Source organism: Typopeltis vanoorti, chromosome 24 (assembly GCF_054136105.1).
Source record: "Typopeltis vanoorti isolate ZY-2024b chromosome 24, IOZ_Tvanoo_1.0, whole genome shotgun sequence".
Lineage (NCBI taxonomy): Eukaryota > Metazoa > Arthropoda > Arachnida > Uropygi > Thelyphonidae > Typopeltis > Typopeltis vanoorti.
Genome location: NC_143572.1, coordinates 65,190,837 through 65,453,772, shown reverse-complemented (window position 1 = coordinate 65,453,772; position 262,936 = coordinate 65,190,837). Strand labels below are relative to the sequence as shown.

The following is a 262,936-nucleotide window of genomic DNA, read 5'->3' as shown; positions in this document are numbered from 1 at the left end:
TCCTGACTCACCTTTCTTCCTTTGGACAGCTGCAAAGATGGCGACGACCTTTGTTCTGTACTCGTTAGCAACTGCGGTGTAGCTACAATTTTCGATTAATTATATGTCACTGTCTTCAGCATGACAAGTACAGATACTTTATGACACTTTTAAATTAAAAACAGAAGTTAGAACCACATTAAAACTATAAAAACGGGACCAGCAATACAATAGTTGCAACCGTTCGTATGTCTACACAGCACCCTCTCGCCGCTCAGGCTTCCAGTTCAGCGACGCATTAATACATTCCAAGTGTGTGTGTGTGTGTGTGTGTGTGCGTGCGTGTGTGTGCGTGCGTGCGTGCGTGCGTGCGTGCGTGCGTACGTGCGTGCGTGTGTGTGTGTGGGTGTGTGGGTGGGCGCGTGTGAGTGCGCACACGCGAATTTCTCAATAACAGATTTTGTAACTTCCCGACACAGCAAAAAAAAAAAAAAAACCAATTCATAATAACCAACTGGTGTCATCCTCAGATAAGCTTACATATAAGCTTCGAGGATAAAAGAAAAAAAAATTAGTTCTCATCCAAGATGTATCATATGTAACGAAATGCATGTAATGTACGTATCGCATGAAATAACCAATGTACATAATGTAAATCTCACATGTAAACAAACGTAAGTGATGTATCATATATAAACAAATGTATGTAATGTATATAATAATAGTAACAAATGTATGTAATGTATATAATAACTGTAATAAATGTATGCAATGTAAAAAAAAAAATTCTTTAAAAGTAAATCATGAGTTTACACCGTATGTTTGTGAAAATAAGGACACATAATAGTGTAAATACTGTTGTACAATCACACCTTTTCAAACTTGGAAAAAAAAATAGTAAACTACAGCATGTAATATTATACAACTTATGTAACTCTGAACAATATAATTGTAAATTATTATTATGATTGTTATATAAAAAAAACTGTTATCATCATTACTATTTAAATCTCATTATATGTAGCACAAAGTGCTGAACCTTGTAAAATAATATACTGAATGGATGATCATTGTACATATGTAAATATTTGAAAGAACAATTTAAAAAAAATTATTATTATTATTATTCACAAAACGAGAACCTCCGCTTGGACCACAATCAAAACAGACATTATGGTTCCCAACCATAAAAGAAGCAGAACTTCTCTCAACAATACATCAAATCAAACCAAACAAAAGCCCAGGAATAGATGGTATCAGACCTAAAGATATAAAGCAACATGCAACTAGTTTAAGTCCTATCCTACTAAAACTAATAAATAAAATATTTAAAACAGGACAGATACCAAGTATGCTAAAGACCGCCATAATCACACCCATATACAAACAAGGAAAAAGAAATTTAATCAGCAATTACAGACCCATAGCAACATATACCAATTATCAATCAAATTATGGAGCGGATCGTACTGAAGAAACTCACAGCATACACTGAGATCTTTCATATTATCCCCAAAACACAATATGGTTTTCAGAAAAATAAGGGAACAACATCTCTCTTGGAAGACTTTACAGACGTAATTAATACCGCCTTAGACAAAAAAAAAATTGCCATGGTAGTCTTTATTGATCTAACTAAAGCATTCGATACACTCACACATCAAACCTTGTTAGAAAAGCTGAGGCATGTTGGAATAGACGGGCCTCTTCACAGGTGTTTACAAACTACCTCCAAAATAGAAAGCATATCACACGCATCGGATCAAACCGAGGCAGAGAGATACCAGTAACCTGTGGAGTGCCACAGGGAGCTGTACTCTGCCCAACTCTATTCAACATTTACACGCACGATATTAATCAGTTACCACATAAAGGTAAGATATTCCAATACGCAGATGACACAGCAATAATATCCATCCATAATAACGAAAGCATAGTCCAAACAAATATGCAACATGATATAAATCTGATCACAGACTGGCTCACAAAATACTCCATACACCTAAACTCAGAAAAGACAAAATTAATGATATTCAGAAATCCACTGACTCGACCAGTTGATAACAAATATATAACCATCCAACATCCACTTTCCAACATAAAAAAACACACAGAACAGCAAAACCACTACAGTCACTCAGGTTGAAACAATACGATACCTTGGAATTTACTTCGATGCAGATATGAACACTGGAATAGCCACATAAACCATCTACACAACAAAATCCGAACAATAAGTGGCAAACTCTACAGGTTAAAAGACATAGTTCCCATACGCCTAAAAACACTAATATGCTTTGTATATTAGTGTTTTTAGCTAAATTTAAGTATATAAATTTAGTATATTTAAATTTATATACTTAGTAAATTTAAATATAGTAAATTGAATTATATATATATTTACTATATTTTAGTTTAATTTAGTTTATTTAATTTAGTAAATTAAATAAACTAAATTTTAATTTAGTAAATTTAAGTATATAAACTTAGTATATTTTGCTAAATTAAAATTTAGCAAAATTTACTAAGATACGCTATAACAACGTATGCTTTCTATGCACCCTACAAATTAAATAGATTAATGTCTCTACAGTGCAAAATGACCAAACTGATCTTTTGGGAACAAAGAGAAAATCATGACCTTATAAACATTGCAATGGCAGAACACAAAATACCGACAGCAAAACATTTATGTCACTATGCAGCCTTGCTAAAACATTATTTCGATGCCAACTACAGGACAGTTAGAAATACATACATTATAACAAGACCTCAGACTACTAATTATATCATATATAAATACAATAATCACTACGGAAAGGCCACGCGAAACTTCTACATCCCAGACATGATAAACAAATTACCTTTTGAATACAGAAACCTTACAAACTACATAGCCTGAAAAGAGCGCTAAGGACCTTCTACGAACAAGAAACACGCACCCTAAATACCATACAAACTTAATGAAACACAATATATGCGTTCAGGTTTACAGTTCAGCGACGCATCAATACATTCCAAGTTATTGTGTGTGTGTGTGTGTGTGTGTGTGTGTGTGTGTGTGTGTGTGTGTGTGTGTGTGTGTGTGTGTGTGTGTGTGTGTGTGTGTGTGTGTGTGTGTGTGTGTGTGTGTGTGTGTGTGTGTGTGTGTGTGTGTGTGTGTGTGTGTGTGTGTGCGTGCGTGCGTGCGTGCGTGCGTGCGTGCGTGCGTGCGTGTGTGTGTGTGTGTGTGTGTGTGAGTGCGCGCGCGAATTTCTCAATCATAGATTTCGTAGCTTCCCAAGACAGCAAAAAAAAAAAAATCAATACAAAATAACCAACTGGTGTTATCTTCAGATAAGCTTATATACTGTATAAGCTTCGAGGATGAAAGCAAAGAAATTGGTTCTCATCCAAGATGTATCATATGTAACCAAATGCATGTAATGTACGTATCACATGAAAACCAATGTATGTAATGTATGTATTATATGTAAACCAATGTACGTAATGTAAATATCGCATGTAAACAAATGTAAGTAATGTATCATGTGTAAACAAATGTATGTAATGTATATAATAACTGTAACAAATGTATGTAATGTATATAATAACTGTAACAAATGTATGCAATGTAAAAAAGAAACAAAAAAATTATTTTAAATGTAAATCATGAGTTTACACCGTATGTTTGTGAGAATAAGGAAACATAATATTTAGATTGCATATGTGTAAATAGTGTTGTATAATCACACCGTTTGAAACTTGAAAAAAAAAATAGTAAACTACAACATGTAATATTATACGACTTATGTAACTCTGAACAATATAATTGTAAATTATTATTATGATTGTTATATATGAAAAAAACTGTTACTCATCATTACTATTTAAATCTCATTATATGTAGCACAAAGTGCTGAACCTTGTAAAATAATATACTGAATAGATGATCATTGTACATATGGAAATATTTGAAAGAACAATAAAAAAAAATATTATTGGACTATACCAGTGAAAAACAAAATATAAATACAAGAGCCGAACGAGTGACTACAGTGCTAAAAAAAGCGGTAGAGGAAGTAATTCCTGAAAGAGAAAAGATCAACAAGAAATGGATAACTCAGGAAACCCTAAAATTGGTAGAAGAGAAAAGAGAACTGAAACTTAAAAGAGATAATTTAGAGGCAGCAGATGAGTTATACCGTCAAAAATGCAACGAAATACGAAAAGCAGCAAGATCTGATAAAGCCAAATGGTTGGAGGACCAACGCAAAGACATTGAACAGTACTATGGAGAACACAAAACTAGAGAGGTCTACAAACTTATAAGAAATGTCAACAGGAAGTAGCGAACAAATCAGTAGCAGTCAAAGATGAAAATGGTAAAGTATTGATGGACAAGAGAGAAATCATACACAGTTGGACATGATGTTGCAGCGAACTATATAATAATCAACTAAATGATACTGCAACAGAAGTAATCAAAGAACTAAAAGCAATCTCTCCACCAGCAGAGATCTTTGAAAATGACATCTTGGAAGCGGAGGTGAATAAGGCTATAAAAAATCTCAAGAACAACAAGAGTCCTGGAAAAGACAACATAATAGGCGAGATACTAAAATATGGGGGAGAACCAGTTGTAAAAGAAATACATCTGCTATGTAATGAAATATGGACATCAGGGTATGTCCCCCAAAGAGTGGTAAAAATCGGTCTTGGTTGTTCTTCATAAGTAAGACAGTGCTTTAGAATCCACCAATTACAGAACTATTGCATTAATGAGTCATCTTGGCAATGTGCTGATGAAAATACTAATAGAGCGCCTGAAGGGGCATATGGAGGCACATCTTCTGGATGAGCAAGTCGGATTTCGATAAGATCTAAGTACAGTGAAACAAATACTCGCACTATGACCAATAAACAGCAGAGAAAGCTCGAAGAAAGAACAAACAGAGATATTGCTGTTTCGTGGACTTCCAAAAAGCCGTTCATAATGTTGACCAAAATATAACATGGGCTGTCTTGAAATCCTATGGTGTGGAATAAATTGATCTGCCTGCTGAATGATATACACAGCCAAGCACAAGCAAAAATCAGAATAACAGGTGAGACTGGAGATTGGTTTACCACTAGTCAAGGCACAAGACAAGGGGACCCAATAACACCAATTATCTTCATCACACATCTGAGAAGAACACTGGATAAGATTAAAGAAGAAGGTAGAGGCATTTCAATAAATGGCATGAGAAGAAACTACCTCTGCTTTGCAGATGACATCGTCCTGATTGAAGAAGACGCAGCAAGGCTGGAACAGACAAAGCAAACACAGAAGGAAAACAATATGGACTAAATATCAACTTTGAAAAAACAAAAACAATGATATTCGGACAACAGGAGTTACTGAACAAAGTTATGATAGATAGATGGCAACTGGAAAATGTTTCACATTTTCCAGTTGAAATCTATAGTCGCGACGCGGAAGTGTGCAGACGTGTCCAAGGTCACTCTTGCCTAAAGTTTTATTTTGTGCGGTCGAATACGTCAATCAACTTCAAGATTTATACCTCCATAATCGTAAGCACCTAATCTAGCGCGATAAAAAATTAGTTTTCTAAATTTGTGAAGCTAGGAAAAGTTATTTTAAATTTTAAAATCTTCATTGTTCGTGTGCTTATTGTCACAACGGTATGCCTTCGAGTACCGGGAAATTGTGATAGCTTGCGTTTCCCCTTATTCGCCCGAAGCAATGACCAGTATAAACCACAGCATATCACCACCAGCAGCAGCCGGTCCACGCCCGAGCTCAGCAGGAATCGGTCAAAGGTCGCAGAATTCCGATCAAGGAAAATACGCCAGCCACAGCTCCAGAGAAGGAAAAGACATCAGTCTCAGTCCCCTGGACAACAACGGACAAAGGTCAGTACTCTCTATCTCTTATGCCAACATTGTAGCTAATACCTCCGCGCGAATTAATACTACTGCAACAACGACCACTGCGCGTACAAACGTTCACCTAGCCAACCGCGTTTCCCGAGACAACGGAATTGTAATTTTTCGCAATCGAAAATACCCCACTGGAAAAGTATCTAGACGCAGTAGCTCAACATGTTCCCCCAAAAAATATAACTCACATTTCAAGAGTTGCCAGAACTGTACAAATGTACTTTAACAACGCATCTTGGTCTGAGACATTAATTGATAAGGGAATAGACATCAGAGCATGCCACGTGAATGTCTCACCAATCGCACTTGCTCCCACAAAAGTAACAGTGTCAAATGTCCCACCGGAAATAAACCATCAAATGCTTCGTGAATTACTATCAAAATACGTTACTATCAAAATGGTAAAATTACAGGTAAAATCTGAATGCTACGTGCCTCAACAACTAGGCCTGAATTCGCTCACATCAAGAGCTTTAGAAGACAGGCTCTAATGCACTTTGGTGACAATACAATCGGCTCCATACCCAAAATAATCAACACAGAAATATACGGAGTACCCTACACCTTTTATATTACTGTTGCTGCTCAGTGCTTTTACTGCCACGAAGAAGGCCATGTAAGGAAGTCATGCCCGTATATACCCAGAAATGAGAAACCGGTTAACAATTCTACCAACCCTAGCGGATCAGAGAATCAGAAGCAGCAAGCAGCCAACCCCAAAAAACAGAGCATCTCTAAAAAACAACAAAGATCTCAAGGAAACAGCTCTCAGTCGAGTACCGAGGAGACAAAATCAAGTGGTAGCACTAACGACACTCAACTTTCGGAAGAACCTCCACCAACATCGATTAAAAGCAATCCTAGAGAAAAGGAAACGGAACACAGACAACTAACTCTGATAAAGTTAAAAATAACGAAGAGGAGCAAGAAACAAAAACGGAAAAAAGCCAAAGACAAACCAGCGCAGCTGCAGCAGGGAACCTTTGCCTCCAAGCATTCTGGAACCCTCCCAAAAGGATTTTGGGAGGGTTCCAGAATTGTATTCTGGAACCCTCCCTCTTTAGGTAAGGAGGTTCAGGCAAAACTGCCTGAACCTCCTTACCTAAAGATAAATCTCCTGGCATAGACGGGCTCACCACTGAATTTTATCAGTCCTCCTGGGAACAGCTGGGACTATCCTCTACAGAGTTTTTGTCGAAGCGAATACCAATGGCTTTCCACTCAATATGACAATATCAGTTATTCAACTCATTCCAAAGAAAGAAGACGAGACGAAACCAGGAAACTGGAGACCCATCTCTATCACAAACACCGTCTGCAAAATTATATCCAAAGCCATTGCCAACAAACTTAAACCCGCTCTGAGCGAAATAATAAATAGGCATCAGAGCTATTCCATCCCTGGAAGATCTATCCACGAAAACTTACACCTCATAAGGGATCTCATAAACATAGCGAACAACAACAGTGAAACAATGGGTCCTGTAACACTAGACCAAGAAAAAGCTTTTGACCGCGTTGAACACCTTTACCTCTTCAACTGCTTGAAAGCATTTGGCTTTGGCTCAGGCATCATTCACTCTATCAAAATGTTGTATGCCAAGGCACAGTTTTGCATGAAAATAAACAACAGGCTTACCATAACTGCACCATACAGCAGAGGTATTAAACAAGGCTGTCCACTCTCCTGTCCTCTTAACACAATTGCCATTGAACCCTTTTGTGTAGGACTCAGCATGCTGCTCAGAGCATGCTGCCCTAAACTTCCCTACCAAACCATAACCCTGACAGCATATGCTGATGATGTTACAATCATAGCCCGCAAAGAAGAGGACTTCCATAACATACAAATGGCATACCAACAATATCAGGCAGCCTCAGGAGCCAAACTAAACACACATAAAACCATAGGACTGTGGTGTGGCAAATGGAAAAACCGAACCGATTCCCCAATGTCTGGTACCTGGTCCACAGAGGGAAACAAATACCTGGGGATTTACCTAGGAAACACACCCTCTTATGTGGATAAGAACTGGGAAACACTAAACAAGCGTTTCAAGCAAGTTCTATGAAAGTGGGCAGCAATACGAGCCTCTGCCTCCACAAGAGGGAGAACAATAATCGTTAACCAAATAGCCACCAGTGTCCTTTGGCATACATTAAAGATTCTTATGCTACCAGTGCAATTCATCAAACAAATAAAGTCAACCATATATTGATTCATATGGAACAAAACAAAGTGGCTTTCCTACTCCAAGCTATGTACTTCTCTCAAAGATGGAGGTCAAAATTTGTTCTCCATTGACAACAGGATAACAACGTTCCGCGCTCGATTTCTCATTAATGCCCTACAACAGGAAATATCACACAATGCACCACTGAGTATATTTTCACTTCTGCCACTAGAGGTCTCCCTCTCCCCACCACCTTAAGAACGACAACAGCTCAAGTGCCTGTAAATTTAACAAACTTCTACAAAGATGCCCTTCGACGATGGAAGAAGCTAAACCTCCAGCACACCGTGAAGACAGCATCCCTACCTGAAATCCTCATGGAAACCATCTTTCACAACACGATGGTAAGAAGCCCGATCACTCAGAAAGAATTTTTCTTTCCTCTATGGAGCTGGCAAAACGTGAGGATCTTGGGTGATATTCTTTCTCCAAGCCTCACCTGGCGCTTTCCGAATTCGCTCGAAAACCTGGAATATGGGAATGAGTCTGAGCAGATAGACACTGTAAAGGCCGCTTTTCAAGCCGCTATGCCTGATAGCATAACAGAAGTGGGGCTTAGCCCTCCAAACTCAGAAGTTTTGCCGCTTATCTTTCTGATAAAAACCAATAACTTATGGGAGAAACTTACACCCAGCAACACCAACAAAATCTATAGCACTCTAACACAACAATCGAACCAAAGCACTTTGTTGGAAAATCCTGCATCATCTGATCAAACACTATTTCAATGGGATCTACCATATCGCACAAGAGCCATCAACCCTGACGCAGATATTCAGTGGAGAATGTGGCATAATATATTACCCACTCCTACTATATTACGAAAATTTAACTCAAACGTCTCAGATAACTGCCTCTTCTGCTACCAATTAGGAACGGTCCGGCATATCTACATGGAATGCCCAGTCAACACTAAATTAATCAGTTTGACTCGGGAAACGGCAGCTCTTACCTGTGGTTGTCTTCATACAGAAGAGGAATATTTCAATCTCGTCCATGTGGAGTCAAATAACCATTCATTCTGCAATTACCTTTTCATCACCGCGAAAGCGGTAATATACAACTTCTACCTCAGACATACAAGCCCAGACAACACAGCAACTTCACAGAGAGAGGCAACTGACCAACTCACTGCAGCCTTCCAACAAAAGGTGAGAAGTCGGATCCTACACGAGCATCACCACCATAGGCAAAACAACACCTTAGATCTTTTCCAAATGGAATCCACGGAATCAACTCCTGGCTGAGCAGGGCGACTGCATTATAATCCACTTTCCAGCATAGAAGTGACACCTTTACCCCCCAAAGAAAGGGGGAAGACAGAAGGATTGTTGTGCTTAACAGTGCGAAAATTAATCAGCTGGCACTCTCATGTAAATAGATAATATTGTGCAATAGTAACTTCTATGTTCTTCCACATTTATGTTCTTATACAGTATCAGTTTAAAATTACTCTTAATGGTTTTAATTTAATTTTTAAAAAAAATGTAATTAGCCTTATAAGTGACATCGATGTAACATACCTCAACAAGAGTATGAGCATGTAACCTCTCTTTCTGACTGCAGAGAACCAAAAACCAGTTAATCCTGTATATAAGATTGTTATGTTTACAATAAAAAAAAAAATCTAACTATCTATCTATATATATATATATATATAGATAGACAGTTGCACGTGCGTTCATACCGCTCCTGCCTTCCCCCCACCTTTTATACGTTTATCCGAAAGGAAGGACTTAATAAGTGATTTATGACAGTTTTCTTCTCCTGGTTTACGAGTTCGTATATATCTTCAATTTCGACGCCATAATTCCTTCTCCGACACCTGCACCCCTCACCTGAGGCTATAGCCGGCGAAGGATTAACCGCCATGGCAACGGAACATTCATGTACTACCAAGGATTTAGCAATTCAAAGACCCCCTACGACTTCGAACCCGGAAGGAAGAGCAAAGTTCACCCAAGCTATGTACATGGAAAACAGGTCAGTCAATTCAAAATCTTACGCTAATGTTGTATCTAATGGAAATATCCCATCGTCTCCCAAAACACTGATCTCACACACGAATGTCACATCAGCCAGCAGTAAACCGATTAACGCAAAAATAACTACCACTGTTACGAACGTCATTTCCCGAGAAAATGGGATTGTTATTTTCGCCACCAAAGAAAACATCCCATTAGAAGATTATCTGACGGCGATCGCCAAAATTGTACCCGCAAAAAATATTACTGACGCTTCCCGCGTAGCTGGAACTGTGCAAGTATATTTTAGCCATATCTCATGGGCACAAACGGTACTGCAAAAAGGCGTCGATATTGGCGATTATCGCTTCGAAGCAGCCCCAACAAAAGTAACAGTATCAAATGTTCCCCCTGAAATTCCTCATCAACTCATTAGATCCATGTCATCAAGATACGGTTCTGTCAAAGGAAAAATACGCACATTGTCAGCAGCCACGAAGAAGCCCGAATTTTCCCATGTCAAAAGCTTTCGGAGACAGGCATTAATGCACTTTCCAAACAACGACGCACTACACGACCTACCAAAATTAATCAACACGGACATAAATGGAATAACCTACACTTTCTACTTATCCTCCTCATCACAGTGCTTCTTCTGTCATGAAGATGGTCACATTACGAAACATTGTCCCTATATTACCAACAGTTCATCAACAAACATCCCAGCCCAGAATAGCAAACCAGTTGAACAGAATAACAACGTACATGAAGAAAATCAAAGCATAGGAAAAAGTAAACCAAAAATTCTCTCCCCATCACGAACTTCGGAGGAAAGAAAATCCCGAACTGGAAAAGACAGCGCTCATGTCGCTCTTGAACATCAGCCAAGTATTGAGATCCAAGGCTCTGATAACGAAGTCTCACAGCACGAAAACACCGATCCTCCCAACAGAGATGACAAGGACGAACAAATTAAAAGCAATCCCCAGACCCAGCAATCAGAATCACCAACCCAGCCTCCCATAAATTCAAAACTTCACCGTATAGAAGAAACTACTCAAAATGGCCTTTCATTACCCGCAGCCAGCCAAGGAGGAACAGAGCTCCCAGACGATGAGGAAACTGTATTTCCACATGACGACCTAGAAGAAGAGGAAGCTGAGGGCGAACTTCGCCACACTGAGGGTCCCCTAACCATGAAGCAGCTGTCATCCTTCATACAGAAAGTGCGAGGCTCTCCTCACAAACTAACTATAGCCCTTAAATACACCACAAGAATCCCGGAACTAATATCTCAACTTCAGGACCTACACTCGAAACTGAAATGTAAAAAGAGCAGAGCACAGGTCAACAGGAGTAAGCGAATCTACTACCTAATTAACGGGCTACAAACACAGTACCAGAATCAATATTAGATTAAACATACAATCAAACTTTCATAAATCATAATGGCTATAAGCCTTTTCTCTCTCAATGCAAGAGGATGTGCCTCTGTTCTACGCAACAGAATAGTCCTTGACCAGGTACAAAAATATCATATAGACCTAATACTTCTGCAAGAAACAAACATCAACTCCTCAACCAATTTATCCAGAAGATGGGCAGAGTGGCCTTATGACTTACAGCACTCTGCAACCGAACAACATCATGGAGCAGGAGTTAGCTTAGGTGTACATCATAGATCTCCCTACAAACTAAAAGTGATTGCTGAGATACCAGGATATGCCTTGTATGCTCACATAATAGCATCCAACCATAATACCATGCATATGTTAAACATCTATATACCACAACAGGATGCTCTGGCATTACAAATCCTGGATTTCATTCAAAACCACCTTTCTAGTATAGACCAAGAACATATCATAATAGCTGGAGACTTTAATTGCACTCTTGACCAAGAAAAAGACAGACTTCAGTGTGGCGAACATCGTAGCCAATCAATAAACAAACTTCAAACACTGGTAAACGATAATGAACTCATCGACGTCTTTCGGCATCAACATTCTGATAAGAAATCCTACACATGGAGGTCAGCAATCACAGCGACAAATAGGCCACTCTACCAAGCACGACTGGGCAGATACTACATTTCCAAACACACCTTGCCTCTAGTTATTTCTAACTCACACATCCCTTCCTACATTTCAGATCATTGCTTCGTCAAGCTGCAACTTTCATTATCTTGGGAAGCATCCAAATCAGGAAGTGCCTATTGGATCTTCAACAATACTCTCCTGAAAGATCCAGATATAACAAATACTCAGGCTTTAATAACCAACCTCACTCACTCGAAAGTGGATACAGAACCAATGAAAACATGGTGGCCCACTTAAAATCACGAATAAAATCCTTTACGCAGATCTACAGTCACCAGAAAAATCAACTGAGGAACATTAGAATCCGACAACTTGAAGAACAGCTCAAGTATCTCCCAGAAGGAAGCCCTGAACATCATTCTGCCTTCCAAGCCATGCAAAGACAGGCAGAATTATCGGCAAAAGGTGCCCTACTTAGATCACGGCATACACAAATAAATCTTTCAGACGCCCCCACAAAATATTTTTTCTCTTTGGAAAAAAAATGCCAGGCAGTAAATTCCATCTCTGCTATCAGACTTCAAGATGACAGCATCACAGAAGATCCTAGCAAAATCACCTCTGAAATCCTACAATACTACAAGAATGCATACAGTACTACAGGAACATCCCATCATGCCATTCACGAAATACTGAAAGAAACAAAAAAACTCTCTGCAACAGATCGGAACCACTTAGAAAAGAAAATCACGCTAGATGAACTGAAAACCGCATGCACATCTTTGCCAAAGAACAAATCTCCTGGCCTTGATGGTCTCACGTCAGAGTTTTTCCAAGTCTTCTGGAATCAACTCGGACCACTTCTCCTCAAAACACTACAAGAAGCCTACATCAATGGCCTCCCACAATCCGTCACGACCTCAGTAGCACGATTGATACCAAAGAAGGGAGACAACACGGATATCCGGAACTGGCGTCCAATCTCCCTAATTAATACCGATTGCAAAATAATTTCCAAAGTTATAGCAAACCGAATAAAGCCAACACTGTCCGAAGTTATTGGCCAACATCAAACGTACTCTGTCCCAGGAAGATTAATACATGATAACCTCCATTTAATAAGAGATCTCATCCACATCGCAAACAGCCAACATGAAGACCTAGCTCTCGTCAGCCTTGATCAGGAGAAGGCTTTCGACAGGGTAGAGCACGAGTACCTTTATGAAGTTCTAAAGGCATTTGGGTATGGTCCTCTCATCATTGAAACAGTGCAATTGCTTTACAGAGATGTACACTTCTGCTTAAAAATCAACAACAGGCTCACTCGCACTTTGTCATACTCTCGAGGGATCAAGCAAGGATGTCCCCTCTCCGGTCAATTATACACACTGGCCATAGAACCCTTCTTAAAAAGAGTACACGACCATCATCTCCAAACGAACCAGAATAATAGAGCCACATCAAAAAATTACCTTATCAGCATATGCCGATGACGTCACTGTAATAGTACGAAATGAAGAAATGACAGTAACCGAAGAAGCACACAGACTATATGCACAAGCCTCAGGGGCCACATTAAATTCTGCCAAAACCACGGGCTTGTGGTCAGGCAGATGGAAGTCTAGAAATGACTCTCCGATCGAATGTACCTGGTCAAGCGAAGGACAAAGATACTTAGGTGTACACCTTGGCAACACCAAAATATATAACACACTGAACTGGACACAGCTGCACAATCGTTTTAAACAGGTGCTAGGTAAATGGAACAGCGTTCGTTCCATGTCTTTACTTAGAGGAAGAGTACTAATAGTTAATCAGATGGCTGCGAGTATCTTATGGCATACCCTCAAAGTACTCACACCTCCTGAAGAATTTCTCCACCACATTCAAAAGGAAATCAAACGTTTCCTCTGGAACAAAACTCACTGGACAGCATACCCTCAACTCTGGAAGCCACTCAGCAAGGGAGGTCAAGGCCTGATTTCCCTTGAAAACAAGATTAGATCTTTCAGGATAATCCTCCTCCTAAAAACACTTCAATGCAATCACACTTATGTGACCACCTTCGATTACATCACGAAATCATCCACCAGAGGACTTACACTTTCCACAATCCTCCGAATGGCCAGTCCTGCACCATCTCCTCCTAAGCTACCTCTTTTTTACAAAGACGCTCTACAGCAATGGAAAAACACAGGACTTCGTCGCACTCACAGGATCAACAGAATCAGCTGTACTTACAGAACCACTATTTGCGAACAGAAACATCACAAGTCTCACAACGGGCCAGCCTTTTCTTTTCCCTACATGGAACTGGGCAGGAATAAGAGTCATAGGAGACCTCCTAACCCACATCCTAAAGTGGAAAGCATTCACAAGCCTACCAATGAAGAACCCAAAAACTGAAAAGCAATATCAACAGCTGCAAGCCTCCATTATAAAAGCCTATCCAGATATCGCTACACCTCAGGAAATCCGTATTCCTTCTAGAAACTGTTCGGGGCCAATATTTCATCTTGTACAATCTGAAGCCTCACTTCCAATTCTTCCCTCCAACTACAAGAAAATATACCACTTCCTCATGTCAGTGTCCCCATCCTCGCCCTTCTTATATTCAGCCTTAACACTCTCATCTACAAGGCTGCATATGCCACACAGTTTTCAGTGGGATCTGCCATATAAATCAAAATGTGCCAAACCAGATTCCGATATACAGTGGAGACTATGGCACAACATCTTGCCAACTCCTTCAAAGCTCTACAAATTTAAGCTAAGAGAAACGGATCTGTGTCCATTCTGTGACGTTTCAGGTACCTTGGAACACACATATCTGACCTGTCCCGCAAACAAAATGATAATCACCTGTGCCCTGAATACTGCCTCGAGCACCTGTAACTACACACACAGCCAAGAAGACTACTGGAATTTAGTCCACACAGAAGAAAACAGACACAGAACATGCAATTTCATCTTCATCTGCGCTAAGGCCGTCATCTACAGCTTCTACCTAAAACAGACAAGAAGTAACCAGCACCCATCCATCACTGAAACTGCACAAATCCTCATGTATATCCTCCGCCGGAAACTAAAAAGTAGGCTGATATTGGAACTTGAGCACTTCAAAGAAACACGAACTGTCGCGAAATTCATAGAGGCGTGGAATCCGACTGGTACCTTCTTCTGGATTGACGATGACAATGTGCTTCATCTGAAAGATAACTCAGACTGAAACTGAACTGTAAATTTTTAATTCATTTGTTGCATTCTGTATTGTACACCCGAAAGGAAAATGTTTCTTTCTCTGAAATATATATACTTAAAAACTTATAATATATAATATGTAAATAGTCCTTGTTACCTATCGTGTAATGTTTATTTTAACAAGTTAAATAAAAAAAAAAAAATCTATCTATATATATATATACAGTATATATATATATATATTGCTGAAATTGTCGCATTCGTTAAAACAAACTGTATCATAGAGCATTCGTTGTCATTATGAGTCAAGTGATATTTTCAGACAGCTGGCTACACGGTTAATTATTATTATTATTACGTGATACCTCCAAGGAGTCATCGAGGTAGGGCACTTTAATCTTCGACTCTCTGTCTCCACCATTTAATCCTCCAACTACAGCGAACCACCACTACCATCATAATCTACACCAATGCCATCTATTGTCTACCACCACCACCATCACTAGTATTTTTTGTCTGTAAATTGCGTATGTTCATATCTTCACGTATATATTCCGTAATAATGACCTTATTGTTAGCCTTATGTAACTATCGACTAGTATATCAATTCCTCACTTTAACATTAACAATCCTTACAGTACGCATTAACACTTCCTGAAGTGCGATGATGTCAATATAAAAGGTTTTCGGGAAATAGATAACAAGATTGAAGACAAAATCTCCTTGTATGGCAAAGACAACTTGAAAGTTAATACTGAAGGTTATCTCTTTAGTGATTAGAAATGTTATTAAGAATAATATTTTAATCACTAATTCAAGTAATATTTGCATGCTTTGTATGCTATTGGCAGTAGCCGATAGCATACGATTAAATTTCTTGATATGTTAACGAGGATAATTCTTAGACATGGTCAACTACATTAGTCGAATAAGAACTAAGTTTTCGATTTATTTAACTCGCATTTCTAATTCAGAGGGAGAACAATACATTGTCACTTATTGTCCTTGAAGAAGTGACAATGTATTGTCACTTCTTCATGGATCAGGAAGATGTGGCAATATACGAGGGTAGTCTGAAATGTTCTCGCCCTCGACCATAGAGGGCAACACTATCGGCAAGGTTTTTGTTTTTCTAAGTTGGCACATCCGTCATAAGCATCCATCGATGTGAAATTGCAAGTCATTCTATCAAGTAGTTTGTTTCATACAGCTGTCTGAAGCCAAAGTGTTGTCTGTATCCCTTGAAATGGATAAAATTGAATATAAAATTCTTTGTAAAAGAAGGTTTAACGCCGAAATAAATTCATTCGAAGTTCACAATAGTTTATGGGCACTCTTCTCCTTCGTTTTCGACAATTAAGAAATGGACTGCCGAATTTAAACGTGGCCGTTCCAGCCTTGAAGATGATCCACGTGAAGGACGTCCAAAAAGTGTAACAACATCAGAAATCATTGATCAAGTGCACGATATGGTATTGGATGATCAGCGAGTCTAAGTGCGTGAAATTGCTGAGACTATAGGCATTTCAAAAGAACGTGTAGGATATATTTTGCAAAAGAAAAAGGTTCGCGCAACACAGCAGATCAAAAATGCACCCGCATAAAAATCTCTGAACGCTGCTTGTAGCGTTTTAACAAGACTAAAACTGATTTTGTGAGTCGATTTCTTACTATGAATGAGATTTGGATTCACCAGTACACACCAGAATCCAAACAGCAGTCAAAACAGTGAGCCGAAGCCGGTTGTTCACCGCCAAAAAATACAAGGTCATGGTCGATGTTTTGATATGCTAAAGGTATTTTGTTTATTAATTATCTTGAAAAGGGTAAAACAATAACCGGGGAATATTATTCCAATTTTTTAACCAGACTAGGCGAAAATATTTGTAAGAAAAGACCAGGTTTGCAGAAGAAAAAAATCATCTTTCATCAGGACAATGCACCTGCCCACAGAGGTGTTTTAGCAATGGCAAAATTAAGGGATCTACATTATGAATTGTTGGAACACCCACCTTATTCCCCAGACTTGGCTCCCTCTGGCTTCTATCTCTTCCCTAAACTCTTCTAACTCTTGCTGGTCAGCGTTTTCTTCGAATCAAGAGGTGACTGCAGATGAAGATGGGTATTTTGCAGATCTTACTGAGAACCACTACAGGGACGGGATAATGGCGCTGGAGCATCGCTGGAATAAATGTATTAGTCTTAAGGGAGATTATGTTGAAAAATAAAAATAATTTTGAAATTATAATTTTTCATTGTTAGTCCGACAATTTTTCAGACCAGCCTCCTATATTAACTGTTACGTAACAATTCTAGTGTTGATGCTTATAAAGTAGTAACACGCTAGTCATAGATGGACAATAAGGATTCTAATAATCAATTTGTTTTGTTGCATATACGAAGAATTCATGTTGACAGGATGATCTGCGCATATTGCATATAGTGGTATTTCTTTTATGTGCTCTAAGACATTCTTCTGTTTCTTTCTTTCTTTCTTTCTCTATTTATGGCGGGGAGTTGAAGGAGACATAATAACTATTAGGCATCTTCAGATAAAAAGTCAACACTCAGATCAGCAATGTTTGCCATTTATCCACAACTTTATGGTCATATCACTGATGTTCATTACTTGGGATATTTTATGCACAAGGACCAGATAGATTTGCTGCTTCTTTTTATAGTTGAAGACTACAGAAATTCCATTTACGTGTTAGGACACAAATGTGCATATCGTTTGCTTATGAAAACGCGCCCCTGGAGTTCGGAAACAAATCTAAAAACATTACGAGTGATTGGTTTGTTTATTAATTAAATAAAAAATATGAGTTACTAACTAATAATAACCAGATTAATCAATAACTATTAACTTATTAATATTATATATATTAATATTAATAATTTTCCTTTGTTTTATGCGTATTTACACACACACACACACACACACACACACACACACACACACACACACACACACACACACACACACACACACACACACACACACACACACACACACACACACACAAGGGATATCCGATCTCATGTGGAGACAGCAGAGTTTTTTCATCCACTCAGGTCTTTTTTCATCTCACATACAAGCAAATTACCAGAGTACATACGAAATTTACAAACACAAAATGCAATTAGTGGGCAGTAGATGGCGTTGTGTGTACATGATGGTTAGTGGCGCACTATGTAGATGATGGTGTTGTGTGTAGTTGAAAGATTAAGTAGCGTAGACAATACTAACCTAGCCTAACTTTATGTTTGTATTGAATGTGATGCATCTTCAGTGATGAGTTCCTGGGTTCCTTAGAAACACCGACTAATAATCATGATAATAATGATGATAGTGTCTTCAGTCGTCTTACGAATCAAAAGTTATCATCTAAGATCCTCACTTATGATATTAAATGTGAAATATCCCCACCCCTCCTTTGGCATTTTCCAGTCATATCACCCCTTGTTTAACCATCTATCCATCTAGATCTGATCTTCCTCTGGATCTTTTTCCTAATAATAATAATTAGAAGATGAAGAAGAATCCGCGGTACTCATACTCAAGATCTGCCCAGATTTGCTTTCGTAACCATTTTTTTGTGGGGATAAGCTGGTTCGTTTTATGTCTAAATAGATATTTTTTATGTGTGCAAATTGTGTGTTTTCCATGGCCAGTTGCCGGTTTCAAGGAAGATAATTTTACTTCTGCGACAAAACCTCTATAACCTCCCTATGAGATCCGTTAACTTCCATAACCATATTATCCTGGATTAGCCTTGCTTGTTTTTGGATGGAATTTCTGAATTCCGTGGAGAAAACCACTTCCACCTTGAACGTATGGGTCGGATTGGTAAATGTCTTATAGAAATACAACTACTTCCTTATTAAGACTTACTGATAGTACGTCTTAATAAGGCGGTATTTTTTATACATGTCTAACCTCCTACTTCTGTTATGTATTACGGTTATTAAGTCACACTTACAACACCCGCAGCGTTATCTCAACAAGAAAATACAACAAGAAAAGGGCAAAGATTTACACTCGATAACATGGAACTGATTTTATCCATTCATTTGTAGTACCAAACTATTCACGATCTCTTAAAGGAACATTACGGCATACACGTTCTAGTTTTGAAAATTGATCTAGGTTCCGAGTCATCTGTTAAGAAACATTTATTCCTGTCTTCTACTAAATGTTCCATACCTTAATCAGGATTGTGCGGAAGAAGCAAAATTATATCCCAGTGTACAGATGTTTTTGTTGTACAGAGAACAGAAGCAATTAGCATCGAAAAATATTTAGTTAGATGGGATGTGCAAAGTCGTTTAAAGTGTCTCCATGTAATGAGTTTGATGCTTCGTGAAGTTGCCATGTAATATATGAAAGTTATTACTTGTCACTTTCCTTGCTTCTATGTCTATGTTTTTTTTGTTTTTTTTGTCCAATCGGAATTCTTTCTTTATTCAATTTGATTATCCTTCTAAAGAAGTCCTGTGAACATTAACAACAAGCTCTTTCTTTGATTGCATATCACTGGATTTTGAAATGAGGTAGTTTTATACGATAGTTTTATGGTAGTGGCAATCCTGAGAGTGAAAGTAATATTCTTGTTTGCAAATGATGCCTAAACTTCAAAACAAAATTGATATTCTTTCACGTAATTTTATTTTTCATATTTCTAAGTAATTTTCTGAACTTAATGCAATTCTTGCGTTGTCAAGAAAAATGGAATGAAAACAAGAAAGTGTTCCGTGGAAATCGGTTTGTTCTTCGAATAAACAACCCTTTTCACTAAATCTATCCTCTTTGGAAAATGGTTTTTGTTTCATAAACTCGTTAAACTTATTCTAGTTGAACGTGGGTGTTTTTCAACTATCATGTGAAATAAACCCCTTTCTACTAAGATTAGAATTCTAATCTTCGGAAACTAAGGGCACAGTTCTTTGGTCTTTAATCGCCGATTATAAAAACTTTTTCTGGGATATTTTTCAGCCGGTATCAATTAACTATCTTCGGTGTAGTCCAGTAAATTGCTTTCTCTTAGAAACGCAGATTTATAATTCTCAATTCAGCAAAACCGATAATATTGGCACTGTGCAAGAGAATAAATAACTATTAGGGTTTAGGAACATGATATGACTGCGCTAGTCAACCATACTCCTCTCTCTCTCTCTCTTTCTCTCTCCCACTGAAATCTTTAAAATCACCGGTAGTAATGAACTCAACTACTGAAAATGGATACTAGTTGCTACGGATTTCATGAAGTTAAGTAAGGGTAAAAGAGTACTATCTTCCATTCCCTTCGAAGAAGAATAGTTGTCAAGAAATTATGTATTTTACTTAATTATTAAAATAAAAGAAAAATAAATAATTCTAATAATTATTTATTAAAATAATTAAACATTAATTAATAAATTATTTATTAAATTTATTTTTATAAATATACTAAATAATTTTCTTTATTTATTTTAATTAATTTTTATAAATTAATTAAATCAGTATACACTATTTATTATTTATTTTGAAGTTTAATATTTGTCTATATTTTAACGGAGACCTGTGAGAAGAAAAGGCCAAGTTAATCACAAAACCAGTAATTATGAATAAACTTCTTTTGCTGACCGACCGATTCAAATGTGTACTTTGCTTCTATTAATGTACCCGTTATTCTTTTAAGATTGAATTTTCACGAGAACGTGCACAGCGTAGGAAATATTCTGTGTCCAGTCATTCATTTAGAAACGCTTGATAAGTTAGGATAATGTCAATAAATAAAGTATTTATCTGTTTATATCGTCACTTATTGATAGCATCTCATTTCACAGCCAATTTTTCAATCATCATGAGATTGGTCGACACACCTAATAGGCATTTTTATGTTTTCTCAGGGAAATCACGCTAAAATTATTAGATCCACGGATCAGTAACTTTGGATCCAATATTTTATCATCCATAAAAGAATGATAATCAGAATAGTGTAAAAATGCATATATAGTATTTACAGCAGTAGAAAGACGAATATATACGTTGTTTTTCAAGAAAGTCTTTTTCGAATCCTTTTTATTAAACTCAATTTTACAGTCGATAATTGACACATAAAAAGTTTTTTTGTTGAAAAAAAAAAGAAACTTCAATTATTAATTCCACAACCGAGTAAAATCAACTGCAAAGCACGCATGATAACATATAACTAATTGTTGGTGAATACTGTATATGCAATTTTTTCGAGTGCGGAGGTCGTACTCGAAAAAATTGCAGCATAGGACGAGTGTATCTGAGAGATACATTCATTACTATACTAAAATGAAATAAAACTTAAAGAAAAAATACTGCAAATATAATACATGATGGTTTATTTATTTTCAGTTACAATCTATAAAATTATTGAACAAAGAAACAAAGAAAAAAAAACTAAACGAATACTATACTGATGTCGGAGGTCACGATATCTCTCAGATAAAATTTACTATGAAATATCACGAATCTTTACAAGACACGTGTTTAAACCAAAACTGACCGCATAAACAGTGTGCAATATCACTCGTAACATATGAATGCAAAACTAATCATGAACTCCAAGTCATGCACTGAATATGTGTAAGAATATTTATTTAAACAAACAACTTGCATGTGTCTGTCAGATCATCTGCGACTTCCGCAGGGTTAACTGAATTGTACACGACACTACTACCATTAACACATAATGCTATCTACTCTCCATCGCCAACAATAGCATTTTTGTAAATTGCCTGTATGAGAGATGTAAAACCAGAAAAATCAAATCATCCCAAGTAACTAAGCTCCAAAGTGCAAAGTTATTTAGGATTTTTTTTTTTTTTGAGAATAATTCCTCCAGTTTTGAATTACCATAAATATTCTAACTTTTTTCATATAATCATTTTAACTTTAAAAAAATCTGTGTATTAAAAACATCGTAAAGACAAATATTTTTTTTAAAGAAATGTGCGTGTTCAATCCACACTACTCGCATGAAGTTTAAACGTGTTTTCTATATTTCAAGTTAATAAAAACGTTTCAATAAACATAGCTGTGTTCTGGTTATCGACCACAAAAGGGTGGCAGTTGTTTCTTGAACTCTCTATTATTCATCTCAACTCGATTAAATGAATATAAATCCAGAATCACGTGCAAAAAAGAGTCTACAGAAGCGTTCAATCTCAGACTAATTTTCCCAACGTCCTTGCAGAACATACACGGCTTAGAAAGAAGTTAATCCATAGTATGAGGAACAGACAGCAATGACGCCTATCTGACGGACTATACCATCACTTAATAAGACATCCTTTCCCGGCGATAACTGTAGAATCCTACGGGGCATAATTTCCACAAGCGTATAATAGCGATCAATGGGAGGTTTGGACTATTTTTCCTCCAGGCATGTAATGAGGTGCTGGACTGTTGTCGGGCGGATGTCCCTTTACCTCACTGAATGCTCCAGTTCATCGAAGAGATGTTCAATAGGGTGGAGATCAGGGATCTGTGGAGGTCAGTCAAGTGTGGAAACAGACGATGGTCAGTTCCGTCGAAACGCCACAAAGTAGGAACATCATATTCTTCCGATTTATACGGGTCACAAACGCCGGACTCGTCGCATGGCAAGGAGATTCTTGCCCGTGGTGATATCCATTGACTTCTTTAAAGGCAGTGTATACCAGGAAGAGTGATAAAAACTAAATACGTTCTCTTGCCTAATAATTTGTATTTTGTTCTATTATTATTTCCGATATTTCTTTCTCTCTCTCTCTCTCAGCATTATATAGAATCCTGAGTTTTCTACAACACCCAAGACACACTGATTCTTACTCCCCGATCAGCGACGAATGCTGCGCAATACCAACTAAACAGTTTCAGGAGTCTTGCAAGATGATCATGGGAGACTTTCGTATCAATTACAACATAGCGAATGACATTTCAGTAACTTGACCATCAGTGTAAGTAATTTCAATCAATAGACAATGAAAAACGTAACTATTTACAAATAGCATTATTATCGTCTTTAAATGTAAACTTTAAATCTTCGGACATCAAATTCTTCTGAATAAAATTCTCATTCAGTAATTCTTATTCGGGGAAACAATTACTTGATTTCTGCAAATGAATTACTTTTTGACACTCCACTTGAAAGTATTTTAATACTACTTCTTTCGTTACTCATTCTTTTAACGATTGTTCCCGTATCTTTGATTTTCTAATCTCATTTTTCCTTCTTCCGTAACATAATCAATTGCCTTCATTATATTATCTAATTATGATTGCCATCGTGGTATGATTCTAATGTGCACGGTAACTACAATGAATACAAATCATATTTGGAATTAATAAGACAAGGCTGAACTGCCTTTCCTACTGCCAACTTCTGAGAAACACTTAGGAAGTGTGTTGTAAGCAGGTTGCAAATATTTAACGGAAATCTAACTACTCAGATTAATTATATGTATGCTTTTTAGTCAGTTTTTTCTAAAGCCAGAAAGATCTTGTGATAACATTGGGCGCTTTATCAAGGTCGGTTTTTGTGAATGTCTAAGGCTGTATACGAAAACAGGTTTTGGAGTTTCTTTAGAACAGCAGGTCCAGTTGGAGAATTCGCAAAATGCGATTATTTAGAAACTTCTTGCTTATTTAGAAACACACAAATTATTCAACTAGAATAGTTTAGTTTAGTCAAAATGTTAATCACCTTCATCTTCTGCTTAAAGCCTAAAATTACGCTACTAAAGCCAATCTGATTTGGTCTTAGGCATTTCAGTAAGTGAAAGATATATGCCTGTATTTTCGGAACCTAAAGTTTTTCAGCAAGTTTAGTGTAAAACTTTATTCTTAAGAATTTTAATAAATAAACAATTCTAAAGATGGCTGGTTTAAAATTATACCAAATATCCTTCATGCATTGTACTTGGCGCACTGTGATCACATAGGTGATCCGATGAAATAAATATTCACCATCGGATCACCTATGAAAGGTATCTTAATCGCTGGAATTTAACTTTAATTTCCCTTTACTCTCAATACGAGCCTTCATTTTGGTCCAAAGTAGACGGTTTCTGCTGTAGACCGTGCTACGGATGAATTCCGTGTATTGGACGATAAGCAATGTTACCACACGTCCCTCCTTAACTCGAAAATTTGAAGAGTAGTGGGCAGGCAGTTTCCATTCCTCAAGAATTTAATGAGAGTAAGCTGTGAGCATAAGCTATAAGGAAGTCTAATATTTTGGAGATTCCGAAAAAATACGCAGATGATAAAATACGTGTAAAAAAACAGCCACAAATCTAATCATTTCCAGATACGTAGAAGAAATTTCACCACGAGTATATAACTTTACAAATTACAAATAGGACTTAGTTAAGGAGAAATCCAAAATACCTGAAAGACATTGGTAAATATTTGCCCATCGCTAATAAAAACTTAAGAATCTTATGTCCATGAAACCACTGCTCACTCTTCTCACTCTTCACTCTCGTGGTATATACCACGAGAGTGAAGAGTGAGAAAATAAAAATCGTCAGTATTTTATCTCGATGTGAAAAAATGAATTAACAAGAAGGACTATGATGGATGGCAAACGAATCAATGCGAAGGCTGTGTGGAAGGAATGGATAAGAGTTTGGGGATGGGTGGAGTTAGTTTGAGGGAAGATTGGATTTGTATAAGAGGGACGGCTTACACCTGATTGCTTTTGGAGTCAGGAGTCTAGAAGAACTAATAACTGGTATGAGACCTAACAAAGAGAGTCAGAGAAACTAAATTATAAAGAGAGGAATGGTGACAATGCGAGTGTAAAAGCGGCAATGTTATGTAACTGTGTTAATGATAGGAATGGGCTTTATCATGGAAACGTTGACAAGGAGAGAACGAGTTCGATTTGTGTTCGTCAGATTTTGCCAAAATTTTGCCCCCCCTTCTCCCTTATTTTTCGTATAGTTTATGCCAATTTTGCCGTCCCAAAAAAACTTGTGGCTCTGTGCAAATGCACGTCTTGCACCGTCGGTAGAGCCGGCCCTGCTAATGATATCAGATTTTTGGAATTCATTTAGAGTTGAGACTACTACTGCTAATAGTATTTCATATCGCAGTGAGTTTGAAGCGATCTCGTAGGACGTGGAATCTAACAAGATTAATTACATAGTGGGGTGTTGTTACAGATCTGGTGGTTTGGTTGTTAGTGATGAAGAAATGCAACACAAATAGAAAAGATTACCGCGAATAGGGTAATCATAATGGGAGATTTTAATTACTCAAATAATAATCGGGTAAGTAGAAAACTCATGAGAAGAATGAAAATTCATTTATTGAGCTGTTGACGGACAACTTCCTCAAGCAGCATGTGACAAAAGGAACTCGAGGGCAAAGAGTGTTAGATTTGATTATAGTGTCAGAGGGCGTTTCAGTTAAAGACGTAACTATTCTGCCTCCGGTTGTTGCAGTGATCATGCAGTACTCACTTCTCAAGTGAGTACTACATGATCACTTCGGATCTACAAAGGAAGAAATGTCCAACTGAGGAGTATACTGAGTTCATTGGGAGAATGGGATCAGTTGCAGGATTGAAAGAATATCAATAGTGCATTTGAAGCATTTAAACAATACTTAAATGATAGGGTATCAGAATGTGTCCCGAGTGTTCGAAGAATAAATAGGGTAGGAATCACATGGATGTGTAATCTTATTAAGCAAGAGATTCGTAAGAGGAGGATTATGTGGAAGGAAAACCATCTGCATAAGAATGATATCCGTTAAGAAAATTATTAGCAGCAGACTAGAATAGACATAACTGCTGTACGAAAAGCAAAGTCTGAGTAAGAAAACAAACTGGATCTGCGAGCTTAAGACAACCTACAAGGATTTTGTCGATATGATGCAAGAAAAAAAGTGAATATGAAAGAATAACTCTTATAAATGCTCGTGGTTTGAGGGTTACTGTTGAAGAACAGGATGTTCACTTAATGTCAACCATTTAGTTAAAAGCTTTCAACCCGATGTATCCAACATTCGACTCACTGCTACTTCTTCACTGGATTAGATAAGGGGAATGGATACATCATGACACTTGTGGATTTTGCTAAGGCTTTTGACAGAATTCAGAATGGCAGACTGCTACTGCTACATAAATTGGAGAATATGGGATTGGATTATAAAATATTAGCGTAGATAAGAGGATTGCTGTCCGACAGATATCAAAACGTGGTATATGGGGTAGGTTAGTCTGCAAAATTTGGGAATCTGAAACCTGGTTTCTTGGGGAAAGATGAAAAAAAGGGGAAAGATGATCCTCAATCCCCTCTTTTCTTTAACTGCATCACTATTCACTTTCATCATCCTCTTCCTCTCTTCGTACAACTGTTTTAATGAGATCGCCTTTGTCGAAGACCTCGTTTTCGTGGCCTCTGCTAAAAGTGGCCTGCAGTAACTCTTCGACGTGGCCGTTGCTTGTTTCATGTCACAGGCTTTAATATTAGTGTACTGTAGAGAAGTTCTGTACTTTAGCCCTTGTCCCTTCAGGCCGTGTCAAGTAGCTTAAAATCGTGAACATTGAGTTTTGCCTGAAAGATAAGTGATCACATTCTTCGATCATCCTAGAAGAGCGGAGATACTATGGTATCCTCTTCACTCCACAAGGAAGGGCTTCTCTCTCTCTCTTCAGCATTGGGATCTGGGCTTACACAGCCGAGGCTGTTTACTCTGTTTAACAATTTTAGCAAAATCTGACGAACACAAATCGAACTCGTTCTCTCCTTGTCAACGTTTCCATGATAAAGCCCATTCCTATCATTAACACAGTTACATAACATTGCCGCTCTTACACTCGCATTGTCATCATTCCTCCCTTTATAATTTAGTTTCCCTGACTCTCTTTGTTAGGTCTCATACCAGTTATTAGTTCTTCTAGACTCCTGACTCCAAAAGCAATCAGGTGTAAGCCGTCCCTCTTATACAAATCCAATCTTCCCTCAAACTAACTCCACCCATCCCCAAACTCGTATCCATTCCTTCTACACAGCCTTCGCATTGATTCGTTTGCCATCCATCATAGTCCTTCTTGTTAATTCATTTTTTCACATCGAGATAAAATACTGACGATTTTTATTTTCTCACTCTTCACTCTCGCCTCTTCCAATAACCCTTTCTTGTCCTCTGTCATACTTAACTTATCACTACTTAATGATAAGTTAAGTATGATATATTCACTAATCTGTAAAAACCTATCAATGCAAGAAAAAATATAAAGTAAGAAATAAACGTAGTCCAATTTTTTTCGTGAATGAGAAAATAAGGAAATAGGTATTCATACAAAAAGAATTTAACCGAACATAATGAATTCCAAAGTGAATATTCATACACTGAATCAGTCGAAATCCGGGAACAACTGATCTACTGTCAAAACACCAGTGAACAGATGGCAATACTACAACTATTGACAATGAAAACTAATTTATTGTTCTCTTGGATGGACATGAATATTAAAAAGGATTAATAATACTGCTCATTATGGTATTAACTGTGTATAAATATCGCAGCAACACGTATTTGTTTAACGGTCCGTGGGTGCTGTTTATAATCTGATTGCCTGGGAAAATATTGCATCGAACAACCGCCAGCAAGGAGAGAACTTATTGATTGAGAAGAAGCGTTCAGGTACTCTTCGAGCTAACGCATATTGGATTCATGGTGTCGTGTCTATTACGTGAAAAGACGTGCTTTTAGAGAGTTCATGAAAGATTTGAGGTTTGTTGATTTATTAAGTGTTTTCTTAGATTTAAGTGTGTGTTTTAGTATATTATTGTAGTCTTTAGTGTAATTAATGTATTATAATATTTTTATATAATTGCAGAAATATTATTAGTTTTTACTACTCTTAAAAAAGGTTCCCGAAAACTCGTGGTAACAAGACAGTGTCTAAACCTCAAGTGCTGTTGCTACTGAAGAGAGCGTTTGTCCTGATGAACAAAAGTACTGTTGCAGTGAGGATGATAATAGACGGGATAAGAAAAAGGATGAGAACAAGAACACAGGAAAATGCTGTACTTGGTAATCAAAATATTAATAACAACAAGGTACGTCAGTTAAAATCTAAGAAAAAAACAGGTCATATTGTAGTGTGACATAATTTTAAATTTTGTGCTTGCCGAGGGGTCACCACTTCTATGATAAAGATAAAGAGTGGGAAATATGATTTAGGTTTGGCCGTTTTATGTATGTCTGGTGAAGGAAAAGAGAGAGTTCTTAGAACAAGACCATATATATTGCATATCTAATTATAAGAATAGGATAGGTGGTAATTTATTATGTCTATACACAAATTTCAGGAGGATTAGAAATAAACGGACTGAGTTCGTCGCTTTATTGAATACGATGTGGCCTCAATTGTTGGCATCAGTGAAACCTGGCTATCAGAATCATATATGGTAAGCGGGATCGAGTGTAATCGGTACTATTTTTAGGAATGACAGAAAAGATAGGAGACGACGAGGAGAACCACTAATGATATTAGATGACTTAAGTCCAGTTAGGGTAGAAACGCCAGAAAACAAGGATGGTAACAATGTCTCATGTAGCGGTGAGTTTGAGTCTATGTGGTGTGAAGTGGAAGTTAACAGAATGTAATATATGGTGGGGTGTTGCGACTGACCTGGCGGCTCATTTGAAGGGGACGAAGAAATGCATCGTCAATTTAGCCTTATGGGTACCAAACGAATGATCATTATGAGCGACTTTAATTTTCAAAACATTGATTGGGTAGAAGAGAAGTCTCATGAAAAGAAAGAAGAGGAAATTATTGAATTGTTGCGAGACAATTTTTCTAAAGCAGCATATAAAAGAATAAACTTGAGGTCAAAGAGTGGTGGATTTGCTCATAGCATCAAAAGGGATCTCTGTCAAGAATATCGCTATTTTATCACCAATTGCTGACAGTGATCATGCTCTACTTTCTTGGGAAGTATCTAATTATATTGATGTTCCAATTGCAATAGGTTACATGCTGAACTACATAGCTGGAAGTTATGATCAACTTAGGGAAATACTATCTTTGGTCCCGTAGTATCAGTTACTGAATGGGAAAAATGGCAGTAATGCATGGGAATCTTTGAAAAAGTGCTTGAATGAGGTGGTATTTCAATGTATCCCTAGATCGAAGAAGGAGTGAAATGGATGTCCAACCTTATTAAGCAAGAAATCTACAAGAAGAAGATGATGTACAAAGAATATCGTGGGAATAAGAGTGAGAGGAGTTATGAAATATATAAAGCTCTGGCCAGAAAAGTATCGAATACTGTGAGGAAAGCGAAATTGGAAAATGAAAAGAAATTGGCCAACTCAGAGGATAATTGGGAAGTTGAAGCGAACCTTAACATGTGAGGAAAATGAAGTCATTTTGCCTCTTTATAAGAATTTGATAAGACTACACCTGGCAATCCAAAATAATTTTATCTTTATACCGTAAGCAAAACAAAAAACGAATGTATAGGAATAATTTTATTGAATGCAGATGGTACTCGAGTGTCGGAAGCTAATGAGATTGTTCAGTTAATGAGTGCTCACATTGCTAATATATATATCAACTAAGTGTACCTAAAGTGGTGCACAGTGCTACATGAAAATTACGGATCCATGAAAATGAGGTTGAAGAACTGTTTCATAACCTGGATAAGAATTTGTCTGTAGGCACAGATGGAATATTAGCTCGAACTTGAGTCTCAGCTCAGGAATGATACCACAGGAATGGAAAGAATGTATGATAGTTCTATTGTACAAGAGTTGGGCAAAAACTGATGTGTCTAACTACCGACCTATCACCATCTGTGGTGTGGTAGTGAAGATTTTAGAAGTTGGTAAGAACTCGCATACGAAAATGAGTAGATAATCATTCTATACTCTGCAGGGAACAGCATGGGTTTACTAAAGGAAGGTCATGTTCTAACAATTTGCTCATATTTTATTACAATGTTACGGCCAAGTTAAAGCCAAGATAAAGGGAATGGATACACCATGATAATGTTGGATTTTTCTAAGGCATTTGATAGGATACCACACGATAGGCTGTTAAGTAAACTGGACAATATGCGATTGGAATATAAACTTTTGACTTATGTGGGATGGTTGACAGAGAGATATCAAAAAGTGGTATACGATGGGTGTGAATCTGTCATTTTTAAGGTGAGTAGTGGTGTAACTCAGGGTTCAGTCCTTGGGCCATTATTGTTCAATCGATACATTAAGAACACCGGGAAGGATCTAACATCAGATGTGCAATTGTTTGCCGATGATGCGAAGATAGGCAGGGTAATCAGGGATGCTACTGATATTCAGCAATTACAAAATTATTTGAATAGACTGGAAATTTGAACAAACCAAAATGGCTAGTAGTAGGGGAGCCACTAGTGACAAGATCAAGATCAAGATAAGATAAGGAATCGTGACGTGATTGGTTGATGACGTCATTGTGTGCATGGCTTCATGGGTGTGGAATGTTTGGAATTTCCGTGTGGGGAACTGTGTCACTGGCTTCTGTTGTTGTGTTTTGGTTCGCGTATGGGATTATGGGTGATGGTAGAGAGAAGGATTCGTGTTGTGATTGGTGGTGCAGTTCTGACAAGATGAAGATCAAGATAAGATAAGGAATGGTGAGGTGGGTGTGTGTTGTTTTCAGATGTAGAAAAGCGACGTCATTTGTTATTTGTAAATAAGTGACGTTGTTGTTTTGAATGGAAAGGATGATATTAGTGGATAAGAAATAGTGTCGTGATTGGTGGGACACTTTAAACCAGATCAAGATCAAGATAAGATAAGGAATCGTGACGCGAATGTTTGTTGTTATTGAGTTTGGAATTTCGCTGGGCCCCCTTTCTGTCAGAAATATCACGTGGTGTGATGATAAGATATCTTTGAATTTTCCCAGGGGGCACACATCCGTCATTGTCGTCTATGGGAATTCTTAGAGTATGTCGTGATGGCGGGTGTGATTAGATTTTTCTGAATAATTAATTATATACTAGTGTCACTCAAACATACGGTTTTTTTTTTATTTTTTTTTTTATTTTATTTTTTTTTATTATTATTTTATTTTATATAGATGTTTGTACTAATTTTCCAATACATTTGGGGTATTTGTTTCCTGTTAAAGGGTGGGAATTCTTAGAGTAAGTCGTGATGGCGGCAGCCTTTCGAGCTTTTCTGAATAATTAATTATATACTGATGTCACTCAACACACATACTTTTTTTTTTTTTTTTTCCATACCTCATCTGTATTTTCTTCTATATACATATTCTAATCAAGTTCATATTTTATTCATAATTCATCCGGATATTTTGATTTGTCTAAAAGTAAGATAAGGAATCGTGACGCGAATGTTTGTTATGAGATGTAGATAAGTGACGTCATTTGTTAGTTGTAAATAAGTGACGTTATTGTTTTGAATGGAAAGGAAATATATTAGTGTATAAGAAATCGTAACAAACATACAGTTTTTTTTTTCTTCTCTAGATGGTTGTACTAATTTTCCAATACATTTTGGGTATTTCTTTCCTATTAAAGTGTGGGAATTCTTAGAGAAAGTCGTGATGGCTCTCGTGTTTCGATCTTTTCTGAATAATTAATTATATACTTAAAGTACCTGTCCTTAAACACACACACACACATACACATTAGACATAAAAAATCGCTAATGTGTCCATGTTGATACTCTAATATATAACCTATGATTATTCTTATGGAAAAAAAAAAAAATATTCAGTATTAGAATTACGCTTACCAAACAACATGCGATCAGTTATGTTTAAGTTAAAAAAGTACTTACAGCTTTCCAGATGACTCTTCGAATTTCGATTATTCCAAAATAGTTCAATTTTATATCCACAACACAACACAAACACAAAAACCACAAAGAATGAAATTTCTGTAAATACTGTAACCTGAACTAGTTACTTCGTCCTTTAGATTACGGAGCGTAGATGGTGAGGTTTCGTCATTGCAATATCCCCCAGCGAGCGCTTTTCTTCAAAGGGGATGACATGAGTCACAACCATAAATTGTGAATTTATTTTCCAACACTGAATATTTCTCATTAAGTCTTTTACAGTAGGTTTTCTGAATATTCCAATTGTTGATTAACATGTATTCACAGAACACAAACACAAATCTGAAAAGAACATTTCACTTTTTCATTATAGCTTACTGTGGCTAACATATATTCACACCACAAAACACACAAAACATAGGAGTTGAAAGATATTTCTGTAAATAACCAGGAAAGCTAGTGGACTACTTAATTTACTTTAGTATCCGTTTGGTTCTCTGTATTAATCTTTCCCACGGGTGTCCATCCTCGGTAGGAAGCTCTATGCGCTGTTTTGTTTAGGGTAAGTGTTATTTCCGGTTTCGAATTCCGATTGCTGTTAGAGTATGGAATTCAGACAAGTGAAATTATTATTATTTTTTTTCAAATTGATTGGTTATTTTCTGTATTTTACTTTTAAAAGTCATATTCTAACAGAATAACTGAGTAGAATTAATAAATATATAAAGTATATGTGAATTTATTTTCCAACACTGAATATTTCTCATTAAGTTTTTCTTAAAGTTCCCCAAGCTTAGTGGGAAAGTCTATGCGCCGTTTTGTTTAGGGTAAGTGTTATTTCCGCTTTCGAATTCCGATTGCTGTTAGAGTATGGAATTCAGACAAGTGAAATTTTTATTTGTTTTTTTTTTTCAAATTGATTGGTTATTTTCTGTATTTTACTTTTACAGGTCATATTCTAACAGAATAATTAAGCAGAATTAATAAATATATATAAAGTATATGAGAATTTATTTTCCAACACTCTATATTTCTCATTAAACCTTATCCGGTCGCCTTTTGTTGTACGTAGGTGAGAAATCGTGTGTTTTGTTTCGAACTTTTGGTTTCCGCTGGGAAATTACCAATATAACTATTAATTTTACCTTCGATTCCTTGTGCTCTTAACCTATTTCTGTAAGTAGACTTTATTTATGAATTATTTTCCCACACTGTTAGTTTTCATTCATTAACCTTGTTTCTAGATAACGAACAAATAAGACTTTTACTTCAATGAATCAAAAAAAAAAAATTCTCTGGTTACTTTGTGGCATGAAATTTCACAAGGAAAAAAAAAAAAAATGTTATCTTCTTTCTTAAATTTGTATAACACATCTACGACACCCAATTTGTTCATTTAATTTACACATTTTATTGAACGAAATATTATTTACAAATTGTATTTACTGAATCTAACAATACAGAAAATAAATAAATTGAAAAATACATCAAAGGTTCTTCCATGGTTGTGGAATTACCATCGTATGGTTTTGACAATGTGATTCTCATCTGAAAGTTAATTTTCATTTCGTGGTTGTTTGTTGGGAATTTATTACTGTAGTAGTAAAATTAAGGGTTGCATATTTATATTTTCGAATCCAATACGTATACTTCAGAGAATTATTAAAAGCACAGAATCTTTCGTTATGTTTCCAAAAGCATTTAATAGTACACTTTATGTTTTCACGTTTTGGGCATCCAATTTCATTTAAATCAAGAACAGGCCTCCCTATTAACTTCGTTAATGTTTTTGATTTTTCTCTTCCTTTGGCAAGTAATATATGATATTTGCATGTTGATTCTATCATCCAATCTCTTAGTTTGTCCAAAGCTAGTGAACCGATTTCCCACTTCAGCTGATGGTTATATTTTATTAACCAAGAATTCTGTTTTTTAACTCTTTCAGGTAATTCTTTCCAACTACAAGGTGATTTTGTCACTGCATATCTTACACTAAATCCATCAGAAATACAAATTTCTTTAGGAAATAAATTTGAACTGCTATTCAACAAAAATTGTACATCAATTATCCCAATGATAAGTGAAAATTCGTATTTTTCACCCACTGTCGATTTTTCATAATCGTTTTCCTTCATTCTTCTTCTTCGATTACTTCATATGGCACCACAAATAAATAGTTATTTATTATTATTTCACTTATTATTAGCTCTGATCGTATACTTTATGGTAACTTTCATTTACAAAATTCTAAACAATTAGAACTTTTCACAAAGAAACTTTCAATGAATTTGTGGCTCACCCATTATTTTTGCATTACCAAACACAAATCACAAAACAGCAGCTGCAGTGGATGAACGATTACCTTAAGTCCAAACTCACTCGACTCTCTGGTATTTTCTTATAGTACTGTTTGCACTTACCATCCCCTACCCTGACCGTTCCTTCAAAAATGAACCTTTGCGCAGATGACTCAACGACATGTTTTCACATGCTGTTGGATATACTGTTGGTGTGTTTTTATCTTACTTTGTGTAGGGAAAGGTAAAATTTGTATATGTGTTATCTGTAGAGTACAAACATTTTCTCTATGTCACCCTCTGTGATACTGTGATATCACAGAGGGTGACAGATGTCTTCCCTGCAATGCTTCCCCAACCTAACCCCATCACCCTAGTCTCTCACCATCCCCTCTCCTCCAGAAGATGTCTGCTCAGCCTAGTGGAGATGAGTGAGCTCATCGTTTGCGGATATCTTTTAGTGATGTCACCTCCAATTAATACTGATAACTTTTTTTGGGGAAAAAAAATTTAAAAACTGGTTTTTTATGAAAACTTTTTTGGAAAAAAACACGTTTTTTATGAAAACTTTTTTGGAAAAAAAATAAAAAAACGCGTTTTTTTATTTTTTTTCCAAAAAATAAATGTGTGATATCACCCTCTGTGATATCACAGAATGAGAGACATATGTTCCCCAGAAATATCCAAACACATAACGACATTGTTGTCATGTTTTGTTTGGCTATGGAATTGTGGGTGATGTTTTTGAGATAAGATATCTTGGAATTTTCCCAGGGTGACACACATCCATCATTGTCGTCATGGTTTATCCAACACCATGTAGAAACATGTCCGTGAATCATCTGCGCAAAAGTTTCATTTTGGAAGGAACGGTCAGGGTTAAGGGTCAGGTAAACAGTACTATAGGGAAAAATAAACGAGTCAAGTGTCTTTGCAGTTACGACAATTCGTTCATCCTGTGAAGTTATCGTATTGTGTTGTCGTGATTGGTATCCAGGAAAGTAAAGTAAAGTAAAATAATGGGTGAGCCACAAAAGTCATTGAAATTTTCTTTCTTCAGGAAAATAGCATGAGACAAAACTCTTCACCTAGCTCTAAAAGGATGGAAACCGATTATTATTTTAGAAGACACGTACATTGTGATGTATTTATCCCGGACCACTTGGGAAAAATTACGCAGGAAGTGGTCTGATATCCTCGGCTACTTGCAAAGAAGAGTTGACTATGAAATGGACCTCGGTGATTGTTATATTCTGAAATGCCAAGATGGGGAACTAATACTTGATGATACAGGAGCTGATGGAAGTAAGGTTTTTTCTATTAGTTGTGAAGAAGCTGAGAGATTTTCAACAAAAATGTACGACATTGATAATCATTTACTATTTTTGGAAACTGAATTACCATCTGTCCGATTAATGGGAAAAATTATCGCTCAACATTTAAATTCATCAATGGTAAAATTAGACTTTCAAGATTTTATCCAATTCGATAAAGATTCTTTATTTTGGGACATTTACGAACATTTTACAAAAACTGTTTGTGTATATTTGCTGACAAAAGAATACACAGAATGTTTAGCGAGGCATGGTGTCATTTCCAGACTGACACAATATCAAACGTATGGAAGTGTGGTTACCATGGTATCTGATTTAAAAATTCTTTTGCGTGACCAGCTATTTTGATGTAATGTAACCAAGAAACAGTGAGTAACAAAAATTTTATTCATTGAACTCTTTGGAAAATGTTAAGAGTCTAACTAAATATTGTGAAATATTTTAGGTAATTACATGTTTCGAATTTTTCTCAGTGAATATACTTGTAAATAGTATTTCAGCAAAATAAAATGTGCATTTGTAAACTTAAATGAACAAAGATGTGTTTTTGTTGTTGTGTTTTTCCACAGTGAATTTTTACTCAGTTATTCTGATTAGATCTTGATATTTAAATCCACAACTTTATATCTTAATGCAATTCTGTTTAATTATTTTAAAAAAATCACAACTGTGAAATTAATGCCAGGACAGGAAAAAAAAAGTGTTGAAAACGAAAATCCATGTATTGATTATTTTAGAAATTGTCTAATGCTATCTATTGACATTATTTGAGTTATCTGAAAACAAATCGTTCACATAATCGAAAATCCGAACTGTTAGAATTTGGTTATTTTACAGAGAGAGAAAGAGAGAAGCATCTAATTAAACCAACAAAACGTGACTTTAACACTTCTTTAAAGTTTGGCATAGAGAAAATGTTTGTACTCTACAGATAACACATATACAAATTTTACCTTTCCCTACACAAAGTAAGATAAAAACACACCAACAGTATATCCAACAGCATGTGAAAACATGTCGTTGAGTCATCTGCGCAAAGGTTCATTTTTGAAGGAACGGTCAGGGTAGGGGATGGTAAGTGCAAACAGTACTATAAGAAAATACCAGAGAGTCGAGTGAGTTTGGACTTAAGGTAATCGTTCATCCACTGCAGCTGCTGTTTTGTGATTTGTGTTTGGTAATGCAAAAATAATGGGTGAGCCACAAATTCATTGAAAGTTTCTTTGTGAAAAGTTCTAATTGTTTAGAATTTTGTAAACGAAAGTTACCATAAAGTATACGATCAGAGCTAATAATCAGTGAAATAATAATAAATAACTATTTATTTGTGGTGCCATATGAAGTAATCGAAGAAGAAGAATGAAGGAAAACGATTATGAAAAATCGACAGTGGGTGAAAAATACGAATTTTCACTTATCATTGGGATAATTGATGTACAATTTTTGTTGAATAGCAGTTCAAATTTATTTCCTAAAGAAATTTGTATTTCTGATGGATTTAGTGTAAGATATGCAGTGACAAAATCACCTTGTAGTTGGAAAGAATTACCTGAAAGAGTTAAAAAACAGAATTCTTGGTTAATAAAATATAACCATCAGCTGAAGTGGGAAATCGGTTCACTAGCTTTGGACAAACTAAGAGATTGGATGATAGAATCAACATGCAAATATCATATATTACTTGCCAAAGGAAGAGAAAAATCAAAAACATTAACGAAGTTAATAGGGAGGCCTGTTCTTGATTTAAATGAAATTGGATGCCCAAAACGTGAAAACATAATGTGTACTTTTAAATGCTTTTGGAAACATAACGAAAGATTCTGTGCTTTTAATAATTCTCTGAAGTATACGTATTGGATTCGAAAATATATATATGCAACCCTTAATTTTACTACTACAGTAATAAATTCCCAACAAACAACCACGAAATGAAAATTAACTTTCAGATGAGAATCACATTGTCAAAACCATACGATGGTAATTCCACAACCATGGAAGAACCTTTGATGTATTTTTCAATTTATTTATTTTCTGTATTGTTAGATTCAGTAAATACAATTTGTAAATAATATTTCGTTCAATAAAATGTGTAAATTAAATGAACAAATTGGGTGTCGTAGATGTGTTATACAAATTTAAGAAAGAAGATAACATTTTTTTTTTTTTTCCTTGTGAAATTTCATGCCACAAAGTAACCAGAGAATTTTTTTTTTTTGATTCATTGAAGTAAAAGTCTTATTTGTTCGTTATCTAGAAACAAGGTTAATGAATGAAAACTAACAGTGTGGGAAAATAATTCATAAATAAAGTCTACTTACAGAAATAGGTTAAGAGCACAAGGAATCGAAGGTAAAATTAATAGTTATATTGGTAATTTCCCAGCGGAAACCAAAAGTTCGAAACAAAACACACGATTTCTCACCTACATACAACAAAGGGGACCGGATAAGGTTTAATGAGAAATATAGAGTGTTGGAAAATAAATTCTCATATACTTTATATATATTTATTAATTCTGCTTAGTTATTCTGTTAGAATATGACCTGTAAAAGTAAAATACAGAAAATAACCAATCAATTTGAAAAAAAAAAATAAATAAAAATTTCACTTGTCTGAATTCCATACTCTAACAGCAATCGGAATTCGAAAGCGGAAATAACACTTACCCTAAACAAAACGGCGCATAGACTTTCCCACTAAGCTTGGGGAACTTTAAGAAAAACTTAATGAGAAATATTCAGTGTTGGAAAATAAATTCACATATACTTTATATATTTATTAATTCTACTCAGTTATTCTGTTAGAATATGACTTTTAAAAGTAAAATACAGAAAATAACCAATCAATTTGAAAAAAAATAATAATAATTTCACTTGTCTGAATTCCATACTCTAACAGCAATCGGAATTCGAAACCGGAAATAACACTTACCCTAAACAAAACAGCGCATAGAGCTTCCTACCGAGGAAGGACACCCGTGGGAAAGATTAATACAGAGAACCAAACGGATACTAAAGTAAATTAAGTAGTCCACTAGCTTTTCTGGTTATTTACAGAAATATCTTTCAACTCCTATGTTTTGTGTGTTTTGTGGTGTGAATATATGTTAGCCACAGTAAGCTATAATGAAAAAGTGAAATGTTCTTTTCAGATTTGTGTTTGTGTTCTGTGAATACATGTTAATCAACAATTGGAATATTCAGAAAACCTACTGTAAAAGACTTAATGAGAAATATTCAGTGTTGGAAAATAAATTCACAATTTATGGTTGTGACTCATGTCATCCCCTTTGAAGAAAAGCGCTCGCTGGGGGATATTGCAATGACGAAACCTCACCATCTACGCTCCGTAATCTAAAGGACGAAGTAACTAGTTCAGGTTACAGTATTTACAGAAATTTCATTCTTTGTGGTTTTTGTGTTTGTGTTGTGTTGTGGATATAAAATTGAACTATTTTGGAATAATCGAAATTCGAAGAGTCATCTGGAAAGCTGTAAGTACTTTTTTAACTTAAACATAACTGATCGCATGTTGTTTGGTAAGCGTAATTCTAATACTGAATAGTTTTTTTTTTTTCCATAAGAATAATCATAGGTTATATATTAGAGTATCAACATGGACACATTAGCGATTTTTTATGTCTAATGTGTATGTGTGTGTGTGTGTTTAAGGACAGGTACTTTAAGTATATAATTAATTATTCAGAAAAGATCGAAACACGAGAGCCATCACGACTTTCTCTAAGAATTCCCACACTTTAATAGGAAAGAAATACCCAAAATGTATTGGAAAATTAGTACAACCATCTAGAGAAGAAAAAAAAAACTGTATGTTTGTCACGATTTCTTATACACTAATATATTTCCCTTTCCATTCAAAACAATAACGTCACTTATTTACAACTAACAAATGACGTCACTTATCTACATCTCATAACAAACATTCGCGTCACGATTCCTTATCTTACTTTTAGACAAATCAAAATATCCGGATGAATTATGAATAAAATATGAACTTGATTAGAATATGTATATAGAAGAAAATACAGATGAGGTATGGAAAAAAAAAAAAAAAAAAGTATGTGTGTTGAGTGACATCAGTATATAATTAATTATTCAGAAAAGCTCGAAAGGCTGCCTCCATCACGACTTACTCTAAGAATTCCCACCCTTTAACAGGAAACAAATACCCCAAATGTATTGGAAAATTAGTACAAACATCTATATAAAATAAAATAATAATAAAAAAAAATAAAAAATAAATAAAAAATAAAAAAAAACCGTATGTTTGAGTGACACTAGTATATAATTAATTATTCAGAAAAATCTAATCACACCCGCCATCACGACATACTCTAAGAATTCCCATAGACGACAATGACGGATGTGTGCCACCCTGGGAAAATTCAAAGATATCTTATCATTACACCACGTGATATTTCTGACAGAAGGGGGGCCCAGCGAAATTCCAAACTCAATAACAACAAACATTCGCGTCACGATTCCTTATCTTATCTTGATCTTGATCTGGTTCAAAGTGTCCCACCAATCACGACACTATTTCTTATCCACTAATATCATCCTTTCCATTCAAAACAACAACGTCACTTATTTACAAATAACAAATGACGACATTTATTTACAAATAACAAATGACGACATTTATTTACAAATAACAAATGACGTCGCTTTTCTACATCTGAAAACAACACACACCCACCTCACCATTGCTTATCTTATCTTGATCTTCATCTTGTCAGAACTGCACCACCAATCACAACACGAATCCTTATCTCTACCATCACCCATAATCCCATACGCGAACCAAAAACCAAAACACAAAAACAGAAGCCAGTGACACAGTTCCCCACACGGAAATTCCAAACATTCCACACCCATGAAGCCATGCACACAATGACGTCATCAACCAATCACGTCACGATTCCTTATCTTATCTTGATCTTGATCTTGTCACTAGTGGCTTCCCTACTACTATGGCTGTCAGTTTAATCTTGGTAAGTGTTGAGTTCCAGCGGCATATTATATTAGCGGGGTTATGCTACAAGAAACTGGAGAGGCAAAGGATCTTGATATATTCGTTGATAAGAATCTAAAGTTCAAAAGTTACATAGCAAAAGTTGCAAATACAACTCAGAGGATAATTGCGATGTTGTGGCGAACCTTAACATGCAAGGATAAGGAAGTCATTTTGCCTCTTTAAAAGGCTTTGGATTATTGTGACAGATTTGGTCTCCCGGGTGCCAAGGGGATAAAGAAGCTGTGGAAAGAGTGCAAAGAAGAGTTAAGAAGATTATATCTGGATTATGGGATTTTGATTATGAGGACAGATTGCGAGTATATGGATGGCAGACCCTCGTTAACAGGAGAAAGAGGAGTGATATGATACAGGTCTATAAACCTTTGAACGGGTGTTATATGATATCGTCTGATGAAATTTTTTGTTATATGGAAGGTGGGGACAGAACGTGGGGGCATCCATGGAAGTTTTACGCGATTCTTTGAGACAGCCGCCGGAATTGGTGCTAGAAAGTCTCAAGAGAAAGTGGCACGAAGTGACAATAAACCAGAGTGCCACCTTCTCCTGAGACTTTCTAACACCAATCCCGGCGGCTGTCTCAAAGAATCACGTAAACACAACAATGTTAATTCTGTTGTTAAGTTCGCTAACAATGGGAAACGTCCAACATTTCCATTCTTACTACTGTATTGTTAAATATGTACTTGTAACAAATAACTAAGCAAGTGCAACAATATTAACTTTGGTGTCGTTACATTCACAGAAATAAATGACAAACATCAAGCAGCTTTATTGTTGCTAGAGTATTGTTAAAAAATATAAAAGGAGTGGTGGGAACACTTAAACTCTCGGCGGTTATGAAACGTGGGCTGGTGGAGGGGTGTAACAAACGTTGATGTGATGGACGGAGAGGCAGGATTGGGAGTTTCGGCTTCCAATCCTGGGACATCACTTCAAGGTTGGAGGCGAGTCGTGGGTTGGACGGTCGGGAATGGCCATGAAGTGACAAGATATGTGTATTTTGTCACTTCAGGGAGTGAGTGGGTTTCCCGGAAGGGGAGGTCAAACTCCCCGGAAGAGAAGGTCTAATTCACTTTGCGGCTGGAGGTGCATGGGGCTGGTGGAGGGGTCAATCTTGATTCCTCAGAAACCGAGATTGACGTATTATGTTACCTTGTACAAATCGTTTATAATAATCTGCATTTTAATATTAAATACTATAAAATTATAAAATTAACTTGTGTTCTTTTTTATATATTTATATGAAAACCAGAACGTCCTCTTAAAAGATTCAACGATGACTTATAAACCTGGAATTGGCCACGCTAGGCCTAAATCCTTGATATGCATGATGATATGAAATGTTAATTTTATTGTGTTTAATAGCACATAATAACTTAGCGATATTGTCCCTTATCCCTATTGGCATGAGCAATTTCTGTTGTGTGAGGACCCCTTCACACAACAAAAACTGGGCTTCTTACCTACTCAACCAATATCACCTTTGCACGATGCTTCTCAGGAGTACGTATGGCATCCACTGAGCTCTGAACAAAAGAAAATTGTAATTAAAAATTACAAAATTAAGTATGAAATATTCAAGACAATATGAAATTTCAAATGAAATTTTTGAGAAACAATTGAGAATATTTAGTGAAATAATTTAGAATATTTTCTTACATCAATTAATTTTATTCTTAAATTCTTTAAGTAAATAAATAAAAGATTAATTCCATACTTGAGTGACTTTGATGTTTTTTTAAAGACTAACGCTGTTCCCTTCATACCTAAGTATCACTGATCCACTCCTGTAGTGGAGGTGTTCAGTCAGATCTTTCTTGAATATATTTTAGAAATTTTATCTTTCTTGAACAAATTTTAATCATTATAATCATTATAACCTAACCTTAATCAGTTGGAAATCATAAACTAACCTAACCCTAACTAACCTAACCTTAATTGGTTAGGTTAGTTTAGGTTAGGTTAGTTTATAATGAAAAAAGTAAAGAACTACTTCTTTTGCACTCAGTGAAATCAGAAATCATTATAGACTAACTTAAAATCAGCTTGATGTCGCATGTTGAACCAGAGTGTAGTCGCACTTGATGTGGGCACATTCATATGGATAAAAGATAAACGTTGTTGTGGGCCGAGCTTAATGATTTCGGGCAGATAAATGAGGATAACAAAAGTTGTGGGCAGATGAATGAGGATAATAAATAAACGCCGTTCCTATAGCTCTTTCTTCATCAATGGAGAAAAACACTGATCAGTTCTCTGATTTTTCTATAATGAAAAATCAGAAAAATGTTTCATTTTTCTATAATGAAAAATCAGAGAACTGATCAGTGATAAGTTAATGATGCATCAGACTGGAAATATAAAATGGGAAAATAAATAAAAGGGGAAAATGCAAAATACATGATAATGGAAGAAACTGATGCTGAAATTCTGCTGGTGGGAAGATGATTTTATAACAAGGATGCTTTACCAGAATACAAGGTGTTTTTTTTTAAAAAAAAAAGCATGAAAAAGAGGGCATTTTACTCTGCTGTCTTTCTTGTTTGAACAAAAGAAATTTCATTGATGGAGATAATTAACAGCAGATGGTTGGTGTGAACTATAAGGAAACGCAAAGGAAGAAAAGCAAAGAATTAGATCTAAAAAAAAAAATATCGGAACATAAGATGGTCGGACGTGTTGGTGGTGAAGAAATCTTAATAACAGTAGTGTATCGCATTCCTGAAATAGCTTGAAACGTTCCACGTGTGGTTTTTAGAACAGGTTATCCGGATTATATAAAAAATACAGAAAAAGAAATAACATAAATAATAATAATAATATTTTTTTAATAATACTATTTTAATGATAATAATTTATGATTGCTAAAATATTTACACATACAATAGACATCTTGAGTAACATTGCAACTTATAATTTTACAGAATTCAGCACTAAGTGCAGCATTTTCTATATTGATTGCAATTAAAAATTTTAATAATACTTTTTTGCCTCTATATTATGTATTTACAACACGATCTTCTAATGTTAACACTGAAGATTATACAGAATTTTTTGTTTTTAATAAAAAAAGTACTGTATTTTCCGGTGTATAAGACGCACTTTTTTACCTTAAAAATTCATCGTAAAAATGGAGTGCGTCTCATATATAATGAAGGTAAAGATTGTTTCCTCTTTTCAAAGTCATACGCACTCCCTTTTATGTTCCAAGATCTTTGTAGGCAGTTAATGGTGCAATCAAATTGATGCGTGACCTTCGCGTGACTTCTAGCGCGTCATTGGCTAAGAACGGGGAGCCCTATTCAAGGTTCATAATATCTTATACGAGTAACCAGTTACTGATGTTTATCAGTATTGAGTTGACGCGTTGAGATATTTTGTGTTCAGTTTGAAATTTCCCCGTAGATTTTAGTGATGGAAAAAAAACAGGCGACATTCATATTCTTCAAGTTACAAATTGCAGGTTGTAAAATATGCGGAAGAACACGGGAATAGGGAAGCTGCAAGACATTTTGGACCTCTGCCTACAGAAAAAATGATTAGAACTTGGCGTGGTCAGAGGGAGATTTTGTATTTGCGAAAAGAAAAGCGCGCGAACGTGGAAAAATTGTGAAGTGGCCAGACTAGAGACCGAAGTTTTGAAATGGATGCAAGAAAATCGGCAAAATGTGTGCGTATCAACAAAAATGATGAGCACGCATGTAGTCAAAGTAGCCTGTGAGCGTAACATTGAAGATTTTAAAGGTGGTGCATCATGGTGTTACCGTTTCGTGAAATGCAGTGGACTTTGTATGCGTGCAAAAACAAAAATCAGTCAAAAAATGCCAAAAGAATATGAAGACAAAATTATTTCTATATTATAAGAAATTAATGATGATAGAGAAGAGTCAGTTTAAATCATACTTTAAAGTTTAGGTTTTTCGCAGAAAATTGTATTAAATTTCTTGGGTACGTCTTATACACTAGAATATACGGTATATATATTATTGATCGCTAAAATATTTATACATTCAATAAACATCTCGTGTGACATTGCACCTTATAATTTTACAGAGTTTAGCACTAAGTGCTGCAATTCCTACATTGGATTTCAATTAATTTTTTTACTAATACTTTTTGCCTTTATATTATGTATTTACAACACATGTTCTTCTAATATTAACAATGAAGATTATACAGAATTTTTTGTATAATTTTTATTTATTTATTTTATTTTTATTTTTTTTTTAAGTTTGAAAAAGAGTGATAAAACATACAAATTTCTGCATTTATTTATAAGGATTACTTGCAGAGGAGTGAGGCAAGTTAATCCCACCTACTTCGAATCTTGGGTTAGCATTTGTGAAGAGAGTGGGATTTAGGCTTCACTATTTGTGTTGTTGCTACTGTTTATGTATGGGATGTAGGCATTGGATGCTAGTGATTTGTGATGTGTATATTAGTGTTAATGGTTTCTTAACTTTGTTGGTATATTTTCCAGAGTTCGTTTTTTAATGTTCTGTAGTTATCTACGTGTTTTAATTTTCTTGGTAGGTTATTGAGTTGAGTGGGTATCTGATGTGATCTCACAAAAGATCCGTATGAGTTGTTGAAGGGTGTGGGGATGTAGAGGGTTGTTGTAGGTCGTGTTATACGATATGTGTCTCTGTTGTTTCGATAGGCGATGTTGAAGTAATTCCTTGTTAATGTCATGTAATGTTTCAGGTTTTTAATGCTCAGAATTCTGTGTATCGCCATGTGCTTGTCGGATATTGGTTGTTGCGTGTAAGGTGTCCAGATCACTGTTGACACGATTTTCCTGTGTAGTGTTTCTAATTCTGTTAGGTGGGTGTTTGATTTATTTGCATAGACCATTATTCCGTATCTAAGTAGGGATTCGCAGATACCGTGATATAGGAGTTTTTTTTTTATGTTGGGTGGAATAATGTCTTTAACTTGGAAAAGTTTTGCTGCGATGATATGGAGTTTGGTATGTAGGTATTCTATATGTTTTGTCCATTTAAGGTGGGAATCTATATAGAGAACGAGGTATTTCGCGTGTGTTACAGATTTGATTTCCGAACATTGGTGAGTAGTATGTCATGTTCAAGTGTGTCAAATGCTTTGGTTAGGTCCAGCAGTATAAGGACGGCGTACTTGTTTTTGTCGAGAGCTTTGTTTATTGTGTCGGCGATGTCTTCTAATAAAGTAATGGTGCTTTTTGTTTTCTGAAAGTCATATTGGTTTTGTGAGATGATGTTGTACTTCAGTAAATAATTCTGTAGTCTGGTGTGTGTTATTTTTTCTAGAATTTTTGAGATGACTGGTAGTGTAGCTATGGGTCTGTAGTTCTGAATATCGGTTCTTTTGCCGTGTTTGTATATTGGCGTAATTACTACAGTTTTTAGTTGTTGTGGAATAAGGACTGTGTCGAATATTATGTTCACGAGTTTCAAAAGTATTGGATTTATTTGTTCAAAGTGTGTTATAAGGTCTGTGAATCTTATTTTGTTTATTCCTGGAGTGGTCTTTGGTTTTAGTAGTTGTTTTTCACCCATAACAAAACGGGAACTGTTTTTTTATGGGTGGAAAATACATTTTTTTTTTTTTTTTTTTTTTTGAGTTGTGTGATGTTGTTTGTGAAAGCATGGTTGAATGAGTCTTCTAGTTCCTCTTGGTTTGTGTCCTGACCGAAGCTTTTTGCAATAAAATCTCGTGCTGAAGTTTTCTTTTTTCGGGTTACTAATTCGTTGAGTGTAGCCCATGTTTGCTTAATGTTGTCGTTATATTCCATGAATTTCGGAAGTAGTAGCGTCTCTTCGCCCTACGAATTTTTGATGTTAGTTTGTTTCTTGTGTTTTTGTATAAGGTTTGTAAATGTGTGTCACTGGGTGACTTTTTAAGTTTTTTCCATAGATTTTCTTTTACAGTAATAGTATTTAGTATGTCGTCATTTATTCATGGATTGTTGTCTGTTTGTCGCCTCGTTTGTGTAGGTTTTGTTGCTTTTTTGTATACTTCTGTGAACTTTAGTTGAAAATTCTCGTATAATGTTACAGGATCGTTTATTTTAAGCAGGGAATTCCAGTCTGTATTTTTTTCTTGGTTATCGACAATGCTCTTTAGTATGATCGAGTTTTGTCGACTTTTGTGGTGGCGGGAGGGGGGGGTAGGAAACGTAATAAAACGAAGTTGAGACAAAGTAATGATCGCAATTTTTACGTTAATTACTGATGATGTATATGTATGGATGGGAGCCCGTATGTTGATATGATCAACGCATGATTGTGTTAGTGAGTTATTGAGTATTTCTTCTCTTGTTGGGGAGTTAATGGTAGGGTTTATGTTGTACTGACTTAGTATATCAAGATATGTGTTAGTGGTTGAAGAAGCGTGGTCAAGAGTATTTATGTTAATGTCTCCTATTAGGATGAGCCTGTGTGTTGTATACGGGGATCGATGCCGCTTAGCCATGCGTCTAACTCGTGAAGAAAACTGAGTGGATTATTATCTGGGGGTCTGTATATTGTGTTTATTGTGTATTCGATACTATTGTGGCTATTTGTGATTTCCAAAATAGTGTTTCCGCATGTTCGAAGTGAGTTTGTTTTTCTGTCACATTGTATTTTTCTTTGGTAAATGCCACAATGCTACCTCCTCTTTTGTTTGGTCTACATAAATTGTAGATTTGATAATTATTTATGTTGTATGCGTAAATTTCTGTGTCGTTTATTGCAACTTCGGTCAGTATTAGCGCATCTGTGTTTATCATGTTATTTTTGAGCTGTGTTATCAATGTAAGCCAGTGTTTTTTTATACTTCTTATATTTGTGTGTATGATTGTGAAGTTGGTGTTGGTGGAAATGTTGTCTGACCATTTCTTCAAAGAGTCAAAGACCTTGAAGTTTATGTTGTCTAACTGGATATGTTCGCCTATGTTTGAGATCTCCATTATATAGTTTTTAAATGAGTTCTAATCTTATTCTTAAGGATGTGAAAAGTTAGTGTTTTATATTGGTAGGCTGTGTAAGTCGGATTCACTTGTAATTATGTATACTCGAGTGTTTTCATTCTTTCTCAAAAATATCTGGGAATTCTCTGTCGACACGAACTTGTAGTTTTTCTCTGTTTTTTGTCTTCCTTGCTTGAAATAGAAGATTTTTGAAGTATGGAGTCCAGTGTTCCGTTATATAGATTGGTGTTGCGAGTTTCTTATCAGTTAGGATTGTTGTTGTCGGCCTTGTTTTCTTGCTTGCTGTAAGAATGGAGTCTCTCAGATTTCTGTTGGTTAAACGAGCGATGATTGTTGGCGGTCTCTCTTTATTATTTTGTGGGCCTCGGTTGATATAGGTGATATCTGTGGTTGCGATTTGAATTCCAATTTTGCTGCCGATCAGTTGCATTATGTTGCTTAATTCTTCTGTGTTTTCTTTCGTTATTCTCTCAATTTGAAGTTCTTTTTTTCTTTCTTTTTGTAGCATGTGTTCCATTTGACACTTGAGTGTGTTTACTTCTTTCGCAATTCTTGATTTTCGCTACCGTTAATTTCGTCTTTATTTCTCGCACGGTTCCTAACATTTCTTCAGAGGTCTCGTTATTGAACTGTATGTAATGTTCATACTCCTCGAATTGTTTGTTAATTTGTTCAATGTGTGCATTTAATAAGTCTTTCACCATGAGTTTAAATGAATCAAAGTTATTTGTAATTTTATGATCCGGAAGCGACTTACCTTGATGGGCGTCGTTACTTTTCTTTGGTGTCTGGTCTTTGTTCTTCGTTTTCTCGCGGTACTGTTGACATCGCCATTCGGTCCTTTTCATGGCTCCTTTTGCTTTCCACGTGCTTTCTGAGATCCCTGAACAGTGGAAGTGTTGTTTTTTGTTACATCCGGAACAATGTGACCCGTCCCCTTCATCACTTAATGGCTTATTGCATTTGTTACAGCTCATTTTGCTTGAACTTCGCTGTCTCGGTGACCTTTAGCCTTTCTTCCGGTTAGCGACTATAGTGCAACTCTTAAAATGGCGACGTCCTTTGTTCTTCGTTGGCTGGTGACTGCAGTACACTCTATGAACTTCCAACACTGAAAAAATTTTAATCTTGACTAAAATTAGACAAGATTAAAATCAAGTTAGATTAAAATAAAAATTTTAATCTAACTTGAAAGTGCTATTTTGGTAATTTGAACGTCCCTGTCTTCAGCGTGGCTAGTAGAATTAAATAGCAGAACTTTCAAGTTAGAAGCATGAGTTAATTAACACTTTAAACTTATAAAACCAGGAGCAGCGATACAGCGTAAGTGCATCTGCCTACACGGTGCCCTCTGTGTAGTATAATAATAATAACTGTGTAAATAATAATATTTTTTTTATTGTTCTTTCAAATATTTACATATGTACAATGATCATCTATTCAGTATATTATTTTACAAGGTTCAGCACTTTGTGCTAGATATAATGAGATTTAAATAGTAATGATGATTACAGTTTTTATATATATATATCAATCATAATAATAATTTACAATTATATTGTTCAGAGTTACATAAGTTGTATAATATTACATGTTGTGGTTTACTATTTTTTTTTTCAAGTTTGAAAAGGTGTGATTATACAACACTATTTACACATATGCATTCTAAATATTATGTTTCCTTATTTTCACAAACATACGGTGTAACACATGATTTACTTTTAAAATATTTTTTTTTACATTGCATACTTTTGTTACAGTTATTATATACATTACATTCATTTGTTTACATATGATACATTACTTACATTTGTTTACATGTGATATATACATTACATACATTGGTTTACATATAATACATACATTACATACTTTGGTTTTCATGTGATATGCACATTGCATGCGTTTAGTTACATATGATACATGTTGGATGAGAACTAATTTTTTTTTTCCTTTCATCCTCGAAGCTTAAATGTAAGCTTATCTGAGGATGACAACAGTTGGTTATTATGAATTTTTTTTTTTGCTGTGTTAGGATGCTACGAAATCTATGATTGAGAAATTCGCGCGCGCGCACTCACACATTCACACGCACACGCGCACGCACGCACGCACGCACGGACGCACGCACACACACACACACACACACACACACACACACACACACACACACACACACACACACACACACACACACACACACACACACACACACACACACACACACACACACACACACACACACACACACACACACACACACACACACACACACACACACACACACACACACACACACACACACACACACACACACACACACACACACACACACACACACACACACACACACACACACACACGCACACACACACGCACACACACACACACACACACACACACACACACACACACACACACACACACAACAATAACTTGGAATGTATTGATGCGTCACTGGAAGCCTGAGCTTCCAGTTCAGTGACAAATATATTGTGTTTCAATAAGTTTGTATGGTATTTTGGGTGCGTGTTTCTTGTTCGTAGTATGTCCTTAGAGCTCTTTTTAGGCGAATAATATATATATATTTTTTTTAATATTTTTTTTATATTGTTCTTTCAAATATTTACATATGTACAATGATCTATTCAGTATATTATTTTACAAGGTTCAGCACTTTGTGCTACATATAATGAAATTTAAATAGTAATGATGATAACAGTTTTTTTTTAAATAACAATCATAATAATAATTTACAATTATATTGTTCACAGTTACATAAGTTGTATAATATTACATGTTGTGGTTTACTATTTTTTTATTTTTTCAAGTTTGAAAAGGTGTGATTAGACAAGAGTATTTACAGATATGCAATCTGAATATTATGTGTCCTTATTTTCACAAACATACGGTGTAAACTCATGATTTACTTTTAAAATATTTTTTTTCTTTTTTTTACATTACATACATTTGTTACAATTATTATATACATTACATTCATTTGTTTACATATGATACATTACTTACATTTGTTTACACGTGATATTTACATTATCTACATTGGTTTACATATAATACATACATTGGTTTTCTTGTGATACGTACATTACATGCATTTGGTTACATTTGATACATCTTGGATGAGAACTAATTTTTTTTTTCCTTTCATCCTCAAAGCTTAAATGTAAGCTTATCTGACGATGACACCAGTTGATAATTATGTATTGTTTTTTTCTTTTTTTTGCTGTGTTAGGATGCTACGCAACCTATGATTGAGAAATTCGCGTGCGCGCACTCACATCCACACGCACGCGCACCCCCCACACACACATGCGTCGCTGAACTGGAAGCCTAAGCGAATATATTGTGTTTCATTAAGTTTGTATGGTTGTTTGGGTGCGTGTTTCTTGTTCGTAGTATGTCCTTAGAGCTCTTTTCAGGATATTGCAGTTTGTAATATTTCTGTATTCAAAAGGTAATTTGTTTATCATGCCTGGGATGTAGAAGTTTCGCGTGGCCTTTGAGTACTGATTATTGTATTTATATGTGATATAATTAGTAGTCTGAGGTCTTGTTATATATGTTATATGTATTTTCTAACTGTCTTGTAGTTGGCATCGAAATAATGTTTTAGCAAGGCTGCATAGTGACATAAATGTTTTGCTGTCAATATTTAGTGTTCTGCCATTGCAATGTATGTAAGGTCGTGATTTTCTCTTTGTTCCCAAAAGATCAGTTTTGTCATTTTGTATTGTAACGACATTAATCTATTTAATTTGTAGGGTGCACAGAAAGATACGTTGTTATAGCGTATCTTAGTATATTTTGGCATAGCGCTTTGTATATTAGTGTTTTTAGGCGTATGGGAACTATGTCTTTTAATCTGTAGAGTTTGCCACTTATTGTTCGGAGTTTGTTGTGTAGATGTTTTATATGGCTATTCCAGTTCATATCTGCATCGACGTAAATTCCAAGGTATCGTATTGTTTCAACCTGAGTGATTGTAGTGGTTTTGCTGTTCTGTGTGTTTTTTTATGTTGGAAAGTGGATGTTGGATGGTTATATATTTGTTATCAACTGGTCGAGTCAGTGGATTTCTGAATATCATTAATTTTGTCTTTTCTGAGTTTAGGTGTATGGAGTTTTTCGTGAGCCAGTCTATGATCAGATTTATATCATGTTGCATATTTGTTTGGGCTATGCTTGCGTTATTATGGATGGATATTATTGCTGTATCGTCTGCTTACTGGAATATCCTACCTTTGAGTGGTAACTGATTAATATTGTGCGTGTAAATGTTGAATAGAGTTGGGGAGAGTACAGCTCCTTGTGGCACTCCACAGGTTAGTGATAGCTCTCTGCTTCGGTTTAATCCGATACGTGTGATATGCTTTCTATTTTGGAGGTAGTTTGTAAACCACCTGTGCAGAGGCCCGTCTATTCCAACATGCTTCAGCTTTTCTAACAAGGTGTATCGAATGCTTTGGTTAGATCTCTAAAGACTACCATGGCTATTTTGTTTTCGTCTAAGGCGCTATTAATTACGTCTGTAAAGTCTTCCAAGAGCGATGTTGTTCCCTTATTTTTCTGAAAACCATATTGTGTTTTGGGGATAATATGAAAGATCTCAGTGTATGCTGTGAGTTTCTTCAGTATGATCCGCTCCATAATTTGATTGATAATTGGTAGTGTTGCTACGGGTCTGTAATTGCTGATTAAATTTCTTTTTCCTTGTTTGTATATGGGTTTAATTATGGCGGTCTTTAGCATACTTGGTATCTGTCCTGTTTTAAATATTTTATTTATTAGTTTTAGTAGGATAGGACTTAAACTAGTTGCATGTTGCTTTATATCTTTAGGTGTGATACCATCAATTCCTGGGCCTTTGTTTCGTTTGATTTGATGTATTGCTGAGAGAAGTTCTGCTTCTTTTATGATTGGGAACGATAATGTCTGTTTTGATTGTGGTCCAAGTAGAGGGTCTCGTTTTGTAATTTGGGGAATATTTCTGTGCAGTTCTTGGATGGAGTCTGCAATGTATTGGTTAAAGTCATTTGTTAGTTGTGGCCTAAGTTTTGCATCTTTCAAGAAACTGTGTTTTATTGTTTCGGAGGATTTGTATTTCTACGATTAAGTTTTGTGTTAACCAAGGATTTTGTGTTGTTTTGAACGAATTCGGATTTTCTTTGTAGCTTTCTTATATATTTCCTCCAGTGTGAGTTTAATGTTGTTGTATAAGATATCTGCTGAATCTGATGCCCGGTGTTCCCAGTCTGTTTTTCTTATTTCGTGGTTGACTATTTCTTCGTCTATTATTGTTTTCTGTCGTTTTTCTTCTGTAGGACATCGCATGGGTATTGTCTTGGTGTGCAGGTTTAGAGCGGTGAAGTAATGGTCTGCTACTTTGCACTTCATGACTGATGCAATGTAACTATTTGGTGATGCTCGGATGTTCATATGGTCTAGACAGGAGGCAGTGATAGTATTTCCGAATATTTCTTCTCTAGTACATGATGTTATTGTTGGTATTAGATTGTACATGGATAGTGTGTCTAGGTATTGTACAGTGTTGTTCTGGTTTTCATTTATGTTTTTGTCGCCAATTATCATTAGGTGTTCGGTTGAGCATATTTCTTGGGTTGAAAGCCAGCAATTGAGTTCGTGTAAGAATTTTATCATGTTTAGGTTTGGTGGCCTGTAAATAGCATTTTAGTATTATGGGATGCTGTGTATTCGTGGTATTAATGATTTCGAGGCAGAAGGTTTCAGCATGCTCAAACTGATAGGTCATTTCTTTTGCTATTAAGTTTTGTTTCATAAATATTAGTATTCTACCCCCTCTTCTTGTTTGGCGGCATGATCTATGTTGCTGGAAGCCTGGAATTTGGAAAGCAGTCGCTTCGTCATTAGTTATGGATACTTCTGTAAGAATCAATATATCAATAATATTAGTGTAATTCCTCAGATAAGCCTGTAATAATAACCAATGTCTTCGGATGCTTCTGATGTTAATATGCAATATTGAGAGACCTCTCGCTTGTACTGTGTTTTGTTTTCATGCATCAAGAGATTCGAAAGTACAATTATTGATGTATTCTGGTGTAATTACATCTATCTGATGGTTCACATTCATTTTTGTTGTGTTGAGATCTTCTTATTGAACTAAATTAGAGTCTTTTGTTTCACTCTTGCAACCTGTCTATATCTTCCGAGCTTTTTATTTGTATAGACTTTGAAGACTGTGACTTTCTCAAGAATATTTTGCCGTCTTTGATCCATGAAAATGGATAATTTTTTTCTGTTTTTTCCATTCTTGCTTGGTACAAAAGATTCTGATTGAAAGGTGTTAAATACTCAGATGGAAAGATTGGCGTATTGTCTTGCGATGCATTTAAATCCTTGACTACTGGTTTTTTCAGTCTGCTGGCTTTTATGAGATTGTCTCTTGTAGCCTTGCTTGTCAGACGAACTATGATTGGTGCCGGTCGTGGCGAACCTTGTTTTCTGTTCTTCCTGGGAAACCGATTTATGGTCTGAATATCATTATGCTGTAAGGGGATGTCAATTGCATGGCCTAACTTTAGAACTACGTCTGTGAGATTTTCTGTGGATTCGGTTTCTGAAGACCGTTTATGACAAGGTCTTCTTTATGTTGTTGTTGGTTTAAAACTTCGTATTGTTGTTTCAGGGAATTAAATTCTTGACAGAGTTCCGATGTGTCTTTTATCAATTTGTGCTACCTCTCAGTTAATGTGTTAATGCTGGTTTTAATGTCTTTTACCGTTTGTAAGACTTCTTCAACTTTTGAATGATTAAATTTAACAAACACTTCATATTCGCTAATTTTTTTTGTTATTTCTTTATTCTGTTTATCAAATAGTTCTTGGACAAGATATACCAAGCTGGCTTTTATATTTTCTAACCTTTTTCTAGTAATAAATTAACGGAACTCAAATTATAAGACTCACCGGTGTTTTGTTGTCTGTTCAGTTCATCGTCCGATTCTACCTCCGGCGTAATCAGTTGCTTCGTGGGTGGTGGCGTTTCTTTGTTCTCTCTACAGTTTAGGCACTTCCATTCTTCTCGTTTGGCATTGGATTTGCGTTGCCAGGTTGTTTCAGAAAGTCCGGAACACGTAAAGTGAAGATTCCTATGGCATTTCCTGCAGGTTATGTAACATCCGTCGGACGGCAATTCCTTCTGACACTTGTTGCACTTCATGACTCTCCTTTCTTCCTCTGGACAGCTGCAAAGATGGCGACGTCCTTTGTTCTGTACTCGTTAGCAACCGCGGTGTACGCTTCAATTTTTTTTAACACACTCAGATTTTGGATTCCACTTGGCCGATTTCGATGAATTATATGTCACTGTCTTCAGCGTTACAAGTAGAGTTTCTTTATGACACTTTTAAATTAAAAACAGGAGTTAGAACCACATTAAAACTATAAAAACAGGACGAGCGATACGACCATGCAACCGTTCGTATGCCTGCACAGCGCCTTCTCTCTAATAATAATAATAATAATAATAATAATAATAATAATAATAATAATAATAAATGCTTACTCCACCCATTATGCTAATGTACTTTTCATTACGTTCCGGGATAGACGTTTTTTAAAACAATATGGCGGCTACAAAGTCCCGGTTGGATAGCACAACAAATAAAACATTTAAACCACTCTTTATTTCGGAAATTTATGGAAGTCGTAAAAATATATCCGCAGTCATATATTTTGAATTAATTGCATAAATTAATTTTTATTATTTTTATTAATTTAATTTTGTGAATATTTATTTTAATAATTTTTCATTTTTAATAATTTTACTTATTCAATTTAAACTCTCCACTTTAAATTAAGAGCTGCTGTACATGATCAGTGGAATTCACTTTAAAATTATGAATAACCTTATTTAATCGTCAATCCAAAGCCACCCCATTTCAAGGACATTTCAGTTAATAATAAACGAAACGCAAATTTTTGATATAATGTAAAATACCTAAATTTCCTGAATCATTCAAATATCATTGAAAATTAAAAGCATCAAGGCACATTCTGCGCGAGATAAGCACGTGATTTTCACGGAAAATACGCACGTGAGTAAATTACAATGAAGCTATAGATCAAATACATTTCATATGATATGCACGTTGTTACAACTCAATGAATTACAGAAACACGGACAACACGAAAAAACTGGATGATTAAAAAACAATTAGTAGACTGAAGGACTTCTTGTTATTAAATAAACAGGTTGTCAACACGCTAGAAATATTAACTCATGAACTGTTGGGCAGCCAACTTGAAAGGCACTGAAACTTTACACCTCTAAGAGGTAAGTAATAATTTCTCTAATATTTTTGCTTTAATATTTAGTATTAAATGATAGCTTTACGATGAAATTACTATTTATTACACTATAATTACAGTTGGTTTACAATGTACAGTTATATACAATGAACCGAGAATTAAGCTAAGAGGCGTTCGTTTATGTCTATAAGTATTCAATCAACAGCATTTCTATTTGATTATATATTTGTATGTTTGATTTGATTTGATTTCATCAGCATTGGTATGTTTACAACGAACAAAAAAAAAAAAAAAAAAAAAAAAAAAAAAAAAAAAAAAATTATAGTCCGTTTGTGCTGATTAGATGTTCTACAGTCTCATCTTTCTGATCACATAATCTGCATTTGCTGTTCCTATTGATGTTCAAAAGTTTGGCTTTCATCGCATTAATTTTTAATGCCTGTTCCTGAGCTGCTAGAATTAATCCTTCTGTTTCTTTTTTAATGTATCCGTATTGTAGCCATTACGAAGCCTTGTTCACGTCAATTGTGTCCTCAGTATCTCGAAGAAATTGGCCATGCAAGGGTTTATTTTTTTTAGCGCACATATCGGTTATTTTGTTGTTCCTTTTTGTAATCGGATTGGTTTCCTGTTGCTTTTAGAAGGCCGTCTTTCTAAAATATAATTGCTTGAAGCATTAGCTCAGAGCTGTTCTCGATCTAACTTCTTAAACTTATTTCTTCTTCTTCCACAGTCTGTCTCACTTGCAGCAGAGACCATCCACCTATTCTCCTCGGAAGGTATAACATCACTTCGTGGATGTAATGCATGATCCATATTCATTACTTTTCTAATTTTGCGGTCCAGTTTGTCCAGGTCTTCTTTTGTCCAATCTATTATGCCATCTGTGTATCGGATCACTGGTATAGCTCAAGAATTCATTGCTCGAATTGCGTTTAATCCATTTAGTTTTGATTTCAGAATATTTCTAACTATATTCGTGTATGCTGATGCTGCCTGTTGTTTAACTTTCGATTGGAGAATATCATTGGCTTTTAATATTCCTAGGTATTTACAGTGTTCATCAGCTGAAATTGCTTTTATATATTGATCAAATTTTATATATACAAAACGTGATAAAAATTAAAACTGCTAGTATCATTAATTGTTCCTCGTTTAATAGATAAAATTGCGCATTTATCTAAAGCAAATTTCATTTTGATGTCCTGACTGAAAATACGAACCGTGTTCAATAACGAATCTATTTGATGGGCTGATTTTCCATATAACTTGAAGTCATCCATATACAATAGATGGCAAATTTTAATATTATATTTAGGAATTTCATATCCAAGATTTGTTTTCTTCAGAATCATAGACAAAGGTATCAAGGAAATGTTGAAGAGCAATAGTGACAAAGAATCACCTTGAAAAATTCCACGTTTAATGCTAATATCTCCGAATCGTTCATTATTCACTATTAAAGTTGTTTTCCGTGATTTCATAGCAGCAGCCAGAAACGAGCATATGTTTTTGCTAATTCCAAATAGTTTTAGTGATTTTAGGATCCAGGAGTGTGGGAGGGAATCGAATGCTTTCTTGTAGTCTATCCATGCCATGTTTAAGTTAGGTTTTCATCTTTTTGAATTTCTTAGAATCATTTTATTAATAAGGATCTGGTCATTTGTTCTTCTAAATGTTTGAAAATTGCCTTTTTGTTCAATCGGATAAATCTGATTATCTGATAAGTAGTGGTATATGGAATTTGCTGTGATTGCAGTGAACAGCTTAAGTATAGTTGGTAGGCATGTTATTGGACGATAGTTACTTGGGGTCTGCATTCTTATCCTTATCTTTCATGAAGAGAAAAGTGCGCCCAGATATCATCCAGTCTTCCACTGAGCCTGACTGCAACAAATAATGAAATTGTTCTGCCATTCGATCATGTAGACTGGTTAGATGTTTTTTACCAAAATCCACGTAGTTCGTCTTTGCCAGGTGTACTCCATACTCAGTTATGGACACCTTCCATAACTGAGTTGGTTTCGACGGAGGTCATTGGCTAGACAGACTTTGGTTTGCATCCCGTCTATGACGCAAAGAACCTTTAGAATGAATTTTCAATCAAAGGCCTGTTAGCTTCTCTCGTAGAGAGCAGAAAAGGGTTTTTCGGGTTTTTTTATCCCTCAAAAATTCAAGCATTGAGAGAAAATTTTGGTGCACCGATAAATGTGGAAATAATAGTTTAAAGTCGGTGAGATTTAAGATTTGTCAAGTGTTCGTAGTTTTGTAGAAGAGAAATAATATGTAGAACGAAAACGAATACATTGTTTTCGGTGACTGAAGAAACTATGGATGCGATGTGTTTGTGTCAGGATAAGTTAATTGTAAACGCCAAGCCAAGAAGAGAATTCTGATCTTCATTAGCGATCAGCGTATGATCAAAATTAAGGAAAAGTGAAGTGAGATCTTGAGTATTTATATCCCTGAAATTCACAACTACAGTACTAGTACAAGTTGCTCTTGTTACGTTGATTCATGGTGTGTAAAATCATTTCTTTTCAATCAAAAGTTAAATTTGAGGTTGTTACTATAACTGGATAACTTAATTATGATACATTTGACACGGCTGTGGTGTAATGTACAATACTCGATGTGTTTGAAGCAATAGGTGGTGCAACGATCGTAAAGTGAACTTTTAAGAATAGTAGTTGAATACTATTTTATTTGAACCTTTATATATAAAGCAAAACTAAATTTACCTTGTTAATTTTTATTTAATAAATCTATTACTACAATTTTCTAGGAGATTTCTCCCAGGTCTTCCAAGTGTCATCGAGATTAATCTACAAATACATAAAAATCAACAAGCATGCCTTTTTGCTTTATAAAATCGAAATATTTTGTTTCAGTCATTATACTAATAATACTTACTTGCCAGGAAGTGTATACTGAATCCCAAGAAGAAGATTTGGTTGTTCAGACTAGCAAAGGACCTGTGAGAGGAATAACTATAAATACACAAGAGAACAAATCTATAGAAGCTTTCCTTGGCATACCTTATGCAAAACCTCCAGTAGGTGAATATCGTTTTCGTCCACCAGAAGTTATTGATGAATGGTCCGATGTATTGAATGCCACAAAAAAACCAAAGAACTGTATACAGATACTGGGTTTAGGACATAAATATATGGATGCCTTGTTGAAATTACTCTCACCAAAAACATTTGGAGAAGACTGCCTACAGTTAAATGTGTGGAGACCAAAACCACCACCAAAAAACGCAACCGTGTTAGTATGGATTCACGGAGGGGCATTCATCCTCGGATCATCGGGCCAAAAACTTTATGACGCACAGGGTTTAGCTGCCGAAGAAAATGTAATTGCGGTGTCCATGAATTACAGACTTGGGTCATTTGGATTTCTTTACTTTGATCATCCAGGTGCACCAGGGAACGTAGGATTATTGGACCAAATGATGGCTATTCAGTGGGTGAGAGAGAATATTGATGCCTTCGGAGGAAATCCAGAAAGTATCACGCTGTTTGGAGAGAGTGCAGGATCGTCAAGTGTTGGTTTTCATCTGCTGTCGCCACTCAGTAGAAACCTATTCAAAGGAGCAATCATGCAGAGTGGGACTGTTACATCACCATGGGCAATGCAAACCAGAACAAAGAATACTGATCACGGACTTCGATTAGCAGAAGCATTAGACTGTCCTCATGATAAGGATAATGTTGATGCTATTTTGGACTGCCTTAGAAAAAAAGACGCCAAAGAAATCGCTGAGAAAGAATACAAACTACGTTCACTGATATATCCGTCTTTTGCTCCTGTAGTTGATGGACATTTCCTTGTAGAAGATCCGGAAAAGTCTCTTCAAGAAAATAATTTCATGAACACAAGTATTCTCATTGGAACTAACTTGAACGAAGGAATTATCGCGGGAATAATTTTTTTACAGGAAATATTCGGCCCGAGTGAAGATGAAAACATTTCGATGACACGTGACCAGTTCCTGAGTGCTTTGGAATTGTTTTCTCCTTATGAGGATGAGATTATTCAGAAGTCTATTCTCCAGGAATACACTGACTGGGTAGATTTTAATTATGTTCGTAGTTTTGACCGATTTGTAGGAGATATCCATTTCAATTGTCCTACGAACCAACTTGCTAAAAGATACGCGAATTCAGGAAACAATGTTTACTTGTACAGATTCGATTATACCCCACAGCCTATGCTGTTCGCTAGATTTCCAAAATGGGCAGGATCTTTTCATCTAAGTGAGATCCCTTACGTTTTTGGTTTATTTCATACACCATTGTTTAATGAATTCACTGCTGATGATATTCGAATGTCCCGTCGAATGATGAGATACTGGAGCAACTTTGCAAGTACTGGGTAAGATATATTTTTCATTTCAATTAGTAAGAAACTGTAAACTTAATCATAACAGCTTTATTTTACCATTAAATATAAGATTTATATGAAATTAAATGGATATAAGTAGACCGCATAAGAGTATGTTCTTTCATTCCTCTCCAAAATAATGGAGAAAGTTATCAACAGCCAACTTCTCCGCTACTCAGAGGCCTCATCAGGTAATCATCAGCAACCAATATGAATTCCACCATTCAAGATCCACAGCTGATTTTCTTAGCTCACATAATCCACCACTGGACATGTGCAATGGAAAGGTTCAGTGAAACTTGTGCTGTCGCTCTTTACATTTCCAGATCACGTCTAGCATGGAAGGTCATCGTCTCTGGACATAATCACATGATCAGTACTTGCAATGTGCCTGATAAGAACTTGATATTTATATTAAAATAAAATGGAAAGTATGTAAGATTTAATGCGATTTCAAGATATTTGATTGTTGTAATGATTCTGTATTGTAATTCATAATACTTAAGTGTTATGATATCTGTCGTTCGTCGTAAAGACATTCACCTTTCACTGACAAGGACAATGTGTCAGTTATTACAAGCTTCTTGCTTGCCACTGAGTTAAACAAGTGCGAATATTCATTTGGGTGATTGATAATTGACACAGAGAGCATTCAGTACTGGGGTGCTCTTGTGTAGTCTAGCATTATCATGTTCTTTTTAATATCTTTTCGCTATAGAAGAGGTTGAGCATCCTCCCATTCTCCCCGTGGTTTGACTCTGAATCCGAAGAAATTTACTATGACGTTAATAAAACTATTTATATGGTATAGAAAATGCATACATAGGGCGAAAGACTATAATGAAAATCGTATATGAAAATAAAGCGGAGACCAAACTATTCTTCCAAATGGAAAATCCTTCCATCACTGTTTCTGACAATTTCTGAGTTGCTCCAAGTCTAATTTTCTAAGCTACGGATCAGAAGTTTCCACCAGAGATATATCCTTTTTTAAGAGCAGAGCTATCATAATGTAGTCATTTGCTTTAGAAAATCCACGTTGTACTTTATACAACACTGGTTGAAAAAATAATATATAGGAACACATGAGGGGGTGAGCTTTTGAGTACGATACTCCTTTTGAGCCGGCCTAGTTGGCTGAGCGGTTAGCATACCTGTTCTCCAGCTAAAAGGCTGAGGGTTCGAATCCCGCTGTGGGCATAGATGTTTGTGATTGAATGCGGATTCAATCCGCGACCATCACTAGTGGAAATACTAGTGATGGTCGTGGGCGGTAGATGGCGTTGATGTAGTTGCGGTTAGAATGAGCTGTAGAGTAGATGCCCTCCAGGTAGTCCAAAGGCTCATCGAGTATTTGGACTCCCTGGAGGTGTCGTATAATAAAAATAAAAAAAAAATTAAAAAAATTAAAAAAAAAAAAAAAAATAATAATAATAATAATAATAATAATACCAGACCCTGCTTTTATGGGAAGACTTTTCACCAAATCTCGATTAAAAGCAAGTATTTTGGCTCCACCAAAACAGTAGTTAGTTCCTGAGCTGATGTTGTCAGGTGTTAGTCTGTCCTTTGACCTTCGTTCCTAACGCTTGCCGAAGTGCTCAGTAAGTGTCAGATTAGAAATATGTGCAGATCATTCTTGCTCCAGCACTCACATTCACTTTAACTGTGCCGACACAGCCTTTCGTTATGACATGATGCATTATCATGCTGGTACTCGAATTGGTGATTTCCATAGGAATCTCCAGAGTACAGAGAACATAGCGTGATCCAGAATAAGAATAGTTAAATATTCATTATTCCAAGCAGTACGACAAGAGTTTCTAGAGGAGAAAGAGAGGAGAGCATACTTATCCTAGTTGTAAGAAAAAAAAAAAATTAACCAGTTTCTTATAAGGTCCTTTAGATGATCTTAAGTACTCTTGATAATAATTAGTGAGCTACTATTGTCGTAAACTCGATCTGTTTGTACGCTTATGTTCATCGAAGCAAAAAGTCTGAGTGTGTAACAAAAACGAAGCTGACGTCTAAGAACGAAAGATATTAAGCATCTGTCATAGGATTTTGGTAAAGAATGATGCAATATGAAACTCCATAAAGTCAGTTTTTTGGTGAAAGATGTGAGACAATGTTGGTCAGAAAAAGCAAATAAATTTTAACGGAGAATTCAGAATGGGCTACACGAATTCCAAGAAGACACAATAGTTGTTCGCTTTTAGGTGACAAAGAAATTTATCGCCAAATATGGAGAACAGCACTCGCCAACTAGCAGGTTATCGGGTTCGAATTCCGCGGTGTTCATGGATGTTCGTGTAATGCCATCAGGTTGGAAGAACCTTCTCCGTTCCTTGGAGGCTTGCAGTGGCTGAAATAGTTTTATGGTTGGTTTGTAAAGCAGGATTTCTGGAGTACATAAAAATCACTAAAAAATCTTTAAACATAAATGAAATTTCAATATTAATAATGATAATAATACAATATTCTTGACAATGCTCTTTACTATGATAGATTTTTGTCGAGTTTTGCGGTGTTGGGGAGAGGAGGAGGAGGTGGCATATTGAAACGAAGCTGAAACACAGTAGTGATCGACGATTTTGGTGTTAATTACTCATGAGATATATGTAATGATGGGAGCCAGTATGTTGATATGCTCACGGCATGATTGTGTTAGTGAAATGTTAAGTATTTCTTCTCATATTGCAGATTTTATGGTAGGATTTATGTTGTACATCAAGGTATAAATACAAAATTAATGACGGAAAATCTCACGTAAAAAGATTTTTTTGAATAGTATAATTTTCGCCTGTGTGTCACAGGCATCTTCAGTACATGATAATCTGCAATTAAACAATAACTGACTATTCCAAAAAGCGCCACCTAAGTAGCTAGTGTAAGAGAACTAAAAAGGTCAATAAAATTTCCTAACAAAAAAAAACTAATGGTTCACGTCTATTTCCATAAAGGGGAATAGACGTAAACCATCAGATCTGTTTAAGATAGGAGAGTGGAGTAAAGTTTCACATGTTTTTGAATAAAGCCGTTCTATGAGGAACCGAAGTTTGTGAAGGACTCTTGTCTTTTTCCAATGGACTCTATGTCTGGTTAAGATGGCGTGTTCTGCAAGTTCAGACTGTTCAGGTTTAAGGTACTGAATCTAAGACTGGTGTTTTTCTAGTCGAATACAGGCAGATCCTCCTGTTTGTCCGAAATAAGATAATCCACAAGAGCACGGAATCTGGTAGACACCTGGATGATTAAGATGTGGAAGCTTGTCCTTAGGAGAAGTAAGAAAGATGGAAATTTCTCTGACCGGTCGAAAGGCAACAAAAATATTCAGTGGTTTTAAAACTTTTGCTATATGTTCACTAATGCCGTGTACAAGGGATAGGAATGCTTGTTATTTCTTCTGTATTTGAAGAGGAAGACATTAAAACTACTTGAAGCTCTTTTGATGAAGAAATTCTTGTATCCATTAGATAGAAAGGAAGAATTAATATATTGCAGTTCTTTCTGTAAGAGATTGTCTGAAGAACAAAAGGAGTTAGCCCGATCAACCAGTGTTTTAATAGTTCCTGCTTTTAGACTGGGATGGTGATGAGATTCAGTATGGATATAATAGCCAGTATGAGTCTTCTTTCTAATGACTGAGAAATGTAGGTTACCATCTGGTTGGCGAAGTATTAGAAGATCTAAAAAGGCTAACTGCTTATTTGATCCTATTTCTACTGTAAACTGGATTCTTGAATGAAGTGCATTTAACTTGGTGAGAAATTGTTGAAGTTCATCAGAAGAGCCATTCCAAATAGCAAAAATGTCATCGACATATCTGAACCAATGAGTAGGTCTGGGAGAAATGTTGTCAAAGATAAGTTTTTCGAAATGTTCCACAAAGAAGTTGGAGATAGCAGAAGAAAGAGGATTGCCCATTGCTGTTCCTTCAATTTGTTTATACAACTTGTTTTTAAAGGAAAAATAACCAGAATGTATTACAAAATCAAATATTTTTACAATGTCTGAAGGAAATTCCTGTTGCAGTAATTCAATACTTTCAGATGAAGGAACATCTGTGAATAAAGAAACTACATCTAAACTGATCATGATATCAGAAACGTCCAAATGAAGATCTGAAATTTTATTTTTGAAATCTAAAGTATTTTTTATATAAGTGTGATTCTTCTAGCTGAGGAAGTGAGTAAATTTGATAACAATTTTGAAATTTTGTAAGTGGGACAACCTATACAATCTACAACTGGCCTCAATGGAATGTCTGGTTTATGAACTTTCGGAAGCCCATACAATCTAGGTGGACTACCGAAGATGGTTCTAAGTTTTTTCTTTTGATCTTCATTCCAAGTCGATACATTATCTATGAGAGAATTAAGTCTCTTCAATTGACTCCCGGTAGGATCCAATGTAAGAAGCCTATAAGTTGAATAGTCGCGGAGTAATAGGGACATTTTTCTCTCATATTCCTTCCTATCTTGAATAACTACAGTCTTCTCTTTATCAGATTTCGTAATAATGAAATTATTATTATTCCTCAGAGATTCCAGTGCTTTAAATTCAGACTAAGGAAGATTAGGACGAGGAGGATTGGCATTGAAGAGAATTTTCGCACATTTAAAATGTAACCTGTTGGCTGTTTTTTGGGATAAGGATTGAATACTTCTGTCTGTTTTGTGAAAAAAATCCATAAGAGGAACCTTATTAGGAGCAACGGCTAAATCATAATCTTTTGATAAAACAAAACGTTCACTCTCAACATTTACAGGCGAAAATGTACTATTAAAAAATCTTTTTACATGAGATTTTCCGTCATTAATTTTGTATTTATATGTCTACTCACGGTATTCTCTTACTGACAGTTATATCAAGTATGTGTTAGAGTTGAAGAAGCATGGTCAGTATTTATGTTAATGTCTGCTGTTAGGATGAGTCGATGTGTAGTACGGGATTCAATGCCGCTTATCCATGCTTCTAATTCGTGCAGAAATCTGAATGGACTATTATCTGCGTGGTCTGAATATTATGTTTATCGTGTATTTGATGCAATCTTTGTCGTTATTTCTATTTCCAGTATTACTGTTTCTGCATGTTCGAAAAGAATTTGTTTTTCCGTGACGGTGTATTTTTCTTTGATAAATGCCACGATACCACCTCCTCTTTGTCTGATGTTCTTTTATTAATGTTCTATGCATAAGTTTCTCTGTCATTTATTGCTACTTCGGTCAGTATGAGTACGTCTATGTTTGTGAAGGTGTAGTTGAGCAATGTCATCAATATAAACCAGTGGTTCTTTAAACTTCTTATGTGTGTATGTGTGTAAGATGAGGAAGTGGATATTTGTGGAAGAGTAGTCTTCCACTTCTTCAACGAGTCAAAGACCTTGAAATTTACATTTTCTACTGGATATGTTCGCCCAGATTTCAGATATCCATGCTGTAGATTTTAGAAATAATTTTAAAGCTTGGTCCTTAAAAGATCCTTAAAAGGTCCCACATCCTTAAAAGCAAGCATTTTAAGGATGTGGGAGAGAGTTAATGCACTATGCTGGTAGACTGTTTAGGTCGGATTCTCTTGCAAATATATAAACTCGGGTATTGCCATCCTGTCTCATAAATATCCTGTGAATCCTTAAAAGTATGGGATCCAGTGCTTAGATATGTAGATCGGAGTTGGCAGATGTTTTTTAGTAAGGATTGATGTTGTTGGCTGTATTCTTGCTAGCTGAAAGAATGCGGTCTCTAAGATTTTGGTTTTGTGAAACGAGCGGTGACTGGTTGCTGTCTCTCTCTCTCTCTCTCTCTCTCTATCTATCTATCTCTCTTTTTTTTTCCTTTTTTTTTGTAGTCATGGTTGTGACTGGAAACCACTACTACTACTACTACTACTAATAATAATAATAATAATAATAAAATAATAATAAACCCTATCCTGTTCATGAAACGAATGTACTGTAGTTTACAAATTTTCATGGATAGCAGTCACATAAAATACTAAAAATAATAAATGTTAGCAATTCAACGTGTATCGGACCAATTTTTGAAACATATATTGGAACTTTCTTAAACATATTTACTATTGAGAAACAGAGCTTATAAAAAAGACTGTAAAGTGTTATTCGTGGTTTCCAGGAATCCAAATATTTCACCTGATGGATCGCAAGATTCAGATCCGTGGCCTCTCTATACATTGCAACACAAGGATTATACCATCTTCGATAATGCTAGTTTCAGTTCTACAGGACGCGGATACAGCGAAAAAAATTGTGCATTCTGGAGAGAATATATTCCCCTGATGCAACGGTGGACTGGTAAGTAATCTTCTGTTCTGAATACTACATTTCCATTACTTAATAATATAAATATAAATGTTATATCTGTTTTGTGTCCCTTCTGTGATGATGTCATCTTCTTGTCGTGAGGAAGAGGAAGATGACTTACTTATCCCAGTGATTTTTTTAAATTTTTTGCAGAATGTTCAGATTGTATCAACAACAGCAGGGTGTAAGAGACAGGTTAAAGCAAAAGGAAACCAGATGAAGATATTTATTGGTCTCAGAAAACAAGGATACGTTTATTGTCTTCACTGGATGGAATTTCAATGGATATCGTTCTAAACCCAGAAATATGAGAGTTGCTTAACTGATGGCAGCTTCAGCAGCTCACCATTAAGAAAGAGACAATGTCTGCTACTCGCTGCTCAAAGAACAAGCACTGTAGTACAAACGAATACTATCAAGACGAACATTGAAACAAATCTGTTATAATAGCCAATACGACTGTGCAGAGATTAAAAAATGAGACGGTGGCCATCGAATCAGTTCTTTCAGGGCGATCTCTCAAGCAGACCACACACACACACACACACACACACACACACACACACACACACACACACACACACACACACACACACACACACACACACACACACACACACACACACACACACACACACACACACACACACACACACACACACACACACACACACACACACACACACACACACACACAATGTGAAAAGTTAGAGAAAATGAAAATGAAAAGACACATTCAAGCAGACAGACATCTGGAAATAATACACTAGATATCATTGCACAACCTATGTGGTTTACTGATTTGTTAATTCCAGGGGATAGTAGAGTAAAAGAAAAAAAAAGTGAATGAAATATTTTCCAAGTATCGAGATCTGGAGTTTGAAATGCCACGAATTTCGAACAAACAGCAAAAACAATTCAAGTTGTCACAGGAGAACCAAAAGCACTAGGAAAAGTGTCACAGGAGAACCGAAAGCACTAGGAAAAGTGCTCTGATTATGCTATGACATAGCTCCCCTTACCCTTTGACTATGAATTTTGTTTCAAGCAAAATGTCTGTTTATTGAAGATATTTTTCTTACTCATAAATTTGTTACTGCTATGGCTAATAAAGGATAAACATGAGCAGTTTCAAGATCGGAATAAATATTACAGAAAGCTAAGATCAATGCTACTTTTCTGTTCCACATATCATCTTCTTGCTAATAATCCTACTATTAGCCAGATTAAGAAAATTTAAATACCTTCATTGATAGTATTACTTGTTGGGAGGAGGAAATCTAAAAGAAACTTAACCGTATCATAAACATCCTCCTCGAATGAATGGACTTCCTCAGATACACAAAGCAAATATTTTGTTACGATCTGTAGTAGAGTGCATTTGCTCTTTTTTGCTACAAAATCGCCAAACACCTTTCTAAATTACTTTCGACTTCAAGGAAAGATCCTCTTAAATTATTAAGATCAGCTCTCATTTAAAAACAATTACTTATATCAGAGCTTTAGTTTCTTCCTGGTGATCTGTTATTCAACTTAGATATTATGTATTTGTTCTATAAGTACGTAGTTTTCTCATTAGTAACAGGTGCATCTTCAGTATGATTTTATTTAAACATTTATAAGATAAACCACTGAATTATTATTTCTTATCTTGATAGGCTTTTTCGCAGTCATTTGGTATTTTTCAATTCTGAAAGTAATCTATATAAAAAAAACAAATAATTGTATTTGGTATCTGTTATTTGTTTCCAGTGATATTTTAATATCCGTTTCTTATCTGTCCCAGATTTGATTTTGTTTTTGTATTTAGTTCTTTAAGAGTTTGTGAAACATATTTTTCTGTTATTTCAGGAGTTACGTTATCATCTTCATAAGCATTATTGTCTTTGGTTATATTATCATTATACTTTTCTGGGTACATATTTTGCAAATAATCTTTCTATTTTTCTAGTCCACTATTATTTTTATACTTATATCTTCATTTAGTTCGTTCTTTCTTTTTTAGTTTGCATTATTCTCCGGATTCTTTTTGAGTACTATATAAATCATGTTTTAATTCTTTTGCAATATTTATTCAAGCCATCCTTTGATCTTCGTTATCTCTCTCTCTCTCTCTCTCTCTCTCTCTCTCTCTCTCTCTCTCTCTCTCTCTCTCTCTCTCTTCTCTCTCTCTCTCTCTCTCCTGTATTAACTTTATTTCATATTGGAAATAAATTAAATACCGAGATTTAAAGAAATATCAATGGTATCTCTGATAGATGATTTTTTTTCTTTCATTAAGTTACACTTCTTTATATCATGGGGCCAACTTAGATTAGTTTTTGGAGTAACTGCTGTTTCTGCTAATTCTTATTTGCTGCTTTATACACAATGTCTTTAATGGCTGTCGATCTTTCTTCTACTGCTTATTATTGTATTTTATAGTATAAAATATTATGTTAATATTAGTATATTAACATAAATTTATATAATTATTAAAATAATTATATAAATATTATTATATTCCAATTGTTGAATAAAAAACTTTTTCTAGACTTTTTTTTTTCAGTCGGTTCCGATTATTCGATCTTTGATCCTTGGTGCAGGTAAATACGCTTCTCTAGTTTTTCTCTTTAAAATGGGAATTTTGAACCTCTGTATACAATCCTCAATTGAGTAAATTTAACTGTGAAGTTTGCACTATTTTAGACTATAAATAACATAGTCTACTAGGGCATAAGAAAATAATATGGCGGAGGTAATCTTTCGTACACTCCCTCCCTCCAAAATCTTCAGAATCATAGGTAGTCATGAACTCAACTGTTAGTAATGGATATGAAATGCTTCTACGGATTTTGGACAATCAATTGGGGCTATACGTTTTTCACTTTCTCTCTATGGGAAATAAAAAGCGTTAAGCAATTATTTATTTATATGCAATAAAAGTTATTTTTTTTTCTATTTATGATAATAAAAATGAAAATGAAATAATTCTAATAAAACTATGTAATTAATTAATAAACAAATTTAAAAGTTTCTTTTCATTAAAGGAATAAAATATAATAATTTTTTATAATTAGATTCTATAAATTAGATAAATCAGTAATTTTATTAATTATTATCTTTTCAAATTGAATGTTTGTCTTTCTTCGTTTTTAACAGAAAATTGTCAGAAGAAAAATTCAACGTAAAGCTATTTGACCAGGAAAACTTCTTTTGTTGACTCGATGCAGACGTTTATTTTCCTTCTGTTAATGCACACGTTATTCCTTTTTTCTTAAGAATGCATTTAAATGTCACATCTACTGAAAATGTAAAGAGTTTGCGAAACACTCCATGAATATCAGCCGTTCATGTAGAAAGACTTGATGACTTGGAATAATTGTGTAATAAATAAATAAAGCATTTATCTATTTATATCTTTCATCGTTTTCATTGTTTTGCAGCTCACAGTCAGTTTCCCCTTTATTATTATTATTACACGTTCGAGTAGTCCAAGGACTAATCGTGAGATGGAGCACTACTCCACTACACATAACTCACCGTCTCCTCTATTTAATCCTCGACCTATTACTACCCGGACGACATCAGCACCATCAACACACAACGCCATCTACTGCCCACCAGCACAACTCGTGGAATGTGAAAAAAATTTTAAAAAAAATTTTTTAATTTTTTTTTTTTTTTAGTTGCGAGAAGTCTCAAAGGCTGCGTGGCTGACAAGGAAGATAATGTTGAAAAGCTACCGTGAGGTAAAGCAGTGGTAAAAGAAGCCTCGAATTTCTTTTGCCAGTTATCAAAGGACACATGCTTATTTCTTGATATTTTGTCTTTCATTTTGGCTATATTATGATAGCCACACTCATAGGCGCCCGCAGAAAATTTTCCTGGGGGTGGGACAAAGCTTGGAGACAAATAATTGCATCAATAAATTTTTATTTAATTATTTAATTTTTGGGGTTAATTTTTTAACCACAAGTAAATCCCAGGGGGGAACAAGTTCCCCATTTGCTCCCTCTACGGAGGTCCATAGTAGTTAAAGTGTGGTCCATGACCACACTTTAACTACTAACTAATTAACTAAATATACACAGTTTTACATTATCTCATGAGAGAAACGCTTGTGGTTTAAATAAAACACCAGGAAAAAACAGGTTTCAACTTCAGAACTTCAAAGTAACATTTGTACGTGCATATTTCGCAAGTTGAATGTTTGTTTCAGATGTCTGAGTACTTAGTTTAATTATAGCTTAATCTTAATCAGTTTCTTGTTATCATAGAAGAACGATCTTCTAATGTGCAGTAACCTTGGGCACATTATCAAGGTTGTTTTTACTAATATGTGAGATGTGTATGAAAACAACTATGATGTTCCCCGAGATTAGACAACAGGTACACTTGGAGAATTCATAATGCGGCATGGTTGATGTGCGTGCGTGTGTGTGTGTGTGTGTGTGTGTGTGTGTGTGTGTGTGTGTGTGTGTGTGTGTGTGTGTGTGTGTGTGTGTGTGTGTGTGTGTGTGTGTGTGTGTGTGTGTGTGTGTGTGTGTGTGTGTGTGTGTGTGTTCTCTTTTCCAGGAGCTCTGCAGAGCGAGTAACGGGCTACTACTATGAACACACACACACACACACACACACACACACACACACACACACACACACACACACACACACACACACACACACACACACACACACACACACACACACACACACACACACACACACACACTTCCTACTAAAATAAAGAATTCTCGAACGCTCTTCCTAAGATTTGACGTAGCCCTGTGGTTGGAAAAAACTAATATTCTTAAACCCCATCCAGAAAGCCAAGGGGTTATCATCCTCCTACGATCAGGCGAACAGGACAATGGCACACACACACACACAATTTACACACAGACATGTCCACTATTATAAACGATATCCCTATATCCTAAAATTAGAGTGACTAAAACTATTATGAGGTAGTTTGGGTCTTAAAGACCTGTAAGGTTTGCAGATTTTTTTAAAATAAAGAATACTTTATTATGAATAATACATATATATAATAATTACATTATAAAATTATAAAAATTCAATGATTTTTATTATTAAAATTATGATTATATATTATGCATTTACAAAACATGTTGTTCTAGTTTTTTTTTTTTTTTTGACAATGAATTCCATACAAATTTTCCTTTTTTTTGTATAATGTATTAATAATAGTCTAAAGGTGTTAAATGATAAGTCTTAAGATCACTTACTGACATATATAACAAAATATACGAAACTGGACACCTGCCAAAAGATTTTAAGCACTTAACCTTCCTACCAATTCCTAAAAAATCAAAGACATTCAAATGTGAAGAATACAGAAACAATCAGTCAGATAGCAAAAGTTATGTTATATATCATCCTAGAAAGAAATAAGCATAAAATCAAAATGGAAATTCATGAAACACAATCTGGTTTCCAGGAAAATAAAGGAACTAGAGAAGGACTCTTCAACATTAAAACTATTATACAGGGCGTCCCAAAATTCACGCAAGATTTCTTGCGTGAATTTTGGGACACCCTGTAGAAAGATATCTGGAGAAGCAGAAAGAAGTCGACTTGTGGCTTTATTGACTACACAAAGGCCTATGACAATATACAACATGAACAACTAATCAAATACATCAGAAATTTAGGAGTAGATGGTAAAGATACCAGATTATTGAGCAAACTGCCTCAATAAAAATATCAGGAGAAATCTTGGAGAAATTCCCAGAAAAGAAGGGTGTCAGACAAGTATTTCTCCTATATCGTTTAACCTCTATGCTGAAAATATCTTCCAACAATTAGAAGATTTTAAAGGAGTCAGCATAGGAGGAAGGAATATAAACAACTTCAGATATGCAGACGCTACGGTACTGCTAGCTGAAAATAAAAAAAGATCTTCAAACCTACCAGAAGAGACGCTGAAGTCAAATGAAAAATACTACTTAATTTCAACTTCAAAAAAAAAAAAAAAAAAAACATGCTGGTAACAAAAGAAAAAGGGAAAATCCCCGATATAAATATTAAGATCAGAGGAAATGTTTTAGATCAAGTAGAGAGTTATTTGGGTAACTAAAGAGTGTTATATATTTGGGTAACTAATTACAGAGAATGGAAAATGTAATAAGGAAATATTAAGAAGAATATAAATTGCTAGATTAACCTTCATTAGCATGAAAAACATTCTGACCTCAAAGGAAATTCACACAAAAACAAGAATTAGGCTGTCCAAATGCTACGTATGGTCCTCACTGCTATATGTAGCAAAAACCTGGACAATATCAAAATATTGTGAAAATTAACTAAAAGCTTTTGAGATGTGGATCCTCAGGAGAATTCTTAGAGTCCCATGGACAGCCAAAAAAAAAAAATATTAGAGATGATCGGAGAAGATAGGAATCTGTTGAAAACCACCTACCTTAGTCAAATATTAAGGCACGAATCCCTACAAAAAGCACTTCTAGAACAAATGATACAAGGAAAAGAAGAAGATGAGGAGTACAAAGAACAGACTGGATGGGAAATATTAAGGACTGGACCTTATTTTCCCTATGAAGAATGCAAGAGAAGCACAAAACCGTACATGGTGGAAGCTCATGGTAGTCAACCTCCTGGAAGGAGATAACATGTGACATGACAAGAATAATAATAGTTACTGTAGATGATAATTTATAATTGCAGTTGAATAAGATTACATTTTAAAACAGTATTCATAAGTATCACAATAAGTTATATGAATATTTTACATATAACTTATTGTTATACATTAAAAGCAAAACAACTTTTGCTTTTAATGTATTTAAGTGCTGTAACTACAACATTTTATGTAATAAATGGATTTTTTCTTTCTTTCTGTTAATCTCGGTTGACATGTAATGTCTCGTCTTGCATCCTAAAAGTTTTTTAATAAGCTTATCTGAGAATGACATCAGTTAAATATTTTTTATAGATTTGATTGCTGTGTTGGAAGTAGGCTGATGTTTGAAAGGTCATATCATTGATCTGAAAGGTCTGATCAAACTGAAATTGCTGATATGTTCTGGTGTTATTACATCTGTCTTGATAGGGCACATTCTTTTTTGTCGTGGTCTTCTTTTTGAAGTAATTAGGGGACTTTTTTTTCCCTGGGAGTAGTCACTTGTTTCCATTCTGTTATTGAGTTTACACCTCTGTCCAAAAAAAACCCGAAATTTCCGAAAATAGAAGAAACTAGTGGCGCGACCTGTTGTATCTTTTTTGATGTCGAAAGCAGCAACCTTCATTAGCGTTGTGTCAACTGCTTATGACATTTGTTTCATTAGAAGCCAAGTTACAGTGCAAAGAGTGACAGTGTGTTTTGAAGAACGGTCGGAAAATGAGTTTCAAACAGAGAGCTGCGAGAGACTTTTGCGTTAGACTTGGTAAACGTTTTACTGAGACGCATCAAATGCTTCAAAGAGCATACGGTGATGAATACTTACTCAGTACTCAAGTATACGAGTGGTTTAAGCGATTTCAAAGTGGTCATGAGACGCTTGATGAGGACGAAAAACTGGGCCGTCCACACACTGGACTGAGCGAAGTTAACATCCAAAAAGTGCGTGATTTCATCAGTGAGATTGATTGAAGATGAATTGGGGATTTCAAAATCAACTGTGCACAACACTTTGACCGAGAGTTTGGGACTTCGTAAATTGAATACGCGATTTGTTCCCCACAAGTTGCCCGACGACCAAAAAATGTATCGAATTAAATACTGCAAGGACCTCATTAAAACCGCTCGTAAGGAATCAAGCTTCCTTGAAACGTTCGTTTTGAGTATGAGCGCGAAACAAAGCGCCAGAGTGCTGAGTGGAGACCATCAGAAGAGGGACATCCGAAAAAAAGTCGTTTGGAGAAGTCAAAAGTAAAAACAATGCTGATTTATTTGTACGATTCCAAGGGCATTATCCACAAGGAATTCGTGTCGCCTAGCCATACGGTCAATGGTGAGTTTTATCTCGAAGTTTTGAAGCGATTGATAGCGAGAATTCATCGCGTACAGCATGAATATCGTGATGACAGGCCGTTCGTCAAAACGCACTGTCACTCTTGGCACTATAACTTGGCTTCTAATGAAACTAATTTCATAAACAGTTGACAGTTGACACAATACTAATGAAGGTTGCCGCTTTCGACAACAAAAAGATACAACAGGTGGCGCTACTAGTTTCTTCTGTTTTCGAAAAGTTCGGTTTCTTTTTGGACAGAGGGTGTAGAATGTGGCAATTGTTATGTTCCGGGGTGATTACATCAGCTTGGTGGTCTGCGTTCAGGTAGGTTGGTATGTTGTTCCCCTTCTTTAAGACTCATCAGTGTTCCTTTTAATGTGGTTGCCATTTTATTTGGATTGGCTTTGCATCTTGTGTCATTGTAAGTAATATTTTGCTGTCTCATACTCATATAAACTAGTGATTTTTTAAATTATTATTATTATTATTATTATTATTATTATTATTATTATTATTATTATTATAAAATCCAGCAGGATAAAAAAGAAGTAGCCAAGGATCTGAATGGAAAAACCTACGACCATGCACCAATGTACCTGTCGGAGTGCTTAACAACATATAATCAGAAATTATTCTACCATACAAGAAGAGAAAAAACAGAGGGGGGAAGAAACTGACACTTTATATGAGTAAGAGACAACAAAATATTACTTAAAAAGATACAAGATTCAAAGCCAATTCAAATAAAATCCGTAGATGACCTCAACAGGCTGCCATATTAAAAGGAACACTGAGAGTCTTAAAGAAGGGGAACAACATACCAACCTACATGAACGCAGACCACCAAGCAGATGTTATCACCCCGGAACATGACAACTGCCACATTCTGAACTCGATAACAGAATGGAAACAAGTGACTACCTCAAATAAAATGAATGCATATTCTTCATGTTAACTTCAGGAGCATTCAAAAATACTGGATGAAGAAACAAGCTTATCTGAAGGAAGATATAGGCAGTATAGATGCTTTAGTATTTACAGAAGTATCCACGACAACAATCAAGAAGCAACCAATTACGTATTGTGTATTGCAAACTCTCCATATACTGTACATAGAGAGCGCTAGGGGGCGCAGAGTGAACGTCTTTTGATAAATTTGCTCCTCCTGTCTTATACTTATAAGTAATTGTATTGATATAATCACCTTTCAAATGTGCTCTAACGAATTGTCTCAGTAATATGAAAAAGTAGAGTGTATTAATTATCGAAATTGATTCAGTGGTTCCTGTAAACTAGTTCTTCAAAAAATTCAAGCCACATGTTGACTCAACCATCATTCTCGCCTTGACGTTACCTATTCATCCTTCTTCAAGGTCAACAGTCGAGATATGTCCAACGCTAATTGTAAAAGCTGTAAAGTTAAGATGGATGAAAATGAAGCACTTCAATGTTCTTTGGAATGTCGCGAATATTATCGTCCCGTATGTATAGGAATCTAAGTTTCGTAAAATGTCTAAGGACAAGAAATTAAAATGGAAATGTCAAATTTGTATTAATAGTTCTCCTAAAAATGACCTTAATACTCAAACTAAACTAAATAGAAGCAATGACGGTTTGGATTTAACCAAGGCAGTAATCAAAGATGATGGAGAAGCTGATCTTAGGGTATTCCTAAGAAAATTCAGGGAACAGCTCTTGGGAGACTTAAATGCCATCAAAGTAGAAATTAAAGATGATAACTACGCGATAAGAAGAGAAATGGAAACTCTATTTAAAGCAGAATTAAATGATCTGAAGGCATCATTGGAATATAGCTTTGCATGCATTCAAGATCTTAAGAACAAGGCCGAATGCAATGAAAAGCTAATTAACGACCTCTGCACTAAAAACACTGAACTAACAAACGAAAATAAAATACTAAAAGTCCAAGTGAATGATCTGAAATGGGAAGTTAATGAAATTCAACAGTGCTCCAGGATGAACAATATCGAAGTAAATGGTCTACCAGAAGCTCAAAATGAAAATTTGCATACTATTACGGAAAGACTGGTAAATCTACTTGGAGTAAAAAAAAAGAAGATATCATACACGTCCACAGAATACCCACTAACAGAAAAAGCGACATCAAGCCAGTTATTATTCAGTTAGAAATCAAGATTACTAAAAAGAAATGGATGATGGAGGCAAGAAAACTGAAGATTACAGCTCACCAAATTGAGGAACAATTAAAACCCGTTTCCTTCTACATAAATGAACATTTGACTAAACTTCATAAGCAACTTCTTTATGAAGCAAAACAAATGAGAGCAGAAAGAACGACAACACTAAAGTGATACGGATAAAAACACCGGACGATCTCAACGAACTCAAACAAAGAAGGCAGTAAATCTAAATGTTACCTATGAATAATTGGAGCAATATAAACCTAATGGATTTAGGATTTAACATGAATAATTTAGATTCTTATACACCTGTAAACTGTAAAAATATATATAATTTAACTTCTGTTAAGAAATTTCTTGATACTACTATAAATTAATCCAAGAATTTCAATATATATCACGTTAATATCAGATCTATAAGGTCAAATTTTGATAATTTAATGTTACTTTTTACAGAGATCCAATCTTATATAGATGTACTAGTCTTAAGTGAAATACGGATCAAACAGTTTGAGGTTGATCATTATTCTCTCGCAGATTACTATGTGTATTATGATTGTGGCGATTATAATCGTTCAGGTGGATTAATTCTCTATATGCTAAAAAAAATATTTATAAATTTCACAGACTGGAATAATTGAAAATACAAATCGCTGAAACTGTAATGATTTACGATACAGCAATGAATATACTTATAATTGCAATATACCGTGCATGCGATGGCTCAGTAGATATCTTTCTAACAGAGCTAAATAATGTCTTAAAAACCTTAAAATATGACACTATCATACTAGTGGGGGATATAAATTTGGACCTTCATAAGAATAACAGTAAAACTGAAGAATATGTATATTATCTACTCATGGGTTTCTTGCTTACATCGATGGCAATACGAGAGAAATGTACAACTCGAATAGTTGAATGCAACTAGTCACATATTCATAAGAAACAGAATGGCCTATGAGGTATCCACTGCAATTTACATTAGTAATATAACAGATCACCATTCGATACTTTTGAAACTATCTATACCTGATAGTGTTAACATGAGTGGCACAGGTAGTCAGAATAAATTTGTAATTGGCACCAATTATAAAAAATTTGAACGATACATAAAACATTATCAACTGCCACAAACTGACTTATTAGACACAAATCAGTTTCAGTTAGAGGGCAATGACATCACTGATATACTTAACAAAATGAACAACCACTTTACCAACTATGGCAGTTGTGTTTTCGACCCTGCAGAAAGAGCAAAGTATGTCAGTCACCTTCCGTAGATTAAGAATTATATGTATCTACATGCAGTAAACGAAGATCAAGTGAAGTGTGTAGTAATCGGATTAAAAAAAGGGAAAAAAGTGGGATGTGACAACATAAATGTTAAAAAGTTAAACATTATCATTAGGCATAAATTACAATTCTTTACAAATATCATTAATAAATCCTTTGAACATGGTAAATTTATAGAACACATAAAGACTGCTTCAGTTGTACCGTTATTTAAAGGAGGAAATAGAAATGAAATCGAAAATTACAGACCAATATCTATACTATCCACAATCTCAAAGGTTATTGAAATTCTGATAACAAAAACGCTTAAATAGCTATTTAAATACAATATCATTTTACGCAACTAATCAATAGGTTCAGATCCGAATGCAATACTGAAAAAGCGCTACTGGAGTTTCATAAAAAGGTCTATAGTGGAATAAATGAAGGAATGCACACGGCAGCTGTTTTTCTTGATATATCCAAAGCGTTCGACTGTGTTCATCATGATCTATTGCTATTGAAAATGTCCAAATACTGCATTAGGAGAATTACTAATGACTGGTTCAGATCCTATCTGAATAATAGAAAACAATATACCAGCTATGATATATTTAAAAGCACAACAAACATAATAAAACACGGAGTCCCACAAGAGTCGGTACTAGGACCCATCCTATTCATAATACATGTTAATGATCTATGTAAATACAAACTTTTTGGCAAAATGATATCCTTTGCTGACTATACGGCTTTAGTATACACCGAAACAACCCTTGAAAATCTAAAAAATCGGATTAATAGCGATGTGTTAAAACTAAGTATATGGTTTAGCAACAACGGATTTAACATTAATACCGACAAAACGAGATATACGTACTTTACATTAACAGACAAATTAGATCACAGTATAACTATAAAATTAGATCACAGTATAACTATAAAATGGCATGAAAGGAAATGTAGCGATACTCTAAATTGTAAATGTAGCTTAATCAAAAAAACAAAAACCGTCAAGTATTTGGGCCTCCATATCGATAGCAATTTGAAGTGGAACTCCCACACCACTTTCTTAACAAATAAGTTTAGGTTCGTAATTAACAGAATATATGATGTTAAAAAATTTGTATGTAAATGCAGCATTCTTAAGATGTTTATACTATTCCTGGATAAATTCTTCACTGCAATACGGCATTACCTGTTGGGGAGGAGACTATTATAACAATCTGCTTCCATTAATAAGAATACAAAACAGAATAATTAGAGCCATAACTACTACCGACTTTGTACATTCAATCAATGATCTGTATATCGTTCATAATATTCTACCATTTCAGAAACTATATCTCTATGGCTGTCTGTTATATGTAAAAAGAAACACTGCAAGTTTCTTGGTATATGATGTAAACTATGGATTGCGCTGCGGTCGAAACACGCTGGAAGTACCTATGGCTAACAAAGAAATTTCTCATAAATCTTTCGAGTACATTGGGACGAGCAGCTATAATAAACTTCCGAATGAAATTAAATCTATAACCTCAGAATATGTATTCAGAAAAAGATTGAGAAACTACCTTATGGGATTAAAGAATGTTGACAATTATTTTAAACGTATGGTATAAGAGATCTTTATAACTCATATATCATAACCAATTAAGGTATTGATTTAAAAATTGGTTCATTCAATTAGGAATTAAAATATCAACACGTACATTATTATAACTGGTAAGGGAGCTCTTAGATGCGGTCCCCGGACTCTCAGTGTCTGTTTTGAGCTAATTACTTTTCTAGTAACCAATATAGCTACGGCCCTTGGTAACACATATTTGCATTAACTAACTTACATTACTCTAAACCAGTTACTTATCATAACTATGAAACCAATCGATATATATTATATTCTACTTGCATATATGAGAAAACTTTTAATTAACTATAATAAAATAATAGCCAAAATAAGTGTTAGTACCAATAGAATATGATAGTAATACTTGAATTTTATTTTGTAACATTGTACTGTGCATTGAACTGTATCGTGAAATATTGTCATACTTATACAAGTTGAATAGTATAATATGTATATTTTGTATACGTGATGTGAATAATAAATAAAAATATAATTTTTTTAAAATTCCAAATCAATCCAAAAACACAATATGGCTTTCAAACAAATAAAGGAACAGCAACACTCCTGGAAGATTTCACAGACCTAATAAACACTGCATTAGATAAAAATAGCATAGTATTAGTCGTTTTTATTGACCTAACAAAATCTTTTGACACACTGATAAACAAAACCTTGTTGAACAAAACCAACACATATCGGAATCGGAGGTCGTCTACTCCAGTGGTTCAAAGCATACATGAAAAACAGAAAACACATCACAAGTATAGGAAAAGCGCAGAGCAAGGAGATGCTGATAACTTGTGGATTACCAAAAGGAGTTGTTTTATCTCCCATTATGTTCAACATATACACAAACGATATTAGCCATCTTCTCCTAAAAAGTAAAATCTTCCAATTCGAAGAAGACACGGGCGTTGTACCATTTACATCAAAGCAAATATCTCTTACACAAATATGCAACACGACATCAATCGGATCACTAACTGGCTAACTGGACAACGGTATATATATCCAACCTGAAAAAACAAAGCTAATGATATACAAAAACCTCCAGATCCAACCCATAGAAACTAAACATCGCTCTACCCGACATCCATCCTCCTGTACACAAAGCGCAGATCCTAAAACCACAATTATAACACAAGCGAAATCAACACGATATCTCGGACTTCTTTCGATGCTGATCAAAGCTGGAATAGCCATACAAATTATCTACACAACAACTCAGGATAATAGAAAGCAAACGATATCGATTGAAAGACACTGCTCTGACATATATAAAAAATAAATAAACATATAAAGAGTTATTGTAAAAAACATTTTAAGATATGCAATTACATTATACGCATTCTGCTTGTTATATTTATATTTATTGTATTATATTTATATTTATAAAAATATAAATTTATTTATGCGCAGTCTGCAAGGTTTAAGGTAACCAGTAGTGTACCACAAGGATCAGTCTTTAGTCCAATGTTAATTCAATCTGTACATTAATGATATTGGGAACGTTTTAATGAACAACATACAGCTATTTGCTGATGATGCAAAGATAGGTAGGATAACCAGGAATGGTGCTGATATGCAGAATAATTTGAATAGGCTGGAATTGTTTGCATGGGAAAATGGATGTCAGTAAATGTAAAGTCATACACTTCAGCGTGATCAGTTAGCCATATAAATTATGAAAGTTATCCAATGTCGTATTATATTGGTGGGATTATGCTAGAAGAAACTGATGAGGCTAGGGATCTTGGAGTGTTAATAGATAGGAAGTTATTTAGGGGTCATGTGGCAAAGATTGCATATACAACTCAAAAGATAATTGCAACTGAAACGAACGTTCACATGTAAAGATAAGGATGTTATTTTTCCTCTATACAAGGCCTTGATAATACCTCACTTGGACTGTTGTGCGCAGATCTGATCTCCTGGTTTCCGTTGTTGCGATTCTGATATATTGGAGAGAGCGCAAAGGAGAGCGTTAAAAATGATATCAGGATTATGAAATACTGATTATGAAGACAAATTGAGAATTTATAGACTGCAATCACTAGCAAACAGGAAAAAGAGGGATGATGTGATTGAGACTTACAGACTTCTGAAAGGGTCATACAGGATTTCAAAGAATGGAATTTTTCAATTTATGGAGGGTGGGGAAAGGACGAGAGGGCTTCCTTGGAAGATGAGAATGAAAGCTGTTAAGAAAGGGGGGGAGGCTAGATTTTTCTCTCAGAGGGTGGTGCGTGATTGGGGTGGATTGCAATTTGGATGTTACGAGTGCAAGAAATGTGAATGAATTCAAGAACAGGTATGATAGCTGGTGTGTGTGTGTGTGTAGTATGTGGCCTCCCTCGATGAGTCTCTGACTCCCTAGAGGTCTTTCTTAATAATAATAATAATTTAGAAACAAAAGAAATCAATTTTATAGATTTACAGAATTCGATTCTATCGATCACAATATGTAATCATGAAAACTATATTCTAGGAAATTAGAAGAGATGTAACCTTCCGTTTAAGTTTGGGAACAAAGAAAAAATGCTGTCATTTCCATCAAATCCCATCTTTTTTCTGATTTAGATGTTAAATATTTCTGAAAGCGAACCTAATCAGCCGTTCTGATATGATACAGCTACAATTTTCTCCAAGCAATACACCCATCTTTGAGATGCCAAATCTGAACATACACAGATGGTTCTGTGAAAATAAATCGCAACTGAATGCACAAAAAATAAATAAATGTGTCACTTTTTTTTAACTAAAAGGTAGGTTAAGAGACCTACCAGTTATATTCCTGCACTTCCGATACACCATTTCCGCTCTTACAAATGAAGATACATATGATATGGATTATTCAACATTAAACACATAGTATTTAATATAAACTTACGAATGCAATATGAAATTTGAATCTGAAAGAAGGGAGTGTACAAAAATAGAAAAGGTTCGTCGAGTCTTTGACAGGAATCTGATCCACATATCTCCAGCCACAGAGCTTCCTCGAAAGCGATTGAGTTAGGGAGGCTCCACATTCGTGTTAGTATTTATTTTATTTATTTATTTGGTATTTATACTACGTATTAGTAATTAACTGAGCTGTAGTAATACTTCATGTTATATAATTATTTTGAAAATAATTAAAACTAACAACTGAAAAGTATGTTCTTCGGTTTTGCATGAATTAAGCCATGACTGATCTTCGATCTCCTGAGGTCACAATCTACTAATGAATTCTGGATCAATTAAATCGGTCCCCTAGACCCCTATTGACAACTTTCTAGATGAAATAATTTTTATGCACGTCATGTAACTTCTGTCTTAACATTACATTATATTCTGCAGATAATAATAGCATTACCTGTTTCACTGTGCTTACAACTCATATTTATTATTACTATTGTTATACGGCGACCTCCATGGAGTCCGAAGACTCATCACGGGAGACCCAAACTATCCACACAATATCTATCATCTCTTCTTGAACTCACTGATAGACTAAAGCAGTCACAACTGAGTCAGGCAATGCATTCCATTCATTCACCACTCTCCAAGCAAAAAATATAGTCCTCACATCCTGGTTAACCACACTCTTACTTAATTTCCAGGAATGACTTCTGGTTATTCTACCCCTATCCCACTGCTGAAATATTCCCCTGCATCAATCTTATAAAACTCTTTTAGTAACTTAAATATTTTAATCATATCCTCTCATATCCACCTACCAGCCTACCTCTGTATCTCACAAACTCTCAATCTATCAATGTAGGAAGCATTGATTATACCACTCACCTATTTGGTCACTCGCCTCTGAATCTTTTCTACCACTTCGTCATCTCCAAGAACCCAGGCGACCAGACCTGAGCACAGTTATTCAGATGTGGACGAACCAACGCCTTACAAAGAAGAATAATAACTTCTTTATCTCTATGGTGTTTTTCAATAACCAAGTAATTCTATGAGCTGTCTTGGACACCTTAGCAATGTGATCTCTGAACTTCAGCTCTCTGTCCACCAACATCCCCAATTCCCTAGCCTCATTAATCTCTTGGAGTACCGTTCGATCAATGTGGTATACAGCTAGTAATCTTTTAATCCCAAAATGCATGACTTTATACCTTTCCACATTGAACTGATATCCATCATCTTTTGCCCATTCTTGCCATCTTATTTAAGTCATCCCGTTTTTATATCAGTTTGATTAATTATTACGCTACCCATCTTTGCATCATCAGCGAACAACTGAATAACTCCCTTCAAGTCATTTCCTATATCATTTATATACAAATTAAACAATAATGGTCCAAGCACAGAGCCTTGCAGCACAACACTGGTCATCTGCTTCATTCTGGATTCTGCTCCTCCATTACTTTTTGATATCTCTCTATGAGCCAATCTGGTATCCACATCACTAGTTTAATATCCATCCCCATTAGTTCTCCCCCATTATGCTTAAGAGTGTTCCATGGTGTATCCTGTCAAAAGTCTTAGCTAAATCCAGCAGTATCACTGTGTAGCCATTTCCCTTGTCCAACTCAGCTGTCACTTTATTATAAAAAGTTAATAAATTACTAACGCAAGATCGTCTTTTAACAAAACCATGTTTCCTCCAATGGTATACCCATTAAACTGGATACGAATATGACATAGAATGTCATATTCGTATCCACCCATTCCTGAATTCTGTCTTTAACCAACTTTTCCAATACTTTTACCACTACTCTCGAGATGGTGATTAGTCTGCAATTTTGTACTGCAGCCTTAGGGCCTCCTTTTATGCGAATGAACTATTTTACCTTCCTTCCATTCCAGAGGGACCTTACCAGAGCTCAGACGTAAGTTAAACAGCAACGTGTGAGGCATTGACAATGTCTTTGCACATTCACGTAATACGCGAACTGATATCCTATCCAAAGTACAGCAGTGTTTGCAATATCCTAAATACTGATGTTTGATCCTAAATCTGATTCATTAAGTTCTCATATTAAATTCTCATGTCAGTTATTGCTACAAAAGTCACAGAAATATCCTCACTTAGGTGATTCGAACAGGATCCTTTCCAGCTAATTGGCTCGTTGAAATTAATTAAACTACGGAGGCTCCTTCACCTTTATAGCACAACATTATTCTATTATATATTGCAGTTTCAAAATTTTCTGAGCATCCTTCTCCTCCTTGTGAGTTAACAACAATTAAGGATGATCATAATCAAAACTAATGCCGTTTGTAATGTGGTAATGTCATATAGAATATATAATTAAAATGTATATAAGGAATTTACTCAGAGATAGAAATTAAATAATATTTTGAGTAACTTTTTAATGTATTCAAAGGCATCTTTAAGTAGGAAATGAGAAAAATATAACTAAAAGGAGAGTTCTTCCTCTGTGAATGAGAGAAGGCTCATTTATAGTAGTATGATAGTATGATTTATCTCAAATTATGAAGAACCTTGGTTTAGCTTAATTCAAAATCTGCCAACCATGTTAAGCATTTTTCAGCTAATAAGTGAAATTAATCCAATCATAACATAACTGGAAATGAAATATTCAAGGCTTATACTGCTCCAGGTAAAGAAATGTTATCCACGGAAAAACCATGCAAATGAGTTAATTGGCAATGGATTAAAAAAAAAAAACATATTTCATCTGACTATAGCACGTGCAGTTTCTCAAGGGTAATAACAAGTTAAGACTGAAGGTCTTCTTGTAAATGGCAAAACAGGTTATCGGAAAGGTACAATTATTGTATTTAAGAACCGAACTGTTCAGCAACCAAACACCAAAAGTAACTTTAAGAACCTCTAATAGGTAAGTCGAACCGAATGTTTGTTGCTTTTCACTTTGTTATTGAAATTTTATATTTATATAATAAATAGTAGTTACTACGTTTTAGTTAGTGTACTAGCTAAAGTACAGTATATGGAAACGTAAGCCACATTTCATCCATTATAAGTTCGGTGTATTCAATCAACATTATCTGTCTGTTACCAGATATGAAATTTCCCAACCCTTCAATAATTGGCTTAGATCATTGAATGGGTCCCGGAGATTGTAACAATATGTAGCGGTTAACAAAATATAGCGCTTTTCTGCTAAACTTTGACCAAACCATCTTCATAATTCTTTTAGGAATGATTTTATATATATAACTACGACACTATAAATATAAATAACTTTATTCAAAAAATTATTATTATCATTCTGAGTTGCGACTTCATGAGGATATTGAAGTGTATAATGATAGTTTCGATGCGTCAGAAAATACTGAATAAAGAAAAGATGAGGAACATGGTAACATTAGATGAGATCGATGACACTGTTATTATCATTATTCAACAAGGCACCTCCGTAAACTCCGAAGACATCGCGGGAGTCGAACTATCCATTGATTCCTTTGAACATTACATCCCATTTAATTCCAAGGCCGTATTTGCACGGTCATTCTACAATATCCTAAATACTTCCAGTTCTTCAACTTTTAGTCTCACATTACTCCTTGTCGCATCAACATCCTCACTAGAATGATAAATACAACGACCACTTCCAAAGTGGTCGTTCAGTAACTAAACTATCTTGTTTGCTTCTATCACACTGCTAGGCACATCAGCACTCGTTAAGGTTATCCTTCGATAGTCATTCTTCCTTATATAAATCCAGTGGATATTAAATCCAGAATTATTTCAAAACCGAAATTTTATTTTAGTAAATACTGTACGCACCGACCAAGAGTTCGCTTACGAAAAATACACCTCTCCGACACTTCGAGTTCCTTAGTACTGAACGAGAGTTTTTCCCCTCTTAAGATTTCTGCCTGGTATCTGAGGAGAACCAACAAGTTCGAAACAGCTGTCAGGCCAGTGAAACCTTTTCAAAATGGACCAATAGAAGGCGAATATATGGACGCTTGGGCAAGCGATAATGCTGGATTTAATATCTACTTGATTTATATAATTTTGCCTCGCCAATCTGAAGCCTTTTGGTTCTTTATTTTAGTTATTCTTCCTTTTACTTGCCACATACCGAAACACATTCTTTAGGATATACTTTTTCCTGCTGGGCTAATTTCTTGTCATAATCTTAGTTTGGGTTCTTAACAAGATGTTCAACTTTCTTGCTTTAGCCTTGTACATTCTCTTGAGATACTCGTTGGCTGCACTGCTAACATCCTTCCTTTGAAGATTCTCTATTCGCTGCCTCCTAAGTGTGTTATAATCAACTGCCCTATAGTTCTCCATGCACCCTTCTTAAGTGAAAACTTCACATATTTTGCTTAGTACTGTGTTTGCTATCTTAAGGTTTCTGCCTGGTCTCTGAGGAGAACCAACCAGTAAGAAGCAGCATGTCATGCTTCACTTCACAAGTCATGCCAACATTCTGTCTCTCTCTCCCTCAGTTGGAGGCAATGTTACCACCTTAATTATGGACTGATCGTCTGTCGTTTTATGTCAAATAAAATTACCTCTTAGTAATTACCTTTAGTGAGCTATCTGATTTTTTGTCCTTTCATATTTATGTCTGTAGTTGAGGTTTACCATAATAATTCGTTGACTCGCAATCACTGTGCCATTCGCTGATATATTCTGCCGCATCATCTCTCGCATCGCATGGCCTATAACTTCACCCAACTATATAAATTGTTCAAATGGTCTCACAACAGATTATTTAAAAATAAAATAGTACAAGCCTTTCTTAATCGCCTACTCTTTGGGCTACAAAGAGTAGGTGATTCATGGTTTGCTGTTAGCCAAGTCTCACTAATGACGACAAGTTTTGGCAAGGTTGTATTAACGAATGCCAAAAGGTTCTCTCTCCTATTCCTACTAGCATTAGCATTCATGAAATAAAATCTCCTTAGCACATCCGAAATAACTACCATCTGTTAATGAGTTAATCTTATACTGATTAACCCATTCGACGTTGTCACCTGAGAGACCAGATTAAGCATTTCTGTTTATTCTTACACGCACTGCTTCACGAGTGCCTACTCATACTCATCTTCATTGACCTAAGAGGTATAGTTTTTCTAACTTTGCACTTTCACACTCTCAAGTGAACAATTCTTTCTCTAGACAGCTAATTCCGAATCCCTTTAAATACAGTCATCAGAATTATATAAGTCCTTCCTTCCGTCAGTTTCACTTCACATGTGCACACGCAAAGTTCCTTCTGCGCAGCGTATGTATTCATTCATTTGTGATCATTGTCCTCCTCTTGAACTCACTTATGTCATAGTGTGGCAACAAGTTTATAATATAAAATATTCGCGCCTATAAAAATACTTAAATAAGTGTCCTTTCCATTTATTTTAAAAAAATAAAATAATAATAATTACCACAACTACCTACTATTAGAACGCATACTCATGCATGGAACTATAAGTTCCCACTCATACTGCACATATAAACTTGTTTGCTCACGTTGGATAGATTAGAATGGAAACAACAATACTATTTCTAGTTTTCATTCGGTAGTGTAATTTAACATTGTTACTATTATAAACTGACACGTCTATCATGCTCATGTATATACTGTATGAATTCATACCCTATCTCTATTGGTTCAGCAAGAATTCCGATAAATTCTAAAAAAATACGTTTTTGCTATATCTTTATAGTATAAATGAAAATAAAATTTCTACATTAAGTGGGAGTTAATAAAATTATTTCTATCCTTTTCTAGGAAATTTCTTCCAGTGCTTCCAAGTATCCTGAAGATTAATTTAGAAACACAAAAAGGTCAGCAAGTATGCTTTCTTTCTTCGTGAAATCAAAATATTTTGTTTCAGTCATTATACTAATAATACTTCCTTGCCAGGAAGTGTGTACTGAATCCCAACAAGAAGATTTGGTTGTTCAGACTAGCAAAGGACCCGTGAGAGGAATCAATATAAATGCACGGGAAAACAAGTCTGTGGAAGCTTTTCTTGGCATACCGTACGCCAAACCGCCTGTAGGTGAATATCGTTTCCGTCCACCACAAGTTATTGATGAATGGTCGGAAGTATTGAATGCCACAAAAAAGCCAAAGAACTGTATGCAAATACTGGGTTTAGGACATAAACGAATAGACCTCTTGCTAAAATTAATGACACCAAAAACATTTGGAGAAGACTGCCTACAGTTGAATGTGTGGAGACCAAAACCACCACCAAAAAATGCAACCGTGTTAGTATGGATTCATGGAGGTATATTCATCATCGGATCTTCGGGAGCAAAACTATTTGACGCACAGGGTTTAGTTAGCGAAGAAAATGTAATTGTGGTGTCCATAAATTATAGACTTGGATCATTTGGATTTCTTTACTTTGATCATCTAGGTGCACCGGGGAATGTAGGATTACTGGACCAAACGATGGCTATTCAGTGGGTGAGAGAGAATATTGATGCCTTCGGAGGAAATCCAGAAAGTATCACGCTGTTTGGAGAGAGTGCAGGATCGTCAAGTGTTGGTTTTCATCTGCTGTCGCCACTCAGTAGAAACCTTTTCAAAGGAGCAATCTTGCAGAGTGGGGGTGTTACATCACCATGGGCAATGCAAACCAGAACAAAGAATACTGATCACGGACTTCGATTAGCAGAAGCATTAAACTGTCCTCATGATAAGGATGATGTTGATGCTATTTTGGACTGCCTCAGAAAAAAAGACGCCAAAGAAATCGCTGAGAAAGAATACAAATTACGTTCACTGATATATCCGTCTTTTGCTCCTGTAGTTGATGGACATTTCCTTGTAGAAGATCCGGAAAAGTCTCTTCAAGAAAATAATTTCATGAACACAAGTATCCTCATTGGATCTAACTTAAACGAAGGAATTCTTTTCGCAGTAGCTTACTTACCCGAAATATTGGATCTGAGAGAAAACCTTTCAATAACACATGACCAGTTCCTCCTTAGTATGGAAATGTTTTCTCCTTATGAGGATGAAAAGATTCAGAAGTCCATTCTCTACGAGTACACTGACTGGATAGATTTTAATCACGTTCTTAGTATTGATCAATTAGAAGGTGATATCCATTTCACTTGTCCTACACACCGATTTGCTCAAAGTTATGCCAATTCAGGAAACAACGTTTACTTGTACAGATTCGATTACAGACCACAATCTGCGATATCCCTTAGTTCTCCCAACTGGATGGGTTCATATCACATGAGCGAGATCCCTTACGTTTTCGGTTTATTTCATACTCCTTTGTTCAATGAATTCACTGCTGATGACATTCAGATGTCCCGTAGAATGATGAGATATTGGGCCAACTTTGCACGTACTGGGTAAGTTGTATTTTCTTTTTTAATTAATAAAGAGCTGAGATTATGTAATCTTAATCATCTCAGAAAAAAATTTCAGAGCTTGTTGAAAGGCAGTTAAAACATATACGTATATAAATGAAATGGATAGTGAGTGACTGTTTTTGCTATTCCAAATTAGTTTAAATTATTGATTGAAAAGTTGAAATTGATTCTGAAATTCTTGACGGAAAAAAATTCAAGACTGAGACTGTTTAAATAAGTTTACAGAAAGTAAGCTTTCAGTTTTCAGTTTCTGTAAACTTAGCGTTTATCTTCTGTTGAAGATGGTTAATCGCCTTCAACAGTTCCTTCAACAAATCAAGGGTTGGTATGCAAAATGATGTATCCATTAATTTTGTTTATTTTTTACGAAAATCATGAATTATTTTTATAAATGAAATTTACGTTAAGCAGGTTAGATGTGAACTATAAATTTTGATAGATGACAGAGATAAAGTAGGAGATGCAGGTTTTTAACGGTTTGTGATCGTGGAAAATATGTATTAAAACTGTACTAAAGAGTGGAAGCCATTTTGTTGTTCTGGGGGTGAGTTATTTCTTATTAAGCAGATTTGACGCAAGTCCAAATACTTTGCTAGCATGGCACGACAAGTTCAATATATACAGCATAGACTTCGTGTATCTCTGAAAATTTACAATGTTTTTTAATATTATCCTTTATAGGTATCATATCTCGAGTCATTCTCGTTAGCCTTTAAAACGCAAGCAATTTGAGAAAAAAAATGTCAATGAGTGTGGTCATCGTATGCTTCTTATTAATACTTCGTTAGTCTTTTCCCAAATTAACGACTTTTTTCTTTCTTAATTTGTTATATGGTTAGCTAGCCAGAAAACAAATCAGTATAAACACTTCTTTGGGAAAAAAATAATAATAACTCTAATTTATCAACTTTATCAAATTTGCGATAGTATCGGAGAAAGTAATGCTTTCTTGTAGAATCTTCAACACCAAAACGGAATTTCCTTGCCTTTGAATATATTTCTTTCACCACATAAAAACCCTCATAGTCCAACTCTTCGGTAGTGGAGGAGTTACTCCAACCGAACCACAATTTCATCTCTGCATTGACCTATTCCTTGTCATTCTCCAAAAAGGATACTGATGAGATGTCCTTCATTTAGAAAATAACTAAAAGTCCGAACGATTTCTAGAATATGATGATACGAAACCAGGAGTGTTCGCATCAACTGCTATTGAAGAGATGGAATTGAAGTTATGTAGCATCATCCCTGATGTTTGGCTCTATTGAATTTGTCATTATTTCATAAATTGAAAACACGTCTCAAGGATATCCTTTATGTAAATGACGTCTGACGCAGAGGTGAGAAAATTATTCTATAAATAGTCTGAAGAAATTTACAATAACATTGTTGAAAAATTACTTGTACGAATATAGAAAATGCACAGAAAGAGAGGATTATTTAAATCCTAAAGTACGACGTTTAGGATTTAACGTCGTACTTTATAGAAAACTTGCTAAAAAAAAGATTAGAAATACTTGCACGCTTACACATCTGCTTTTCATGGAAGACTTTCCAATACATTTTGATTAAATGACACGAATATTTCGGCTCCTTCCTCAACCAAAAGGGTAGTCGGTTCCTATTGTGATGTTGAAAACATAAGTTTCTCCTTCAAGGTGCTCGGTAAGTTTCAGATGAGAATTCTGTGCAAACTTTTGTTGCTGAATTCCACAGGACCCTCCCTAGTTCGGTGTTTATTATTCAAGGCAGTACGGTAGACCAAATGGGAACCAACATCATTGCAACCGTTCTTAACAAATGAGATGATACACTAGCAAATAACATTTTTCTTGAGATTGCCTTCTCATTTGAAGAGGGTAGAGCGATTTATCATTGATTTCTTCCCAGTAGTCTGCAGTTTCAATGAATGAGAGTTCCGTCTCCTGTCGAACCATGCATTCTTGGGATGAAATTTGGCATGTACTCAGCAGCCCTTACACGTAAGCTAAAGATAATGAAGTTCAGATAAGTAATGCTTCGAAACAAAACCTCTCCAGCTGCTGACTGAAGTCTGAAACTCATGGTCGAGAGAATTCAATGTTGCACAGTGGAATGCAAAATGGCTTTTAGAATCTCTCCAGTTCCTTTTCATCTGTGGCGTGCCTAACTGGTTCGGTAGTTCCTTATCACAATAAGTTTATATTTTCAATGCCTTCAGTCACAGTTCATCATAGGTACTCTTAAATGGAGTACAATGCCAGGCATTGACTTAAGACTAAATTCTTAAGAATAAAATCTCACTTTAAAGCTGATTAATCTGAACCATGCCCAAGAAACAATATTAAATGCCACTATATACCGCTGATGTTTTAATATGCACCGTTGCGTTTGTACCTTGGTCGTTCACGCACTATTTGAAAAAAGCACGGTGCGCATCGATAGAAATTCAAGTGAAAGATTACGTTAGAAGTTCTGAAGAGTATTTCCAAAAAAAAATAAAAATAAAAATAAAGAACAGAAGCTTCGCGAATAATTCTTTAAAATTGAATTGCTGCGTTTATATATTTTAATGCATCCTGACACATCAAGGAATGTTTACAAGTTATATTTATTATTCTAATATGAGAAACGATTATATAATGCAGGAATACTGTTCTAAGGAAGACAGTTTTTATTTTCTTTGTTTCATTATACACTGGATCCTCTGGAGTTTTTAACGTAATCTTAAGTTAGAAGAAATGAATAGACTCTGACTGACAACCTGATGTCATATTGCTGTGATGGAAGATGTGATAGAATCAGGATGCCATCTGCTGTTCGGGTAAGAAGAACTTACGGAAGGATCAATTGTTATCTTATTAAAGATTTAATTTAAGTAATATTTACGAAGCGAGTTCTATTTCTATTCTCAATGAGGTCTGATAGCAAACATTCCCACTAACGTTCCGAACTCAAAGAGATGGTTTTGGTGGAAGAGTTGAAAACAGTTTATCTTCTTAAATACTCTCGGTAATAATTTATGGCGAAGTAGCCGGCTTCCCATTGCCGTAACTTGATCTGTATGTACACCTTTGTTCTAGATGTAAGGTGTACATACAGATTTAAGATGTAAAGCATCTGCCATGGGAAGTTTGGAAAAAAATTGTGAGAAAATAGGAATAATTTTTGACGTATGAATTAGGCTACGCAATTAAACCAATGAGATTATGAGCAACGAAAGCATGAAATTGAAACTAACTTAAGACCACATTGATAATCATCATTCACTTTTGTCCTATATTAGGAAAAAATGTTTGACAGCTGTAAGGTATTTTTCCATTTTATACAGCTGTAGGTTGTGCCTATTTCTCTTTTTTCAATTGACGTATTTCTACTTATAGCATAGCGCTATACCATAACGAATAGTAGAGGGCGCAACAATCGCGACTACTAAACTTCCTGCCTTAGGCTAACAGCAAACACACTTCATACTAAATCGCGAAATGATATCTTAGTAAGTGTATAAAATCTTTTATTCTGAGAATGGGATAGGGAACATCGAGTATTTTATCAATGTGTACTCGATTGTCTCAAAATCAGTGAGAAGCGGAAGATACAAAAAACATTTCTGAGGTTTGCAAACTTAATGATCTTTTTTTTTTTTAATGTGAAATAATTAATAAATAATTGATTTGGCAGAGTAGTTACGGATATTTAATTTACTCTATGGATATTTAACCTATTTTTGAAACATGTATTTGAACTTATTGGAAACATTTATTTTTAAAAGAAAGAACTGAAGATAAGATGTTAATGCCTTATCTTCCTTTCTAGGAATCCAAATATTTCACCTGACGGATCGCAAGAATCGTATACGTGGCCTCTCTATACATTGCAAAACAAGGATTATATCATCTTTGATAATTCTAGTTCGAGCTCTACAGGACATGGATTCAGAGAGGAGAAATGTGCATTCTGGAGAGAATACATTCCTCTAATGCAACAGTGGACTGGTAAGTAATTTTTATATTCAAAATTCTCCATTGTTACAATTCCATCAGAAATTAACAAAATAATCGACACTCTAGAAATAAACTAAATGTAAGGTTTTGTACTGATTTAAAAGAAGATAATATGCGATAACTAATTCGATATACAGCAATTACCTTGATTAGTGCGCCTAATGCGTTCTTTAAAACAGGCGCGTTAATCGAAAACGCACTAATCGAATACAATAACCTATCATTCAGAATGAAATTTAATTAACTCTTGGACGTTATCACTGAAGTGGAGAAAGAAATGAAGGACGCACGAATTGGTCGCCAACACGCGAAATCACGTGCTTTATAGATAAAATTTCCCAGCTGTTATACAAGCGAAATAGTTACCACGTTAAAAACTACGATGATCCTAAAAGAGAAGTTAATTTTCCGACGTGTAATAATAAACAACTCATCCCAGAAGACGGATTGATTACCCTATTATTGGAATGGATTCTCCTTTTTGTGACATGCGCAGAAGTGTCGAAGGATCTCGAATCTGTGGACGTACTATAGCAGACGACATAAAATTCGGCGGTAAAAATTTGGAACAAAGAATACATAGTGTACATGGAAGTAGTGTAGTATGCCATTAAAAATAACTTTGTAATATGTTTTAAATCGGTAACTAAATTATTTCATTCTGGTGAGTGATTTTTTAAAATAGTTAGCCATAAAAAATGTGTAGATCAAAAATTTTTAAAATTTGTAACATTTATTTTTAAGATGTATATAGGTACAGTAATCGAATTTGGGTATCGAAAAAAAAAATGACGCACTAATCGGAGCGCATTAATCGAGGGATTACTGTAATTAATGTCGTTTGAGAATCAGTTAAAATAATGATAATTGTCATTAATGATGTGTAATTTATATTCTAAAAGGACAATGATTGGCAGCACTTATCAGCAAGACGACTCAATGTGAGAAGTTGATTACTCACAGATCACAATAACTCTCATATCTTGTCGTGAATACCTTCAATGTTGAATCAACGCATTCATTCTCTACCCGTCACTCACAAATCCCATTTTAACCTCCTTATTCACATGATGGCCTCTCGTTATTGCATCACCCATTATCCTATAGCAATAATTCCCCTCTACGTATTTGATATGTTCTTTTCACCAACTTACACATCTCAATGACATCATCCCACCTCCTTCTATCTTCCAACCTCTGAAGACGACATTCCTTCAATCTGTCTTCATACTCAATATTCCAGAGTACTCAGACAATCCTGGTTATTCGCCTTTCCACTCTCTCCAATATCTGCTCATCACCTATATAACTTAGTGACTAGATCTGTGTACAGAAATCCAAATCATAACTATCACTTTATAGAGTGAAACTATCACCTACTTATCCTTACATGTTAGCGTTCTTGACATGATATCAGCAATTTTCTGTGTAAACACTCATACGAGGGGGGGGGGTTGAAAAGTTCTAGGCCTAATAATGAAAAAACGAATTTATAATTTCAAAATTATTTTTAATTTTTCAACATAATCTTCCATCACACTAATACATTTATTCCAGCGATATTCCAGCGCCATTATCCCATTCCTGTAAATATTCTCAGTAAGATCTGCAAAATACCCCTCTACAGCTGCAAGAGAAAGAATGTTGTTCGAATCTTCTTGATTCGAACAAAAACGCTGAACAGATAGGAAGTGTTTTAGTTTTGGGAAGAGACAGAAAGCAGAGGGATCCAATGTTCCAAAAATTCATAGTGCAGATCCCTTAATTTTCCCATTGCCAAAACACCTTTGTGGGCAGGTGCGTTGTCCTGATGAAAGATGATTTTTTCTGCAAACAGGTCTTTTGTCTAGTCTGGTTAAAAGATCGGAATAATATTCCACGGTTTTTGTTATAATATTATAATTGTTATAATGTTATAATATTCCGTGGAATAATATTCCACGGAATATTATTCCACGGTAAAACAATAACCGTGGAATAATATTCCACGGTTATTGTTTTACCCTTGTCAATATAATTAATGAACAAAATGCCTTTAGCATCCCAAAACATCGATGACATGACCTTTCCTGCTGATGGAACCGACTTTGTCTTCTTTGGCGCTTCTCTCCACTGTTTTGACTACTGTTTGGATTCTGTTGTGTAACGATGAATCCACGTCTCATCCGTAGTAATAAATCGGAGCACAAAATCAGTTCTATTTTTGTTAAAACGCTCTAAGCACTGTTCAGAGATTTTCATTCGACTACGTTTTTGATCTGCTGTGAGCAAGCGCGGCACCCATCTTGCGCAAAGCTTTTTTCATTTGCAATTCTTCATGCAAAATGTATCCTAAACGTTCTTTTGGAATGCCTATAGTCTCAGAAATTTCACGCAGTTTGACCAATACCATTGTGCACTTGATCGATGATTTCTAAGTGTTGTTACACATTTGGGACATTCTTCACATGGATCATCTTCAAGGCTGGTATGGCTGCATTTAAACTCGCAGCCCATTTCTTAATTGTCAAAAACGAAGGAGAAGAGTGACCATAAACTTTTATGAACTTTGAATGAATTTTGTTTGGCGTTAATCCTTCTTCAACAAAGAATTTTATAACCGCAATACTCAATTTTATCCATATCACGTGATATAGACAACACACATGCTTCAGAACAGCTGTATAAAACAAACTATCGATAGAATGACTTGCAAGTTTCCACGAATGCGTATGACAGGTGTACCAACTTAACAAAAAAAAATCGCCGGTGGTGTTCACAACTATGGACCAGGCCGAGAACGTTTCAGACCATCCTCGTAGTTCTCTCTCTCTATTTCCCTTGATCGTCAGTTCACTATCAACGAAGATCCCCAGATTTCTTGCTTCCTCCACCTCCAGAAGCAAAGTTCCTCTAATATGGTAAATCTCATTCTATCCTCTTTGCTCAAACGGCATAACTTTACACTTAGCAACACCAAAATGACATACCCATCCTTCAGTCCTAACCAACAACCTATTCAAACCTTCTTGTAACAACAGCAAATTAGAATTTCCTGATATTACTCTTTTTAATTTAGCATCATCAGCAAACAACTGAATATTTTCTTTCACACCGTGAACTATATGATTGATATACACGGTAAACAACGGTTGACCCAGAATAGAACCCTGTGGAATCCCACTTGTTACCTTCCTTTTTTTTTGTGGTCACTGCACCTCCATTCACAACTTACTCTCTGTTATCATTCAACCATACCTATAACTAAGCTACCAAATGGTGATCCATTCCCATTCTGCTCAATTTCAATAGTATTTATTATGTTGTACTAGATCAAATGCTTTAGCTAAACCCAGATAATTCACTGTTATAACTGTCCAATACGCTAGTCACCCTATTATAAAATGTAACCTGGTTACTAAAACATGACCTTCCCTTAACAAATCCACGCTGCTTCTCTCTCTCTCTCTCTCTAAATGATTTTCATTGTGAGCAATGCAGGTCTGCATTCTGTCTCTAACATCTTCAACTCTACACGTAATATACACACTAACCTATAATTTAACAGTAGGGTCTTGGATTCTCTATTATGCATTGGCATTATTTTCTTTCCGCTCCTCTTGAACTGTTCCTCTTGTCAGACTCAAGGACATTGCCAGCTCTTTTGCACATGTCAGTAGTATACGTGGTGATATCCCATTGGTTCCCATAGAAATTTTAACATCCAGGTTACTTGATGCTCTAAACGCTTCCCATTCTTAAACTGTCAATCTTCTGTCCTTCCTATTGACATTCACTATTAACCTCCTTCAGGAAATAAACTAACCAAATATTCATTGAACATTTCTACTCTATCTTCAGCTGATGAGATTTGTGTTTCATACCCAACAAAAAAGTTTATCTTGCATATTCACCCTTTCTTTTAATATAACTGGAGTTATATAGCAATATAACTGGAGCATCCGTAGCTCAGTCAGTACAGACGGAGTCCTTTGGTCGGGAAAAGACCTGTGTTCGATTCTCGTCAGTGACGTGAGGAACCTTTGGTCTCTTTCGACTAAAGGTGAGGTAGCCGGTCTCATACGGAGGTAAGGTTTTTTCACCCAGAAACTGGGATTTTTCGTCCCCAAGAACAGGCAAACCAGCTCCTTGAACACACGTGGATTACAGTCATATTTATGCCACAGCCATATGCAGGTCCCGAGCCCGGATTGGGGGGTTGGGAACAGAAAAACTGTACCCATATTATGAAAAAACTCCAGGTTTTTTCACCCAGAAACTGGGATTTTTCGTCCCCAAGAACAGGCAAACCAGCTCCTTGAACACACGTGGATTACAGTCATATTTATGCCACAGCCATATGCAGGTCCCGAGCCCGGATTGGGGGGTTGGGAACAGAAAAACTATTCCCAAATTATGAAAACCTTTCTTTTAACTATTAACCGTTGGGAACAGAAAAACTGGGGGGTTGGGAACAGAAAAGCTGAAGTACCCATATTATGAAAACCTTTCTTTTAACTATTAACCGTATTTGTTTACATTACCATACTCATACACATTCATATTTTCGAATCGCGAGCAAAGGGGTCACCTGGTAGCACTCAGCAGGATAAAAGGCAAAAGGCTGCTAAGTGAATTGTAATTGAAGGAAACTTTTTTTCGTGAAGGAAAAAGTTACTAACTTGGATGTTTGCTATGTCTCAAAGACATCATCTAGGTGATTTCACGCAAGGAAGAATTATTGGAAAGCTTGAAGAAGGCCTACGAATTACATATATTGTCCGAGAGTTTGGAATTTCCCATAGCGTTGCAACCAGGTTCTGGTCAGCTTAATGGAATGTGTGTCCAGACGTTTGCTAACAGATCCCCCTCGCTCTACCACGGAGAGTATGAAGACAGACGTTTGGGCATAACGGCAAAACGTAATCGACGTACCACGCCAGGTCAGATTGCAAGTCGATTCCATTAAAGCATAGGTAAGCAAATATCTCGACAAACGGTTGCAAAACATCTGCGACAAGTAGACCTATATGCCCGAAGGTCTGTAGTCTATATCTCCGTATAGACTACATGTCGATCACGTTGCCAGTGTAATTGTATCCATAAAAATTGGACAAGACACCAATGGAATAATGTACTCTTCACAGATGGAAGTCATTTTAGATACTTCTGGAGACCTAGGATATTAGCTGAATTGCGTGGCTGGCCAGCACGCTACCCAGATCTCAACATCATCGAACACTTTTGGGACACTTTGTAGTCGCAATAGGGAGCCGCATAGCTGCTCGAAATTCCCCTACAGAAAACGAACAAGGCCTTATCTTTGCTCTAAAGGAGGAGGGCCAGTTTGCTGGAAAAACTCCTGAACCACTTGGTGCTACGTATGGTATGACGTTGTGAGAGTTGCATCGTAGTTAGTATTGGACATACTCCATACTGCAATATCTCTTCGAATAGTTTTCTCTAAGCACTGCACATTAATTCCTATTTGTAACTTTTACAAAAACATATCGCAATTTAATTTGTACGATATTTATAATTTCGTACAAATTAAATTTTTTGTGTAATATAATTTATTAGTATGCTGGCAATAAATCTATGTCCACATTTGGCTGCACGCATGAAAAGTTTTTCATATACAGGTAAAAATGTAGTTCTTTCTTAACATTTCGACACTAATGTATAACTTGATATTTTTAGATTTACAGAACCACGTCACGAAATATTTTGGCTCATCTGTCTCCATCTGATACCAGATGTCTCGAAATTTATTTTACTAGCTTCGTTTTTATTTGATTTTATTATTTACAGAATTCGCACTCATGAAACGTTGTTAACCTATAGTGCGTTAGTCCTTTTTTTTTTCAAGACACTTCAGCCTCCATTAAGCAAGGTAGTGGTCTCACACCGGATCCACTTACCACTTGACCAACTTTTCCGGTTCGCCGTCTTCAGTTCCGTAATTTTTTTATCATTATAACAACTTCCTTTCTATTGCAGGAACGTGTCATGCACAATTAATTACATCCCGAATCGTTAAAATGCAGCATTAAGACTCCAAACCAGCTTTAAGTTCAAGTCTTCCTAACTACAATAATAACACATTAGCCAAATTTCAGTCCAAGATTCAATTCGCTCTATCCATTCCTCTGCCATGCGAAAACTTTCTCTGCTTTCTATGAAACCTATCACAAACATATCTTGACTCAGTAAAAATGTCGATCCACGCATTCATAGCCACTAAAATTACTTCCACTAATCTCCTGCGATTGAGAACTCAGTTAAAGGCTTGATTTTTGCAAGACAAGCAAACCTTGATCACTCTACTTAGCTATACATCTGTTCATTAAACCTGCATAACAGGCCAATCATTTTTGGTCAGATCCTGAACCAGAACCTCTACACCATCGATTTCATCCATTTGCTCATTTGACAATATCCTTTTTTTTTTTTTTTTTTCAATCACCGTTATTATTCCTGACTCGCGCAACAATAACCACTTGATCATGTTTCATTCCACTAACCATACGAACCCTGAAAGAACAAAAATTAAAGATCTGTCGTAAGAGTACTTCCAACACATTAGTTCATTATAGTTCCTGTTTTGGTGCAGAATATCTTTCGTACTTCTAGCTCATGTCAGTTATTGCTTTCATCCTTTCGAACAACTGCTAACGTTTTCTTCACCCTTTGCCACAACCATGAAATTTTGAATTGTGTTGGATCTCCCATCACGCGCCTGGTCTCAATTGAGAAACTGAAACTATAGGACCCATTAGAATATTTCGTCGCTCATTAAAAGGAATTGTGGTTTCTAATCTCATCTCATTTTACTTTACCCCTCTTTTACCTTGCGATGTTGAGCGTGGTGTTCAGTGGTGTTTATTTCTCAAGTTCAGTGGTGTTCAGTTCTCAAGGACGGTTTGCTTGCTTTGCGGGATGAAAAACCTCAGATAAACTATGGAGAAAAAACCCTACTGTCCAAGACCGGCTAACTTGGCTATGACTGAGGAAGATCTTTGAGCTCCTCGTGTCACTGACGGGAATCGAACCCAGACTCCTTCCTCAGGCATATGGTTGCGACGCGCACAGCCACTAGGCTAAACGCTTGGATGGTTTCTAATCATTTCAAAAAATTATATGAACAAAATGTGCCTCTGTAAAGTTGTCGTATCGTTTCTGGTTTCATAATTCCATAACGGCCAGTTTCTAATCGTCGTCTCTAAAAGATATTTTTCAGCCGATTCCGAATTAACTGATTATTGGTGCAGGTAAATATTTTTGCTTGTTTTCTCTCCGGAAAACTCGGGTTTATAATTCGAATTCAGTAAAATCGACTGCAGGGTTCGCACTGTTTTAGACAATAACAAAAATCTGCTAAGGTGTTTAGGAACATGAAATTACATCATATTCCATTCTCTTCCCCGAAACCTTTAAAACCATCGGTAGCCATGAACTCATCTACTGTAACGACTAAGAGTGGGGACTTCATGCTACGGATTTCCAGAAGGGAAGTAGGATTAAAGAGTACCTCGTATTTCCTGTGGGGAAAAAAAACGTCAGATAATTATTTATTTTATTTATTACTTATTAGAATAAAGATGAAAAACAAAGAATTCTAATAAAATTATTTAATTAGCTAAAAATCAAATTAAAAAGTTTCGTTTTTTATTAAATAATTAAGAATGTTAACTATACATTAGTTAAATGAGTACTGTTTGCGATTTATTGTCTTTTCAAAGTTTAATATTTGTCTTTTTTTTTGTTTTTAACAGAAACCTGCGGGCAGAAAAATTCAAGTAAAGCCACTTGAGTTCGAAAAAATTGTTTTGCTGATCCGATGAAGACCTTTACTTTTCTAAGTAATGCACACGTTTTTCCTTTTTCTTAAGAATGCATCTTGAATTGCATTTTTAAGGAAAATGTGCGCAGTTTGTGAAACGCTGCATGGACGACAGCCCATTTAGAAACGCATCGTGGCGTGAGATAATTTCGTAATAAATAAATAAATAAATAAAACATGTAAGTATCTTCTCCAGTTATTTTACGTTTCGTTTCACAGTGAAATTGTCCAACATTATGAGATTTATCATCACGCTAAATAAACTTTATAATTCTCAACGTAATCACACACACACATGCACACATCCACATATCAGCAACTTTGGATCCAGTGTTATTACTGTTTACAATAGAATAATAAACGAAATAGTAAAAAATGCATTACAACATTTATATTTAAAATAAAAAAAAGAAAAGAAAAAGGCCTTGCGCATCTTTAGGGAAACTTTTCCAACGTTAAGTCAGCAGAAGAACGATTATTATAAGTTCGCTTTCAGTCACCAACTAAAGAATATTTTTTGAGCCGAGTTTATTGTGGTAATAAACGCAAGCAAATAGAGTTTTTTTTTTTTTTTAAAACAAACAATCTCGGATTTTTAATACCACAGTCACGTGTACAGTACGTGTGATAGCATATGAATAATTATATCTTGTCTAATACTCCTGAAAATCCTCCGCTCTGAAATGATGACGAAGATGGCCACCGACTGCCTATGACTTCTCGAAAAAGGAAATTGAAGATATCCTTTCTCGAGAACTCACTTGTTTCCAGAACTTTTTATTTGTAGGGCCATTTGAAATCATTGGTGTGTTGCACCGCAGTGGAGAATATTGATAGATAGTAAGAACCTGTTGACAATGTACTACCTGCTGTCATCAGACAAGAGCTTTTGAAGGTGCGATGCTATCGGTTGTGAGAAGTCTCAATAGTTGTGTGACTGCCCAAACGATATAATTTTAAGTAGTTGTTGCACTGATAAAAGAAACACCAAATTTCTTTTACATTTAAGAAGGGATTCAGCGAAACACCATGCACGGCTCAGACAGTCATCGCCGTAAACTTTTTTTTTTAGATCTTGGCACACTTCTGTAGCAGTTTTTCCTAATTTGCAGTAAAATTGTATCATATCTGTTTGCTCCATGACGCAACTTCTGACACGCTCCAATTACACACTCTTACTTCAACGGTTGCCACACGAAAATGGTTGAGTCACCGACTCGAGCGTCAAAACTATAAACACATTTTTTACTTTTATTCAAAGGACTGTCCTGTAAACAATCAATCTCATTATTTAATTGACATACTGTGTTCAGCACCCTCCCCCCTGTCAAATCAACTCAGTCTTCCTATGATGTGATCTGTTTCCACAAAAGGGACTCTTGCGTACGCAGCAAGCAAGCATTCCCGCTGCAAAAAAAAAAAGATATCTTCCTAGTTGGAGGAATCCAACTAGACCACTAGATGGAGGATGACCTTTATCTCCATGTGAAACACCATCCTGTTTATTGGGATGCCTGTGACGAAGGCTATGTTTGGCCTCCAGAGCACAGGTTCTGGCCTCCTTCAGAGGGATGCCTAACGTACTTAGAGATTCAGAGCTTCCTCCATTTCGAAGGCACATCAGTAAAAAGGTGGTAACGCAGGCCGGCCGACGGATAGTATACGTGTCCGAATCGGTCAGTAACGAGTCAAAAAGCTTCCCAGTCAACGGGCGCATAATCCACTCCAACATAACACTCTGCCAGGTCATGCGTGTTATAGGGAATCCGAGTAGTGGTATACTGAAGGCGCTCTCGAGGCCACAAATGACAAAAAGATTCGTCTCTCTGTGTATGGGTGTCATGTTCACGAGTCTATCTTCTCCCACTGCATCTCCCCAGTTATTTCCTTCATTTAACAATATACCAAAAATAATAAAAAAAATGACGGCATCACTGCGATCAAAAGAATTCTTCCACGACAACTAAATCATTGAGACAATCTCACTAAACGCAATATTCTAAACATACTTCCACTTTACAAACGTCCACGGCATTAATTGCAACATAAACTAGACCTCCTTCTTTTAACAGAAACTCAAATGGCTTCAATCAGCCTCAGGTCACTTTCAATGACCGTCATGATTCGCCACGAAGATAGCACTGGTGCCTTGTGCGTTCTGACATTGCTTACTAGAGGATTCCAAATTTAGAATCCCCTGCTTTTGACCTCCTCTGGCTGAAAGTTTCCTTGCCCGACTTCCAAATAATCATGGGATATTAAATCCCACATTGTTTCAAAACTGAATAAGAAACTCAAAGATCGGAATCAAAGGGTTTCATGCCGAATATAGTAACTATAAAAGTATCAGCGACTACTAGCGTAAGCTAAAGCACGTAGTCCAAGTACGTAGTACAAACTAGAGCAACTTGTGCTACGTGCATTAGCTTACGCTAGTAGTCGCTGATACTTTTATAGTTACTATATTCGGCATGAAACTCTTTGATTCCGATCTTTGAGTTTCTTATTCGGTTTTGAGATAGGGATTAAATATCCCTTAATTTAAATAATGTTTACATCGCCGAAATGAAGCCTATTGGCTCTTTATTTTAAATAATTTAGGGTGCACCTTCTTGACAACTCGTATAACAGAGTATATAAGTTCTTTTCGCTATACCCTTAGTATTATCTAGGTCTACTTACTCACTGATGAGACCCCCCCCCATGAGGGTGAAAACCGGTGCGGGGTTGACCTTGGGGGTAGGTTTCTGCCTGGCTCTGAGTGGGGCCACCGTTGAGATTATGGCACTGCTTGGTGGTGTGGCGAGCCTGCTACTGGGTAGAGCCAATGCTGAGAAGTTCTTCTCGGTGGCGGGATGAGCCTGTCATTGAGTGGAACAACGCGGAGTTGGGCGATCTTTCGGGATCGTCTTATTTTTAGAGCCCGTTTCACTTTTACAAAGATCGAAACCGGTCTGGGTAGTGACCTCCCACCATAATGTATAGCATCATACATTTCCTAGGAGATGGGTTTTACATTATGGAAAATACTAAGAATAGCGATCAGAACTTTCCCCACCTTTGCTACGAGTTGCCCTAGTTTGTACTACGTACTTGGGCTACGTGATTTAGCTTACGCTAGTAGTCGCCGATACTCTTATAGTTACTATACTCGGCATGAAATTCTTTCATTCCGAACTTTGAGTTTCCTATTCGGATTTGAAACAATGTGGGATTTAATATCCCCTTAATTTAAATAATGTTTACATCGCCGAAATGAAGCCTATTGACTCTTTATTTTAAATAATGTACTGCATCTCTCAGTCTCCTAAGTTTGAAACTACTCAGATCTCTTAGCCTTCCTCTCCATGAATTTAAACCATCTTCGATCCTGTATCCAGACAGCGAAATCATCTTTCTGGGTGACCTGAATGTCCACAACTGCAACTGGCTCTCCTTTTCCAACACCACCAATCAAGCGGGACGTGATGCAGAAATTGTCGCTATAAGAAATGATCTAACGCAAATCGTGCAGCTACCTACCCGAATTCCAATTCCCTTCACTTTCCCAATACCTTTGATCGTGACCTTTTTTAAGTAGTTCGCTTTCCAGGCACACTGCAGATCTTACCGCTAATCTATTACACAATTTTCAATCTCCTCGAACGTCCCTCGTCTGACCATATCAACCGTGTGTCTTTGGCACTATAAAGGTACCAAGTGGGATGACCTCCGGAACTACTACCCTTTTCCATGGCATGACTATTGCTTCCTCATCCTGATGGCACCACTGTTACATCACCCAAAGAAAATGCTGATCCCCTCCCCCCAACCTGGCATTACTCTTTTCCTAACTCTTGCATAGATATCGATGGCAAATGGCTTTCTTCCATGCTGGTAACCGAGCATCATATGCATTCTTTGGTATTTTTATTGAAATTTCAATAGCCTGCTTACTGGGGGGGGGGGGGGGGAGCATAGATAATATGTTGATTTTTACTATTCGGCAGCCGGCCCCTGCGTTTAAAAGAAGGTCTAGTTTATGTTGCAAATTCCAAACAGTCTTTGTTCGCACTTTTAGTTTTCTTCATATTTATATCTCAAATCTTTTTCGCACAGTTCAAACAAATTACTTTCATTACACCATGTTCTTATACTGTAATTGACGTCGTGTAATTCTAAGCTGTCTCTTTTTCTGAAGTAATTATATACATCATGATAGCTACACTGTAATTACTAATTAAATATACACACTTTTTCATTATCTTATGAGAGAAAAAACCTCAAATTAATAAAAAAAAAACGTCAATTAATCCTTGAACGTGACAACTTCTGGCTTTCACTTGGACATGCGCCTTGTACTCACAGTAAATGTCAGGAAAGTCTGACAGCTTTCTTCAGGAATAGATAAGAATATTACTTGTAATGGCAGAGCGATCTTGCAACGCCTGGAAGGCAGATTATCAAGGTGACATTCTTTCAGATTGTATATGAAAAGAGTTTTTAGGTGTCCTTAGTGTTAAGAGACTGGGAAAAACGGGAAATTCCAGTTTGAATTCAAACAGGAAGCATCAAGAACATGTGCACCGTTTTTTCTTTGATATTTTTTACACCTTTAGAATTACAAAAATAATATATTAGAAACTTCATCGTAAACAGGAGACAAGTAGAGAATCGGCAGGGGAATATTTGCAGAAACTAATACCTACGTAAGGAATCTGACCAACAAAAGCACAAACAGCATCGCCAGAATGGAAATAAAAACGACACTAAAACAACAAACTCCTCTGGGAATGATTGACCACGTTTGAGCGTGGAATGGATTCGTTTGAGTAGAATCATAACGAGGTAACTAAAGCTTTGTGATCATCTGGAAAAGGATTTTAAGCCACCAAATTGTCTACAAGAATTTCAAATCCCTTTCCAGATGATTGAAATGGTTGATATATCTGCTTTCAGAGTTTGAAAATGTCCATTGCCGTCCTAGTAACAGAAACCACTGTTATTATCGTTTTGTGGACTTGGAATAAATCGAATAATTTGATACCCAAGTGAGAGCCGTGTTTTGAATAATAAAATGTCACCTCATTCCATCTTTCCTTTCGTGTTATGCTCAGTAGATTGTTAAAGCCAACCGATGTAGCTTCTTGGAAACCTGATTACTGCTAACATTAAGGAGGCTAATCCTATTTACATTGTTCGCTATGTTTTTAAATATCATGTATTCGTCTGATTGGTCTTCCTCTTTTGTTGGATGGAAATAAAATTTTCTTTGATGATAAATAGAAATGCTACCTCTAAATAAAGCTAAGAAATTAAAGAAACTCAGATTTTTTTTTTTTTTTCAAATATTAATAGAAACGTTTACGTACATTAAAATATAAACTAATGATCAGCAATTTTATGCTGTAAAACACATCAGTATAGAAAACGGTTTTCACGTCATAATATGAGAGTTATCTACATTAAGTAGACAGTAACGAATATGATATCTTTTTACTTCAGTTGTAAATATGAAGAATTAGAAAGACCTGTGTTCGAATCCCGTCTAAAGGGCAAAGAATATTTATAACGGTTTTTCAGCTGAATGAGAGTTAGCCGATCTCATACGTAGGGGGAATGAAATTTTATCCAGTCAAAAAAAAAAAGCGTCCATAGAAGACATACTGATGAATTAAAAGATTATTTGAATTCAATTCACATCGTTGCCAGACAGAAATTAAATGTGTAGAAAAACAAGTTACTTGGTTATGACAAACCATTGAGGTTAAACACGTATAACAACGTAAAAAATATTAATGAACATGCAACTAACCGTCCATCAACCAACCATTGCAGATTCTAAAACAATATAACATTGCAATGAGTTTTCATTGATCTTCAGAAGATCCAATTCAGTTTAGGCTTAATGCACTTTGCATAGATTAAGAAAGAAAGAGAAAAAAAAAACATATGCAAGTGAGGTATATTATGTAGAAAGTAACGTAAGTCTGGTTATCGTATGCAAATGAGTGGCGCACTATTTCACTACAAAGCCATACCAGGATGAGTGCTGTGATCGGGAGAGAACCAGAAATCATCCCTCTAATATCCATGAAAGGACATTTTTGGTATCAGTGCTATATGCAAATGAGCCACGATATAAAAGTGCGAGTTTAGAGTGATTTTCCGTTTTGTACAGTAAGAACAACGAATTTCGTGATAGCAAAATTCTTGAATATGGCCACAAGACATAATTTAACCGATGAATTCAGGTGGCCCCCCATCGCAGGAGTAGTGGCGGGCCAAAGTCAGAAAGGAGTAGCCAGATGGTTGCATCCAAGTCGTTCCGTAGTACACAGATTTCAGAACCACCTCCAACAGTCACAAACAGCATTCCAGAGATATAGTGATGGAAGGACACGGGTAAGAATCGCAGTGAGTGACTTATATCTCCGATTATGTGCTCGCTGAAACAGCAGTACTACCAGGAATCAGCTACGATCTGACCTTGCGTTGGCTACATTGATATCTGCTTTCACTGTGATCAGAAGGCATCACGAAGGTATTCTGCATACTAGTAGACCGATAAGGGAGATTTGAAATGGTCAACCTCCATGTCAACTGGATTCCTGGACCCCTTCTTGCGTGAGTCTGTGAGTTTACTGATCACTTTCCCTCTTATATACCCTCTGAATCAATTTCTTTATTTGAGGTCCTGCTTAATGATACTGCTTATCCACTTAAGTCCTACTTAATTAATTCACGTAACCTTGGGTACACAGTCTGATATTACTTCCTTCAGATACCACTTGACTATCTAACATCGTATCCCTTACAGATTTTTAAGCCTCTCTTTCTCTCTCTCTCTCTCTCTCCTCAAATGGACTGATCTTCTGATCATATGATCAGATCCCACACTCTTAATTCCAGAACATCACATGCTGTTTCAAGTACGTATCGCTTAGTTGGCTTATAAATTGCATATTCTTCCTACCATGGGATCTTTTGACTTTCCAATGCATGTCTCTGCAGCTGAAGTTCGTTGTAATAATTCTTCGATCTATCTTCAGTTCTGTTTTGTCCACCCTCCCTGAAAATACTATACTCTCACATTTTATCCACGTAACTACATGATCTGCTGTTAGCCAAGTTTCATTAATGCCAAAACTCATCTCTCATACTTCTAGTATTAGCATACACAAATTGCCATCGCCTTATCCCCCTTAGCCAGTTTTAAATCTTGTGCTGATTACCCCCATTCGATTTTTCGCTTAGGTGACTATTCCACATTTTTTATTTTCACTCATACTCGCCTGCACGTATACTCACTTACATCTAAACTAATAAGTCTGATTTTCTTAACTTTGAACTCCTCTCAAGTGAACAAAGCTTTCTCTAAACACCTAATTCTAAATTCATTTAAGTGCGGTCTATCAGCATCACATAAATTCTTCCATCCGTTAAACTGTTCATAGGTCTTCAAACTCCATCCTGTTTCCTCTTCACAACTTATGTATTGATTCATTTGCGATCATTGTTATTCTCCTCAAGTCACCTCTGTCGTAGCTCTACAGTAGATTTACAGTCCTCACCATTCCTCTCTTCTTTCTCAATCAGTTTTTTCGCCTTATGTTTTTGCATTCTGACAGCTTCAATAATATTAGCAATTTCGCATGAAGGAAACAAAATTTAGTCACCCTATCATAATTCCTCCTCTTATCATGGAATCACTATAATTTTTTTCTCCTTACCCATATCTCACTTATACGTTCTTGTTTTTTTATCTGGCATCTCTCGCTTTTTTATATTCTCTGCTATACTCATTGCCTAACGTTTCTCAATCTTTTGACCATGCGCTTGTCCTGTTAAATACTCCACAGATATCTTTTCATGAAGTTATCTTCATTCTCCTTACATTCCACCGATGCACTTTCAATAATATCGCCAACATTAATATTTCACGAACTTCTGTTAAAATTCAATATTGCATGTCTTATCTCTCTACACAGCTGTCCCTCTTTCTTCAAGAACTTACAACATATTTGCTAACCCTCACGTTTCGTTCAAATCTGTCGACTTTTGTGACGAATATTCGTCAAAAAAGTCTTACACAAACAACACTGAAAAACATTCACTTATTCAACTCCCCAAACAAAGACATCTTAATTGCCATCGTACTGTGTATTATCAACATACTGATAATACGTATTTGATATAAAATATATCCTCATTTACGCGTAGACCTACTCTTTTTACTGTAGGTATTCGGAACCGAAATCCTAAGGAATAGGTTGGTTGCTCTTTATTCCAGGAGGTATCCTATGACTGTAGCCTATGTGTTTACGGGGCCTGTTTGCTTGCTTGCAGGATGAAAAACCCCACATAAACTGGGGGTGAAACCCTGCTGCCCAAGACCGGCTAACTTGGCTATGGAAGATCCTTAAACTCCTCATATCGTCGACGGGAATCGAACCTAGGACACTCCTCCCCCAGGCATATGGTTGCGAAGTGCATATCCACTAGGCTGTGTGGACAAAAAAATATACACTCGTAAAAAGCAAAAACTACTACAAATCAACTTAATACTAGTAACTAAATTAAAAAAAAAAAATTGTGCGTTACTTCACCCAGAATTATGGTTTTTTATCTTAGTATAGGAAAGAGTGATAAATATTACGGGCTAGTTTTAAAGAGATAGCAAGAAAATAAAGTCTCAGTAATACTTCTCCGTGTATATTTAATTTGATACTTTAACTGACTCCAGACTTTACTTTTATTTTACTTTTAATGGAAAATTTTAATATGGGAGAAATGAAGATCTGATATTACAAAACGCAATAATTGTTTGAAGCAATCTCGTAGCAGTTTGAATCGGCATCAGTGCGAAAACCTGTTACAGAGAGTATTAACATATTGGATTTCATAACATCAGAGAAATTTGTCATGGATCGAACTAAAGACTTTACAGCTTCTGTATCTGTCAGTATCGATGATGCCTTTTCGTAGAAGGACGTTTTGTTGACTAGCAAGACAGGCAAATCAATCAGAGGAACATGCTCATTTAAAAAACAAGGAAGTACCAGAGAGGCAATCGTAAGTCAAAACAATAACAACTGTCTACGTGATATAGGTCACTTGTACTACAGAAAAATTAAAGAAACAGAAAAGAAGGGGGGGAAAAACTATAGAAAAAATCGATCTGATTATTCAGCTAAATATGCTGTAAATATATCACTTTAACTGCACTGTTGAGTGAAAACTAAAAGCATGTAAACTAAATGTACCTAATAACTTAATACAGATGAGGAAATCATTGATATTTAAATCACTTTGCAACTGATAAAGTTGTAGACAGTTGATATATTACTTCCAGTAGAGATACATATAATTTCAATCAATTATCTTTAATGAATTGCTGAGAGCAGGAATGGTGCCTTTTGAGAACATGTTCTCTAGATTTATTCCATTTCATATGGACAGTTTTGCATAAAAGAAAAATTATAAACTAGTGATGCATAAAAAAAATTAGGAATAGTATCTAGGATAGTATAGGATCACACGTTGAAAAAGCCACAGAATGATTTCGTCAAAGGAGATCGAGTTTTGACAAATTTGCTTTAATTTTATGATGAATTTATTAAGAGAACAGACCTATGAGATATGATGGGATTTGCTTGTGATTTTAGAAACGCTTTATTTGCATTCCACATAAGAACCTGTTGATCGATATATTCCAAATTGGTAGAGGATGATTATCCAGGTGACATTGGCAGAAAACTGGCTGGCATATGGATGACAAGAAGGAAGACTTACTGTACGCCATACTTCGATAGTAAGGCCTTTCTGTTAAGTAGTGAATTTTTCTTTGATGATGATGTAAAGATGGTCAATTGTTCGATTACCAGGATAATCACAGGATTTGACTCATTAACAGGAAAGTGGCATATTTAAAACTCAATGTCCATAAAGACGAGTATACCCTACTTGGAAAGAAGTTAAGGAGAACCCTATTTGGAAAGGTGCATCATGCCACGTGTTTGTAGACGCACTTGTGGAATGTGATGGTCTGATGTTAGTGCAATTGTATCCGGCTGATATGGTTGCAAGAAAGGAAGTGACTGAGTTTGAAAGAGGCGTTGTGATAGATGTCATATTGCAGGCGTATCTGATTGGAAAATTGTTGATAAATACTAAGATGGAATAAAAAATGATGACATGGAAGCGTAGGAAGTCAACTGCAAGTGCTACCCGTGGACGACCACCCACACTTATCGAACGTGAACGTAGGGTGCCACGAAGGATAATATGTAAAACCCGCCATTTGTTCGGCCGACGCGTTGAATGAAGAGTTCCGGGCGTTCTACTGGAACACGAATTTGCACAAAAACATTCACAGTCGAGGCTCAGAACATGGGTTTCCCATGGTAGGACAGCAATTTGCAAGCCCCACATTATCCCAAACCAACATGCACTGTCGTCTTCAGTAGTGCAAAAGAATGAATCACGCTACACCCTGGACCGAGCAGATGGACAGGTGTGGATGTGGCGGATACCTGGTGAACTTTCTTAATAGAGTGCGTAACCCCAACTATGAAATTCGGAGGTGGCGATGTGATGGTATGGTCAGTTTTCTTAAGAGGATTTTCGTGGCATTTGGAATGTAACCAAAAACATAATAGCATTAATGTTACTGCTTAATACGGAAACTATATTTGTTATGTTAAGGTTGACACTTTATAGAGCGATCATAAATGCTATAAGTTTTTGTTTTACGTGAATCTCACTCGCACCGTGGATGGATTAAGAATTATGTAATCCGAACACGCCCTAGAGACCAAAACATGCAAATTTTTCAAGTCGCTTAAGGCCTTCCCTAAGCAGGATGGTGGCCCATAGAAAATCATGCAACTCATCTAAAAGCATTCGCAAAACATCCCTGCTCACAATTAGGATTCATTTATTTATTAATTTCATTTATTTATTCATTTATGCATTTATTAAAATTCCAAAATATATTTAATTTTGAAACCAGATAAAAAGAAAGATGAGAACAGAAGCAAACAGAATAATTAGTTTGGTACAACCTTATTGGATAAAAGCCATTCATCAACTAAAACTGAGAAAATTTTAAATAAAGCATTTATTTAGAAAAATTGGTTATGCCTGTTGATAATGTCCTGACATTGAAGTTTAATGAACTGTCTTCATAGCTGTTGCATGCAACAGTTATCTATTCAATTTCATGCATCATTGGGATAATGATGCATGAAATTAACTGTTGAACAAGGAGGGAATCACCAAACAGCTAATGAACAGTGTGTTTCGTATTCAAAATAAGTTGACGTGTTTTGTAAAAAAGAGGTAGACAAAAATTTATTATTTAAAAAGAAAGTTAACGCATGTAAGGGAAATCGGAACCTAGTATCAGCTCTTATACATTTCGCCCATTGTAACATGACCGTCATTTAGGTAGAATATAAAAGACGGTTAGAACATTCTTATTATGAAAACAAAAGAATTAGTATGCATCCTCATGTCTCAGTCACAGATGAGCAAAGAGAAGAAAGCACTGTTAAACTTACAGGAATATAGTTTTGTAATTCAAGATCAACTGTGAAAATTATCATGAACATGGCGATTACTAATCAAAACTTTGAGATTAGCATGCCGTTCGATCGTTAATGATTACGGCACATGACGCAGAGTTTCAGTTTCAAGGTACAGGCGATGAAATTTGAATGGACCATTATGCAAAATCTTGGTTTCATTCCAGTGAACTAGTGTTTATAACACGAGAAGCAAGGCCAGAATTCTCTGATACTAAAAATCTTATGCAGACTGGTGTTCTTAAGAGGACGATGATCTTAGCAGAACGCTTGTCTGTCCATACTAGGCAAGAAACTTGATAAACATGAGTTAAGGATAAAGGTAGAAACATATCTTTGGTCTACGGCACAAAAGAAGATAATTTCCATGCTGATTTGAAATTAGAGATTGCGTTTGCAAAGAATTCGCGGTATTTGTTTAGAAACCTTTGAGGTATGTATGAAAATCGTTTTAAAAGCAAATTGTAATCTAGTTGTGGGATGATAATAATTAATTATTTTCTAGATGGTGATTTGGTTACATCCATTACCTTAACTTAAATATTGACCAGCGGCTTCTAGTGTTCATCGATGATTAGAGAAAAAAAAAAGGACTGAAGGTGGTCAATTTGATGGAACAGCTTCGATAGATATACTTTAAAAAAGACATAATGCAGAAACAAAGCATGTATGATAAATCTACTGGAGGGGATCATTGAGGGAGAAAAAGAAGAAGAAGAAAAGGAAAAAGAAGAAGAAAAGTCATTTATTAAACGAATACAATCTTCTGAATGCAATCAAGCAATATGAGGGAGATTTTTGGTGCTTTTTGGGATTGGAAGGGTTAAGCGCAATACATAACCTCTCCCACTTAAATGCCAAACTCACCTTGTCATGGTCATCCTGTTCTAAAAGTACAAACGAGGTACTGGCAACCGAGTATGGGCGATAGAACCCTAAGACCCTAACAAAGTAAATGCTCGTAGATCTGCCTCTCCAGAGGCGTTAGGTAGCAGCCCTACCACTGGAACCTACCCAGCGACAAGCTAGTAACCTGTCCTGCGGAAATTCAATACACTTTTAAGTCTCATTCCAAAGAAAACCGGACAGATTATCATGGAAAAGACCACAATTCAGAAAAAGGTAAACGGAATTGAAAAAGGAACAACATAATGAAGATTGCAACAGGGAATGTGAGAAATATTGATACAAAGAAGGGGGAACTTGATAAACAACTAAACAAAACTAACACAAAGCTATGTTAGCCTTGTTAGATATATACTAACAGAAACAAAGAAAAAAACAAAAAGGTACAACGGAAACAAACAACTATATAGAAATCTACAGTGGGATAATAAAAAAAGAAGAAAGAACAAAACCAGGTATAATGATTATGGTGCATAAATCTCAAAGAACAATATTGTATATTACAACTATTTGAACGAAAGACTAATAGAAATTAGACTCAAGATATTAAGAGGCCACATAACAATAATCGGTACATATGCCAGAAGAGGGAAAAGAAGAAGACAGTAATATATTTGAATAAGAATTACAGAATGCCATACTATTAGCAGAAGATTTGAATGCCAGAATAGGAAACAAAAATACAAAACAAACATAGGTAAATTTGGCGAAGATACATGTAATCAAAGTGGTCTCAGATTGCGCGATTTTGACATTTATAATAATATGAGAATAATGAATTCAATGTTTAAACACAAAGAAATACATAAATATTCTTGGTCAGCCAGAGGATACAAATCACTAATTGACTACTTTATCACAAATTTTAAATTACCGGAGTTCATTTTAGACATTAAGAGTACTGTATATTGAGGCTTTAAATTAAACTCTTATCATTATATTGTATCAGCAAAAATTCGGTTTAAAACAAAGTGGCTAAAAACCCATAAAATTGAAAATTCTTTCAAACCTAGTTCCAAAATTTTTTCATTACAGGATCCCCAGGTTAGACAACAATATCAAAAATGCACAAACTTAAGAACAGAAACCACACATGAATCAAGTGACATAGGACTCATCGAGGGAGGCTGTAAATTATCCAACCCAGCTATCATACCTTCCCTTAAATTCATTTACTCTAGATGCACTCACTACCCCTAAGGGCAAATTATTCCACTCACTCACTGCTCTCTCGGAGAAAAACCTAGCTCTTGCCGCTTTCTTGACTGAGAACAACCTTAACTTCCATGGATGTCCCCAGTACCGTCGACAGGGTGTAACATAGAGGCAGCCTACCTCAAGGCGCGGCTTAACAAGGGCGCTCGTTCAGCCATATTGCAGTAGGCGCCGTCTCTACGCTAACAATTCCTGTTAGCAAAGTTAGTGCGGAAAGACGTTTTTCCAAGCTCAAACTGATTAAAACTTATTTGCGAACAGCAATGACCCAAGAAAGATTGGTTGGTCTAGCCACTATATCGATAGAGGCGGATATAGCTTATAATTTAGAAGAGCTTATAAACAGTTTTATTGTGCGATATCCTCGAATAGTAAACATTTAACTAATATTCTTATGTAATCCTTTTGCATTAATGTTTCTCTTGCAATAAAAAAACAAAATAGCAATTGGAGATGTTCTTATATTTTTGTCTTATAATCGATCAGGGGCGATATTTAATTGTTTGCCTCAGGGGGAGATCTGATCTGGCGACGTCCCTGGATACCCCCATATTCTCTTCCCGCCTTCCATATAACGAAAATTTTCATAATTTTAAATGCTATAACACTCATTCAGAAGTTTATAGACCTGTATCATATCACCCCCCCCCTTTCTCCTGTTAACCAGAGTCTGCAATCTCCACATACTCGCAATCTGTCCTCATAATCTAAATCCCATAATCCGGATATAATCTTCGTAACTCTTCTTTGCACCCTTTCCACAGCTTCTTTATCACCTTGGAACCCTAGTGACCAAATCTGCGCACAGTAATCCAGGTGTGGTCTTATCAAAGCCTTATAAAGAGACAAAATTACTTTCTTATCCTTACATGTCAAGGTTCGCTTCAACATCGCAATTTACTCTGAATTGTATTTGCAACTTTTGATATGTGACCTTTGAACTTGAAATTCTTATCCACCGATACACCAAGATTGATTGCTTGCTTATTCAGTTTCTTGTAGCATAACCCTGCTAATATAATATGCTGCTGGAACTTTAATCACTCCAAAGTGCATAACTTTATACTTACTAACATTAAACTGACAGCCATTTTCGTTTGTCCAGATTTCCGGTCTATTCAAATAATTTTGTAATTGCTGAATATCAGTAGCATCCCTGATTACCCTGCCTATCTTCACATCATCCGCAAACAATTGCAAATCTGATGATAGACCCTACTTGATGTAATTAATGTATAGATTGAACAATAATGGTTCAAGGACTGAACCTTGAAGTACACCATTGGTCACCTTAAATCTGGCAGATTCACACCCACTGTATACCACTTTTTGATATCTGTCTGTCAACCATACCCTGATCCAGGTCAATAGATTATGATCCATTCCCATGTTCTCCAGTTTACGCAACAACAGCTTGTTGTCTGGTATCAAATGCCTTAGAAAAATCCAACATTATCATAGTGTATCCATTCCCTTTATCCAAATCAGCCGTGCCATTGTTATAAAATATGTGCAAATTGCTAAAACATGACCTTTATTAAACCCATGCTGTTCCCTGCAGAGTATAGAATGCTTGTCTACCCATTTCTGTATGTGAGTTCTTACCAACTTCTCTAAAATCTTCACTACCACACTAAAGATACTAATAGGTCGGTAGTTAGACACATCAGTTTTTGCACCACCCTTGTGCAACGGAACTATCATACATTCCTTCCATTCCTGTATTATCATTCCTGAGCTGAGACTCAAGTTATACAAATGTGTGAAAGGCCTAGCCAATTAAGCTGAACAGTCCTTTAGCAGACGGGAAGATATTCCATCTGTTCCTATTGGCAAATTCTTATCCATGTTATGCAAGAGCTCTTCCACCTCATTTTCATAATAAAAACAAATAACAAATATAATAAATATAGTAAAAACAAAAAAGGACAGTTTCCAGAAATGGCTAAATTCCAAAACAATAGAAGCAGGAATAGAGGTATAAATGCAAAACAAGAAGTAAGGAAAAAACATAGAGAAAAATGCAGCAATTTCGTAATAGAACTTAGAAAAGATATATTTAAATCACAACCCAAAACCTATAAAGTAATAAAATACATGAATAAAGAAATAAAAGAAAAGGTAAAAATGCAAACAACAGATTCAGAAAAATGGGTGACCTATTTCCAAAATCTCTGGACAGATGAGAGCAATGAAATAAAATTTTATAAAACAAAGAATGACCTAACAAAAAATATCACGATGTTAGAGCTGAAAAATACAATAAAGAAGATGAAAAATAGGAAAACACCAGGAGAAGACAATATAAGTATAGAACTATACAAAAATGAAGGTGAAAAATTTAATGAAAGACTTCAGAACTTTTTTAATATAGTTTGGATGTCTTGAAAACTCCTAACTTTTGGGGGAAAAAGCACTGTTATCCCAATCAATAAAAAGGGAAATAAAGACGATTGCAATAAGTAGGGGAATTAGTCTGCTAAACACAGGATATAAAATATATGCAGGAATATTAAACGAGAAGCTAAGAACTATTGTAGAGGACAAATTACTACAAGAACAAAACGGTTTCCGAGAAGGCAGTTCGTGCATAGATCCAATTTTTACTTTAAAATTATTAACAGAAGAGAAGAGAATTCGAAAAAGAAACACACGTGGCCTTTATTGATTATGAAAAAGCTTTTGACAAAATTAGTCGACAAAAATTGTTTAAAATATTAACCAATATAAACATACCAAACCAACTTTTACAATCTATTCAAGAAATACAGGGTGTTCGGGATAAATTTGACAGTTTCGTAAGGAAAAAGAAAATCTTCTTTGTATCTATTAAATTTAATGAATTGACAAAAAAACATTACAGGCAGAGTTAATTACAATACTATCAACAAGATTTACTCAAAATAACCACCATTAGCATCGATCACAGCTTCAATTCTGCTTCGGAACCTCGAACAAGCTGATGCTACAGTCTCCCTGGGAAGGGCCGCAAAAACTGTTTTAATTTTATCCATTAACTGGGCTTTTGTATTACTGGAAGTGCGATTGGTGTCTTTTTTTTTCAACTGCGCCCCATACAAAATAATCCATGGGGTTAAGGTCTGGGGAGTTTGGAGGCCAAACATTTGGACTGGTGAAGTCGTAGAAATTTTCAGACAACCATTTTTGACTTTTCCCAGAGGTGTGGCAAGGGGCCGAATCCTGCTGCCATACATACGGCCTACCATTGGCTAACCTTGTTATCCAGGGCTTGACTACAGTTAGCAACTCCACGAACAAAGCCCGAATTCCAATGCCAGGGTTCTTCAACACCTGTTCCTGCAGATTTGCGAGGAATTCTGCTGTACGAACGCAATCAGATCGTCTGCTAGGGATCTTTCTTCTTGCTACATCCTCGTAGTCACCATTGCAAGTCTCTAGTTCATGCCTGATTGTTTTTACTGTATTCAGGGAGCATTGGGCAGCAGTCGTAATATCCTTATTTTGATGGCGGGCACGAATCATCATGATACAAGTTATTCTCTTCCATGATTCAGGTGGGTTCCAGCTATCCATCCTTTCTGACATCTTGTATATGAATGAAGAAGGGTCCAAACTTTTAAATGAAGAGAAGTGTGTGTTAATACATGTAACTTACGGAAAAATATAATTAATTATAAATATGTCAAATTTATCCCGAACACCCTGTATATACAGGAAATAAAATAGCAGTTAAATTAGAACACACCTCAGAATGGAAAGATATATCAAGAGGAGTACGACAAGGATGTACCCTCTCACCTCTGCTTTTCAATATATTTATATATATAAATAAAAGTATAACAATCTGGAAACAGTGTAACCAATTTGGTATGTAAATAACCCCACAAATGAAGATAAATGCGCTACTATTTGCAGATGATCAAATAGTATTAGCTTCATCAGAAGATGACTTGCAAAGATCATTAAAATCATTAAATGATATTTCCAAACAATATAACATGACAATATCTAAAGAAAAAACAAAAATAATGGCATTCAAAGGAGAAAACCCAATAAGAAGTAAAATAGTGATAGATAATAAAATACTTGAACAAGAAAATACTTTCAGATAACTGGGATGTGATTTATCATACGAAGAAGGAAAAGGCATAGACACAAAAATATCAAACTTTTACAAAGTAAATGGCATAATAAATAATATATTTAAGCCTTCCCTAGTAAAATAAAAAATATAATCAAATTATGTAATGTCTCGTGAAAACCCACTCTGCTATACAGAAGCGAAACATGGACCATAAAAAGGAAAGATGAAAAACAAATTCAAACAGCAGAAATGAAATTTCTCAGAAAAACTGCTGGATATATCAAGTGGGATCATAAAACAAATGAAGAAATTTTACAATATAAAACCTGAATATAAAACCAATTAATTACTACATAAGAGAGTATAAACAAAAATGGATAGAACATTTAAATCGAATGGACAACAGCAGACTACCGAAAACATTATAAAGATATAAAATACTCGTAAGTCGAAAAAGAAGAACCGGAAGACTAAGAAAGAGATGGAATCTGAACAGACCACTTGGCCTAAAATCCATGATAGGAAGAAGAAGAGGGACGGGAGGATTTCAGATTTATAAAGTGTCTGGAGTTGCGCTGAAGAGAAGCAATTTGTTGAACGAAAACGAAAGTTAGGCATTGGTGAGTGAACAAAATTTTGAATGGGACGTATAGATATTAGGATAAGCTAAATTTGAAAACCAACCCTTCAAGTGAGGTTGGCTTTCAAATTCGAAATTGTCTGGAAATCGAAATACTAAAAGTAGGGAGTGACGACTGTTGATAAAATTTGATAACATACAATTAGATAGGATTTGATAAAATAAGATTATTTCATGAGAATACAAGTGGTTCTTGTAGATTACAGTGTAATGCTCTTCAGACTTCAGTCTTGGATGTGTATGATTCAATGCATCATAGAATTGATCATTACCCAGAGTGGTTTTCGGCTTTATCCAAGTCCCATCAGGAATATCCTAGCCATAAAAATATTTCACATACAAAGTTTTTCTGCACTTTGATAAAGAAATGAAAATTAAAATATTTTCTTTCCAGTTGTGAAAAAAACGACCACAAATACCAAAGGCCTCAGTCCGAAGTATCGTAAAAATATGAACATATAATTTACAGCATATTATGATTCGTTCATGGGACTATAAACTGAACCATGAGCTCTATCATAGAGTTAGCTCTCCGCTGGATCTTCCAATTCATGTTTCACATGCAAACTTATGTATGTTCTCGCTGGGCAATATAAGAATTAAAATAAGATTATCATTTCTTGTTTTCATACAATAAATATAGCTTAATATTACTACTATGAATTGGTACATCAATCACACTCATCTTGATACTCTGTGTGTTCATTGCATCCCACTCCCCTCTTTGTTGCTGATGCCTGTCAATTTCTGAGAATATTGTAAGAATATTGTTTATATTTATATATTTATTGATCAACTGAACAAAAATAATTATTAAGTTTAAGTTACTAAAATAAATTATTTCGATATCTTTTCTATGATACTTATTTTAGATCTCTCTCTCTGAAGCGGAAATATTTTGTTTCAACTATTATAGTCATAATACATGACTATTTCGAAGTTTATACTGAACATATGATAGAAGGTTCGGTCTTGCAAAGTACCTGTGAGAGGAATCACTGTAAATGCGCTTGACGGAAAATATATACATGCTTTCCTTGGAATACCTTATGCGAAATCTCCGGTAGATGAATATCGTTTTTTCCGTTGAACAGAAAATATTAATGAAGAATGGACTGAGGTATTGAACACCGCAAGAAAGCCAGAGCACAAGAATATGGAGAAGACTGATTAAAGGTAAATGTGTGGAGACTAAGGCAACACCAACAAACGAGTTCGTCTTAATTTGGATTCATGAAGGGTTATTCATATTTTGGAACAGGCGCGAATCTATATGATGCGCAGGTCTTAGTTTTTCCGAAGAAAATGTAATTGTGGTATCGATTACAGACTCGGGCATTTGGATTTCTTTACTTTCATAATCTGGATGCACCAGAAAATGAAGAAAAAACGGTGACTAGACTTGAACTTAAGTCTATCTTCGGGCGGCCTAGCGTGGAGGATGCAAGCGTCACTCTCACTGAGTTACACTAAGGACTACTGGGTAAGATTTATTTTGTTATTTAAATTACAAATAAATTATAAGTCTGATCACAATAGTTGAACTAACAATTAAACATATGATGTTTACAAATTAAATATATATTGATTTTGTTTTTTTATCATTATTGCTAACATAAAAATTGTTTATGGAAACGAAATACAAGACTGAGACTGCGAAATTAAGAACTCTCGGTTTACTGGGACTTCAACAGTTGCTGGAAGAGTGCGGTACGACTGTGTTGCAGAAGTATTTTTCAAAAATCGGGTTTCTGTATGGGAAATAGCACATATCGAAAGTAATTGTAAGCAGGTTTGATATCGATTACCAATATTGAGCGAAAATAAATCAGGGAAAGAATGATATGAGAGTGGAAAATATTAAAATATCAATTTTCATTCGCTTTTTGTCACTCAGAATGAGGTGTTTTGGTATTATTCAGATGTGACATGTTTAATTTGCTTGTTAGCATGAGCAGACAGGTTCAGCATGTTCGGATTGAATTTGTGAATGTCTTCAGAGGTGGCTCTTTTTTTCTTCTTTTTTTTTTGTAAAATATTATTTATTAATATCATACTATACGCCTTTTTAAGAAAGTCTTAAAACACAAACTAACTGGGAAAAAAAATCAGCATAACACTATTTTTCCAAAGAAAAATAAATAAATCGAATCCAAGGATACTTGGAAGGTTTAAGTGACTCTCCACTAATGATGATGATGATATAGTAATTTTAAAACTAAAGTGGTCCGATTTAAACGAAAATTGACACGTGTCAAATTGTAGTAAAAATTCCCAATAAAAAAAGTTCATTAGAAATGTGTCAAGACTGGAGTTTTTACATAAGCATGGAGTACAAACAAATGAATCTAGTTTTTTATTATTATTACTATGGGCTACTCCAGGAGTCCTTAGACTCATCGAGGGAGGCCCTAAACATAATGTTCACACAACTGTTCAACATTCTCACAGTATCTATCATACCTTGCCTTGAACTCGCTCACTGTCATAGCACCCACAACAGCCTCTGGCAGCTTATTCCACTCATTTACCACTCTAAAAGTAAAGAACCCAGCTCTAACACCCCTGCTAACCACGCTCTTGCCCAGCTTCCATGGGTGTCCCCTAGTTCTCCCACCACCAGTCCTGATTTCAAAATATCATCTGAAGTAATCCTATAGAATCCTTTTAGCAATTTGAATGTCTCAATCATATCTCCCCTCTTCCGCCTATCAACTAGTTTTTGCAACCCACAAATCTTCAACCTGTTCTCATATGGTTCATTCCATAGACCTGCTATCATCTTAGTCACTCGCCTCTGGATCCTCTCCACCTCCTCCCCATCAAGAAGGAACCGAGGTGACCAAATCTGGGCACAGTAGTCGAGATGAGTTCTTTTCAGGGCTCGGTACAGAGGTACAATAACTTGCTTGTCTCTGCTCGTCAAGGTATTTTTCAACAACCAAGTGAGTTGATGAGCTGATTTAGCTACTTTCGCAATGTGCCCCCTAAACTTCATCTCCCTATCCACCAACACTCCCAAGTCCCTGGCCTCATCAATCTCTTGGAGTACAGTTCCACCAATGTGGTATACTGCTGCTAATCTTTTCACTCCGAAATGCATAACCTTACATTTTGTCACATTAAATTGACATCCATTCTCCTTAGTCCAGAACTCCAATCTATCTAAGTCATCTTGCAAGACTTTGACATCTTCTGCGTTCACTATCGCCCTACCCAACTTTGCATCATCAGCGAAGAAATGTACTGTCCCACTTAGACCCTTCCCTATATCGTTAATGAACAGATTAAGCAGCAGTGGTCCAAGAACAGAACCCTGTGGCACACCACTAGTCATTTGCATAGTTTATGTACATTTGCAAAGAGCGACATAAAAAGATAATGAAAAGAATGTAACAAATCCTCTAACATCTTTAATTCTGGCTACTCCCTGTGGATAATGGGTAGCCAGTCTCCATCTTTCAACTGTTTAATGAGAGAGAGAACCCAAATATCAATATATCACAGCTTTTCAGGAATAAAAATACACCAGACAACTACCGCCATCTCGTGGCTTAAATTCTACAAATCATTGTTTATGATAGTGTGAGTTCGTTGGGTTTTATTAATAATGCATCGCTTTACTAAAAAAAAATCTATTCACATAAACAAAATTAACTACTCAGCTAATATGAGTTTATCCTTCTTTAGATGTTTGCGAATTAACTTGAAGAATTTTTTTCTAAATATACGAAATATCCAAACTGGCCGTTATTATTGTCTCAAAAGTTATTTCTGCGTAAAATCATAAACTATAAAAATAAACAAAAATATGTGCCTTTTCTATCTTTAAATTATGGTATTCCATGATAATGTTATACTAGTGGGGGGATATAAATTTCGATTTTGCTATTATTCTTATATAAATCCAAATTTATATCCCACCCCACTAGTATAACACTTTGATTTCTTGCTTATCGATGGCAATACGAGAGAAGCGAACAACTCAGCAAGTTGTATTGATCACATATTCATAGAAACGAAATGGATTCTCAGGTATCCTCAGCAATCTATTTTAGCAAAATAATAGTTCACTCTATAGGAAGAATCTCTCTCTCTCACACACACACACACACACACACACACACACACACACACACACACACACACACACACACACACACACACACACACACACACACACACACACACATCGAATTCCCAAAGGGCAATGACGTCACCGCTTACTTAACGAAATTAACAACCACTTTGCGAACCATGACAGATGATTTCGATCCTCTAGACAGAATAAAAACGTAAGTCGACTTCCGTTGATTAAGAATTCGATGTGTGTGTGTGTGTGTGTGTGTGTGTGTGTGTGTGTGTGTGTGTGTGTGTGTGTGTGTGTGTGTGTGTGTGTCCATCCCTATCTGAGGCCCTGATTTATTTAATCTCTTCTTTTCATTTATTATCTAACTGTATTTTTGTATCTTTATATAAACCTCGCATAGCTTGTACTAAATGTAATGGATATCCTTGTTTTTTTCATTATATTATCTACAATCTGAAAGGCTATTGAAATCCAAATAAAAACGATTAAATAGATACCTAAATTTAATACCTTAATTAATATGGATTCTGATTCAGAGTCAATCCGCAAAAAGCGATTGGAATTCCATAAAACAGTTGATAGTGGGAAAAATAAAGGAATTTACACAGCAGCTGTTTTTCTTGATATATTTAAAGCATTCCACTGGGTGCATCATGACTTCTACATCGGAAAATGTCTATGATATGTTGTCACAATATAACCATAACATACAGCATTAGAGGAGTTACGAATGATTGGTTCAAATCCTACTTGAATAATAGAAAACAATATACCAGCCATGTCAGCTTCAATAACACACGAAAATAATAAAATACTGAGTTCCGCAAGGTTCGCTATTACAACCTATACTATTTTTAATATATGTAAATGATCTGTGTCAGTACAAACTTTTTGACAAAATGATATCGTTCGCTGATGATACAACATTAATATACACTGAAACAACCCTCGAGGATCTTAAAAAAAATCGGATCAACTATGATATGTTGAAATTAATAATAAATGATTTAACAATAATGGCCTTAAAATTAATACCAATAATACTAGCTATATATACTGCAAGTTAACAGATAAGCTAGATCACAATATAACCATAAAATAGCATGGAAGGAAACGTAGTGATATTCAAAATTGTAACTGTTTGCTTAGTCAAAAAAACAAATTCAGTCAAGTATTTGGGCATCTATATGGATAGCAATCTGAAATGGAACTCCCGCATCACATTTTTAACAAACAAGTTGATGTTTGTAATTAACACAATATATTATGTTAACTAGTAGAATTATGTTCTCCATGTCAGAGGACTAGCCTGACGATGGAATAGTTCAGTGGTAGGGCTGCTACCTTAAGGCTTCTGAACTAGCCTTCTTCCGAATTTAAACCCATAGGAGGAATAGGGTATATTGAAGGGGAAAGATTATATTATAGAAGAATTGCACTAAGGTTTATAGAGAGGGCATAGTTGTAAGGCCAGAAATGAAAAGACCCCATGGCCCTCGAGTACTCTAATAGCACAAGGGTCATAAAATAAGAAGAGTTGGTTAATAAGGCCTTATAGGAAAGATTAAAGTAAGTGGATCTTCCTCAAAGTAGTAGAAGGAGAGGAGATAGATCCAGCTAGGGGGTCCATGGGAGCGCCACTTCCCTTACAATCAAGATGATTGCCCCTTATGGCCCTGTTGGTCTACGAGTCCTTATTCAGTATATTCGGACCATCCCACCATATACACACGCACGCACGTGCGCGCACACACACACACACACACACACACGGTGGGCTCCCCTATCCGCCACCCAGGGGACGCGTTCTCTAGGGGTTACAGGGTCCCCCAAGAACCAGTAATAGAAAAAATTAAAAAATATAAACATAAATGGATGGAACACGTTCAAAGAATGAAAATAGAAAGATTACCAAAACAAGCCTTAAAGCACGAGCCATTAGGAAAAAGAAAACCAGGACGTCCTCTTAAACGATTCAACGATGACGTCTAAGGCCGGAACAGGCCATGCTAGGCCTAAATCCTTGATATGTATGATGATGATGATGATGATGTAGTATGAGGGGTTTTTTTCTCTAGGAAACTCGGGTTTTTCATCCTGCGTACAGACAAATTGGCCTTTAGGACACATGCAATTTACATACTAAAAATACTGTTGGTGATGATGATGGGCAGTAGATGGCGTTGATGGTAGTAGTAGTGTTGTAGTAGGAGAATCCTTGAATTCCCTGGAGGCATCACGTAATAATAATAACAATAATACACTGCTCGAGGTAAACAAGTTACATTCCCGGAAAAATACGCACACGCGATTTAAATCGCGGTGTAACGAAGCATGTTTCATATAAGTAACACATAGTAGAAGTATACAAAGTTTATAAACAAGCCAACCTCGAAACCCGGATAATGAAAAGTGATTAAGAGTGAAGGTGTTCCTATCAAAAACAAAAACAAGTTGTCGGAGAAGTAAAAATTGGTATATTTAAACACTGAACATCAACAGCCAAAAGCACCAAATCTTTGGAACTCTAATTGGGTAAGTAAAAATTTCTTTAAGAGCGAAGCCGAATATTAGTTAATTTTATTTTTGGTGATGAAGTACTATATTCATGTAATGAATAGTAGCTAGTACATTATAGTCAGAGACCAAGTAATATACAATATTCTGAAAAGCAAGCCGAAATTCATCGATATATATAGTAGTTCTGTGCACCTTTAACCAACATTGCCTGTCTGATACCAGATATAAAATTACCAAACCACTCAATAATTGGCTTAAATCACTGAATGGTTCGGAGAGGGGTCAATATGTAAAATGATTATGTAATCATAACCTTATTGATAAACTCTGAACAAATAATTTCATAACTCATTTAGGAGATGATACTAAATATAACTAGCAGTATTAAAGTAATAAATAAATAAAAGTTGCGACTTTACGAGGATACTGAAATACATAACGATAATTGTAATATGCCAGAAGAAATCAAATAAGGAAAATATAAGGAGGAACATACCATCATTGCTTATTGGAAAGATTACCTAAGATCGATGATATTATTATTATTATTATTATTATTATTATTATTATTATTATTATTATTACCTCCATGGAGTCCGAACATATCGCGGAAAATGCAAACTATTCATATAACATGTACCCTACCTCTTGAACTCAATCACAGAATTCAAATCAGATATTTTGGAAACCCATTCCACTTCCACTCTTTCACCATTCTACAAACGAAAATATAACCTTAACACCTTGCTAACTACATTGTTACTCAATTTCCAGGGATTGTCCCTTTTTCTTCTCCCTCAACTCGAGCGCTGAATCATTGGCCTTGCATTAATCCCATAAGTAATTTAAATGTTTCTCTCCTATACCCTCTATATCCTCTTTTTCGCCTATCAACCAACTTTTGCAACTCTCACTCTATCTACATAGGGCATTCCGCAGACAACCGACCATCTTGGTCACTCAACTCCGAATCATATCTGCCACTTCCTCATACCCCCCCTCTCCCCAAAAAAAAAAATAAATAAAAAGACAGTGACCACTTTAAGCAGAGTAATTCAAATGTAGCTGTATCAAGGTCGGAATCATAAAACTTCTTTATCTCTGCTTGTGTGTTCTTGAACAACCAACTAATCAGAATTTCAACTCTGTATCTACCACAACCCCGAAAAACTAACTTCGTTAAGTTCCTGGAGAACGATTCCATGAATGTTGCATAGCTTGTAATCTTTTCGTCCCAAAATACATAACGTGAATCTTTTCAACATTAAACCGATATCCGTTATATTTTGCCCATACTGTCAGTCTGTTTATGTAGTCAGCCTGCAACCACTCTACATTCCCAAGTTTAAGTATAATGCTATGAATTTTGCATCATCAACTGAATATTTCCCTTTGAAACATTTCAAGTAGCGTTTATGTGCAAATTAAACAACAGAGATCCAAGCAATGGGTTTTGAGGCACATGGCTAGTCGCCTGCTTTCTCTTGGAATTCTAATATTCCGATACTACTCTTTCGTATCCATCACAACTCTTGTATCATCATTTGTCCCAAACAGCGTAACAGTGTTCCGGTATTCTGTCAAATATCATCGTTTATCTATTCCTTTTATCTTACTCGGCAGTCACTCTACTATAATGAGACAGTAGATTACCAAGGCAAGACTTACCATTTACAAAACCATGCTGATCACCCCACCCCCCACACAGAGTATCACCCGCGTATCCACCAATGTCTCCTTGGAGCTTCAAGCATTGGTGGATAAAAATAGAGCTTCCTTTTCTCCAACGGAATCATTTACCCTTGGCACCTTACCAGAGCAAAGACTTAGACAGCCCAGTTAGGCAATGCCAATTCTTTACACATTCTCGTAACATACGAGTTGATATCCCATCTAATTCCACTGCTGCCACATTTGCATTGCAATTCTATCCTAAATCCTAATCTTGTGGCTTCCTCTCTTTCGAGAGGGTTGTAACTGATTACTATGGAGATAATGACGCAAGGAGGTTTCCCATTGCCTCCTTCCTTGCCGTAAGTATTCCTGAGTGTAACCTGTGTGTTCACGTGGCCGGTTTGTCTGCTTGCGGGATGAAAAAACCTGCTGTCCACACCCAAGACCGGCTAACTTGGCTATGGTTGAAGAAGATCCTTAAGCTATTCACGTCGTTGACGGGAATCGAACCTAGGACACTCCTTCCCCAGACTAGTGGTTGCGAAGCACAATGCCACTAGGCTAACCGCGCGTGAGATTCTATAAGATCCTAAGTACTTCCAATTCATCAACCTCTATTCTCACATCCGCCACATCTGTCAGCAAGATTCTCACTAGGATGCTTGCAAAGTGGTCACTCTATAACTCAACTGTTGTTTACTTGTCACATGGCTACGATCAGCACTCGTGGAAGTTCTCCTTCCATAGCTATTCTTCCTTTTACTTGTCGCATAGCGAAAAACTCCTTGGGATTTCCTTTGGTCTGCTTTAGTAATTTCGTCTCATAATCTCAAGTTGCATAGCTTAACCTTCCAGTCACCTCTGTTGCTTGTGCCTTGTGCTGCTCGTGAGCTTACTGATCACCTGATATAGTCTCCAAACCACTTTTCTTTTTACTGGGCTAATGCTTAATGATACTACTCATCAATCGTACTTCTACCTGTTTTATTCTTCTGACTTTGGGTAAACAGTATGACATTTCTTCCTTCAGAAAACTCTTGACTATCTCTCATGCAGTGCTAAGATCCTTTCATTGCTCATTTTAAAATCATGCCTTGCATCAAAGCGCCACGTAAGTCATAACCACACACCCTGTATTTCTACATACACCCCTTCTTAAGTGAAGACTCCATATATTCTGCAACCTTACAAGTCAAGAGCGCACGCAACTCTATCTCCCCAAATGGAGACAATGTGGCCAATTAGTTGTGGACTGATTTCTGATGCAATGTTCAGATCTAACACTCGCAAACGATTCCCCTTCGTCACACGCAGTTTCAAGTAATTTTCCCATAGTAGGTAAATAAATTGCACTTCCTTCCTTCCACGTGATCTTTCCTCATTCCAACCTTCACCCTCTGTTCAAAACGAAACCGAACTTTTCGAAAATAGAAGAAACTAGTGGCGCCACCTGTTGTATATTTTTTGCTGTCGAAAAGGGCAACCTTCATTAGTGTTGTGTCAACTGTTTATGACATTTGTTTCATCAGAGCCGAGTTATAGTACAGTATGTTTCGACGAATAGCGGTCGTCACGATATTCATGCCATACGCGACGAATTCTCGCTATCAAACGCTTCAAAACTTCGAGATGAAATTCACCATTGACCGATTCGCCAGGCGGAACTAATTCTTCGTGGATAATGCCCTTGGAATCGTACAAACAAATCGGCATTGTCTTTATTTTGACTTCTCCAAGCGAATTTTTTTCGGATGCCCTTCTTCTGGTGGTCTCCACTCAGCACTCTGGGACTTTGTTTCGGGATCATACTCAAAACACCACGTTTCGTCACCAGTAACGATTGTTTCAAGGAAGTTTGAGTCCTTACGAGCGGTTTTAATGAGGTCCTTACAGTGTTCAATTCGATACATTTTTGGTCGCCGGTAAACTTGTGGGGAAAAATATTGAGAATTCAATTGACGAAGGCCCAAACTCTCGATCAGAATGTTCTGCACAGTTGATTTTGGAATCTCCAATTCATCTTCAATCAATCTCACGGACGAATTCGGGTTTTCTTTGATGAAATCACGCACTTTTTGGATGTTACCGTCGCTCAGTCTAGTTTTTGGACGGACCGGCTTTTCGTCGTCCTCACGGCCACTTTGAAATCGCTTAAACCACTTGTAAACTTGAGTACGGGATAAGCATTCATCACCGTATCCCTTTTGAAGCATTTGATGCGTTTCGGAAAAACTTTTACCAAGTTTAACACAAAAGTCAATCGCAGCTCTATGTTTGAAACTCATTTTCCGACCGTTCAGCAAAACACACTGTCACTCTTGACTATAACTAGGCTTCTAATGAAACAAATGTCATAAATAGTTCAGACAACACTAATGAAGGTTGCCGCTTTCGACAACAAAAAAATACAACAGGTGGCACCACTAGTTTCTTCTATTTTCGAAACGTTCGGTTTCTTTTTGGACAGAGGATGTATGGCTCAGCAATTGAAGTTTCACATAATAATTCATTGTACTAATTTGATGATGTATGTCTTCAGCATCAACCGCTTGTATCCCAAGGCTTATAGCTTCAACAAACTGTATATCTTGTCCCACTGGTTGGTCCCACACCAGATTGCTTGAAATAAACTGCCATCTATATACCTGAATTCCTCTACTCTTTTATCTGCATACATCTGCATCAGTAACCTCGGCCTCTCCCATCCTTTCTTGTTTATCCTCCATGAAAATATTATATCTTCACATTCTAATTCTAATTCTGAATCCATTTAAATGCAATCCATCAGCATTAAATATGTCTTCCCCTTCGTCAACTTCATTTCACCGGTTTACAAATCCCACACCATTCCATCTGCACAACCTACGTATTGATTTCCTTGCGATCATTGCCCTTCTCCTAAACTCACTCTGTCAAAGCATGGCAGCACACTAACAATCTTCACCCTTTCGCTGTATTTTTTCTCCTCTTCCATATCTTCTCTCATTCAATACTTTTCACCTTTCAAGTCATTAGCGGGAATCAAAACAGTCAATTCTTTCACATGACCCTACTTTTGCATCCTACAAGCTTTACTAATATTATCAGTTTCGCTCTAGAAAAACAAGATTTACTGACACCTCTCATAAGTACTCCTGTTTTCAAGGAATACCCATAAATTTCTTCTTCTTATCCTCCTCTCGCTTAATCGTAAGTTCTTGTGTCTCCTCTCTTGGTTTTTTTTCTCTTCTGACTTTGAAGAAGTTTGAAGTCTTGTGAACAACTACAAATAAACTATACGTTTTTATTTCCCGAGATCCTCTTCATTTTCCTTAACTTCCATCAATGCACTTTCAACAGTATCTGTGATAGTAACATTTTCTGGACCTCCGTTAAGATTCTCTGCTCACTATCGCCTATTTCACTAGCTCTTAAAACACGTGTACATTGGCGTATACTAACAATACTTATTTTGACACAGAGCTGAGAAATACACTTTTTTTTTCCTTAAAATCTAAACAACTCAATCCAAAATGACAAAAAAAAACAAAAAAACTACAACACATTCAAGAGAAGACTCAACCCGTCTTAGACGGAAGAGAAGAAGAAGAAGGTATGTTAACCATTCCCTTCCAATCTGACAAAGTAATCAGGTAGAGTAAGTGTGTCTTGACTATGTCGGCGTATAAGACGACTCTCAAATACTACAGAAAACCCCTCGAAATCATGTGTCGTCTTATACAGCGTCTATAAAAAGGGAAGCTTAATTTCCTGGATGAACATTTAGGTAGTTACAATACATCGTCATATAAGAAAATAGACAGTGTTTATAAACAAGTTTGTGGTCAAGATCTGCTGGTAGTTTTTGAGCAATTTTCTTTTTTTTTTTGTCGTATTACCAGATTTTTTCTGTTCATAAAACGATTACACCATTCTGAAGTAGCTTGAAATTCTATACTTTCATCCGGATTCAATCTTGACCATTTTAGTGCATATGCTCTAATCACATTTCTTGTAACAAGATAACCATTCGGCCTTTGTTCGAATACCCATCCTGCAACGTGATTTTCCAGTTGCGGCCATTTGGGTGATTCCCCGTTCTCATCGCACATTTTTGATTTGGCAATATTTTTAAAAGATCTTCTTTCTTCCTCCATTCTCTTACCATCTTCTGGCTTATGTCAAATTTCTTACAGCAGCACAGTTATTAGTTTGCTTTGCCATTTCAATTACCCTTATTTTAAATCAAGCTTCATACTTTCTTAGTTTTGTTGTTGGTTCCATGATTTTAAATGATAACAATTTTAATAATCCTAAAATTTAAAAAAAGTAGCCTAAAATTTAGGCCTCATCTTATAATCCGGTCGTCCTATATGCCGACATAGACGGTAATTAGCGCAGTGTAATTAGAAGGTTCTCATATGACCCCTTATGGAACGTTTTATCGAAAACAAAGCAAATTACATCTTAGTCATTATTCTGCTCTCGTTCCATCGTAAATGCATGTAAAAAAGGACAAAAAATTATCCATCATAATCGATCTTTCCTTAAAGGTAGCATGCTCTAATCTCAATACATGATAATGAAATCAATTGCGAAAAATGTTTCTGCTACCATGCCTACATAATAAATAAGACAAACAGGTTTACATTTATCGAATTCAGATGATGAAACACACTGATAAATTGGAACGACCTTTAAGAAGCGTGTACACATACTGTATGATGCAATTCCCAGCATTAGTGTCGATGAAATGAACAAATAAAATACATGTACACAGGTTTCCAAAAATAGCTTTTTATTACATTATTAACAATGTAATAAAAAGCTATTTTTATTACATTACATATTTATTACATTTATTTATTACATAAAGAACATGATTCTTTATTTAGTCTACTCCATATTTGCTATGAAATTTACTTCTTATAAATATTAAATTATGCCAGAAGTTCTATGTTACCCATTTGGCATTAGTGTCACCTTTCATACTCCCAAAATTATATAAAAATATTTTTTGACATTCCATACACGTGCTTTCATGACCACGTGACGACAGCAGTAGGAGTAGCACTTTGAACAAGATCAAGATCAAGATAAGTAATCATGACGTGATTGTTTGTTCAGCTGATGACGTCATTGTGTGTGTGACGTCATGGGTTTGGAATGTTTGGAATTTTTATGGGGAACATCTGTGTCAATGGCTTCAGTTCTTGTGTTTTGGTTCGCGTATGGAATTTTGTGTGATGTTTAGAGATAAGGATTCGTCTTATCATTGGTTGGACACTCTGAACCAAATAGGAGTAGAGTGAATGGGGAGAGCACATCTGTGTCCTGGATGTGTGTGTGTTGTTATGATTTGTAGATAAGTAAATGGTTTGCGTATGGCATTATGGATGATGGTAGTGAAGATATAGTTTGGAACGTTTGGTGTTTCGCTGGGGAAACCTTTCTGTCAGGGACATCACGTGGTGTGATTGGTTCGCGGGATTTATTGTGGGTGTTTTAGAGATAAGGAATCGTGACGTTTTGTGTTTGGTAATTTCTGGGGAACATATGTCTCTCTGTGATATCGCATAGTGTTTTGGTTTGCTTATGGAATTGTGGGGAATGATTAGAGATAAGATATCTTGGAATTTCCTGGGGTGACACATGCACACGTTTTTCTTGTCAGTAGATGAGTATGGGTATTCTTAGTTTAGAGTCGTGATGGCGGCAGTGTTTAGGCTTTTCTCAATAATTTAATTATATGCTGGTGTCCCTCAAACACACACTTTTTTCTCATATACATAACTCATCCGAATCTTTTGATTTGTTTACATTTAAGATCTTAAACTTCATTACTTTTCTAATTAATGTTATCTTGTTTACTAATATTTGGGTATTGGTGTTTTTAGCTTCCAGTGAAGAGAAAAACCAAACAGCATTTTTTTTAAATAAACAGAGACTTAAAAGGATTACAAAAACTCTTTTGTATGGAGTCTAGAAATTCTAATGATAATTTTAATTTACTTACAGTCTTTCCAGAATAATTACGTACAGTATTGTATGCAATCATTCTGGAAAGATTGATTGCGTACAATACTTAATGCAAATAGATATTCCAAAATAGTTGAATTTTTATCCACACCACAACACACACAAAACACAAGGTTGAAAGAACGAAATTTCTGTAATAACGTGAAAGCCTATTTGACTTTTGTTCCCTTAGATTTTCTGTCCGTTTGGCACTCCGTTAATTACTTCGCATTGGGGTCATACTATGTTTTTTCCCCACGCTAGTTTGTGTAAGCTCAAACTGTCTTTTCCTGGTTAATATCCATCAGTGATCGGTTATTTCCCATATCTCAATGCGGATTTTTTTTTGATATGGTTGTTTTTCTATTTTACTTTTAAAATTCAGTTAACTACATATTACAACCAGAATAACTGAGTAAAATAAATAAATAAACAAATAAATAAACTGAGCGTGTGTGTATGTATTATTTATGAAAATTATTATGTATGTATTATTAACGAAAAATTGTTTTCATTTCTCGTTCATAGTGTGGGAACAAAAGTTTCAACAATGTATATAAATTAGCACTTCCTTTCAAAGACATCGCGGTTTCTTCAAAGACGTATCGCACTTTCTTCAAAGGTAAAATTTTCATGGTTGTGCATTACTCAGATTTCTGATACTGGAATTATTACCCTATTGTTCGGTTCCAAAGGTTTGCAATTGACCTTATGTGATCGATATGAACTAAGTTAGTCGATGTCACGTGTTCTCATTATTGGTTTTCCATTGGTTCTGATTTTTTTTAAATAGACAGTAACAGGTTCAGAGATTCGCATTGCCTTTCAAGTATTTGGAATTTCTATATGCAGTCAGAAGGGTGTAGTTCCAAAATGAGTTTTACTGGACAAAATGTAAGTTCATTTTTAACATGGCAATGTCATTTGAAAATATTAACATTAGTTGAGTTTTTAGTTAGTGCATTAGCAAATTTTGTCTTTGTTTTAATATAAGGTTATAATGTATTTTTGCAATGGAAATTAAAAATTATTTTCATGAAATATTTCAATCTGTTTTTGTGTTAGTGAAAGCATTGCATAGTGTCGCAATGCAAAATCACTTTATTTATTTATTTCTAAAAGAGATTTAATTTTTTTAATAGCGATCACTCATTCAGTTTATTAGTGGCGGCATTGTGATTAATGTTTTTGACATGGCAATGTCATTGAAAATATTAACATTAGTTGTTTTTTTTTAGTTACTACATTAGCGAAAATACGTTTTACACTCTCTTCATACAGCTCACCCAGATTGATGCCTTTCTCCATGATATTACAATTGCAGGAATATGTTTGAGAGTATTTCTCCAAAACATTTTGAAACCTAACACTTTGGCCATACTTCCTGCTCGGGGTTACATAGGGGAAAATGTGCAAAGTTGAAAGGCTTTGGGTTGGCTCCAATGGCAAGAACAACAGAACAACATAACCATACAACATGCACGTTCTGTTGGGGGGAGTCCGCATCGAACCTTATTATGTCGATGGGAAATGTGGAAGCTTTTTATATGAAGTCTACGGCTGCTTCCATCATGGTTGTAAAGAATGTTACAGAACAAGTACATACAGAAACCATACAGAACCATACCAACCATACAGAAACACAAACATGATTTCCCTTTTTGAGCAAACGAAGGATCGCGAAAACTATTTTCGTAGCAAAGGATTCGACGTGATCTCAATTTGGGAATGCCTATTTAATACAGAAATTTCAGAAAACACAGCCATGAAAAACTTTATTGCTGCTCTTAAAATTCGAGATCCCATTTTACCTCATAGTGTTCTGCATGGTGGTCGAACTGACTTCTACCAAATCTATCACAAAACTCAGTCAGAAGGGGAAGTTATTCGCTATTTGGACTTCAATAGCCTTTATCCATGGGTGACGAAATTCCAGGTATTTTCTAAAGGGCATCCCGAAGTTATTCTCGATAATTTTGACTATTCTCCTGGGGTATACTTTGGTATTTGCCATGCAAAAGTGGAAGCACCTGCCGAACTCTTTTTGCCGGTTTTTGCCATCACAGTGAACAAAAAATTAATCTTCCACCTGCGTGGAAAGTGTGCTTCCAAAATAACCCTATTGTGCTCTCATACGGACCAATCTTTTACAGGTTTTTGGTGCACACCGGAATTAGATATAGCATGTGCTCGTGGTTATAAAGTTTTAGAATTTTATGAGGTATGGCATTTTTCTCAAAAATTTGAAGGTGAAGGAAACTTCTTTGCTCACTACATTGATACCTATATGAAGCTGAAACAGGAAGCATCTGGATGGCCTGAAGGTAAAAACCAACAAGCTTATCTGGATCAATTTTTGCTAAGGGAAGGTATTATTTTAAATAGTGAACACATTAGTAAAAATCCTGGTAAATGTTCACTTGCTAAGCTTTGTTTGAATTCCCTATGGGGAAGGCTTGGTATGAGAATGTTAAGAACTCAGACCCAGGTGATTTCCTCTTATGAAAACCTCATAGAACCTTTTTAGATAACAGTAAAAATATCCAAGATGCCAGGGTATTTTCAGAACAGATGATGGTTGTCTACTCTCCTATTGAAGGCATCAAGCCTGAAAATAGGAAAAGGAATACTGTCATCTCTTCATTTGTAGCTGCGTACGGTAGGATAAAGTTATATGAGGTCATGGAACATTTACACAGACGGCTTTTGTATACAGATACCGATTCTCTCATTTTCAGTGAAAAACCAGGCAATACCTTGGGGAGCTAGGTGACAAACTCGATGTTGAGTATATAGTTGAGTTTGTTACCACAGGCCCTAAATTTCATTCCTACAGAATGGGGGGGAAGAGGTTGTGACCAAATGCAAAGGCATTACTTTAAATTCTCATATGGCCACTGATATTAATCTGGAATCTATGATAGTAGCACTAAGGGGTGAGCCATGAAATATCCAAATTCCTGTGTCATTTTCTGTACATAGAGACAAATGGAGCTGTCAGCTCAAAACGACCTCCATAACAAAAAGATTTGGATACACTTTTGCAAAGCGTATAGTGTCAACAGACACATGCACTTTTTGCTATGGGTATTTTAAAGGATACTTCCTTACACTCACATATCCCATAAGCAAAATATGCCATCTATGGGACAGAAAACTAAACAACATTCTACCTGGTAGGAAAAAATCCATGATTGTTTCCCTACACGATAATTTGCAGTGTTGCCTTCTCTTGAACAGTTTTCAGATCACTGTTATTGTTACTATTATTCCACAATAGTTCATTTTTTTCTTAGAATTTAAAAAGTTTAGAATTAAAAAAAATTCATCTTGGCATGATTACGTAGTGACTGTGATGAAAATCAAAAAAATCTTGATGGGGAGTTTTTTTGATATTAAAAACATGTATCTATCTGATTTTACATGATCTCTGATTATATAAAAATAATCACAGTCTAATTATATTATCATTTTTGCAATGTTCATACATCCATTGACATGCATTATTTCTGGAGCTACTCAGTCTGGAAAAACGACCTTCGTGTTGTCTCTCATAGAACATTGTAATCAACTAATCAAACCACCACCAGAGCAAATTGTTTACTGTTACAGTGAAAATCAAGATAAATTTAAAAAATTTACCAATATAGAATTCGTGAATGGTTTGAATTTGATTTTACCTGAATTTGATTCTAATGTGAGAAATTTACTCATAATCGATGATTTGGTTCACTAGACTAAGCCTGGTGAACCAAATCAGCACGGAAATAGCTGACGTCTTCATAAAAGGTTCACATCACCATAACCTCAGCGTCATTCCACTGATACAAAATATATTCTGTAAAGGAACACATTTTGGACAATTTCTCTCTATTGCATTTAAAAATCCCCGAGACTCTTTACAGTTTTCTCATTTAGCTTCGCAAGTATATCCAGGACAAACGAACGTATTAGTTCAGATTTATAAAGATGCAACACGGGAACCCCACTCATATTTAATTTTAGACTTTAGACAGGAAACACCTGATATTTTATGCATAAGGTCACGGATTTTGCCATCTTACTTACTGATCTAATTATGATGGTTAGTTGAACTTATACTTACTTCTTTAAATTCCGTTTTTATTTGTTAGATGTTGATTGATACTGATCTGAATATAAAGAAATTTATATTATTCTGTGCCACCTTATATTCAGATTAGTCTATATAATATAGAGGAATCAATCATCAACTAATGTTTGCAATCTCACTATTCTAAAGGTTAATGTTATCTTTTAAGGCTTCTGCAAGGTCCGATAAATTTTTTGAGTGGTACAATGAAAGAAAATCAGACAAACTTCAAATTGAATTCAATAAAACAAAACATTTAATGCAGGGTTATATAATATGTACATCTAAGTATAATTTTCTAAGCAAGATAATCTAAAAAAAAAAAAAAAATCAGCTAACGCCTTTTTATTCCCGTATATACGGGAGTAGGCGAGGCCATTTAGCCCTATCTAACTTTTGGAGACTGAGTGGGCAGTTCAATCTCCACTGGTACCCAATCAGAGACAGATGGCCCAAGCCTATCACTAATTAAGCGGTACGCAGTGAAGAGAGACGGCTCAAATGTGCCGCCATCTCGTGGTGACTAACCCTAACACAATATATTTAATGTCTGAAATAATGTGGGTTCTACGGTCGATTTTCTTGAGTTTACAGGACGAAAAACCAGAGTTTCCGGGAGGAAAAACCTGCTTGCCCGTGCCAGAGATCGACTAACTCGGGAACCGGTCGAAAAAAGGCTTAGAAAAATTTCCTCTAGTCGCCGACTAGACTCGAAACCAAGACTTCCTTCGTGCGGCCTAGCGCGATGGTGTGCAAACGCCACATCCACTGAGCTACACAGATAATCTAATTGAACAATATTCAAAATATTTCGGAGACACTAGTAGCCACTCGGTTTGGTTTAAAGATTAAAGTTAAATTTACAGATCTTATTCTTCAACGCTTAAATACTATTATCACAACTTGTTTCTATTCAATGAGATAATTCAATTCTTTTATACATCAACTTAGTTCAAATACTCATAACAAATATAAAACATTAGCATCAACCATTCAGCTGTCAATTCTATATTCTTCCGAATAATTGAAAATGGTTCGCACAGTCCAATGTTCCAGAATTTTACAGTAATTATTCTTAAGGTAGAATTCTCTAATTCTCTCTTACTCAACAAACACTTAATTTAATTATGAGGCAGTTATCATTTCAAGGGGAAAACACTTTAAAGCTCCTTGCTTCGGCTATTTTTAGTAGAACGACACAGTTAATGTTAAGATATATCAGGCGGAGCTAACTCTTATTTCTTCACACTGAAATATAAAAAAGACTCCTCTTACCGGGTTACACCTTTTACACATTGGATTCACCCAATGCACACTTAAAACTGTAGTTAACTATTACTTTGAACTAACACTATTCAAAAGAAATCTTCACTATAATAACTGAAATAGTAAACATAGAGTTTCACAAGTCTTGACACACTCGTTTTAGGTAATATACTTATTCCTTATTTTCTTCTATGCATTAAATTCAGCTTTGCACTATTCTTCCTCAAAACAACTGGAATCCTTCGTAATTTTAGAATTCCATAGAAATATTCCGAATTGCCTATTAATTTCCCTGTCCTTTCTTAATCTATTTATGGCATTTCCCAAATCCTCTTACTGCCACCCGTTACTTCACTCCTTGCTGTCCTCAACCTTCTCTCTTTCTTTACTTTCGTTTTCCAATTATTATTGTTCATTCTTCCCGCCAAAATCCGGTTCTAGTTAGTTCAGCTTACATCTACTGGCTTCACTCCATATCAGAGCAGTTCACGTTCTATACACGTGCTGACTAAAACAAGCTCCGTTTCTCCTTCAGCAGCCAATCAAATTCAATCAGAAGAATTACATAAAATCACTCTTACGTACAGAAAGAAAATAAAAGGATATTTTACAATTCATATAATATACATTTAAATATGATAAATACTAATTCTTATAATATATTTGCACAGCTTCTTATAATATTAACACAGGAATAAATAAAATAAATTGAATGACATTTTAACACAGAGTTCTTTCATTACTAATACATATCTCAAAATTATATAATTAAACAATAATAAACAAACTCAAAGTAATTATATGAATAATAATTTACAAGCAAGAGATTGACATCAAATAATATTTACAAGTCTTGCTTAAGTTATAGCAGATTATGTTAAATGTGAATGAAGAGTTATAATTCCCAAATATCTTCATTCACAATTTAACACTGGTGTTATTGCATCTGTCTCGGTGGTTCACATTCAATTTTATTGTGATCTTCTTTTTGAGTCAATTTTCATCGAATTGTGTTGCCTGTCATTTAGTGCGTTAATGCTGATCTTGATGTATTTTACCGTTTGCAACACTTCTATCACTGTTAAATTATTATGTTTCACCGAATCTTCATATTCGCTAGATTTTTTTTGTTATTTGTATGTTCTGTTTGTCGAAGAGTTCTTGGACAAGATCTACTAAGCTGGATTTTATAGTCTCTAGACCGTTTTCTATTAGCATATTTAAAGAGTTGAAATAGGACTAACCTGTATTTCTTTGTCTGTTCAGTTCGTCATCTGATTTTGCCTCCGGTATAATCGGCTGCGTCGTAGGTGGCTGTCTTAGCTGCGTTTCTTTGTTCCTCCTGCAGATTACACTTCTATTCCTCGCATGTTGCATTGGTTTTACATTGCCAGGTTGTTTCTGAAAAGCCATCACATTTTAAGTGTAGAATCCTACTGCATTCCGTAAGGTTATTTGATTTCCGTCGGACGATATATCCTCCAGGCATTTGATACACTTCGTGACTCATCTTTTTTCCCTTGAGCAATGGTGGCGTGATTATGAAGATGGCGACGTCCTTTGTTCTTCCCTCGTTGTTGACCGCGGTCCTCTCTGTTCACTTTTCAACACTTCAAAATTTGGTTTCTTTTTAGCCGATTTCGGTGAATTTTATATCACTGTCTTCGGCGTGAATGATAGAGTTACTTGGGAACACTTTCAAATTAAAAACAGGAGTTGGAACCACTTTAAAACTATTAAAAACAGGGGACAGCGATATCACCATTCGCCCGTTCGTATGCCTACACAACACCCTCTAATGAAATAATAATAATAATAATAATAATAATAATAATTTGTTGGAAAGTGGATGTTGGATGGTTATATATTTGTTATCAACTGGTTGAGTCAGTGGATTTCTGAATATCATTAATTTTGTCTTTTCTGAGTTTGGGTGTATGGAGTTTTTCGTGAGCCAGTCTATGATCAGATTTATATCATGTTGCATATTTGTTTGGGCTATGCTTGCGTTATTATGGATGGATATTATTGCTGAATCGTCTGCATATTGTAATATCTTACCTTTGAGTGGTAACTGATTAATATCGTGCGTGTAAATGTTGAATAGAGTTGGGGAGAGTACAGCTCCCTGTGGCACTCCTCAGGTTACTGGTAGCTCTCTGCTTTGGTTTGACCTGATACGTGTGATATGCTTTCTATTTTGGAGGTAGTTTGTAAACCACCTGTGAAGAGGCCGTCTATTCCAACATGCCTCAGCTTTTCTAACAAGGTTTGATGTGTAAGTGTATCGAATGCTTTAGTTAGATCTATAAAGACTACCATGGCAATTTTGTTTTTGTCTAAGGCGGTATTAATTACGTCTGTAAAGTCTTCCAAGAGAGATGTTGTTCCCTTATTTTTCTGAAAACCATATTGTGTTTTGGGGATAATATGAAAGGTCTCTGTGTATGCTGTGAGTTTCTTCAGTATGATCCGCTGATTTGATTGATAATTGGTAATGTTTCTATGGGTCTGTAATTGCTGATTAAATTTCTTTTTCCTTGTTTTTATATGGGTGTGATTATGGCGGTCTTCAGCATACTTGGTATCTGTCCTGTTTTAAATGTTTTATTTATTAGTTTTAGTAAGATAGGACTTAAACTAGTTGCATGTTGCTTTATATCTTTAGGTCTGATACCATCTATTCCTAGGCCTTTGTTTGGTTTGATTTGATGTATTGCTGAGAGAAGTTCTGCTTCTTTTATGGTTGGGAACCATAATGTCTGTTTTGATTGTGGCCGAAGTGGAGGGTCTCGTTTTGTGATTGGGGGAATATTTCTGTGCAGTTCTTGGATGGAGTTTGCAAAGTATTGGTTAAAGTCATTTGCTAGTTGTTGGATAGGTTTCGCGTCTTTCATGAAGCTGTGTTTTATGGTTTAGGAGGCGGTGGTGTCGGGAACAAAATCTAGCATCTCATTGATCAGATGCCAGGTTTGTTTCATAATAATAATAATTATAATTTGTGTATTGCAAGGCTTGTCAAATGAAAAAGCAGGAGTGCAATGTGAAGTCATCACTGAAACAGATTATTAGTTTAGCAGTCAACCTAACTAGGTGATTAATTTTCTGAAGAAAGAGAATCTGAGAAAATAGTGTTGTGGAACTCCCAGCATTAATTGCATTTAGTGTCAGGCTAGTCAGATAGCTGGTAATACAGTTTCAAAAGTCATAGCGCAAGTCGAATAATGTGAACATACTTAACAGTCCTCTGTGCCAGATCGTGAAAAGCATTGGAGATTTCAAAATCAAACACTTCAGTTTCGCGAAATACTCCCATGGTATTAGTGAAGAGATCTCAGCGACATATGCAATTAGATCCCCTCTTGGTCATCAATGGCGAAATTCAAACTTGTGGTCATTTATTAGTTTCGTGTTATCAAAGTAGTTTAAGAGTAAGGTTTAATGATTCTATCTATCACTATGTAGAGGACTGAGAAGAGAGAGAGAGAGAGAGAGAGAGAGAGAGAGAGAGAGATTGGGTGGTACTGTGATATTGGTGATTAGTTATCCATCTTGGGAATGGGTTGAATACAGTCCATTTTCCACCTGTGCCCCAGAGTTGACAGAAGTCAACTCTAGGGCACAGGTGGAAAATGGCGGCACCAGAGTTGACTTCTGTCAACTCTGGGACACAAATCATCAGGACATATAGGGATCAGCACCAGGAGACGTTTTGGAATCTAAATTGGAAAGCATTTTTCTGATCTCTTGCTTATGAAAGAACACAGGGGCATTATTTGATAGGGCATACATATTCCGCATTTAGAATGGTTGGGGACATTAGCAAAGAGGAGTTATGCGTGCATTTACGAACTGTTTGAAGCCAAGAGATTGGAATTTTTGTTGGTCATGACGCATTACAACCATCTGGGTGCAACACGGGTGGTAAGGTGCTGGACTGAAGTTTCAACCAAATGCTTTGGCAAAGAGACAAAACTACTTAACTACCATTTGGATATGATGTAAGTTTTATGCTTTTAGTTGTTCCGAATTCGGTTTTCGATGCATTAATAGTTTTCTTGATTCTGTTTCGAGTTTAACATGAAATTCTTAAGGACATCTTCTTGAGCTATGCTCTAGCCTTCGCTAGTTCAGCCTTGGCACTTTTAGGAGAATCAGAGCTTAGATACAGGACAGCAATTTATAGTGGAGCAGATAATGTTTCTGTACTAACAAGGATTACTTCCGCGATATGTTCGTGCATATATTTGGAATGGAAAACCAAAGACAATAATCCAATGAAACACACAAGATACTAAGGTCATCCTATTGGCATTATAATGCCATACAACTGTTGACTGAAAGTGGCTTTTTGAATTTTATGCCATGGGAAAAGCGTAGCACTAAATTGTGGTCTGAATTACCTAAAAAATATAAAACCTCCACAATGTACTTGGAGGGATCTCTAGTGAGGAAGAGATCCAGGGTAGTAGTATCCAGGATGGCTATCTGGTGTACTGGTAGGCACGTGTACAATTCGTGAAAGGTCACTGAAAATGCCTCCGTAACCGTACTTGCTAGGGATCTCTCTCTCTCTCTGCTACTGGAAGGTATCTGCTACTGGAGGAGAAAAGCCAACTGGTGTTGTGAACATTAAAATCGCCGAGGAAGATAACTTCGCTGTTTCCAAAGTTATCTTCCGCAGAGTTGACTGAGTAAAATTCAACTAGAGGAATGAAAGAGCTCACGGTGGCTGGTGATACTGTGAGGCAACAGAGACAGCAGACGAACGACTAACGTGTCTTTTTTTTTCTCCAATCACAAAGCTACAAGAAGCACTTCTTATTGTGTATGTGAAAAGATCTTGAATTAAACTTTAATTTTCCTGTTCCCCCTAAATAAAAAGTGTAAACATTTCTATTAAATTTGCAGCTCAACAAGTTCTTAAGCACGCGTATGTCGCAATTAGTTTGTTTTAAATTCTAATCAACTGTCCGAGCATAATAGTAGAAACCGCTAGAGGTAGTGAGTATCGCTTAAGCTTTATTGTTACTCTTATGTTATGTCGGTAGAGGCAGTCTGATTGGTAAGAACACGATGTCAATAAAAAGATAAAATCACTGATTACAAGGCTGTTTTGCGGTTAGAAAGGAGCATAACTAGTTTTCCGCATTTTAGGAAACAGAATTCCTTTATAAACTTAAACTGATACTGTTTAGCTCTTATGTCAAACATAGCATGGCTTCTACGAGCTGATTAAAGGAAGTCAGAGTAAGTACATCAATGAAATTTTCTTAGCGTATTGTCGTAATTTACAGATTATGTAAATTCAAGTGTGAATCACAACTGATTTAACGTAAATTACTTGTGCATACCGAAGTAGAATTACCGTTCCAAAATGGCGGTGTAAGTCGTAATGTTCAACGTTGAAGAAATGTTTGTTTGATTTATTGCACAAGCCAGAGAATTTTTTTTTTATTCATCACCATTATAATCACTACTTCATCATATTAGCGTTTCTGATAAGTTCCGTTTTCTTTATTTTCCTCATTACACGGAAAGTTTTATTCTCCTTTAAGTCGATAAGTGCCCGTCTCTTGGAAATTTTTGAACATATCGAGGCCTTAAATTACATCAAGTTATCAAGACGCATTTAGAAAATAAGCATGGTCTATTCACATTAAAAATATCTTATCCTTATTTAAATTACTTTCAAAATTATTTAAGGAGGCTTTTACACAAAATGACACCGCCATGAACTGCCATTGGTAATCATGCTGATCACCCTAAAGGAAAATTTAAAATTGCCAAGTGTGTGTGTGTGTGTGTGTGTGTGTGTGTGTGTGTGTGTGTGTGTGTGTGTGCGCGCGCGCGTGCGTGTGTGTGTGTGCGTGTGTGTGTCTGTTCGTTCTTGAATAATCTACGCATGATTTCGAAATAAGCAATAATTTCCTCAACCCAACAGTTAATCAATTTGTGTGGGGGGTGGGTGGGGGGGGGTGTTCGTTCTTGAATAATCTACGGGTGATTTCGAAATAAGCAATAATTTCCTCAACCCAACAGTGACGAATGACAAAACTTCATTGTGTCAGTTTGTAAACAGCGACCAGTGACAAAACTTTGTTCTAGGAAGCCATAAAAGCAAGGAAAACCCTTCTCGGACGTCGTTCTACGATCCAAGTATCGATGAACAATGCAAGGTAATGAATGCCTTCTTTTCTTTCTCTTATCAATTGCAAGACGAATAGAAACATGATCACGTGTAGAGATGCTCTGCGTGACCAGATTTTTGTATTAAGTGTAGGTACCACACTAGCAGAAATTCATCTCCAATTGGGGGTACAAACATGATATTATAAATCGGGTTGACTTTCGTTTCTGGTAAGGCCTTTTGCTAACAACAAGAGAGAAGTCCAAGGCAAGTAGCGATATGTATTCTCGGGCTCAAGCGGCTTGTTAGATGTCAAAATCGATTCATACTGCACTCCTACGCATCAACATGATTCCAGTTTTAAACTGTGGCATCATTCATGATCTACACGTTTAGCATTACACTCGGTATTGTGCAAAGCAGTAGTGCTCTGAGCGCCAAAACAATACACTGATGTTCACAAAATCTCTTTGAATAACACTCGCTTGTCATGCACTACATTTGGTTCGTTACCATGACATTATGCAAGTATTTTAACACCTTGTGACTGGGCTGAAACTTGAATCATCGATATCGAAAATAATAAATAAAAGCAATGAAAGCGACGTCGTCAGTAAATGAGATCTTTACACCAGTGGTTTGCTGTCATCTTGCTTGGTAAGTTCCTGAACTGAGATGACATCATATATTCTGAAAGATAGTGACACCTGCTGGATCAGTACTGACAATTCTCACCAAATATTCTGAATTCCTCTGCTAAGAAGTTATCATGATGTACATTTACGTTATGCTAATGCTAACTTGCTGATTGTAATACTAAACACACGGGAATGGACACCAGTACAGCAGTAAGGATGTAGGCCATTCCTCGCATAGTCCTGACCTTTCCCCTGTGATTTATCCCTTCATTAATTACACCATCTTGACTGCTGATGATACCTAACTGGCAAGCAATTTGTTAAGGATACTTAGCTACAGCTCCAATTATATAGTCATTTGATGATCATATTTTCTTCGGTGATTTTCCGAGTGGAATAAATGCGTAATCATTTTTGGCTAGTCTAGGGACAAGCGATGAGTTCCACGTTTAACGTATGTGTCATACGTGCACTTCTGCATCTTATGCTAGAAGAGAGTCCCAGTCCCCACATTAGCATACATCTTAAATTTTTAAACAAGCTTCAAAAACTACTAAACAATTGAATACTCAGCTGCCTAACAGCAAAACGCATGCTATCCAAGATTACTTAATTTTAAATTAATTTTAATAATTTCAACTGACTCACGATAGTTTAAAATTTGTCTTTTCCTTAAACAATCTTGAAAAGTAGAGTCCCTATGAAGTTATTTGATATTCAAATAAAGAAGAAACACGAAATAATTTAATCAATAAAAAAGGAAAATTTTATAATCATCTAATTATACTGTTAGACCGCTCGACTTCTAGTCGCTGAATAGAGGAACATTTACTAAGCCTTACAACGACCGGTAACAGTGTTAGTAGATCTTAGGCACGGGCAAGCGGATTTTGTCCCGTAAACTCAAGAAAATCGACCGTAGAACCCATTCTGTTTCAGATAGTAAAATATGGTGTTAGGATTAAGGACCACGAGATGGCGGAATTTTTCACGCGCATTATTTCACTAGTGCAGTGTATAATTAGTGATAGCCTAGGTTCAGCATTCTCTGAACTACCAGCAGAGATTGAGCTGCTCCCTCGGTCTCCAAAAGTTAGGACTAAAACGGCCTCACCTGCTCCCTTAATTTATAGGGAAATAAAAGGTGTTAGCAGATTTTTTTTCTAATTGTAATGGTGAGCCTAATATCTCATAAAAATTAGAAGAAATAAATATTGCGATTATATACTATTAAACCTTTCGCCACGCCTACGTGAAAATGACATGAATTGTGTAGTATCTCATTCCTCTATCACACAAAAAAGTAGTTCAAGGACTGTTTATGATGAAGCGGGAACTAATCTTCAAGTTGCAGCCTATGATTCACTAAAACACACGAACGCACGCACACCAATGCTTGTACAAGGGTTGACTTATTACACTGCATTAAACGTGAAAATATCCCAATTGAATTGAAAAAATAAAAGAGAGTTTTGATTTAGTGATTTGAAAAAAAAATTCTTACATTTAATATTGTTAATTAAATTTTCAGGATCGGATATTTCACAGCACTTCTTTAAAATTGTGAAAATAAAGTAGTTCAAAAGAAACAAAAGATGAAAAAATTAGGAAATCACTTCTGCTACAGAAAATGGAAATATTTTCTTATAGCTATGATAATACTCGATTTCTGTGAACCATCAAATACTGAAACCATGGAAGATGAAGAATTGATTGTGCAAACAACCAAAGGTCCTGTTAAGGGAACGATCATTAAAACAATACAAGATGACAGTTTGGAAGTTTTCTTTGGAATACCATATGCTAAACCTCCCATTGGAAACAATCGTTTTCGACCCCCACAACCCTCTGAAGAATGGACTGAGGTGTTCAGTGCTACCAAACCACCGAACAACTGTATACAAAAAATAGCTTCAGGAAGCAAGAAAATAGACAGGTTAGCGAAACTTCTATTACCGAAAATATACAGCGAAGACTGTCTAATGTTAAATGTATGGAGACCAAACCCACCACCAACAAATGCGTCAGTGTTAGTGTGGATACACGGAGGAGGATTCGTTTTCCAGTCTTCGGCAATGGCCGTTTATGATGCCCGCGGTTTAGTTGTGGAAGAAAACGTAATTGTGGTGTCCATGAATTATAGACTTGGCCCTTTTGGATTTCTTTATTTCGACCATCCAGATGCACCAGGAAATGTTGCATTACTTGATCAACTAATGGCAATTCGATGGGTTCGTGAGAACATTGCAGGCTTTGGAGGAGATCCTGAGAGCATTACACTGTTCGGACAGAGTGCTGGTGCAGTAAGCATTGGCTATCATTTGTTGTCTCCACTGAGTAGGAACCTTTTCAAAAGAGCGATCATGCAGAGTGGAACTGCAACTTCTCCATGGGGAATGCACAACAGGACAACGGCTTTGGATCAAGCACTGCGTTTTGCCATAGCGTTAAACTGTTCTAGTGATGAACACGATGTGCAAGCAATTTTGGAGTGCCTCAGACAGAAGGATCCAAACCAATTAGTTGAAGAAGAACCAAAGTTACGTAGTCTAATAGGTCCCTCTTTTGATGTAGTCGTCGATGGAAATTTCATTGTAGAAGAACCAACATTAAGCCTTCAGAAGAATCATTTTATGAATATAAGTCTTCTCATGGGTTTTAACTTAAATGAAGGAACTTTGCCTGCTTTTCTTTTTATGCCAGAAATTTTCAATGATCCCAAAGAGTTATCGGTCACCCGTGAACAGCTTTTGTATGCTATACGAAGAATGTTTCCTCATCACAACGAGATGTTTGAGCAGGCAGTTCTCTACGAATATACAGACTGGGTTGATTTTAACTATCTTCATGGAGTTGATCAATTAATAGGGGACATCCATTTTGTCTGTCCTACCAACCAGTTTGCTCAACACTATGCTGATTCTGGAAATGGGATTTATTTGTATGGATTTGATTACAAACCACAAGGATACTTGTCTGCACTGTTTTCGAAGGCGTTCGGAGCATACCATTCAAGTGAAATCACGTACATGTTTGGATCATTTCTTACTTCACTGTTCAGTGGGTCAACCCCAGATGAAATACAGTTATCGCGAAGGATGATGAGATACTGGGCCAACTTCGCCAGAACAGGGTAAGGTTCAGATTTTTAATTATTTTTAATATTTAAATTCATTTAATGGAAATGCGTTTCATACAGGCACACTGTACTATACGTGAACGATCTTCAATCGGTATGGTCGATGCCCTTTTATTGGAAAGAACGTTCGAGCTCTCCCAGGTTCTGGTGTATTTGGCTCCGCAAAATACAATTTCGCATACAATTTCCGACATAATATACTGACCTAACCGCTTTAATTACTTCTGTCGTAATAATCCCAAACCACAACAGATCTTCAGTTACCTCATTGTTCGTTGCCTGGAAGTTATCGCAGATAATTTGAAATCGCATTTCGTTACGATTACCGTTACTTTCTTTTCTTGGTTCTTGGATTCATTCTTAAACTTACTGAAGGGCTTACTTTCACTCTTGCTTAACTACTATAAGCAAGAGTGAAATTTATTATTTATTTTTATATAAATACTGGAGCCTCGGTAGCTCAGAATGCCACAACAACCCATGTGCCTAACTGGAAAGACTAGATGGATATACACAGAGGCAGTGACCGATGCGAACTAGTTCAAACAGAAAACCTTGTGAATTTTAAATATAATCCGATACGATATTATAATAATAAAATTAATATAATTGAAGGAGGCGCATGAAGACAGTTTCATGTAAAATATATGCTGTTAATGATATCAGATGAGTTGAATCCACTTAGAGCAGACACCTGTGATTAAAATACTAGAATTCTTTTTTCACGTGGCAGTAAGTTTAAAGCCATCTTGTGTGAAGTCGAGTCTAACAAGATCAAATAAATAGTTGGGTTTTGAAAGACCTGTGGATCCTAGTGACGAAGAAATGCATCACCAAATAATGACGATGTGTGTACGAAAAGAGTAGTCAAAATGAGGCACTTTAATTATCCAAATATTGATTGGGTAGCTGTGAAATTGCATGAGAAGAATGAAATGGAATTTATTGAGCTGTTGCGAGTCAGTTTCCTCAAGCAACACGTGACAGAAGGAACTCAGGGTCAAGGAGTGTTAGATCTGATTATATTGTCATAGGGGGTTTCAGTTCAAGATCTAGCAATTCTGCCTTCAGTTGGTGACAGTGATCATGAAGTGCTCACTTGAGAAGTGACTAAGTTTATGAATGTGCCATTCAGAAAAGGTTACCTGCTGTGAACTACAAAGTAGGAAATTATGACCACCTGAGGAGTATGCTTTTTTCTCCGTGATGGTAACAGTTATTGTATGGGAAGGATATCCACATTGGGGAGTGTTTAAAAAATACTTAAATTACACGATATCAGAACGTGTCTCTAGATTTCGAATAATAAACAGATCAGAAGTGAAATGGATGTGTAATCTAATTAAGCAACAGATTCGTAAGAAAACTAGATATGGAAGGAATACCATCTGCATAAGAATGATATCACTTAAGATAATTATAAGCTGTAAGATAGAAGAGTCACAATTGTTGTACGGAAAGCAAAGTCTGAGTATGCAAAGAAAGGGGCTCTACAGTTTAATAAATGAAAGGTATGAATTACGATAAACAATGTCGTCTCATGGTGGGATTATGCTACAAAGAACAGATCAGGCTAGGGACTTGAAGTGTTAGTAGACAGGAAGTTGAAGTTCAAGGGTCATGCAGAAAAAAATTGTAAATACAATTCAGAGAATAATTGCAAATTCTGAAACGAACCTTGACCTCTAAAGAAAAGAAAATCATTTTGCCTCATTACAAGGCCTTCATAAGTCCTCACTCGGGCTATTGTGTGCAGCTCTAGTCTCCTGGTTTCGGTGGTGATTCTGATACAAAGCACAGTGTTAAAAATGATATCGGGATTGTGGAATACTGATTATGAAGGCAGATTGAGAATTTGTAGGCTGCAGACACTAGCAAACAGGAGAAAGAAGGGTGATATGATTGAGACTCACAAACTTCTGAAAAGGGTTCTACAGATTTCAGTAGATGGGATTTTTCATTTTATGAGGGTGGTGAAAGTACGCGAGGGCATCCTTGGAAGTTGAGAATGAAATCTGTCAAGTAGGGATGAGAGCTATATTTTTTTCTCTCATGGAATGGTGCGTTATTGGAATGGATTGACATTGCATGTGAAAAAAAAAAACCTGAGGAAGATCAGGATATGGATGGATTGATAGAGTAAGAAACCCATCAGAGAACAGAATTATAAGATGTGATAATTTTGGCGTTTTGACAAAATACAGTTTAATTTGGAAGAAAATTGATAATATGAAGTTAAATATGATGAACTATCATAATATCCTGTTCATCTTCTGAGGGTAAATATCAAGATTTTGATAATGGTCTAAAGACTTTTGGTCCACAAGGAAGTCGGCTGAACTTTTTAACCTTACCTTTTGGAAGTCTGTAGGCAGATATAGATTTCGGGTGAGAGTGCGTCAGGCAACGGCAGTTATCTTTTGTTCGCAAGTTCTGCGGTAAATGTTTCTGAGTTGAACTGCTGAAAAGCTAGAATTTAGAGGAGAACAAACTTCTACTTTCCGTGCTAGCAATTGATTAATTCGAGAACTGGTTGGGAAAAAAAAATGAATTTAATGAAATGAAAATGAAAAAAAATTGAATTTATAACTGAAGAATATAACTGAACTTATAATTAAATTTATAGCCGTTTTCGTCTACAATGCTATACATGGTAAATGAATACTGTTAGTACAATATACTTACGTGATTTGACTATTAACATTTACGTATAGTAAGTACTTCAACTGATGTCAAATTATTTTTAGTTCTTTACATGAACGGTAGTAGCAGTCGTATCCTGGGATACTTCACCTCTTATTCTGAAATCAATGTAATTTATTATTTCTTGAAGGGCCTTATCACAGCCTCTTTAAACCATTTAATTTGTACTTAGTGTGTTTGCCTTTGTGCTGGCATTATGCAAAGAGTGAAATATACAAGGTGTGGAAAGGCATAAAAATTAACGACCATGCATAAAGATTTATCTCCTTAAAAATTGACGTTAAAATTGATAATTATTTATGAAAAAATTACAAAAATGATTCTTTGTGGAAAGTATTGAGACAACATCTTACTGGTAAATAAGTAGTGATAATAATTAATAAAAGTAATAATAATTAATAAAAAGAAACAAATATAATCCTATACATCGTTTTCGTCAAGCTTCCGTCTTTAATGGTACTGCAAAAGTTATACGCACACACACACAATAAAAAATAAAAATAAAAATAAAATAAACAGACTAGAAACAGAAACATCTTAAATGTTATCAGATCTTCACAACTGATACATATACAAATAAGTACCCAGATTAATAAAAAAAAAAAAAAAAAAAAACGTTAAATACATTTCTGTATGCGTGTCGGAACAATGCTAGTTGCTGATGTCAGGTTCTGCTGCATCGCGTGTGTCTCATCCCTCCTACCGGCTGAGGTGGATGAAATATCCAGCCCACCATAGCATTCTGCATGGATCAAAACTTCATCGGCTTTGTACCTTTTATCATGCCATTACCTCCCTCCGCCGTTAATTCCTTCACGGTTATTTTAGAGCCATTCATGGATTAACTGTTAGTGCCTGACTAACAGTTTGTGTCACCGTTTTACTTGGAATTTTCTTTACTGTCCTAAAATATATGACTTTTTTTGCCTCTAAAATGATTTATTGTGTTTCTTTTCCAAAAATTGAAACGAATTTCGCATGTGCGAAAATAATCAATCCTGAAATGACCATCTATCAGCCTTTGCAATAAATCTATTTAGTAGTAGCAAAAAATTACTCCTGTTAAAAATAACAGGAGTAATTAACTCTATATTTAAACCAAACCTAGTTCAAAAACAAACCAGACTAAAAGTATACAATACATTAGCCCTACCGGTCTTAATGTATGGAAGCGAAATCTGGACAATAAAACAAAAAGAAAAACAAAGATTAACAACAGCAGAAATGAAGTTTATGAGAAAAACTGCAAAGTATACCCTATTTGATCACAAAAGAAACGAAGATATTATGAAAGAACTAAACCAAGAACCAGTAATTGAAAAAATTAAAAAATATAAACATAAATGGATGGAACACGTTCAAAGAATGAAAACAGAAAGATTACCAAAACAAGCCATTAAGAAAAAGAAAACCAGGACGTCCTCTTAAACGATTCAACAATGACTTCTAAGGCCGAACAGGCCATACTAGGCCTAAATCCTTGATACGTATGATGATGATGATGAGTAGTAGCAAAGTTGCTGTATTATTCTGCTGTATTATAAATTTATTCTTCAAATCAATGCAACAGAACAATTGCACTGGTTGTTCCAATATAGAAACAACTATTTTCGCGAATTTTCGATGTTTGCATTGAACATATTATGTCACATATTTATATTTTTAAATAATATTTATTGAAATAAATATGACTTTTTGTTTTCTTTCCTAGCAAAACACTGTTATATGGATCATCACATTTCAGTTTTAGAAACGAATTTTTTTTGTTTTGTGTTATGAACAACAAACGATGTTATTTTGCATAACTCGGTTTCCGATTGTGAATCTTTTTAGTATCAAAACTTTATATCCAATGATGTTTTAGCAGGGATTCTTCGCCTTTTCTTTCTTTTTTTTTTTTTTTTTGCAGGATGCACCTTGCTATAATATCCAGTGCGTAACCACCGTAGATATGTTGAAAATACATGAAGGATATCATATACAGAATGATTCAAAATTTATGCTCATTTTGAAGATTTTCTAATGCTTACCCCCCCATCCTTATCCTCTCCTGCAATTCAATTACGTAACCACTCTACCACTCTAAATTTCTACAGGTTCGACAAAAGAAATAAGACAATAATATTGTTGTATCCTGAAGCTTCTAATTCTGTACTATTTCCTTGCAATCTAAAACCAGCTGTTCTACTGTCTGCTGAAATGATTTGAAATTTTAGAAATACTATGCTATATTTTCGCCACATAAAATTGTTTATATGCATACCACACAAAAGAAAGTTCAGTAGTATTATTTTAGTTTCTGTTTCTTAAAATAATCTAAATATTTTTACTTCTACTTATGCTTCTGGTTGCTATTTCTGAAGTAATCTACGTCTTAGAAATACTTGTAGTAATCCTCTTAGCTGGAGGAAAAGGTAAAGGAAAAAGCACTCTCAGTGCTATTGAGGAAGAAAATTGAGAACGCTTAGCTAGAAGGGACACTAAAGTGCCTCAAGCTACAGTGCGAGATACATCAAGAATGTCGTGTTTCGTTTTCAATTGTTGATTAGTAGATATCCTAACATAGAAAAAAATATAGACATTTCTTTTACAGGCTGATACAGTATTTTTGCTGAAATAATTCTTAATTTATAATGATCAGTTTCATTTTTATTATCGAAAAAGTATAAATTATTTCATATAATTATCTTGAAAAAGAGGACTTGAATTATTCTAAAAGAAAAGGAGCATATGCTTCACATGATCTTATTTTTTGGGCAGGGCAAGAAGTTATATTGAAGACTTATTTAATTTTCAGATATTTCAGAGAATTTATTTTATAAATCGTTCGCAAGACAACTGTTCGAACGTAAATCACTTGGGGAACATGCATATTCATTTTAGTGTAAATAGTAGCAAAGGTTTAGCTACTTCAACAATGTCACGTATCTAAACTAGAAGAAAATGTCGTTATATCTGCTGATGTTAGAACTCTTACATAAATTATTTTTCTGGCATGAATTCTCTATCAGCTATAGTGTAATCAATCTACAGATTTTTTCCCTCTTGTATTCTACCATCTTATGTGCAGTGATTTCTTCTTTGTACTACAGGGAAAAAAATCAGATAACACAAGAAAAATATGGAGTATTTTCTTTTTCATTGGGTGAATTTACAATGTTTTCTCTTTGTGTTTTGAAAAGAAAGTACAAATGATTTTTTTCTTACTATTTTTGCCATTATAACATCTGATACAATTATAAGAGTGACATTTTACCGTTTTCTCCCACACGAGAAAAAGAAATATGACAATAATATTGTTGGTTCTGTCGAACTTTTGGAGTGGAAATTTTTAATACAAAACTAAAAAAAAAAAAAAAATCAGCTAACGCCTTTTTTTTTATTCCCGTATATACGGGAGTAGGCGAGGCCATTTAGCCCCATCTAACTTTTGGAGACTGAGTGGGCAGTTCAATCTCCACTGGTACCCAATCAGAGACAGATGGCCCAAGGCTATCACTAATTAAGCGGTACGCAGTGAAGAGAGACGGCTCAAATGTGCCGCCATCTCGTGGTCTCTAACCCTAACACAATATATTTAATGTCTGAAATAATGTGGGTTCTACGGTCGATTTTCTTGAGTTTACAGGACGAAAAACCCGAGTTTCCGGGAGGAAAAACCTGCTTGCCCGTGCCAGATATCGACTAACTCGGGAACTGGTCGAAAAAAGGCTTAGAAAAATTTCCTCTAGTCGCCGACTAGACTCGAAACCAAGACTTCCTTCGTGCGGCCTAGCGCGGTGGTGTGCAAACGCCACATCCACTGAGCTACACAGGCTCATTAATACAAAACTTTGTAATTTAAATATATATATATATATATATATATATATATATATATATATATATATATATATATATATATATATATATATATTATAAAATTGGAGCATAATATCTGAACTAGCAGAAAATATATACATATCAATTTAAATCGGAACCGTTAATTTTATTTTGTAATGACCAATTATACAGGGAAACCAAGAAGGTGAAAGTGCAAAGAACAGCAGATTACAATATAAAGAAAAAAAATGTAGTGATATGACTAAAGAATTTCATTATTCTCTATATAAAGCAAAGTCGCTCAAGCACGTCCTTCAGGAAATCTGTGAAGTATTCTTCGAATCATGATTTTGAACAAAAATATAACATAATCTCGAACGTCGGCAGCCGGTTTTTTTAAATAATATTTCAAATAATTATCGTGAATTAATTTAACAAAGAAAATGTTTTGTGGAGTTAGCGATTAGAAAAAATTAGCAAAAAAATTAAAAATTAGATTGGTTCTCGAAGGTAAGGCAATATTTAAGTGAAGAAATTATGCAAGGATCTTTATTTTGTCCAGCCATTAAAATTGTATTGTACAATAAAAAGAGAAAATAAAAATAATTTCTATCTTTTTAGTTTATCCAATATAACTAAAATTCAGTTGCCCAGCATAGACCAAGGAACTGCATTTCTTGTTATAGGTAACTGAGTCACAGCTATGAGCCTGAGATAATCTGATTAAGTGCTCTCTTCAGCGTGAGGGATCATCACACCTTCTAATGAACATGCTGACCGAATTGCACTTCTTATCCATGTTCTTTCAACAGATAGCATGCATCGTATCCAGGTTTAGCTGGATGTCTATAGACGTCCTGGCCGGTTGGGAGGTTATAGATGTCTAGCAGTTAGATTTTTATTGAAAGCAGACCAAACTTAGTTTGGAATTAAGCCTCTCCCAACACTTTCGTCTGGTCTACATGACCAATGGCACAGGAGTAATGAATCTCATAAACGCCTGGTTTCCGTGGGATGATGTGGGGGTTTTGGTTGATGTAAGAATCGGGAGAGTTTATGCAATGGTAAAAAAAAAAAAACACTTTGATGTTGTAGCAAAGTAGCTATTTTGTCTGTAACATTCTTGATGTAAGGTAGCGTGATTGCATTCTTAAAATTTGTTTAAGTAAAGGAGCAGCAGAACTTGCATCAAGAATTTGTTGATCGTCTTGGGTTCATTACCATTGAGGACGAGGTTATGCCTCAGTTAGAGCAGTTGTTTGTCGCTGTTAATTGACGTACTGGATATACTGAATGGTCTATCTCGTAATGTTTTAGCCATGCTTATCTTTTATAAAAGAAGCATACAAAATCTTCCAGTTGCTGTTGATTTTCTGTATACTGAAAGGAACAATCTTTTTTATTTGTTTATTTCGACAAGGATATCAAAGAAGGGTATTTTTTTTTTTTTTTGTGATCATCCATTTCAAGAGTGAATTTTATATTGCGTTGCAAGCTGATCATGTAATGGTTGAAATGAATTAAGTCATCCATTGTTCCTCACCAAATAACGAAAATATCAGTGTAACGTAATCAACTTTTTGGTTTCTTGCGAGAGATCTTAATTAAATTCATTTCAAAATTTTCCATAAAGAGATTGGCTAAGGCTGGAGGTGTGGGAGCCCATAATAATTGAGTTTTGTTGCCAATATTTGTCCTGAAATATAAAAAAGTATTTTCCATTCAGTATTTGAATAATCTTACTGTGCGTGGTGGGAAAATGTTTACCAGCAGATCCACTGTGATATCTCTATTCGTAAAACGACTGACTACATCTAAACTAGCTAAGATATCTGAAAGCTATATATTTAAATCTTTAACCTGGATAAATTGTAAGCCTATTCTTTACATATGATTCTGTCTTTCCTAGGTGGTCTCTCGCAATTGGGTGTAACGAAATACCTTTTGTGTATTTTAGGTGCTCCATAAATTCTTGGGACTGATGGATATTTCGATTATAATTTTTAATTCTTCTGGCCAATTATGTAATTTATTTTATCAAGTTATTAATTTTATTATGTGTTTGCCATGCGGGATTACGTTTTATCAGTGCATAACTATCCGAGCTCGATAATTCATTAAGGACATGTGATTTTTTCTCTCTCTCTTCAGTCTCAGCACACGAAAAATCTAAAAAATTAAGGAATTTTGCTTGTGTAACCAAAATTTAATTGTCTCAGCATGAATGTTTCCCCCTGGGATTTTGTCTAAGTTTCTTTGAACTTTCTTGTACTGCTAAAAAGAAGTTTTAAGTGATTTTTTTTTTAATATAGCAGAGAGAGAGAGAGAGAGAGATGTTGTCTACTCAAATGATATGTACTTTTTTTTTTTTTTTTTTTTTTACAGGAACCCAAACATATCACCTGACGGATCGATGGAGACCGCAAGGTGGCCTACCTATTCCACACAAAATAAAGAATATTTTATATTTGATAGCCCGGTTTCTAATTCTACAGTCCACGGATATCATGACCAAAGATGTGCTTTCTGGAAGGAGTATATTCCTGCTCTGTCAGAGCGAAAAGGTTCGTAATTCTCTAAATCAACATATGGCAGTGGTATGTAGGGAATCAGAACAAGTATAATTTTGCTAATTTTCTCGATAAATACACTTTATTGCAAGTAAATTAATTTAAATTTATTACATTAGCTAATTTGAAAAAAGAAAATTGACGACTTCATAATGCAACTCTTCTTTGGGGTTTACTACCGGGTTTTGAATTCTATTCATTGAACATTTATTAGCTAGTTTTCAACTGAAAGCGAGTTTGTTTTCTGCCGTGGGACAGGGCATTTATTTCCTTTCTTTTCCTCTAAAAAACAAACAATACTTCCAGATAATATGCAGAAAATTATGTGATTATGATTTTTTTGAATTATGAAATATCATTATAAATTCAAAATTGAAATTAATTGCATTAATAAGATATACCAGTTTTTAAAACATTGCATTTATATTGCCTTTCTGAGTGAAAATTCGTCATCTGTTAGGATAGTTTGGTGATAATGTAAATGCTGAATAAATCCGCCTGTTATTAATTTGGTCAAAAGACGAAATATGGAACTTTTTCAAGTCTTTGGAGGCATTGAATAAGCATGTTGGTAGTCTTACATTAGAAAAAGTGTCTACAATCTGAAAACATTTGCAAATTTCCATGCTTACATCCTGTTGGAGGGCGATTACAATAACCTATTATCAATATGCCATGCAAAATGATCTTTAACTTTCTGGGACTGATTAGCATATGGTGTCATTCATATACAAAATTTGTTGTGGGAAGTATTTCAAATTATAAGAGGACTTTACTTTAGCTTCCATTATTATTGAAAAATATAAAAAATAATAATCTCATTTTACTTTTGAGGGTGACTTATACCTCTTGTATTTATTGGCACAAATGCATCATATCCATGGATTCCTCAGTTATTTATCTGAACAGCTACTATGAAATTCCCAAATCCACGAAACCTTGAAAACCTTTCTCCCACATTTGGAAGAAAGAATTAAAAAATTCTTGATGCTATCAAGACGATAATCCGGTTATATGATGACCATTCTCTTTTACAGTTTCACTTCAACAACTTTCTGATTTTGACCCTTCTTGTTTCATGACTTTTTTGTTGATATTTTCGTGGGAGTGTTCAACAGGAATGTCTTCCTTCTTTTCCACCTCATTTCTTTTAAGCCTGTTAAAATATGATCACATCAATCTGACGACATCCCGTTTACCTAAATCCCACTGCTCTTTCATTCCATCTATGTTCTCTAGAATAGCCTTCCTCACACTGTTACAGATGCTTTTCAAGAAAATAACAGTGATCGCTTTCTTTCTTCATCATAATCATTCATCGATATATATCACTAATATGCTATAGCTTTCGTATTATCTCTTGTGTACAACTGATTTCATACGACACAGTTATTTGTTCTATGTAAGTGCTTGAATTATGATTTCTAATGTTAATATAGTGTGATATAATTTGACCACAAGAATGAATATATTCCTAATTATTCAAATAATAAGACTAGAGATCAATAACGCATGTAAAAATTGTATTTAGCATGCAAATATCGGTGAACTAAGGATTTAGCCGGCTACCTACCGATTTCCAAAAGTCAGTTAAGGTAAAAGAGTTCCGCCTACTCCTTATGAGAAATAAAAAGCGTTAGGCGATTTGTTTTCACTAATTTATGAATACTCTTGAGAAAGACGTTGAACCTTGTGAATGACATGCAAGCACATATTTTTTGGAAAACCCTACGGATTTGTTCGATCATATTAATGATAAAATGCACACATTTATCATCCACGTCGTTTCGTGTTCTGGTAATTGCTCTTCACACAACTAATTTCTTCCGAAGTAACAGTGCTCTTAATGCTGCATATGATAACAGAAGCTGATGACCATCGCAAGCGTTCTAGCAATTGTCTTCATTAATAATACTTGAACGATTTCAATGACTATTACCAAACCAGTACATTCAACCTTCGAAGTGTATGTCCTTGCTGCAGCGATCGTTCTATCCACGGGGGTGGGGGTGGGCGCTTTCTCTACTTTTTCTCTTTTAGAAAAAGTAAACAACAAAAACTCTTTTATTAAGAACTTTGTTTCTAATAAAACAAAGTTCTTAATAAAATTGTTTGTATAATACAAAATGGTGTCCACTTTTAAAATTGCAACTTGGAATGTCAGAACTCTGTATGAAGCTGGCAAATTAAGAAATGCCACAAGAGAAATGAAGAGGCTGGGCATCCGGATTTTGGGAATTTGCGAGACAAGATGGCCAGTATCTGGAAAGTGTCAACAAGATAATACGACAATGTATTACTCTGGGAATGATGAGAACAAACATCGACATGGTGTATCTGTAATAGTATATAAAGAAATCAATAAATCAGTAATAAATTGGATTCCATTTTCTGAAAGGATAATGCTGTTACAACTTAAGGGAAACCCCGTTAACATAAATATCATCCAAGCTTATGCACCCACAGCTGACAAAAGTGAAGATGTTGAAGAGTTTTATGAACACCTAAAAGAGATTAAAAACCTAACAAAGAAACATGATATAAGCATAGTGATGGGTGACTTCAATGCAAAAGTGGGAAGAAGGGGTGATGGAGAAATTGTTGGCGAACATGGCTTAGGCACCAGAAATGACAGAGGAGATCGCCTACTCCAGTTCTGTCAGGAAGAAGATCTAACAATAGCAAATACCTGGTTTAAACTTCCACCCAGAAGACTGTACACTTGGAAATCGCCTCACGATAACCAACATAACATTGTCAGAAATCAAATTGATTATATACTGATAAATAAAAGATTCCACAGTAGTATAAAGAGTGCAAAGACTTATCCTGGAGCAGATATCTCATCAGACCACAATCCCATAGTTGCAGAAGTACGTCTTAGATTAAAATCAGCTAAAAAATCACAAAAGAAGAAAAAGAAAATTGATGTAGAAAAACTGAAAGACCCGAATATAAATAAAAGTGCCAAGACACAGCTTAATCTGCGATTACAACAGATTAACATAGAAGAAAATAAAAGTGTGGAATCTCTTTGGAGTAGCTTAAAGATTGCCATCGTAACAACAAGTATTGAAGAAGTAGGTTATGTGAATAATATAAAACAACAGGAATGGATGACAGATGAGATTCTTTCTCTTATTGATACAAGAAGAATGTACAAAAACAAAGACCTAGCCAGGTATACAGAAACACATAACATCAAGAAAAAAATAAAAGAAGCCAAGGAAAATTGGATGAAAAATTTATGTACTGAAATTGAACTGCTTCAGAAGAAACATGATAATTTCAATCTGTATAAGAAAATCAACGAAATTTCCGGAAAACCGAAGAAAAAGCAAATAGTGTCTCTAAGAGACGAAAATGGAAAAATAGTTCTAGAAGAAGAGAATAAAGCACAGATTTGGATAAAATATGTAACAGAACTTTTCAATGATACTAGACAGAAGCCTATAAATATAAAAGATAACATTCAAGGACCAGCAATCATGAAATGCGAAATAGAGAATGCTATACGAACAAGTAAAACAGGAAAAGCCAGTGGACCAGATGGTGTGCAAACAGAATTTTTAAAATTAATCTAACCAGATAACATCAAACTTCTTAAAAAACTATTTAATAAAATATATGAAAGTGATGAATTTCCATCAGATTGGCTCAAATCTACATTTATCACTGTCCCAAAGAAACCCAAAGCGAATTCTTGTGGTGACTTCCGACTTATTAGTCTAATGAGCCAAACATTAAAAATATTTTTGAAAGTAATTCAGAATCGCATTTATAGAAAAAGTGAAGAAACTCTAAGTGAAACACAATTCGGCTTTCGGAATGGTTTTGGTACTAGAGAGGCCTTTTCTGTACCCAAATATTGATACAAAAATGCATAGAAAAACAGAAATCTGTCTTTATGTGTTTCATAGATTTTGAAAAGCATTCGACAAAGTCAGACACACTAACTTAATAGAAGTCCTTCAAAAAATAAGGCTAGACGAACAAGACATAAGACTAATAACAAATCTGTATTGGAATCAGTCAGCTACCGTTCAATTAGACAACATTACCACCAGTGATATTAACATCAAAAGAGGAGTGAGACAAGGATGTGTGCTCTCACCACTCCTGTTAAACATATATGCAGAGGTAATCTTTAAAAAAGCATTGGAAGAATGTCCAGAGGGAATCACAATAAATGGAAAGATTGTTAACAACCTACGATATGCAGATGACACCGTGCTAATTGCAGATAATATTATGGATCTCCAAAAACTCATTGACAGAGTATACATAGAAAGCCAAAGAATGGGAATAAATATAAACATCAACAAGACAAAATACATGATCATCAGCAAACATCCAGCCTCATCAATAAAACTGACACTCAATGGGAAAAATATTGATCAAGTGTCAAGATATAAATATCTTGGTTGCTGGCTTAATGAACGGTGAGATCCAGAAATAGATATAAAGACAAGGATTGAAGTTGCACGGCAGTCCTTCATGAAAATGAGAACACTATTCTGCAATAAAGACCTAAACATGGAAGTCAGATGCCGAATGCTGAAATGCTACGTGTGGTCTATTCTGCTCTATGGAGTTGAAACATGGACACTGAAGGCGACAACCATCAAGAAAATCGAAGCCTTTGAGATGTGGCTATACAGAAGAATGCTAAAGATATCATGGACAGAAAAAATTACCAATGAAGATGTCTTAAAATCCATTGGCAAAGCTAAACATCTTGTACAAATAATCAAGAAACGAAAAACATCATATCTTGGACACATCATGAGAAACAGCAAATACCAACTTCTACAAACTATTTTGGTAGGAAGAATTGATGACAAAGGAACTAGAGGAAGAAAAAGAATATCATGGTTTGACAACATCATGAAGTGGACAGGAAAGAGCAGTGCACAACTGCTCAGATTAGCACAAGAGCGCAGTTTGTTCGCCAAGATGGTCGCTGACCTTCGATAGAAGATACCACAATAAGAAGGAGAAGATAATACAAGCGTAGTAGTATTATACAACCCGTTTGCATCCATAGCGCTAGCTAGGCGAAATGAAGTGAATGCATTCTAAGTTTGATTCTAATCGCAAAGTAGGGGAACTGTTCTAAGCCTTTGTTCGAACGGTTCCCGAGTTAGTAGATCTGTGACATGGACAAGTAGGGTTTTTTAATTCCGTAATGTCGGATTTTTAATCCATTACCTCAAGAAAAAAAATAGAATGTAGAAGTCCTGTTATTTCAACTAATAATATTGCGTTATGGAACAGGACATAGCGGCAATTTCCTGTCGTACGCTTTTCACTAGAAGCCTTGTAAAATAATTGATAGTCTGAACCAGCTATTTTTTGATTGGCTAAGGGTGGACATTGACTGCCTTCCCCTACTCCAAGAAATGCCTAGAATACGACCTTGCCTCCTCCTCTTGTGGAATAAAAAGCGTTATCAGATCACAAAAGGATTTTTGTAAACCTTTAGTAAATTCGTACCGTGGGCAGGCTAAGAATTTTTTTAATGACGATTAATGATTTTCATTATCCATTATGAAGGCAATTAAAATATAATTGTAGTGAAAGTATACGCCTCTAAAGTTAGAAGAATTTACAATCCAGTCCGTACTACGACAATAACAGCCCGTTTATTCAATGGAAATTATTCATAAAGGATTATTCTGAAATTCTCTCACACTTTTTTTGGAATCCCCCCCCCCCCGCCACACACACAAACAAACACTAACTTACAGAATCCCAATAGTGTGTTATTAGAGAAAATTTTTTATCTCTGCACATGAAATTTAACATTTGAAAAGGTACCGATAATATCAGTACCTCATTTTGAAATCATAAGACATTAATAAATGTCTTATGATTAAAGGGAAGGCAGTCAATATCAACCCTTAGCCAATCAAAAATAGCTGGTCCAGACTATCAATTATTTTAAACGGCATCTAGTGAATAGTGAAAGCTGAATGGCTATCATTCAACAGATTAAAAGAAATACTTACTGATCCAAATCTTGACATCTCTGCGAAGGCAAAACTATTTAATGGTGACATTCTTCTATCACTCACATATGGATCAGAAACATGGAACACGACAAGAAAAGCAGAAGAGACTCTCAGAATAACTCAGCGTGCAACAGAACGCAGGATTTGTAACATCAGCAAAATGGAACATGTTAGAAACACGGAACTAAGAAAGAGATCAGGCATAAAAGATGTGGCAACTGCAGTATATGAAAGCAAGTTGAGATGAGAAGATCACATAGCCAGACTCAGGGATAACAGATGGATATATAGAATACTCAACTGGCAACCAAGAATAAAGAGAAGTCCACCTACAAGATGAGAAGATCCACTAGTGAAATCAATGGATATAACATGGGAAAGAGAAGCTCAAGATCGAGATCATTGGAGGCATCTTTGTGACCTGCACTCATGGAGAAATCCTGAGTCCATCAAGGTAATGAAGGTAATTAATAAATGTACTCCTTGTATGTTATAATTTTAAGATTTTAAATTATTCTTGAATGTATTAAGTAATGAATTTCTAATCTTATGAAATCAATTTTTTTTTTTTAAATCAAATACTTTGACTTCTTTGTGGTGGTGTCGTTGTGGAGTCTGATACAGAGGTGGAAGGATTTCTCGTTCCCGGAAAATTTCATTTTTCCTACTGAAAAACAGGCCAACGGGCCAGAAGGGCATTCTAATTAGCAGCCATAATAAACTTGTCTCCTACCCTTTGTTGCTTCTCCCGTAATTCAAAACGTACCCATTCATCATAAAATCTGGATTTTCAAGGATATCCCTATTACCTAAAAATACGACCCTTTAAGAATAACCCCGTAATCAACTGTATGAAATATTTACAACTATAATATACCTTTATATTCAAGATTAAGACTCAATTTCGCCAGTAAACGATTTCCAATTTCTTTTATGTTTCTTGAATATATGATTCACTGCATTTAGTTAAGCTTATCCCTTATTTAGCTGTTTTGCATCCTCCCTTTAACTGTTCTAGGAAATTTCACTTCCGTTGTTTGTGTTCTATGAACAAAAACAACGTCTAAGCATGTCTATGAACATCAAATATCCAATCGTATTCCAAATACTGATAGTGCGCTCGAGTGCTTGCTTTTCAGTTAGAAATTATAAAATTATATAAATATTCAAAGGAATGAAATATGTAGAGAATGAAAAACCGAAATGTATTAAATTGATACTGTAAACGGCTCATATTAAATTTTATTTATTTATTTATAGATTCCTGTTGAGACGTAAAAGCAAATAAATGTCCTACAGTTTGTGGAAGCAAAGCTCTTCACAGTAGGGATAAATGGAGTCTTATTTATGAAGAGCAAATCCAAGAAAACCTACCTATCGTCAGTAGAATTAAATGGCAGTTGAGGAACAAATATGTAATCCAAAAGTTTCGACAATCCACTACGGTGTCTAAAAAGAGTAATAGATCTATAATTGAAGGATATAATTTAGTAAAGCCATTGGCTCAAATGAATCGATCCAATAAAAATCTCAACTAACCTTCACTGGTTTCATTTCTTTGTACATAACCTAAAAACTGAAACAGGAGGTTAAATAGAAGTTAACATTCATTACTGGCTATACACTGGGCCGCATTTATACTTTTGGAGACACGAGGCACAACATCATTATGAGGCCTCAAAAGAACAAGTCTATTTCAGTTAATCAAATTCATACGCATCTTTTTTAGTTTATTGATAATAAAAGTCATTTCCATAATAATTCATTTTAATAAATAAGAATAACACAGCATTGGTCTACGTGTGATTGAAACAAACTATTTGATTTTTAAGAACATGGATTTAATAAAATATTTATACATAATCGTCTACTAGTTTCGCTAGCTGTAACTGTCTAGCCTTGTGAAGAAGAGAAAGGTTATGCTGGTATTAAATGCAAAAAACAAAAGAGAAAATGTAGGTAACGGTTTATAACAGACAAAGTTTTAGAGAACGCGTGACATCACGCGCATTAAGCGTGAAGACTTAGTTATTGTTATTAAGTTCGCGTTTTATAATTTTTCGCGTAATTTAGTTCTGCTAAAGCGAATGATTTTAACAGGTTTTTCCACATGACTTTTAATATTATTCCGTGGTTTCCATTGAGGTTATTTCCTGTTCTTAGGACTACCGCAGCTTCTTTAAAAGTTCTACATTTATAATCCTCTTCGATATATGGCATGGAACTGTTATCCCAATTAAATTTAAGGAATGACTAGAGCATGGTATATAATGTGCAGAGGGAGTTTTTTCAGCCTAGCTTGTAAACCTGTATGGGCACCTTTCATATTGGCAGCGTGTTATCATAGCTTTCCCACTGCACATTTTTATCTCCAAAGATAATTCTTCCGTATTAAAAATTTCTTCTAATATTTTAATACTACCTTTTCTAAATATAAGAAATTATGTTGTGGTAATACTGATGAACCCGATAAATGTTTCTCTAATGTCAGAATTTACGCTAACGTACTTAAACATAATAGCTAGTTGTCATTATGGGCATCGTCTGTTGTTTGAGTATTATTGCATATTTTGTCGCCCCTTTCCCCTAAAAAAACGCTTAATAACTTCTTAAAATCCATGATGTTAAGTTAGGCCTCAACATGTCTGATCATAAATTCTAAATAGCTTTAGCTAATGAAAATTCATAAGCTAATGAAAAATGGTCATAAACTACATTTTTTTTACCGAAAGAGGGAGACAATTAGCCCTTTAACGGTGGGATTTTATTCTGAAAATGTGCATCGGCAATTTTATTACGTGATTTTGAACCACAGTCTTTTGGCTGGGGTGCGGATACGCTAACCACTCGGCCAACCAGGCCAGCAAAAAAAAAAAAAAAAAAAAAAAAAAATTTATATTTCTCTTTGTTTCTGAATACTGCGTTTTTTTTTTTCTGCATGGGTAATTAAAAACAAGTGAAGACGAGTATACTCGTCAAACGCAGAGTAAATGCACCTGCTGTAAATTTTAATTAAATGTCCTAGGTTCGATTCCCGTCGGAGACGTGAGGAGCTCAAGGAGCCAAGTTAGCCGGTCTTGGGTGTGGACAGCAGTGTTTTTTTCCCAGTTTATCCTGGGGGTTTTCCTCCCGCAAAGCTGGCAAACCGCCCCGTGAACACACGCTTCGAACAGACATGGGATACTACCCGGAATAAAAACCAACCAACGTATTCTGCGAGATTATTGGTTATGGAAGCTTACGCGGTAAAATGTGTAGGCCTGCGCGAAAGCGTAACACACGATGACTAAATTATCTGTTTCAGTTTTTAGATATTTATGCAAAGCCCCATTTCTGAAATTCTTTTTCCGATTTTCGTTTGCGATATTCTGCGCTTGATAGTTTTTTTTTTGTTAGTTTCTTTTATCAGATATATTGGAATGTTCAAATTATTTGAAAAGCCAAATCCTAATAACTATATCAAAAAAGTCATTACTTACAATTACTGAACAACTCTATGTATTTTGATTCTATTTCTTTATTTGGTTTACTCTTAACCATTTATCTCATAATGATCGTTTGGTCTCATTGGTTAAATGAGATTTAACCTCAGGTCAAGGTCAACTCACGGCCAACAATGGAATCGGAAATAAATGCAAGACAGAAGGTGTTCTGTTATTGTGGTAATGGTGAATTTTGAGGGTGATTGCAGACGATTCGGGATTAACGAATTCGGTGATTGCAGTGTGATCAGAATTCGATGCTGCTTTTGGTCTTGAATCCCCCCCCCCCCATCAACACCTACTAGACTTAACAATGAATGGAATAGACACCGACGCTCTGATAGAAATACTGGACAGAGGACTGGCGCTAAGCCTACTAAAAAACTACTCAAAAAATTTGAAGTGGAATGGCCAGGCTCCTGGAATCCGTATTCCACAACGAAGGACAATGACGAAAGCGAGGATACTACTAACACAGAGGAAAGATTGAATTTGGTTGTATACCCACCCCCCTCCGCAGAACCAAGGTGAGACCCACACGCGGAAAAAGCACAAAACACAGACTACAGAACTACCCACGAATAAAAGTATGGACGAAGACGGACACAACTCTGACTCCCCTGCCTCCACTAAAGAGAAAGTGCCCCTAATTAGCCTAAGAGAAAAGAGCAGGTGGACGGAATTAAGGGCCATCATGGCTAGTCCACAGAAAACGTACAGAAGAGCAAAGAATTTAGACGACGGCATCAAATTCTAGCCCGCCACTATAATGGACTACCAAAGACTCACAAAGGAGCTAGACACCAAAGGTGTACGATACCACACCTTCACCTCGACTCGGAGAGGAGCCTGAAAGTGGTTCTCCGAGGAGTATCAGAGGACATACCTATAGAAGACATAGCCGCCGATGTCTGCTACCAAGACCTACCACCCATCAAGGTTAGCAGAATGACCAGAGCGGACAAAGGTCTGATGCCACTCATCTTAGTAGAGATCCGCCACGCATACAAAAACATATACAATCTAACATCAATTTGCAGGCTAAAAATCAGTCCAGAACCACTAAGAAAAGGGCCTCATCAGGACACCGCCACAGGTGCCAAAAGTATGGTCATGCCCAGAGGTAATGTAAAGAGAATATAAATGCTTAAAATACTGTGAAAGCCACCCCATAACACCTGCACGAAGCCAAAATTCATTCCGGCTAAATGTGCGAACTGCGGGGCCCCATCCAGCAAACTACAAAGGATGTATGCAACACCCAAAAAACAGACGATCTGCCTCTTCTACTAGTCCACAAAAACCAGTAACAGTAGCCCCAGCTTCTCAACCCACCAGAGGTCGACAAAACACGATACAGAACCAACTGCCGCAACCAGAATCCCCGATAGGAGGAAACCACAAACGGCATATGAAGACCTATGCAGACGCAGTCTGCTCAACAAAGGTCACACAGGAACAATACCACCCAAATTTAGCAGCAGTCGTTACAACCTCTCTCGCAAATATGCTGCAGGACTTAACCCCTCGTCGGACTCCAGAAAAAGATTTTTACAAGAAACCCAATCCATCCTAGCAGCTCTCATAAATGCATAAAAACAAAATCACCCCGGATTCTCTACAGATCATCGCTTGGAACGCGAATGGACTTAGAAAAAGTTTCTGGAACTCCAGGAATTCACAGTGAGATACAACCCAGACATCATCCTCATAAATGAATCTCACCTGAGACCAGCAGACAACCCCAAACTTAGAGGATACCTCCTCCACAGAAACGACAGACTAAACTACAGAGGCGGTGGCACTGCCATTTTCATAAAAAAACTTCAATCCACATATCAAAGCCTTATGCGCGAAAACATCTAAAGCCATCGCACAACTTTACCCTCTAATAAACAGAAAAAGCAAGCTAAATACCAGAATCAAAGTACTCCTCTACCAGCTGACGATCCGCCCCTTAGTGACATGCATCTCAAGCCTGGAGCCACACATCCAACACCAACATCCTGAAGGTACAGAGTGTGCAAAACAAGTGTTTGTGCATGATCCTAGAAGCACCATGGTTTGTAAGAAACATCCAACTGCACGGGGATACAAACATCCCTTACATCTATCAATTCGTCCCTATCAGACAACGGGGAATAAAAAAGTATCTTACTTCACCCTTCTCTGCAGTGATGTTATGTTTATGATCTACTATTGTCACGTCCTTCGATATTAACACTAACAGTGCGATATTAAGGTCGCAACATAATACTACATTATTTTAAATGATTATGATTGAAAAATATATATACAGTACCATGAAGTAATTCTCTTTTATTATGTAAAAATTTAACTAACGACATCTAAGTCTGGTTTCAACAGAGAAGGAGTAAATGACTTTTTTATGATTTATTTTTCATATAATTTTGGCCAATTTTGTCTCCCAAAAACTTATCGCCCCGTGCAAGTGTTGCACCATCGATAGATTCGGTCCTGTTCTGATATTAATATTTCTCTAGTTTTATTAGCTATTAGAGCTATGAATTGATCGCAAGTGTGGTAAGAAAGATAATTTCATTTGGCAGAATAACAGTTGGTGTACATTTTCAGGAGATGTTTTTAAAAATCATCAAATCCACTTAAATAATGTTTACACAATAAAAAAGTTTCGCAAGAATCAGGAAAAAAAAATCATTTGCATTGCCTATAAATGCGAGCCCTAGTTTACCCAGTAACTTAGTGGTAGCTATTATTCTCTTTAAAACCTCTCTCCAATAATTTTCTTCAGATTGTTTTTGTTTGATCAATTCGTCTATTTACAGAACTTGATTTTCTTTTGCGATATGTTGTACACCGCTCGTACGAGGGTGGTCTGAAAAGTTATCAGCCTCGACCAAAGATGGCAACACTATCGGCAATATTTTTTTTCTAAGTTGGTACGTCTGTCATAAGCATCCACGTGAACTTGCAAGTCATGCTATCAAGTAGTTTGTTTTATACAGCTGTCTGAAGCAAAAGTGTTGTCTGTATCCATTGAAATGGATAAAATTGAGTATCGTGGGTTATAAAATTCTTTGTAAGAGAAGGTTTAACGACAAAAGAAATTCATTCGAAGTTCAAAAATGTTTATGGGCATTCTTCTCCTTCGTTTTCTATTAAGAAATGGGCTGTCGAGTTTAAACGTGGCCGTACCAGACTTGAAGATGATCCACGTGAAGGACGTCGAAAAAGTGTAACAACACCAGAAATCATTGATCAAGTGCACGATATGGTATTGGATGACAGGAGAGTCAAAATGCGTGAAATTGCTGAGACTATAGGCATTTCAAAAGAACGTGTAGGATATATTTTGCATGAAGAATTGCAAATGAAAAAGATTTGCACAAGATGGGTGCCACGCTTCCTCACAGCAGATCAAAAACGCACTCGCATGAAAACCACTGAACAGTGCTTGGAGCGTTTTAACAAGAATAAAACTGATTTTGTGCGTCGATTTATTACTATGGATGAGACTTGGATTCACAGTTACACACCAGAATCCAAACAGCAGTAAAAACAGTGGACAGAAGCCGGTTGTTCAGCGTCACAGAAGACAAAGTCGGTTCCAGCAGAAGGAAAGGTCACGGCATCGGTGTTTTGGGATGCTAAAGGCATTTTGTTTATTAATTATCTTGAAAAGGGTAAACCAATAACCAGAGAATATTATTTCGATTTTTTAACCAGACTAGACGAAAAAATTCGTGAGAAAAGACCTGGTTTGCAGAAGAAAAATACCATCTTTCATGAGGACAATGCATCTGCCCACAAAGGTGGCAATGGGAAATGTAAGCGATCTGCACTGTGAATTGTTTACATCCACCCTTCCCCAGATTTGGCTCCCTCTGACTTCTATCTCTTCCCAAAACTAAAACAACTCTTCCTCGCTGGTCAGCGTTTTTCTTCGAATCAAGGTGATTGCAGCTGTAAAGGGGTATTTTGCAGATCTTACTGAGAACCACTACAGGGACGGAATAATGGCGCTGAATTAATCTTAAGGGAGATTATGTTGGAAAAAAAAAATTGATTTTATAAATTCGTTTTTTCATGGTTAGGGCGAGAACCTTTCATACCATCCTTGTATATGCTCAGTAGAAAGCTTTGATCAGTAAAGTTTGTGTTATATCTCTCCAGTCATGAAAACCTTTCATTAAGCTATTATTTGACTTAGAAAATAATTTACAAACAAAGCAGTAAATTGCTTTGCTGGTTTCGGAAAAAAATTAGCCTCTCATTTCTCTTTCGTTCCATTCGCCTGTTTACAGTAAAAATGTAATTCATTTACATTTCTGACATATATTCTCTCTTGCGTTCTGTGTATTCTTTTTTTTTTTTTTAATTTTCGATTTTATCAACATTCTGAGGCATATTTATTAAAATATGTTCGATAAATTGTTCATCAATACTAACTGGCCAGACTGCTTTATCGGTAGAATAAGAGATAGCTCGCTTGCTAATAAGTACAGACTCTGACTGAAAATTTTCATCAAAAAACCCTCTTGATTTCTTTCATTTAATTATTTCTCTCATATGTTTTCCACATTATTTTGCTGTTCTTCATTTTCGTCTCCTCCTGATACTGATACCAATGTTTTGCTTTCATTCCGAGAAGTTTCAGGTACAACTTCAGTTCTATGAAATGCTTCATTTCCTTCATTTTCAGAAGAACGTAAGAAAGACAAAATTGTCTCCTTTTGACTAATTAACTGTTTTTTTTCCCTTTTCTTTTACGAACTCCAGATTCAAACTTTTTTTGCCATCATTATGTGACCACCCCAGTATTTTTCATGCATCAAAACTTCATTGGAATTCTACATTTATCATGCAATTACACCCCCCCCCCTTTCGCTGTTAATCCCTGAACGGGGATCTTAGAACAGTTAACAGATTAAAATGCCCTTTCTGTCATTTGTTTTTACTTGTTTTTTTTTTTTTTTTTTTTTTTTTCTGCACAATTTATTTGTGGCGTCTCTTCCGGAAAATAAAAACGAATTTCCGAAATGACCAGAGATCAGCCTGTGCAATGAATCTAGTAAAATTTCCTGTCTTTTATTCTTCAAATCTGTCAAAATATATAGTGTCATGGCACACTCCTCACCATTAAAGTTGATCGCTGGCGATGCAAGTTTGTCGCTGGTTCATTCGCAATCAACAGCGAACGTCAGTTTAACAAGTAAGTAATTTTGAATCTCGTTTATCGTCAAATTCAGAAAACATGAAAATGGAAAATAATAATGTTAAACCGGCCAAGTCAACCAAGAGTAATGGCGAAGAGAATTTATCACCGGTCAGTGGAACGAAGTCGGTAAATTCTGCAATTAGTAATTTAGACCTTTTAAAGTCATTAAACCTACCCTCGGACATGGACTGGTCAAAGACAGTTATCTTGAAATGTGACCCTAAGTTTGGTCCTTATGCAGAGGAAGATATAGTAAAGGCCTTGGGAAAGGAAGTGACGTATGGCACCTTGGCCACTTGATGTACAATTATGTCTTTCTTCTAGCCTTTAAAAAAATAGCGTTTACGAATATGGGCAACATTAAAGCGAGAAACGGAAAGTGCGAAATCATTAACATAAATTCTCCCAGGAAAATAGAAATTCTCCTGCACTGGACCACCGCACGCGCCAAACAAATTGGTTGCATTACATTTTGAAAAATATGTTAAATAAAGATTATAGACAATATTGCTACGATTAAAACTGATGATTGGGCACTGTTCTCAGCAATAAAAAGAAATTTTTTCTTTTTATTGCTGAGACGGGAGTCATTGAGGAAATTCCGTAAGTTATCCGGATAAAGAGATAACCGGAATTGTGGTGATTCCAGGAAGACCCCCGTCGTGCTTTAGGTGTAAGAAAATAGGTCATCTGAGAACGCAATATGTGGAACAAAAATGCGAGAATTGACTTCGCATTCGGACATGGTGCTGATAATTGTATAGGAAGTATATATGCATCGGTCTTATGGAGGAAAGTGGATGATCAGGAAATGAATGAAATAGAACTGGAAGAAGACGTGCAAGATAATGAAACAGCAATAAATCTACAGACAGAAGAAGAAAGGATTCAGGATAAGACAGTAATGTTACAGGACGTTATTGAGACAAATACTCATCCTGTGACAGAAACTACTGGAAAAAATGAAGAGAAAACTGAAGCAGAAAATGATAAAAGGGGTCCAAGTATATCGAAAGATCATCCCACGAAAGAACCTGAAACAACCATGAAAAATGAAGAAAGCATTAAAAAACAAACTATAAAATACATGGAAATAGAATCTGAACAAGAGATTGAGAAAATTGAAAAAACAGACGAAAGCATTATAAAACGAAACACAAAATGTATAACTACTGTGGAGACAGAATCTGAATAGGAAATGCAAATAAGTCTAATTGAGAAAAATGAAGAAACAAAGAGTGTTCCGGAAACCACTGTAAACACTAAAATGCAAAGAGAAATAAAGAATATATCCCCAGTGGCAATGAGTGGCCTTTGTAACCCAAAACAGAGAAGAGGGAAAATAAAAGTCACTCCAAATATCACAAGAACAGGAAATAAAAAAGCAGGTAAGAAAAAAGAAATCTCTACAAATAATAATATAAACAACACACACACAGCACGAAAGTGATGAGCCTAAATTGAGAAAATTTACCCACAAAAAACCCACGAATCTGCAAAGAATAGTAATAATGGTGGACTGATAACTCTAATAAAATGCACCCCAGACATCCAGTTACTTTCTCATGAAGTATTCATAAGGCATAAAATTTTAGAAACAGATATAGTAGTAGAAAACAAAGTATGCACCCTGGTTAATGTATATGGACCAAAAAACATGAAGAAAAAAATATTTTGGAAACAAATGAAACATCATCTATTGGAAAAAAACGTTGCCATAGTAGCAGGGGACATGAATTTTATAGAAAATAAGATAAAAGACCAAGAGAAAATAACTGAAGTACCACAGAAGGAATACACTAACATCTTTAAAAACTGTGGACTTAAGGTGCATGGCTACGGGCGCGTTTAAAAGCTGTAGAAAATGATGAAGGCAAGACATCCACTGCCTGGCTGTTCGAAAGAAACTACAACGAAAGAAGAAGGATAAAGGCTGTGCATTATGAAGGGGAAACATTGCACGAAGATGCAGACTTACTGAGGGTGTCCCACAAACACTTTACAGCTCTATTCACAGGAAAAGAGAGTTATGCCGTTGAACGAACGTATTCAAGATACCAAGTAATTTTATATAAACTTGGTTTTTAATCCTATTTCCCAAGTGAGCAAACAGACAAATAAGTCAAGTTTGCGCCTGCGCGTAGTGCAAGTCTGAGGCAAATCGTGGTAAAGGTGGATTAAGATCTGATCACTTTCTTTGGTATTTTTCCCTTAATGTAAGTGTTATGATGTCTTCGTAGGTAATAGATAATATTTAATTATTATCGTTTAACTCCTTTACTTAAAAATCACGTGCGCGAGTCTGATCTACACAGGGATTGTCTCAAGGTTAGGCCAACTCCTTGCTAACAAAGCTTCTGAAGTTAACGTCTCTTAAGATTCTGGGAAAATTTGTTTGTTCCGCTGCGCCACCCAGAACCCTTAGATTGGAAAAACTTCTGTCAAGAAGTGAACCTTCTGATATGCACGTGGTTAATCTAATCTATTTCTATACTAAGTTATCAATTATCAATACCTTCTATAATCAACCATGTTTGTCGTCGTGGTCTTAATTAACAATTATCTCCCGCTTAGATCCGAATAATTTCTGAGTGGTGCACCGGATTCTTAGACACAGGCAATCAAATTAATAAGAGCCAAAGGTTTATTTAACATAATGATAATCATATAGAATAAAGAACTTTCAATTATCACCACTGTACTACTAGATTACAATTCCTGTCAGCTTAGGTTGGTCTTCATGGAGTCTGCATACCGATCATCTATGTCTAGAACATTCTTAGCGCGAGGCGATTCTGCATCCAGAAGGCACGCTACCTGGCAACTATCTTTTCCGGGAGTTGCCCGTTGCTTCGAGAAACCTCTATTCGTTCATCGTAGGGCTTCGAATCCGCGATCCCTCTAATTACGACTCGACACCTCCGACTTCTGCCACCGAGAGAGAACAGAGACTTCAGACAAAAAGCTCTTGGAGGGAGGAGGTTTCCAGCCTTTTTATATCATCCCCTACCGGGACTCTTTGTAACCCTAAATTTTCACCCAACACGTTATTCCTTTGCGCTCGTGGGTCTTGCCTTTTCGTAGCATCTTCCCCAAAAACTTAAGTCGCCACGTGCCGTATGCGCGCGTGACTGTTTGAGGCAACGTACTAATCCAGTGTCTTTCCCCTCAGTTGGTTATATGCAATTTACACAGTAATTCTTTTATATCAATTCTAATAGAAAATATGTATATAACAAATTCATTGTCTAACACGCAGTTTAGTAGGTATTTTACAGGAGAATATACTGTAATTAGTTTTACACTAATTATGGTATCCAATATTTGTCAGGCTATATACAACTTATACTAAAATACAAGCATATCCTTTTTAAGGGTTTTAACTCGTCAAATTATGAATGAAACATTCCTTAGTGAATTGTATTCATTCACGATTTAACAAAAGCACATCCATGAGTTTATATAAAATTACTTGGTATCTTGAATACATAATAAACCCAAGTTAAAAAAAAAAATACTTTCTACATCTATCTCTCATCCTGAGATTTTATTTAATAAGGTCAAATCACCTTGTGGCGACTTGTTTAGGTAAAATTCATAAGCTCTCCATTACTTCAACCTTAGCATTGTCAGGACAGGCTCCCACTGATGAGACCTCAATAAAGGTCTGGCTCTGATTTGAGATGAGACCTCAATAAAGGTCTGGCTCTGCTTGGGGTAGGTTTTTGCCTGTCTCTTAGTGGGGCCACCGCTGATATTATGGCTCTAATTGGTGGTGGGGTGAGCCTGCCTCTGGGTACAGCCAATGCTGTGAAGTTCTTCTCGGTGATAGGGTGAGCCTGTCACTGAGTGGAACAACGCTAAGTTGGGCGATCTTTCGGGATCGTCTTATTTTTAGAGCCTACTTCACCAATACAAAGGTCGAAATCGGTATGGGTAGTGACCATTGCCTTTAATGCATAGCATCATATATCTTCGCAAGGAGATGTGCTTTACATTAAGGGGAAAAATACCAAGGAAAGTGATCAGAGTTAATCCACCTTTACCACGAGTTGCCTAGTATGGCACTACCATGAGTTGCCTAGACTTGCACTACGTGCAGGCGCAAACTTGACTTACTTGTCTGTTTGCTCACTTGGGAAATAGGATTAAAAACCAAATTTATATAAAATTACTTGGTATCTTGAATACATAATAAATCCAAGTTAAAAAAAAAAAATTCGCCATTGAACGAAATAAATTCACGTCGTTTCTACCCAAGAAAACTAAAATGGAGGCTGAAGAGATTGATACCCGTATTACAATATCGGAATGCAAAAATACAATAAGCATCTCCCCAAAGGAAAATCTCCCGGAACAGATGGTTTAACGCGAATTCTACAAAAGATACTTTAAAAAGTTCGAAAACTTGTTTATGAGGATGATTAAACAAATGTTAGAAACACGGGCAAATCCAGAAAACTTCAACGGTGGATACTTCACATTTATACGAAAAGTTTCCGATCCAGAAAATATGAAGGATATAAACAAAGGGAGAAGTATAACATTCTTAAACACTGATTATAAAATAATCTCAAAAATCCTAACAAACAGAGATGTTTACAGAAACTTGTATCGCCTAATCAAGCATGCGCAGTTAAAGGAAGAAATATTACAGATACCATAACACATCTTAGATGTATATACGAATACTATCAGTTGACTAACAGACCATGCATATTACTAAGTTGAGACATAGAAAGAGCTTTTCACACAGTGAGTCATGAATATATCTTTGAATTAGCAAAAGTATTATGATTTGGAGCAAACTTTAGGAACTTTAAAAATATTTTATGAAAATACACAAAGTCGTATAATCGTAAACAAAAAACTCTCCACACCTGTCCAAATCAATTGTTCCGTACGACAAGGGGACCTCTCTCTCTCTCTCTCTCTCTCTCTCTCTCTCTCTCTCTCTCTCTCTCTCTCTGTGGCCCTCCTTGTATTAGCAATCGACCAAGAATCAGAGCAATAAATACAAATAAACAAATTCAAGGAATAAATATTCATGGAGAAAGCGAAGCAAAATTGCTAGCTCATGCAGACGACATAACACTCACACTAGAAAATGAAAAATCCATGGAGGAAACAATAAAAATATTGGACTCCTTTGCAAAGGCTTCAGCTCTTAGGGGGAATGTGGTGAAGTCTTGCTGTTTGGTGGTTGGCGAGTGGAAAAAGGAACCAAAAATACCTGTCGGAATAATAATATGAGAAATAGACACTTATCTGTGAGAGGTAAAGCCTGGATTTGCAATATGTACTTAGCCACCAGATTGTGGTACAAAATACATAATAATTCCAAACCACAGACAGTGGGTGGATAAAATTCACAGCCTCTTTGCAACATATATATGGAGTTCACAATATGAACCAATGCGCTGTACAACACGAAATACAAGCTGGAGGTGTCGGCATAGTTAACATACACCTAAAGACATTGGTTGTGTTCCAACAAGCATATGGCAGCATTAATACAGAAAAAGTATGAGATGATGCAAAACTTTGGAGTAACCAATTTAAGCCAGTAAGACGCACAAAATTAACAATGGAGGATTCAGGAACAGGATTTAAAATACAAAATATTTAATACGTCCATTTGTAATAACTCAAGGATTAAAAAACGTTGATGGTCGAGTTCCAATTCTTTTCAACTTAGCTTTGGAACACATTATTCGATCGTTGGCAATAGACACAAAAGACACGAATAACCAAATCTGTGCAGATTGAAGCATACGCAGATGGCATTAACGTCGTGTCAAGAATCAAACATAAAGCAAAAAACGTATTTGGAATTTAAAAAATTAGCATATGAGAGAGGACTAAAATTCAATCTAACAACAACTAAAATACTGATTAATATTAAACAGGATCAGCTCAGTTAATTGATACGTGATGATGATGATCTCTTTATAGTGGCAAACTTATATTTTATGACGTGATTTTGTTTCTGTAATTTATATTCTACCAATGACAATAAATAAGCTATCCAAGGAATAATAAGCCTAAAACCACTATCAGTGAAAATTATGAACATTGAAATAGAAAAAAAATGGAACAATTTAAATATTTAGGAGTAATGGTCGCAAACCACCGAATGAGATGGTGCAAGTGCAGAATCTAATAAAAAGGTGGTAATCATATTTTTATTCTTTCTCATCTGCACTTAGTTCAAAAGATATCCATCGAAACACTAAAGTACATATATATAAATCGATAATTGGCTATTGGTAAAAGACCTAAAGATAATCCAAGAGCAATAAGGATAGATACCGCTAGTGAAGACTGTAACATCATACAACGTCCAAACTGGAGAAGTAAGGTTTAAACAGACAGGGTTGGAGGCAACAAATCTAAGAGGTCAATGATCGATTTATACTATCGCCACAACAAGAACTTGCAGTTAGGTATATAGTATTTGCTTATTATTCAAATATTACATGATAATTGTTGCAAATTAGAAATTTACTAAGAGCAAATTATTATTGCTAAGGGATGATGATTTTTGTTTGCTAATCCATCATACATAATCATATATATCAAACCTGATTGAATATAACAGAGAAGGTATGTCAGTAATTCAATTCCTAGACCAAAAAAAAAAGAAGCAAAATTAATACTTATACAGAAGTAAATTAATACTAGTACAGAAGTACTCATTATAGACGATATACACAGAAAAGTGCTACAAATTATAGTGATGATAATAATAATAATCAATTAAAACTACAATAAAAATAACTCGCATCGGGCTATTTGCAATTTGCCTCTAGAAAAGTCCAGTTTAGTACTCCCCCCCCCTCTCCTAGTACAGTACTCCACTTTTCTTAACTCCCTTCCATACCTAATATCTTCACCTGAATTGCCAATAAATAAGCCATCCAAGTAAGTCTAAAACAGTGTTGAGTTTAATTGTGATAATATCGCAAATTAACTACACAACGCTACCAGGCGTGCTTCTTCCCGCCTGAAAGGTTGTTTGAACTGTGTCGAAAATTAGTAGCTGAAAATATGAAAATTTAGGAAAAATTAACTCAAGTTGAATATGTTTAATATTAAATTATTTATAAGTTTAATAATTCGTTTTAATAGAAGTTAATTTGAATTTGTTACCGAGCTGAGTACAGCTCAGTTGTAGTTACCGATATTGCCAACAGAAGTCGCACCTTTTCGGTGTGAGGAGAGTCACTTCCTGAGTGCTTAAAAAATGTTTTACAATTGCTAAATTTGTAGCACTGTATACCAGCTTGCTGTGATTAAGTTCGCTTGAACCGTGTATTATATTGTTTTTTTTTTACAGTTTTATGTGAAGTGTGCTAATGTATCTTCGCTATTCTTTTCGTACTAACCTTTTGTATTAAGTATGTTTGTCAAATAAATTGGCAATCTTACTTTAATTTTAATTTCATTTACAGTAGATTCTCGACTATCCGTCCTAATGTGGTGGAAGAGCAGGCCGGATAACACAAAAGCCGGATAGGCCGGAGTTCTAGGCCTACCTTTTCACACAAACATGAAAAGGTTGGCCTAAGATGAAAAAGTCAAAACTTACAGTTTTTAGTTTTTGAAAAAGTCCTTGATAGATGACTGCTTCACCCTTTTATCTCTCTTTCGTGACGCAATGTCCCTCCACTTACGCAAGCAGATGATATCAGCTGGCGTCGCTTCCTCCTCCACTAATGTACTTCCTTCCTCCACTAATGTACTGCAGCGCTGCCTCAATTGTCTTGAATCCTTCCGAATGTGGGATGAGATTTTTCCTCTCATCTAAGGATGCCTCCTCCTCCTCTTCTTCTTCCTGTGTCACCATTTCCACAATATCGTTGTCAGTTATTTCATCAAGTTCGTCGTTTGACATCCATTCTGTAATGTCCTCTGCATTGACATCGTCATAGCTCGGTACATTTTTGAGCAACGAAACAAGTTTATCGTTTTCATCTTCCTCTTCGGTTTCACACACGGGTTCAAGGTTGAAATGTCCCCCCCCTTCATGGTCCAAAAGAATTTTGCAAGACTTTACAAGTGATATGTTTCGAATCTCTTCCCATGCTTCGGCCAACCACCTTATGACATCTAGCAAGTCAATCGTTTTCAGAGTGGTTACGCAATCTTCATTATTATCAATCGCTGATATCAACGAACTGAGAAGACGCCGACGATACTTTTTCTTTAGCATTTCAAGGACGCCCTGGTCCATCGGCTGACAAACAGCAGTCACACTGGGTGGTAAAAATAAAGCTTTGATGTCTTCATCTGTGAGTTCGTCATTGGCAGGACGCGAAGGTGCGTTTTCAAGAAGTAGCACAGCTTTTCTCCGCAAATTGTCTTTCAAATGCTTTTCTACAGTCGGTACGAATTCATTTTGGAACCAGATTTTAAAGATTTCTGAATTCATCCATGCTTTCTTTTGATGTGTGTAATATAGGGGTAGTGATTCCTGATTTTTTTAGTTTTTTAAAAGCTCTAGGTTTCTTTGATTTTCCTATTAACGTAAGCCTAAGCTTGTGGTTGCCGGTTGCATTATTGCAAGCCAAGATGGTAACTCGTTCCTTGCTTTTCTTGTATCCTGGTGCAGCGGCTTCTTTTTTTGATGCAAGCGTTTTTGTAGGGAGCATCTTATAATTTAAACCGCTCTCATTTGTACAACTGCCACCCAGAAATTCCCACCTTTTCAATAAGCTTAAAAAGATAGTCTTTGAACAAAAGTACAGCCTCTTTATCAGCGGATAAAGCCTCCCCACTTATGGTAATCTGGCGAATACTGAATCGTTTTTACCACCGATCTAACCATCCATCATTGGCATTAAATGCTGAATCTTCTCCTTCTACATGTATTTGTCATTTAAATTACAATGCTTTTTCCAGCAATATCGGCCCAGTAACAGGCAAGCCTTTTCCTCTTAAGTGTTCATGCCACAAAAATATAGTTCCTCAACTTCTGTTTTTCTTACTTTCATTAAACTTCCACTAGCTTGGGCAGCACACCACTTTTCAATTTCTGCTCGATTTTTCTTCGTCTCCAACTGTACTTTTCCCGACTCCTACCTCCGAAGCAATAGTTTTTGCCGTTAACCCCAGAATCTAGTCGCTTTATAGCGCGTAGTTTCTCCTTCATAGTCACTACAACCTTTTTTTCGTTTATCACCCATTTCGTAATCTTTAATAAAAAAAAAAAAAAAAAAAAAAAACGAAGCACACCAAACAACAATTTACTAACGTAACCAGGAACAGCGGCAAACGTATTCCGCACTTGTGGACATCCGATACACAACTGACGAAGAGGGGAAATCCGTACTAGACATGTCTCAACTTGTGTTATGCACACGGCACGTAGGAGGATTGTAGCAGACGCCCGCTTGCAACGCTTTGGCAAAGTAAATTACAGTACGTATTCCTCATTTTATCACGGAGAATTACTGTATTATTATAATTCTCCGTGATAAAATCCGAGCTCCGGATAGTCATGAGTCTACTGTATCTTCTTTTTATTAAATTTCAATATTTATCCGAAAATTCTCTCTTCATCCGCCGACAGACGATTGGCCCTCCAAAGAGTAGATAATAATAGTAATTAATCTGTTTCTAACGTTAACTGTTTTGTTTATAATAATAATTTGGCCAAAATTCATATTTTTATATGCATAATAAGAATAATAATCTTAATATAAGGGGGGGGAAAATACGATATAAAGTTATAACCATGCTACTGTTCAGGACGTCCAAGTTATTATGGATGCGAAGTGCATGTTAAAATTGTAATTCCATTCGTATTACATTGAAATATATGACGAATACGAAGCGTATGTCGATGTGTATTTGATCCATAATGGCCGGTAAGAAAAAGAAATCAAAGGAGATTAAAAGAGAATGGTAAGAAAGAAAAAAAAAGAGCCAGCAGCACCCGGTATTGCCAGGTGGATACCCTCCCAAGTACTGACCGGGCCCAACGTTGCTTAACTTCAGTGATCGGACGAGAACCGGTGTATTCAGCGTCGTTTTTTTTTTTTTTTTTTTTTTTTTTTTTTTTTAAACAACTTTATTATAAACTTTTGCAATTATTTACATCATAATGAATTCTATATACAATATATACATTTGTTATACCATTACTTCAATAGAAGTTTCATTTTATATTATATCATCATGTTATAATGTAGTTGTTACATTACTGTTCTCTTAAAATGCCTTAACTTCATTTACTTATAAACAGGGAATCTCATCTTTTAGTTACAGACACATTATTTTCTCTATTACATCAATTGAGGTATAATTCAGCTTTTTTTTTTTTTTTTTCTTAAATATACAGTTAATTCTATTTACATACCATATATAATTATATATCACACTTATTATATATTTACCAATCTATATATTCTACAAGATAAATCATATATACATCTGTACAGCGAAATAACATTTGCATGCAATGAAGTAGGAGAGCACTTTTTTTTCCCTGCGGTAGGAGATCTGTTCCAAGTGTCTGTTCCAAGTGACTCAGGTGCTGTTTCCTCTGGTGGAAGTGGAGAGTTAGTATCCTTCCGAATTTACTTCCAATTTGCCCCATTTCCACTAGGAGTGATGAAGGTGTCGTTCTGTTGTTGGTTGGAGGGTTCATCTGATGTAAGGTTGGAGGTTAAGTGTGTCCATTCTTCTGTAGTCATTCTTCTGGACTGGACCGAATTGGTGATCTCCTCCTGGATGTAGTGATGTAATTTCAATATTGTTCCGGGACTGTCTTCCCTTCCATACGCTTGGTCGCATCTGTGAGCCCAAATTGCGTACATCGTTAGGATTAGAACAATTGTTTGCACCCTGTTTATATGTTTTCCTTTTAGCCAGAATAACATTTCTTCATTGATTACTTTGATTTCTGGAAGCCATCTTTTAACGGCTTTCCAAGTTACTTCTGCTTCCTTGCAATATAACATTAGGTGGTATAGTGTCTCCGGTTCCTGGCAAAACTGACATGTTGCATGCCCTTCAAGGGGTATACCTTTAGCCACTATCCACATCTTGGTTGGTAGGCAGGCATGGTGTACTTTAAAGAAGAAGGTTTTATACTTTGGATGTATTGGGAGCTTGAAGATATTGTTTAATACCGGACTGAGTGTGATTTGTCCTCTTCTTAATTCTCTATGTTGTGGTATGGGAATGGTTGTTCTGCTTAGTTTGTAGTATGTTGCTTTTGTTTTTTGACTTATTAAGGTTTCAGTGTTGATGCGATCTGTTACAAATACGTATCCCTCCGCCATCTCTGTAAACATTCTGGGAACTCTTCCGTGAATCTCTGGCATTGTGCTGATTATTCTGTGTGGAAGGCATTTCTGTAGAAATGCTATTGCATATCCGTGGTATGACTTGGTGTTTGCTGTTTCTGCCGTCTTCGCTCTGTTGATAACTGTTTTTAAGTGGATATTAATTAGACCTAGACCTCCTGCTTCTAATTCGTGAAAGAGCGTTGTTCTCCTCATCGGTTCGTACCGAGAGCCCCAGATGTAGGTGGCGCACAGCCTGTGGATCTTGTCTGCCCATTGCCCATGGTACGGGATGTTGTTCACTTTGTACCAGATGCGAGAGGATAAATATATATTACATATTCGCGCTTTTCCTCTTACAGATAGTTGTCTTGGGCGCATAGTATTTATTTTCCACGCAACAGCTGCGTGGAGTTCTTTCCACTGTTTTTCATACGTTTCTGGGCCGCCTATTTTAACTCCCAGAACCGGTAAGTATTCCTGAGTTCTTATGCCTTGAGGAATCTCAGGGTTCTTTTCCCATTTTCCTATTAGCATGCAATGAGATTTATTCAGGTTTACTTTCAGGGCAGAAGCTCTTGCAAAGGCGTCTAGTAATTTCATTGACTCTTCAATGGATGTTTCCGTCTCTAGGGTTAATGTGATGTCGTCAGCATATGCCAATATTTTTGCTTGGCTCTCCCCGTGAATGTTTGTTCCAGCGTCGTCTGGCCGTTGGCTGGTTGTTTACGTCAGAAAATAACATATATATACTTATCATGACGACAATACAGTTTCAATTCCATGAAAAAATTAGAAATAAGTTTTATAAAAAGCATATTTAATTCTGAATACAACAGAGATTGTAGACAAAAATGAAAAATTCTCTTGTAATGATCATAAGCTACCATATCTTCTGCTGCATGTATAATGCCGTCATCGCTGCGCACAAACCTTTGCGCAAGACAAGTTGCCTATTATCAGAAGTCACTGAGGCCGTATTAATCTTTCTGTAGGAGCAATAATCGTTAGCAGCTTCATTGTGCGAGTAATGGGTGATCTATATTAGTGGTTCTCATGCGATATAACTCACAAAAGCGATATAGAGAAAATAAGAAGCATTGGGAATTAGTGACGTTCAAATGAATCTTTCACAAGTCTTTACGGGTAGTTGATTGTAGTAGTAGTGTTGTTGCGTTGTAATTGGAGAATTAAGCTATAGTGGAGATAGTATACGAATGTAGCGGAGAGTCTCCTGTGATTAGTCATAGGCGGTGTCACGTTGTAATAATAACGAATGCTATCTGAATTAGTATTGTGCATGTCCAAACAATTCATCGCCGGCAAAACTTCTTCGCGGACAGTTGATCCGTGAAAAATCATTGCGGGAATATTCAACGTGGGAAAACTGATCGTATGAAAAATTAATCGCGGGAAGTAACTATCGCCTACGTTTGTATTTTTATAGTAACCAGTATGGCCACCGCCCTCGGTTACACACATTGCACTGTTGCCTCTAATCTATTTCCATTTTCTGTTCTTTATTCCTGTTATCTATTGTATTCTATTTTCATTTGTAGTACTTCAGTGTTAATAAGAATTTTTTTTTTCATTCATTCATTTTCAGATATTTTAATTACATTTCCTATCTGAACAGGAAAATGAATTATAAATAACTTCCTTTTGTTTGATGTCCTATTGGTTTTGGTTGATTATTCCAAATCTTGTTTTCTTTGCTTGACACCAGTTGATTTAGCGGATAACAAACCGTGCAAATTAATTTAATTTTTACAAATGGATTTCCGGTTATCTTTTCATATATAATATCGTTTACTAAATAAACTTAGTATTCATGGGCAATTATATAAGTTTCAAATTTAAATTTTCAAAATTGCCCATAGAGTTTATGAGAATATATAATATATATATATATATATATATATATATATATATATATATATATATATATATATATATATATATATATATATATATATATATATATATATATAGTGTTTCAGTGCTTCCAGCTCAACTTGAGCTGGAAGCACTGAAACCTCAAGTTGTAAAAGGAGACCGTACTGACCCTGAAGTGACCAAGAATATGAATGGAGTAGAACCAGATTCCAACGTGCAGAATGCTGAAAATATACAAATAGTTGAAAGGAAGCTATCAGATAAGGAACAAGAACTCGCAAGAAAAATTATCGAGCAAATGAACAGAAACCAGGAACGAGTTAGGCTTCCAGTATTGAGACAAGTACCTCAACAAAAACTGAAGGAACTCCTACAAGAGGCCAATAAAACTGCAAGGGATATTACTACTGGAACTATTGGGCAAACGAATCAACTTATGTACTCAATAGCCTACGTCGTAACATCTGAATTAGGATATAAGATTAGTGAACCCAAAAGCAGTAAGGCTCAGAAACTAAAATGGAAGCATCGACTGGAGAATAAAATTCTTAAACTCAGAGCAGACGTGAGCAATTTGAAAAACCTTAAAGAAAAGAAGCTGAAAAACACAAAAATCCGGAACACGACCTATTGATGAAGTATTAGAGGAAGTGAAGCAAAAAATAGTTGCAGTTGCAGCTAAAATAAGAAGATACAGTGCACGCATTGAACAGTACAAGCAAAATTCGATGTTTCGCGCAAATCAGCACCAGTTTTATAAGAAAATTGTTTGCTTCAGGAATGATAACCTTAAAGGAAATATAAATATAAATACCAGAGACAAAGAAATTACACTAAAGTTTTGGTAAAACCTATGGGACAACCCTAAGAGGCACAATAACAAGGCAAAGTGGATTGAACAAATCTCAAGAACGAAAAATGAACCAACTGAAAATAACAACTCAAATGGTTCAAAAGCAAGCTAAAAAAATAAAAAATTGGTCAAGACCCAGAAAGGATGAATTACATGGCTACTGGTTGAAATATCTAACAGGCTTACACGAAAGACTTGCGAACCAATTTTATGATGTTTTAGAAGGAAAAAGCAAAGAAGAGTGGCTCACTGCAGGGAAAACGTTTTTGATCATAAAGGATAAAGAAAAAGGTCCAGACCCAGAAAACTTCCGACCAATAACCTGCCTGCCATCAACTTTTAAGCTACTCACGGGCATACTAGTTGATAAAATATACAGTTATCTTAAAGCAAATTCTCTTCTCCCAATTGAACAAAAAGGTAACAGCAAAAATTCAAGCGGCACAAAAGACCAATTGCTGATTGATAAAATGATTCCTAAAAATTGCAAACGTAGAAAAACCAACCTTCATATGGCTTGGATAGATTATAAAAAAGCGTTTGATTCGGTGCCTCATAGTTGGATTTTAAAATGCACAGAACTATTGGGTATTAGCGAAAACGTGCAAAAATTTTTGCAATCCCGCGTGAAAAACTGGAAAACAACATTGGTTCTAAACAGAGAAGAAATTAAGGAGGTAAACATAAAAAGGAGCATCTTTCAAGGAGACTCATTATCTCCTCTATTGTTTATATTGTCATTGCTCCCCTTATGATCCCCTTAACTAGAATTTTAAATAAAACTGCTCATGGTTATCAAACTGCGCAAAAGAGTGCAAAGATATCTCACCTCTTATGTGAACGATCTGAAGTTGTATGCAAAATCAGAGAATGAACTTGAATCGTTGCTTAACACTGTGCACATATTCAATCAAGATATATCAACGGGTTTTGGCTTAGCCAAATGTGCAATTGCTGGAATAACAGGAGGAAGGTTTGAAGATATGAACGAAATCGAGCTGCTCATAGTGAAATAATCAAGGTAATAAAATTCGAAGACAGCTACAAATATTTGGGAATTTTAGAAGCATCACAAATTCTGCACAATAAGATCAAAGAAAGAACTAGAGCAGAATACATAAGACGATTAAGAAAACTCCGTAAGTCAATGATTAATGCTGGAAATTTGATAAAAGCAATTAATACCTGGGCCATACCTGTTCTGAGATATTCAGCAGGCATTGTTGAATGGACCCAGCTAGAGAAGGAAGATTTAGACCGAAAAACTCGAAAATTAATGACAATGTGCCATGCCCTCAATCCTCGCAGTGACATTGATAGGCTACATCTATCACGCAAAAAAGGAGGTAGAGGATTATTACAAGTGAAACAAGTTATTGAAGAAGAAGAACGAAATTTTAATGATTATCTGCAGCAAACAACGGAAAAATTTCTAATTGAGGTAAGGAAAGAGGGTTTATTTAAACCCATGGAGACAAAATTGGAATACAAAACCAACCAAGTAAAAGTGAGAACTGAAAGATGGAAAAATAAGGCATTGCATGAAAAATACCTTCTCAGCATAGAGGACAGCATTGACAGCAACTTCACCTGGCAATGGTTGAAAAATGGAGCACTAAAGAAAGAAACAGAATCGGTAATTTTTGCAGCACAAGAACAGGTCATTAAAACCAACGTTATGAAAGCAAAAATACAAAAAATTCAAGAAGACAGTATATGTAGATTGTGCAAAGAAAAGAAAGAAACGGTAGACCACATTATAAGTGGATGTAGCAAAATCGCACAAATTGAGTACTGTAAAAGGCATGATAACGTAGCTAAGATAATCCACTGGCATTTATGTAAAAAGTATGGGTTTGAAGTATCTAAAGACTATTGGAAGCATAAAGTTCACCAGAAAGTCGTGGAAAATGAAAAAACTAAAATACTCTGGGATTTCAAAATCCAGACGGACAAAAGCTTGGAATGTAATACACTCGATATCACAGTGGTTGAAAAAAGTGAAAACAAGGATGTTTAGCTTATCGAAATATCAGAAGAAGATAGGCGAAAAAGAAAATGAAAAAATTACAAAATATCGCGATTTGCAAAACGAAATTGAACGAATCTGGCAAAAGAGAACGAAAGTTGTTCCCATAATAATAGGTGCTTTAGGCACCATCCCAAAAACATTGAAAAAACATCTAGAAGCACTCGAGTTAGATGGATTAAAAATTGGGCAGTTGCAAAAGGCCGCTTTGTTCGGCATAGCTTTCATTTTCAGAAAGTATTTCCACAACTCATAGGCCCTCGGGTAGGGCTCGAATTAGTGGAATATAACTAGCCTTTTCTTAAGACTGAGGAAGCAAATCAAGCTTTGATGAATAGTATATATATAAACTCATTTGCCGGAAATATGACTACTCACATCAATCACTGCATGCATATTTTCCCCAACTGAAAGTAGATTAGTTACTTCATTTGAGTCACACCCTGTGATCTAATCATAGGATGTGACTGTAAATTGGGTGTTTATTGCAAGCAGATCTTATTTACACTCAACGTGTAACTATGATCCAGGACTTACGGTCACACATTAAATACGGATCTTAGTTACACATTGAGTGTAAATAAGAGATCCAGTATTCTCAAACCCGAATTCCCTTCTTTTATATAGCTTTCATAGCAATATGGCCTTCGTTTGAAAGCCGGAGTTCGATTTGCGTCCAGAATTCAAGGAACCTTTATAAAGGCTAAAGGTGAAGCGAATAAGCTAGTATATGGAAATAGGCAAACCAGCCAAAAAGATACACGCAATCAACAAGCATTATCCACTGGCTTCATAGCTATAGTCATTCGGTATTAATTCAAAACATGAAAGATCAGGTGTTGTAGGTCTTTTTTTTTACGAGACTTACAACCTGACATTACAAAATGCAAAGAATACCGAACATCTGAAGAGAGATACGCTCACTTGAAATCAGTTGTTTTATGAAATTACCATAAACTATTTTTGATGTAAATTAAAAAAAAAAAAAAGTTTCGTGTTTACCCGTTGATATACACAAGGTTATACATTATGGCCGTTCTGTCGACGGCTTGATTGGTGGAGTACTTAGAGTACCCACTCTTCAATCAACAAGCTGTGTGATCGGATCCCTCCTCTAACATACATATTTAGAAAGGTATTAAGTGGACAACTTCATCTTTCGGCTTCATAATAATGGAGACGGTGAAAAAAATTACCGTAGCATCATGGACTTCGCACTAAAACTTTTACTAAGATGATATTAAACTTTCTATTTACTTTTTTGAAATTGTTATAATTCTTGACCACAGAGATTAATGAATAACTAACTCTTATTTAGAAGTATTGGTCAAGTGGTAATAAACTATTCAATAACCAACTAGTTTCGCCGGCTATTGCTGTCGGCATCTTCAGTGTACAAATAAGGTAGGCAAAGTAAATTACAAGCTATATGTTAACTGGCAATTCTAATTCAATAACAAAATAGTACTGAGCGTAAAACAATGCACGTGTCGCGGATACATGATTTACTTGTTGAGAAACATTTTGTAGTTGGGGCTGAAGTTCATTTCATGTGTGTTTAGTGATATGATTAAGGTCTTCCATATATCAGGTAGGATTAAACCTTGATTCCTGTTGAGGTTTTTTGTGGAACGATTGACTGCAGCTGCTTCTTTGAAGATTCTGGAACGGTAATTTTCTTCTATATAAGGCATATAACATTTATTCCATTCAATAATGTGGTTGGTTTTAGAGAAGTGGGAAGAAACGCCAGATATATCTTGTCTGTTATTTCTTACATAACCGACATGTTCCCTTTGTCTTATTTCGAAGCTTCTAGACGTCTGACCAATGTAACCAAGACCACAAGAACAAGGGTTGTTGTAAATTCCTGCATACTTGTAGAAAGGATGGAAGTCTTTCGGTGATCTTAGAAATTTCTGAATAGTTTCAATTGGCTTGAAGGTCACTCTAATAATGTGTGGTTTTAGGAGGAGAGCCAGTTTTTTGGAAATGGTATACCAACGTATGGAATAGTTATAGTGGTGATATATTGGGTGACATCACGTTGTCTTTGTGGTATGTCAGAGCAGAGAATCTTGTTGATGAGTCTTCGGGTAGCCATTTAAGGATAGGTCGTTGGATATTGTAGTCAATTCTTCTTGTAGATCATTTTGGTCTGTAGTAAATTGTATAGCTCTTTTTTTTAGCATATGAATAATGCTAAGTTTTTGGGAGATGTGGTGTGATGAGCTGAAGTGTAGATAACTTCTAGTATTTGTAGGTTTTCTATAGACAGATAAGTTGACACTGTTATTTTCTTGTTTCTTTATTATGATGTCCAGTAATGGTAGTTGTTTTGTCCTTTTCATGGGGAGTGTGAATTTGATAGTATAGTGGAACGAATTGATTTTGTTTAGGTAATCCAATAGCTGTTCCTTTTTGTGGTTCCATAAGATGTCATCTACATATCTAAACCATGTTGTAGATTTTGAGTTAATCTGAGATAAGATTTTAGTTCCAAGATCTTCCATAAATAGGGCAGCACATGAGGGTGAGAGGGGACTACTCATGGCCAATCCGGTTAATTGTTTGTTAATGATTTTCTTCCATACGAAATAGTTAGAAGTTAAACAGTGACTAAACAGCGAAGTGATGTCTTGTGGGAACAAATTGTCTAAGATGTTGATGACTTCAACTACTGGAATGTTAGTAAACAGGGAAGTAACATCAAGGCTAGCAAGTATATCATCTTCAGAGATAAGGACGTTTTTTAATTTTTCAATGAAATGTTGAGAGTTTTTAATATAAGTATCTGAGTTATGGATGTGTTGTTGTAGAACTTTGTTTAGACAGTAAATAAGTTGGAGAATTGATTCCATCTACAATGGGACCTAATGGGGAGCCATCCTTGTGCACTTTTGGAACGCCATACAGTCTAGGAGTTAGAGGATGCGTAGATTTTAACTTTTTAATTAAATCTGTAGGCCAGTTTGTCATCCGACGTAATAGTTCATTGGTGTCGTTATGATTTTTTAACGTTGGATCTGTATTAAGGACATTATAGACGGACGTATCTGATAACAGATTGTTAAGTTTATCTTCATAGTCGTTTGTGTTTAAGATGACAGTACTATTTTCTTTGTCCGCTTTAAGTATGATGATGTCTTTGTTATTCTTTAAGTTGAGCAGGTTTTCTTTTTTCCATAGGAGTGAAATTTGTGTGTGGAGATCTGGAAGGAGACGAGAGAATTATGCTGCTTTTCGATCTAAGGTCATTAGCTGTAAGTTGTGGTAGTAATGAGATGGGTTTCTCTAAATTGCAGATGAAATCTACTTTGGGTATTACAACGGGTGTTAAAGCAAAAGTGAAGCCTTTTTTGAGAAAAGCGATCTCAGCGTTTGTTAGTATGTGCTTTGATTGATTAACGATCACTTGGTTATCTGGTAGAGAAGGTTTAGACTCAATATGATTTGTATACAGATAATTGAATTTCTCGATTTGCATCCGTTTGCTATTTCTGAAGGTTTTATCATAACTTGTGTAAATCAGATTATCTAGAAGTCGCCAAATATCTTCGTCAACGGTATTAGAGATGTCTGTAAAGAACTCATAACATTTTGAGTCTATTTGGGTTAGTGTGAATCTTGTAAGACGTATTCTTTCACGTACGAGGGAGAGTGATGTTTTATGATAAATACGTTTAGCTTGTCTAGAATTAAAAAGTTGTCTGAGACGCAGGAATTTGGGCATAACATTGTTGTCTCGATATCTTTTTAAGAAGGTTTAAAAACTTAGCCTTTTTACATTTTAAAAATTCAAGATGGCGTCCCTTCCGTTTTGTAATCTCATCGATTCTGTTCATATTTGAAATTGTTATAATTCTTGACCACAGATTAATGAATAACTAACTCTTATTTAAAAGTATTGGTCAAGTGTTAATAAACTATTTAATCACCAACTAGTTTCGCCGGCAATTGCTGTCGGCATCTTCAGGGCACAAATAAGGCAGACAAAGTAAATTACAAGCTAGATGTTAACTGACAATTCTAATTCAATAACAAAATAGTACTGAGCGTGAAAAAAAAGGAAAAAAAAAAAGATTTACACACGGTTTACACTGCCGTTTGCCACACCTGAAAAATAATATCCTGAAAAGTAAATAAATCTTCTAAGCCATACCAAGAACGTAACACTACTTACTTATTGCCTTTAGCCAGAAGGACATCAGAAGAATCTTGAAAACCCTAAATACCAACGTATCTTCTGTTCAGAATAAAATAAAATAAAATAAAATAAAACAAAAACAAATAATCTTCTCACACAGAACTTTAAGCCTAACAATTATTTGACTGATGTGAATACACTTCTATCCGCTTTTCTTTTAATAAGCTTTACACTGTAAAATCATTCCATCTTTAAGAACTTACATATCCATTGCCTTAAATACCGATCTCCTTGTCGTTCTACAGGACAAATTCTTCATTTTCATAATGCTATGAAAACATAGTTCTGTCTTCTTTCTTATAAGAATTTACCTCTCAACATTCTGTTGAGAAGCAAAGGAAATTATATATATACATACATACTAAACTTTATATGAAACAAACGTGTTCTCATAGCAGAGAGAATGTAGCATTATTTATTATTATTATTATAACGGTGTCTCCATGTAGTCAGAAATCTCGTAGCCGGAGACCCTATATTGACACACTAGCCATTATTCACACAATATCTATTATACATCTCCTTCAACTCATTCAATTCACAGATGAAGCATTCACAAACACCAATTCACCACCTCAAGCAAAACTCTAGTCCTGACATACTTGTTAACCACATTGTTAAACAATTTTCTGGATAAGCCCTCGTTCTCTCCACTCTACACTGAAAAATGTCATCAGTGCCAATCCTATAAAACCCATTTAATAACGTATCTGCTTCTATATTTCCTGGCTTATTCCTATCAGGTAGTTTTTTATTATTATTATTTGTTTGTTTGTAGCCGACAGACGTTCGATCTGTTCTCATAGAAAACATTCCACGTTTATGCAGTTCAAAACTCTACATAAACCTAGCTATCGTTTGCTCTGTCCTAAATACAGCAATGTTACACCTGTTAAACAATTATAAATTAATAACATTGCAAAATGTGATTCAAAAGTTATCGAGAATTTATTTATAAACTATTTTAAAAGTATATGTGATCTATTCAAAGTGATTCCTGTCAAAGCAAACCCTTTCACTTTTCAGGAAGCAAGTTCAATACTTCCTTATCTGAAAAACAGAGATGCAAGTCCGTCTGAAGATATTACTGTGACCTACCCCATGATGAAAACAATGTCTGCAGCTCATGACTTTCATTTCCGGTAGCAAAAAAAAAAAAAAAAGATTTTAATCTTTCCTTACTCAATTTCCACCATTCTTCCAATTTATACTGGCTACAAACACGTGGTTGGTTATATGACACGATGCACTTTACCCATGGGGTAAAGTTGACTTCTTACAGTTTACTTCTTTCCAAGGTGTATTATTCGATTATTTTCACCAAGATAACCCAAACTTTTGGATTATACTTGTTGAAAATAGAAATCATAACCAAAATAGTCTATAAATGACTAGAGTTCATTTGGGTCTAGATTCCTAAGTGTGGGCCTTAGGTTTTTAATCGTATCAGTAAAAACCTCGAGTGCGAATTCCACATAAATTAAAGCTTGTAAAATTCTGCTATGAACAAACGAGTTTGTTTGCTTGAGTTTTGACAAGCTTGTCTGTTATAAAATAGCTAAATAAAATAATCTATTGGAGAAAATTAATGATTGCAGAGAATAACATTTGAAGAAAATGAAAGCGTGCGTGAAATATTTAAAAAAAAAAAAAAAACGTGTAGTCATAACAAGAGGAGCTACAGCTGATTGATATGATGATGAACGTGGGAAACTTGTACAAGAATGAAAACATGGCAACGATGAAAACGGTCTAAAAAAAAAAGCATAATTAGTAAGTAATTACTTCACAAAAATAGTCACAAGACCTGTAAACCAACTTCCTGTTGGTTGTCTGTCACTCAATTTCCAGTTCATCTCCCTAGGTGATCATGACCACTTATTTACCACATTTCCATCAGCATAGTCTTACATAGAACGCTATGAAAGGCTTTGTAAAGATTCAAATAAAGCAGAGCAGTTACCTTGGTCTATTTCGACGTGACTTCATAAAAAAAGCAAGAATAAAGTGTCATAACCTTTCTCCCATTAAAGAAATCATGCTCTGCTCTGCTCAACAGGTTACCAATACCAAGAATATCCTGAACACGATTAGTCATTAATTTTTCTATTACCTCATCAATAACACTGGTAAGACTAAGTGGTTTATAGCTCATCATTTCAGACCAAGAATCACGTTTATGAATTGAAATAGCCTTGTCAATATTCAATCCCAAGGTACTAATCTCAGAGATTCATTAAAGATTATCAAAAGTTGGCTACTTAACCCTGACATACATTTCCTTAACACCAATGGAAATATATTATCCTTCCTTTGATTTTATAAAAAAATGCCATTTTTCTATATTAAGCATTAGACACATTTTGCCTCTCAGCAATAACTTCTCATCTTTAAACGAACACTGTTTAAATATACGACAAACTATTTATTAATTTCTTTCGTAATTCTGGCGCTGGATACTTCAAATTATTCCCCAGGACCAGGTAATGCTTAATTCTTTTCTATTATCTTTATTTAATCTTGGCATTCCAGCTAGCTCTAATTCAAATTCTGTTCTACTATCTTTCATTCATATAGTTAATGATATTTGCTGTTTATATCTGGTATACTTAATAGGTGATTTATTGGATTTCTATTTTTTCCATAGATTTTTCTTACAATTTTTTTGAAGACGCTTATTCATCTAATTTACTTCCAGGATAAATTTAGATACTAAATAATGTTTTAGTGTTGTTTTTTAAATTCCGTTTCTTTTTGTTTGTGATTACCAAAGTGAATACCTATAGCCCTATGTGATCACTATCACATAGTGTTACGTGATTATTATTATTATTGCATGGCACCTCCATGGAGTCACAGAACTGGGTAAGCTACTTCATACAACACTACACTAATCAACTTCACAAATTCGTTTTTTGACTGTCAAATGATTGTGATCTCTGGCCAGTTTGCTTATATTGTGTGAATAAACATTAAGTTTCTGGCAGAAAACCCCGTGTGAAACAGAAAAAAAAGCCATATATTATATATTATACACATAAAGTAATCATAAAAATAAATAATCGTGATAATATGTATCATTTTTTCTTGCTTTTTATAAAGAGAAATGATATGTCGTTCACGAAAATTAATTCTTCTTCTTTATGTAGCGTCCGCCTCTGTAAATAACTACTTTACTATAGCACAATCGCTACAAACATATCGAGGAAACGACAACCTATTTACGATGCTTCATTTTTTCGTGACAGTTCCATCTTCATTAATTGTAATCAACGGACCGTACCTTTTAGCCAGAATATAATAAATACCTTGTACTATTAATGTCTTCCGTTCCCTTGCTCAAACCATGATTAATCATTCACTAACTTCGAATAATTACACATATTCATCTATTTTCTTTGCAGTAAAGAAATTAAATTCTCTCTAGGTGTATTTTTAACTATGACGCAAATTATAGCAATAAAAACTTCATTATTCTTACAGTGAAAACAAATAAGTTACATTGGATTCTGTATATTCTTCTGTTACAATGATTGCTAACGTAGTCATTGATGAAGTTGTCACAGGTAGTATTTCTTCACTTAACTTCAACTGGGTTCGATCCTCGTCGTGACGAGGGGAACTCTTATATGGGCTGTTTCAATTGAAGGTGAGTTAGCCGATCTCATACGTAGTTAGGATTTTTTCTCCAAGAAACTCGGGTTTTTCATCACGTGTGCAGGCAAATCGGCCTTCAAAACACACTCATTTACAGACAAAAAAAAAAACTTGATGTTTATGGGCGATAGATGGCGTTGATGGTGGTAGTAGTAGTCGTACTAGGAGAAATAAGTAGTAATGTTCTCCCACGATGAGTCCTTGGGCCTCCCTGAAGGTGTCACGTAATAATAATAATAATTTTCTGTTAATGTGCAACATGCCATTTCTCATGTGGAAATATTAGCTGTTATTTCTTAACCATTATTAAAGAAATAAATAAAAACAAATATACAAATTAAAAACAAATATTAAAGAAAATGATAATAAAATTATATCAATTCTATCATGATTTAAATCAGCATAAGCTAAATTGCCATCTGTTGCAATACTAGTCTTTAACTATTCCCGAAGATAGCATTTTTTATGACACTAGGAAATTTTTATTTTATATGTCTTCTTTACTGAAAAAAAAATGTATAGATGCATGCTCCTGAAGTTAAATATGTAATTAATTAATTTTGTTGTGAACCGTTCAAAAATAAACTGAAGTCAGAAATATGATGTCATTAACAAGCGACTGGATAGCCTACTCTCCCCCACCAATGAGCTGTGAATTCGAAACTGGCAATGGGCATGGATGTTTGTAAATGTTTTTAGGTGAGAGATGAATTTCTTCGTCTGATGTGACACCACAATACTGCTTATTGGAGGCCTGAAATGGCATGAGAAAGTTCCATGTTTGGTCTCTACAACAGGATTTCCGAACCAGGTAAAAATGAATTAAAAATTACAACGAAAAGCAAAAAAAAAAAAAAAATCCTAGCCAGCCCATTGTTGTATCAGTACAACCTTTCGACGGTGGTAGCCATAAAAATATATACTCCCCCCCCCCCCCTCAAACTAAATCTGAACAACCCTGCCAGAAGTTGGCCTTTGTTTTTCTTCCCAAGAAGGTGATTCATCACATCAAATATACAAAGCAGATCATTTATAATTTTCTGATAATAAGGAAAGTGATTATTATGAATCAGAAATTTTTGAGGTTTCCAGTAATTAGGCGGAATTAATTTACAAAATTACTGCATCCATTTATAAAAGAAATATCAACATTTTTATTCCGAGTTATTCAAAAGGATGGAACTGGAAATTAAACAAAAGGAAGTTATTTATAATTCATTTTCCGGTTCAGATAGGAAATGTAACTGAAATATCTGAAAATGAATGAATGAAAAATGAATGGAAAAAAAAAATTTCTTATTAACACTGAAGTACTATAAATGAAAATAGAATACAATAGATAACAGGAATAAAGAACAGAAAATGGAAATAGATTAGAAGCAACAGTACAATGTGTGTAACCAAGGGGGCCGTCGTGGCCATACTGGTTACTATAAAATACAAACGTAGGCGATAATCACTTCCCGCGATTAATTTTCCACACGATCAGTTTTCCCACGTTGAATATTCCCGCAATGATTTTTCCTTGGGATGAATTTTCCCACGATGAACTGTCCGCGAAGAATTTTAACCGGCGATGAATTGTTAGGACATGCACTATACTAATTCAGATAGCATTCGTTATTATTACAACGTGACACCGCCTAGGACTAATCACAGGAGTGCACTCTCCCCTACATTCATATACCATCTCCACTATTACTTAATCCTGAAATAATACCCCATCCACTGGAAACTACAGCTCCAATGGACATAACAACACAACCTGTTGAAGAAAGAGCGACGGACTCAGAGGCACAGCCCAAAGAGAGGATTCCTCCAGTTATTCTAAGATCGAAAGAAAAATGGTCATTAATAGCGGAGACAATGAAAAACATCAACATCAAATTTATATCAGCTAAGAACACAAATGACAGAATCCGGATTCAGCCAGAAGGGGCGTTGGACTACCGTCGGATCACCAGACTTATGGACGAACTGAATGTCCCATATCATACATTTCAACTCAAGAGTGAAAAAAAAACTAAAAGTAGCCATCAGAGGTCTCGCAGAAATCATTACGTCTGATGAAATAGCTACTGACCTCAGATCAAAAGGCCTTGAACCAATTAAGATCTCGCGCATGTACCGCGCAGACAAGCGTCCCATGCCTCTGGTCTTAGTGGAGATCAGTCACGACCACAGAGAAATTTACGACCGTAAGATAGTTTGCAGCTTAGTCATCAAGATCGAACCACTCAGAAGAAAGGCATCCGCCGGTCAATGCCATCGCTGCCAAAATTTTGGGCATGCACAAAAGTTATGTAAAGCAGATTCCAAGTGTGTAAAGTGCGGTGACAGCCATTCCTCGTACACTTGCACAAAACCACGGTCTACACCTGCTAAATGCGCGAATTGTGGCGGCCCACTTCCAGCCAAACCTACAGAAGACAAGAGCGGCGTTAGTCCCGCCCACTCAGAATCAAGCCATGAAACCTGCGCCAGATTGCGCAGTGCGGGGTGTTACAGCCTATAAAACTTTCGCTTCTACGGTTTCTCCATGAATGTTACCTGGAGCCTCGGCAGCTTATAGCCAAAATGCTGCACTGATTCTTGCTGCCTCACTAGGGAAGAAGCTAACAGCCTTTAGCAAAATGAACCCCAGCCAAGCCGATACCAACAAATTCATTAGGAATACCCAAGTCATCTTCTCCATGATCAACAAGTGACACGTTCTCCTGCATATCGTTGCTGATATCCCAGATATTTCCTCGTTGCTCCATAACACTACCACTACTTATTCACCTAAGCGGCTTTTCATCTCAAGCAACTCATTCAGGAGTTATCTAAGCGCCGAAAGCTGCTCTGCTTTTCGGTTCAGGCGTTTCCGCACTGCTTACACAATAGGGTAAGCCAAGTGCTCGTTAATCTTTAATACAAATCTATTTCCTAGCGATGAAGGGATAATAATCTATGGGATTGAGGTCCATCACGCAACAGAAGTTAACAGTTAACTTAATTTACCAATTACAACGTAACACTACAATCAACGACTCGTAAAGACTTTGGAAAGATTCAGTTGAACGTCACTAATTCCCAACGCTTCTATTCGTTATGATTCTTATTTTCTCTATATCGCTTCTGTGAGTTATATCGCATGAGAACCACCACTAATGTAGGTCACCCGTTACTCACACAATGAAGCTGCTAACGATTATTGATCCTACAGAAACTTAATCAGGCGCCGCTGTCTTGACAGTAACTTCTGATAATAATCAACTGGTCTTGCGCAGCGATGACGTCATTATACACGCAGCAGGAGATATGGTAGCTTATGATCATTACAAGAGAATTTTTCATTTTTGTCTATAACCTCTGCTGTATTAAGAATTAAATTTACTTTTTATAAAATTTATTTGCCATTTTTTCATGAAATTTGAACTGTATTGCCGACATTGTATATATAGGGTATTTTAGACAGTCTAAAATCAGCCAGCTGTCAGACGACGCTGAATACACCGGTTCTCGTCCGATCACCGAAGTTAAACAACGTTGGGCCCGGTCAGTACTTGGGATGGTAACCACCTGGGAACACCGGGAGCTGCTGGCTTTTTTTTTCTTTCCTACCATTCGCTTTTAATTTCCTTTGATTTATTTTTCTTACCGGCCATTATGGATCAAATACGCATCGACAATGTAATATGAATGGCATTACAATTTTAATATGCACTTCATTTCCATAGTAACTTGGACGTCCTGGCCAGTAGCGTGGTTATAACTTTATATCGTATTTTTTTCCCCTTATATTATTATTATTATTAAGATTATTATTCTTATTATGCATATAAAAATATGAATTTTTGCCAAATTATTATTATAAACAAAACAGTTAACGTTAGAAACAGATTAATTACTTTTATTATCTGCTCTATGGAGGGCCAATCGTCTGTCGGTGGGTGAAGAGAGAATTTTCGGATAAATATTGAAATTTAATAAAAAGAAGATAAATGAAATTAAAATAAGATTGCCAATTTATTTGACAGACATACTTTAATACAAAAGATTAGTACAAAAAGAATCTAGAAGATACATCAGAACACTTCACATAAAACTAAAAAAAAAAAAATAATAATCAACATAATACGCGGTTCAAGCGAACTTAATCACAGCAAGCTGGTATACAGTGCTACAAATTTAGGAATTGTAAAACATTTTTTAAGCACTCAGAAAGTGACTCTCCTCACACCGAAAAGGTGCGACCCCTATTGGCAATATCGGTAACTACAACTGAGCTGTACTCAGCTTGGTAACAAATTCAAATGAACTTCTATTAAAACGAATTATTAAACTTATAAATAATTTAATATTAAACATACTCAACTTGAGTTAATTTTTCCTAAATTTTCATATTGTTCAGCTACTAATTTTCGGACCAGTTCAAACAACCTTTCACGCGGGAAGAAGCACGCCTGGCAGCGTTGAGTAGTTAATTTGTGATATTATCACAATTAAACTGAACACTGTTTTAGACTTACTTGGATGGCTTATTTTTGGCATTTGTAGAATAAAATTTACAGGAACAAAATTACATAATAAAATATGTCTGCCACTATAAATAAATCATCATCATCAATTTCCTGATATGTTCCGCCAAGGGTTGTTCAGATTACTATAACAGCACTACATGATTAATAAATAAATAAATATATTAGAGCCATAAACTAGAGATAGTACGATAAATTTTTCCAGAGATTCTTAAATGACAAAGTTCGTTGCCTTTCGTGCAAAATGGGTAGCGATCAAATATGCATGTGATTGGAGGAACAAACCAATTCTGATAGATGCTATGCGTTTTATAAAACGCACTGCTGTGATAAGTTATTGAGGTGAAGATATTAGGTATGGAAGGGAGTTAAGTAAAGCGGAGTAATGTACTAGGAGATGGGGGACTAAACTGGACTTTTCTGGAGGCAAATTGCGCAATGCGAGTTATTTTTATTGTAGTTTTAATTGATTATTATTATCTTCATCATCACTATAATTTCTAGCACTTTTCTGTGTATATCGTCTATAATGAGTACTTCTGTGTAAGTATTACTTTTGCCTTTTTTTTTTTTTTTTTTTCCTCAGGTAGTGAATTACTGATGTACCTGTTCGGTTATTTTAGCAAACAAAAATCATCATTCGTTAGCAATAATAATTTTTACATTTCTAATTTGCAACAATTATCATGTAATATTTGAATAATAAGCAAATACTATATACCTAACTGCAAGTTCTTGTTGTGGTGACAGTTTAAATCGAGTCTTGACCTTTTAGATTTGTTGCCTCCAACCCTGTCTGTTTAAACCTTACTTCTCCAGTTTGGATATTGTATGATTTTGCAGTCTTCACTAGCGATATCTATCCTTATTGCTCTTGGATTATCTCTAAGTCTTTTACCAAGAGCCAATTATCGATTTATATATTTGTACTTGAGTGTTTCGATAGATATATTTTGAGCTAAGTGCAGATGAGAGAGAATAAAAATATGATTACCCCCCCTTTTTATTCGATCTGCACTTTCACCATCTCATTCGGTGGTTTGCGATCATTACTTCTAAATATTTAAATTGTTCCAATTTTTTCTATTTCAAGGTTCATAATTTTCACCGATAGCTGTTTTAGACATATTATCCCTTGGATAGCTTATTTATTGTCATTGGTAGAATATAAATTACAGAAACAAAATCACATAATAAAATATAAGTTTGTTACTATAAAGAGATCATTACGTATTAATTAACTGAGTTGATCCTATTTAATATTAATCATTATTTTAGTTGTTGTTGTTGATTGAATTTTAGTCCTCTCTCATATGCTAATTTTTTTAAAATTCCAAATACGTTTTTTGCTTTATGTTTGATTCTTGACACGACGTTAATGCCATCTGCGTATGCTACAATCTGCACAGATTTGGTTATTCGTGTCTTTTGTGTCTATTGCCAACTATCGAATAATGTGTTCCAAAGCTAAGTTGAAAAGAATTGGAACTCGACCATCAACTTTTTTTAATCCTTGAGTTATTAGAAAAGGATGTATTAAATAATTTTATATTTTAAATCCTGCTTCTGAATCCTCTATTGTCAATTTTTGTGCGTCTTACTAGCTTAAACTTACTAGCTTAAGCTTTGTTACTCCAAAGTTTTGCATCATCTCAAATAATTTTTCTGATTAATGCTGCCATGTGTTTGTTGGAACTCAACAAAAATCTGATGAATATTTATATCAAATTCCCAAAATTTCTCTAATAATTATCATCATCATATTCCTGACATGTACCCTCAAGGGATGTACAGGATATTATGACAGTACTACATGAAAAACTTACATCATTAGTTTCCTATCAACATTTTCCAAATCAATATGTTATCTTTCAAGATTCCAACATCAGATCTTATATATCTGTCTTCTAAGGCACTTTTTACTGTATCAATCCATCAGTATCTTGGTCTTCCTCTGGGTCGTTTTGCTGCCAACCTGGCAGAGAACACTTGTTTTGCTAATCTTTCATCTCCCATTCTGTTTAAGTGACCACACCATCTGAGATTAGCTCTGCTAGCACATTTCTGGATGCTGACAATGTCAAAAGTTCTTTCCTAATATTCTCATTCTTAATATGATATTGCCATTGATGCCATCTCACGCCCCTACTCGTTCTCAGGACTCTCATGTCTGTGGTCTCTAGTCTTTAGTCAAGTGTTTTATTTCTAACCCAGCTCTCTCAGATCAATCAATTAAAACTGGTTTGAATACTGTCTTGTATACAGCTAATTTAGTGTTCCGATTAATTTCTCTCTTATTCCATATGAATTTATTCAATTCACTTCGTACCATACCGGCTTTGATTCTATTGTCTATTTCCATATTTAATTTACGACTAAATAAGTACACGTAAAACCACAGTAATAGGATTTTTAATACTTAAATATTTCGACCTAAGTGCATTTGGATTCCATTGTATTCATGCGCCCTATCTGTATGTTATTCCTAGTATTGTTCCCAACTGTACTGACGATGTCCTAAGACACTTAGGTCGATATATTTACGTATTAAAAACCTTTTACTATGGTTTTACGTGTGTTAATTTAGTCATGAATTTTTTACAGGTTTCTTTATATAATCGTATTTAATTTACATCTTCGCTAAAAATTGTGCCTAAGTAGCTGAAATATTTTACTTGTTCTATAGGTTCCCCATTCACGACGCAGTTCATATTTCCATGTTTCTGACTATTAGCATTGTCTTTTTCAGGTTATTGCTGATTTTCATACTAAATTTGTTACAACAGTTATTCACCTTAATCAACGAATCTTGCAGACTTATATTGGATTTCTTTAGACGTATAACATCATCTGAAAGAGCTGAGATTAACATCTCCAATTCCGATATCATGTTTAATACCACTTTCCTTCATAATGTGATCCATATAGATAACGAATAACAGAGGGGATAATGTACATCCTTGTCTGACACCAGATTTAACATCAAACCGTTTTCCTGTACTTTCTTCCATTCTAACTGCTGACTTACAAATAGACTAAGTATTGCTTGATATAATTGATATATATCGATACGTTAATGGGACACCATATAATATATGGTGCCCCATTAAAACCATATAAAGATAGCGCTTTTGAATAGCTTTTCTCTTTGCACCTTTTCATATGCCTTTTCCAAATCGACAAAACTTAAATACAGATCTTTGTTATATTCCCATGCTTTCTCGACTATTTGTCGTAAAGTGAAGATCTGATCCTGACAGCCTCTATTTGGCCTGAATCCAGCTTGTTCTTCACCAAGCTTTTCTTCCACATTTCTTCTCAACCGTTTCTCAAGTATACTTGCATAGATCTTGCCAGGAACACTCAGTAGGGAAATACCTCTGTAATTCTCACATGCAGTTTTATTTCCCTTTTTATATATGGGTACTATGAGAGCGCTACTCCAATCATCGGGAATTCGTTCCTCTGTCCAGGCTTTCTGAACTATGCAATGCAGCCACTGTAAGACTTTTATACCACCATACTTCAGCATTTCTGTTCGAATATGATCTACTCCTGCTGCCTTTCCACATTTCAAGCCTTTGATGGCTTTTTCTACTTCACGTATGGATATGTATTGCTGATTGCATGCCTGTTGAGTGGTTTTTACCACTGTGCTGTCACTGCTTGTTTTATTTAGCAATTTTTCGAAGTAATTACTCCATACATCAAGCATATCTTTTTCTCTAGTTTCATGTAACCTATATGATGTATAATTCCTTTTACAGCATTCTTTCCTCCGTTTCTGAACTTTTTCACCAGCCTCCAGAATATCTTACCATCTTCTTGATATTTATTTTCTGTGTTCTTACCAAAGTCTTCCCATGACTTTTTGTTTAGCTACTTTTACACAGTGTTTACACAGCATGCTTACATTTGTCTCTGTATTCTCTAAGAGCACAAACTGACTTATTTGCAAGGAACTTTCGATATGCTTGCTTCTTTTCCTTCATTGCCTCTTTAACTTCCTGTGCCCACCATGAAGATCTGATTTTTCTATCCTTGCAGACAACCTCACCACATGCCTCTCTGGCTCAATCAATCACTCTTTTCTTCAACGGCTTGCCAATTATTATCCAATGAGTCTCTAATAATTTTATATCTCTATAATTTCCAAAAACTGTTGTGTCATTCTTTTTACATATCGAGCAGATCAGATTCTTTCTCCAATCTTTTGGCATTTGTTCTTTGTTTCATATGGTTGAAATAAATTCGTACACACGCAATTTGTCTTCTGGTTTCTTTTCTCGTACTCTCAGATATGTAATTCTGCAGATATGTACTAACTTGAATTTATTATTATGTCTAAATGGTCAAGTGGGAAATAATTTCCTAAGAAAAATAAATAAATAAATAATTAATTAAAACTAAACAAACGCTGAAGGGCGCAGTTTTTGAACTTAATAATAAGGACCTCTCAATTGGACAAATGCTTAAAAAGTACAAGCACGTACTAGGTTCTCGTAACCACTATTTCTAGATTAGGTAATTTTTAGCATCAATTTGTCTTTTGAGTACGATTTCAAACCCCATTTCTTAGTAGAAATGCATAAAACATAAAAGGTCAATACGCGCGTGTCGCAGTGCCCCTGACATCGCTCACAATGCAACGCTTAAAAATCGTTTCCTTGGCCTGATAATTACATAAAGTTTCATAAAAATACTGACACACAGGTTAAAGAGTTGCTGAAGGTTTGGGAGATGCAAACATAAAGAGTGACAAAGAAAGCTAAAGTTCCTTAATAATGTGATATTTTTATGTCGCGACGATGTCAAAAATTCGTTGGTAGAATTTACTAAATGGTCGATGTGAAATAAATTAGTTAAGGCTGTTCAGTGACTCGTTACAATAACCATCAGAAAATTCTATTAAATTCTGTTTGTTTGTTTGTTTTGTTTTGTTTGTTTTTTCATATGCCATTTCCTTTTATGTGCCAATAATTAAACTTCCATAACTTTTACTCACTTAGCGATTACCGAGTTAATTTGCTGATATATTTCACTTTCATGTTCCTCTCTATTCTCCAGACCCTATAACATTCCCACTCCATGCCTAAACATTTCAATAAAGGGTCAAAGATATCGTCTTATTCTTGTATTTCTACTTTTTATGGACTTTATTCTTCTACTATCATCAGTAATACTCGTCACCTTTTCCTGCGTTTATATCTTTTCGAAAAACAACACAATCTTCATATTGTATCCTCCAGTGACTGTTTTACTGGTGCTCAGAATCTATTTCCTCTACTGTACTCAGAGCAGTTGTGTATTATTATTATTATTGCAAACATTCATCTCTGTGCTATTTATTCTCCAACTTCCATCTTAAGAGTTCTTGTGTCTCTTCCTACTTGCTCACCACTCTTTTACCAACAGCCTCTCCAATTAATCGAAATCCGAGTTGGAAACCTTATCTACTTATTGACCACAGACTGAACGTCATGTGTTTCTTCTATGCAACCTGCACATCGAATGATAAGACTGTGCGTATACCCTTTTATTCCATCTTCTCCCTCTTGGTCACGTTGACGCATATCACAAATGATGTACAATCTTTCCAATTCTTTTGTTTGTCCTAAAAGGTTGTTTTTCATTTCCTACTTCTTTGTTAATCGTCGCATCTATTCTCACCTTTTTCAACCTTATTGTATCGCTTCATCTTGAGACTATGAAATTTAATTTAAGAAATGATAATAAAAAATGAACTTTTTTTGGGTATCATTATCGAAAAGTATGAGCTTGAATCTCTCTGCAAACAGGACGAGCAAATAAATGTAAGTACATAAAGTCTATATTTTTATTTGGTGACTTATTGTATGTAATTTTAATTATACACTATAGAGGGTGCAAATGGGAGAATCAAGTGATGCTATGAGCGATTATAAAAAATTATGAGCGAATGTAAAAAATTCTTAATGCTAGGTACCGAATATATTTACTGTTTATTTTATAAAATGTTAGCAATATTTAAGTCACAAGGTATATATATCCCATACAAGAAAGTACAAGCCCCTCTCGTACATCAGTGCCTTGTTAGGACACACATTATGAGGAAGACTGTTCCAGAAGACAAAAGTAATGGAATAAATGAGGAGGAGAAGAAGCAAGTTCTTTGTATTTCAGTTGTAGTGGAATTAATGTTGGGCAGCTGCCCAAATGTCAGCAACGAAGGTTCTTGCCATTGTCGTTAGGGATATGGAAGGTGTAATCTTTACCAAATACCTCAGAAAAGGTGAAGTTGTTGCTGCAGTTTTTCGCCATGGGAAACTGAGCATAGGCTTGTTGCTTTTGCAGAACAATGCACCTGCTCACGAAACCCAACAGTCAATACACAACTTGGGCTTTCAATGTCTGTCTCACCCACCACATTTGTCAGACCTGGCCCAATTTGACTATTTTCTATTCTCAAATTTAAATAAACACTTGAAAGGAACAAAATTTACCACAGATGATGAAGACACATCTGCTGCTGAGGACTGGTTTGTGCAACAAAGGAAAGACTATTTTCTCAGAGGATTGCAAATGATACAGCGACTTTATAAAAAGTGTATAACACTTCATGGGGAATATGTAGAATAAAATGTAAGTTACATGATTCTTATCACAACTTTGCAGCACACCCTCGCATAAATAAGTCAATCATCAAAGAACGAAAGAAAAAGAGATTATATTGTCTCATAAAGTCTAGATGCACTGCTTTACAGAACTAACGTGGAACATCTGAATATTTAAAAATGCGACATAGTTTTAATTTCTTATAGTTGTCGTATACTATTTCCAGCATTGCACTGGTGCCAATGTGAGAAAATTATGAATCAGTCCTAAACCTTTTTTTAATGCAAATCCCTTACATGGAAGCTTGTAAGCTTACTGTGCATTACTACCATCGGTTAACCGATTCAAACCTCCGAAAGATGAAGTTCATCTCCCGCCGAAAGACATCCAGAAACACCATACCCAGAATGGAATTCAAACCCACAACGTATTATTATCTAGAGGGGAAGCGATATCCTCTAGCCAAACCAGCTAGCTTGAAAAAATGCCTGCTCCCAGAGTATACGTCAATCATGACGGCTATAGTAATATAGTAATATTTTATAGTAATATGAAATCTCAGATGGCTGAACACGGATGGCACTGTAATATTAGAAATAATTATTTATTTCCGCTAATATTCTGTTACCTGTAATGTCCATTATCTTCTGACCATTAATACAAAAAGAACTGTCGAAATTTCGAATATAATTGAAACTCGTAGCTATGCACAGTATCTTCAGCAGTAAAATTCAGGCACTGTGTCACTATACTGATATCAAGCAATTCTGTCATGTTCAGGGCAACAGAGTCACATATCGTATTACACTACTCATCACAAGATACTTTACATAATCAGATACATCTCATGCGGTGAAGCAGTGAGAGAGAGAGAGAGAGAGAGAGAGCATCTCAATCACATTCTCTCATTGCTGAAAACCTGCTACACAATAAACGGCAAGAGAATATTAAGTTCCTTAGAACTGAACAAGCGTTTTTGTTCTCTTAAGGTTTCTTCCAGATCTGACTCCCGCTGAAGGCGGGGCTTAAGATTTCGGGGGAATGAGTTTTACCTTGGGAGAGCAATTTGAGTCTCTAGAGATTGGTGTTTGCCGGCAAGACATCTATCGGGGCAGTACCGGTGGGTGCTTTTCCCTGGAATGTGAGCGGTTCTGCTCAATGGTAGAGTGAGCCTGTTACTGAGTAGGATCAATGCTGAGTTAAACGATCTTTCGGTCACTCGTAGGGAGTGGTCTGGGGGATCGCCTAATTTTAAGAGAGGTGTTTTACTTAATACAGTGCCTAGTCTCTGAGGAGTACCAATCAGTTCGAAACAGCTGTCAGGCCAGTGAAGCCTTATCAAAATAGATTAATAAAACGCGAATATATAGACGCTTGATGGCGCCGATGTCTTCTATTAGTTTGCGCTAAGGCAACTCGTGAACGCTGGGGAGTGAATTCTCCCCAGCGTTTACGAGTAGTTGACCAGAGATGCGTAAGCTCTCTGGTCAACTTACTTTACGAAACCATCATGGTTTCTACATTCGGCTTTGAAATAATTCTGGATTTAATATCCACTTCATTTATATAATTTTGCATCGCCGAACTGAAGTCTTTTGGTTCTTTATTTTAGTAAATAGGTATATTCTTATTTCTAAATTTATTTTATTCTATTTTTTTTTCTTTCTAATCAGATGTCAACCTCAAAATTCTTCCTTTGTGGATATACCAAGATCTATATATTCAAGAATTCCTTCAAAAGAATTTATTTTTACATTATGGTGTGGAGATATGTTATTACTACTGCCGTAATCCTAACATATTACTGTCAAGAAGCAGCACAACTCAGCGGTTCAATTGTGAAAACTACTAAAGGACCTGTTAAAGGTAACGTAATAAACACAATAAGAGGAAAACCAGTAGAAGTCTTCTTTGGAATTCCATATGCGAAACCTCCTTTAGGAAAGCATCGTTTCAGTCGGCCGGATCCCATTGAGGAATGGACAAGTGTATTCGACGCTACTGAAAAACCAACCAACTGCATTCAAAAACTATCTGCGGGAAGCAAAAAATTAGATATGATTCACAAGTTTGGATTACCAAAGACATATAGCGAAGACTGTTTAAAACTAAATGTCTGGAGACCAAAACCCACACCTGGAAATACAACAGTCTTAGTATGGATACATGGCGGAGCATTTATCAGTGGGTCATCTGCTACGATTCTTTACGATGCACAAGGTTTAGTTTCGGAAGAAAATGTAATTGTGGTATCTCTGAATTATAGACTAGGAGCATTTGGATTCCTTTATTTTGATCATCCAGATGCACCAGGAAATGTGGGATTACTTGATCAACTAGCGGCGATTCAGTGGGTTCGAGAAAATATTGAGTATTTCGGAGGAAATCCAAAGAGTATCGCATTATTTGGACAGAGTGCAGGAGCTGCAAGTATTGGGTTTCACATGTTGTCTCCATTAAGTAGAAATCTTTTCCATCGAGCGATTATGCAAAGTGGAACTGCAACTTCTCCATGGGCAATCCAAAGCAAAGGAAAAAATATCGATCACGGGCTTCGTTTAGCCAAAGCATTAAACTGTCCTTATGATAAGAATAACATTAGCGCCATTTTGGAGTGTCTCTATCAGAAAGATGCAAAAGAAATTGCCGCTGAAGAACCCAAACTGAGGGGAATTATGGAACCTTCTTTTGGTCCGGTTGTAGACAGACATTTCCTAGTAGAACAGCCGAAATTGTCGCTTCAGAAGAATCAGTTCATGAACACAAGCATTCTCATCGGTACCAACTTAAACGAAGGATGTTTAGCTGCTGTATTTTATTTACCAGAAATCTTCCCTCTGTCGCGAACACTTTCCATCACATGTGACCAGTTTTTGTATGCTCTGAAAGCATTTTCTCCTTATAAGGACGAGATGACGCTGAAATCAATATCCTATGAGTATACTGACTGGGTAAGTTTCAATTATATAAGAGGAATCGATCAGTTGATCAGAGATATCCATTTCCTGTGTCCTGCCAACCAGCTTGCTCAGAACTATGCGAATTCCGGAAATAACGTCTATATGTACAGATTTGATTTTAGACCACAAACTATTTTCTCGATACCACTGATGCCAGAGTGGATGGGTACGCTACATTCAGGAGAAATCAGTTATGTTTTTGGTTCCTTTCACACCGTATTGTTCACTGAATCTGCACCCGAAGAAATTCAGCTGTCCAGAAGAATAATGAGATATTGGGCTAACTTTGCAAGAACAGGGTAAGTCGTGCTTCTTTCAATGCGTTCTCTAAGAATGATTTACTACTTTCTTTGTTCGATAACTCTTATTGCACTTTATTACTCTACATTTACGTGTAATTATATCGATAAAATATTTTCTATTAAATAACATAAATACGTACATCCTTTAAACTCTCTGATACCTCTTTCAAAGGCGTTGGCCTTTTGAAAGAGGCATCAGAGGGTTTACCCGCTCTCTAAGTTCTAACTTTGGGAAATCGTCAGGTAGCAAGTCTCCACATTTCACTATCGTTGAGCATTTTACCACAGTACTATAGGCGAAAAAAAAAAAGTTATTCTAGTTGGTAAGTACAAATAAAAACTACCTGCATGCCTTGAGTCCATGAGATGCTATGGCGCTATGACAGGCACGTTTTATTAATGAAATCTAGTATTGATAAAAAGTGTACACGTTTTGTACACATACAGGCTACTGAAATAAAAATTCCTTTAGCCTGAATATATCCTTTAGCCAGCATATATGGCATAGATTTTGGCATTTTGGCATAGATTCCACAAAGTGTTGGATTGCATTTACGTCTATGACATACTAGGCGTTTAGTAGACAGTCCTTTAACTGGCTCAGATTTGACACGACAGTAGTTTGATCCTGGATCTGTTTTCTAACGAAATTCTCAATTGGTTTCAGATCTGGAATTTGTGTTAGTCAGAAAAGATAGTGGAAGTCGCTATCATGCTTGCTGAACCCACTGCTCAACTTGCGCGATTGTTGTTCATGAAACGCCCGTCACCTCCTGTATAAAAAAGTGAACATTGCAGGGTGAACTTGACTGGCAATAATATTCAGATATTCCTTGGAGGACACCCAACCTTCCAGCAATATCAGGGAACCCGTTCCGTACCAAGAAAACATAACACTAACTCCTGAACCTTGAATTGTGCTTCAAGGCAAGATGGATTCATTGCTTCATGCGGACTCCCGCCAAACTCTCTACTTACCGTCGTTACAGAACAAGGTGTACCGTGATTCTTTGGATCAAATGACTTTTTCCAATCTTCCAGTGTCCAATCATGTCTCGTTGTTCCTGACACTGCTGTAGACGAACTTTCTGGTTCGCAAAAATCATTGGTTTCGTATAGGCATGGGATTGCGAATACGGATCCTCTTTAATTTCCTGCACATAGTTTGTTGAGATATGGGTAGGGCACAGCCTTCATTAAATGCTTCGATCAGTTGCGGCACGCACACACACGCACACACACACACATAAACACACACACAGGAAGTTCTGTTTATCCATCTATACAAGTCTTCTCAGACGACGGCAATATCGTTCGTGACAGACTCGGGACCACAGTTACGTCTATTAGGCAAGGAGAATGGTTATTTTTACACTGATTAAACACTCTGGATATCTCACCTTTTGAGAAACCAGTCAGCTCTGCTGTTTTTAAAATCGTGACTTCTCCGGCCATACGGGCACCCACAAAGAGCGCTTTTTTCGAAATCCAAAAGATCCTTTGTTTTTCCGATTGTGATCAAACCGTTAACGATTACTGACTGGCGGCATTCTTAAATAGTTGCCTAGAACACGTGGTGAAGTGCATAACCAAATATTTTGCATATACGCTGCGCAAGCGACTATTCAGACTATTATTAAATTAGTCCATCAGTTTCTCTGAGAAGAACACAGTAAAGTTCTTCTCACTAACTTAGAAACTAAAAATAAAAATATAATAAGAAAAGTGCGATAGAACGAGTAAAAACTTAAGCAGAGTGAATATACAAGCTATCCTACACACGAGCGGTAAATTTCTTACTCTCTTACTCTTCTTTTTTTTTTTTATTGTAAATTTATTCCATCATTGAGACAGTCGGTTTCAGACACTATCCTGGAGTTGGCTTGCTTGTGGGAATCAGGGAATACATTTGTTAATAGTTACATTTACATCCAAGTATAAGTATTAATTTGGGTCATTCCTGAAGTTTATGCCGTGGTCACTGGAGGGACTCATGTCTTCTAATGGAAGCCCGATAATATTCATAATAATGAGGTATTCCTGTAATCAAGTAATCGCACCAATCTTATGATTTAATCATATCTGAAGATGGGTGTTTAGAGTATCAAATATGTAATGGTCTCTTGGAAGTGAGATCCGGAGTGTAGTGTGTGGGCGAGGAAGAATTTCGAAATTTTATATTGCTTCAATGGTTCCATCAGCTGAATGGTATCAAGCATGGTAACAATGCACAGTAGTACCCTATACACTTCTGTAACACTAAAAACACCATTTTCCGAACTCGAGTTTTTTCTTTTGCAAAATAAAAAGATCGTGCAATTTATATATAATTAAGAGACAAAAATACTTCATAGTGATCGCGTACTGCTGACGATAATTTGGGAGACGACAAATATTCATCAGAGCAATCCAACTTTAGGTAATCGAAGGGCCACATTAGAAAAAAAATTATCCCAGGGCCGGGTCACAATACGTATCTAGTAATTTGGTGAGCAGCAGCGACACAACCTCGAAAGCTGAACACCGAACAACACTAATTAAGCACTAATCGCGCGCTCACGTTCCCCATGAGCTCCCGGAGCATGTGTTGGAACAAAACAGTGTAAGAAATTGACTTCTTTGACACCTCTAATATTTGAAAAACACGTAGGTATTTAGTGATGTAAAAACACCAAATAAAATTATCAACATCGAGATTATCGATTAGTGATAGAATTAAAATATCTAATACGCATTCGATTGAAATTGTCATTTTATTTTTTCGCCCACGAAAATCAAAACCCACGGGCGGGCCGCACAAAATCGCACTGCGGGCCGCATACGGCCCGCGGGTAGTGCTTTGGACAGCCCTGATCTAAAGTATGCCATCACTACGCAGTATTTTTGTCTGTGAAGTGTATAAAATTTTAGCTCATGACTGCCATTAAACTGCAACATTCGTCGGATTCTCAATGATAACTAAAACAGCAAATGCCAACCCTGCCTACTATGGATTGCGTTTCCGCATTCCAGTGTTAAAAGGCTTTCAGCTTAGATCCTTTTATACCATAGAAATTTTGTGTGTGTGTGTGTGTGTGTGTGTGTGTGTGTGTGTGTGTGTGTGTGTGTGTGTGTGTGTGTGTGTGTGTGTGTGTGTGTGTGTGTGTGTGTGTGTGTGTGTGTGTGTGTGTGTGTGTGTGTGTGTGCGTGCGTGCGTGCGTGCGTTCTTAGGAGGTTTCGTGAGAAACTATCACCCTGTTTCTTGGATTCTTTAAAGTGGCTCGAAAAGACGTATGTGGTCGCTAAACAGAAATACTCCAATCGTAGAAATAATGGCAAGTATTTTTTTGAAATCAAATTTATAAGGTGTTTGTTTTCAGAATCAAAATCAGAAGTCAGAAATTGTCTTCTTGATGAATTCTCGTTCGGTAAGGACGTTTGGCTTGAGCAAATTCAAAAGTCAAAATAAGTAAAAACAAAATAAGAAATAAGGTTTTATTATAAAAAAAATAAATCGGCTAACGCCTTTCATTCCACAAAGGGCGAGGCCATTTAGTCATAACTGACTTTTTGAAGACGTCTTCTTCAACCCACCTTTGGACCGGCAGAGTCCCTTGAATAGAGGTCACGACGAACTAATACAGCCGACAACCCCTCACTCCTCTGCTGCATCCACGGGGATAGTTTGCCTGTTTTGGTGGACAAAAAGCCCTCTAACTCCCCTTATAAGAACGGCTAACTCACCGTTTGATTGAAAACAACTGATAAACATTCCGCACATCATAAACAGGATTTGAACCCGACTCTTTCCAAAACGAAGGGCTCGTCCGTACCAACTGAGCTTCTGCGGGCTCTCTTTGAAGACAGACAAACAATTTTATATGTACATTTATATTTAGATTTTTTGTTTCTTTGTTTTAATTCTTCAAACTAAAGAAACTAAAATCTTTAGTTTCTTCTCAATCTTATATTTGATCGATATCTGAACAAAGAAAACAATTTGTGCTCGTCAACGAACATTAATTTCAGTGCAATATTCAAAGCCTTAATGCAGTTATAAATATTAAAAATAATAATAACCACAAGGTAACAGAGAATGAAACAATTCGGGAGCCATGGATAAAGTTAAAATCGTCATTTTACTTCCCTCAGAAAAGAAAGAAAGAAAGAGAGAGAGAGAGAGAGAGCCGAGTTAAACAACTCTGAGATGGTTTCTTTTTTCAGTATATTATCGTTTACTTTGTAGAGACCCAAACATATCACCCGATGGGATTCAGGAGACAGAAAAATGGCCTCTTTACACCACTCAGGACAAGGAATATTTAATCTTCGATAATCCATCTTCCATCTCTTTAGGACGCGGATATGGTGAGAAAAAATGTGCATTCAGGAGAACGTATATTCCTTCACTTTTAAAGTGGGCAGGTAAGTGCCCTCTTACGTCTTTTACTTAATAATCTCTCTTATTATATATTGTAATTAGCGCCTAAAATTTAAGTATTAATTACAGTATATTTTAAAGCATTGGGAAAATAGTTTCGGAAACTACTGAGAAGTAGGTCATTATAAAATCAAGGCATAAAATCCTTGTGGAATTTTGAATTGTGCAATTTAAATGCGCAATTTAAATTTTAAAATTTAAATTTTAAGCCATATACAGGTACGCATAACACAAATTTTATGCTGCAGGAAGTAATAAAAAAAAATTTGAAAAAGGAAAAGAATAGTGTGTGAGAGGGAGGGAATGTGACTGTATCACAATGTTTCTTGATGTATCATCCTGTTAAGAAATAGCTCTTTCAAGAATGTTTCAAACTGCAGCCCGCATGTTTGCAGCCTCCATTCTGTTCTTATTTGCTAAATGTCAGAATTGCGCAAAACAGGTTGTGGTTATTCAACATTCTGGCAGCTAAAGCTATAATGTGTGTGTGTGTATATATATTATCAATTGAGAATATTCTTCGCCTAAGTTTCTCCTTTTTTTTTCGGATCCCCACCTTCAGTTTGTAGCATGATAATTTCAATTGTGTTGTGGTGTGAAAAAGTCGTCAAAATATTTTTAAAAAAATTAAATAGAATTTAGAGAAAAAAATATTGACCGTATCTTAGACTCGATAAAAAGTGTATTGCGTAAAAAAAACTCGCGATACGTGCAATGAATGGACACGTATTCTTTACAACAGGGGTCTTCAACGCATGGCCAGCTGGCCGCTTGTGGCCCGCGGAGCTCTTTGCCGTGGCCCGCCGGCCATTTTGAAAATATAACTACTTAACATTAAAACGTGATTAAATAAACAATAATTTCAATAATGCCCGCGGGCCACTAAGCTATACTGAGGTATTTAGAATTGTAAGATGCTTTCGTGCATTTGATATTTTACATAAAATCCTATAAAAATAAATATTAAATAGACATGCTTCTTCAGCCATCTACCAGCGCCAAGAGGTACTTATGTACTAGTACTAACTTCGCAGGTAGATGGCTGAAGCAGTAGTTCGTTCGAGTGCGCTGTCTAGTGCCTTCCTAGATACATCTCGAAGGCTTTCGGTACTTCGTTATTTTCATATAAATACAAGAGGATCTCATCCACAGTCAGTCAGTCGTGAACAGTGTGATATTCGTGTATAAGCGCACTCTGGTTCGTCGTGTCAGCAATAGCCTATTGGGGTTTTATATTGCCAGACTTTTTTCATTAGTGTGAGAGATATTCAGTAGATAATAACCGTTACACGGCCATTTTGGATTTTTTGGGTTCACCTTATATCACTATGGAGTCTACGAGTAAAAAGCGTAAATCAAATTATTCTTTTCGGGTTCTTTTAAAGAAAAGTGGACCAATTTGTACTTTTTTTGTGCCGATCGACGATAAGCCAGTGTATTTATCTTGTCGTGAGTCAGTGTCAGTATCAAAAGAATACAATATAAAACGACACTATGAGACAGAGCATGCGTCCAATTTCGATCACCTTCAAGGGCGGCTTCGTGTGGACAAAGTGAGCTGTCTCCAAATTGATTTAAAATGCCAGCAGCGTATCTTTAAAAGGCAGAGGGAAGAGAGCGAAGCGTGCGTCAAATTAAGTCATGTAATAATAGCTGAAAAAATTGCTAAAAAATCAAAAGCCTTCTTGGACGGCGAGTTTATGAAAGAGTGTCTCATCGCTGCTAGGGATATTCTGTGCCGAAATAACAAGGAAGTGTGTAAAAAACCGAGTTTGTTTGGCGTAACTGTAGCACGACTGTCGAAGAACTTGCCAATGACATTGAAGGAATTTAAAAAAAAAACTGTCGTCCAAATTTAAGTCATATTCACTTAGATGAGAGTACAGATGTGAAGGATACAGCATGATCAGAGCTTTGATCACATCAAAGCTTTTGTGGCCAAGCTCAAACTTCGGTAGGCACAACTCGTAAAAAAAAAGACTTAATTCATTTTCAGCTTCTCGCGGAGTCCAACTGTTCGTTTCTTGATGAATATGCTACAAAATTAGCAGTGTTCCGAAGTGAGTTCGAAGAGAGATTTAGTGATTTTCGTAACCAACAGTCTTCTTTAGGTTTATTTTCAATGCTATTCAATGTCAATGCTGCCGAAATGCCAGGCTCAGTACAAATGGAGCTGCTTGAACTCCAAAACAACTCTTCGTTGAGAGAAAAATTATTCAATATGCCCTTACTTACATTTTACAAAGACTACGTTTCTGAGCTTAGTGGCCCGCGGGCTTCATTGAAATTTTGAAAGGTTGAAGATCGCTTTACAGCATATTCGAAATATAAGAACACAGAAAATATCTTCCATGAAGGGATTTTCCCTTCATGGAAGATATTTTTCGAAAACCCTAATTTTTCGAAAACACAAATCCTTTCGATCACGAATGCGGTTTTTATATAAGGGAAAACTAACTTTAGTTGTAGCTGTCGTTGTCTGTTTATTATTCAAATTTTATGATCAATGGCAAGGATAATTAATTTTTGAAGTGGATAGCATGTACAGAGAGAGAGAGAGAGGGGATTAAAAATAAATGGATGCGGTTTTTCATTTTCGAAGTAACAGGAAACAGAGTTTAATTTTTAAAAACAAATGCAGATTCAGCACAACTTAAAAGAGGAATGGCAAACCCAGATATTAGATTTAATGAGTATCATTCGGAATACTGAAGTGTTTACAGTTAGCATCTAAGAATCTCACAAATAAAAATTCCCCCATCAACCGATGGGACCATTTTCGTTTGTTTCTTTTTTTTTTTTTTTTCTGAATTCTCAAAGAAGGAAATCAGCAAAAATAAAATAAATAAATAAATAAAAAGAGCTAACTGCATGTTCTGAAAGGTGCATGTAGCGCTGCAGGAATAGAGTTTGCTTCCATAGCGCTAGACAACCAGACGAAAGACCCTTATAAGCTCGATTCTAGAGATAGACGAGAGGGACTTTTCTAGTCCTTTTTCAGCCGATTTTCGAGTTAGTCAATCGTTGGGATATAAAAGTAAGGTTTTTTTTCTCTACCAGAAACTCGGCTTTTTATTCCTACAACTCAAGAAAATCGACCAGAGAATTAATCTGTTCTATGGTTGTTATGGCACGTTAATTCTCGACAGAGAATATTAAGCTCTTAACGATAAAAAAAAAAAGAAAATTAAATTAAGCTATAGATTAGTGTAAAACATTATCAATTCAGGTTTCACAACATGCACATATTCACACATAATAAAATACACACTAGTCCTACTCGTTATCTAATCGATATTAGATAACAGTAAAATATTAGATATTTTAATGTATTAATGTAATTTAAGTTGTGATCGCTATCTAAAACTTAATATGCCATATACTGAGATATGTGGTATACTAAGATATAACGCAATAGTATATCTCAATATGCCATGATAACAGTTGTTATGTGTCATCCAAGCTTTTCATTTTTTAAAACTTAAAAAAAAAAAAAAAATATATATATATATATATATATATATATATATATATATATATATATATATATATATATATATATATATATATATATATATATATATATATATATATATATATAATACTTACGATTTCTGTTTTGATATTTTTATTTCTTCTGTTTCAGAGAGCTGCCAAAAAAGGAACTCAACTAATTGTTGATCATAGTGGAGTTTCAATGTTTCATTCCATTTTCACTGGAATTGTTATTTTACATAATTCCATCTAAGTTATATTTTTACTGCTTCACCAGTTCGGCAAATAATGAATGTGATAAAAAAATCATACTCATTTACGGTACTTTTAATGCAGTTGTATGAATTGTATGTTATTAGATTTGTTATCATTATCATTACGATGTATAATACTTTAAAATAAAAGTAGGAAGAAGGTTATTTTTGCAAATTGCATCAGGGTCTGACAATGCATTTCAAATTGGGATAATTAATACTCGCTGTTAACAACATACTAGATATGGAAAAACCTCACCTTTATGTTTTTATTGGTTCTTTTAATGTTGTTATAAGTTCATACGAGTATACAAGATATTTTGGACTGTCGCCAATAGCCGTAAAGCTCTTGCTTTGCTGTTATATGTGAAGCCTTAGAAAGCGTAACATTTACCTACGTTATTAAATATTTCAAATGTTTTTTTTTTCATTAAAATGACGAGAATGAAATCTAGACAGAGGGTAAACTTATGCATAGTTAAAAACGAAATTTACATATACACCAGTATTTATTATTATTGGTACTAATACTGTGTGACACCACCATGGAGTCCGATCTATCGCCAGAAGGCACTCTATACCACGAAACTCACCGTCAATATTTAATCTGTCGTCTATAGTGGAGTTTCATTCAGTGAACAATCTATTATATTGTCATCCATGAATATATTATATAATCCACCATCTGCAAATGGTACCGTATATTCTCTAGACGATTTGTCTGTATGCTGAAAAGAAAATCGAACTCATCTTGTCTACAAATTTGACTTAGCATTAAAGATGTCTTCGATATTTTGATTTAAAAAGAGTTTTTTATTAAACACATGCGATATTTACATAGTATATAGACGATAAACATATAAGTATTGTCTTTTTTGTTTCTGAAAAATCAAACTTTGCATTTTTGTTTATTGTTGTTATTTGTTAACAAGAGATACTGCGGATACAAAGATACATACAGTAAGTGTAGCTGTGTTATCACATATACTGAACAGCCAGCTTATTACGTTGTACTCCATTATTTATGGAATCCAACGCTCTTCAGTCTTGGAATCACACAGTATCTGTGTGATTCCCAGCTATAACGAGCCAAACATGACTCTTCGTCCGACTAGGATGTTAATGCAAAACGGTGTACAGAGGGTGCAATATCTTATAAACATCCAACGAACGGTTGAAAGAAACAGCTTGTTGATCTAAGGATGAATGAAAAGGTACAAGTCTACAAGAAAGGCCCGTCAGAGAATAGCAGCGCAATAAAAGAAGTGTGAAAAAGAGCATTTCGGAACAGTGAGCTCAAGTTATTTTGAATTATCTAAGTTGTTCGAAGCAACTGCGGCTATGAGGTCAGTGTATTATATATGTTAATTGTGTATGTTCTTCTGGTCGGTTTGTCTGTTCTTCCGGAGGTGGAACTCTGCAATTCCACCTCAATATGAGATTGGCTGGCATATTCAACTGAAAACGTCCCTGTAAAGATTCTTCGCTTTCTAAACAGGATTCGAACCCAGGTTTATCCAACCGAACCGCGTCATCGTTACCAATTAAGTTACGGTTGCTCTACGGAGATGGCAGACACAGGTACCGTGATGCTGGACACGTAAGAAACAGAAAAATGGACGTCTGCTCAGGCAAATCAGGTATCTGTTCACACTGACAGTTGTGGTAGGCATGACGACAATATGAATCAGTGACCTCGCGGTAGTAACACTAACGCTGCTAATGGTGATATGATGCGTGCAGAGTTTTTTCTTGGTACACGTCAGGCTCCTGATACTGTGATCTGGATTTCGCGACCCGCTTGAACATCTCTCCGGACCACTGGAATCACTTCGTGCTCAAAGTACCAAGTGGCGACGATTACACTGCTGGAATGGTTTACAGGAAAACGACTATCACACTATCTTTCACCATCTTTTAATGGCTACTTATTTATTTATCTAAAGCCAACAGAATATTTGAGGGCTGAGATGGAGTAAGTTTTGTGACAGAGATCCATCGAAATCCATCTGAGTCAACAGAGGAAGAAATCAACTCTCACTGGGCAGCATATCTGTCGAAAGTGTCTGACATTTCATTGAGACTGTTCTGAGGGGATGGCCCACACTCTTACAAACTGGACACCGAATGTATATACGGTTACGTGTCTGGATATATATTAACCTAGTATGTAAAGGATGTTGTGTGACGAGATATGGGTATTAAGGGAGGGTAGATAATTGGGGATTGTTTTTCATTTAAATAAGAAAATGCCATCTACAAAACTGTATTACTAAATATTAACAAGGAATGCTCTTTTGTTTCTTCAAGTTTGTTTTAATATAATAACAATGGAAACAGGGCGAGAGCTCCAATATTTTCCAGATCGGAAGTCGCTTAACTTGAAATGATGATGATAGAGAAATTGCACTTCTTTGTGACTTCTGGATTCTGATTTAATTATTCATAGTCGAGATACTATTCTTTCCATTTTCATCAACCATTTATCCCCGTGCCATAAGTTTATATTCTAACCATCTATTTTCCCTGGACTCCTTCTATATTGTTATTTTTAGATTTTTCTTCCTCCAGAGTTTTAAAATTCTATCCATTGGTGCCACTCGAATTACGCAGTTTTTCTGTTTTTTTTTTTTTTTAATGTTTACTAGTAGGCAATAAAAGCTACAGATTCCGAGAAGCAACACTTATTAGCATTGGCATAGATTGAAATATAGAATTTCATTGTTAAGATAAGACTTAAATTCAGGTGTCATTTTCGAACATCCCATAAACACTTAGGTCCCACCTGTTGTATGTGTAGTCTAAGAGACACAGGTTCCTTAAAAGCATAATATTGGTATATGAAATTAATCTCCTATACTTAGGCCATTCTACAGAGGATATCATTTTAGTGTCTTACAGCTGTTGTTTTTATTTTTCTAATTTTCCTTCAGAATTTTTTCTAACTTTATTTCAAATTATTTCGTATTACATCATTAACACAATATGACTCAAACTGCGTTATGAAAATTCCCTACAAATTTAACATCATGTAACTATAATGGTCTTTGTCCATACTTGCTGGATGCTTTCTATGCTGCAATATAAGTCATCAAAAATCGTGTTGAGTACATTTCTCAACAGATAAATAGTGAAATGTGCGGAACACGATGTTAATCCCTAATACACGTGTCGTCAAAAGACCAAATTCAAGACATTGTGGAAACACCTCTGCTTAGGCGATTGACTACTGGACTGGATCGACAGTATTATATATCAGGACTTGAAATCTTCACTACGGTCGACCGGTGCAGTAACGAGGGTATGAAGCGCCTGTGGGAAGTGTCTAACTTGCGCCCCCAAAATAGCGGACTTTTATATCTATTTATTTATTTTTATTTTTTACGTTTTGCGCCCCAAACCTAGTTGCGCGCGTGGTTTGGGGGTGTCATTAACCGGCCAAGGTGGATGAAATAGCAAGACTACCCCACTTTTTCATGAATCAAAACTTCATCGGCATTCTATCTTTTATCACGTATTTACCCTCCTCCACTGTTAATTCTTAACCGCGATTTGAGAGCCATTAGCGGATTAACTGTGCTCGAGCTACTTTTGTGTCACTTGTCTTGACATGTACTCTGTTACTTCGAATTTTCTTCACTGTACTAGGATATTTGATCGTTTTTGTTTTTTTTTTTTTTTTGCTGAACAATTTATTTATTGTGTCTCTTTCAAAATAGAAGTTTCACATCTGCCAAAATAAATAATCAATCCTGAAATGACCACAGATCAGCCTTTACAATGAATGTACTTTAGTAATAGTTAATTTCCTTCGCTTTACTGACAATATACATTCTTTTTCTCGAATTTTCAAATGTTTGTTTACGTTTAAAATGTTTTGTTCAAATATTTATATTTTTAAATAACATTTAGTGAAATAAATATGACATTTTGCTATCTTTCTTTGCAAAATACCTTTATATGGATTGTCGCGTTTCAATTTTAGGAACGATTGTTTTTTTTTTTTTTTTTTTTTTTTTTATATGAACAACAAATGATTATAAACTGCATTACTCGGTTTCCGATATTGTGTCTTTTTTTAGTATCAAAAATTTATACCTAACGGTATTTTATCAGAGACTCTTCGCCTTCTTCTTTTGCTAAAAATAGCAACAATGTTTTTTTTGTTTTTTTTTGTCGGATGCACATTACTATAATATCCAGTACTTAACCACTGTAGATATGTTGAAAATATAATAGGAAGGATATCCTGTATGAAATTATTAAAAATTTATGCTGATTTTTAGGATTTTTACTGCAACCTCCCCCCCCCCCCTCTCCTGGAACTGAGCTGCATAACTATTTTAAATTTCTACAGCTTTGAAAGCTTTCAGACAGTATTCAAAATCTCTTATTTCAGTTTACCGTTTTGACAAAAGAAATAAATCAATAATATTGTTGTATATCGAAGCTTCTAATTCTGTACTCTTTCTTTGAATCTGAAATTATTCTAAGATTTAGAAATACTATGCTTTATTTTCAACATGTAAAACTGTATATCACACAAAGAAATTTCAATTGTGTTATTTCTGTTTCTTTTTAAAAAAAAACAAAAAACAAACTCTAAATATTACTACTTCTATTTCTGCTGATTGCTATTTCTGAAATATGTCTTAGAAATGCTGGACAATAATCCTCTTACCTAGAAGCTAAATGTCTTAGATTACTCTTTTGAGAAACACAAGACAGAACGTTTCCGAGAAGTCGCACTAAATTGCCTCAAGCAAGAATGTCTTGTTTCGTTTTCTGTTGTTCAGATACCCTAACACAGTAAAACTGACATTTCTTTTACAGGCTGATGAAGTATTTATGCCAAAAATGATTTCTTTATTTATAGTGATCAGTTTCACTTTTATTATCGAAAAATTCTAAATTATTTGATAATTATCTTGAAAAAAAGTTTCAGCCGTTGCTGCAGCTGCTCTTGCTTGCCATCTCACAAATGAATTGTATATTGGGTATACTTTCTAATATTCCTTTCTGCCCAGTAACAAGTTGTAGACTAACGGAGATTACCAACTCCCCCCCCCACACACACACACACTGGGAACCAGATCAAAAGAATATGCCCAGAAGGCAGCACACTAAAGTACCTCCTGCAATGACTGAATATTTTACAGGCAGATATTCCTTGTTCTGTTTTTCCATCTTTCTGATTGATTAGCAGACATTCGAAGCATATTCTGATATTGCATTTGTAGGATGACAGTGTTTTTAAATATTAATTTACCCTATTAGCCAACGTCACATAACTTCCTGATTTATAATAATGAGGAAATAATATGTATATTTTCTGATTTATAATTTGCTAATTTATAATAATCACCACATAGTTTCAGTATCGAAAAATTAAAGTTATGTGAACAATTACTAGAGAAAAATAACGAATTAAATAAAAACTGTACCTATGTTTCATAACAGTTTTCGGGTGTGTGATAATGCAACGGGGGGGGGGGGGGTAAAATCAGAGGCGAAATAAAGTTCAATTCTATTGTGAAAGGACATTTGATGCATTTGATATACATATTTTGAATGATAAAAATAAGCAAATGTATCGCTTACTTTAAAAATTGGAGAATAAAATATCTGAATTATGCAGAAAATATAAATTTAGATCATAACTGTTAATTTCGTTTTGTAATGACCAATTATACAAGGAAACCAAGAAAATGAAAGTACAAAGAACAGTAGATTACTATACAACATGAAGAAAAAATTTAGTAATATGATTAAAGAATTTCATGTTATTCTCTATAAAGCAAAGTTGCTCAAGCATGCCCTAAAGGAAATCTGTGAGGTATTATTCGATTTCGATGGTTTTGTACAAAAATAAAAATAATATAATCTGGAACGTCGGCTGCCGGTTTTGTTTTCTTTTTTTAAAAGAATATTTCAAATAATTATCGTAAATTAATTTCTTCGAGAAAAAAATGTTTTGTCTAGTAAGCGATTAGAAAAAAATTAGCGCAAAAAAATTAAAAATTAAATTGGTTCTCAAAGGTAAGGCAATATTTAAGTGAAGAAATTATACAAGATCTTTATTTTGTCCAGACAATAAAATTGTATTGTACAATAAAAAGGGAAAACAAAAATATAAATAATTTCTCTATTTTTAGTCTATCCTATATAACTAAAATCCAGTTACCCAGCATTGAACAAGGAAGTGCATTTCTTGTTATATGGCAACTGAGAGGCAGCTAGGAAAGTGAGATAATCCGATTAACCGTTCTCTTCAGCATGAGAGTTTATCACACTTTCTAATGGACATGACAGTCAAAATGCACTTGTTATCCAGGTTCTTTCAACAGGTGGGCTGAAACATATCCAGATTTAGCTGGACGTCTATAGACCTGGCCGTTTGGGAGGTTAAGAACATCACTAACGGAATGTTCCTCTTGATCAGTGGCTAATAATTTTGTGGTATGAAAAACATGAGATTCCAGGAGGGGGAAACCCCTTCACTTTCATATGAAACCAACTAGCTTGTCTTTTGAAGAAAAAACTTAAGAAACAACACGCCTTTAATCATTTCTACAACAAAAATGCTAAATTCATGGATTACAACAGAAAATGAATCGCCTCTTACAAGATTTCAGTATCTATTCACTTATCGGCAGGATCCAACAAGGAGTAATTAACTGCTAAAAAAAAGGAAAAAAAGATATATAAGTTACCTAGGACCTATAATCTACTAAAATATCCGAAAGTAAATTGTCTTTTGAGGCCAGTAGTCATTCTACTGGCAGTCCAAAAATTGTAGAAGCGCAAAATTTTTGTCCGAAATTCTTCATCCACTTCAGAGTCATCCACTGGTCATATATCAAAAAATCATACATTCTCTCTGAAATATTGAAGATATATGGGCTCATTCTTCTGATATCCTGAAGAATTTTCACGTCATGTCCCTCTTGACGGACATTGACGGACATGATATCCAGCAAGAATGTTTCACCTGGAAGATGTTGAGGAACTGCCATGGACAACGCTATTTCCATCGGCCACTATTCGAAATATTTAGAACAAATTTTCATTCGACCAGTTCATACAACATACTGTGTCCACTATCTCTACTGGCAGAATATGTTGATGAGCATTTGGAAACTAACTATTCAAGATCTATGCACATTTCTTCCAAAATACCCTTCTTTGTCCCAGAATGACTCATGTAACATGGTCACTCTGCTCACTAGATATTCGTATCCAACGCTAAACTGATGGTTCTCTGTCTACCTCTGTTAATCTTAGTATTACATTATTCTGTGAATGTTACGTACATAATTCTCTAGTCATCTTACCAAACACACTGATCAGTCAGGACCCTACTAATAAGAACTCACAACACCTGTTGTTTGAGAGCACTTTTCACAAAAGAAACTTCAATTATGAAACAAATAAATGGCTACAATACTGCACTGAAGATCTTGACAATTCCCACCTCAACCTCTAAGTCATCCACAAAATCTGAGTTCAATAGAATCCTTGTTTCTTATATGAACGATACCTCGGAACAGATTGAAAGAGTCTAAAAATGTCCCAGTTGAATCTTACGTTCAAACCTATCAGCGAAATCTGTCAATTACTGCACTCTCAGAAAGATTAACCTGCCTTCACTAATCAGTATATATTATGTCCTGTATTAATGCAACTTTTCTTACTATATATATATATATATATATTGGTCACTCGAACTGGGGGAACTTTTTCTAAGCCTTTCTTCGACCGGTTCCCGAGTTAGTCGATCTCTAGGGAAAAACAAGCGAGTTTTTCATCTAAACTCAAGAATATCGACCGTAGTATCCACATTATTTCAGACAGTAACATATCTTGTTAGGATTAGGTATCAAGAGATGGCAGCACTTATTTGCCAGCCTCTTCATTGGTGGCTACTATAATTAGTGATAGACATGGGCCAACTATCTCTGATTGGCTACCGGTGGAAATTGAACTGACCACTCAGTCTGCAAAAGCTAGAAAGCTAGGGTATAAAGGCCTTGCCTACTCCCTATAAGGGAATAAAAGGCATTAGCTGATTTATTTATTTATTTATACATACGATGCTTATGACATCACATAAATCTGATTCAGCCCAGCATAACTTTGACACTGGTCATATTCTCTTGGACACATACCAGATGATATGTGTCCAAGCATCTTCTAATATGGTTGTTATTCGAACAAAAGAACGAGTCTAATGATAGTTCCCCAAGATTTGTGAAACTGTATTTTTTCAATTTTTTTGAATGTGAATGCCACTCAAGTAAGGTTACCATGTATGTTGTTGTCAGCCTTTAAATTAATATATATATATATATGTGTGTGTGTGTGTGTGTGTGTGTGTGTGTTATAAATGTGTTATTTATTTATTTATTTATACGATGCTTATGACATCACATAAATCTGGTTCAGCCCAGCATAATGTTGACACTGGTTATATTCTTTGGACACATCCGGTATGTATCCAAAGTGGTTAGTTCATTTCTCAACCCAAGTTCTTACTTGGGTTGAGAAATGAATATTATAAGCTCGTATGAATATTACGAGCTTATTTTCGTATGTTTAAAACATTATGATTATATAACCAATACAAAAGAACTACAGCTCCAACAAACTTATCAGTTAAACCATTATTAATATTTATGAATGAATATAAAAACAGGGTGATCAAAATTAAAGTCTCCATGTTTAAGGACTTGTGGAGCGCCATCAAGTGATCCAAATGCTGCGAAACTTTGCAGGAATACATTTTGAGTCATGCAAAAGCGATTGCTTGGAAAAAAAAAAAAAGTAGTTCAAAAATACATCACCAGGGTTTGTAAACACCAAATGCATGGTCTTTGCATATCACACAACTCAGCAGGTGCCAGGATGGTTTACGAAGATGGACACCGGATTTTTCCGTTTATTCTGGTTGTTAATACTGTCCACAGTGATGGCACTAAGTTTGCTCCAACATGTTTTGCAAGTGAAGCTGTGCTGTTGCTGCACTAGGCGAATTTCGTCGTCTGAACAAATGTTGCGAGGTTCATTATCTCCATGTGCTATGCGACGAATGATTAGTCGTTTTGAAGAAACGGGATCGTTTTTTCAAAACGGGAACACATCCACACCCACACATACACCCTGTGCAAAAGATGGAGTTTATGGCATACCGGGAAGGGCAGTCCTGAATACATAATGACAGTGAATAAAAATGTGTTATTTATTTATACGATGCTTATGACATCACATAAATCTGGTTCTTTGGACACATCTGGTATGTGTCTAAAGAATATGATTTCTTCCTTCTTATACACACAGAAAATTTACTGCATTTACATTCGGTAGATCGTACACCGCCCCTAGTGGTGAATTTTTGAACTTTTTTTTTCTTCCCTCAGATATCGCTTTCGCATGACATACGATTTATTCATGCAGGCAGGCCCGTTCCGTACCGGGATGCAAAGGGTGCAATGAACCCGGGTAGAGAAATTTATCGACTGTATAATCGAACACGTTCATAAAAAAATAGGAATTTTTTTCTTTATTTTAATATACATTCCTCTTAATGTGCAGTATAATAAAATGATTCGTAACATGTTATTGTACTTCGGGATCTTTTAATTTTTAATGGAAGGGGGGTAAAATTTTGCACTCAGGCGACTCAAACCCACGGAACCGCCCTGCATGGAGGCATTTGGATCACTGGGCGGCGCTCTACAAGGACTTAAAGAGGAATCTACTTTCATTTTGATCAACCTGTATTTATTTTAACTCGTCAATCATTCCTGGCATAAGATGAATTCTTATGACAATTTCGTCATATCAATGACGAAATTGTCAAAGGATGTCATATCAATGACATTCTTTGTCATATCAATGACAAAGTGTGGCCAGAACTTTAAATTTCATTTAAAGTTCTGGCCATCCTTTTTGCCAACTGCTTTTCTCTTAATCATTTCCAATAGTAAATTATATTTACTATTGTAAATAAACAGGTTTAACATAGCTACTTCGTATTGAGAAATAGCAGGGTAAAAAAGAAAACAAACATAAAATGAAGAATAAAAGAAGCGCATATCACAGAAATGAATACGTTACCAGTACCCACAAGCACGACACATAAAGAATTGAAAATACCCAAGGTTATAGCAGTTAAAATGCGAGAATTATGAAAATACAAACTGAAGCAACTATAAGATATTTTTATTCCAGATGCTGGGTTAGGAGAGAAGCAAAAGGTAAAAGTAAGTAAATAATTACATAGTATAGACAATTGAAATCGTTAGTTTATTTTTAAAAGAGAGCGTCGTTTTTGGCATTTGCTTTGCTAAATACAGTAAATATCTTATAATTCGATGTTTAATTTATGTATTTATTGTATTTCTCTACGAACATGTTAAACTTAACATTAGACCATAATTAACTGATATTAATAATATCGCAACAACAAAAACGTGATTAGAGTAAAAAGAAATCACATCAAAAGCAACAGTACCTTTCAATATTATCTTAATCTTCTCAGATAATTGTTATTCGAAACAGCATTTCTAAATTTACGACAATACACGAGTAAGTGATATATTTGCCGCTGCGCGGCGGTTTTCAACATATGAATAATCAAAACAAGGACAATAAATTACAGACGATAATGGCTAATGCTACAAACATGGTATTCCTGTTAATATGCATGCATTTTTTATTTTATGATAATATTATGATAATATCTCTTAAAGGCCATATATCCTGTTATTTTCCATGGTATCCTTAATTTGATTATTCTTTTGAGACAATAACAACAATAGATGGTTAAAATTATTATTAAAATAATTTCACTAAAATCATTGCCACTTATTTTTTTTAATTATAAATTAAACATTAATGAGGCAGTGAATGAATGTGTATTAACAAGAATTTGCTTCAGTAGTCGTCTAAGAAAGTTTGGATGTTGCGATAAGTTTTCGGAAAATAGCATTGTCTCTATGAGACCTTATACCTAATGTATTACGGTTTTACGAGAAAAATAATTTTTTGAACTTCGATGTCCAAGAATTGATAAGTCAAGACATTGTAAAATCTGGATGTTTAAAAGGGAGATTCGAGAATGGACTATTACACACACACACACACACACACACACACACACACACACACACACACACATGCACTCACACTGGGAGGTGTTTGGTTTTTAGACGCGTTTGTAGGAATGGCTTTATATACAAATTTTGCCGAGTGCTAAGGTAGAATGTTCTATAAACGAAACATACTGACAAAGTTCGATCAATATTATCAATTTTATGAAATAATTGGTAGGTCATCTAATCGATGGAGCTCGTTGCTCTTCATCCATTTATGAATTATAACACAGAGAGTATAATTAATTCCGTTGGGTTCTGGTAGTAAAACATTTATCAATGAAAGACAATTTTCTCAATAAACAAACTATCCCATATATAGTTCAATACTGAATATATTTTTTTTTCTAGGGGATGTTGACGTCACATTTTTTAGTCATGAACGATTATGCAAAAATGATTCAGTTTCTAAAGGTTGATTTGTTTTACAGAAAAATGTTGACATATTTGTTGCTATATTCACTGTTGACTATATGTTTGTGTCAAGATGTAAAAACTGAACATGCGAAGCTGGAGAACCCGGTCGTGCAAACTACTAAGGGAGCTGTTAAAGGAAAAACTTTAAATTTATCACATGGAAAATCCGTAGAAGTTTTTCTTGGAATACCTTATGCCAAACCTCCATTAGGAAAGTATCGTTTTCGTCCACCAGAACCTATTGATGAATGGACTGATGAATTCGATGCAACCAAAACACCGAATAAATGCATACAGGAAATATATCCAGAGCAAAAGACCATTGGAATGCTTTTCAATTTTTTATATCCAAAACATTCCTCAGAAGATTGTCTAATATTAAATGTCTGGAGACCAAAACCGCCATTTGAAAAAGCACCAGTGTTTGTATGGGTACATGGAGGCGGATACGTGTCTGGGTCATCAAACATGAAACTTTATGATGCACAAGGTTTAGTTTCAGAAGAAAATGTGATATTTGTTTCCATGAATTACAGACTTGGAGCTTTTGGATTTCTTTATTTTGAACATCCAGATGCACCAGGAAATGTAGGATTACTTGACCAGGTGATGGCACTTCGCTGGGTTCGAGAGAACATTGACAGATTTGGAGGTGATCCGGAAAATGTTATACTAATTGGAAACAGTGCAGGAGCAGGATGTGTGGGAATTCACTTGTTGTCTCCACTCAGTAGAAATCTTTTCCAAAAAGCGATTTTGCAGAGTGGATCAGGAAATTGTCCATGGGCAGCTCACAACAAGACAAAGAGTATTGATCGTGGACTTGGACTGGCAAAAGCATTAAATTGTTCTTATGATATTAAAAATGTCGAAGCGATTATAGATTGCCTCAAACAAAAAGATGCTGAAAACATAGCTGCCGAAGAGAAGAAATTCCATGCTATTGTAGATCCTTCATTAGTTCCAGTGGTAGATGGCTATTTCATTGAAGAAGAGCCCAAATTATCCTTAGAAAAGAAAAATTTCATGAACATAAGCATTCTCATGGGCACTACCAAAAACGATGGAACCTTTTTCTGTATAGCTTATTTACCGTCTATTTACAAATTTTCAGAAGAATTTTCAATTAACCATGAGCAGTTCTTGTATTCTGTCCAGATGTTTTCTCCTTATAAGAATGAATTAATCATTAAATCACTCATATATGAATACACTGACTGGGTAGAGTTAAATTACCTTAAAGGCATTGATAAACTAATAGAAGATATTATTTTTACTTGTCCAATGAACCAACTTGCCCAGAGTTACGCAGAAGCTGGAAACGATGTCTACAAGTATAGATTCGATTATCCACCGCAAACGACATTATCGTTGAAAATGCCAAAGTGGATGGGAACCTATCACGGAAGTGAAATTAGTTATATATTTGGATCTTTTCATACTCCATTGTACAGGGATTCCACTCCTGAAGAAATTCAACTATCCAGAAGAATGATGAGGTATTGGGCTAACTTTGCAAGAACAGGGTAAGAGCTTTCAATTACTTATTGTATATAAAAATATTTTAATGCCTGTTATTCCCCAAAGTAAGTAGGTACGGTCCCTTTATCAAACTAACTTTTGAAGATTAGTTGGCAGCCAGTCTTAATCTTCCAAGCATTTGCTGAGAGCGAGCCAGAATTTTCCCTACGCTACTCTAACCCTACATCATTATTTGGTGTAATGGTGGGAGTTCCATGAGAGAATTTTGTTTTCAGGTTAAAAATGAGATTCCAAGAGGAAAAATTCCACTTGTTCATGCAAACGATCGCTATCTCTGGAACTGTCCGAATGGAAAAAGTTCTTCCAGTCAGCTACTAGAATCGAACTTAGAAGGCAGCCTAGCATTATGGCTGCAAATGTCATTTCTTCAGGATTACACAGGCATGCATCCCTTATGGTAGATAGGATTATTAAATCGAATTTTTAAATTTAAAGACTAATATAGATTCGATTTTAGTAGTCGAATGAAGGAACTTTTTTTTCTAGACCTTTCTTCGATCTGTTCCAATATGTCAATCTTAGGTAGAAGTATGTGGAGTTCTTTCTCCAAACAAACCGAGGTTTTTAACCCTATAGTTCACAAAATATGACACCAGGTATCCATCTGTACTTTCTGATGTATTGACTCATTAATTGCTTGACCTTACCATTAGTGATGAGCAAAGGGCTCAGTCTGTTCCCCCACATCAATCTTTAAATCTTACTTAGAAATAAAGCAGATTTGTCTACTTCCATTGGGAATAAAAAGTGTTAAGTGATTGATTATTTCTTATAAAAATTTAAATATAAAAACAACAGTATGTTTGACTATAATACCATAACTATAGCTTTAATCTTAATTAATTAAATGTTATTTGCAATAAATAATTAATAAATCACTTTAAATTGATTAAATTTGTTGAGTAAAATGATTGAAGAAAAACGTCTTAAGTGCTTTATTTGAGAAACTGCTCGAGAAATGAATAAAATATCCATATTTTTTTTACCAAGTAGTTTGTATTACTATAAGGAAAACGCTTTTGATGACTCTTTGTTTATCAATTACAATTTTTATTTCCAATCAATAATTCACTTTCGTTAATTGTCAATAAACGGCATCCACTAGAAAAATTGGCTTACTTACATGTTCTAAAATGCTGATCTTTGTTGTTAATCAAGTAAATGTATTTTCATAATTAAAAGCCTAAGGCATTTTCGCTCCTTGATTACAAATAGAGCAGGTGGAACTTTGGTTATCAGGATGCAACTGATGTCTACTTTTTGCCATCATTCATTAGTTGAGTTCATGTTACTGGTGACAGGACCAGCTGTTGCAGTCTTGTATTATATTTCCGATAGCAAATGATTAGTATATGAGCACTTTATTGCTTTGTCTATATTTTTGGGTTAAAACTGCTCCGTTTTTTAAACAAGGAATTCCTTTCTCCTGCATCAAAAACCGGCTACATCGGTAACCTTCTGGAAAAAAAATGAAACTGAAACTTTCAACATATGCCAGTCTTTCTTTAGCTTCATGGTATTTACCAGGATGAAACACCAGCATCCCAACATAATTAATTGAATTGTAAATCTCAGTCACTTTCAATTAAAAGTGATGTCGACACTAACCTCCTGTGTGATTCCAAATTTTACTACGGACAATGTTCACTTAGGGTGAGTAGACAGTCCCAGGGTATTATTTCTTCCTTCTGCATTCAAAACTATCCAGTATAACATCGCATAAACATAAAATACTGTTGGAAAGTTCAGTAGGGTAATAATCTGTCAAAAAATAAAAATAAATAAATCAGGTAATGCCTTTTATTCCCTTATAGGGAGCGGGCAAAGCCATTTTTAACCCTATCTAGCATTTGGGGATTAAGTGGACAGTTTAGGCTTTACTGGTAGCCAATCAGAAATAACTATCCCAAGACTCTCACTAATTATAAGGGGCAAGCGATGAAGAGACTGGAAAACAAGTGCTGCCATCCGTTGGTATCTAACACTAACAGAATATGTTCTTGTTTGAAATAGTATGGGTGCTACGGTCGATTTTCTTCAGTTTACGGGAATAAAAACCTGCGTTTCTGGGAGAAAAAAAACAATTGTCCTTGCCAGAGATCAACTAACTCAGGAAACGGTCAAAGGAAGTTGATCTCTGGCAAGGACAGAGATCAACTAACTCAGGAAACGGTCAAAGGAAGGCTTAGAAAAAGTTCATCCAGTCAGGAACTAGAATAGAACTTAAGGCTATCTTTGGGCAGCCTAGCGGAAGATGTAAGAGCCACTTTCACTGAGCTACACAGGTCTTGGTCAGTAATCTATCATTTTTAATATTTTTCAAATTGTACATGGACTGACAACAAATAACTACTTCCTGCAGAAACATTATTATTATTTCATAATTTATTTTATTTTATTTTTTCGCTTAGTGATTCGACAAAATGTAGTGAGAGATTCCGCATATGAAATTTCATCAAATCCATACTCTAAAAACACTTATTACATTTCCACAGAGATGACGAGAAAACTAGGCACATCCTAAGTTGTTTTGAAGAATAGCGATTCTTCTTCAAATCTTTTCCACCTTGGCTATGGTTTGGGACAAGGGACTCTCCATTTTTTACAAGATTTTGATACTTATTCTGTGGATGAATGAATGCAATATTTTAGTTATTCACACAACAGTTTATATCGATTCGTGTTGTTATTTCCAAGTAAGAATTTAACATCAGCAAATTCCTGGTTCTCGGGTTATTCGAAATTAAATGTCTCATGAGGACATAGCATATCCTCATAATGCTTGAATCACTTGCGCCAAAAGTACCGTATTTTTCGGATCATAAGACGCACCGGACGATAAGACGCACCCCAAATTTATGAGACGATTTTTAGAAAAAATATTTTATTATATAAAGATATTTACAAATTCTTACTTAATTTTTATTTATTGTTACAATCATTTGTATTAGCAATATTCAGTTCAACTTCACTCTCGGCACTATCACTGGTCTCGTTAATGTCACAGTTCGTATTACTTTCGTCTGAACTATCGCTATCACTCCCTTCAAAAACTGCGTCATCTTCGGTACCATCCATCGCATTACTCATCCCGCATTTCTTAAATGACGTTATAATCGTCTCTTCTTTCACAGCTTCCCATGAATTTTTCACCCAGGTACACACTTCTGAAATTGTTGGCCGTTTCGTGCGTCCTGTTGCTGTAACATCGTGATTTGGCTTCGCCATCCATTTGTTCCACTCTTCCCGCATAAAATTTTTGAATGGTTTATTAATAGATCCATCCAAGGGTTGTAATTGACTTGTGAGGCCTCCAGGAACGACAGCTAATTCTTATTCGTTTCTTTTAGAAGCTTGATCCCACACTAACATCGCAGACTTTTTAAACAACGCACCTGGACGTTTTGCCCATATCTTTTGTATCCATAATTTCATTCCTGTTTCTTCCATCCAGCCTTTATCTTGAACGTGGATAATAATGCCACGAGGAATTTCATCTCTCGGTAACGTTTTTCTCTTGAAGATTAACATGGGGGGGGGGGGGGTAGTTTTGTTCCGTCCGCGCAACAAGCTAAAACTACAGTATAGTGAATTTTTTCGTGACCTGTTGTTTTGATCACCATTGATTTGGTGCGTTTTGAATCTACTGTCCGATTTGAAGGAACATCGAAAGTTAGAGGCACTTCATCCATGTTCGCAATTTGATTAAGCTCAAAGTTAAATTACCTTCTCGCTGATATGACAAATCTATGGAATTCTATAATTTTAGCTTCATAGTCAGCCGGCATTTTTTGGGCTAGAGTGGTTTTTGTACGCATGGATAACCCGTGTCTTTTCATAAATCTAAACCATCAAGACGGTGATCCAGTAAAATCTAAAATTCTATTAGCAGTTGCCCATCGTTTCGCTTCAAAAATTATAATTTTCATAGAAACAGATATTCCCATGTTTCGATGATTTGTTACCCAAATTTTCATTTGTACTTCTAATTCTGGCCATTTTTCTAGGTGCGAACGGAATGTTTTCTTGTGTTTACATAGCAGTTTTAACTGTTCCTCTTGTTTTCTCCACTCACAGACCATTTCTTCTGTTAGTGGTGGACCAAAATGTCTTTCTGCTGTTCTGTTTCCATATTGTTTTGCATAAGTTATCACATTTAATTTATAACTCACGTTATATGAAAGTCTTTTTTGTTTTACACTCGTTTTTTCTAATTTTAAGATAAAAATTTTAACGACTTATAAAAAATAATTCAAATGAACCGTACAAAAGCGCATATGTTTACGCACTAATGACTATTGACGCTCTAAATCGGTGATTCACCCACATACAGCGAGATAGCTAGGTACCTACCTTCAGTGGCGTACTTACTAATTTTATTAACATATTGCGCCAGTAATTGAACTTCGCTAACAGCTTCGGTACAGTGTAAAGATTCGTATTTTAATGTTACCTTCGGACCATGAGACGCACCCCAATTTTAAGTCGATTTTTCTATGTAAAACGGTGCTTCTTATGGTCCGAAAAATACACCTTACGTCTTATGGTAAGTGAGCATTGCTTGTGGATACATTAACAGCCTACAGCAAATTTTTCGATGAGGAAGAACCGAAAATTTCGAAAGAGCGGAAAACATCTCTGTGCATATTTCACCCAAAACCTAATAAATGTCTTACACAAATCTCGTTTATAAAGAGATAAAGGGTAAGTATCTGATGTTTCTTTCAACAACGTAATGTACTCTTTCTTTTATAGGAACCCAAATATATCACCTGATGGATCGCAAGAGACACAAAAATGGCCTCTTTACACATCACGAAACAAGGAATATTTTATCTTCGATAATTCTTCTTCTAGTTCTGTAGGCAGAGCTTATCATGAGAAGGAATGCGTCTTCTGGAATGAATACATTCCTCATTTGGTAAAATGGACAGGTTAGTATTTTACTTTATTTATCTTTGTATTATAAAGTGCTAGAAAAAGATCATGATTGGACTAGGATCCGTTTATATATCTTACATTTGTGCGTTCTCAGATATCTACATATTTGAAAATAAATAACTTGGGAATAAATCTTTATGAGCAGAAGTAAATCATCGTTTCTTTCCACTATTCTTTATACTATTAGAACCACTTTCCACTCAGTCTAGTTTAATTCTTCTGAACTATATGGAATCATCTGTGTAGGCTCAGCTCACAACTTTTTGTGTGGGAGATTGAAGTAAAAAAAAATGGTATTTCGTTCCATATCAAAACTGCAGTTCGTGCTTGTACTGTAGCAAACTGGACCCATTGGTGTCGGCCTCCATCTATGTTCTACCTCTAACCCACAGCACCCTCTCGGACTCCTACTAGATCTCTGTGATGCACAGTTGAATCAACTGTGAACACATTCAACTGTGCTAGTATTACAACGGCCTCACTTAAGTATTCGGCTTAGTAACCAAAATCCAAAATAACTTTTTCATAGAACACCACTTAGCAGGAAACACAGAATTTTCCAGAATTTCAATATAACGTTTGGCATTGATTTTCATATGAACTTACAAGGGACTGTAGTCCAAAGCAAAAGTATCTCAGTGCTATAAATTCACCGCCACTTCCCTTGATTGATTGCAGATTGATTGATTGATTGCATCTGGTTGCAGAGCTCCGCATTATACAGTTCCAATGCATTGTTCGAAGTGATCTTGCATTTGTTCGCAGTAGCCATACAAATGAAAACCATTTGTACGTAGTTTAATAGGTAATTCACTTGCAAAAATCTCTACATCAAAGGATATCTGAACTCTTGGAGGAATGCGTGCTTGAGGAACCATAGAGCTTTTCTACCTTTTGTGGTCTCTATTCACTTTATGTAGTTCTCCCTGAGCCTTGCTTGATTCAGGTTGATTGGCTGATTGTTTTTCGTCATAATGTCATGTTTTAATGTCAGTCAGATACCGCTGATCTCAAATATCACTGCATAGGTCAGTTTACCATTTGCAATATCATTTCAAGCATATCGAAAATAGCATATATTTTTTTTTAAAAAAAATCAAGTCAACGTAGGACTTATGGCAGGAAAACAGATTGCAAAGAACTGTATCTGAATGTACCATGCATTGATGTATAAGAGCAAATCACTGTTGACCGCTACTCATGTTCAGCACAAGAAATCAAGGAACTACGACAAAGGTGGGAGAATCGACATCAGTATTAGACATCATAGGACTGATGAAAAAAGGTCACGTGGAGTGATGAATCTCTGATTCGGCTGTTTCAGAGAGATGAAGTCAAGAATATGATAAAAGCACGAAGCTTGGACTTAAATTCGCGTCTTAGATGGAGTGGACTCTACAAAAGCTACTGTCGTTACTGATTGCTGCACGATTCCACAAAAGCAAGCACTGAAAGATAAGGCGTATTTCAATATGATTCTCATTTCAATATCATTGCCTATTTCAATATCATTCTCATGAAACATCTTTGGAATGTGGTAAAATGAGATGTTCCTACCATGGGCTTACTGCCCTAATCTGGAGAAAATGCAAAAGTCATCATATCCGCTTGAGGATAGACTACTTGTCAAATGTTTCCGGAACCTTGTAAAGTCACTTCTCCATTTTATGAATTCTGTTCTGAAGGTTTACAATGGTCGAACAGCAAATAGCTATCTGGTTACTGGATATAGTTGCTAAGCTTAAAAGTGTCGTCTGGAGAGAATGGGAGTTTCAGTTTACTGAGGTATCGTCTTGTTTTACTACGTTAATCCTAAGTCAAGTTGCGGTTACCGATTACATCATGTGTTTATATTTTAAAGCAGGTCGTTTTCTAGAGTTGTCTTTTTATGGAGCAGTGAGGATGGGGTTCTCAATCTTGGAAATTTAAACAGGTGATCTAAATAAAAATGTACCTTATAACTTATTATTGGAACAAATGTTGTCATATCTTATTGTACTTAAATGAATTAAGACCATGCAGTTGCAGACAATACCTAAATCAAAAAATATCATTTATTTATGTGAATTGTTAATTGCTTCTTCTGTATCTTTTTTTTTTTTTTTTTTTTTTTTACAGAAACCTGTGAAAAGCAGAATTCGACTAATTGAAATCAGAGAAGTTATTTTATTCCTCTAGCAGTCTTCTCAAGGACTATTGTTATGTTTCTTCAATTTTTTGTACTAAAATTAAAATAAATTCATTTTTAGTTGTGTTTTATTGAAAAGTATGAGATACTAATTCACAGTCGACCAGTGATTCTTCAGTTCAGAGTAATCATTGCTTCTTTATGTCCATGTTTATTATTATTATTATTATTATTATTATTATTATTATTATTATTATTATTATTATTATTATTATTATTATTATTATTATTATTATAAGTGATACTTCTAGGGAGACGAAGGACCCATCGCGAGAAGAAAAAACATATTGCATTCCAAAACTAGGAAATAGGTTTCTGGTATTATAATATTAGAGCCAAAGGAAAAGTTTTTATTTTAAATTATTTTCTTATTTCGACCAAAACTGGTCTAGAGTGTACATTTTGGTTTAGTAATTTATAGTTTAGTGAGGATCCATTAAACTAAAAGTCCTCAAGAAATTCAAGAGATGGTGAACAATTTTTATTATTATTATTTTAAGTGATGCCCTGTTACAAACGTACTTAAAGGTAGCGATAATTCCGGTTACAAAGAAATCTCATATTCTGAGTATGTCCACAAAGCATAACGGAAGTACAGATTAGTTGCCTAGTAACCATTTTAACTTTCTTTTCTAGAAAGACTCTTTTGCAAAACGGTAGTGTGACAAACGCAAATTTTGATTCTAAATAAAATAAAAATAAATAAAAATAAAAAAATCAGCTAACGCCTTTTTATTCCAGTAGAGGGAGTAGACGAGGCCATTTTTGCCGTATGTAACTTTTGGAAACTATTTAAATTGTTAACTTAAACAGGACCGATATAAAAAGTCAAGTTGAATAATACAAAGAAGTAATTGTACGAGTACAGGATTTTAACGAAATATATGATTTAGGTTTCAAATTTTATCGACATCTCACTTTGGATTGAAAAAAAAAATTATACATTTTTGTAACAAAATTAAACACGAACAACTCCATTTACTCCGATTTGATAGAATGAAATGGAATTATTTCCGCTAAACTCTCCAGCCATTATTTAGTATAAATCGAGCCATTTTAGTGACTAAAAGATTTCATACATAGTAATTAGACCGACTAAATTTAATAAAATCTAATATTTAGTATCTCCACTAAATATATTGTGTCATCTCAGTATTTGCAGTGGTCAGATCAGTTTTGGCGGCAAAATATAACAAGAATTAATATCGTGCAAAAATGTATGAGAAAGTAACAATAAAAAATAAAAATAAATAAGTTGTCCTTATAGTCCTTATAAGGACTGGTTTAAAGGGGCGAAGCAAACAACAATTTTAGGTTAATTAATGTGATATGAATTTCGTCACTATCCAATAATGCTATTCTAACTGACTTTTTCATGATGTCTAGAATCATTTTCATGCTTGTTTGTTCCCACTTATGTTTCGACTGCACGTTTTCTTTCTCCCTAATTTTTATCAAAGAGGCAGACCGATAAGAGTGAACCAGATATACTTATGAAATCATTTCTACGGGAGAATAACGTATATACAGCTGTACAATTTATAAATATAGTTTATTTATGTAATTATCCATAAACATACTAAAGGGGGGAGAATGTTTTCGTTTTCAACAAATACCTACATGGAAATATAATTTGAAATTATGAGCAGTTTAGTAAGTTAGTAAACTTTATTATATCATATGCTATTCTTAATATAATTTATTTAAAAGACTAAAAATAAATAAACGTTTATTTAGTTCGCTTTATTTATTTCGTTTATTTAGTTCATTTACTTAGTTCGCTCTTTTTAGTAATTATCTCGTTTGCTAAAAAGAGCGAACGAGATAACTACACACAGTACTAATCGAAAGTGTTGTGGTATAAACAGATTGTATCTAAAATTCTGAGAATAGTTATTTATTTTCAAAGCATTTGCGTGGTAGAAAGTTATCAGTAAAACTCACCTGATAGCAAAACCTTATAGGTTTTGCTATCAGGTGAAAAAAACCGAATAAATTGTAAATAATTCGAAGTAATTATAAATCTTGCTAATAGAATATTTTCACATTTATATCCTCATTGATTCTGCAGATTTAATTACTAACTTCGTGAACACCGATATTTAATATAAATCATATAAAACGCAAAATTTTTGTGTGTGTGTGCGTGCGTATGTTATCGTTTATAAAAAGTAGATTATTTTATTCAAATAATAATTTTTTAAAATTTTTTTAACATTTTATTATTTCTCAGATAAATTACATACATTATATGAGGATAATTATGCATAACAAATACTTTCTCGTACATAAAGTTTTTTTTTAAATAATAATAATAACAATAACTGCTTACAACATATATTATTATAATATTCATAATGGTGATTATTACAGATGTTTCTTTGCAATTTTACACTCTATATATACAATATCAATGGATATAATCACCCTATATTGCATACTTTTGCTACAGTTATTACATACATTACATACATTTGATTACATATGATACATCACTTACATTTGTTTACATGTGATACATTACTTACATTTGTTTACATATGATACTTACATTACATACATTTGTTTACATCTAATACATACATTACATACTTTGGTTTACATGTGATACGTACATTACATGCACTTGGTTACATATGATACATCTTGGATGAGAACTAATTTCTCTGCTTTCATCCTCGAAGCTTAATGTAAGCTTATCTGAGGATGAAAATAATAATAATAATAATAATAATAATAATAATAATAATAATAATAATAATAATAATAATAATAATAATAATAATAATAATAATTTGGTTCATTTTTTTGAAAAACTGGTTCACGCAGTTTTCCTTATAAATGTATATATAAGGAAAAAAAAGTTCACAATTAAGTAACAGACATTATTCTTTTATTAAGAAAGAAAAAATGCTTACAGGTGACTACAGTTTTAAGAAATTGCAGTCACCTGTACGTTCTTCGAACCCTTGAAGAACGTACAGGTTTGAACAGCTCGGATCCACTTACACGCGGTTTTTCATGAATAAATATATTGTAATTTTTTTTTTTTTTTTTTTGGCGACTTGCACTCGTACACGCTATATGTAAGTGTATAGCGTATACAACTACGTATAGCTTGTACGAAACACGCTATACGTAGGTGTGGTTTAGGACGCAAGGTGGAGTACACTTATTAGTGAAGAATATAGAAGTATGGAATTTCCATTTTTTTTTTTTCTTTCACAAACAGTACACTGTTTGTGAAAGAAACAGTACATTAATAAAGCATAAATTAAATTAAATAAATAAGGAATAACAAGGATAAATAAATCCCTTTTAGAATGCTAACTTGTATAGTCTGCACCTAAAAAACTGTGATACTCTAACTCACTTCCGTAAAACAAAGAAGAACGATGTAAAATCACTAAGATATTTCACGCACTTAACGAGATCAAATTATAAAATCTGAGATTTTGTCACCGCCACCACTAGCGAGCGTATTCGCCACAGCTCCCTGATCATTGTAAACTCCCAAACGCGCAGAAATAGTGCTTCCCAAACTTCTGGATGCCAGGGCCCCTTTGGAAGAATTAAAATATTTCACGCCCCCCCTCGAAACAAAATCGTAATATAGACACATATTATTATAATATTTATTGTATTTATATTCAATACAAAACATACACAGCGAATGTTGCAAAAAACAAATGCAAATATTACATTTTTAGCATCTTACATACACATTTGACATTATCTCATATTTTTATATACATAGATATATTGTTATTGTACATTTGCAGTACAAGCACATGAAACGTGAAACGATTAGTAATAAAGAAAGAATTAAAAACATAAAAGAAGTTTAATAACAATTTAATGTGATGGATGTGTTACAATACTGCTACACAAAAAGTCAATATCAGGTGAAATTTGAAACTGCAATTCTTAGATTTCTGCTTTGAAATTAAACTTATATGAATAAACATATATTTACTAATATTCATTAAGCACCGAAATACGCAGGAAGCAAAATTTGTGAACCTGCACCAATGTGTGATTATTTTCCATTAAAATATAAAAAATAACAAAAAAAATAATAAATAATAAAATTTAAATACGTTTCTTGTAAGATAAAATCTACTTAGTCTTAAAACATTTTAAATTTGTTTTCATTATTTCACGTCCCCCCATCAACAAAACTTAATAAACGAAAATTTATTGTGATTACAGATGAAAATTACAGATAAAATAAATTGTTATTTTACCTAAATAAATAATATAACAGAAGTTAATTTTTACCATTTTTAACAGAAAACATAAAATCAAACCTAGGGAAAGAAAATAGTGACATTTTATTTATTTAACCTCAAAGAGACTTCTGCTGCTGCATCACTAATGACAGATAATTTATATCAGGTTTATATTTTGTAACCTTTAGAGATATGTATGCGCTACTGGACGAAACTTTGTTAAGTCAAGGCTACTCTTGACTTAACAAAGTTCATCACTGAGAACAATGATTCACAAGAATATGTAGATGCAAAAATGGATAATAATGCTGTTGCAAGGGTTTTTAAACATACAAAATAGTATTTCAAGTTTTTAGTACCTCTTTTTCAGTATTTCTCTCTGTTACTCCCGTCTCTAATCACTCGTTTCTGAACAAGACCTCGACTAAGCCAACGAACATTGTCGTACATTATTAGTCCTTTGTAAACCGACTCCACCTCATTCAATAGATTCTGAAATTGTCTTTTATTCAAAGCACGTGTAGAAATGTAATTAACAACCTTGGTTACTCTTTGCATCACTTCCTGAAGGTCCTTTAGGCCAGTGTTTGCATATAAATTATCCTTATGTAGGATGCACACCTATCAGTGGATGACCAACATGTTTTGCAAACAGATTTACAAATTCTGCTTCCTTATTAATCATGCTGGGCGCACCATCTGTTGTCACGGATACCACTTTTAAATATCAATTTGCCGAATAGATAATTCGTTCATAAATGCTTTACATACTTCAGCCCCATGTACGTTTAGATAGTGTTACAAGGTTAATCATCTCTTCGCATACTTCGTCATCCCTACAAAATCGAGCAAAGCTTGCCACTCTAGCTGATGATTTAATGTCTGTGCTCTCATCAACACAAATAGGAAAGTCTTACATGAAGCCAAATCTTTGAATTGTTCTGCTGTATTCCTTTCCAACTTAAATATTCTATCCTTAATTGTTTTTCTACTCACAGATAATTCTTTAATACACTGAATAATTTTTACCTTTTCTGAAAGATTGTCAAAAGGGAAAGGAGCATATTCTGGCCATGCTAGTAGTAGGGGTGACGGTAGTGACAAGATCAACATCAAGATAAGATAAGGAATCGTGACGTGATTGGTTGATGACGTCATTGTGTGCATGGCTTCATGGGTGTGGGATGTTTGGAATTTCCGTATGGGCAAGTGTGTCACTGGCTTCAGTTGGTGTGTTTTGGTTCGCGTATGGGATTATGGGTGATGGTAGAGATAAGGATTCGTGTTGTGATTGGTGGTGCACTAATGACAAGATGAAGATCAAGATAAGATAAGGAATGGTGACGTGGGTGGGTGTTGTTTTCAGATGTAGATAAGTGACGTCATTTGTTATTTGTAAATAAGTGACGTTGTTGTTTTGAATGGAAAGGATGATATTAGTGGATAAGAAATCGTGTCGTGATTGGTGCTCACTTCTGACAAGATCAAGATCAAGATAAGATAAGGAATCGTGTCGTGGGTGTGTGTTGTTTTCAGATGTAGATAAGTGACGTCATTTGTTAGTTGTAAATAAGTGATTATTGTTTTGAATGGAAAGGGAAATATATTAGTGGATAAGAAATCGTGTCGTGATTGGTGCTCACTTCTGACAAGATCAAGATCAAGATAAGATAAGGAATCGTGTCGTGGGTGTGTGTTGTTTTCAGATGTAGATAAGTGACGTCATTTGTTAGTTGTAAATAAGTGACGTTATTGTTTTGAATGGAAAGGGAAATATATTAGTGGATAAGAAATCGTGTCGTGATTGGTGCTCACTTCTGACAAGATCAAGATCAAGATAAGATAAGATTCGTGACGTTATGTCTTTGTGCGGTATTTTGGTTTGGCTATGGAATTGTGGGCTATGTTTTGAGATAAGATATCTTTGAATTTTCCCAGGGTGACACACATCCGTCATTGTCGTCTGTGGGAATTCTTAGAGTATGTCGTGATGGCGGGTGTGATTAGATTTTTCTGAATAATTAATTATATACTGGTGTCACTCAAACATACGGGTTTTTTTTTATTATTATTTTATTTTATATAGATGTTTGTACTAATTTTCCAATACATTTGGGGTATTTGTTTCCTGTTAAAGGGTGGGAATTCTTAGAGTTAGTCGTGATGGCGGCAGTCTTTCGAGCTTTTCTGAATAATTAATTATATACTGATGTCACTCAACACACATACTTTTTTTTTTTTTTCCATACCTCATCTGTATTTTCTTCTATATACATATTCTAATCAAGTTCATATTTTATTCATAATTCATCCGGATATTTTGATTTGTCTAAAAGTAAGATCTTAAAGTTCAATAAATAAATAAATAAACAAATCGTGTGTGTTTTCATGGTTATTTCAAAAGTGTTCTTTTAAGTTTACATATTTATTTCACAGATATTATTTACAATGCAATATGCAGAAATAGGAATTTACATATATCACCAATGCAAATGGTATTTTTCTTGGCGTAACATTTCTTTGAAAAAAAAAAAAAACTTACATTTCTTTCCAGAATGGGAACATCGTGGTAACTATCTAGGTTTTCTGAATATTCCAAATTGTTGATTAACATATATTCACAGAACACAAACACAAATCTGAAAAGACTTTTCATTATAGTTTACTGTGGCTAATATATATTCACACCACAAAACACACAAAACATAGGAGTTGATAGATATTTCTGTAAATAACCAGAAAAGCTAGTGGACTACTTAATTTACTTTAGTATCCGTTTGGTTCTCTGTATTAATCTTTCCCACGGGTGTCCATCCTCGGTAGGAAGCTCTATGCGCTGTTTTGTTTAGGGTAAGTGTTATTTCCGGTTTCGAATTCCGATTGCTGTTAGAGTATGGAATTCAGACAAGTGAAATTATTTTTTTTTTTTTCAAATTGATTGGTTATTTTCTGTATTTTACTTTTACAGGTCATATTCTAACAGAATAACTGAGCAGAATTAATAAATATATAAAGTATATGAGACTTAGTTGAATATTTAATTTAGATTACTATTCGATTGGTTCATTCTCTGTTTAATTCCTTCCCACAGTTGCTCATGCTATGTTTCCTAAGCTTGGTAGGAAAGTCTATGCGCCTTTTTGTTTAGGGTAAGTGTAATTTCCTGTTTCGAATTCCGAGTGCTGTTAAGGTATAGAATTCTGACAAGTGAAATTATTATTTTTTTTTTTTTTCAAATTGAATGGCTATTTTCTGTATTTTACTTTTAAAAATCAGTTTAATTACATATTCTAACAGAATAACTGAGCAAAATTAACGAATAAATAAAATGTGAATTTATTTTCCAACACTGTAGATTTCTTACGAATTTCAGATTTCAGAAGTAGATTTAGTAGATTTAGTAGAAGTAGACGTAGATTTCAGAAGTCGCATCTTAAAGATATCTCTCTCTTATCCGGTCGTCAACTTGTTGTACCTAGGTGAAAAATAGTGTGTGTGTGTAGTAACGTGTTGGTTTAAAATATCTAATGGCTCTGTAAAATAACCAAATTCTAGCAGTATTGTAATTTCAGGTGAAATCTTCTGCACTAAACTTCTGGTTATTAAAATAATACTCGATTTTTTTTTTTTTTTTTGCTTCCAAGAGTTGACAGATTCTTGATATATTTGAGGGCTTGCATGAACAAATAAGGCTTTTAACTCACTGAGTCAAAAAAAATAAATAAATAAAATAAAATAACAAAAATCTAGTTAGTTTGTTGCATTAAATTTTACAAGGAGAAAAAAAAAAAAAAAAAAAAAAAATGTTGTGGTCTTACTTAAATTTGTATTTTGACTGTTGTCCTCTCAGTCCGACTCTTTTTTTTTTTTTTCACAGTAGGGATATTTATATATTTTAACACAATTATTATATTAGATATTCTTTCCATCACAAATAAATAATTATGTATTCTTATTTCAAATAAATATTAGCTCAGAAAGAAAGAAAGAAAATTGTAAAGAAAAAAAAAAACCGTTTACCTTCAAATAACTATTTTGGAATCACAGCAAACAAGAAATTCATCACCTTTTCAAAGCTTTAAATTTCTACCCATATTGTTTTCATCATTTGGTATCATTTAAATGAAGAACGGTTCTGGCTATAAGGTTTGTTAATGTTAATGATTTTTCTCTTCCATTGGCTGTAATTTTTTTTTTTTTTTTTTGATACATTCATGCTGATTCCTTATTATCTGCACACTACGATACCTTTTTATTTTCTACAACAAACGTTTTTAGAGTTTAAGTAACGTGATTGGCTAAAATATCAGCTGTTTGTCTCTGTAAAATAAGCAAATTCTAACAGTCGTATTGTTAGAATTTGGTACGACTGTTTTTTCTAGTCTGGTGAAGGTATCTACTTCAGATGTAGTAACAAATTGTCAGTTATCACTTCATTTTTACTTTATTCACAAAACTACAAATCCGTTATTTGGTATGGTCTCTGTTTTTAATTCCCCCATTACTAGAATGTACGGGTGGTAAAGTTTTGAAATAAGTTTCGACTCGCAAGAAAAATAAAATGATTAAAATTGATACTGATAACTTTTTTGGGGAAAAAAAATTTATCAGTATCAATTGGAGGTGACATCACTAAAAGATATCCGCAAATGATGAGCTCGCTCATCTCCACGAGGCTGAGCAGACATTTTCTGGAGAAGAAGGGTTAGGGGAGTATTGCAGGGAAGACCTCAGTCACCCTCTTGACTATCTTTTCACTTCCACAACCTGATGCTATTTTTTTTCCTCCAAAGTTATCAGTATCAGTTGGAGGTAACATCACTAAAAGATATCCGCGAATAATAATCTCGCTAATCTCCGCTAGCCTGAGCAGACATCTGCTGGAGGAGAGAGGGATGATGGGTTAGAGTATGGGATGGGGGAGCATTTAGCATCAGTTGGAAGTGACATGACTAAAAGAAATCCGACAACGGCAAACTAACTCATCTCCCTTAGATGAGCAGACATCTTATGGAGGATAGGGAGGGTGGGGGAGCCTTGTAGGGAAGACCACTGTCAACTTCTTGACTACCTTTCACACCCAACACATAATGCTATTTTTTTTTTTCCATCCAAACATTTTCGGACATCCGCAATGGCGAGATCGTTCATCTCATTGGTTATCAGTTTGAGGTGACATCACTAAAAGATATCTACAAATGGGTAGCTCGCTCATCTTCCTTTGGATGAATTCGAGCCACAGAGATAAAGTTTGTACCATAATGTCACAAAGTAAGATAAACGCACATCAACATCAATCCACCAGCATGCGAAAACATGTCTGTGAGTCACCTGCGCGAAAGTTTCATTTGGAAGGAACGGTCAGGGTAAAGGGTCAGGTAAACAGTACTATAAAGAAAAACAATCGAGTCGAGTGTCTTTTCAGTTACTGCAATTCGTTCATCCAGTGCAGCTATCGTATTGTGTTGTGTTGTGGTGTTTAGGTCCAGTAAAGTAAAATAATGAGTGAACCACAAAAGTCTTTGAAATTTTCTTTCTTCGGGAAAATAGTGTAAACTAAATATTGTGAAATATTTGTAGGTAATTACAAGTTTCGATTTTTTTTTTTTCGTTGTAAGTAATATTTCAGCAAAATAAAATAAGCATTTGTAAAACTTAAGTGAACGAAAGATGTGTGTTGCTGTTGTGTTTTCCACAGTGAAATTTTTACTCAGTTATTCAGTTTAGAATTTGATAATAAAATCCATAACTTTATACCTTAATGCAATTCTGTTTAATTATTGTAAAAAATCACTAATGTGAAATTAATGCAAGGACCATGGGAAACCTGATATCCTGTGCTATTGACATTTTTTTTTTTTTTTGAGTTATCTGTAAACATTTCGTTCGCATACTCGAAAATCCTACCTGTTAGAATTTGGTGATTTTACAGAGAGAAAGCAGATAATTTTACCCAAAACATAACTTAAACTCTTAAAGTTTAGTATAGAAAAAAGGTTTATACTCTCCAGATAACACAAATACAAATTTTACCTTTCCCAACACAAAGTAAGATAAAAATTTGGTTATTTTACAGAGTGCAGATATTTTAACTCATCACGTTACCAAACTCTTAAAAAAGCTTGATGTAAAAAAGAAAAGAAGGTGCATTTTTCTTTTCTTTTAAGATATTTGTACATGATAAAAGTTTAAAAACATATCACTGCCAGTCGAAACTTTTTTTTTTCTTTTTCTTTTTTTTTTTCAAAACTTGACAACACATATTTGTAGTTTGGTGAATAAAGTACAAATGAACTGAAAAGTGACAATTTTGTTACTACATCTGTAGATACCTTCACCAGACTAGAAAAACAATCGTACCAAATTCAAATAATACGACTGTTAGAATTTGGTTATTTACAGAGAGACAACTGATATTTTAGTCTATCACGTTACTTAAACTCTAAAAAAGTTTATTGTAGAAAATAAAAATGATATCGTAGCATGCAGATAAAAAATGAATCAACATGTATATATCAAACAATAATCGCCTTTGGAAGAGAAAAATCAAAATCATTAACAAACTTAATACCCATACCCGTTCTTCATTTAAATGATACCAAATGATGAAAACAAAATGGGTATGAATTTCCAAACTTTGAAAAGCTGATGAATTTCTTGCTTGCTGTGATCATAAATAGTTATTTGAATGTAAACATTTTATTTTTCTTGCGAGTCGAAACTTATTTCAAAACTTTACCACCCGTACATTCTAGTAATGGGGGAATTAAAAACAGAGACCATACCAAATAACGGATTTGTAGTTTTGTGAATAAAGTAAAAATGAAGTGATAAGTGACAATTTGTTACTACATCTGAAGTAGATACCTTCACCAGACTAGAAAAAACAGTCGTACCAAATTCTAACAATACGACTGTTAGAATTTGCTTATTTTACAGAGACAAACAGCTGATATTTTAGCCAATCACATTACTTAAACTCTAAAAACGTTTGTTGTAGAAAATAAAAAGGTATCGTAGTGTGCAGATAATAAGGAATCAGCATGAATGTATCAAAAAAAAATTACAGCCAATGGAAGAGAAAAATCAATAACATTAACAAACCTTATAGCCAGAACCGTTCTTCATTTAAATGATACCAAATGATGAAAACAATATGGGTAGGAATTTAAAACTTTGAAAAGGTGATGAATTTCTTGTTTGCTGTGATTCCAAAATAGTTATTTGAAGGTAAACGGTTTTTTTTTTTTTCTTTACAATTTTCTTTCTTTCTTTCTGAGCTAATATTTATTTGAAATAAGAATACATAATTATTTATTTGTGATGGAAAGAATATCTAATATAATAATTGTGTTAAAATATATAAATATCCCTACTGTGAAAAAAAAAAAAGTGTCGGACTGAGAGGACAACAGTCAAAATACAAATTTAAGTAACACCACAACATTTTTTTTTTTTTTTTTTCTCCTTGTAAAATTTAATGCAACAAACTAACTAGATTTTTGTTATTTTATTTCATTTATTTATTTTTTTTGACGCAGTGAGTTAAAAGTCTTATTTGTTCATGCAAGCCCTCAAATATATCAAGAATCTGTCAACTCTTGGAAGCAAAAAAAAAAAAAAAAAAAAATCGAGTATTATTTTAATAACCAGAATTTTAGTGCAGAAGATTTCATCTGAAATTACAATACTGCTAGAATTTGGTTATTTTACAGTGCCATTAGATATTTTAAACCAACACGTTACTACACACACACACTATTTTTCACCTAGGTACAACAAGTTGGCGACCGGATAAGAGAGAGATATCTTTAAGATACGACTTCTGAAATCTACGTCTACTTCTACTAAATCTACTAAATCTACTTCTGAAATCTGAAATTCGTGAGAAATCTACAGTGTTGGAAAATAAATTCACATTTTATTTATTCGTTAATTTTGCTCAGTTATTCTGTTAGAATATGTAATTAAACTGATTTTTAAAAGTAAAATACAGAAAATAGCCATTCAATTTGAAAAAAAAAAAAATAATAATTTCACTTGTCAGAATTCTATACCTTAACAGCACTCGGAATTCGAAACAGGAAATTACACTTACCCTAAACAAAAAGGCGCATAGACTTTCCTACCAAGCTTAGGAAACATAGCATGAGCAACTGTGGGAAGGAATTAAACAGAGAATGAACCAATAGGATAGTAATCTAAATTAAATATTCAACTAAGTTTCATATACTTCATATATTTATTAATTCTGCTCAGTTATTCTGTTAGAATATGACCTGTAAAAGTAAAATACAGAAAATAACCAATCAATTTGAAAAAAAAAAAATAATTTCACTTGTCTGAATTCCATACTCTAACAGCAATCGGAATTCGAAACCGGAAATAACACTTACCCTAAACAAAACAGCGCATACAGCTTCCTACCGAGGATGGACACCCGTGGGAAAGATTAATACAGAGAACCAAACGGATACTAAAGTAAATTAAGTAGTCCACTAGCTTTTCTGGTTATTTACAGAAATATCTATCAACTCCTATGTTTTGTGTGTTTTGTGGTGTGAATATATGTTAGCCACAGTAAACTATAATGAAAAGTCTTTTCAGATTTGTGTTTGTGTTCTGTGAATATATGTTAATCAACAATTTGGAATATTCAGAAAACCAAGATAGTTACCACGATGTTCCCATTCTGGAAAGAAATGTAAGTTTTTTTTTTTTTTTCAAAGAAATGTTACGCCAAGAAAAATACAATTTGCATTGGTGATATATGTAAATTCCTATTTCTGCATATTGCATTGTAAATAATATCTGTGAAATAAATATGTAAACTTAAAAGAACACTTTTGAAATAACCGTGAAAACACACACGATTTGTTTATTTATTTATTTATTGAACTTTAAGATCTTACTTTTAGACAAATCAAAATATCCGGATGAATTATGAATAAAATATGAACTTGATTAGAATATGTATATAGAAGAAAATACAGATGAGGTATGGAAAAAAAAAAAAAGTATGTGTGTTGAGTGACATCAGTATATAATTAATTATTCAGAAAAGCTCGAAAGACTGCCGCCATTACGACTTACTCTAAGAATTCCCACCCTTTAACAGGAAACAAATACCCCAAATGTATTGGAAAATTAGTACAAACATCTATATAAAATAAAATAATAAAAAAAAAACCCGTATGTTTGAGTGACACCAGTATATAATTAATTATTCAGAAAAATCTAATCACACCCGCCATCACGACATACTCTAAGAATTCCCACAGACGACAATGACGGATGTGTGTCACCCTGGGAAAATTCAAAGATATCTTATCTCAAAACATAGCCCACAATTCCATAGCCAAACCAAAATACCGCACAAAGACATAACGTCACGAATCTTATCTTATCTTGATCTTGATCTTGTCAGAAGTGAGCACCAATCACGACACGATTTCTTATCCACTAATATATTTCCCTTTCCATTCAAAACAATAACGTCACTTATTTACAACTAACAAATGACGTCACTTATCTACATCTGAAAACAACACACACCCACGACACGATTCCTTATCTTATCTTGATCTTGATCTTGTCAGAAGTGAGCACCAATCACGACACGATTTCTTATCCACTAATATCATCCTTTCCATTCAAAACAACAACGTCACTTATTTACAAATAACAAATGACGACATTTATTTACAAATAACAAATGAAGTCACTTATCTACATCTGAAAACAACACCCACCCACGTCACCATTCCTTATCTTATCTTCATCTTGTCACTAGTGCACCACCAATCACAACACGAATCCTTATCTCTACCATCACCGATAATCCCATACGCGAACCAAAACACACCAACTGAAGCCAGTGACACACTTGCCCATACGGAAATTCCAAACATCCCACACCCATGAAGCCATGCACACAATGACGTCATCAACCAATCACGTCACGATTCCTTATCTTATCTTGATCTTGATCTTGTCACTACCGTCACCCCTACTACTCATGCTTCTTTAATATACTCCCCATCACTGAGTGGTTTTCCATGTTTGGCAATAACTTTTGATACCTCAAAACTAGCAGCAACTAAGTTGGAACTAGGCCTGCCTGAAATAAATTTCATCAAAGTATCGGACTGCTTCTTGTCTTGCTCAGTTCATGAGAAATTAAATCCCTTTTTTCTTGCTCACTTTTATTACTTAATATCTTATGAACAGTTTAAAATGTCTCTTTACAGAAATGTTACACATAACTGATTCGGAACATAAAGTGCATGATGATTTATTATCTTTCTTAACCATGTCAAATTTTTCAGTCCAGTATTCTTTAAATTGTCTAATATCCTTTTCATTTGAATGTTTATGTTTCTTTGCTGGTGATTGCGACATTCTGCTCAATCTGTAAAGAGCAGGAAGCAAATAAATAAATATATGAGAAAGCAATTAAATAATTGCTTTTTTCATACAGCTTTTAACTTTAATGAAAAATCGGATTATGGGGTATAAAAATGTGGACAGAGACATATAGACACTGAAAAATTATAATTTGGACATGGAAAATCTCATATACCAACCACGTTTAAGCAAACCAAAAGCTAGTACAATTATAAGCTGAACCTACACACATGCAAATGAAAGAGAAGGATACGCATGCAATCTAATCACGAGCAGATAACACTTCATAATCCTGAATATTGATAAAACATTTCACATAGCTTTAAAAATAACTTACCATATTTACTCGAATATAATTCGCCCTCGCGTATAACTCGCATCCCTGATTTTACTTTATGAAAAAAAGAAATTGGAAAGTTTTGCGTATACCTTGCACAGGAAAAAAAGTTTAAACACGTTCATGTCAGGACGATAGCAACTCGTGTTCCATGGTAAACTACATGCCCTTCCCAGTAGCCAATAGTGACTGCAGACGCAAGTAAAAACAGGTCGTTTTATTATATCACTGAAAAAGGTGCAGAGATATTTGCAGTCTGTGTAATATATTTCTCAACAAATGGTGCAATTAGAGACAAGTGGGAAAAAAATAACGCTAACTAATGAATCACATGTCCCTTTCCCACAGAAACTATGCTATTTAAGACTCAAGCAAAACCATGTTTCACCGGCACACATGATATCTAACTAAAAACTAGATGTGTAGGAGTCTGTCCCCCCATCTCAAACACAAAGCAGCAATAAAAATAAATGTAAAGTGTTAAAATTCGTAAACGTGTTAAAATTAATAATAAACCATATAATGAATATTGTTATAAGAGTTTCAGGTATTACATTTGATTGAGGAGAATTAGCATTTCAATTCAAAAATTGTCAGCTTCCTTTTATCTTTGACTCGCTCGATCTTTTGTTAATCCCGCACCAATTGTATGTACATCTTCATATTTGCTCTATCTTTACTGGCCTGGTACCACAGCAGTCTATTCATTAGTCATTCGTGAAGGATTGTTCATTAAGTATCTCAAGTCTTGTAAATTACTGTTTGAAATTTTTGCTTGAAATAATGGGAAAGAAGATGGCACTATTTGGGTAGGATGCTCACAAGGAAACTGCTCTCTAGGCAGGAAATAACAATAGCAATGCGAGATATATGCGAGGATTTTATGAAAAAAAACTGAAATATATAGTTTCTGAAAATCCCCACATATATCTTGCACCACAATTTTTAGTTTTAATTTTTGGGGAAAAATAGTGCGAGTTATATTCGAGTAATTATGGAATGTTTATGGAAATGTAAAGGAAATTTGCTTTTATATGCAATAAGTTAAACATATTAATTGAAGATAAATACTTCCAATCCATATTTTAAAGACTTACAATTTAATAAATTCCAAATCCACATATATACACACTAGAAAACGGATATGTTCTTTACGAAACATGAAAAGGCATATCAAATGATTTTAAAGGAGTCATGCCACGTCTGGTTGCCTGACAACAGATGATGTAACATATGAACTGGACTAAACTTGTACATCAGTATATCGCGAAGATATAGATGGCTTGGAAATAGGCTCTTTATTTCTTATTTTCTTTTTACTTATTATTACTAAAACAGTAGGGTTTGCTTCTTTATTGCATTTTTATTTGGTATCGCTGTATTTAATAAAATTGTATTATATTAAGTTAAAATATACATGTCAGCAAAGATGTTTGAAATGTATTTATTTATTTAATTATTTTTTAAGATGAGCCCAGGTTGCGTGCTGAAAAAAAGTCATTGGCTTGCCATGTTTGGCACGCATGCCAAGGTTTGCCAACCCCTGCTCTAGACTAACCATACATAAAGAATACAATAAATTTTTTCAACGGTTTCGATAATGACTCAAATGATATAAATGTGTAACAGATTAAAAAAAAAACTAATGATGAATCAGGAATTTTAGCATTTTTTATGATAAAAACTTAATCATGCTTATTAATTTTTATACACTGAATAAACGCATCAAAAGGGTTAAGCAAAAACCCTAATATAATAGGGAACCACAAAAATATTATTATTACTGGGGGGCCTAAAATCCTGTCGATGGCCTTAGTTATAAGATTAGAAGAGGAAACAAAAAATACGTTTTCGCAAATGAGTATTGACTGTGCGGTGCCCACCTGTTGCTGAGACTCAGCTGCTGTGGTTTAAGCAATAACCAATAAAGCAGTCGCTGTGCCATCCGTTTAATTATTTTATTTTTAAGAATTTGAATTGCAGTATGATAGGGAAAAGTAACGGTTTTGTTATGTTTATATTGTATTTATTTTAGTTGTAAGTATAGTTGTTAAAAACTAATTATTAATTAAGTAATAAAAATTACTAATTAACATAAATAAAAGAATCGTCGACAAATAAAACCGTGTCTCACGTGAAACTCCCAAAAAAGTGCCACATGGGGAGGACCTTCCCTAGCTGCGCCACTGCATATACATTCATTCAGAGTTGGTGACAGCTATGGATGGAGATTGCTTGCCCAATAATTTCCAAAGCTTTTAAGGTCAAAGAAAGTTTTACTACCTTTTTGGGAGATTAAAATCAAGTCAGGGATTTTTTTTTAATTTGATATTCAAAATAGTTATATATTTAATGCTAGAAATTTATTAATAAGTGTTGTTGTTTTTTACGAGAACGCCTATTCTATTTGGATGTTAAATGTACATATCAAAAATAAATTTGCCTAGCTGGATTTCAAGATCGTCACCTTGATACCCACGGTGAAAAGAATAGAGCCAGCGCAATGCCCAAAACACGCTGCCCAGAGAACATTGACAAGCGCGCATAGAGCTGAAAACGTAGTTCGATATGGCTTGAAAATTAACGAAATCAGCAGTGGGAGACGAAACTTCAGTCTCGTTAAACATGTTCTGCACCCAGACATAGCCCTTCTCACCAGGCCCCGGCGAACGGTATCCCATGCAGAGACAAAGCTTAAATGTTTATGACAGCCTAGAAAAGCAGATTAGTCCAGACTATACCCATCTGGATCAAGACTTTATCAGGAAAGTAAACTTCACCATACGTCGAACGCTAAAATTCACAGAATATCAAAACTTCATCTAATCGACATCACCCCCCTTACCCTGTGTACAAGAAACTGTCTTCAAATTTAAAAATAAAAAGCAGACCAAGATGGAATATCCAACAAAGTTATCAAGGACCTGCAAAAACAAAGCCATAACGCACGTTGTTGCTGATATTAGAGCAAATTACGATTTCATTATTTTCCAATACTGTGGAAAGTAGTTAACATAATGTTAATTCCAAAACCAGGAAAAATAGTAGAATTTCCACAATCTATTGCCCAGTCAGCTTGCTTGTCTGCCTACGAAACATGGCCCACATTGGGTTTCCTGGCATCCACACAACCAAACAGAATCATCAAGCGCATGTATAGAATAGAACAGGAAACAACACACACACACACACACACACTAGGATACAACGGGAAACAACACGCACACACGCACGCACGCGCGCACACACACACACACACACACACGTACGCACGCACACAGAGCGGAAGCAATCCTCCTTGACGTTGCAAATGCATTATCCACAATTTGGCACAATAATTTTCTTTTCAAACACCCAGGACAACCTTCTCAATAGGTGTGTTCAAATTCATCAATTCATTTTACATTGAATTCGAATCCGAGTTAAACTCTTTGGGATGAAGTTGTCTGAATGGAAAATCACAGCAACCATCCCACTGAGCATTCAGCTGCCTTTCGTCAGTTATGTGGCTTCCATTCGTTGAGGAGTTGCTGTCGTGATATCTCTATAGGCAGACGATACTGCCATAATTATTCGCCGCTCCCTCCGAACAAGATTGTCAACTAAAAAACGATTTCTGAAGTAGAACCATGGTTTAAGAAGTGATGAATTGGTGTCAGCATAGAGAAGAGCAACGCAGCGTCATAGGCAAAGTGATTTAAGCTTGCCACTCCCATTCCATAGCAACTAGGGCTTGGCTTCATCACTCATGTCGTTCTTTTTTACAAATTCTTTACAATCGATTTCATCCAACGTAATCCATTAATCCAGCCAGTGGTAGATTACAGCAAACTGGTCTAAAACCGTACTGAACAACCAAGTTTTAAACTCTCTGCCATTAATCCATCGTCCGCTGATCAAGTGCTGAATATTATTATTATTAAAGATTTAAAGCAACAGTTGTAATACACACAGCAATATGTCCTTGCCTTTTCTCTATGCACTGCTTAGAAAGAAGTCAAGGGACACTCCCAATGGGCAAGATGCATCTTGTCATGTTATGTATCACGTGTTTGCAGTCGGCATAAATTGGAGGAATATAATGCCCCAAGTCAGTGCAACTGCATCCTTGTGAAATTGCTGCGAGAAAGGAATTGACCGGGTTTGAAAGAGGCATTGTGATGAGATGCCACGTGCAGGCCTATTTTTCTGCAAATTTTTCACAAATTGGGCCATTCTAGGTCAAACTACCGATGCAATACTGACATAGAAGCGCAGAGAGTCAACTTCAATATATATATATATATATATATATATATATATATATATATATATATATATATATATATATATTCAGAACCGAGGCTCATAACATGGGTTTCCATGGTAGGACCTGAATATGCAAGCTCCACATTACCCAAAACTATGGAACGTCGCTTCAGTGGTCAAAAGAGCGTGTACAGTGGAACATGGTCTTATACCTACGTTAATCAACAACTTGCCATATAACATAAAACATCTGAAAAGTTACAGAACATAAATAAATAAAAACTTTCACTTTACTGACTCCAAGGGTGAAGCAAGATGCTTTTCATATTCCCTGCTATCTGAAATGGATAAAGTGAAGGAAAACGTTTATGAGCAATATGCTCGCCCTGAGAGGACAAGGAGATCATAGATAATTTCTTGAAATTAGGATGGCTTTAGGTCTTTTGTGTTTGTAAAGATCCGTTTCATCATAATCAGCAGCTTGTTGCATCAGTAGATTGAGATGTGTAGATGTTTTTAAGAAATACTTTGCTGCAAGAGACTAAAGGAAAGAGTAGATATGAGGGATGTCGGTGTCCTGATGAAGTTGAACATCTGTGACAAACCATGGAGTGTTCAGAATCATACGTAGGCATTGTTTTTTTTTTCAGCTGCAATTTGAGGATATTAGCATCGGCGGTATATCTTCATGCTGTCGAAGCATATGTGATTATAGGACGAATCATCAATTTGTAGAGGAGCAGTTTGATTCTGGCATGTAATTTACTATTTGTGTTAATTAGGGGATAGAGTTGGCCGATGGCTTTGCACACGAGTCCTTGATATGGTGGTTGAAGGTTAGTCTTTTTTCCAGCAGTATACTGTTATACCAAAGTATCTGACTTCTGTTTTCCAAGGAATTTTGGTGTTAAACATGAAGATGTCCCTTGTGGGTGATACTGTTCTACTGAAGAAGAAGAGCACGGCTATGCCCTTCAAGGGGTTTACTTGTAATCTCCCATTGGAGAACCATTTTTCTAATATTTGAAGGTTTTCTTGAAGTTTTTTTGTGACTAGGTGTGGGTGAGGAGATCTGTTTAGTATCGCTGTGTAATCAGCGTAGAGGGCCAAGATAGATGATATTCATCAGATGTATCTGCAATAAATATCGAGAACAGAATTAGGGACAGTTGAGGATCGTTGCAGAAGTCCAGCCAGAATGCGGCGCTTGGTAGAAATAGTTCCTTTTTTCTTGACCTGCATAAATATGTTGCTGAGGTATGATTTTATCAACTGTACAATCTGTAGCGGGATGTGAAATGCGATGAGCTTGTGGAGCAGACCCTAATGCCACATCTTATCGAATGCTTTGGCCATCTTCAGAAAGACAGCTCCGGTAAGCTGATGCCAATTGTAGCCTGTGGTAATATATTCAGTTAGTCTATGGATCTTTTGAGTGGTGCTGTGAAGTTGACAGAATCCAAATTGTTCATTTGGAAGGATATTCAGCTTATTTGCTGTGTATTGGAGACTGGTGAGGATGACATTTTCGGCAATCTTTCCCAGGCTTGAAATCAGGTTAATAAGACGATGATTTTGTGGTAGATGTGGGTCTTTACCTGGTTTATGAATGGGAGTTATAACCTCCATGGGGAAGGGAAATATCAGAATCTAATGATCGCGTTGATTATGTTGGTAAGGTGCAGAATGGCTCTGTGAAATAGTAGTTTAATGACTTTACTGGTGATGCCATCTGGACCAGGAGCTTTTTTATTTTTGACGTTCTTAATGATCTCGTAGATTTCTGTTGGTGAAGTAGGAACGATTTGATTAGTACAGTGATCAGAAAGTTTTAGTACGTGCCTGACATGATGAATTTTATACAAGTGGTTAAAGTTTAAGTTTTCATAAGCAGGTCTGCACTGCCCTTCTAAAATTTTTGCAATGGTGTCTGCCTTCTCTGCATCACTATGCACGAGACCCAGGTTCGATTGTAGATGGGGAAGAGATCTGTTTTTGTTTCTGAGATTCCTCAAGTCCCCAAATAGAGTGATCAGCAGGTGAGAAGGAAACCAACTTATCTTCCCACAACCGATCTCTGTGGGATTAGAGGGCGTCTCTCACAGCTCCATTTAATCGGTTAAGGGTTCTTTTGTCTTGAAGCGCGCTAGTATTGTGAAATCTTTTTCTAGCTTTATTCTTATCTCTGATCAAGTTCATGATATCCTCCGGTGACCGATTGGGTGTGGAGCGAGTTGTAGAAGAGGTAACTGCCATTAAGACCGCATTAATTTGCTGAGTAAAATTTTTGACTGCTGTTTCAATTTCTTACTTGACCTTATAGGAAGAACAGGGCCAATGAATTCTGGGGCTTTTTCTAATTTTTCCCAAGATATGAATGAGTGTTAGGGGGAGACAGGGTTTGTTACGTTCCCACCCGTAATATCACTGGATCATGGTCTGATGAAAGCTCATTTAATGTTCTTAAATTATACTGAAATTTAACATTTTGCAGGATGGCTATATCCAAGATATCAGCGGTGCCATTCGGGCTGCGATTAGTAGGATCAGTGAGGCCTGTGATGACAGCGCAATTGAATCCTCTGTAGTTGGCGAGGATGCGTTCGTTGTTGTTTGTAGTTCTACAATTCCATGCCGGAAGTTTGGAGTTTAAGTCCCCAGCAATAATGATGTACTCTCTAGCATCTAGGATGGCATCCAGATCCGTGTGCAGTAGTGTTTTTTACGGTGGGTTTTATGTAGCGTAAATTTTCAGTCTACCAGCCAAGCAAGTAAGAACCTCCACGCGAGTCACTTAGGGGTTAGTGGTTAAGGGGGGGGGTTACTGTGTGGTGTTGGATATAATTTTTAATGAAGATGGCAGTGGCGCAACCTATATAATTGACCCTGTCAGTTCTGTAGAGGTGATATCCCCTAATTTTGGGCTTTCCGATGGCCTCAGGCGTGTTTCACTTATCAAAACAACATCTGGTTGAAGTCTCTGAGTGCTCCACGTCACAATCTAGAGAGTCTGGAGTTAGTTTATTCCTGCTCATCAATGAGTGCTGAAAGGATTGATCGTATTTCATATAGGAATGTTTTTTTAGCAACTGGTGAAGGATTGGACCTGCTGAAATCCTGTAGCATATTCGCCAGGGAGGCAGTAATGACAGTTGTCAGGTTTGACTGCACTGCTCATTAATTCTGATTCTATTCCTTCGTTGTCATTTTGGCATGCGCCACATCGGCATAGGTCCTTGCCTGCCGTTGGTAGTTTGTTTTCTTAGGGGCCTCAAACTGCAC

At 35.5% G+C, this 262,936-nt stretch overlaps 3 protein-coding genes and 4 pseudogenes across 4 annotated transcripts; all 7 read left to right on the top strand.

Moving 5' to 3' along the window:
• The first annotated feature begins 40,785 nt into the window (after positions 1 to 40,785).
• On the top strand, positions 40,786 to 70,115 carry LOC150093346 (acetylcholinesterase-like). The gene is made up of 4 exons (XM_090413602.1): positions 40,786 to 40,806; positions 56,114 to 56,139; positions 66,638 to 66,816; positions 69,967 to 70,115. Exons 1-4 carry the CDS (start codon positions 40,786 to 40,788, stop codon positions 69,993 to 69,995), a joined length of 255 nt encoding a protein of 84 aa, XP_090269728.1. The 3' UTR covers positions 69,996 to 70,115.
• On the top strand, positions 58,966 to 60,498 carry LOC150093347 (acetylcholinesterase pseudogene; annotated as a pseudogene).
• Positions 70,116 to 76,307: 6,192 nt separating the features above from the next.
• On the top strand, positions 76,308 to 125,121 carry LOC150093345 (cholinesterase-like). The gene is made up of 4 exons (XM_090413601.1): positions 76,308 to 76,847; positions 88,676 to 90,129; positions 93,946 to 94,124; positions 124,976 to 125,121. The coding sequence occupies exons 1-4, from the start codon at positions 76,308 to 76,310 to the stop codon at positions 125,119 to 125,121; spliced, it is 2,319 nt and encodes a 772-aa protein (XP_090269727.1).
• A 1,703-nt stretch (positions 125,122 to 126,824) lies between these two features.
• LOC150093344 (acetylcholinesterase-like) lies at positions 126,825 to 166,567 on the top strand. 2 transcript variants are annotated; one of them, XM_090413552.1, is made up of 4 exons: positions 126,825 to 126,974; positions 148,307 to 149,908; positions 158,825 to 159,003; positions 166,284 to 166,567. In XM_090413552.1, exons 2-4 carry the CDS (start codon positions 148,371 to 148,373, stop codon positions 166,292 to 166,294), a joined length of 1,728 nt encoding a protein of 575 aa, XP_090269678.1. In that variant the 5' UTR covers positions 126,825 to 126,974; positions 148,307 to 148,370; the 3' UTR covers positions 166,295 to 166,567. The 2 variants fall into 2 exon arrangements, with proteins under 2 accessions (XP_090269678.1, XP_090269677.1); XM_090413551.1 differs by lacking the exon at positions 126,825 to 126,974 and adding an exon at positions 145,081 to 145,257.
• Positions 166,568 to 201,111: 34,544 nt separating this feature from the next.
• LOC150093343 (5S ribosomal RNA) lies at positions 201,112 to 201,230 on the top strand (annotated as a pseudogene).
• Positions 201,231 to 210,515: 9,285 nt separating this feature from the next.
• On the top strand, positions 210,516 to 231,761 carry LOC150093342 (acetylcholinesterase pseudogene; annotated as a pseudogene).
• Positions 231,762 to 231,777: 16 nt separating this feature from the next.
• LOC150093341 (acetylcholinesterase pseudogene) lies at positions 231,778 to 262,307 on the top strand (annotated as a pseudogene).
• Positions 262,308 to 262,936: the final 629 nt, after the last annotated feature.

Excerpts from the sequence above, each read along its gene's own strand:
- LOC150093345 (XM_090413601.1), top strand. The coding sequence starts at position 76,308 with ATGTCTAAGGACAAGAAATTAAAATGGAAATGTCAAATTTGTATTAAT. Across the intron at positions 76,848-88,675 it reads ATACTATTACGGAAAGACTG|GAAGTGTGTACTGAATCCCA; the intron begins GTAAATCTACTT and ends CTTCCTTGCCAG. Across the intron at positions 90,130-93,945 it reads GCCAACTTTGCACGTACTGG|GAATCCAAATATTTCACCTG; the intron begins GTAAGTTGTATT and ends CTTCCTTTCTAG.
- LOC150093346 (XM_090413602.1), top strand. The coding sequence starts at position 40,786 with ATGGCTGTCAGTTTAATCTTG. Across the intron at positions 56,140-66,637 it reads AAACTTTACACCTCTAAGAG|GAATCCAAATATTTCACCTG; the intron begins GTAAGTAATAAT and ends CGTGGTTTCCAG. Across the intron at positions 66,817-69,966 it reads CCTGATGCAACGGTGGACTG|AAAATTGTCAGAAGAAAAAT; the intron begins GTAAGTAATCTT and ends CGTTTTTAACAG.
- LOC150093344 (XM_090413552.1), top strand. The coding sequence starts at position 148,371 with ATGAAAAAATTAGGAAATCACTTCTGCTACAGAAAATGGAAATATTTT. Across the intron at positions 149,909-158,824 it reads GCCAACTTCGCCAGAACAGG|GAACCCAAACATATCACCTG; the intron begins GTAAGGTTCAGA and ends TTTTTTTTACAG.